The sequence below is a fragment of the Prorops nasuta genome, unplaced genomic scaffold (genome assembly GCF_024137725.1).
Source record: "Prorops nasuta isolate Cenicafe-Biocafe unplaced genomic scaffold, Cenicafe_Pnas_1.2 PNAS00006, whole genome shotgun sequence".
Taxonomy (NCBI): domain Eukaryota; kingdom Metazoa; phylum Arthropoda; class Insecta; order Hymenoptera; family Bethylidae; genus Prorops; species Prorops nasuta.
The window spans coordinates 5,156,083-5,414,322 of record NW_027116803.1 but is presented as its reverse complement, the minus strand read 5'-3'; the positions used below and the strand labels follow the sequence as shown (position 1 = coordinate 5,414,322).

At 43.7% G+C, this 258,240-nt stretch overlaps 4 protein-coding genes across 9 annotated transcripts; 3 read left to right on the top strand and 1 right to left on the bottom strand.

Annotated features, from left to right (window-relative positions):
- The first annotated feature begins 1,805 nt into the window (after positions 1-1,805).
- Positions 1,806-12,782, top strand: LOC136774020 (PR domain zinc finger protein 1-like). Its single transcript, XM_066728050.1, is given in 10 exon segments — positions 1,806-1,837; positions 3,535-3,983; positions 5,145-5,315; positions 5,647-5,766; positions 6,159-6,284; positions 6,366-6,562; positions 6,564-7,436; positions 7,521-8,470; positions 8,559-8,900; positions 9,030-12,782. Coding segments are annotated over 8 exon segments (2,934 nt in total). The 5' UTR covers positions 1,806-1,837; positions 3,535-3,983; positions 5,145-5,150; the 3' UTR covers positions 9,191-12,782.
- A 790-nt stretch (positions 12,783-13,572) lies between these two features.
- LOC136774267 (probable rRNA-processing protein EBP2 homolog) lies at positions 13,573-14,870 on the top strand. 2 transcript variants are annotated; one of them, XM_066728452.1, is made up of 3 exons: positions 13,573-13,712; positions 13,831-13,917; positions 13,987-14,870. In XM_066728452.1, the coding sequence occupies exons 1-3, from the start codon at positions 13,668-13,670 to the stop codon at positions 14,788-14,790; spliced, it is 936 nt and encodes a 311-aa protein (XP_066584549.1). In that variant the 5' UTR covers positions 13,573-13,667; the 3' UTR covers positions 14,791-14,870. The 2 variants fall into 2 exon arrangements, with proteins under 2 accessions (XP_066584549.1, XP_066584550.1); XM_066728453.1 differs by having other exon boundaries at positions 13,671-13,712; positions 13,831-13,921.
- A 14,773-nt stretch (positions 14,871-29,643) lies between these two features.
- On the top strand, positions 29,644-144,400 carry LOC136774056 (uncharacterized). The gene is made up of 12 exons (XM_066728120.1): positions 29,644-29,854; positions 62,949-63,022; positions 88,166-88,245; positions 111,696-111,834; positions 126,152-126,219; positions 126,327-126,590; positions 127,513-127,734; positions 129,418-129,670; positions 137,790-137,935; positions 139,195-139,485; positions 140,730-140,933; positions 141,133-144,400. Exons 3-12 carry the CDS (start codon positions 88,173-88,175, stop codon positions 141,231-141,233), a joined length of 1,761 nt encoding a protein of 586 aa, XP_066584217.1. The 5' UTR covers positions 29,644-29,854; positions 62,949-63,022; positions 88,166-88,172; the 3' UTR covers positions 141,234-144,400.
- A 128-nt stretch (positions 144,401-144,528) lies between these two features.
- On the bottom strand, positions 144,529-212,527 carry dnc (phosphodiesterase dunce). Of its 5 annotated transcripts, none has more exons than XM_066728336.1 (13): positions 211,914-212,527; positions 198,223-199,459; positions 179,677-179,871; positions 177,886-177,918; positions 177,031-177,051; positions 166,528-166,629; positions 166,373-166,437; positions 166,156-166,268; positions 151,424-151,517; positions 150,369-150,598; positions 148,678-148,941; positions 148,475-148,574; positions 144,529-148,369 (listed from the first exon to the last, which is right to left on the bottom strand). In XM_066728336.1, the coding sequence occupies exons 2-13, from the start codon at positions 199,332-199,334 to the stop codon at positions 147,567-147,569; spliced, it is 3,132 nt and encodes a 1,043-aa protein (XP_066584433.1). In that variant the 5' UTR covers positions 199,335-199,459; positions 211,914-212,527; the 3' UTR covers positions 144,529-147,566. The 5 variants fall into 5 exon arrangements, with proteins under 5 accessions (XP_066584433.1, XP_066584436.1, XP_066584434.1 ...); XM_066728339.1 differs by having other exon boundaries at positions 198,262-199,459; XM_066728337.1 differs by lacking the exon at positions 177,031-177,051.
- Between the last annotated feature and the right edge of the window lie 45,713 nt (positions 212,528-258,240).

The following is a 258,240-nucleotide window of genomic DNA, read 5'->3' as shown; positions in this document are numbered from 1 at the left end:
TATAGATATACATAAGCTGTAGGAACTATAATTTCGCATCGCGAAAACTCATATCGTGTATAATAATAACATTGTTGCATTTGTTATTTTATCGCAGTGGGTCCTCACCGTTAGCACGTTAGAATAAGGAAAATTCGTAGAAATGGTATTTTGATTTTTAGTTGTATGCAAGGGGGGAGACTCGTTACTCAGTGCACCGTGCCTATGGCGTGGTCCAAGTCCAAGTCCAAGTCCAAGTCCAAGTATAAACCTCCAAGTGGGACAATGACCGGCAGAGACCTTCTTTCAGATCCGTGGCGAGAGAATGGAAGGTGAACCAGGAGAAAGAAGGACGCGAGGGGCACGGGGCAAGCAGGAGAGGGGCAATCGCGAACTCACTTCGCTAATTCACTTGCTCGTCGCTTTTCCGGTTTACATTTTACTAACCGCCGAGTACGACGGCCTTTAAAGCACCGTTCCTATCGCGAGAATCACTCGACCGAGTAGAAACCAGATTCAGATCGTGCACCCATAGAAAAACCTTCTTATAGGAACGTCCAGCAAAAATTTCCCTCGACTACGACTAAAAAGATTTGGAAAATTTACACTCTGTTTTGGTTCATTCAGCCCGGATGACTCTTCTTCTTCAGCGAGGGGAAGGGTAACGAGAGTTTTGGAAAATACGTTTTGCCAAGTTCTCGAGCGGTGTGACACGCCGGTGTTTAAGAAAGGTCTGCACGTAAGAAGGTCGATGCTTTGCCAACTGTTGGTAGGGGTCGTTGAACCTTTATGCTGCTTTGCTTTGAACCGGGACATATTGCGTTTGAGTTTTTTGTAGAAAGTGCTGTTACCTCTCCGAGCGCCAACAAATGGAAAATCATTTCGTTGACCTTTGAGATTTGTGATAGGCGCACGTATACGTAATTGCTGCAGACGCTCGGCATCTTGCTGGATTATTCGAGATGATGCGCACGCGTGTCCTTGAATTGTTAAACAATTTTCAGTTACTATTTTCTAAGGTAACAGTTATAGTATAGTTACGAGAGCGACACGGGGTAAAGGACCTTACGCCATGAAGTGCTTCGATCCAGATGGCTTCCATGGAAACAGCATTTCCGGTTTACATTTGGTTTTCTATTCGCTCTTACTGTTACGCGTCCGATTAGAAACCTTGCGATTTGCTTTCCAGACTTTTGCCAGGTGGATCCCTTCACTCAACAACGAAGCTCTTTCCCTTTTGCGTCCTTCGCTCCTTCCATTGAACGCAAAATGTATATTTTTTACGTTTTCCAGGTAGGTTATATCATTTAACCTCAAATACTAGTCTAGCGTAAGGTGAGATGAAGTCTATTTTATCATTGGCTGTCCTATCGATTTTTGCACCGAAAAAATGGTCCACCGATCGGGAGAGAGGGAGAGTTTGGCAAGAAGCGTAGATATAGTAGGATTAATATATCTGGTACAGTCGTTCCTTTACGGAAGGTAAAGATCGATGACCCCAGGACGTATCTGGGTTAGTAGTCGTCGCCGATTCACGCGGAAACTTCTTCACTAGGAAGACATGCCATGGAAATCGCCAAGGTTAATCGCACTCGAAAAGTGAAATTCCAGATAAACTCGACTGGCTAAAAATTTCGTCACTATGCCGAAAGTTCGATGAACCCTTGCACGGGTCGATCATCGTTAATCCGAATTTTCCTCGGACAGAAGAGGATAATTCCTCCGAAGAGGGGTTTCCTTTGGTGCGCAACGTACGATATACATATAAAAATACGCGATACACGAGTGTTTGGAAGCTTGCTGGAAAATTGACAGAAATGTAGGATCTGGAATGATTTTGAATGGGCTGGGAAGCTGGGTTGGTCGTTGCTTCTTCGCTTCCAGTAGCATTAAAAGTATCACGCGCCGAGCGAATGACTTGTTTGCGAGCGCGGTGGATTTCGCTCACGTAACCTTGCAAAGATAGGATCAAGACCGGTCTTCGGGATTAGGATCGTGCACGGCGAGGTCGTTGACCCGCTAGGCTAAAGTCGGCTGATGTGCGTACGCAAAAAAACCAGTCATGGATATGACTTTTGGCAAAACGATCGTGACTCAGTCCCTCGTTCCTCTATGTTTTCCCCAAAAGTTCAATGGCCGCCCCGCGATGCTTTTCAACAAATTCCCTTTCGGGGAATTTCATTATCACAGTGGTAGCGGCAGGGTTGAATAAGTTAGCGAAGCTGCTAATAAATCTCTGCGTGCCATCCTCGCAAAGTTGTGCAAAGAATTAAAGTTGGAAACGATCGGCGCATGCATTTTGTTATCGCGCTCGAGGTCGGAGGGAGGGAAAGAGATGGGTGATTCGTGTTGTGGCATGGCCGAAGCACCGAAAGCAACGAGGGAGCAAGGGATGGTTGAAACTAAAAGCGAGGGGAGTTGGTGGAGTGCGCGAGAAAGCAAGAGGAGAAAGTTGGGACGAGGGTGGAACAGTGGGGTTGCGGGTCGAAAAGGGGTAAACGATAGTGAAGGGAGATATGGACGGTGCTGGAGAGTCCACTGCACATTTTGCGATAAAAAGAAAAACTGTACGACAAATTTTCTTTGCCAAAAACTTTCATATATATATACATCTAAGCGTGTATACGAGGAAAGGAAAAAATTCGAGCGATGATCCGAGAGTTTGGGAAAAAGAGTCGGGAGGAAATATTTTCAACGTTTGCTGCTCGAATTGGAAAACGGAGGAGAAAGAACGGAGAGCACGGTGAGAGAGAAAGAGGAAGGGTTGCATGCAGGGGTAAAAAGGAGCGAGCGAGACCGAGAGGGAGTTGCATTGAGCCGAAGGAGAGGGAGGGGGAGAGGCGAGGGTGGAAGGTGGGGGGGGGGGGGGTGTCGAGCGAGCGAGAGAGTGCGTGGCGTGGAGAAACCGAGCGTTGTCGGATAATGACAAAGGGGTAGAGGATAGTAGACTGGCTAGGATAGAGGGAGGGAGGCAGAGAGGACGAAGAGAGAGAAGGGGGGAGAGAGGACGAGTAGGACGGTGGAAGTGGAGGGAGTAGGGAGTAAAAGAGCGAGGAGGAGAGGGAATTTGCGGAGGATGAAAAGAGAGGGTAGACTCTCCGGCAACGGGTCGATTGAAAGCGCAGCGCAGAGAATGCACCACCTCTGCTCTAGTCTGGCAGCTTGCTGGCGCACACAGGGAAAGGCTGGCGTGTGTATGCGCTCGCCTCCACCAATACGAAGCCACGGGGAGGACGAGCCAAGCCGAGTCGCGTTGGGCTAGGTCAGGTCTACCCGAGTTCCCCACACACTACGTAAACGCCATCCGCGGAATTCGCGCGGACCACCCTTCCTGGCGAATCTTCGCGTCGAGAATCTCTTCGAATTGACAAATTCAAATTCGCGCACTGACCCAACAAAAATCTCGTGGACCTGCACAGTTTACGATATTCGCGCGCACGAGAAACGCCCTTGCCGAGACGCGCCCGTCCGTGTGCCGCTGCTGGTAAACATCGCAGCCTGTTTCTTCGCTTCTCTCTCTCTCTCTCTCTATCTATCTATCTCTCGTTGTTCCAGTGCTTCCAGAGAAATCCTTCTCTCTCTCTCTCTCTCTCTCCCCTCTCTGGATTTAGTGCAGTGGGAGTTATAGGAAATAGCGAGTTCTTACGGAGACTGGATAAAAAAGGCCAAAGTTTCCAGGAGGGAATATATTATAAAAGCGAGGGGAGAGTGTCGACCCGAGGCAGGAGGTCGAGAATCGGCCAACGACAGTTCAGCATCCGTATTCTCGCTCGATATGTCCTGATGATCGATAAGTGGCAGTGAATAGTGCGTGGGCGTCCTGCACGAAACTGGCAGCGATCGGTTTTACCGACCTTTGCCGATTCATGTTGAGGGAAACCGGCCCGCGAATCCCGGGGCAAGCCGGGATGCCGGTCTCCCTGAGGAATCACAGGATCACGCTAAGGATCTTCCTCACCTTCTCCTATCGATAATCACGCGGGCTGTAGGCCTACGCCAGTCCTGTACGTAATACAACTGATTTTTCTCTATTTCACCCAGAAACATTCTTACTGCGAAGTAAGAATTTTCTCGCTGATATACAACAAATTATAGTTTTAACTTACGAAAGTCTTTGCCTATGTTGCTATTTTAAAGATGATCAATGTGCAAGTTTTTGCCTCGAATCGTAAGAGTACAGTGTTAAAGTGTATAATCTCTGAAAGATAGAAATCTCTGTTAAAAGTGCACGGGCGGCACCAAAACATTGCAGTGTCCTTTCCGTGGAAATCGATTTTGTCACGACTCCAGTATTGCACGCGTTTCGAGTGTGGTAAAATTCTCTCCTTGCGATGATCGTTCCCGAAGCATTGTTACATTGCACCGTTGCGAGAGTAATAGTGACATAGTAAACGCAAGGAAATAATTGAGCAGCGTTCCGAACGAATTAAAGTTAAAAGCTATTGGTTTGAATGCAAAGTGTCAGAGGAGTGTAAAAATTGCGCAATCGGACTGCTCGATAACAATCGTGTCTATTATTATGAAAGATTTGTAAGAAAGATGTATCGGATGTTCGAGTAGCGACATAGTTTTGCACGGAAATCGAAATTATACGGGAAGCGAAAAGCTTGGCAATGGCGTGGGTGGGCTCCCGAGTTTATACCACCCTCTATTCCCTCCACTCTCCACCCCTTATCCTCCTCCCTCCACCGCACAGTCGATCAATGCGTGGACGGGTTTCACTTTCGCGGTGTTAAAGTGTTGCTCCACCGCAAATTGAAGACTGGGGGTGATTTTACCATTCCATCTTCTCCCACGCTTTTCCAATTTTAGCAACAATCAATGACGACTCCCGTGTCAATCAAACGCAATAAATTTTCTTCGTAGGAGTATGCCAAGCAATATATGCATTTTTATCGATAAAAACCAATGCTTCGTTCTTCGTGTGTGAAAATAAGTTTGCAAGATTCTAGCAGAGTCTCGTCGTATAAAAACTGCTTGATATAGGCGATGAGGAGCTTGTTAGGTGACCTGACTATCGAGGGTATGGCTGGATGAACGCTCATCTGGGATCACTCCGTTCTTAATGAACTATATATATATATATATATATATATACATATAGATTCTTCGTTAATTAGCATAAAAAGAAATTTCATCAATGTTGCAATGATTTTTTGTTACAGCAAAGAATGGAGGCTAGCGAGTGGGATCCCGCGACCTTGAGGGAGGAAGAGTTCGAGCAACATGCCGTGTACTTGGTACCGGACGTGGCAGTGTCACCAGGTGACACCAACCGAGCCGAGGCGTCGCTGCCAAGGAATCTGGTCTTGAAACCCTCGCAGGCCGTCAACGATGTACGTTCTTCCGCGAAAGAATCCTATCTCGAGAACCCCTTGGTGAGCGGGTGTCGCGAGCAGCGCGATGAACTAATCAATTATTCCCGTTTTCACTCACCATCACTCTTTTATTTCTTTGCATCAAACCCCTACGCTCACCTTTCTCTCATCGTTAAAGAAATTCTCATTTTATCAATGAATAAAATAGCACACACAACTCCCTTCATCTCTCGTTCAAAGTTTTCTCTTGTCAAAATCGCTAATCAGCTCATTTCTCAATAATCCCTAAAGACCATTGAATTGACTCGAGTTTTAATTTGATTTTCTTCTGCTTTTCTTTCTTCCAAAGGCATTGAGCGTATGGAGCACCAGCTACATTCCGAAGGGAACTCGTTTTGGGCCTCTAGTGGGCCAGGTCTATACGAAGGATTCGGTCCCAACGGATACGAACCGGGAATATTTTTGGAGGGTGAGTTGAATCTCGTTGTAATGGACAGGCCTTAGTCTCGTAGGGTTCACGCTTATCACGAGCTACGCGTTCGGTGATAAAGAGGGATTGAGGGAACACGAAGGAGAGGAGGAGGGGAGTGAAGCCCGCCAAGACCAGAAACTGGTTTCAGAGCTAGCTTTATGGCTAGCGAAGCCATTGATGCCTCGTAACTCATCAAATCATTACGATGGAATTTCGAATTCGCACTTGTGTATAAAACCCGAGGATATTCCATTAGTAAATTATTGGGTGGAATAATATTTCTCTCCTCTTTCTCTCTGATACGTGTATATAATTATTTGAAGAAGGCAAAAACGCGTCGTGCAACGTATATAGACGCGTAATAATTGTTTGGTGATTGCAATTAACAGGTGTACAAGAACAATGAATTGTTCTATTACATCGTCGGGTATGACGTCCAAAAGTCAAACTGGATGCGCTACGTGAAGCCAGCTTACTCATCCGAATCTCAAAACTTGATAGCGTGTCAGTACAAGGTAAGAAAGCTGCAGTTCCCCTCAGCTTGACCAATTAATTTCAAATGCCCGTTAATTAAATTTTATTTCGTTTGCTCGCAGATGAACATTTATTTTTACACGATCAAGCCGATACTTCCTAATCAAGAGCTTCTCGTGTGGTACTGTAGGGAATTCGCTCAAAGACTAAATTACCCATCGACGGGAGAACTAATGCTTCAGAGAATACGTAAGTTTACCGATATGAATGCTTTCTGTAAAAATACACACAGCCACGAACATGCGAGCTTATCCAATAAAAACATTGGAAAATAAGTGGAAATATTTTCTAGTTTACGAAAGGCGTTCGCAAATGACTCCGACGGACGGTTCGGTAAGGTCGGACGAGGGCTACCATTCGAATTACCATGACGAAATTCTGACGCCGCCCGAAGAAAGTAGCGAGTCCGACTCCGAGAACAACTACGTGCTGGACTTCAGTAAGAACTCAAAATCTACCATTTGCAGCAACGAGGTGTTGATGAAGCAGGACAGTGCAGTGACGAAGAACGAGTACAGAAAGGTGAAGATAAAAATTTCAAAGACTTATGGGAATCTGTTGGCAGCGAAGAGCATAGATGGCCAAGCAAAGGACAAAGAGCCTGAGGCATCGTTGAGCAGAGCGGTGACACCGGAAGAACAAAAATCGGTGTCGCCGATAGTTTTGCAGAAGAACACCGTACTGTCTAGCATGACCGAGGACGAGATTCCAGAGAAGGTTCAAAAACCTTTCTACGAATCCGAAGTGAAAGGTGGTCTTCCAGTCTCGGTGAGGCCGGCCTACCTGCCCAACCCGAGCAGCTCCATTTTGGAGAACATCCTCCTACGTAATAGCACCGATAACAACAATAACAATAACAGCAGCAACCACAATCATCACCACAATGGCACTCAGCATCACTTGCAGCATCACCAGATCCATCTGCAGAACCACGTGGACTCTGTTACACCCCCACCGTCCAGTCCTACGGAACTGGCGTATTCCTACAAAAAGTCAAATCATTACAGCAGCATGCTACCATGCAGCCCCGACTCTAGCTCGAATTTACCGATGCAGACAGATGCCTGTGTCAATTCCACCAGTGGAAATGGTCCCATGCCTCTGCACAGTCCCACCAGCAACTTGCACTCAAGGTTAGATTTCGTTGAATCGAACCATCGTCTCTGTATACAGCTCTTTTTCTTCCTAACCAGCCTATTCATTTATCTTCTTTCTAGTACGGGGAATCTGCACTCGAGTACTTGCAACGGTAACAGCAATTTGGGCCAGAGTCATCCCGGTGGTATTCACTCGTCGAACAACGCGAGCAGTTTGCACTCGAGCACGGGCGTCCTGACGTCCAGTGGAATTCTCACATCGACCAATAACTTGCAGCATTCTGGAGCAACGACGACCAGCGATTGCCACACGGCCAAGAGGAAAAGCAAGAGTCCGTCACCGGTGGCGAACCCCTCGATAGCCACTACGTCGACTTCCACGATACTCTACTCCAGCAACAACGGTTGTCAAATCGAGTCGAGCTCCATTTATCCCGGTCCCGTTGTCGCTGGTGCTCAGAGTGTATCTCCCATTTCACCCATACAATCACCGTCCTCGTATTCGTACGGACTCTACCATCAAGGCTCCACCCTGCACCACAACGTTACGCCTCTGTCGATCAATTGCAGCGCGTACTCACCGACGCCGAGCGGCAACTCCGTCTACGAAAGACAGGACGGTCGAAGGTTAGAGGCTGCTACCAGTAGTCATCAGTTACCGACTTCGTCCACCATGCAAATGGACGACAATCAGGCACTGATCGACGGTACCCACAACCTTCACCTCGGTCATCATCCAGGACTGACCATCCATGCGAATCCACCATCCCTCAATAGATACTCGCCAGCCAGTTCATTGTCCCCGGATGATCATGCCTGTTCCCAAAGTGGTTCCCTCAGTCCCAGCTCCCAGGGATCAAGGGGATACCGATCCCTGCCCTATCCGCTCAAGAAGAAGGACGGTAAGATGCACTACGAGTGCAATGTCTGCCGCAAAACCTTCGGACAGCTCTCGAACCTCAAGGTCCACCTCAGGACGCACTCTGGCGAACGACCGTTCAAGTGCAGGGTTTGCACCAAGAGTTTCACCCAATTAGCTCACCTCCAGAAGCATCATCTTGTACACACAGGTCAGTGTTTCCCTCGAAGCACAAAATCTGTTTTCGATCGACCAACGGATCTCTGTAATCGAGATGTTTTATTAAATTTGTTACGCAGGCGAAAAACCACACCAGTGCGAGATCTGTAAGAAGAGGTTTAGCTCGACGTCGAATCTCAAGACTCACCTGAGACTGCACTCGGGGCAAAAGCCTTACGGTTGCGATCTCTGCCCTGCCAGGTTCACCCAGTTCGTTCATCTGAAGCTGCACAAAAGACTGCACACGAATGAGAGGCCCTATACTTGCCAGGGTTGCGACAAGAAGTACATAAGCGCCAGTGGCCTCAGGACTCACTGGAAGGCGACCAGTTGCAGGCCGAACAACATCGAGGATGAGCTCGCGCTTGCAACTGCGGTTGAATCTCCTACCTATTACGAGTATGGTCCCGATATGAATGTTGGTACGTTCCATGAAGATCAGTTAAAATAGTCAATATGCGGGCACGCATGTGTGTGTGTGTGTGTGTGTGAGGGGGAAAGAAAGAAAAAAAGTAAAATTTTGTTTAACACGTAAATGTGTTTGTTTAAAGGCAACATGCCGAAAGACTGCGAGCTGGAGCATATGGAAAATTACGAGAGACACGGAAATTCTCATGGACCCCATTCCACGTCGCTACACAATCTAGACAATTCCGTGGGCAGACCAAGCGTGATAGAGACGTCACAGCCGCACATAATCGAGTGTACCTAAAGGTAGCAAGGGGTCCCGGAAACTCCTCGCTTCTCAGCGCAAAATCCAACCGTGGAAACTTAAGCGAGTTGCACGCGACGAATCTCCGTTCTTCGTCCCAGAGTGGCAGAAGGATCGACAAATACTCATTACTCGTTATACGCGGCTACTCCGATAGATCATTTTCCATCGCGACGACTAGAATCTACGATAGGCGATAAGATGATACGAGCACAAATCGAGACTACTTCATTCGTTGCAATATATACTTCATTCGCTATATATAGTATAATATACTTTCTTGCGCGTCGAGTCCCCGAGGAAACTATCACTTGTTAGATATTGTTGTTTTGTTGATAAGTCTTGTAAGCAAATGTTTTAAATGCTTGTACATATACATATATATGTATATATAATTGACTCTGTTGACTCGTTAATGGGACTTTGTTTTTTAGAGGTACAACCTTTGCTTAAGGCAATATAAGTAAGCATTGGACGAGGCTCGATCGAGCCCCGTTCTACATAGCTTTTGTCCTATTGTTCTATAATTCTAATCTAAAACCATCGAAGGCATTCCAATGCCCTATTCAAGAACGTGCTAGTAGAAATATACGTACGAGTAAAATAACGAAGTCGTCAAACTGCCACTCTGCAAGAAAAAGCAAATAAAGAAAAAACGAATTTTGAGAAGCACCGAGATCGTTTCGCGCTTCTCGAAGGTCGATTCACGGTCCATCCAAAGAGGTCGACGGGAGAAATGCCGGAAAATTGGAGAAAAAAAAATCCTCCATAAAGAAAATCTCTAGTTTGCTATTAGCGATTTCTTTCATCTTCCTTTATTCTTTCGCTGGTGCTCTCGGAGGATCCGGCGTTTCTTCCTAGACCTTTCTTCGACTATTGTCGATAACGAAATGGCGGATTTTGTCGGCACCCGCCAGCATGTTCAGTAGAACGCGAGCAAATCGAAAAGTTACGCGATGAACAACCAGTGACGACATGACTGCAACTATACGAGACCTGTACCTGTAAATACTAACAATACTATTAATTATTCAATAATTTAAAAGATAACTTAAGAAACTCTAATTTATAAATATCTTTATACATACATATATATATATATATATATATATATGTAACGCAATTGAAGGAAGAGGTAGGCTGCGCTCTGCGATAGTTCGGTGCAAAGCTTCCCAGTTAGATAATTTATTACAAATCTTTACTATTTAACTGTCAGAGCTTTCGAATAAACCTCTAAATTCTTAAGCACCTTCCCCCATTCGCGATTAATTAGAATTTAAATTTAAATTAAAAAGAAGGAAAAAATTATATCGACGTTTCCTTGTTGCCACGACGACTCTCGTAGCAATGACGAAAAAGTCTTTTTATATCCGTTCGTGGAGTGGTGCTGTAAAACCTGCAGATTTTGTTCAATTCAACAATCTCGAAATTATCTTCCAGCAGAGTTTTTCATTTCCACTCCTCGTTCGATCCTTTGCTTTTGCATTCTTTGTGCAATTTGAAGCTCAAATCTCTGTGCTCAAATATATATTCGATCGCCCCCATCCCCTTTCTTTCTTCCTTTTATCTCACAGAAGTAGCTCCCTACTCTCGTGACACATTTGCGAGGATCGTGCACAAATACTCGCTCCTAGAATGATCCTGCAAAGAGAAAATCATCAGCGATTTCAGTATTGGAGAAAAAGCTTTTATCGAAAAATTATTATTATGTCAGCCGAGATTGGGATAATGCGATATCGCAATACAAAAATCACGAATAATGCAATCTGCGTGAGACAAACTTATACACAAATATTATGCTACATGCAGATTTGGTTCACGAATTTCGAGAGTTAAGGTAATCTAGTCAAAGTGTCCAGAGAATGTATCTTAATCTGATCGTACTACATACTTGAATGTGTAAACTTTTATAATACGATTGGCATAAATATTACCTTTCGAAGGGAAAAAGTATTGCAAGTTCCTCACGCAGTTCATTTTGAGTATTTTCGTCCTTTTTTTGCGCAATCCATTTGTTATCCTAATCGACCATTTACTTGCGTATATGTATATTTTATTATATTCTTTCGATAATCATCGACACTCCCTCTCTATACTTCCACTAATTTTTAAGTAATATATAAAATGACTTGATCGATGTCATTCTAAGCGCAGTCTACCACAGAGAATAAGAATTCGATTTAAATCTTTACCGATCGGAGATTTGGGTTTCGAAAAGCGCAGGTGACCAAAATCTTGGCACACCGATCGGTGAAATAATATATATATATATATATATATATATATATATATTTAATAACGTATCGCAGATTGATATGCAATATACATTTTAAATCTCTAATGATTCTTTGACAATTGGAATTGAAATTGCCCGTTACGATACTCGAAGCATCCTCGATTAAAATGTTAGTTCAAGCACAATTTTTTAATTTTATAAATCAACAAACCTGCATCGTTAATCTGTTATCAGACATTTTATATTAATCTGTCGAAACGTTACAGGCAACGTGGATGAATCAGGCATATTATGGGATGCCGATAGGCTAAATAAGAAAAAAATATTAATGTACGCTATAATAGCGATGATTCGTCAATGAGCCAAAGGAACAAAAGTAATTGCAAAGTCTTGAGAATCCAAAAAAACTTAGTATTTAATGAAAGGTATAGGCACAAAATATCAGAGAAAAAAAAGCAAGTTAACACTAGAAAGATTTGTCTTCTTAGGAATCGTTATGTGTATCAATTGATTATTGTTTACTAAGTTTCTTAAAATTTTCGACTATTGCGATTACGATTTTTCTTGTATACGCAAAAATTCTATAGATCACTGGAACGTGTCAGAATTGTGGACCCCCTCGACTGATACATATGCTACATCTTCAATTATGACACTGCAAGAGGTCTAATTCCTGCGTATATAATTTGGATCCCTAAATTGATACTGAAAACAATATATGCTTATCTTACATGCATCACACAATTCTCCTACTGTAGAATATTTTTACTCGTAATAATTATTTTATTGACAGTTGAAGTTTTATTGTTCTATAAAATATATATTCATATATACATATATAAATATACGTACACGCATATATATTTATTTTTCATGAAATCTGCGTTTTCAGTATTGTTTTAGAGTTCAATTTGTCGTTCCGTACATTGCCTCGATACCCTGCATTGCCTGCACTACTATAAATATAAAGAACGCGGAAAAAAGGAAACCTAATGATTAGGTTTAAATTTCAAAGATTAAGGGAAATTGAATGATTATAGCAGTAGGGAGAAAAGTAAAGGAAGAGATTGTGTAAATACAAGTATGGCAAAGTAGAAGCAAAAACTAAGAAAGATAATGTCTAACGCCTCGGCAAACAAAAAAGCAATATTTAGTTCTTACCATTTCTTAATAATTAAATGATAACTTCAACTGTACTGTACACATATGTACACGATCGTACGTATTTAAACGACTATAAATTAAATGTTAATTATCCTTACACTTCGTAAATAGTAAATTGTTACGCATTTATTATCATTACAATTATTGAATAGGTAATGCTCAATTAGCATTTGTTTCTTAAAATAAAGAATAAATATATGGCTGTTGGATATTTATCTGCATATATAATTTCTTCCCTGGAGAAATCATTCTTTCTAAACTTTTTTATCATATATTATCTAACTTATATGTTATTTATTGTCTTATGAGAAAAATATATCAAGTTTCGATAAAAATATGAACTCGAATTTCTATAGAGCCAACAAGGCGTAATTTGTAGCCTATCTACGAGTTCATAAAAAATGCTAGGACCGCAATGATGCTGAGGCTGAATAAACAGAGTATACTCAGCGCCTACAGCATAGCGTATCCGTGTGTGTGATCCATGTGGTATGTACATACATATGTATACCAAATACCAATCCCTTAAATAGTTTCACTTCGAGAGTAATATAAATTATTCAGGTTGATATTACTGGCGCCATCTATGATTGTGCCAAGGTATTGATGGTGAGTACTGAAATGACCGGAATATATGGCATCCCTTGATGCATTTAGGAACCGCATTTATAAAGCCCCACACCATCAGTAACCCAAGACGGAAAAGTGCGTTTCAGCATATATTTTTTATTCAAAAAGACTTTAAATTTTATTATTTAAAGTTTTTCAATCCAAAATATATGTTAACTCGCGCTTTTTCGCTTGAGTTATTGATGATGACTGGTCCTATAATGCGGTTTCTAAATGCATCAAGGGACGCCATAAACATGCCGGTCAGTGTTGCCAGTACTGAAAACCTATATTTTACGTGACATATATTATAGAGTTTTAGTATTTGCAGACCGCAGTTAATAATCGAATGCAACTGTAGAGTATACGTGAGCAGCAATAAATAACTTCCACTCTTTCTTTCAGTCCTGTCTCTAATACAGCACTGTGCGTGCAGTATAATTTAAAATAACAAACTTTGCAACAACAATGGTTGACTCTGACTCAGATGAATACAGCGATTCCGATCAGGAAGTGAGTATATGATTTTTATCCTTTGCAGCAATAAAATAATTTTCCTGAACTTATAATAAAAACTATATACTTCTGGACTTATTCTGCACTTTCTAACCTCAATTATTCATATGTTTAGTTGCAAGTAGCTTTTGAAAAAGGCTTGTTAAAACCAGGATTAAATGCCATTATTGAATCGACCAAAAAAGTACACAAAAATAAAATCGTAAGTAAGTTTCTGATAGAGCAATGTAAATTTTATGTATTTTCACCTAATCGTATACTCTCTTTTTAGTCTGCTATGAATCGAAGATTAACTGAAATAAGACAAAATTTACCTTGGATAGAAAGGCTAGATATTGTAAATCCACCTGCACCTTTGGCACCAGAGTTGGCTATGCAGATACAAGAACAAGAGGTCAGACGTGCTAAGCAGTTGCAGGGTAATAAGAAACTGCCACAATTTGACCCAGCTGAAGATCCGGTATTAAATGAATTTAAGCGAGAAACAATGTTCCATCGTCAAGCACAGGCTGCTGTGTTAGAAGGGGTAGAAAGATTAAAGAACTTAGGTATACCAATTATAAGACCAGAAGATTATTTTGCAGAGATGGCAAAAACAGACAAACACATGCAAAAAGTCAGAGAGAATCTGATGAAAAAGCAGGTTATAGCTCAAAGGTCTGAGAGAGCTCGACAACTGAGAGCTCAACGGAAAGTAGGCAAACAAATGCAAATAGAGGCTACATTGAAGAAACATGCTGAAAAGAGGAAAATGCTGGAAGAAGTTAAGAAATTTAGAAAAGGCAAGAGACAAGATCTCGACTTTTTAGATGATAAAAAATCAAAAGGTAATAATTCTGACAAAAAGAAGATAAATCGAAAAGCTGAAGCTAAAATGAAAGCAAAAAATCAGAAGTTTGGATTTGGGGGTAAGAAGCGTGGCAGTAAAAAGAATACAAGGACCAGTTCGGCGGATATGTCCGAATACAAGCAATCACGTAAGCCTGGAATGTCTAGAAAATCAGGAAATGCAGCAAAAGGCAAGCAGAGATTAGGAAAATCACGCAGGGTGCAAATGAAGGCGAAAAGAAGGTGAAGGAGATAAAAATAAGAAATAATTGTAAAACATGAATGGTTTGACTGGCGATTATTTGAATAAATTGTTTTAATTTTTAAATATAATAGAGTCTTTTTTATTATATCAATCGTTAGAGTAATTTCATTGATGAAGATAAAGGGTAGAGGGGATATTGTCAATATAGGCAGAAGCAAATATAATGGAAGGCTTATACAGGTACATGCATAGGAATACGGTTACAGCGTACATTACAATCGTTCAAGCTTCCTCTTCGGTTCGGTGCTTGTATCCGAGATTCCTGTGTGGCCAGTGCGCATAATACATATGCATCGGATAGCCGAAAACGTGCCTTGGCAAGCGAAGATTGAAAATTTGTTCGCGAGCAGTAATTTAGCGCGTGCACACAGATCGCTAGAGAGATGTACCGTGCATGCACGCATACGTTATCAGGTGGAACGAAACAGGCCAGAGGATCTGGGGTAACAATGACAATGGTGGTGAAGTGTATATGTGTATTTGTTATTGACGGACAATAATACAGCTCTCGCGGATGGAGTTGCATCCATAGGGGTAGTTCCACCCTCTCTTTCTCCCTCCCCTCCTTTCTCCCTACCAGTGTATGTTTTTGCAATAGCCCCGGGATATTGTATTTAAATCCCACGGTACTCTCTCATTGTTCTTCGTTTTCGTTGATATGGACACATGGATGTTATGGGAATCTGCAACCCGGTAACAGCTGTTTCCAAAGACTCGTTCGATTTTCACCTTTTTCTGGTGATTCCATCAATTACTCATGTGTTTTAAGGATGAAAACTCACGATACTCCTCTTGGCCATCTATCGTGTAAAATGAATCCGAAAATATTTGTTTCAATCTGATGTAAAAATAGTCACTGAAAATAATGACGAAAGATGCCCAGCTAACTCGTGCCAAACCGATAATTTGAAGAATAAGATTACTGTACACCAATTATTTTCCTATCTTTATCCAAAACGCTATTATATACAGATAAAAAAATTGCTTATTTTAAAGTTTTCTATTGGCAAACAAATATCTTTAACGGCGTCTGACCAATATAAAGTTTCGAGTCGAAGAATTTTTAATTCTTAATAGCTTTTTAATTATGAACTAGATATACCAATAAAAAAATAACAACAGTTTTATCTTTAAAATCGCGTGCAAGCTCTCTTTCTCTTTCTCCCTATATATATATATATATATATATATATATATAAATATATTGTATGAAATTTTGAGGTTGGCATAAGTTAACCGTACACCTCGTATAGCAGAATCAAGTGTAAATCCCAATGATGGAAGCGGGTAAACAGTGTAGTAAAAGTCTTACTCAGGATGCTGCTTATCGGATAATTATTATTTTAGTCAAATTAATCCGAGTCTCTGGGCGCCGTAAGCGCGCTAAGTAGCTTTAGCGTGAACAATAATAAGGACCGAACCGAATTACCTTGGGCAAATAATTGTTTTATAATAAAGTTGTCTCAGTTCGGTCATTGGTTTTTTCCGTTTTCACGAGGGTGAACAAATCAATATTCGACTGCAGAACAGGCTTTTACATATTGACGAGAACCGACCGGCAACAACGCGACAGCCATCCTCCGTCGCCAGCTAATGGCCGAAATTTGTATCGCTATCTACTGCAGGCGATTTCACCAATACCAATTCGCCGATGGTCTCTCTCTCTCTCTTTCGCAGTGCCCTTTCGACCAACAACGAATATCCACGCGTTGCACCCGAAGTGAAACGCGTCGTTGATCGAGTATCAATCTCAATTACGCATTACTATCGACGTAGCTCCAATAACACGATACATCATATTCCTGCTCTGTACCATGCTACTAAGTCGTCGATTACTTGATTTTCCCTGACATTTTGCAAGCATCCTCTCTCGTCGTAACATATAATATTTAGCCGTCAGACGTACCGCATTCCTCTCCATCGTCCAATATAGGGATGAGAAAAAAGGCCCGGATGATCCTGAAGGAAGGCTGCATATTTTCCAATCGATGCATCGGCAGCACAGCGGGCGTATATTTGGACGTTCGGGGATTATTTCCCGTAGTTTCTCGTTGGTGGGATTTTTTCGGTGGGGGAAAAGGTATAGAAGCGGCACAGGTGTATCGTAGTATATGTATCTATACTGTACATAATGGCTTGTCGAAGAAGCGTGTACGTGAGCTTCGGTAAGGTTACAGGAAATAATACAGTCGGTGTAGAAGGCATGGCATACTTTAGCCGTCGGGTAGGTACTCGTGCGAGCTTGCAGGCGTTCCATAAAGCTCGCAGTAAATCGACTGTGAGCTGCTCCGCTGCTCGGGCTCTCGTGTTGCACGTACGAGGAAGGGGAAACTATTATTGAAATGCAGTAAATGGCCGTGAGTTTCAATTGCCCGCGGCTGCTTCTACCCCGCCGCCAGAAAGAGGGAGCTCTACCCCCCCCCCCCCTCCGTTCCTACCCCTCCTCTCACTTTACCGTCGACCCATCGCCTCCCCCTCCCTCTCCTACTCTACGCTCCTTCGCCAACCTTTATACACTGTACCCAGAGAATTACGAGAATTCGCAATGATTTGCTCTCTCTCCTAGATTCAAGATTGGTCTTGCACGTACAATCTGGGGCCCCTCTGTGCTTTCGCGTTCAATTTTATTCCCTTCCTTCTTTTTATCCCTGCTTTCTTCCCGTAAGCAACGCGGCTATCGGATCACGAAACATGTAAAACATTGGCAAGATTACGGTGGTACGGTGTATGTGTGGAGGGTAGTATTAATATATGAGCCATGAGGGGCCGACGCGCGTTAGGGGATGATGATGGTAGCGGTTGCCTCGGCTGTTTATTTGGCAGTCGCTCAGTCACGTCCTGGACAGGAGAACAAGAGCCACCGAAACGCGATCGTTTAAAGTTTAGGCAGAGCCAGAGGGGGAGAGACAAATGTGATATCGCGCGTCTCGGATCCACATCCACGACTGAATTTCAATGGAACGAATGATATTCAGCGATTGCCGGATCTCGCTAACGGAATTGGACTCGTGCGCGCGTCACTGCTATACCGATGGCTATGATACTGTGCAGTAGTCTCATCGCCAAACCCCTGCCATCAGTTTCTTCTTTTACTCTTCGACAATCCCCTCCCCCCTCCCCCTCCCCCTTCCCCTACCCACTCCTCATCCCTACTGATTAAAAGTACACTCGGCTCGGCTATTTTACTTCTCGCAATTATGAAAAATGAGTACCTCGACTGGAATTGGATTAATTAGTCGGATTAGCGTGCCGCGTCAGACTGTAGGGAGACTTCGATTGAAATCTGAGAGAGAGAAAGAGAGAGAGAGAGAGAGAGAGAGAGAGAGAGAGAGAGAGAGAGAGAGAGATCTCGAGTGTGCGATTAATGCTTACTGCACGTGCGTCAGTATCTACTGTGAAATCCGAGAAAATTTTCCTTGTTCGAGTGTACGTGTTTATTATAACGAATTGTTAATGCATTTTGTTTCGTCGTACACGGTATATATATGTATAGAAGCGTATATTACGAATATCAGAATGAGTTGTTGAGAGCTGTGGAATTATATATCGAGAGCCGGAGTTTTGTCCTGGCACGACGCATACGTCGTATTAATTTACTTGGAGAGTCTTCTCGAGTTTAGGCTTTTTTTAGAAATACATAAAACATATTATCATGCTAAACAGGTAATACGGATTCGCTTATCCAATCTCGAGCGTCCAGACGAATCTCATTAAGATTCGTTTCATCCCGTTCCCCTCGCTCCACTGTGCATCGAATTAACGGACGTAATATCGGTCCGCGTGACTCCTGCCAAGTAATCAAGCGGCAAAGCAGCTACTGCATCAAAGAATGCGCAATAAAAGAAAGGCAAATATCAATAGGGAATTTTCCGAAGAAGCAGCAGCAGCTACAGATGAAGCGGTAAGAGGCCCTCGGTTATTAGACCTTCTCAAATTAATAAACCCGATATTAATCGTTCTTACGTGTATTCTTTTTCTTTTCTTTCATCTTTTACTCTTTATTGCTGTAATGCTTTTAAACTCACACAACACAGGATAAACTGTTCCTTCTCGAGGAATGTTCATCAACCGCTCGTCGACGCCTGACAGATTTCAAATGGCTACGTAAAACATGTTTCCAATCCCTGATGAAATCAACGAATACTAACAAAATTGTATTAAACGAGAATATATTTTCCCTCTAATTAAATTAGACAAATCCATTTGTCGAATTTTTGGAGTATACTATACTTTAACGTTAAATTGATTATGTGTTATTTAAAAACGAGTGAAAAATGTATATATTTGGTAAAAGATTAATAAAGTTTGAAATATAAAATATAGGAAATAATATATTACATTCACGATACGAAAAAACATTGATGGAATATTTCTTTTACTGAATTTTGTATATATTTTTGAATATTTCGTCGTAACTGTGGAATTATTGACAATGTCCTTAAGACCATTCGTAGAAGCTTTGGAAAATTCGTTCAAGCTTATTAATTAACGCCAAATAATTAGCTCGTTCTGCCTTCCTGAAATATGCGAGTGATGCACTTGATTGGAAATTGCACAAACAGTACATGAATTCGGTGCTATGAATTTATAGTGATGTAATCATAATGAAACATTTCTAGTTATCGCGCAAGGTGAGAGAATGGCCAAAATAAACAGAATGAAATAATGTAAATCTTGGGATTCGCGAAAGACTTCTTCATTGTTAATAATTTGCCTTTCGATGCATTCAGAAAAAAGGGTCTTTACAAAGAGCGATCGGTCGTTTGAAATTTGGTATCGCAATTTGATTAGCGGACGGTTGCACGTATGATGATGATATCCTGGAACCATTAGCAGGAGAATGATCGTAACTCAAGTACCATGTAACGCAATCGCGGTAGCATCTCTTGCATAGCGATATCATTTTCTAGACTGACAGTTGTACTAATCAGCAATTTAATTTAATTCCAACGATCCGCAGCAGCAGGAACCTCGTGGCCATTGCAGGTAAAAGCTACCAGCACATAGAAATGTAGTAGGAATATGGAATTTGCCAGAACCTATTGCTTGAAAACGCGTCATGTTTTATGTTTATCGCGATAGAGCACGGCACATTTCACGGTGTTCCAATAGCTCGATAAATTTCGATTTGCGAGGAGAGATGGCGCATTACGATATCCATCCTATTGCTTAGCGCAATCGGGAATCAAGTCCGGGCCTAGGTAAATTTTCCGACATATATATATATATAGCTACAACCAGTCATTCTCCTTTATGTATATATATATATATATATATATATATATATGGGAAGAAAGTAGCAAAGGTATCCCTTCTGCGCAAGCTGGATATATCATGTAAAAAAATGAGCCGTAGCTTTAATTTAACTTGGCACGAATAGCGACGAGGGTTTAACGTTACGCAGCAAAAACGGTTTGCGTTCATTACATATGAATCTGATACGCAAAATCGTTTCTCGCGTTAAAAACGATCTGTAATATTCAGCGCGCGAGCCTCGAGCCCTTTAGGGCAGCAATTTCGTGTATGTACGCGCGTTTCAAATTCATGCATGAATAATAAATCTGTGTACACCCACCGGCAGTAATATGTGCATGCGGGTAACTCGACGGACGAACAGACGGACGAACGTTTATTTATGCTTTTTTTTAGTTGCACTGCTCTCTCCAACGATACGAATCTCTCGAAATTTCAAATCAAATGGTTCGCTCGATTTTCAAGATGACGGCGCAAAGTTTTCAGCGCGCGCGAGAGCTATAGCCAAAGCTTCATGCAGAAACGATAGAACGAAACATCAGCGGAGGATTAACGCGTTGAATAATTGAAGCGCTAATCGTTACAGATTATGGTCCGGGGCATTAGAGGATTACGCTTTGAGTCGGCGCTGTAACTATTTATTTCAATGATGTTAATAAAAGAAGGAGCGACGAGGAAGGATGGGATGGAGGCAGAAAGGAATAAGGGATTGAGCCTCGGTGTAATTATGATAAGGGAGGCTGGAATATTGTATGATATCGATCAGGCATCCGGCAGGAAATCCTCTTACTGCAGCTCACGCGAGTCTTGCTGCTGGGCCTGCACTAGTGGCAAGTTTCTAATTTTGAGCTTTCTCGTCGGCGAGCAACTAACTTTCGTCCTTAAAGCGCACGAGTGTGTACATTAAGGTCTTTGTTGGTAAACCCCACCTACTATAGTTGCCTCGTGCATCTTGCATCGCATCGAGCCCGCCACGGCTGATACCGGGGACTTCCTAATTAACTCTCTGGATTTCCTTGCACGCTCGCGTTGCAGTGTCATTATCCTTGCGTGCGTTAACGGGAGGCTCATCCATCCCCACCAATCGATACTCTATATGTATCTCTATATATGTATATATACCTTTGCTTCCGTGTCACATAGACATTTTTTTCTCTCTCTCTCTCTCTTCCCTTTTCTACCGGAATATCTCGCTAAATTGCCAGCTGATTTTTATAAAGATTTTTTGTCCTCTGTTAAATTCCTGCAAGCCTTTGTGCCATTCTTAGTTATGGGATGAGTACGAGTACCACGGTCCCCGGAGCATTCCACCTATCGAGACAGTTTCATATCAGGCAACTTTAAAGCCGCCGTCAGATGTAAACTTTATGCTCATCTTCCCCCAACTATTCTCTCTCTCTCTCTCTCCTCGCGTCTCGCCCTCTCTCGCACCCGCTGTCTCTTCCATCATTCTCGATTCTTCCGCCTCGAAATATAACGCACCTGGGGTACCTTTCGTTTCATTCGATAAGGGCATTAAAAACAATTTAACTTTACGAGAAACGATCGCCATTCGTTATACGGCTCTCATTCTTGGATCTCAATAGAAATTATTTACTGGCGGCCTCGGGAAAATATACCTCTACTTATAAACAATGAAGGACACGGAGGCACAAAAAATTTACGGACCTATTAGACCTATTGTGCAAAACAACATTAACCTCGATGCATCAATTGTCATTATACATTGCAAAATAGTATATATATATTTGTACATACTACTTCTCTCACTCTATCATTGTATAAATTTTGATTTATGTCCATTAATAGAAATAGACTACCTTGTAATTGCCATGCAATTTAAAACTTAAAAATTCGATAGCGATTTTCATGTTGTTTTTCCTCTCGTTTGGAGTAATATTTTTGTGCTTCTGCCAAAATTATGGATATACGTAAATCGCGGATTGACGTACGTATGAAGTATCGTATTTACGTGTATTTGTACGAACGTGAGAGATTTGATTACATGAAAACTCGAATTTCAGTTCAAGTCGAGCGTTATAATTAAAAAAAAAAATCAATGGCCTGATTTAGCTTAAAACGAGGGTTATTATACGAATGAAACTATAATGAATTTCGAACGCGATCGGCTATTTACTCCCTTTTTTTTATCCATAAACTGCTGTCGATTTTGATAATTATTGAAGTCTGTCGAATGTTTTTTCATTATTAAGAAAAAGTTGAAAATAAGAAATTGTTACATACCTATTTATTATTAATTCAGTTAATGCCTAAAATAATAAATATAGAGTAATACAGAGAATATGGCTGCTAGTTCGTTTGGAATCGTTTCATCGAAGGTTTCTTGGGGTTTTCGGGAAGTCTGGGCAGTTTCTGGCTGGTTACGTATCCCTTGCATCGTTTATGACGGGTTTCTGATTCGGAGATGAGTGTACGTGAAGCGCATAAGATATAGGGTCTCACCTCGGCAAATCTGCACGTGACCCTAATACGCGTTACCGCGCGCTCGGATTCACGCGTTTCCATGCACATCCTAAAATCTAAACACCCGCCTTAAACCTGGCCCACTGTTACGGGTCTGTACACCCTCGAAAATTCTAGCGAGCATTTTCACCGAATAATCGCATTCGCAAATATTACTGCAATCCAAGTGTAATTTGAGGGTATAGGAAAAAATTGTCTTCGCGAGAAATTACTTTGGATAATTTGCGGTTCGGTGAAAAATGTCAGGATGTAGTAGTTCCGGAGACAATAGGGGGGTAGTTGGAAATATACGCGGATGGGGTAGAAGGCGGTGGGTAGGGAGTGTGGGTGTGGGGGTTAATGGCAGACGTCAGACTGTATTAAAACGAAGACAATAAGAAGCTACGGCGACTGACAGCGGCATTAAGGACTCGCTGACGCGCTTGGTACTTGAGCGTCGCGGAATTAGAGTGGCTGTGTGGAATTTAACGAAGCGTCGCGGCGGGCTCAGAAATTTTCACGTGGTGGCGTTGCGAAAGTGGCGCTTCCGCTGCGCGGACGCTTTAAATCGTCCGGACGTTTTTGACGCTTTGTCAACGCAATTTCTGCCGAAACCGCCCTTATCACATTCTTCCCTCGGCATCCAATAGCAAACCCCCTCTATTTACGCTATACGTATAATCCAATAAGCATCAAACAAAGATGACAAATTTATGCAATGAACGTACCATTCATTTTAACCAACTCTCTGCCTAACGGCAATTCAATCATTTTTCGCGGACTGCAAAAACCCATGTGCTTCGTACATATATACAATTTAATCCTCCGGAGTGGCGGTATAGTGCTGATAAACTAATATGGTCTCAGGAGATTGTGGGATTAACTGGATATCCAATAGGTTTTCGATCGGTGGAGATTAAAAACGTATTCGTTATTAATTCGTCGTTTTATTTCTTCACGCTGCTGTGTTACTCGAGGAGGCGATTGTTAAAAAGAATTTTCAATGTTTGCCTCGACGCATACGCATCGAGGACACTGCGGGTTAATCGGATGTAACGATGGCAGGCGTAATTCGCTGGCTGGGAAAACGTAATAATTGCAGTTTGCCGAGCTTACGAAGCAGTATTGTTTATGGAACACCGTTAAGAGCCTCTTTCAACGGAACATTCTTGCCTTCTTAATATCTATTTAATATTTCTCTTGATTACTGTACTACCGTGTGAATAAGAATTGAAATCGTATCCGCAATGTTTTACATGTTTAGTTATTTGCACTTGCATCCATGTACATCTTTACTGTACATATTCGTGAAATTCCATGCATTGATCCATCAGGATTTTTGCAATAATTTATATCGCTTTAAAAAATGTTTTCATTTATTCATGGACATGTGTTTTAATATGTAAACGTTCAATTATTTCGTCATTTCATAAATGTCATCTGTACAACTTTTATTAGTTTTATTCTTACACGTCAATATATTGAAGTCTTGGCAAATATCACATCTGTGTATACATATAGTGGAGCTAGGCAAAAGTTTGCTGTATTTGACGATAATCAGCTTGCTTTGAGAAGTACGTTACGTTGGAGTGGCCTTATCGGTTTCACTGAATGGTCGGTCGAATTGGAAAGAAGCATAGAGGAGCGTGAGCAGCGACGCGACGTCCCAAACGAAGCGTGGAACTTGCCGAAGTGCCCATCCGGTCGGCAAGACTGTTGTATCCAGTGTCGAAGGCTGACCGGACTCTATTTCACTCTATACGAATGAAGGGCCTTACTCTCCTCCTTTTCTAGGCTCCTCTCCTTCCATTATGTTTCTCTTCCTATATTTCCTTTCTCTCACCCCCTCCCCCCCCCCCTCTCCCTCTCACTTTTCCCCTCGACGACCACAGATAAAGCTCCAAGGATCGATCCAAAAGCTCCCCTCCACCGACAAACCACCACCACCACCCCCAATACACGCAAGCGCACCTACTCGACCGTGTGTTTATTGTACTTCCCCTCTCTGTGTATTTAACCAATAAGCTTTATCACAGGGGAACTTTGTTTCCATTTTTTTTCCACTTGCTATATTACTCCAGCAGACTTATTTACTCATTAATGGGCGATCCCATTTTTCAGATTAATATTCAACGTACAGTTTATACTGTTTATCCGTATCGCTCATCTCCATCATACATAAACAATTTTCCCTGGACAAAGTAATATTGCATATGTGCATACATATAATTAGGTGAAATATCCGTTCGAGTTACGAATCGTATTGAGATAGCGGCATTACGGAGCGAATGCTGCGGAAAAGAGCAGTGAATTTTCGAAATGTCCGAGAGTTTTGTACGATCTCCTCGCGAATTTCCCTATTTCACGCCCGATTTCCTCGAACCGTGACGTTGCCTTGTAAGGTCAGCAGCGATAGCAGTGGCAACCGAGACTTTCGAATCGAGCGCGAAGACACGCCGATTTTCTATTTGCGAAACGATCCCAGCCTGAACGGTAAATCACCAGCCGCTGGCCCGCTCACTCGTGAAAATATCCCTGCACGTGAATCAAGAGACACGGTGGTGTTTCGACGGCAAGTATATATATATATATATGTATAGTCGAGCGCTATACCGTGTAACTTATACAGCAAGTTTAGTCATCCCTATTTTTAAATCCACATATCTCTGTGAATAAAGCACTGTCATGATTTAACCATAGCTTATTTTAAGAAGGTTTGCAAAGAGCTTTCGAATGAGACCTCAACAGTTCAGTTTTCGGATTTGAGCGAGCAGGTTCTACCCTCTCCCCGCCACCGCCTTCCCGCTTTCCGCCATGTTTATTTTGATTTGCCGAATCGGCCGCCGCGACCGGCCTTTCGAATTTTTCCAACGGCGACCGGGGCCGCGACCGGGCCCTTTTCACTTTTTCACACTTTTTGCGCACCCCGGTGCACTTTCCACGCTTCTCATTGATTATTTCGCCGAAATTCCTACTTCTCTCCATTCGGAATCCAAATTTATCCCAATATACAGTGAAATACAACAAATAATCGTGAAAAACCTCAGTGCCTGGTGAGCGTGCTGTGCTTGTGCTGGGAATCCGTGCTTCTCTCAATTCTTGACTAAATAATTTATAAAATATACTTTAACAAATTGAAAGTCGTGAATATTGGCAGTGTGTAGTGCGTGTGCTGTGTTTCTATTGTGTAAGGTTCATATAATGGCTATTTGATATGATTTCATAAAACGGGCCCCCGGCAAGTAACATGTTGTTTTACTATTTTCTTTTTTCGAAATGTTACCTTCTGCCAAGGTAAAAATATATACTTGTCTAACATTATAGGATTTCGCAATTTTTTTTATCGAAATATTTTATTTTACTATATTAATTATGCTATATGATTTATGTACTTGCTGCCTTTTTCTTACAAGCCGAGCTTGTTTTTTTATGGGATTTCAAATTATATTCTATCCGAGGAACACACTTTTTCCATCGGCCGTAAACCTCTTTAACCTTGGGCAAAATAATATAATTCTTAATCGATGAATTTTTCGTGCTATAATCGCGAACACCGGAGGAAAATTGGTAAAATTATTGATAATGCCTGGAGGCGAGGTTCTGGCTAATTATTTCACAGCGGTGGCGGTTTGTAAGAAGCTTGTTATTGACGATAATGGATAATGCCACGCGAGAATCTTGCGCAGTTGCTCTTAAATATATATATAGTACTTCTTAGCCTGAATCTAATTACCGAAGCGTCAGTTTCACGAAAATGCCGACTTTCGATGATCGCGCATTGTCCGGAACAGAGACTCGCTTTGTGCTGAAAATAACGGAAGCTCGCGCGCTTGAAAAAAGAAAAGCAACGAAAACATGTGATACGCGTAGCAGCCACACAGACCCTAGCCAGACCAAAATCTCTCCTGTATATACCTTGGTTATAGCATCGCACTTTTATCGGGTATTCGCAATTTTTTTCTTTTCAATAAAATTTTTCCTGTTGACGCATATATCGCTACATATATATTAATAATGATTGGTAATAAGCGTCGTTTCAAGTGCGCTGTAAATGATTGTATAAATATCAAAAGGCAAAGTTTTTTCATCTCTCGATAAATTTTACACATATCATATGTTTGCAAATTACTCGAGTGATAGAGTTGTATTTGGAAATGGTAAGAGATATAACCGTAACGTATTACCGCGAGAGAGCAATTGATTTATCCGTTTGTTTTTTCATGCTCGTTTTCTGGTAAAACTCGGGGGCCGGCGAGAAGTTGGGCGAGAAAACCTTAAGTATCCCCTGGCCGTTCTGTCGCTGTTGGAAAAACTATCGTCGAAGAAGTTTTAAAGCTGACCGAAAGTACGACGGGGGAATGACTGGAGTCGCGACTTTTTTCCGCAACAAAGCTCATCTATTCCATGGTTCTGTGACTCCAGTGTTGAGGCCAGGTCAATAATTCATTAAATCGCCGAAGAAAACGTCGGTTACTTTGAAGGAAGAGTCTTCGGTCGGTGGCGCGTTGCGACGCGATCGATGCGATTCGAGGAATCTCCTTTTCATCCCGCTGGATTCGTCCGGGAAGCCGCGAGTAAAATCCTCGGATATCGAGTCTCGCGTCGTGGATCGTTTGATCCCGATCTGCAGCAGCAGCAGCAGGGTGGCATGACGACGGTGCAACGGAGGACGTACTATACGCGATGGAAAATGAAGGAAGCACCTTTGACATTAATATTTTCCAAGCTTCGCTGTAAACCATAAAGCATTAAAAGCAATACATAATTATTCACGGTTCATTTCGCTTTCCCATTTCCTACCTACGACCTCGACGTCGTCGTTGCAGTCTTTCAGAATATTTCTCCGCTCTCGCTTCCATCTACGCTCTCTCGTCCAGTAAAGAGAGAGAGAGAGAGAGAGAGAGAGAGAGAGATGCGGAGAAACGACCGCCTGTGCTTGTCTGCAAGCTTGTTTCTCTGCTTTGAGTTAGCATCCCCGTTCAGCTGGCGCGCCGCTGCCCAGTTAACCAGCTCGTCAGTCTCAGGAGTAGTGTATAACTCTTCTTGGAAAATCTGCTCGGCTGGAAAAGCCTGAAAAGCAAACTGTCGCTCTATCGATATGCTGTGTATAATAATGGCTCTTCTCCGATAATTTCAAAATTCTCATACTTTGCTCTAATTTCGTTGATCTTTCATCCTACGGACGAATATTAACGTGGTTTTATGTCCCAACGCGGTGTACTACGTTTCGCTATCTTCGTCATACCTCTCTCGCCGTATACACACACGCACATGTGCGCTGGCAAGTTGGACTTTGCAGTGTACGCGTACTTGTATCTGTGCATAGCTATATGGTATACGTATAGGGGAGTATATTTAAGACAGGGTGCACGAGACGTTGGTATCTTATGCAAGCACACACCCGTCAGGCCTCCTATCTCAAATCGCTACTTATGGCTAGACACGATCTTGTCTCTGTCTCTCTCTCTCTCTCTCTCCCTCTCTCCCTCTCTAGCGTTTTCTCCATTTTTCCCTCCGACGACCCTCGCACGCTCCAACCCCACCGTTTAATAGTTCTAGAATCAGGTCAACTGTACCACTATCAATTATTTGCCATCGTAGCTCGAATTCATCAGGGAAATCATTTAATTACCAATAGACTATATACTTCGACCAACGTCGTCGATGCCCAAATAATTCTGATGGTCGTTCAATTGTTCAATTCCTTGTTTCGTCCCCAATCCGAGACTCTAAATACACACGTATATATACGTCGTGTGTGTAAAAAGTTTGTTGAAACTCGAATCGAAGAAGCTTATTTGCACGGAATACGAATCTAATTACAATTAGATGTAGCGTATTATCGAGTGGTTTCGCGCAGTGCAGCTACAACTAGTGTAGATTTATCGAATAGCGCGCGGTGTATTTGTTGAGTTGTCGGTTACGTAGGTCGACAGGCAATTATGCGAGCCAATGAACCGAACGCATTTTGAAACATGCGCGATCATTATCCGTGAAATTTATAAAATTCTATGCAAACAATCGAGCTCTTCGTTAATCGGGGGATTAATGTAATAGTTTGATTAGTCGATTTGTTTTGACAGCGAAAATGATAAGTATATGTATATATATAGGGTTATAGAGGGCCGAAAGATCGAAGTTCACAGAGCCCAAACGACAAGGACGACGACGCGTATGAATTTATAAAAGCAGAAAGTTCCCGTTGAGACATTTATTCCGAGAGGATCGCTGTCATCCTGTGGTCTGGACCGCGGCTAGCTTCATACGTGTACGCTATATCCCGTATGGTCCTTCTCTCTCCCCAAGCGCAGTTATCCTGCCGGAGTTTTGCCTTCCTAAAAGTTTCGGCAAAATTTTGTTTTAAAATTTAGAAACTCTTCGGCGACAAAGTGGAGTGCAGCGGACGTTTAAACATTTTACCGGCTGACTCGGATGGGGGTAGTAGAAACCGTTTAAGAGTGGCCGTGCACCCAAGTGACACGTGCCAATGACATATGCCATTGCTCCGACGACACGTACTGTACGTGAGAGCGCGCACTTATCGGAAAAGTATTTTGTTTCCTGTAAAAATATCCTGGTCGACCCCAGGAAAATAGCGGCGCTTCGCGTTTTGGCTATAAGCCACCTGCACTGGTACACCCACACACGTATATATATACAACTCCTCCTTAATTTTACTCATGCACCGATAAAGGTAAACGATTCGCCCCCCTACCCCTACCTTCTCGAATATATCGTATAAAAAATATGTTGTACGATATTCGTATATGCTATACACACACATATGTATATATATTTAGTTACAGAGTTTTATCATTTTTGTTGATTTAGAAAGAAGCTATAGGAGCTGCAGAAGAGTAGAAAAATTGCGTTCTCTTTGTCGAGGATACTAGCCTTATGAAGCGTTATAAAGGCAGGCAGCAAGGAAGCAGGCAGGCAGACAGTCGGAGAACTAGTATGGCGGGGGTAGTTTTGAAGCGCTTGCGCAACTCGAGGGGTGGTTTGCTGGCCGCGGAGCGTCATCGGCAGTCATCAGCCAGCCGCGATACTCGCAAGGTCTTCGCTCGTTCAACGAAGACTCGCCGGGTTCACGTTCACAGTTCCTCCCCTCCCACCCCCTCCCTCCTCCGTCATCCCTTTGATTTTTCACGCTTCTCGCAGCTTCGGTAATGCTGCCAAGGTGCAATCTCCTCGGAAAGCCCTGCGCGAAGGTGTGGTGAGTGAAAAGGGATTTTCGCGGGCAACGCACTTGCCACCCTGCACCGACGAGTCCTCATTGATTTATGATCGGCTAACGAGGACTTTGCGTTCGTCCAGAGATAACCATGGGGTATGTAAATCAGACACTTCCCCTTCTCATCCTATAGCTCTCCTCCACTCCTATACCAATTCACAACTATATCCATCTTCGTGTGTCCTGATGTGTCAGTATAAATTCTCTTCTTCTTCTTCTTATTCCTTCTTCTTGTTTTTTGCTCCCTTCTCTTCGTATATATATACCCACGAAGCGCTGCATCGGGAAGGATAAGCTATCGTGTTCCATAATTTAACATTGGGTATTCCGTGGTAGTTTGGGGCTCTCGCACGAGGGGCTAAATCGACTGGCGAGTAAGTAACAGTCTGAAGGTAGCCACACTGCGGCTACTGGCCTATGTAGCTGTTATGGTAGTTCGAGTTATACCTGCAGAACAATATGGTGTTGCTCGAAACTTTATCCGTGTTTCCAGAGTTGCTACGTTTCATTAAATCTTGCCAACGCGGTACGATAGTGCTTTAATGTTAAACTCGAACGACGAATATTCTATTCGTAGAAACACAATTTTCATAAATTCATGCCAAGCTGCGAATAAATTATGCGTAATAAAGTTCATGAATGAATTTGTTGTTTCGGTTAAAATTTGACCTGTAAGAAGCAAATCTCCTTACGCGAAATAAATGCCAGCTTTTTTCAAACCAGTCGAGCTGCAGTAGATGTTTCAGTGATATTTGCCGCGAGGCAGAGTGCGCTTTTCGAGGCTTCTCTTTTCCATCATGCAATTTTTATAAAAGCCTTTAGAAAAGATCACTTTGAGCATTGAGGGCATTATGAACGCGTAACGTGGTACGTCTATACGAGAGGCAAAGGCTTCAACGAAAAATCGCCCACTGATTTCTCTCTCTCTCTCTCTCTCTCCCTCTCTCGACAAATGAGCGCTTAACAATTATCATTTTATTCCTCTCCATCTGGAAATTAAAGTGAGATTGGTAAAATCTTGTTTGCCGAGCCCTCGTCTTCTTCTTCATAGTGGCCAGCAATCTGGTGTGTTTACAAATTCGTGGAAGGTGGTCGTAAGCGTCGCGGAAAATTATTACGGCCGGGAGGCACGTGATCTCGTCCTATCTGAGCGCGACAAATCTACGCAATTTTATTATAGAGAAGGTGCTTGAAACTTTTGAATTATTGCTCCGGTACACAGAAACCACACCGCCGCCACCGCAGCTCGCGCCCTCCTCTCCTGCATTATACTTTACCATAAAAAATATCGTGGAAAGTATGGCGGAAGAAAAAAAAATTGCCTCCGAGACGTTAAATCACTCGAAATACAGAGTGACGCAATTTCCTCGCTCTTCCACATTTAACGCACGAACTTAATTGTCCATCTGGTTGATCAGGAGTCGCTGGGTCACCGGTTTTTATGGCAGGTATCGTGCAAGGGACGTGAGTTTCGCGAGTGGAACCAGCTGTCCTAGCCTCATCCGCCGAAGATCCCTTTCGGTGCTTTATCGTGACTTTAACGACGGATCTTAAAACCGTGTGGTCACGTTCAGAAACTAGAGCCGGGGTCCCGAGCAGTCCAGAAATTAAACACGTTTCATTGTTACCCGTTCCTTTTATTCCACTCTCGTGCAACATTTTTTCCTGCTCATTGAAAAGCAACCCAAATCATCTCCACTCCGCGCGTCTGCTTCATCCGAAAATCCTTAAACGCGATCCTCCAGCGGAAATTGTGTTACGACCGTCGTCGTACGACGGACATTTGTCTCTCTGGAGGATCCGAGAGATATGTATGCACGAGTAAATTAATAAGGTATTTTTGTCCGGTGAATAAGGAGTTTTGAATAAAGTGTGGGAAAGTACGAGGGAGGATAAGAGTCGTTGGTCGTCGCGGAAGGATGCCGGTAACCGTCATTAAGGTCCTTAATGAAAGAGAGTGAATCGCTAAATACGCATACGTTGAGAGGTAGGAAGTTGAGCGGACGTGCTGCAGGAAGAAGTAGAGGGGGGAGGGGGTGGGTGGCGCGGAGAAGGGAGAGGAGAGGTTGAAGGATGAATAGGGGGAGTAGTTGTGGGTGGGGGTGGGGGGAGAGCGTAGAAGCGGAGGTGAGAAGGAGGATGGAATGGAGGACTGGCGAAAGAAAGGAGTAGGAAAGGATGGGAGGGGGGGGGCGGGAAAAGGTTCATAGGCGACGCTGTGCTTCTCGGACTCTCCCTCCAGGAATACAACTACTGTCGGCTTCTTCCTCCTCCTCCCCCCCCCCTCCTGCCCTCTCCACACCCCACCTCTCCCCGTAGCTCTCCTTACCATCCTCTCCTCGAGCCTGCAACTCCTCCAAAACACCCACCCCGTTCGAGGGTCAATGTCTGCTAGTGCGCCAACCTTGCATCAGCATCCTTCTTGTTTTGCTGCCGGGACGCTTTCAACTCTTGCAAGCTCTGTTTACTCCGGTTCACCGTCAACGCGTCGAAACGTATCCTTGAAGAGATGCGGGGTCGATTGTAATTTTGTCATTTATCTAATCGGGTTTGTTTAATATACACACTCGTACGCTCTCGAAAAATGCTAAATTCGCTCTCGTCCGCTAGAGCGAAGATTCTAATACTCTCGTTGGAAAATCGATACTTTTGTCGAGAGACTTTGTTGGCTGGAGGTCGAAAAGTCGTCGAGTTCGCAGCGGCTTAATTCTATCTTATCATTAAAACTCGCTGCTGTTAACAAGCGTTGCTGTAGTGTGTCTTGAAAAGGAAATGGAAGATTTTGCAAAGCACCTTGCAGAGTGTTGCTGCGTCGAACACTACTGGCGTTACGTAGCTTGCTACGTGAGGGAGGAACTCACATTTCTAGAGAAACACGTTCCACCGGAGGCTGTCCGGGGCTGCAAGCGCGCCACGTTCTAAAAACATTACCGTTAACCTAACGTTGATTCCATAGATAGAATCTTAGCCCAGCTGCGTAACGCCAGCATTTTTGTTCCTCGGCATCGATTCGCCAAAACGTATCCTTCCCGTTCTGTCTGTTATACGCTTCTACAAAAATATCATTGGAATACTTTTATAGCTGCAGGAATTTAAATGTTTAGTCGCGGTGCCTCTGTAACAATTCAGATTGGGGGGGGGGGGGGGGAAGTATACCTAAAAGTACATTCGTAAAATTCAATTTCGCAGCTGGTATGCATTAGACGTTGTGCACGGAGGGCTGAAATCGAGGCTGCTGCTGGAAGCGAATGTTTATAGCCAGTATATCGGAATCGACTCAATGATGTAACGCAAGACTCCGCGCGAAGTCTTATATCGTAGCGTTAGCTACACTTGCTTCTCTCCTTGCTTTGTTGTTTGTGTATATATGTATACCGGCCATTCAATTTGCCACTCGCAAAATCCCTTTGCGAAACGCGTGTAGCACATTTCAAATGCTTCACTCGATTTTTCGAAAATCTCTCGAGTACTTAACGGAACCTAGAATAAAACAAAACTGTTATTGCTAGAGAGACCCGTAGAGGGAGAATGAGCGAGAGAGAGAGAGAGAGATGCTCATTGAAAAATCGCTTACATTCTGTTTAATTAACTCGACTGTACCGTTCAATCATTATACTTCTCTCTCCCTCTCTCTCTCTCTCTCTCATTTTGCACCCCTGTAACTATCGCGTTTCCCAGCGTTAATCAGAAAACTTTACTCTTACAACTTTGCAGATATATTTTCGTCGCTGAAATTTTATCTAATTTGAAGGAGACAGGACGAGGTAGTGTAATTCGAATGTTTCAATGGAATGTGGTGGTCGTGCAATATCTATTATGTATGTATGCATGTGTACATGCGTGTGCGAGCGTGTGTATTCATGCACGTTACGTATGTATAGAGCGGCAGGCCCGGCAGTAGTTTTAACTCGTCTTCTTGTCTGACCAAACGTGAAATACTACTACTGGCTGATCGTAAACGTGTCACGACTACACGCTGAAACTCCATCGGCAACCACTAGGTACGATAAATTATTTTAAGTGCTTCTAAGTGTAAAGTGCTCTCAATGGTCTCGTACAGTAAAATTTCACATCTTACGATCTTGCCGACTGTTATCTTAATTTTAACCGCGAGGAATCGAGAATTTCTGGTTGCTATAAAGCACGCGGTCGAGATTCGAATATTTCGGTTTGTCGAAGCGAGAATCGGACGATGCATAACTTGGCAACTAATGCGAGCAATAAGGTTGGTTTAAACGTAATCTAATGACTGTAACTATGGGAAGGATTAGCCGTTAACTTGGCCGTAAACGTTTCCTTCGGGAGCAGCCGCTACGAAATGGGGCGGAGAGTGTTTCAGTAGTATAGAGAGAGGGAGAGAGGGAGAGAGAGAGCGAGAGAAAGTAGATATAGAGCTGCGCGTTGAGAACGGACCAAGGACGGAATATCGCTAACCGAAAACGTCGCCGCGCTCTTGCCTAAAGTGTGAAATACGAGCGGCGCGAAATACCTAACGGGACGCCGGGAATTCAACTCTTCCTGTTGCCGCCGCCGCTGCTCTAGGAAAATCCACGCCCGCCAAGCCGCCTACCTCCACCGTTCCTCCTCTGCACGGAGAAATGGGATTTACCTCAGCGCGAATCCGCCTCGTAATTTACCATAAATAAATTCTGTCCTCGCATGGAAATTTACTAGCTGCGCCAACGGAATTCGTCGCCAGCTTTCAATATGCCGATTGTTTTGTTCTCTGGCCAAACGAGCACTGGGAATTAATCGCTGTAGACCGTGGTGGTGCGCGAAGAAGCGAGTAGCTGTTGAAAAATACAAAAAAATATATATGTACAGGGAACTATGATATTCATAAAGATGAGAGAAGATTGCGCAGAGGGCTTTTCGCGTGCAAAGGAGAAATAGAAAAGTATGTGTATTAAACCCTCAATCGACGTCGTGGCTACGTTGCGATTTACATGAGAAGGTTGTCTCACTTGCAGGCCACCCCCTATCTAATGGTCCAACCCCCGTAGCTCGTACACACACACATATATATACACAAACAAACACAGGCAGGGTAGTGCGAACCCGCCGGAAGGAAAAGCTGGCTCAGCGTGGCTTTCCGCGCAGTATTTTGCATTTTACAATGGCAAAGATATTATGTAAAGCTTTCTCGACACCCACATACACACACACACACACGTGTACGATATAAATTGTCTATGGTGTATACGCGTTCGACTGTGTTTAGTATTTCCCGGATTCACTACGTATATAGCCTGGCGCGTTCGTATTTATCGCCGGGATACGTGGTGGAAGCGAAGATAATCCTTGCCTATTACTCCTTACACGTATACTAGTATATCTATTTGACATATATGTATAGCATGTACTGTATACTATATGGTACGAGCTACAGTTAAATGGAGTTTAGTTCCTCTTAGATTCTATGTCTACACACGCGCGTTACACGTGTTCCGTCTAAGTTGATTAAACGTCGATGTTGGAAAAACAAATGTTGCACCCTGTTAATTAGATGCAAGTTTTTCGCGAGTGTATTTATGGGGAACTATATACATATATATGATTTGTAGTTCAGTGGGGTATATATACACAGGTATATTGAGAAATAGATAAAATATATCGAGGAGCGCCAGCCGGCTTAGAGGATGTAGAGGGAGGGGGTGGTGAAGCTGGTGCAATATTGCCAGAGAGAATGTTCGGGACGACTTGGAACATGTTTTCTGTTTTAATCGGGCTAAGCGGGTTCTGCCCAGATGGGTCAGCAGATTAAGGCATTAAATCTCAGACTGCTGGATAGGTAACCTGGGCCAGCGTTGCTCTCCTCGCATTTGCCAAAGTGTGTCCCCGCCGCTTCTTTTTCTCACGCTCACATTTCACAATTAACCCACATTACGTCGCCCCTGGCTATGGGGATTACCGGCCAAGACGCAATTGCACGTGCCTAAACTCACCCCCCTTTCCCCTCCCTACCTCTTCAACTTCTCTCCCCCCTCATCCTATACACCCTATACCCTTACCAGCCCATTTTCCACAGACTTAAAGCGAATGTTATTTATGGGTCGATCTGTAATTAACTTTGCTGAAAATCGGTACGTAATCCACTTAGCCAGCGGAGACACCGCGGGGGGGGGGGGGGGGGGTTTGACCCAGAAGCATCGGTTGGTTTCCTGCTAAGGATGAAAATTTCATTATCGGCTCCTTTCAGTCTAAAAAATATATATTGCTCGGGACGACGAGCGAAAATTCGACTTTACCAATTCGTCAGACTATTAGAGATTAATGAAGCCGTGCCTTTTCGAATTAAGCTGATTTTAATCGCCACGGACGAAACACTAATGATTTTTTAAATTGTTTGAATTACGAGTGCTGTTTTAGTAATATCCGCCGCAGCGTGCTAATGCTTTTTTAATACCTGCCCGCAGCGATTAATCAGGGTTAAACATGGCTTTTTAATGTTCGCCGCAAATTGTGGCTTTCGCGTTACTTCGAAAAACCGCAAATTCAACTCGCTCGTCCCCTTACAAAAAGCCTGCGAGCGAAACGAATTAAAAAGGACAAAATAAAAGAGACGCGCGGCGGGGGAGGGGGAGGAAGAGGAGGAGGAGGGAAAAATTGTCGGAAGCTTCAGGATTTCCATTGGAATATCGATGGGAGCAGTCCCGATTCCTCAACGCGATCGCGTTGAAAAAATTACAAGCTCGGCTAATACCTGATACCCGTAGCCACCATGCAGGTAGAGGAGTTTCGGCGAGGAGGCGCGACTGCAGCGGCTGGGAATAATCTGCGCTGACGGGGTGCGGCTCATTAGACGCGATTAGTCTGCTAGACACTCTCCTTTATGTAGAGACATTTCCACGTATGTATGTGCACACGGATGAGCGCACACTGATCGAGTAACACCCCAGGCGCAAGCTTCGCCCATCAGAATTCAAGTCCCGTGCCGTATATATATATATATATATATATATATATATATACGTTGAAGAGGAAAGGGGCGGAAGGGCCGGGGCTGCGAGATGCGTGGGCGCCGCCGCCACTTGGCGGAGTCAGCGACTTCGCGACAATGAGAATGCACTTTTAATAAATCGCCCCTTTCACGGACGATTTCCATCGCGATGCTAACGCCGTGTTTGGCGTTTTTTAACGGCATCGTTAGGTCACGCCTTCCATTCCTACCCCCTCACCCCTCCCCCCCCCCCCTCCACCCACCCCACTCCCACCTCCTCATCACCCTCTCACTAACATCGAATTACCAACAACGCGATTCATCCTAGCTCGCCGACTTAAGCCGCTCGTTATTGCATAATGCCATGGAGAAGCTCTCCAACGCGCGACAAAACAATTTTTGTTTCATGTACAAAAGAGACGAGTGAACGCGGATATTGTATAACCCCATTTTACCTCTATACCGCTCCTTCATGATTATATTTAGTTGCAACGTTGATATTTTATGAGCCCTACTCTCTTCTCCATCGATTTATGATAATGTTATAGGTTTTTACATGAGATCGAAGTTTTATGAATGTGGCGTGGAGTAATAAATGTATGCTCGCATTATATTTCAATACATATTTTATCTCTTTACCGAATGCTTTGTAGGTAGCAGGCCTGGTATTCCCTATTTAATTACAGCTGCTGCCACTCTCGTCGGCTTAAAATCGTTAATTTATATCGCGAACAGCCGAAATGTAAATACGAAGCGTAAGAAGGGATTTATTAATAGGGGATTGCGCAAAAAAGGGATTTATTGTGCGGGATAAAGGCAGATATGCAGCTGTATTAAAGTTCCTGTAGCAATTAAATTATTATTCGTAATGTGGAGGAAGCATTTTGCTCGTACGTGTTAGGCGTCGCGTCAGTTTTCCGAATATACACAAAACACGGTTGAAAACTTTGCGAAATTGTGAAATGTATATAGCCATGTTACTAAAGAGTGTTATTCACGCGGTGACGTCTCGTTAAAACGTTATACGTGCCAAGGATCGCGTGACGCACGAGCCGGCCAAAGAAGTCTTTGCTGCTTCAAGTTCTAATGTCATTGGTCCGAGGAAATAGTAGTTTAATCAGTTTGCGCCGCGTACGACGTCTACGGCTTGGCACGATTCCCTCCAAGTTTTCGCCTGGTCTCTACTTATACATGTGTGTGTATGTGTGCACGCGCACGCCTCTCCTCTTGCCTACAGGGAATCTTGAAAAACTCCACGTATTTATCATTGAGAATTTTTGTCGCTCCACTCCCGACAATAACGACACCGAAGCGATTTGTATCCGATAAAGATGGATTTGTCAATGTGAAAACAAGACGAGATTTTAGGGCGAGGAACCATGGGAAGGGTCACCTTTCAACGATCATTAATCTTCGAGGATTCTTGACGTGTCCACGAGTGGGTATATACGGTACAAGCGAGCACAAGGGTACCTTAGGATCTTGGCTAACATGGCTCTTGGATGGATGGAAAAAAGGCACAGGAGAGACTTTTGCCAAGGCTGCCTGGGAACATTAGCTTAAGCACACACGGGAGTGGATGTTTCAAATGCGGTGTAAACGCCACCACGTGTATATATATATATATATATATATATACGTATGCTATAACGTAGAACCAAGTCGCGCCCGAATGGTACACACACGACCGCGTGCTTTTAAAGGGAACAGCGTTTTTTCCCATTTTTCCCCCTTTCACCCTTTTTTTTCATCCGCGTTGACGCCTTCCTGACTGCCGCGCGACACTCGTGACGAGATGCCTTCGGTAGCGCGAAAATCCTAACCTACCGGAACACTCGTGCTAATTCCTTGGAAAGATTGAAAAAATGCGGAGAATAATCTTTATACTCGCCGAAGCCGAAGATTCATACAGGAATGTTTCACGAGTTGGTATTTATCGGAGAGTCGTTCGATAAATTTCATGGTGCACGTGTCCTCCTGTAAGACCATTCATCTCCCGTGTGATATATATTTTTTTCTCTCGCTTTTTCTTTCTCCAGCGACGCGTACGTCAGTCGAGAAACGCGGAACGATAAAACGCTTTTTGGCTCGAGTGTTAATGGGGGTAGAGTTTTTTTTTGTGCGCGCATTGAACTAATTAAAGCGACGAGATTTATTTCGATGGACATTGGGGAACGAATGGGACGTACGATCGGAGAGATTTTTGCGATAGGGTAAATTTCACACCTGGTAGCCATGGGGAAGTAGTATCAAAGCTCAAATGGTTTCGGGGTGTTCGTCACTTTAATTGAAGCAACAGAGCTATTGGTTATCAGACATGCACTTAACCAGTAGGTACCCAGTGACGTCTCTCCGGTGCAGCGTGGCGTGGAGTGGGGCGACTCTAACAACAATCGGAATCTCACGCTTTGGAGGGCTTTGAGGGGTTAGGTTACCTCGACCCCCCTTCCTCGTTGTCCTCTCTCTCTCTCTCTCTCTCTCTCTCTCTCTCTGTCGCTCTCTCGCTCACCGAAGCTACCACCCACCCGTACGCCTTCCACTCGATGACGGTACTCGACGTCGTCCTCGGTTTACTCGGCATCGAAGGCACGTCGTTCCATCTCGATGTTACCGCCTGGTAGTCCCGTTTACGTCGCCCGAGAGTTTGACTGCCTGACGTGCTATCGATTTACCAAGTATCGCTGCTCGTTAATAGGAAATAATTAGCCCCTTGAGCACCCTTGATGCTGAATACTGATACGAGCCGGTCATTAGCAGTAAGCAATAACGCTTTGCAACCGCAAGCGTTTAATTAATCGTGCATGATTATTTCTAATCGCCCGCTTCAATCCTCCACGAAATTTTAAAGCCACGCGTCCTAGCTCACCAGGAGAAATAAGATTAACCTCGCGCGCGTACGTTATCTCCTCCGTTATTCCTCCCTGTAATTCACGAAGGAACCGGGTCTCGATGAAAAGAGAGTAGTACGTACCCTACTAGGCTCATAATTCTGCGAAATAGCTGGAATTAGAGCGGGAATGGACGAAACGCACGGAAATCAAGCAGACGTTTGTCATTAGCGAGGCGGAAACCTGGTCTAAAGTAGTCGGAACTCGGTCTGATGGAGTAAATGGAGAAACGAGTCTGCTGAGACTAGAGAGACGAGATTTGGCTTCGGGGAAAGGGATAGCGGCCTGAGAACACGAGTATAGAACGAGATGGCAAGGCTAAGATTTAATAAAAGATTGCCCTATGACCCCAACTCGCATTCCTTCCTCATCCACTTGCTCGCGTTCAACCCTCCAATCGTCCTATCTATTAATTATATAAGCGGTATATTTCCACCGTAAGATAAAATTCCCAAGAACTTATAATACTTCTATACTCCCGATTATACATTTCCCCTCGACTCTTATATAAATGACAAAAACTGCGCTCATCGTGATTATCACGTTTCTCGCTGAATGAGTCTCTTCTGGCGAATCAGAAATGCTCGTTCGAGCGCTGAACGCTTCGGCAATGTTAATAGTTACTTTAGAAACTAATTAAATTTTCTGGTACACTCGATCGCAGCTTGTTGATATAACAGGAATAAGCATAATCCTTCGTGCTTTGATGTAGGGCTTAAAAGCAACCGGGCGATACATATCCGGAAAATCCGCGTGCGGTCGTATATCGGACGGTTTATTAGAGAGGGCCAGAGAAAAGTAATTCGAAGACTATTACACGTAAAATTTCTCGGCTACCTGCTATTATACCGCAGCCTCGTGTGGCACGATCTCGCGAAACTTTCGCGCCACGCGATTGATTCGACGAGTATAATCACTCAATTAATATATACATATATATATATATATATATAAGTGAACCGCAAAAAATGCAAATTTGCTCATTTTTTTTTTGCATTGGAGAATATTTTTACACTCTCCTCCCCGATGATTCCTGCTGCTTCCATTTATGTGGCTATAAGTAATTTGATGCTTGAATAAGATTTATTTGCGCAATTTTGTCTAGGAAGCTCGCTAATTAAGCAGATTTACAGACTACGTAGCCGGAGGGTTTCTCGTACTTGTAGGTAAGAAACATTAAGTGAACTTGGTGGCGCTTCATTTTGAACAGCGTGTCGCGGACTGTATAGAGGCGGACCGCAGTTTTCAAAATTGCACTGCTAGAGTGTGCAGTATTAACGCGCCACTCGGCTGCTGACGTATTTCCGCTTAATTTCCAAGCACTCTCGGCATCTCCGCTCGTCTCCTTCTGGAATCTCGAAAAGCCACGGCCACACGAGAGTCGCTTATACATGGATGAAGGGCGCGCCGGGAATGGTAAAGGGGGAGGGCAGTGGGACTAGCTAGACTCTCCTTTATCCGCCCACCCTTCCACGTCTTATTCCACCTCACGAAACTTCCCTCGTAAAATCACCACGAAGATTTCATTACGCAAACGTTTACTCGTCATCTGTTCCGAGATAATGGACTTTCCACTGTGCTGGTGCACAGAGAGAGGGAGAGAGAGAGAGAGAGAGAGAGAGACAAAAATATCTCGAGAAGCAAGTAATGCCGTCCCGATTCAGGACCAAATGAATCGTGTTTAAGAGATTATCCATCGAATTTCGGTAGGAGAGCCGAACAAGGTGTAATCCTTATTCGAGATTTCGTACCTTGAAAAATGTCTTTTTATATATATATATTATATTACAATCAATTTTTGTCGCTGGATAAATCGAGTTTGATCGAATATGGTTGAAACGCTCGATCGAATCACAGCAAAGTTGATAGATAAAGCTTCTCGAGGTGTGGTACGTCTCATCGGTATATATGGTTTTGATCGACACAAAACTCGCCGTCTCATTGAGTTATTATATATACATATATATGTATATGTATATCACGTAGGTTGTTGATTCTCGATATAGCCGTTTCGCTATTAAATAGCAACGCATTGAGAGCGCGCGCAGGGTGGTCAGCATGACTGAGAGGAACGCGTATACGTGCACAGGGACGTGGTATTTGCAGATATGTCGAAATGTGTAAATGCTCGTATAGCAGCACGAATGCCGTGCGCAGTGCGAACGCCGTTCGTCAAAGTGGCTTCCGGAATTCGCTTCCGCTCTCAAGCACGCAATTGCTTGTCGCGCAGAGACCTTCAATTTCCTTTCCTCCCATTTGCCTAATTGACTTGAGAAAAGTTTCCACTCTCTTCCTTTACTTTTGGCATTCTCGCTCCCTTTTTCAATATCAATTAAAATTAAACATGCAAGTTTACGGCTGGATAATGGCACAGCTGTATAGCTTCGGTCCAAGATGACTGTAAATAAATGTTGTAGGAACCTCGAGAACCGTTTTCCTGGCCGAGTTGTTCGTGAGAGGATAGCCAGTCGCAGTGTACAGTGCTGTGTGTTGTGTGTGTGCGTGTGTGTGTGTGTGTGGAGAATTTAAGGAATTGTCGAGGTACAGGTGTACGCGGCAATAATCCTGACGTGCGGAGTACAGGGAAAGAACGTCTCCTGTAGGAGATTTTGGGTGCGAGCTGCAGCGAAATAGTTTAGCTTCTCCAGACGATCCTGGCACGCGAGACGAAGTGGATAATTTTCTTGCACGTTGCATCGGCCCGTTGGATCTCCTCCTTAATCTGTATCCGCCCCAATAAACTTACTGCCACGTCCGACAGATCTCTCGGGCTACTTTTCCACGACGTAGAAAATCCCTTTTATCTCCTGCACAAACGCAGGGTATCCTTTGCCGCAGAGCGAGAGCCACTTCCGCCTGCCCATCCAACTGGTAATAGCTTTCTCTCGAAATATCATACGAAGCAATGCAATTTCTTATCTCTCTCTCTCTCTCTCTTGCCTTCTCTTGTCGTGACAATTAATCTCTCCCTGGTCGATCATTCGGTCTCCTATACAGGAAAACGACGCGTTTAACAGTAACGCTTGGCAAGATGTCACGCAAAACTATATATATATATATAGAGAGAGAGAGAGAGAGTATTGGGGAAGAAGAAATGCCAGAGTACGTACGTAGGGGGATGGATCGGTGATAATCGTTTTTAGGCAGGGACATCGGTGGCATATTGATGTAAGAGAGCGAGGGTATATATATGAGAGGGGCGATCGAGAGATAAAATTCGTAGAGGAACTTTCATCCCTTGTTGGAGTCTCCTGTCCTGACTCTGCTGGCGCGCTTTAGAAGCGAAGGAGCGAGGCTCCCTGGAGAATGCGTGTAAAGTGTGTACGGAAGGACGAAAGAGGAATGGGAGGGGGGGAGGGGGATGCGGCAGCCGTCTGGAGGAAGACGAGGGAGGGGAGGGGTTGGTGGCAGACAGGTCGGAGAAGCTGCTCCTGGAGCTTGTGGGTTGGGGTAGGTATATTAGATAAGTTCTGCCGCGTGAAGTAGTGCGGTGGAAACTGCCTGCTCTTCTTAGAAGAGGAAAGGGGCTGTTGAGGAAGATGAGGAAGGTTAGGGGTGGTTTGCAGTTGGTGTGGGACGAAAGGGCTTGATTTCGGCTGGTTCGGCCTGGAAGAAGGTGGTGACTCGTGGCACTGCTTACCCCCGTTTCGTCGCCAGGGGTTTTCTTCTTCGTGTCAGAACTCACCCCCCCCCCCCCCATCAATGACAGCGGGGATGGGACGAGAGCGAGGGTGCTTCGTGGTCCTTCATTAGGCTCTAAATGGAGAAAATTGAAAGTGCCATATCGGTGCCTTACCTCTCCCGCCGTTCTGCTCTCGTCTCGGTTTAGAGGGCGACGTGCCGCTGCGGGCTACGTGCTTTCTCCCCTCATCCCACCCTTCTTCTCCTCTCTTCTTCCTCCTCTTCTGTCTCTATACCTCTGCCTCTGCCTCTTCTTCCTCGCCACAAAATTTCCACGGCAAACTTCTCGCCGCGAACACTCCGACAAAGTCCCAGCCAAGTTTCAGCGTCCGAGTGAAATTCGTAAAAACGAAGATACGTGTATCGCTTGCGGAGCACTATTTTCTGCCGATAAACATTTCGTGATTCCTTTGGTTACTATTGCAGATTTTTCGTTGCACATACCTTCTGTCCGACCGGCTCTCCAGCTCGATCTCCTGGAACTTTGTTTATTAGTCTATAGATTTTATGCATGGCTCGAAACGACCGAAGCATCGACTGGCCATACCGCGCGCTCCGCAGTACCAGCGCGCCGTGAGCCGGGTCGAGATTTTTTGCGCTTGTAAACTTACAAATGCTCGCATTCAATCTTCCACCGGCTTTGGGTTACACTAGCCTTTTTTTTAGTTTCGGCGCGCGGTGCCGATAGCCAAAGCGGAATGGAAAAGCGAACGGCGGTAATGGGTCGTAAAGTGGGCGGCGATTATCGAGATTTATACGAGCCTTGCATTTCAGAGTCACGTACCTCGCTCCTATATAAACTATACCTATATATAGTATATGCACAGGAGGACGATTCGAAGCATTCAAACTTATTTGGTAACGATGGTGAATAATCAGAGCATGGGAGACGAGACAATTTTCTGCGGATGAAAAAAATGGTAGTGTTGGAAGAAGCGGAATATCCTCTGGGCGATTTGTTTCAGTTTTGAAAAGTTCCATGAGAGGGAGCGGCGTTTGGACTTGAGAGTGTGAGAGAGAGAGAGAGAGGAGGTTTTTAAGTGCAGCTGGCAGAGTATACGGCGCACGTAACGCGATGCACCGCGGAAAAGGAATATCCTCCCTTGATAGATAAAGCCATCTAGCGTGGCGCGCATATCAAAGTAGCCTATTAGAAGCTACTGCGTGAAGGATGCGCCATTCCGCACAGCATTTTTGACGAGGCGCAATAAAAATTTCACCGAAACGCCCTGCTGCTGTCACAAAGAAGTTATGCGTCTCGTCATTTTCTCAGCCTCCAAAGGCGACGATCGCTATTCTCATAGGAAATTGCCTCTTTCGCCAGGTTATCAAGAGCTTTCGATGGGTGCATATATACACTGCAGGTTTTTGGTTCATTCGCTGCAGAGGCCTCTGGATATATATGTATATAGCTCGAAAGGGGTTAAATTGGTGTTACGATCATCGACGATTAGGACGCGTGGAGGAAGAATGAGGTAGGAAAGCGAGCAACACTTTGGGCAATTTTGTTGATACTTGACTGGCAAGGGAGGAGGCCACTTAATTAACGAAACTGCCAGGTTGTACAGCAGTATTTTTCTTAATACCCAGTGGCACCGTTATACTCTCCTATCTTTTCCCGGCTGACGTATTTCCTCTTTCGAAGGAAAAGCGTCGGTACGAAAATGCAGTTATTCCTGGACCGTAACGAGTTTGTGCAGTTAAACTCGTCGCTGCTGGAACGATCGCAACGGGGACCAACTGTAATTTTAACGATGCGAAGCGATTTGCTGTTTGCAGAGTGAACGCCGCAGTCTGTGGCCGGCATTCTTCTCGAGAAATGGAATAAAACTCAATGATGACCTGTCAAAAAAGTTCCAACAGCATGGCAGGGCGCAGTAAAATCGTCGCTTCTTTTTTAGCTTTCCTCGCGTATCTCGTCTAGTTCGACGAGGTAAAACGAGTTTTTTGGCGAAAGTTTATAAGCCGTTATTCGGGGTATACCGAGAGAGAACGGCCGGAGTATAAAGGTTATCCTCGAGTTCGCTGTTAATAAGAGCCTGCGAAAGAAAGGGGTTCGAGCTGTCAAGAAGGATGATCCAATTACGACGAATCAATTAGAGTGGTTGACAGGAGGATTATGCACTAGCCAGAGGTGTCGATAGTGAGCTGATACAGTCGTTATATCAGCTATAACCAGACGGAAGTGATAATCCGTCGGGTGGCGATAATCAACGGCAGTCGGAAACTTCCAAACGATTTCGTCGGTCGTTCGTTACGGCCGAGGACTTGAGGCGGAGAGGAGCGAGTGGGGGGAGAGAGAGAGAGAGAGTGGGGAGTAACGATATCCAATAGCAGAGATGTGACTATAACTAGCAAGCCACTAACCCCTGTTCTAATTAAGCTCAGGCTAACCTGCGAGTTAGGATTATTGCGCCGAGTATACCAGAATTCTCTCTATATCTCTATCCTTCCTGCTCGAACTTCTCCACCTATGCCTGTGTGGAGGAAGCCTATAGTGATAGTGGTCTAGCAGCAAGAGGATGGATAAGGGCAAGCGGAAAGAACGTGCGGTACCGTCTGGCATCCTGCCAAACACTCGCTTCCGTTCTCGCTCTCCTAGAAAACTCTCCTGGAGACTTGGATACGCGTTTACTCTGAAAAAACGTCAGAAAGCGCTAATCCTCGCCACGAAGAATTCCTTGCAATTTCCAGAGAGAGAGAGAGAGAGAGGGGGGGGGGGGGAGAAAATAAAAATAAAACCTTTTTATGATAAGCGATGTAAGCTCCAATCGAAGATTTTTTCTTCGAGTTTTCGCAGAGTTGTGTCGTAATCGCGAGAAATACAGTAGCGATTCCGAGGAAAGGATGAAGTCGAGGGTGGCTTAATTCGCCGGAGTTTTAAAACCGAGATGCGATAAGGTAGCTAGCTATGCTATATATATATATATATATAAAGAGAAAAAGAGAGACAGAGGAAGAGAAAGAGATGGTGAAAGTGGAGCGGAGCGATAATACATCTTTCCTGTCACGTAGCACGCGATAGCATTATGATAATGCCGCGGATAAGGAGGATTCGGGGAGGAAATGTGAACGATGAGTGAAGTGCTGCAGCGAGATGTAGCCATCTAGCGGTGCCTGGCGACGGATGATTTAATCGAGTTCGATTTTCATCGCTTCCCACTCCGCTCCGCTTTAACTTCCGTTTGGATTTCACTCGTCAGCAAAAAGTCAAAAATTCGATATCTTTCACGGAATAAGTCAGATATACTCGAGAATTAGAAATTTTCTTCTTTTGCTCCATGTATATACCTATGTATATACGCTTGGAATGGATAATCGGATGTTGACAGACGCCGAGGGAGGAGAGACCGGGTAGAGGGAGTTGGAGGAGGGTGGGGGGGGGGGGGGGGTGAGATTTATAGTGGATGAAGAGACAGAGAAGAGAGGAGAGAAGCAAATCTCGACAACGAAGAGCCAAAAAGATGTATTGCGGTGGAGGTGTATATATATATATATATATAGAGCAGAGCCGCCGTCCTGCAGTGTCTCATACAGGGACGTTCCATCCGGACAATGGGACACCCGTTACTTTCCATCGAGATCACTACACCGACTCGGAATAGATGGATACTGCTAGAAAATATTGTCAAGGTGCTTCCTATCCAACGCATTCCCATGCTCTCTCGCTCCTCGTAGATTTTTCTCCACTAGCGAGCACACGCGGACACACCGCCAAAACGAAGAAAAATCTTGAAGCTGTCGTTTGCAACGTTTTGTCGCGCGACGCAATAAATTTCTTCCATCACGAATTTCATCGAGACGGTCAATTCTCGAGCATTTTGTTGGGGAGCGAGCGCGAACGGACGGACGGACGACGGGGCTGCATGGCTGCATGGCTGACGTCGTCGAGAGACGAGTAAAACTTGGCTTTGAAGAGGGGAACTTGCGAGCAAAGTCCCGGGGAAATTTCGTACGCTTCCGTGAACTCTGGTAAACACTAAGATGCCGCGATTCGTGGCCATATATATATACGCGGCTAATATAGTAGTAGCGGTAGTGGATTTACGCGAAGGTGGAAGGCACACACGATTTCACCAGTGGAGATGCGGAGATTGAGAAGAAGCTAGGCTATTTTCATCGGGCATTGCGGCTTATGCAGCCGAGTTTGCCATCCTGCGGGGTTATTCGCGCAGATGGAGAAGTCAAGTTATCGCAACGGGCTTGAAAAGGGAAATCGATATCGCGAATGCGAGTCGCTCGCTCGCTCACTCGTTCCTTCGTTCGCTCGACGGACGGGACGACGATGATTTGGATTACCCGAGCGTGTTCTACGAGTGGTTTCATCTTGAACTTCGTTTCTCCGCGAAAAGTTCCGGGCGTTGGTAGTCCGGGACCCCCACGGTCCATACTATCAAAGGAGAAAGTTGCTCTATACTTACGGAATATCGCTTTTAACGTCGGGAGTCCGTAACTGTCGGGGCGGAGTTGCCAACTTGCGCGACGGAATCCAGTTTATACCGCTAAATTATTCTACCTTGCTGCACTGCACTACCTTCCATTCCTTTTTCATCGGCCTCCAGTTCTTACCACGCTTTCCACCTATACTTTTTCAACACACACATCGATGCTTTTCACTTAATTAACCGCTTCCTCTCTTCTGCATTTGCCGAGAACGGGAATCCGCTTTTATGTTCCACACTGACGATTCATCGAGAAATTTCATTCTGCAAATTATCCCGTGTGTTTTGCATCGGACTAGTGTTTCTCGTGTGTGTGTGTGTGTTTGTGTAAAGAGAAGGAGGAGGAGAGGAGGGAAGGGGTGAAAAGTGGGTAAACCAATCAGGAAGCAAGTGGAAGCACGTATATTTGTATATATATATATATTGTGTGTGTGTGTGTCTGGTGATTCTCGATTCCCAATTCCCTTTCGCTATCCCCTTTTCCGGATTCTCTTGTCTCATCGCTTAGCCGTGTCTTCCTTCTGGCTTTCGGTCAGCGTCAGATCCCTCGGGAAAACTCCCTGCTGGACCAGAGAGGACGAGCTTTCCCTGCTTTTCGTTTCTTCTCTCCAGACCACACTCTCCCCCTCCCCTCTTCAGCATCTCCGCACACTCTCGACCAACCCTTGACGGAATAATGGCAGCGATGGCATTCCCAGTTTCGAAACCTTTCCTTCGACTCCCAGAAATCCTTAAGGACGTCGTTGACCTACTCTTCTCCTTGCCGGACTGCACTTTCCAGAATGCACCTTCGTTTCCCCTAACCCACGTTTCATGGTCTTGGCCCTTAAGCGACTCGACCCCGACTCGCCACTCAGCCCAAAACTCCTGCAAATCATGTTTTTACCCGATATATAAAATCTTCGATTCCTCCACATTGAACCATTGGATTTATTTGCAGGAGACGCGCGAGAGCTTGCAAATAAAAGGCAATGGCACTTGTAATACGCCAGCTGGCATAATTGGGATTAGTCTAATCTTCGAGAAAAGCTTATTTCTCTACAGTGTAGCGCTATATGTACATTTGTGTGTGTATGTAGAGCATTGCTAATTTGCTCGCAAGTCGGGAGGGGAAATATGCTATGATAGTTGACTCGGTACGTGCTAAGTGGCGGTGTTTACTCGGAGGTACTGTATATAGTGCGGCTGGAAATTGCTCTCCTCCGAAGAGTCGTTTCATCCATCGATCGGGGGATCTCCGGCAATTGGCGAGGGCAATTGAAAGCAAAGTCCGGGGCCTGGCAGTGAGTATTATCGGTGAACGGTAAACAAAAAGAGCGACGAGTCGGAAAGGAAATGGATGACAAAGGGGAGCTATTGCCAAGCAAAACAAAAAGTCTCTGCGTATGAGAGTAAAAATATAGTACGTGTGTATAGAGGAAACCTCGGGAGGGAGAAGAGAGAAAACTCGTAGGAGATCTAATTTCTGCTGCACTCCAGCATTGAGGTCGGTGCCGTTGCGATTACTGAATAGCAACAAGAAAGCTCTCTCCTTGCTCCACGCAGCACAGTCATCCTCTCTCTCTCTCTCTCTCTCTCTCTCTCCTTCTTTTTTCTTTATTTTATTCTTCGAAACTGCACGAGGCTGTGTTTGTAACTCTCCTCGGCCCCTGAATATTCTCTATTACCTTCCCACTAGCTTGCTTCGTTCCATCCGCGCCACTTTCTTCTTTCCCGCTCGCGCGCTTTGACTTTACAGTCAACAGTTTGCCGCGGTAACAGCGAATTACCAAGCTTGACACGGAAATTATTTCACTCGTTTAATTTCGCCTCGTCGTCGTTTTCACTCGAAAAGATCCACTTCGACACTCACTCGGAGGACTCGATTGGAACGCAATTAGGTCGAGAATCACGATTGCATTTTGTCGAGATTAAAATTGGTCCGTAAAAGAGAGAATTTCTCATAAACGATTGGCCCGCGCGCTTAGAGAATCTAATTGAGTCAATTAAATGCATTTGCTTAAGCTGATTTCATCCCTCATTGTAGCACCAGTCTTAAACAAAGTCCCTACTGAGAAACCTCACGCATACGCCTGCAGACGCCAGTTCTCTCTCTCTCTCTCTCTCTCCGATTCTCATCCACCCTCGGTTCGCTCGCCTCTCTTATTGCACCATCAATGCTTTGCACTGGCAGACGCCCATTATTAACGCTTCATTCTTCTACACTCCAGTTTCTCCAACTTTTCAGCAAGAAAATTATTCGCGGCCATAAAAATAATTGCCATCGGCGAGAGCGGCGAAAAAAAGAGCTATAAAGAAGAAAAATCGAGTAAACCGTTATTAGTCCCATGAAGCATTAAGGGAAACAAAGAGGACGATAAACAAAAATTAAAACACGATTCTTCTTCCTAAATCCAGACTGTCTTCTTTAAGGAAGTCATAAGAATTCATTTGTGTCGGTCATTAATCTTATCCCTGGAATTAGGGGAGTGATTTTTTTGCTAATCACTTTGAGACTGCTATAAATAGCGAATAACCGAAGCAAGGAGATTTATCATAAAGGCTGATCGAGACGAATTAATAAATTAAAAAGATATGGTGCATCGAGCATCATCTCTGCATTAAAACGCACCGCAGATATGTCGATTTACCTTATTAAAAATGAATTTTCTTCTATATAGTTTGCGGATATTTGATCGCGATAGTGGAATTCTTCATTATCCTCCACAGTGTAATATGCATATTATCTATACACCGGAGAGAGACGAGGAAAGAGGGAATATAGGTATAGTCCAGAGGGTTGCAATAAGAACAGTGGTAGCGAAGAGGAGAACAACCATTATGGCACTCTCTGCTCCAGTGCTGATAATAATGCACTCTGCTGTCGGCAATACCACCATGCACCACCTTGCACCACGCCTGCTAGTGCTTGCTTCAGCCCATTCTCGCCAACTGATTCGCGGGACACTATTACCCGCACCCACCCACGCGTACACACACCCACACACACATACGCGCGCACACACTGACGCTATCCAGGCGTACTTCTCCTCTTATCAATAACTACCTACCCCGCTTAATTCCCCCTCCTAATCATTCTCCGATATTTCTCATCCACTTTCCACTTTCTCCTTCGCGCTAATTAATTAACCGACCCTCCATTTAATATCGTCAATTATCTTATTACAATCTCTCACTTTGACGCTGCCTTCAAAGTTTTCGAGTCTACTGGCAAATCCTCGCGCCTTCGTCCCTGCCGGGATAGATACCGCCGTGTACAGGCCTGGGGAAAAAATTACCTTCCATAATCAACGTTTTGTTCAGTTTCCTCTTTCGAGAAATTTCATTCCAGACATTGTTTTGTTTCCTTTGGCTGCTGCTGCTGCTGCTACTGGCTCTTGCAGAGCAAAATTCCGCAGTCCTCGATGCCTCGCTTCCCTCGAGGATTCCTGCCTAGTGTAGGGAAGCTAGCGCACGTATCGTGCATAAAACTCAAGAGTGCTGGAAGGACAGGCGGCGGAAAGAGTCGGAGTCGGAGTATAGGAGTCGGGTTTGGGGATATAGGTGCCGTGTAGTACCTCGACTCCCCGCTTCCCTCATTTTCCTCGAAATAAGCGTATTGCTTTTGGCTTCCTCGGAAAAATATGCTACTGCATTCGTTACGACTCTACATCCAACGCTGTACCAACAACTTTTCAGTAGTCCATAAAACTGAAACTCTGATTCCTTCAAAGATTTTCGGAGATGTTGCAAAAATGGGTAATAACGAGGGTGATTTGTTGTTTTCCTTTGTATATGTGTGTGTCTGTGTTTTTTTTTTGCTCAAATGCAAGCATAAATAGGATTGCGTGCTCCGGATAAATAAATAAAGGTGCGTGCACACCGGTTGGGAGAAAGTCACGCACTCGCGTTTTCCTTTAAAAGTAGAGCGGCTTTTTAAAGGGGGTGGCAGGGAAAGAGGAGGGGTTGGAAAAGAGCGGAAGAGGCCATTTAAGGCAAAACATGGGTGGTGGTAGTTGGCGATGTCGACGGAGCAGAGGCAAACACAAAGACCTCTAGTTTTGTCCTCGTAGCAGTAGTAGCCTCGGGTACAGTCTCGGACGTACAAGCTTAATGGTCTAAGTAGCCACTCTCAGCGCAGCATCCTCCTTTTCCTTCGGAATCAGATTCCGTCCTTCCCTCAAATTCGATTGGCTCGGATTTCTGCCTCTTGCGCCATTGTCCAGCAGCGCACATGCATATAACACCTCTTTTCCACACTACTAATCGATTCTCTTATATACTTCTATACACAATCCCCGTGAAATGCAAAAATTCCACAATTTCACCATATCCCATCTTCCAATGCTTGTTCTATAATCTTGCAAACTGACAAACTTTTATCGATTCTTAAAAATGGAGGAGTTTAGCATTGTGTCATTATCGTAAATCAAATTCGTGATTTTCATGATAGTATATTTCCTCGTTTGGTAAAAAGAAGAAAGGGTTGGCAGATGTATCTTTGCCGGCCAGCTTTTTCATTCCAGCGTATAACCCATCGGTTCAATTTTCCTGGCAAATCGCTCTTGCAACGAACCAGCTCCTCCTTCGGGCCTCTCCATCAAATCTACTCGTGCTCTTTTTCTGCCAAATTCCTCTTCCCCTTTAGCAACAGCAGCAGCAGCAGCAGTCTCCCTTCTCTTTCACTTCGACTTTACTTTCTCTAATTCGTTTTCCTTTTTTTCCCCTCCCGCTCCCCTCTCACTCCCCACCAGTCTCTCTCTCTCTCTCTCTCTCTGTCTCCGTTTGGAAAATCTCTAGCCTCTCCAATCGGCCAGGCTTTTTTTTCTCTCCCTTCTCATTCATTCGTGGCGCGTAGCCGACAGGAACAGAAATGAAATTGTTTGCAAACTAATCTGTCCTCGTGCCAGCTGAGAGCTACGTATGTGGGAGCGGTGCGTGTATTAGTATTCAATATAGGGCCAGAAGGGAATGCCATGGGCATAATCGGAATAGCGTGGGTATCATGGCCAGTCTCGCTATTAAAATTTACCGTCCCATAACCACGCGTGTTGCTCCGCTTTCTCCACAAAACCACCATCACGAGACTCTTTATAATATATACACGCGTGCGCACGATAAACACGGGATGTGATCAAGCCGACTCATTTAACGCGAGTAATTCTAAACAGCCTGCGTACCATTGAGACGAATCTAATTCCTCGTACCATATACACACATACATGGATTCTGTTGAAAAAGCTGCTCTCAATTTTCCATGGATCCGCTCTAGTGAAATTCATGAATGATTTTTCGTAAAGCTATCCTTTTGACGAGAGAATGGCAGAGGTGGTAAATAAAGGGAAAATTCGAGAGAACGAGTGACAGGACAGGACAGGACAGCGTGTATACAATATTAGTGTGTATATACATATATATATATATATAGCAACCAAATGGTCCCTCGTTCTCGAATTTCACTGCGTGTACCGCCCGGGGATAATGAAGGTGATCAATACTCCTATCTGTTGTCTTCCATCCCACTATCAGCTTTTCTCTCCTCGTGGCCCGCCATCCCTCCATATTCTCTTTCCACCAACCAATCTGTCTACCTCCTCATCTCTCCATTGCAGTCCTGCAATATACCCATCGTAGAATTGACGTTTTTCCCATATTAATTGGTCGCGCGCCTCTCCACGAGAAAATCATTATTCGTCAATTATCGGATAAAACAACGATATTATACATATGTACATAAATATATATGTATACAGTGTCGAACCGCGCAAAAGTCTGAATCGGTCGGAATGTATCGCGAGTCCACTCGGCTGTTTACGACTGATATTTTTTCCTGTTTTACGACAACGTAGCTGGCTGGATAGCCGTTGCGGTTATCTTATCGAGAGCCGCGATCGCGTTGTACATTTATCTTGTCGCAGTACTCACTCACTCATCAGCGACGTTATCGGCAGCAGGTAATTCAACTAAAACGAGTCGATCCTCCTATCCACGTCGTAAACGCACCTACATTTCCTTTCCCATCAATTGTCGTCGTCAACAACTGTCATTATTGCAACTGTAAAAACCAAAAAAAGGGGGAAAAAACAATAGAAAATCTATAAGCAATCTGTAGCATATAGGTTTGAAATATTAAATAATGCTTCGCATCGTTAAAGCATGATTCGATCGACGCTGAACGAGTGTGTAGTAGAGAAATGCAAAAGATTGCGAGTGTTTCTTGGGTTATTTCAATTGTGCGTTATGGGGTGGAAATGGTAAGGTGGAGGGGCTGAACAATCGCGTGTCGCGAACATTCGCATTCTTCTTGGGTACAGCGAGAGAGTTGGCAAGGAGCAACATGCCGGCATCGTTTCCTGGCCATTCGTCTGCCGGCCGAATTTCTTCAGCGACGATTAAACGAATTACCCTGGAAGCTCGCCACGAGCTGACGTCAACAAATACGGACTGGGGAACTCGCGCGCACGGAAACCACGGAGGTTGACAAACTTCTGGCCATTTCTTGGGCCTTCTGTCCTCGGTTTTCACCAAACGTGCACTGTGCATGTATACACACACACACATATAGTTATATACAACATCAGAAGCAGAAGGATTTTCGCCACACGTGAATGGCCAGCAGCAGCAGCGGTAGTAGCAGCAGCACAGCACGGTTCATTACGTCTCGAGGGAGGCGGCAAGAAAGATACAACGCTCCTGGTTTTGAAGGAACGGAAAGGGCGGAGTTGCTAGGATCGTTTCTTGGGCGCTGACAAATTGGAGTGACATTGTTGACGAGCCAGCTGAAACAGAACGAGTTTCACCCTCCCCCTCCCCCCTCTCTTCTACTTCGCTCCACAACCCTCCGCTTGCGCGCACAGGCAAACCAAGCGTAATCCTACAAAACTCTGCTTCTTCCTTCCCGTTTCTCAAATATATTTCGCGCGAATCCTACCCACTTTCGCCACCCAACTGTTACACGCGAGACTGAACAATTAAGCCATTTTTTCCTTTTTCCTTCTCTTTCCTTGAAAGCGCGCGCGCGCGCGCTCGAGCATTCTCGCTTTTCGGGTGCACGTGGGGAAAATGGGAAGCACCCTGCGTGCACTGGCGGAACTATAGGAATCTTTCGCAGAAAACTAGTCATTGGTGGTGGTACAGTACACCGAGGAATTCGCTGGGTGAATAGCTTTAGTTTAGAGTAGAATTGCGGGATTTAGTGTTCACGGGTTGTTGAGAGCTCCCACCGCATTTTACTGGGAAAAGCTGGCTACAGTAGCATTCCCAAGCCTTCTGTGCTGCGCGAAAACAAAGCTACCAATCATTCCTAACAGCTTTCACTGCTAAAAATACATTCTAAGAATTTTTCAGGATCTCCTGTGTTCTTTGCACGCGAGCGTTTGTGCTTCTGTTTTTTCAATTATTCTATTCTCTCCAATGACAATGCAGCAAGACATTTTGAGAATCGATGTTTGTGGGGGAGTGTGTGTGCGTGTGTGTTTGTATATGTATGTTTTTGGCCTTCTAATAGTAATCCGATGGCAAATGGAGGTATTTGCCAGGCTGGAGCGATTAAACTGCAATTGAAATCAGCTCTCTCGTGCGATGGAATTGCAGTAGGAAACCGGAGTGGGAGAGGGGGAGGGGGGGGGGGAAGGGAAGGGGGTAGATATAGGGGTCAGCTTTCGTTGTTCATAGTTGCAGGCGGGTCGACACACGCGTCAATGGGACCGGTTGGATTTAGAGTAAATAGCGAAGACGAAGGGAAGAGGTACGCGCGTTCGGGTTCGCGTAAACGTGCACTTACACTTGAACGTACACAGGTATTTACCTATATATATATATATATATATATATACAGAGAGCAGGAGAGGAAATAACGTTGCTCGCTGAACGCGAGACAAATGGCAAATCGATGCTTTGCCGCGAACACCATTACAGGACTTATGCGAAGCTCTCCCAGACAACTCGAGTTTCTTCTCTGTAGTCGTAGCTGTCGCTACCTTCACCGCTTTTGGTGACGCTCATTGTTAGGGAAAACCCACCGAAAGCCCCGAGCACTCTCCATGCACGGTTTCCTCGCCATCCCCGCACACACCTGACACGTTACTCAAAAGCCCCGTTCACCCTTAATTGCTACAGGCCAATTTTTTCTTCGTTAAATTCGCATTGTTAAGAGTTTTTTTTTAATATTGATTATATTACATAAATTAATAATAATTATAATGATGTATCGTTGTAGAGTGCAATTGTACATGCAACAAACGTTGTCTTCCAGTACCAATTCTAATCATTCGTACGTATAATAAAAAGGGGGGGGGGGTAGGGTAGAGAGAGAGAGAGAGAGAGAGAGAACAATATTAAAGCACTGCTTGGAGAAGTCGACCACCAGACCGGATTCTGCAATCGGAGGAAAATTCCGACTGGAAATCAGAGCTTCGGTTCGAAGTTCATTGTAGCCGGTTGATTGGTTTGCGGCACGGTACCGTAGCTACCATACGGTCCAGTACGTCGTAATGCAACTCAACCACGGAAAGTAGCGTACGGATATACTTGGTCCCCAGAGATCTCGCGAATTCGATCCATAAATAAATGGATTGGCCATCTCCCCGGCATCATCTGGCCTGGAACCTGCTGGAACTTGCCGCGGATGGAAAATACTAGGGAAATAGCTGTTCGTCACGAAGTTTCTGCCACCAACCGGCCAACTCGTGGTTTCCGCCCAACTACGCGTTTCCCATGTGGTTTTGTACACGGAAAACGATTGGTCCTTCTCCAAATTCCAGCGGAATTAACTGTTAAACGTTCTCCACTCTATATATACTTGCCTGACTCGTCCACTTATCCTCCTTCTTCTTTCACTGATTTTTTCCTGGGTCAATTAGTTATTGAAATCTCTTCTTTTGTAAATCTTCGGCGATTGATGCAGGGCTGTTCGTCGTCGAGTTTGGCACAAAAGACACGCGAGCCAGGGAAAGAATGGCTCCTGCACAAGGACCGGTGTGAAAACTTAAAGTCGCGCACCGTACAATGGCTTTTTGTAAGTCAAACCGGGCAAAGTGATGCTGTATGGGAGACTAGTGGGTGCACCTATAACAGAGGGTGAGAAGAATCGTTATATCGATGTACGCGACATCCCCCTATACGTGTGACTTGTTCTATCTATTCTGCATTTGGGTCAGCTCTTCCGACCCAAGTGACTATTATTCTTCTCTCCGCGCTCTATTGGAATATGTATAGGATACATATACATTTATCCCCCTGTGTCATCCCTTCTATCCCCCACCCCCCCCCCTCCCCTCCCTTCCACCCCCGATACAACCAAACCCAAGCGCAGCACCATCCAAGATATAGCGATTCTCCGCTGTTACTCCAACGAAAATGTTCGGAATTAAAGCGCAAGGTATTAATAAAAAGCATGCGGGTAAAGGTGCCCCTGGCGAACAAAAAAAGGGGAAAAAATAGAAAAATTGGAAAAACAAGGAAAAGGGAATGAGAGAAATCCACGGAATAGGTCGGCCGCGTGTAAATGTTTTCGAGGTGTTTTAGCATTTTACGAGATACTCGTCATTTCAAGCATGGAAGCACGCACTGCGGGAATACAGGTCGTTACTTATCGCTTTTTCCGTTGACGCTATTTCGACGTGAAGCAGCGTGAACTTCTACCGTTGTTAGAGTTATACGGTTGAAAAAAAAAAAAAAATGCTGCGCAGCGACGAGTAATTACGATAGTACCCATCCTCGCTCTTTCACTATTTCTCCCCCTCCCTCACCCGTAGTCGGTCTCTCCGCGCAGCACGCCCCGTCAACATTTTCGTCCCGAACATACCATCCATCTATATATTATTCCTTTGCACGTGTATGTATGTATAGAGTATATCTACGGTTTTAAAAGCAAACCGTCCATGGAAAAAACAGAATAAAACCAAAGCTTTCTATTGTATCTATATATATATGTATATATATAGGTAAAATTATATTTGACGAAACGAGAGCGAGAAAGCATTATATCGTCGAAGAACGAGACTCCTGTGTACAGCAATGGAATTGATTTAATTCGGAGCAGGATAATCTGGAAGAGTCGTACTGATATGGGTGAAATTCAAGAGTAATGGAGGATGTGAGCGAATCGGAAAAACTTCGATCGTGTCACCTGGCTGAATTTACTTGGCTCCTGTTGATTGCGAATGCTGGCCAGACCAGCTTTCCATTATCCAGGAATATAGCTGGCTGTCTGCGTGGATACTGCAAGCCCAACGTTATACTCGCTCCTTCCCTCTCATTCTGATAACTGACAGCTATTTCATTCGATGCTTATATTCAGCCATTTTCTTCCGAGCGCATCTATTTCTGCAGGAGAACCAATCGCGAGACTCATTTGTTTACACGACCAGCGGCATTCTATTTATCCCTAATTTCGCAATACTCTCCAAATCAATCATCCTCTTTTCCACGAAATTCCAGGAGATTTTTTCTCTCCCCGAGCACGAATAGGAGAAAAAGAGAGAACACACGAGGAATACCAATACCCCTAACGTTACCTTTCCTACGGATTTTTATTCCGCTCAGGTTTCCAACAATTAATTACGGGAATTAAATGAAATTTCCAACTGACTCTGGTAAAACGCACAGCAGAGAGAATCAGCTCGTCAGAGCTAAGCCCTGGCCAATCCGGATAAATGTAAATAAAATTATGCGATTAATTAGCCAAATGAAAGGACTGCTCGGATCATTTTTGCGAATCTGCCTGGTCACCGGAAGAAAACAACTGGAGGATCTTTTGACACTGTTGAAGACGATGGACGTATATACATAGATATAATAAATATAATACTGGTTGAAATATATATCGGACGATATAAACTCTTTTGGCGCTTTGGTCTGGTGTTTTCTATGTATAGTAATATAATAAATTGTTATACACGAAGAAAGCAACACACGCGAGAATCCGAGCATATAGGATCGTGCAGGAACGTGGCGAACATTTCCGGGATTTAGAATTTATTCCGTGCTGAACAATTAGCGAGATATTTATGTGGCTTGCGAGGCACGCCAAGTTAAGGGTTTTGTAGGAGGCCGATATTGTGTCACGTAGGAGCTCTAGGCCCGTGGTGGTCGTATACATTGAAAAACTTGAGCTCGTATAGCGTGACAAGCGGCGCGGGCGGCGAACAGCCGTTCGGTCGGTCCGTTGCCGAGTTTAGCTATACCCGAGGCTTGCTCAAATAATCCGATCGCCTCATCTTGTAAAGCCAATAATTTCAGCGATATTACATTCTTCCCCGCCTCGCTGCCTGGCTCTCCGGGGCAAATTTAATTAGAGCCCTGTAATAAAAAACCATAACAAATATGAAACGATCAATTTGCGCGTTACAGAAAATTACACGATGGAAAATATATATAGAGGAGCTGGGGAATCGATTTATTTTAAGCGAGAGAATCGGTTTTTCCATGTCAGAGATTTCTCGCAGAATAACTATACGGTATATATATATATATATATACTCTATATAGATTTATATAGATTTTCGGAAAACCACTGGTGAATTTGAATTTATGGTCGATGAAAGGAGCCGGGAGCTGTTTTGGTATAGTTGTGCCGGGATCGTGGTTCAGCATGAAACATTATTATGACTCGCGCGTAGTAAAGGGTATCGTGCAGAAGCATTCCGAGTAATTTTGTTGAAACGAAATACGGGATGGCTAAATCTGAAAGAGGATTTTGCCAGAACTTTGGAAAAATTTCTAAAGTAAAGGAACTAATGAAGCCTCCGTCCGTGTGGCTTGCACGGGCTAAGGTAAATTTTCTTTATCCCGGACGATTTAATTAAACTGGGCGTTAATTCAATGGACGTGTCCTGAGCATCTAGTGAATTACATCCGCATCTGTGTAGTACGAGATTAGTAAGCACGGCGTATGTAACTCTCGCGCAACTAAGGAGCGTGCTTCGTGTATACAAATACGCCGGCAATTAACCACGATTGTACCAACAATGCTAGAAATAATCCGTGAATGAAGCTGCGCCATTAGGAAGTATATACGCCGAAGCATCTGGCGCTGGCTCGCGCGCTACCAAGAAAAATTTCCTTCCTTCCTTCTCTTCCTGCGGGAAAAAACGATGGTTATATATACGTGTACAATATAGATTGGTGGATCTTTCGAGGAGAATAGATATATATATATATATATATAACGTACAACGATTGCCTTGGCAAATTTAAGGGAAGCTTTCGTTAATGTATTCATTAAGTTAGATTTTAATCTGCTTCCGAACAATGATGAGCCAGGCTCGCACAACAGATGCGCCAACTAGATTTAATAACAGTTACCCCTCGTTATTCCTCACTTACACGCTGTACGAGTACACGGGCAAAGTAAACTATTACCAGGTGTCGAGGTAGGTCCTCGTTAGTGGGTTTACAGCTAGGTCACCTTTGTGTAACCACGAAAACCAGTTTGCCCTATAGTATAGCTTTTCTCGCAAATATCGAGTACACAATGTGTAATGGAAGCATTGACTGATAACTAACTAGAGATATTTCTCCCCTCTACCACCAATTACTCGCTCGGCAAACCTAGCTTCCTCCTTAATTCCCATTTTCTAAAATATACAATTTGCTGAACATTACGACGGCTCGAGGATTAATTTTATTAAGAAATTCAGTCCACGGATAAATCCTCTCTCGTGATTTTAGTAAATTAATTCTCCTGGATTCCTTGTGATCGCGTTGCATGCGGCTCGTTGAACGTGCGATAGGGATCTAAGCCGAAGGAAACGAGGCGATGAAAAAAGCTGGGTGGGAGTACACGAGGAGAGGCCGGCTGCAGGACGCGGGGGTGACAGAGAAACGCATTTATAGCGCGCTTGTGGATAAATGCAGGCTAGCGTTACAACGCGAAGCTGACACCGGTGTTTTAGTCACGAGGCATGCATGACATACCAGTACTCGGTATCAAATCGCTGACAACAGTTGTTTTTCTCCTGACAGGCTTCACCGAAAACGTCGATCGTTTTTGCAAAGTTCATTGGGTACCCGATGCCAATCGAAATTCGTGGCAGCTCTGTCGAAATGCTCTTCGTGCTTTTTCTTGTAACGAACAAAAACAAACAAAACAAAAATACACTCCACGGTGTATAACGCACAACAGTCGCGTACAATTGAAAAATAATCCTCCATTACAAAAGGCTTTCCTTCCAATTTTTATTAAAGTTCATCAACGTTTTTCTCGAATTCCTTTAATGAAAATTACCTTGGGATTTATCGCATGACCGTTCGACGAGAGAAGTGGGATAAAATGAATTGTCTGGAGTGTAGGGAGAGAGAAGAGAGTTCGAAGGTGGTTTTATGGTCGCAAGGGGTGGAAATTAAATTATCCGCAACCGCGGAACGAGGGCAAATTTTCTTCTCGCGATATCGTCGGCGTCGTTTAGCTCGTTGGTGGCTTAACGACTTATGCGACTGATTCGGCTCACTCCGTATAGACGAGGGTGCTCGTATACGAAATCGTAAAACCGGTGATATCAAGGATCGTAAAGCTGCGAGAAGCCCGATGCTGACCCTTGGAAGAGGCCAATTACAGTTGCCACCACTCGTGCCTTATTATTCCCGTATCGAGGCGCACAAGCTTGAGGAATCTATGAACACATAGGAAGCACTACGTAAATTTCTAACGCGCGAGATGATTTAAGACTCATCTTTCGATGGGTCGGAGGTGCGGAACCAACGTATATATAATAGATATATATGACCTCTCTCTCTCTCTCTCTCTCTCTCTCTCGTGGCCGCTCGTTATGTAAAGTAAATGGAGGGGCTGGACGAGACGAGTGAAAGAATTAAGATCGAATGGCTTAAAATGGAGAATTCGATAGGTGCAGCAGATGAGGAAAGAATCAGAGGAGAGGCCTGGGGGGAGGATGCAAATAACACTGACTGAGGACAAGGACGCGAAGGAGAGCGAGAAGAGAGAATCAGCGAGCAAGGCTACATCGTCGTTGCGCGTTCCATCGTTGCCCTAGGGGGTGAAAGGCCGATTGGCTGATCCCCAACCCCCGACGCTCTGTATTGAATAAACCAGGCTCTCGACCGACTCGAGCGCGGGTTTTTATTATCCGCTATGTTACCCCCTCCTCCTCCTCCTCCTCCTCCTCTTTTCTACCACTCACCCCTACCATCCGCCTCTCTTTCTCCACCCCCACCCCTCTCCGCAATACCTCGCTGCTCTTCATGAGCGACTCTATGGACTTTTCAGCATTCTGCTCGGAAAATAATATTGTGGCAAACGCATTACCTTTGCATGCGTGTAAAATGCGACCGTATTTAAATCATGGATTCATGGCCCGATTCTCTCTCACTCTCCCGCACCAATCTCGCTCAAACTTTTCCCATCCACTCTTCGTACCCGCGGCGTCTCCGTGATTGCTCCCTATTCTTCCACCGGTTCCTACACTTCTCTCCCATCAGATTTCGCACTTTGGATTATGATAATTTCCCACCGTCCATTGTTTCGTCCGCTCTTCCTAATTCACTTGGCAATTTTTTCGGCTCTCCTCTCGCGGTGGCGCATCAGGATCATTTTACCTCCGACGAGAAGCCCAGAGTCGTGTTTTACCGTTCGTTCTCGGGGTAAAGATGATGCACTTTGAATGTTGGTTCACGGCGCCTTAATGAAAATTTGATTGCACCATCCCTGCAGGCGGTGGGAATTAAATTGCGGTAACGAAACGTCGCGCTTCTCGCGAATACAAATTCGCAGTACAAATCCATCGGGATCGCTAGAATTTCTCAGAAAAATTCCCCTTTTCCTAGCAAAAGTTTGAGGCTAGTAAATTTTCGTTAAATGTCTCATATATACGAGGACGAGGTAAATTTTAACCGAAATCGTTCTTTATGCTGTTACTCAACATTTTTAAAAATCAGATATTCCTCTCCTACGCTCTATACATAAAAAATACCACGACTGCAGTGATCAATCCCATTCAAACGCAACAAGAAAAATATATACAAGAGAATACCTTGTGTGTGCTTTTCTTTCTCGTTCCTTTTATCATATTAATAATAGAAATAGCTATAACAGTTACAATTAATATACCTGTTACGCAGTCACTCCAATTTCATAAGCTTTCTTATTATCATTATACTGTAATTATTTATAATTATATTCTGAAAAAAAGAGTATGAAATAACGATAGGTATAGCCAATAGATAAGCTGAGAATAAAATAAGTGTCTAGAGTATTACAGGTGACAGATTAATAATGGTATAAATTGTTTGAATTTTTTCAGGAGAAATCGGTGAGGAGCGCAAGGACACCGGTGGATAAATATGTTCTTCTGGATGACTGAATAAGTGGATAAAGGTAGGCCTATTTGGATAGCGGAGGATCTAATAGATCTGTATTAGACGTGCTCCAAGATGATATCGTTTCTTATTCTAGTTGGAAACACACCTCTGCGACATGCATAAAACAAGCGAGCTTAAAGTCGCGTAGTAGATATAGTATATATATATATATATGTATATACGGACAACGAGTCGTGGGAAACCTCGGCAGACGCTACCAAACGTGATATCCGAGGTCACTCACGAATTCATAGGATCTCTCTGTTCTTACTCCCTCCCCCCTCCACCCCTTCCCGCACTCCTCGACCGCCTTTCCCAACTCCCACGCTACGAACGCTCTCGTCCAGCTTCGGAGATTCTTCGTTTTGCCAAGATCCTCCCTTTGTAACTCGGTCGCGCAACGTTTTAGAAATGCTCGTGTGGATTTTCCAGCACGCCTCGCCATAAATTCACCAGCAATGAGCTGTAAACTCTTTTGGCCCGCTGCTGTTGAGATTTGAACGCGTTTATCTCGAAATCCTCAGCCAGTAAATCGTGCGTCCCCCATCCAACTAACTCTGCCCCCCGTCCCCGCCCCCGCATCAACCCACTCCACCCACGAAGGCGCATGTATTCTTCCTGAATAGCGGAAAGCAGTCTTGAGTGGATTTGCCACAAATTACATTTAACCTTGAGCATTGGCAGCGCTTGGGAAGAAAAGCGCGCGGTATTCAAAACGATGGGGCAGGTCGAGGATGAGAGTTGGAAACAGATGTGGTTTTACCTTTTTTATTTTTGTCGATTTAATTCCACTAGCAGAGTTGAAATGTTTTCGCGTCGAATGGACGCAGAGTTGCATGGTCTTCGCGCTGGCAGATTTTAAGCGATTCTATTCACGGTAGGTGGTGACCCATTTGGGAAGGAAGAGGCGTGTACGTGTGTACTTGGCGTGTGTCTGAGCAACGAGGGGTACTCCCTCCTTTTCATAGCCTCGGCCAGCTCCTCGGTCCCGCTACCGGCCACTTTCGTGCAGTCTCTTCAAGTCCCAGCGGCCCCAGAAGTAGTTAGTTATGTCGCGCGGTTTGCATTTTAAAGAAGCAATGAGAGAACCAGCGACTAACGACGCGTACATCCTCAAATAGAAGCAACGAAGTAGTCCGGGATTCCCCGCCAGCAAAACCAAGTAGAAAAGTCCCTGATAGATAGACAGCCCTGCCAACCTTCCCTCACCCCTGCTCCGCACTTAACGCTTGCTGATGAACAAATTCGCTGAATTTTTTATAAATAATTCAGACGGGAAATTTTCACGCTTCGTGAACTCACAATGCAATCGAGTCATGCCGGGGCGTAGGTACTCTCGGAGAAAAATAATCTTACGGTAGGAGTAGGTAAGAAAAGGGGAGATTAAAACTGATTATGGCAAAAGGGATTTTCAGAACAGTGGCAGCATTTCTTGCGTGTATATGTATAAAGAGTGTAGCTGGTATTGTTATACTTATGACGTACTATATATAGTCGAGAGCGATGTGGAAAAACGCGAGGTGTGATTCATCCCGCATAACCCTGTGTAAACGTGTATATATATAAATATAGCAATTGTCAAAGATGCAGCTTTAGAAAAGTGCATGCTCGGGGGTGTATATAGTAATAATAAGTGTGTATAAGAAGAATTACGCAGAGGCATCTGTCGGTAATCCTGTTGGAATTACGTGCTTCTCACCATTATGAGGGGCATTAATGCTGTCTGTAGCTCGCCAGGGGTAAAAACAATGGCTATTCCCAGGACACTTGTCTGCCGGCGCTATACTTGCTCATTGTTTCTTCACTTGGAATTTCCGCCCCCTCCGGAGGCCGATGAGGGATGGCCAGGCGCAAAGCTGAAGGATAAACCATCCCCTACGAGGAACGAACAGACGGAAAAAGTACATTAATAAAGTTAATGAACGGAATCTAGCCAGTTCTTATCAGCTGATAATTTTGATTGGTTTCCCAAAGCTAAAAAAGAAAGCGGATACCGGTGGAATGGGGTGGGAAGGCACAGGACAGTTTGGGGACAAAAGAGGGTGCAATAGTGCTCGGCTCTGAAACTCACCGCTTCTTTTTATTAGTCCGAACAATTACTGTAAAGTGGTTGATTCGATAAAACTCTTCGTGTTTCCGGCGTTCTCCAGTCTGCCTTTAAAGAAGAGGGGCGAAGTATATGTTCGAGAATGAGTGAGTGAGAGAGAGAGAGAGAGAGAGAGAGAGAGAGAGAGAGAGAGAGAGAGAGAGAGAGAGACTTCCTTCCTCTCGCTCAGAGTAAATAAAGGAACCCGATGAAATCGAATCTTCACACGCTTCTCCACCGCGTCGCCTTTATCAGTCCCATTACGCTCGGTTTGCCGCTATCCAACTTTTCAACCGGCGACGCGACGGCGGCATCGCGATGCGTCCTATAAGAAACCCCGTGAAACTTGAATTTCCCGAGGCAATGCAGCCTCGATCATGCCTGGAAGTGATAAAATGACGACGGCAGCCGGGGCGATGTAGGATGCGTTTTCTCATGCACGCTGCAGCAGGTAAATCTCGCCTAAAATAGGAGCGGCATGATTCGCCGCCTTCTTGGAAAATTGCACACGATAAACCAACATCTTGGATTTTATTAAACGCCCGTATAAATTATTTCCATTTCTTGCCTTGATCAGCCAAGTGGAATAGCGTCTGCTGTAATAACAGTCAATTACGAAAACTTGGATATTGCAGGGGATAGTATGACGGGACACTATGGGAGTGCCTGCTAATTATAGCTTTGGAATTCTCAAAGTTTGAAAGCGTCGGGGTTTGAAGGGTTTCCATAAAGATAGTAGCAAGATATTAGCAAGGCTTTTCCAAAAGTATATGAATGGAAGTGGCGTGTCAGTGGCAATTCAGTCGGTTCGACAATGAGCCAGTTAGAATTGCGGTACGATGCGCCGCTATTTTGGCTAGGACGCTGCAAAGGCAGCTATTCATCAGAATCAGAATTGAAATCGGTTGACAGGTTACGGTTGCTAAGTCGGACTGTATAATTAGCGCAAATTTGCCAAGAGTGGCGTGCGTGCATGGTCCAGCGTGCCAATATAAACGGACAGTAATGGCATTAATTTTACGCACCGAACTCTCACAGGCCACCGCGGACGATAATTGGTGTTACGCGAGAATTATGATCGTTTGACAATAAACACACACCCATCCCCACCACTCTGGCCCCACAAACGCACACCTTCGCAAGGCCATTCGCGCGTCACCCCGATATATCAGCTTCGCTACTTACCAGTAGTTATAGTCAATAATATCTACGAGGATTATTAAATACCAACAATCGCGTGTTTCGATTCTGATGACTCCAATCAAACCCCGCTCCTACGTCCTAAAAGCGCGCGTCAACGAGGAGTGCTACAAATAATTCCCAAACTCTCTCTCTCTCTCTCTTTATAGTGATTTCGGCACAGAAGGTGTACCTGATTTTTTCTGTCATTTAATCTTTATCGCCGACATCCATGATGAATCGATTTGTTGCAATTTGGACGAGGCCCCGCGCGCGTCGCAAGAAAGATGGCCGGCGTAAAGTGGAAAATGCCTCGAAGCAGTGCACACGGTGGATGGATAGCAGGACGGTGCAATACCGATTGGTACAGCCGGTTATTCGTGAATTTATTGCCGTTAAGAACGGCCGATTCAATTACAGAGACGCCTGGAATCCTTCGTCGCGACGACCCATCGAACCCAGCAGCGGTGGCTGGTCGAAAACAAAGATTTAAGCCAGTAATGTGCTGGATTCCAGCCGGATGCTATAATGGTATTACGAGGGAATTACAAGATAAACAGAGATTATCTCTTTCACTGACGGCTTCGTTCTTCTCCGTTCTCCCCCCCCCCCCCTTCATCCGATCATCCATTCTACCAAACTAGTCACTATCCCCCACCCATTCCTCATCCCCCACCCCGATATCCCGAACCCCTTTAACCCACTTGCAAATCTCACTGCCGCGCATCCACACCCTTTTCTCATTTTTAAACTGCTTTTATGAGAGGGTATAATTTTATAGTCCCGACTCCTGACTCCGCTGAGCTGTCTCTATACATATTTATTTATGTTAATACCTCTGTACGCCGCTTCATTTCCTTCTCTTATCCCGACGCGTGGCCCGAAATGACATCTTCCACCAAGTCGTAAAATACAATAACAGCTAGCTCTTTTATCGCTGAAAACTCTATTGATATTAAATTTCCTTCCATTCTGGGTTAAGCATTTAATAAGATTTTCTTCTAATTTTTCTTCCTTCCTCTCTCTCTCGAATTTTGGCTGACTGTTTGCAGCATGCCGAGGAATCTTCTGCTCGTTGGAACCGATGTAAATGAGCCTTCATATTCGTTAGGATCAAATTGTCTTTACGATAATCTACTGGCTAAAGTGCAGCTCCGGTTTCTCGAGCTTCCGCTACGAGCTCCAACCGGAAACGTAATTTTAGACTGGAGCAGCTCGCGCGGATTTTTTTCAATCTTCTCGCTTGCACACATCGCGCTCGTTAAAGGCGACGGTACCGTCCGACTTCCGGCAAAAAGAATACGGACGCGGTGCAGCGACGCCACGGCCACGAGTCCACTCTGCCAATTGAAAATGCGATGATGAAAGTGTTTAACGAGTGGACGACAATTCTCTCATCTCCCAGAAACGCGATCAAATGTCTCATTTTAATTCTTCGCACTTACTCTCTCACTATTTCATCCGCATGCATATATGGATATAGGTACGTGTGTGTATGTATGTATATCCATCTCTATTTCCCCGGAGATCAATGCTTCATCCGAAAATAATTTTATTCCTGGAGAGCGATAGAAGAATTATTCCACTAGAATTTTCCTCTATATACTATAATATAAATGTTTCGACTGTGCTATACCGTGAACCGCTCTGCATTCACCTCTAGAGATTACGTGGTTTGCGGTAAAATCCAATAATAACGGAACGACGATACACTTTTTATAGATAACTAAATCTATCGCGGGAATCCAGCTAAGAGGTAAATTTGACCCGCGATAAAATCATAACTTTTCAATTCGCTTAATAGCACTCCCAGACCATTATAATACGTATAATACACCCACTAATTTATCGTCTCGTTTTCTCTCGTAAGAGCTACAAGAGAGTTGGACGATTTTTAACTTTAAATAGAGCTATAATAGTTATTAGGAGCTTGACTAATGATCGGAGCTGCTGTAACTATATATATATATATATATATATATAGAGGGGAAAGGTCGGAAATTTGGAATGCTTTTCGCACGGGATCGAATAGTGAAGCAGATTGAATAAGAGGAAATCAGGCTTAGCCGTGTGGACGACGTGCGTACGTAACCGCGCTCCGGGATAATTATTTGTGGCACGGTTGCCAATTAAACATTGTTACGTACCGCACCCCTTTCCTCCGAGTACGAAGCTGGAATGGCCGCGACAGCCGACAGCCGCAATGTACGTCGTCGCGCGCGAACAAACTCACCTCCTCCCCTTCCTCCTCATGCAATTCCGTTACCTCCCGCTTTATCTCTACGCCAATTCCTCCTCCCTTATCCTCCCGACCCTTCTCCAACTTACTCTTTCCACCAGAACTTCCGGTCCAAGTGCGATCGCCACCCGACACGACAAACACGACATAAAACACTATCATAACACAAATATAAATATAGATTGACCACTGTGGATCTACGGTTCTCCATTCTCTCTAACCCCGTTCGATCGTAAACACTAAATTATTGCAACGGCGCATACGGCTGTAATGAAAGCACACGAGAAGTAGGTATATGCGATACGGTTACTTACGTATGCTGTGAGTTGATTTAAGGTATTCGATCAGAGTTGAATATAAATGGTAGGAATGTTTGCACTTTATTAAAATCAGCAGAGAGTGTCCAGTTGGTGATGAAAAATAAGGTGGGAATAATAAAGGTAGCGATGCTGCAGATTAAAGAATTCGAAGGTATAACCAATCGTCCCGTAGTCTTCACTAATACTGGATCATTCAACTGATCGTCTGAAAAGTATATTTTGATAGCCGAGCACAAGTTTTGGTAAACGATTATTTTCTTATTCATGATCGATACAAGATGTTGAAACAATTTGTCAGGAAGAAATAATGTACGCAATTTAGTCGATCCTTCGTCTCTATTTCCACTTTTAATTCAGACGACAAAGTTTTAATATTTCTGAAGCGAAAGGAGAAAATCTCTGACAATAATTTGCTGCGACTTTTCATTAACCGATTGGTCGCTGGGATAGAAATTGGAGTGGAGATATAATTTTGCTAGTGCGATGTAAGAATAGATTTGTTGGTGATAACGAATGAATGCTAATTTTTCGTCGTATCTGAAGGAGTTGGTAATTTGTTAGGGAGCCGGTCGGTTGAACGGCGCGACGGGAAGGCGCCTGCGACGCCGTGCGTCGCGACGGGACACGCAGTGATTACCAGAATGCGTCCGCGCGAGTATAATTTTGTCCGCGTTTCACCGGCCACTCGGAAAAGGGTGTGTTGGAACGCATTAATACACGCAACACTCTCATGGAATTACGGATCCCTTCCCCTTACCGAGCTTTTATCCGTACAATCCTCGAATACCTGACAGGTCTGATCAATTTTTCGCCTCTTCCCCTGATCTATTAATTATATCTTCGCCAATTATCCGTCCGTCCGTCCATCCATCCATCCATCCATTCCCCACGGTACATTTTTCCTCTTTGATATCTCGCTGCACCGGTAAACAAATTAATCAATTAACACTACAGGAATTAATTAAATTATTCATACATCTTGATTAATTGTTCGAAATTATAACAATTTCGAATAATCGATATACTCTAGCAGGTGGAGAACAAATATAAGACTATAGACGACCACTTAGTTAATTCTTGCGATTGGCCAAGCGACGGAGCAGACAAGTTGAAAGTTTTAATTCATAGACGCACCAGTAACGTCGACGAGTCGAAGCGTTGTCGGTGCATCAATTAAATTATCGCTCTATTCGAGGTGGTAAGTAATATTGGCGTGACCCCAAACCCAACTAAAGACTTCTACTCTCTCCGCTTCTCTGTGTACTTCCGGCATACTCGCTATTAAGACGTGCGTACCCAGCCCAACGACCCTCGACCACCCACAATTCGCTCCTAACCTCCCTCAATTTCTACCCTTTACAGCTCCTAGCCACCCCTTTTCCCTTCTTCTCTTTCTTTTTTTTTTGCTTTTCCCTATTCCCTTTCCCTGCCAAGCATTCTTGCTGACACCGTCTTGCTCCTTCGCCGCCTTCTCCTACCAACAGCATCGTCCCCTTTCTTGAGGAAAGGGTGACGGCCGGAGGTAGCTACTCCCCCCCCCCCCCCCCCACCCCCGACTCTCACTTGCTCTCGACGCTCTCTCAATCGATCTTCACCCTCCGGGCCTCTACAAGTCGACACGTCAGAGGTACCAACCACCCCGAAACCTCCTACTCCTCCAGTTCCATCACCACCATCGTACTATAGCTTCTCCTCATCCCATTGGCTCTTCGAGAACTCATCGATGTGCAGTGATGGGACTTAGTGACTTACCGATATCATCATCATCGGTATAGGCTATATCGTGCGACGACTATTCACCACTATGCCACTTGAAATATTTTCCTCTTTTATCAAATTGCTTTCATTATTATTGATAAAAAATATTTTCTCTATACCGCGTTTCAAGAGAGCCTCGTGAAGTGTTCCATTGGTCCGAAAGATACGTTCAAACCAATAATGAGAGTTGTCAGCGCTACGCACACACACACACACACACGTGTAATTTGGTGCATGATAAAGCTTAATGCTTCTCGCGACCAAGAAGAGGAACTGCGACGATGGAGCTTTCGCCATTAGCCTCTTTGAAGCAAATGAATATGCCCTCCGAGTATGACTCTCAATTATTCTCATAATTATCACAAACGAGCAATTACCGTGATTTCGGAAGATGCCCGGCGGCCCGCCGCGCCGTAACCTCAAACTAAATTTAGCTTACTCTTCTACGCTGGAAAGCTTACGTTGAATAATTTCCGCGATGCATTTGTTAAATTTGCCAGATCTGCATATACGAAACATTCTCTTTGACAAATTAATGCGCCATATTGGGTCAGCTATAAATGGAAGCTTTTCGGTTTGGATAGCGAAGGTTGCAGGCGTACCGAAACTATATACTTACTACCGGAAGATGCTGGAGGAGCTCTAGCTAGCGCGTACATCAGCATCATCTTGCATTTGCCGAAATTTGCAATCGAGTCATAGCAGTCGCGATAAACAACGCTCGCTCCTCGCGAGAGTTTAATGGTATTTATAAATTTTTCTCGAGCTGTTGGTGCGAGTCATGATTTATGAGAGGAGAGTTGATTTATGTTTGAAAGTGATTTACGGGCTTTTCTTTGGCGAAACACATGCCGCGATGAAAAGTGAAGTCATAAAAAGTTACAAACATTAGCGATAAACTTCAATTAAGAAAGTCTGGAGTGTGACTGCGGTACTGCCGCGAAAAGATCGTAAAAAGACACGTGAACAAGTTCCATTATTCGTGCTAATGAAAGACGTAAACGTTGACGTAAGGTATTTCCTGGAAAATACCTACTTAGCCGTACTTCATCCCGCCCTGAAGATAGGTGATAATTTTTAAAATCAATTAACCGCGCAGAGCAGAGTGCAATAATGATAATTAAATATTACGCTAGCGTTAATTAATCTCTCAATTCTCGGACCAGTTTCGATTGCGTCGATTCTCAATGGAACGCGATTGATTAGAATTGACGTGTAACAGTTGTTCGTGTAACGAAGGTCGTTGATGATGGATGCTAAATTAATCAAGATGCGTTTATCGACTAATTATTTGAGCGATGAAAAATTAGCGAGTAACGCGTATATATATGCGCAGGACGATTTATTAGATCGATCGTTGAAACGGTATATACGGTTTGACGTATTTCGAGTTCTTCCGGCTGGACACTGTGCAGCCTTTCCTCCACTTTCCCTCGCGCGTTTACTAAAGTTACAAGACCTCAAAACCTTTTCGTGTCCTCCAGCAGACGCTGGTCCGCTGTTCCGTGATATATAGGCGGCCACTAAACTTCTGTGCTTCCCATCAATTTCGCCGCAGCTAAGAATCGCGCAACCACCGTGCGATTCCTGGCCTCGTTTGCCAAGCCCCGTAGGTCTGACCTTTTTGTCCTAACAATTCTGCCACATTTTTATGCTTTTTTAAAGCTTACCGCTTACCCTCATCCTTCCCTTCGGTTATTAATGCCCGCTGCAACCGATCCCGACTCCCTTATTTCTCCTTCTGGTGATATCCCCCCAACGCACACACACACACACACACACACATACATACGCGCACGCACGCAAACTGAACGTTTCATCGAAATATCAACGTTTACGCGGAAACCTCGTGAAATTTTCGTTTACGTCACCCAAGACTGGGAATAGCGAGGTTCGTAAAATCCCTCTGCCCGAATACACCACTTGACGTTTCAAACATGCCAACTTGTTTTACAGTAATTTCCCTCTGTATTTTAACGCGCTGGAAATCAGATGAGTGCGTCTTATGCAGTGTCTAAAAGGAATTTCACGTGTCGCTATATAGGAATTTTATATCTTCGCGTCGCCATTCCGCGAAAAGATTCTTACCTTGCGAACTTTAATTTATATCGCGTGGCAGCGTACCACGATAATTCAACATAATTGGTCGTAAAAGCGAGAGGGAAAACATCGCTATATAAAAATGCAAAAATGAGACAAAAAAAAGCATAGGATTGGAGGTGACAAGGTAGAAATGCAAAAAATGCTGGGAGAAAATAATAAAAGTCTTTTTTCGGTTGGATATAAAAATAGAAATAAAAATTATTCGTAAACCGAATCGCTTTTTATTCTATGCTATATACAATACGCATAGGAGCGTGAGACTTTGACGGGGTATTTCGCAGTGTCTGTCAATTGGTAGGCTTTCATAGGCTGGTATAGGAAATGTTAAACGGCGTGGGGTAAAACGCTCGTGCATTCTGGCTTTCCACGCGGTACAAAGGATTACCAGTGTTCGAGTCGCGGATTAACAACAATCCGACAGGGCCGACAAGTATGGATACGCCGACGCACACACTGCTTCAGCTTACGCACTCGCGCCGTTTCTGCTATATACATATATAGTTGCTTGGCGCGGGCTCACGTACAGAATATATATATATATATATATATATATATATAGGGGCAGAGAGCGCGGCAAAAGCTCTTACAACAGAGGTAATGTAATGATATCCCAACTAATTAAAGGAAAATATTAATTTGCTTGTTTAGCGAGCTCAGACGTGATCTCAGGGCGCAGTCGCAAAAGATTTCTTGATTGAATTACGCGAGGTAGCTGTGGAGCTTTATCGCGATGGAGAGCATTGTCTTTAAGCGAAGGAGGCTAATTCGAGACTAGTTCCAGCACTTCCGGGGACCTATAGACCAGCTTAGACAAGTTTCTCATTGCCTGATAGTGCACGTGTACTACATAGCAGTTATCCTCTTCTCTCGCTACATCCGGCGCTTCGCAAATTTACGGGCTGAAAGCTCGTCCGTTCGCTAAGTTGGATACTTCAGCTAAGTCAGAGACTATACGGACTACAATCCCAGATTGATTAAAATATTTGCCAGTTCGCGACTTACCTCCAGGAATCTTCCTGCTGCAGACAGTTTAGCCAAGAAATTGGTTGGTTTTTATTTTTTTCTTTCGTTCTTTCTTCCTTCCTTCCTTTAGAGATAGAGGCACACGGCCGTCGGATAATTACGTGACATTTCCGGAAGGAAATGCTGCTGCATTAGAGAGCGGAGAGCAATAACTTGATTCCCCCAAGAGCAAAGCTTGGCCGCGGTGGCCGCATCGTCGTTGATGTGACGAATAGTGGGCCAAGGTAGCAAGCCCACGGCCGTGGAAAACTTTTAATTGATGCGCGGCCGCCAGAGCGAAAGAGAGCCGTGTTGCGTGTATTTAAAACAATCTTAAAGCTCTGCCGTCCTCTTCGCGTCGTCGTGCTGCCAGCCAGTAGGAAATTTTCCCCCAGCAAAGTAAACATCTTACAATGTGCTGAAAACTCTACGGAACTCGAGGTCTCTGACAGGAATAACGCTCGGTGCATTTTCGGTATAATTAATTATAATCGCGAGGACCGGAAGTGTATCTCGCTACTTCGCCACGATTGTTTTCAGTTCGTTGAAAAGTTGAAGAGAAGTATTTTGCAGGAGTTTCGTCGTGCAGCCTCTCGCTACCAATCGAGGCGGCATTCCTGCAAAGAGTACCTACCATCGAGGGGAGGAGTTGGGGGGTGGGGGGTGGACGCGACGCTGCGTAGTTGGAAAGAAACTTGGGAACCGTGATGAGGCGTTTTGTAAAATCGCAAAGCCCGCCTATATATAGTGGAGGAGTAGACGCTTTGGTAACTAGACGCTTCAATTCGTGTAACGTGGAAAACGCTTAAGAAAAAGCCAAGTACGGGATAGAAGAGAGCCGGTGTATGCTCTATACCATGCACCTATATATATATATATATATATATAGAAGGACTGCACAAGCATCATGGGAGAGTTATGGCATTCTCCGCTCGTTTCGCAACCCCTTTCAATCCCCTAACGATCTGTCGGATGCTTGGTCACGTTTCAGTATCACTTGTGTATCCCGTGGCCCCTTTCACCCATTTTCCACGATCCCTTGGGCCTTTTCCTCCACTTCTCGCGACACCTTTCCCCCTCCCCCTTCCCTTCCTCACCGATTGAGATGCAATTTTCCTGGTATCACGCATCACCGCCGTCGCCCTCCAATTAACACACTTGACGCTGCTCTACTGCCAAGTGGATTGTATATATACGCGATCAAGACGCATCTGCTGAAAAAAGACTTAATCTTTGTTTCACCTTATTATTATTATATTTTTCTTTTCTCTGCGAAGAATCGGCTTTTTAATTTTCATCCCTCACCACCGACACGCCTCTATAGCAGCCGACGGATAAAATATTAAAAAGCCCTAATCTCTCTCGTGAAAACTGTAATCAGACAAATGGATTTCATCCGATTGACGTTGAGTGGAAATTTTCCTTGCTCCCTCGTAACTCCCATTTTATTTCAGTCGGGAGAAAGACGTATGAATTTGTTCTAGGATTAATGCTCGGGCAAGGGGAAAAAGTGTGTTTGTGGGACGGTAAAGGAGAGACGGTTAATTGGCCTAAGGCAATTCGTAGGAATAGCAAGGTAGCTCGTTTGTCGCCATGCGAGGACAAAGAGTGGAGAAAATTCGCTTGCGGCGACGTGGATCGTTGAAGTATTGTCAGCTGGCGGGTATCATGGGGGCCTATCGAACCTCCGTTTCTTCATACCAGCTAACTTCGGATTAGCCAGCCAGGATACGAATAGCTGACTGGGCTATCGACTCACTGGTATTAAAGATGGCGACGTCCCTTCCTTCGATATTACTTTTTTCCATTTGCAACCCGACCATCTCGCACTATCCGTCCGCATATACCCGTAATCCAGCTTATTAATTGAATTTACCTAACCGACCAAGAATTATCCATAGCTATAGATCCTACCGAGCTAATAATTCAACCTTCCATTTTTAGTTTTCCCACCATGATCAATCTTTTTTCTACGACTATGAATAATCTCCGGTGCTCAACTTTTATTTATTTAATGGGACAGAATTAATGAGAGCTAAATATATAAAGCATTGTGCAGTTATACCACTCGTTCTTCGATATTTTCCTCCCTTCGAATATACAAAATTCTTAATCAAATCATACATCTACTTCCATCATTAACGGGTATGTATATATATAAGAATAACGTATACGTATAGCAATTATACAAACAGAGTTGTTTGAAATAAAGAGAGCTGTAGGCAATCACATATAATATCGCATGTTCTGCGCTCTGCTCAAGAAGATGGAATGAGCTGGCTTTAACGCGATACTCCCGGTGTGTCTAACGATCTCTTATGGGTAGCGTTAACGACGCGTGGTTATATATCCAACAAACAAACAGAAAAATGCGAAAGAACTTCTTCTTACCTTATATATTCTACTAGCTTGAATTTGCCCTCCGTTTTCAGTAGAAATAATAAAGCTTTTTTAGCCTCTTATATACATGGAAGAGTTTTTCGTGGCGGCGCGGGCTAAAGTGGAGTGGTAAGTTAGCGCACCGAGGGAGAAAGAAAGCAGACAGAGTTTCTGGGGGAGAGAGGGGAAAAACGTGGAAAGTTGGTTGAATCATCTAGCGCCTGTGCGCGCGCGGTCACAGTTTCGCAACAACTCTCATTTCGACTGGAAGGTGGTAGTATGGAGCTGGAACGCGGCTGCTGCTGGAAACGGGCAAGAGTCTAAGCTCGCACGGTTGTTATTGGCCGGGAGTAAAAATAATGCCGTTTGTCTGTATATATACGTACACCCGGAAGAAGACACGTGTTTGGCTCCTTACTCTCGTTCCCTCTCAAGGTTTCGAGATCCGCTTGGATATTTCAGTGGAAGAATGGACGAGCAGGACCCAGTGCGAGGCGAAATATAATTGGCTCGCGTACGAGGAAATATGATCCGGTCTCTGTTTCTGACGCTAAATAGGTCGGAAGTTGTGCGAGCAAAGACGACAGCAACAGCACACAGGAACAAGATTTGCTTTCGGTTCCGACAAGGAGTTCGGGTCGTATTAGATGTTGGACCGTCGTGCAAACTTGTTTGTTCTGCACTGACGACAACGGCGTCGACGATATCTCCTTGCACTTCACCATAAGGTACAATGCTAGCTGGGATTAGATTTCGGTGCCATGCTGCAGCTCTTTGCTACCATACACGCCCAGTCTGGCTGCTGGCCGGCTGCGAACCCTTCTCTAAACGGACATTGCTACTCCATGGAAGCAGCAGCCACCACCTCACGATTGAACATGCATCCACCACCCACCCGCCGGCATAACGCGCGCGTTTTCAACGATAAATTGCCATATGACACCGAACAGGACACCAAGCAAATATACGCCGGACGAAAAATTGGAATACGACGCTAAACAATAAATTCCTACAGCGAACATCCATCCGCCGCAAGCAAATTTACGGCATTCGATGATAAGCTGCCGCGACAAAAAAGCAAAGCCAACAAAAGTCCTAGCGTTAATTGATTAATTGCTCCAGATTATCGTCTTTGTATCGTATGTGCCATACGAGCTTTCTCACGATACATTTTGTTACGTGGAATGCACGATGTATATATGGTCTAATTTATTCGAACAGAACTCACGCCCATCCCCCATCATCACGACGATGATTTGGTTTAAGATTTTTGCATTCATCGAGATATTTCAGGCATTTTTCTCCTTTCGTAAATTACATGGCAAACTGAGATCCCGCGCGCGGAGTACTGTTCCACACAGCGTCCGTGCCTCAGTCATTTTCGAATTTCACGAGACACTGCTGCATTATTCATAACGATATTTCCGGACCTTAACGCACGGACGAGCGGCTTACAAAGGAAAGCCGTTTGGCCTGAGAGAAAAGGCGAAGGGCTCGAATCAGAATACTCGCACTACTTGGCTAAACAATATAGCATCTTTTATTCGCACCCCCAAAAGTCTCCTGTATATAGCTCGCTTGTAGGGCGAATCTTTAATGCGGCCATTTATCCCATTCCATCTGTGTATATATAGGTATATATATTTTAACTCAATGCACGCGAGATAACTCCTTCGAATCCCTTTCAGCAATTTCTAAGCGAAATCAGTACGCTCGGCAACTATTCTCCCTTTATCGAATTCGTTTGGGCCATTCGAGGGATCGATGCGCGCGATAAATATGCCGCTCGTTCTCCGCCAGCGAGCTAGCGCAGAGTTTTAAAGTTAAGTAAAGTAGAACGAGTCGTTGGCCTCGTGGCGACTGCAGTAGAAACACAGCGGCCGTAGAGCCTCCGATGCCGAAGGACTCCGGGCTCGATTACTCCTAGCTGGAAATTCGATGTCGACGGTGTTTGTGCGGTGATTTTGCGCCTTTAATATCCAGTTTAAATATTCATGAGATGGGTTACGGGAGAATCGGGCTAGGGTCTGTTGCGACGCGTACAGAGACTCGGCGACGTTCTTGGATGCTGCAAGCGTCGACCTGTTCCACTCCGTTAAAGTACAATGGGCGTATATAGTATATCGGAGAATGTTGCTGACGCGCATTCCTGTTTCAAAGCCGCGTAGTCAAAGGAGCTTCCACCACGACCGACCTGCCTGCCATTAAAACCACCCAGCAGCAAAATTAAATCAAATCTCTTTCGGCAGACAATTTTTCCTCTCAATTGCTCCAATAAACCTGCACGAGCTTTCTTCGCCATCGACCAATAACAGTTTAATCCGACAATATACACGTTCTCTCGATATTTTCCAATCAGTATATATATATATATATATATATATATATATATATATATATGTACAACTTCAACTTTCCAGACACCAAAATCTGGCATGATTAATTATTGATAGATACGTGGGCAAAGACCCTGAGCATCGTGTCTAGTAATCCATCAGACCCATTCTACTTAATATAACGCTCGAGTAATTGTGGCCAGTATAGCATAGGCGAGTAGCTCTATCGATCCATATTCGTTGTGTGCTTAATAACCATACAAACTGTTCTCGACGTAATTTCGGCTTTATTAAGCTACACGAATTAATCATTGACCCGCGGTACAAAATTTGCCATTCGTTTCTCAGCCTTTTTCTCCGGGCCTGTTTGATAAGACAAAATGAAACTATAAATTCTACTCGTAAATGCCGTGGCTAAGCCACGATAACCGTGTTATAACACCTCTATGGAATTCTCATTCCATTTCTCTTTTTCTATATATATATATATATATATATATACGCATACCGGTGTGACTTTTATATAGTTTAGTATGTGCAGTGCCTGTATACTGTTTTTGCCTCTTTCTTTAATTGTGACCTCCGCTTCGTTACAGATGGTCAGTCTGGCGAGAAAGAACGAGCGCAAAAATAACCTTAGATATTACGTCATGTAATCAGTTAGTGAAAGCAATTCTGCTAAAAGCTTGCTAGCTCCCAAGCTAGACTTTTGCATAACCGTCACACGCCTCGCATCTCCCCCACCCTCTCTCTCTCTCTCTCTCTCTCTCTCTCTCTCTTGTTCTCCCTCTCACTCGGTTTGGAAGCAATTACTGCTGCTTTTTTCAACCAGTCGAAATACCGAGGACGCCAGGATCGATGAAGTCGACGTCGAATTTGGCACGCACGGTCGATCTTAAATCTCAATTAGCCGAGTGTAAAACGACGTTGGGAGAATTAGGAGAATTAGCATAAAAGGTACACACACAAAAAATGGAAAAGCGTGTAAAATGGACGTGCAAGAGTAATTTGGTAAATCATAGAGGGTCGTTTCTGGACAGAATAAAGTCAAGAGAGATCGAACGTTCAAGGATCTCGGCTAATCCTGCGGAGGAAGATCGACGCGAAGGATTTGAAAGAAAAATGAGGATTATCTTGGTGGTCAGGATCGAAATATCCTTTACGGGGGGTGCAGGTTTGAGGCTAAATAGCAAGCAGATGAAAGGATGGGGAGGCTGGAGGGGGGGGGGGGGGGGGCTCGTTGGTAGGTGGCATAGTGGAATAGTAGGGTGGGAAAGTAAGTGTTGTCTGCTCGATCGCGATCACTTCCGTCCCGTTTCGTTGGTTCCTTGCGAAACGCTGAACGGTCGCCTGGCAACCGAAGCCCCAAAACATTATGTCTGACGAGGGGAAGTAGTGGCTTAATGGATACATATTGATACCATTTGTACACCCGCAATCCCCTGGTGTAACTCCAATACACCGTCGAGATACGTTCTTGACGCCTATGCGTAACGCGACTTGCCTCTATACCGGTTTGACTCAAACTCCCCTGCACATCCCTTTGGAACTTTTACCCTCTTAATCTTTTCTCGAGATCATCCCTAATTTTCCTAAATTTTTTCTCCCTTCCCATAATCTCAAAATTTTCTCAACTTTCTTTTATCCTTCCATTCTGTTCCCCACACGTCGATCCTTATCTTAAAGCTCTTTTCCAAGACTCTCGGTCCCCCTCCCTCTCGCGTTCACCCTTTTCCTACGTCTTACTCCCCCCCCCCCCCACCCTGTCAAGCCTTTATCTTTAATCCTTTCTCTATTCGAGCAAATGAAATTTTTTCGCTTTCCGAGCGTCCTTAAATCGCTAGATGTTTTTTGGCCGGAATAACGAGTTAGATTTGAATTCGTGCAAATTTCCGAATCTGTTCGGAATACTGAGGGGTGGTCGTGGGGGTGGAAGGAGAGGAGGGGGCGGGGGGGGGGGGGCGTACGAAGAGAGTCGGCTTTAATTCGAGTCACGCAATCGGGCGCGCGTCGCAATTCCGCCTGAGAATCCAAGGGCTTTGGAGCGGGTCGCTGGTGGTCGATCGACGGGACCCTGTAACGTGCGGGGTACACAGTGAAAAGGGAGAGCGGAAGGTGGGATTCAAGTAGATTGGAATCGTGAAATTAGAATCTCCTCGGCGGTGAAACGAGCGTAGACTCAAGCGAAGGACAAAGCCCGGTCCTCTCGATACAATAGAGGACTTTGAGAATTCTTAATATCGGACTATTTGAAAAATACCTCCTTCCTTATTCCATCATACTTCAAACGTAAACTTTGTCGCTGAATCTATCTCATTTAATTTATTTAATCCACCGATAATCCTCATTGAGTTCCTTTCCTCTTGTGCAGAGGAAGATAAAGGAATACTTTATACGCGGAGCCAATAACGTGTATAATTCAATATCGCAAGAAACCTTTTACCTCTCCTGCCTCTCAATTTTTATTTATCTTTATTTTTCAAGAATTTGTATGATTCATTGAACATACTCTGTCGGGCAATTCCCTTTGGCAAATATAGCGCTTGGTAAAATAAATTTTCAAACTTGTAACCTCATTTTAGGAAAAAGGAATGTCGACTTCGTGGAGGTGGGGAGAGATCCGAAATAAAAATTGGCAGGGTCGGTTGATCGCTGCACACGTATACCTATCATGCAGCGAGTAGAAGTAATAATTACATCGGTTCAGTTGAACGAGCAAAGATAATGAAGGGTGGAAGGAAAGTACTAATTGAAATTCTGCATGGAGCGATTTTTCGACGAATGGTTGAATCGTTGGATGCACAGTTAGGGTTAGACTTGGGTGTTATATATAGGTGTATTATCGCAACCACGTAACGGAAAGGTGAAGAAGGGATGGGGAGAGGGGGGGGGGGGGTAGGAGAGGAGAAACAGAGGGAGAGCTGTATCGGGATGAGACAAATTGGATCAACCGATACCGGGTCGCGTTATGAACACAAGCGCTCCCCTTCCTCTTGTGCGTGGCGCAATGTAGCTCACTCTCTCGCTTTCTCCATTCTCTCGTAGCTTTCACGCGCCCACTCCGTTCTCTGTCACTTTCACGCTCACGCACACACGCACTCGACACTCCTCTCCCGTCAGCCACTCCACTTTCACTCCCCTCCCCTCGCTGCAGCATCCACTCAAAGTATGCCCGTGTATACCTGAACAGGATCCTCTTGTCATACGAATTATCCCGTGTCACTATCCCTTCACCGATAGAGATAAATACCAGCCTTGATAAATTATTCTCGCACCCACTCGCGCATCCCTCCACCGCCTCCCACGCCCGCGCGCTTCTGCTCGGATTACCTCTGTTCTATTGCGGCTAACTGTGTAATTGTGTTGCAATCCTACATGACGGATTAGCGATACCTACATATATCATACGAAAATGCTTAATTCACGATCGCGCGTTAATGCCTCGTAGGAAAACTCTCCACACCTCCACCCCCCTACCGCTATACATCTCGTAATTTATATTGTGTATAGCATCGTCCCTGTTATTGCTGGATCGTTATCAGGATTTTAGCCAATGTTTGACCTTTCCGATAAAAACCTACCACCATCTATCCAAGTATTATTCTAGACAATTACCTAATTCAGTAGTATATATACATCATGTAATATATAATCAAATGATTATACACGACGAGCAAGCCTCATTAACGCACTGGGTCGAGTTGATTTTCTCCAGCCGAATGTTACGGCATGGCTGGAGCTGTGTCGAGAGAACGCTAGCCCTAGACTATGGTGCATCCTGGCAAACGTTTCCTGTTGTTTAGCATCAGCACGCGCGCCATTTTACTTGGCTCTGTGGAATAGCAGGGCCGTGTATGGACAAATAATAGTACCCTAGCCATAGCCGCGTGCCCAGGCCACTACATTGATGCACAGCTAAGAGGCTCGACGTGTAATTTATCATGGCTGGTGCCACTATAATAAACTGAAGCTGCCTCTGCTATGTGCTACCGCTGCCTTACTACTGCGTGCGTGTTATGGTTACGACCATTCCGGCTGAAGCGACGATGATATTCCACCAACCAGGATTTACCTGCATCCATCGTGTGATCCCTGAATTATTTCGTGGAACCTCTGTGAACCGACTGCTCTATATAGTACATAATACGTAAATACTGCAGTTATATTCTCCTTTGCTTTCCTTTCTCATTTTTATCATTCAATTTAGAGGCGTTCGATGGCTCGATCTCCAATTGACTTTCGAACCCTGTTTTTAAATAGGAAATTAATTTTTCAGTCATGCAGAGCCACGACACGCTTTAACGAACGATATACTCTACCTATCGAGACACTTTGCATATTTCACAAAATATTTGCCACAGTATGGTGTGTGATCGGTGTATCTAGAATGCTCCAAAAAGTATATATATATAGTTTGATGCTATATACGGCTGGGCTCTTCATCCTCGTCCTACCCTTAACGACACGAGAATGGGAAGATTTTTCATTGCTCTTCTGATCGTTCCTGATGCACGTACAATCCAAACTGGCTCGTCGATATGAATCTGGAAAAATCTAGCCAACTATTCTGGTCATTTTATTACCGTGCTCTAAAACAAGTAGTAAAGGTTTACACAAGTCGGACATGGTTTAATTTCCAGAATCCTCCTATACTTACGAATTTATTTCATAAATTGTGCAGCATTTTCGCAAGAGCTCGATCATTGCGGCGAATGGCGCTGTTAAATCTGTTGTTTCTGGCGAGAGGACTTTGAATAGCTTAACGAGAAGGTATATATAGTAGCTGTAGAGGGGGGAGGGTGGATTTGTGGAGGATGTATCGCGTATAATATAATGCTATATATCTATAGGTAGCATTGAATTAGCTCAGAGTGTCGTTTGCCGGGATTAGGACATATACGCTATATCTACTGGGAAGGTTCTGTGGTGTGGAACAGGTGAAGCATCAATCGCGAGGTTTCCGGCCGCAGGAAGGAAGTTCCGTCGCGCTATGGTCGAAGTTGCTCAGCCTTAATCCTAACATTACTTGAAGATAGAGCTAGCCCGGTCTGTCACGTCGGGACACGGCAAATTAGTTCGCATCGATCAGACGGTCCGACTGCTTCCTACAGCCAACATGAATTATCCAGACATGCCAGATCGAATCACGATCGATTCACTTCCCTCATTAATCCATCTCTGATTAATTACTCATCCCTACTCGATCCCCTGTTTTCCCTTCATCCAAAATCTACCTAACGTTTCAAAATCTCCAACCAAATATATATGCAGTATATATATATATATATATATATGTTCATTCTCCTGCAAGATTGATAAATAATTTCCTCTTCGCTGTTAAATATTTCACCGACCTTTTTCAGCCGCCAAGGAATTGCTTCAGGCAGTTTTTGCCCTGGAGACACATTACAAGTCAATGACACATTACACGCGACGATACAAGGGAAAATTCGTGGTGCAATTTCGCCAGAGTAGAAGTTTGCATTGCAGCTTGGTATACGTTACAGACTGGCTGCACGAAACCGTGCTTCCCCGAGCCGTTTCACTCGTATTCCAGCTATCGATCGAAGATTTCAATCCGCGTACGGTACGTTTACAGAATACGATACGACACGAGTACTCTCTGGGAGAGTCTCATTGTATTCCTACGATAGGTGCAGTCAGCCGCAAGCAGCCATTACTACGAATATATCGAGACCCTGTCTGCCTATCATCGAACTTCATTCACTCCATCCCCTCGATCCACCTACCCCTCTTATAATATATATAGGAATATATATGTATATACTATAGATACCCAAAGATTGACCAACCATCGACATGCGTCTATTTCTGCACGGTGCATGTCACCTGCTTTTCACGCAAATCATTTTTACATCTCTCCATAATATCACGTTGGATAATCAAGCGAAATTTGATTCATGCTGTATAAACTGAGACACGTAAATATGCTGTAACTCAAAGTTTCTAATTATTGACTTTCACCACTTGGTGGACGTGGCATATTCGTAATTATTAAGCGGCGAGTAGCTGTTGCGAAATTGTCAAAGCTTCCGCCGATGATCGCCGAGATTTTAGTAAACGGTGAAACGATGCTGTGTAGTAGCTGGGAAATGACGTTAATTAACTTGCAAAAGTATTGCAAAGTTTTACCGGATATAATTAAAACAACCTTGTCTTCTTGGGTTTCTCCAACAAAAATAGTAGATTTCCGATCGGTCGTTTATTGCATGGTACTTTTTATTGCTTTATATTTTGTCGTACATATACGTGTCTACAGACATAAACAATCTTCGGTCGTATTTGATTCTCGATTTTATCTTCGGCTATAAAAAATAGCCCGTCTCTCCTCTATCGGTTATGTTTTAGTAGTTACTTATAACTCGTCGAACAGAGGACTTATGCTACCAATATGCGATAATAGTCTACGTACATGTGTATCTATCTCTGCTGCTTTGAAAAACGAATAGCGAGAATATTGCTTAAAATTGGAGATTAAACGATCCGCAAGAATTAACTGTAAACATCGCACTTTATTTCATTACGGAGTTGGATGGGCTAGTTTAGCGCAGTGGGATATGCGGGTGGAGATATACAAATCCCGTCGGCCGAATCGAGTTATTCGGGCTGGAAATTGCGCGCAAGCGCTAATTGTAACGCTGTAATCGAACATTTAATATCTGCTGCTTTGGCCTCGATTGCGTACTCTTGCAAAATGAAACGGGCGTAACGAAACTTTGAACCGGATGGTTTCTCGTTGGAGGAGAGTTGCCGGTAAAAGCGGCTGATTTTTCGTACAGATAACTACTGGTATCGAAATGCGCCCGCTTCCCACTGGCGAGCCACGATATGCTTTATTGCCTGACGCTTGCTCAGCGGAATTTTCTCCGAAATCATCGTACGCTGTTTCGCAAATTATCATTTTATTCCCATCGGAAAAGCGATTCTGGCTGGTTCGTAAAATCTGGCAGTACTCAAGGGCCATCTTATCAATGGTGTTTCGCACCGAGGGTCAAGTTTCAATGGACTTTGGCGTAATTAAGGGAGTTTTTTTAACGGCGTGCGGCTAAAAGGACCAAGTAAAAATAGTCGATGCGAAAAATCGTAGGTGCATGGTCGGTCCGCGAGTGGAAGCACAGGTACGAAGATAATCGCGATGAGAGAGGGAGAAGGAGAGGGAGAGGGAGAGGGAGAGTGAGAGAGAGAGAGAGAGAGAGAGAGAGGAGCTACAGGGAAGGACTGTCTGTTAGGTCCTTTGCGCGTAATTTACTCGTCGCTCGTATTCTCGCATGATCCTTGTGCGCCAGGACCGTATTAACGGGCACATATCCCTCCGCTATTGTTACGAGGATCGTTTCTGCCTCTCGCTTGGCATTAACTGCCAAGCTCTTCCCTTGGCTATGCTCGTGTTCTCCTCGTCTCGTATGTTCTTCTCCCAGCGAATGTGCGCCATGAACCGTGTCGAATAACGACGCTGCGAATTCGCTGGACAACCGGACCCATCATGATCGACGGCTCTGATGGACTGGATATAAAAACTTTATGATTCATACCAGTCATTCTCGAAAATTTCACTGAATTTTACCTCCTGATAATCTGCTGTGATTTACGCCGAGCTGAGCTCTTTTTTCGTCCTTTTTACTTCTTTTTATCACTGAACGCATATATAGCTCTTCAAAGGACATCTCCTTTTTATTTCGCTAATTCAACAGGGAGAACGATCCGTTTTCATCAGACGGTGTTACTTGGACGTCGAATGTTTCGAGAGGAGAGAGAGAGAGAGAGAGAAGCTGACAGAAGTAAAAGAGGTATGGAAGAAGCGAGGCGAAGAAGAAACGCGGCCATTTCCGTATCAGGAGCTCAGGTATTGGCTGCACTTACGTGTCGGTGAGTTGGAGTGTTGCAGTGTGTATGGAAGGTAATACGGTGGCTGGTACTAGCGTCACATGGCTATTTAGAGAAGGACGAGAGGAAAAGGTCCTAGCAGCCCGGGGACATCCTGCAGAGTTGCCTGCAAGAGGTAAAGGAGCTGCCTAGAGAATATATAGTATATACTGCAGGAAGACACACCGTCTCATCTCTCTCTCTCTCTCTCTCTCTCTCTCTCCCTCCTGCACTTTTACCGTCTCCTATTTCCTACCTTCTGCTTCAGAGCCATCTCCGCCTTACATCCCCCTACGTCCTTTGTTCGCGAAACGTTGCGGGAATCCGCAGATGCCGACGACTCGCTTGTCTGAACACGAACACACCTTGCTCTACTTTCTAATAATTTTGTTTTCCTATTGATTACGCTCGCCTGCTGCAAGCAAGCCAACCAAAGCTTTTTTCACATTTTTCCTCACCATCGTGCATATATATATATGTATATACGAGTTTGTGTGCGCTAGATTCACGTTAAAAACGTCTCCGACATAAAAGGACAGCTAAATGACGAGAGACACGCGGTGGGATAAAAGGAGTCGGAAGGACTGCTGGTGGCTCTCAACATTGTGTTTACACTACATTGTTTCTCAGTTTGGGATTAATTTTCATAATTTTTTACATGGCCGGAGGAGAAAATGGCAGTGCGGTACGTATTGTTCGGCTCCTCTTCCCATTGCTTTGTACCGAGCTGTGCTTTTCTTCGTCTTCTTTGTTAGCGTTGGAGGAATAGGACGGCACGGCGTCGGCGGCGGCGTCGGCGGCGTTCCGGGAATTCACAGATGCCGTCTGGTTGTAGGTTCGCGGCCGGCATCTCTCGCCTTTTCGCGCGCACTTGCGAAAAGCCAGTCCATTGACACGAGCCATTGTTGTCCGGTCCAGGCTAATAAAGAAAAATAAAGTTCCAACGGTGGATATTAGCTCTGTGGGCGAAAAGAGCTACTGAACTGCCAGCTGAAAGAGCAAAGAGTAAAACCTGCGGAATAAGTAAGAAAGGTATAAAATGGAGCTCGCACCCTGCTACATAATGTGTGTCGAGGGTGTCGAGGTTCGTTCCCCCAAAAAGAATCCTGCGCGAAAAGTACCGAACGATTTATTTCATATCCCAATGCGAAAGCTAACTAGCCGTTCCTAACCGAGCTGCAGCTTTTTATCCCCCCCCCCTCTTCCTCCCCCCTCTCCCTATTTTATTCCAACTCTTCGTGCTTTCTTTTTCACGAGTTTTTCGAATACTTCCGCGGAATCAATTATGCAGAGTATGAAGGCGTGCGAAAGGATGACTTAATTCCGTTAAAAGGCCGTCGGCAAGAACGTAGTTCCTGACTCATGTCTGCCACGGAACAGGTACACATATATCGATCCGAGTGAATTCTATAGGAGGCAGAGGCTATCCATCTCGGGATTGACGCGACCACATCCATCAGTATCGTGTTATAGTATAGTCGAGGAAAGAAGGCTCGACGGAACGCTTTTCCGAACATATTAGCTCGAGTCCTCGCACCACCAAACGACCATAATAATTGCAGCGTTGCTTGTTTGTGAAAGGAGCTCGGTATAATAGCTCCGAACGGTCTCTCTATTATTTCCCGGAGACGGTCGAGGGTCCAAGATAAACTCGGCTACGCGCTAAATAAGTATCGGAGGGTCCGAGAGATCGCTTTATTACACCAATATTTATTTAGGAGTGCCATTCTCTCGCGCTTGCCCATCGCCTTAACGGATTCTCCACTTTCGTGACCGTCCTATCAATGACATAATCGACCCACGAAAGCCAATATCACAAATCAATTATTCTCCGACCCGAACCTTTAATCTCTTCAATCTTGTTCTTTTGCAGATTGAAGATGAAGTGGCCAATCATCTTGACCTGCTTTCTGATGCTGCGCTCTTCCTGCATCTTTGGCGCCTCCTTTCAAGGTGAGTCACAATGTTCATAGCAACAAAAATGGAACGTTTCTCCGCGAAACGTTTATCGTCTCGATCGAGGAATCTCGCCAACTCCGGAGAAGCCCGATTGGCTCTCTCGCGGTCTTTTCCATCGCGTCATTCATGCGAACGTCTAAAAAATGGGAGGGCGAGAGGTCTTGCAGGGACTCTTTAATCCGGGGCACGGTCTCTCGGAATCCGGCGCGAATCCGTGTGAAAACAACGTCGAGGGGGTAGATTATGATGATCGTGGGAATAACGTCGGAGAATTCGAGGGGTTGCTCTCTCGCGCGGTGTTAATCCAACCAAGTCAATCTTTGGAATTCCACACGGTACGCGAGAGCCTTCAAGAACCATCTCGGTGGAATAATTAGCCATCTCCATTAATCCAATCAACGATTCCACTGACACGGTAAATTTTCTTTGCGCCATTAAAATAAAAGGCGAGCAAACAGAGCCATTATTCGCCAGGCTTGAGAAGCGGCCCGGCCCACGGGTTAATCAAATTGATTGTCTTGCGGTTGTTATTATATCGGTAGAACACACGCGTCGCACAATGGGAATTTTTCCGGTGGGTCCCCCTTTGCGTATATATTCCCGAGGCGTTCTCGCTACCAACAGAATGGAAGAGTCGACGGACAAGTATCGGCGTGCCATGGCGTTTAACTTGTTTGACGCTGCTGTTAAGATATTTATCTTCCTAACCTCTTCGCATATTCGTTTGCGTTCTTCCCTCGTCTTCTTTCCTCGGTCGAACTACTTTACTTCTATTATTTTACCTCCTTCCTAATTGGATTTTCTACATTCCGTTTCAAGCGGGCCGTGGAGGAAAGGTCTGAAAGGAAAATCACTTCTTCCTCCGTTATCAAAGCTACCGCTTGATTACCGCACACATTGAATTCAGCCAAGCCAGTAGGCACCGCTAACTAAAAAGTGTGTTCCAGCCATTGAAGAAGGATATTACTGCTACTCCAATTTTTCCCGCTACAGAAACGAAGAATCGCGTGTACGTCAGGGAGATGCTTACATCTTGCTTTTATTCGTTTATTTATTTCATAAGTACCATGCTTTTTCTCCCCATTACCGTATTCTTAGACGCGATTATTCTGTCAGAAGAAACGAATCAGCGTTTCCTGCTTTCCACGAGTTTTTCCGTTTTCCACTCTAATTGCGCGCTTTAATAGCATTTCCAGCTCTTGCTCTTTCTCTCCCCCTCTTTTTACTCGGATTTTCGGTACATTGAAAATTTGCCAAAATCGACGAGGAACGAGAGAGGAGGAAAAGGAAGAAACGGTGGAAGAAAGAAGCGCGCGGAGGCAAACAATGGGTAAACTTTGTCGAGCCGGGACGTATACCGTCGACGTCGTCGCTAAGGATGTTCCTGTATATCTCTAACGTTACAATTAACGAGTTAGCAGTTTCTTAGGATTAGTTTCCAAGCTCGGTTGGTAAAGTGGCGTAGCGATCGTCAAAGGGGCCGAGCGAGCAACTATAGCGAGAGTCTCGCAGCCGCCAATTAAATTAAAAGGGAAAGTCCCGTGATCTTCGACTGGCTGCGGTTCCTTTGCTACTATACGTCTCTTCGTGCAGCGAGAAAGACCACTTTGCTCGATCTCGCAGTGTCCTGCAGTGCTTGCCTCGAACGTGCGGAGCTTCCGCACTCGACCGATCGATTATTCTCCTTGCACAAGAGCATATCTCCGCGCATTGCACTTTCTCGCCAATAAAACGATCGAGCATTCATCGACGTGCCACGTCGGAATTATTCGTCATTCCTCGGGCGTCTTCCGCAAGGCCATATTCTCCGATCACCTTGTAACGCAATTTGTTTGATTTTCGCAGTCATCGGTAATGACAAACGTGACGCGAGTACGATACCGTGCGCGCCGCGTCCCGCGACCCCCGCGGCCTGAAACTATATCCTTTGGCCGGATTTCTAGAAATCTCGTAATGTTCCCGGGGACCAAAGGGAGCTTGACGCGAAGGCAGACCGGGAGAGATGAAACTGCAGACGTAACAAATAAGTTCTTTTTATGGGCATGGAACTCATTTTCTCATGAGAAAAGTGCACGGTTATAAGTTAAAACGTAAGTGGGTTCGGGCAAATGTTCGAGGGGGGGGGGGGTGGCGAAGGAGGGGGAAGGGGTTGGATGGAGAAAGAACCGGGAGGCAACTGCAAAACGTTGAGCCACTCGCTCTCTCCCTGGCGAGTGGTTTTCTAACTTTGTAATAAAATGTATTTCCATTTCCACATCCAGCTAGCTTGGATTTTATGTCCCGAGATATCTCATAGTATTGCACGTCGGTTTTTTGCCTAATGGACAGTAACGTTACCTAAAACCCGCCTTAGCTATCTCCCAAGCGTTTAATGATTAATCGTCGGCTTATCCAGTACTCAAGTCCATTCTCCGGCACACTCACGCAGTTTCCCTCTTTTGAAATTACACCAGTCCGACGCCTGCACCTTCATTCATTATCGTATCATTGTCTCCTTTTTTGCCTGCGCGACTGACATGCTTTATCCCCCGCCGCTATATTTGTTCAATATTGATAACTCGCTCGTATACCACGTCAATGACCGTACTCATCCATCGGATTGCAGGACATTAATGCAAAATTTACACCGACTGATATTTTCAGGCAGTTTATCGTTGGGGAAACACGTCCGGTAATACAGCGGTTTTTACTACTGAACGTTTTATTATCCTTTTCAGAGAGGCGTTATTCGTAGTCGGTTTGCGTGATTTTTTTTCGTCAAAGAATGCGAGAGTAGGGAAGATTCGCCGGGAGGGATGGTGGGAAGGGGGAGGGGGGAGGGAGTAGTTCGGAGAGCCTAAATGTGAAAGGAGGCTTGGCCTCTGGAGGTGGCAGGACGTCGTTGCCGGCAGAGACCGCTGCGCTGGATGCTGAAACGAGCGGCCATAAAGCGGAGGACGAAACGCGAAGCTCGGCGAGTGACCCCATAAAAGAAACTTCCATTTCCATGAACATTTATCCGGATTCTCATCGGTCGACTCGACGGTGTGTTATTCCGGGGAACGCGTTGATCAACTTCGCACGCAACTCATTCCAACGCTGCAACGTGCGCTGGGGGCATTCGCTCCGCCGAGTGTAAAATCGAGAATCCTCTCGGCAACGACCTTCCGCACCGATCTCTAACCTCGTGCGGGACACTCGCATATAATTTTCACCTCGGCCTTTCCCATCTCGCCAATGTATAACGATAAGCGCATGTGCGCTTCGCAATTGCGGCGCTGGCCCTTGGAATATATATTTCTCCCGAATATATACATCCTTTGTACCGCAGGCCTCGGAGGATTCTCCCCTCGGAGAATCTAGAGGGCGACCCACGTCACCGGAGCTAGAATAAGAGATTGAAAAGAACTTCTCCCGACTTGATTCGATTTAATTGCTTCTATTTATCTTGCCTGTCCAAGCATGGCAGCGTGGTAAAATATTGAAGGACTAAATTCTGATTGTTTGACGGGTAAATTCCATTTCCTTGGCTGGCCTCGCTGTTGATGGGTGCAAATATCTCATCTCGCAGTCGGGAGAGGATCGTTTAAAGGCGCGTATCACTAATTTCAGCAAATGTCCTCCCTCGGTGGCGTCCCCCAGCCCCCCGTGTACATTTGCACGCCGCCGCAGTGCAAAGCCAAGCAGGGCAAGCACGCTGGATAAATTAGCCGACGTTCGACGAAAGCGCCATTAAATTTTCACGGGACGTAGCGAAATTTCTGGGCGGCACGTAGAGCAGGACGATTATTCCAATGCACTACGATTCTCGGCTTGCAGCGACAAACACGGAAAGGGGGTTAATCAGAGTGGAGGCAAACAAGCGGGGACTCTCTCTCTCTCTCTCTCTTTCCCCGGGTAATTAGTAAGGTCCGTTAAAGTGAATTTCGACAGAGAGTAGTCGCAAAAAGGCCCGCACCTGACAACGATTAAAAGCCGTCGTGCGAGTGCTATACGTTTTTCCATCCAACTCTCCAGTACCAGCGGCAACAGTCCACCAGCACCATCACCACTTATCCAGCCATCCCCTCTAACGAACCTAAAATCCACTATGGAAAAAGAGGTGCAAAAAGTTACTCTCTTCCCACTCTGATCAATAATTTATACCCATTGGCTACTGCATTTTACCATTTTCATCGGACGATTAATATAATTTCAATAACGAAATGAGTTCGTGTAGCTAGAGCGCTCGCTCTCCGTTACAGTGAATAGGTATACGCGCGGCGGAATATTCGGAACGTATTAATATCGAGCGTGCTGCACATTTGCTGCTTTTACAGGTGTGTTTTTGGGGGAAGGCCAACTTTGGTAGCGCGTGCGCGAGCACGAGCACGAAACAGAGATGGTGCTGCTAAGTGAGGAAGGGGTTGAAAAGGGAAGCATGCGATATCGCGATGGGTAAGAAGGGGGGGGGGGAGAGGGGGGATGTGCTTGGAACGGGTGGGTCTCTGGAGTAGCAGGTACCTACAGGCTCTATAGAGGGAGCAGGCGCCCCAGATAGTCGACGCTTTGTATTTGCCCATTAATAGTGAACTACCATCCTAGCTGGTTGTCTAGTCGGCGCTGAGAAATTAGTGGAGGCGCTAATTGTGTTACGTAACCTAGTTAGCGATGTGTGCACTTGGAAATTCGAAGCGAAGATCCTTCCTCTCTTCTCTCCCCTCCCATGCTATCCCTTTGCACCCCCCCCCCCCCTCCGCCCCTGTAACACTCGTAAGCTCTCATTCTCGTACAAATATTCACTCGCTCCTGCCACCCGCACCACACGTTTCTTCACAGCCTTTCATCGCTCGCTGATCTATCCACTTCCACACTTTTAACCTTTAACCACCCTTCGCCAGCTTCCATGTTGACCGTTCACAGCCAGCCCTCCCTCCCTCACTGCACTTTTTCTATTTTTTCTTCCTCTTTTTTTTACATATTACCAATACGACTAGAACCGGATAAAACTGTTTTCACGATTTTGTTGACTCACCTCGCACAGTCTTTTATGAACTCTTTTCAATTCAAGGATTTGCTCGGTAGGGTCGGATCCAAAACTGTCGCTCTCGTTTTTGATTGGAATATAAAATTAGTCGGGGCTTTGTTTTCTCAGATTTATCGAGTGATCCTCGATGATCAGAGCGGAAAGTCACGCCAGTGGCTACACGTCAGACGGATACCGGCTGGTGGCGTTAACATTGGATTTTCCGTTAAGCCGCGTAATAGGGGAAAAGTATTACAGCTTGGTTTGCGGGTAAGCCAGGGGTAGTTGCTGAAATATATATACTTGACCATATCCGGGAATTAAAGTTAATGAACTGCGAATATAATAACCACTGTATGAACCTAGCGTATCGGCCGCACGTTCTATCTGTTTTATCTGCTTTATCGGTACTTTAATCGAAAATTACGAGCGCGTAGAATTTTTAGCGTTTAACGCTACGTATAAGAGCATTCGAATGAAATCACTTTGTGGATAGCTTAATTTTGCTAATGGATTACGCTTTTATTTGCAATTCACGATGTTTTCATTGAATGCGGTATCGTTCGGCTCCTTCGAAATTGTTTAAAGGATCTCGACCGGAAGAGCCGACTCTTTACGGGATCCGGCGGTTTGCACGCAAATTGGATGTTATCTCGCGGCAGCTGGGAGCAAGACACTCGCACACGGAAGCGGCGCCCACCGAATGTGAGCTCATGCACACGATCGCTCATAAGTGTGCGGCGATGAGAAGTTTAGCGAGGCTGGCCCGAGGTTTAAGCTCTTGCTGGCGCCATCATCCTCGCCCGGCCACCTTCCGGCAACCCGCGGCCACCACCACCCCCCCCCCCCCTCCCCCCGGTCTGGCCAACAACCGAACGGATCCCGAGGAACCTCGATTCGCTGCAGCTGTTTCGACGGATCGTTAAAATCGACCGTAACCCCAAATTCGCCATCATGAAACGCGAATTTAAACCAAGAAAACCAACCTTCTTTCGTAATTTTTCAGCTGATTCGCCGCAGCTGCCACAAAAATTTCATGGCTTTTGTCTCCTATCTCTCTCTCTCTTTTCTATATATATATATATATATATACTACTCATCCGCTTTATTAAAAGCTTAATAAGCGACTACATTTTGCTGGCATATGCATTAGACATTTTTCTAGCTCGCCAATCTACCCCAACGCATTTAATCTTCGAAAAGATTCAAAAATTCTTTTCATATTTTACTTTGTTCCATTTTAAACGAGGTCTTCTTTTTTTATATCTCCATCAATTCGAGAAATGTTTTGACTGCAAAATGTTAGAGAAGTTTATTACTCAACGCGATCTTATCAATGCTTGACCATTATTCAAAGGATATAGGTACGCGTATCCTGGAGGTAGATGGCCGAGGGCGAGATCAAAAAACGAATCGGATTAATGCGCGATGCGACGAGAGCAAGGATTTAGGAGAGCGTATAGATATAGTCTAAAGGACCTCGTGATACGCAAAGGGCCTTCCGTGTATATCCCTCGCGTAGCTGCAGTATTGAGATGCAGTGTCCCGTGCTACTTAGATCGTGTATACTATAAATCGAAAGTTATCGAGATGTTTATCCGCCTATAAGAGCGTCAGCCATTGGAATATTTATTTTCTCGCGAAAGGGAGACTTTGTCGATCAACGTATTTTTACGCCCCTACTGGGAACCATGTTTTTTCATTCTTAGCGTTTCTCGTAAACTATAGACTCGCTCCTCTCTTCCTCATTCAGCAAAGCTGGAGCAAAGAGAAAGAGCTAGGAATCAGACAGCGCGGGATCTACTATATAGTATATAGAGAGAAAAAGAGAGGGTATTGCTCTAACTATAGGAAAGGAGCTTTCAATTTTTTCAATAAGCGCTTACAAAACTTCGTAATTCCCTTTGCTTCAAAGGAGTCTACTACCGCTTGTTTTGGGTAATTGGCGGGGAAGAGAGAAACTGCTCTATTCTCGAGAATCGAATCTAGAGATGAAATTGTTTTAAAGGCGATGTAGCCGAGGATCCTCTTATAAACATTCAGAAGTCACTCGTGGAGCTTTCGATACCGAGGAAGAGCGAGCTAGACGTTTCTGGACCATTTGAGGGAAGAAAAAATGGCAGAGAAATGGTAAGACTAGCTGGAATTTCATTTGCAAGAGGGTTGTGAAAGTTTATGCGACCTCGTTGACGTAAACGTATAGATATTGTTGCGAGAAAATCGTCCGTAGTTTGTGCCATTGATGCAAACGAGTTCGTGGAAAAGCTCACTGGGACGTTTGTCTCGAACGCTTCGGGATATCGACTTATCGATATCCAAAGCAAACAGAAGTACAAGAAAAAAGGTTTCGCTCAATTACATTTGTCCTCCCGTTCCCTCTGCATCGCCACGAGCGAATTCTATCATCCGGGCCATCAGTCACTTCCATGATTAGGCTTGACAGTCTTTCTTCGATATTAATTCCGCGATTCACTCACAAGATTGAGTCCCCATTGACAGATTTAATTCGCAAATCGACTTTCGCAGTTATATAGACAAGATCCAAGAATATTCCATAAAAGAATACACGATCTCTCTCCCTCTCTCTCTCTCTCTCTCTAGGTATGCGTCCACTGGGAAGAACGAATCTAAAAATGTAGGTTAATCTGTAGGTCAAAACATATTTTGAAGAAGAAGAAGTTGATTTCATCAGCGAGCAGCGTTCCGTTATGGTCCATGCACCCTATTCCTCGTTGTTCATTCCAAAGCCAGAGAATATATATAGTGGCTGGCCATAAAACAATAATGAGCAATCACAATAATGGGTGAGGCGCGCAGGGTCTTCTTAGCCAGCGGCTCTATTCATCCTTTGGTCTCTCTTGACTTTCAGCCATTCAGCCTTCTCTGATCCAGACCGCCCCTCTACTTGAAACAGCGATTTTGGCTCCAGTATATAGTTCCCGTATTATTCACCTCTCTCCTATAAACTTGCATGTCTCCTTTAATTCCATTAGCCCTTTGCAGTCCAATCGTCACTCGTGTATATCGATCAATCTCGAGTCGAATGGTACGCAAAGAGCGTTATAATCGGAGAAGGTTCGTATTAATGGGAGCTTTCCGAAAGACCAAGCTCTCCATCGGAAGTACATGGTGTCGGAGAGCAAAAATTTAAAAAATAATGAAATCAAGCGTGAGAAAAATCGTTTTCGTTTTATCCGCGGACGTCGAAGAATCGGGTTGCTCGTGCTGAACTACGACGAATACAACGACTACGGCGACGATGGCGACGACGCGATGGAGAAAAGTGAGCCTGAAATTAATGCTCCTCCATTATTGGTCGACGTATCCGGTTCCGCTGGGCCGATATAGGGGACGGCCAGTCGTCCGATATATGTATATACTCGCCTATTGACAGTTTTCTCCGGTAATTTCCAGCTTGACACAATTTTTGTCAACTTCACGCTGGTATTGGATTCTGCATTTGTAAAGGGAGCGATTTTCTTTGTCAAATTATACAACGGATAGTGACTGATTGGCTCAATAACACTCCTGACACCCATTAATCGATCGGACGTGTCGGCGGAAGTTTTGATCAACGTCGATACGAGCTCGATACAGTTGTGTTGGTTTCTGTTTTTCAATGACAAGTAGAGAGAGAGAGAGAGAGGGAGCATTTTCAGTACAGAGAGAAATGCTTTAATTGGCTAGGTCACCGAGCAAATTTCGTATCTTGCTTCTATTGTCCGCAAAGCCATTGTATTTGCGCACCAATGGCTGGGCCGCAGCTATGCCAATGGCAGACACAATGCATATTTATATATTTACGTCAAGTGCGCAAGTTCAAGCAAGCCTGACCCAGACTCCATTGCGAATGCACGCTTACACGCGTGTACACTGAAATTAAGTCACAATGCGTTCACTATGCAAATGCGCCCCGTCAGTCTCTGGAAATTCTGTGCAGCGGAAGAAAAAAAAAAGAAAAAGAAGACAAACACAGCATGGGTATATAAAGAAAAGGAGGAAAGACGAAGAAAAGAGAGAGAGAGAGAGAGAGCATAAATATTTTGCAACGCCTTGGCGATTCATCGTACGCACGATACACGCCAACCTGTTTTTTCCCCCAGAATTGCAGGATCTTTAGCCTTCCGGTCACACGTATGTACGCGAGACTGCGGAGAATGAATAATTAAGCGGCTGGAATTCCTTTTCAGTCAGTCTCGCTCTCACTCGTAAATCTCCCGGAAGGACGGTACGGTGCAAGATCGATTTTTCTAATCATCTCCGAGTGTCCCTCGCATTTCGTAGATTTAATCGCGCATAGCTCCTTGGTTGAACCCTGTTTTGGCGCCAAGTGGATTGCGATTAATTTTGACTTTTAGCGCTCGTGCGAGTTTCACTCTAATTCGAAGATGCGCTCGAGCGAAGACAAGTTCGTTAAGTGGGTTTTATCGAATTACGGGACACGCGAAAACTACTTAATAGACAGTGAACGATCTCCTCTCCATCGGGAAGAATGGCTTCGCGCTGCTTCTAGTGCTTCCTGCCTTTAATTAGCGTCCGTCGATGTCTCTGAATAACTCCCCCCCCCCTCCACACTTTGTCTCTCGCTCGCTCTCTCCATACCCACCTTCAGCAAAAAGACTGCGATTTCAATCATTTAACTTCGCATTTATTTACTCACCCTGGCCCTTTTACAGTCTATTGTCGAGCGCGAGAAAATATACCGAATCTCCCAGCCCTTATCGCGCCAAGGGCCATTAAACCTTGCGAGAGAAACTGTTAACCATTTAATGACAGCCGTCTTGCTAGAGCCCGATAGAAACTTTACGAGCCTATTTGACAAAAAAGAATTGTTTTTCGAATAGTTCGCTGATGCGGCGAGTGGTAGTGTATATAGAGAAGTAGTAGAGGAAGGGGCAAGGGAGGACCTGTGCGATAGGTGGAAGGGAGGGAGGGATGCTTTCGTGGTAGTAAAGCTCGTCGCTTGTTCCTCCGAGCTGCAATGCGCGAAGAGACAATCGCATTCAGAGTCAGTAACGTCACTTTTATATTTACAGCGTTAGATAAAAAGCTCTAAGAGCACGATCCAAGCAGCGAAGCAAAAGATTGCTGACTTATCCGTTTTCGTGCGGATATAACTGCGTTTTCTGCCCGATAAAAGTCCTGCAAAGGACTTTTCCTCCAACATTTTCTAATGCAAATCTCACGTTTGTTACTCCCACGATTCCACCGCGCGCTCTCGCATGTGCCACGCAGCGTTAAAACGCGCGCTATACGTACGTTTCTTCAGCAAAATGCTGAACAACTCCGCGCAGGAATCTATTTAAATAGTGGCGTTGCTGAAACAAACAATTCCTACCTATACCAACCGAGACGCATTAATCAACAACTTGATTCTTATTCCGCACACTGCGAGTGAAATACGAGACGAAAGGTGAGTTTCAAAGTTTTATAATATATATATATATATATATATATAACGCGGGAAACATTTTCCAAACGAGACGTGGATAGCATTTAATGAAAATTTTCGCATTTATATACCGCTGTTCTAACAAATTCATGGGCATAATTAAAATCTGCAGGGCAATGTTTAAATGGTTTTACAAGCTTGCTCCGCTGAAAATGCCTGTACTCGTACGAGCGAAATGTACAATTTTGTAAAGTACAACATATACATATATATAGACGCATATAAACGTGCGTTATACACACATGCCTCGGACCAAGGCTTCTTGAGTTATGAACGGAATCGGAACTCTCCAAGTTTTGCCGTGCTTTTTCTGTTTTTCAAATTGGTCCACCGACTGATAAATAGCTCGCTCGACTTTTCTTGCCGGCTATCCGCGCGATTTGCCACCTCCGGCTTTATATTCCCCAGGCTGTTTTTCTCTCCTCATCGCGGCGTTTCCCGCCCACTGACTTGTCGCGGAGCTTTCACCCAGAAATTGATTTATCGCGAATCGAAGGAAATGGAAGCTGTCGCCGTTCCGCAAATGCAGCCGACGGATCACGCGACTGTCACTCCCGAGTTCGCGTGTGTCAAAGTTATCTTCTCGTTAGCTCGATCATAGGGAGAGAGAGAGAGAGAGAGAGTATCGATGAAAGTATTTTCCCCATTTAATAGACATATATAATATGAAAAGAGAGAAAGAGAGAGAGAGAAAGAGACAAGAGTCTAGCTCTCATTATTCAAGAAACTTTAGACAAGCATGTCCAAAGAATGCTGCTGTACAGCGAGATAGATGTACACAAACACACATCTGTGAAAGCTTCCCGTATGTCGGATAGTTGAGAATAGCAGCTACTTCAAAGATGTGTTATTTTCTCGACGAAGAGATATTGGCTGAAACCGGATAGATGGAGGATAAAAGGGGAAAAAGCTGAGCAAAGAAAGGTCCACACGTGCCTTGAGCCATCCACATCTGGATAAACTCGGTGCACACCGCCGCAGCTACCTTTTTCCTCTTACATTCGAGCTATATCTCCAGCTCGGCCACTCTTAATGAAGCCCCTGTGTCTCAAGCGTATGGTTTTAACCCTGGTTATTAATCCATCCTCTAATGGCAACGTAGAAACAAGAAACGTTTCGTTCCTTCTAACGCGTCGTACCGAAAGCAATATACTGTGTATATATACGCGTATAGCAAGAAAGTAAAATAACGAGAGTCTCTTTTAACTCAATACTATATTATATGTATATATATATATATTACAGAAAAGGAAATAAAAAGCCTTTTCACTCCATATACAGCACGCAGTACAAATAATCCAATCTTTCCATTTCTATAGGACACGTCCTCGATCCCTTCAGCCGTGTTACCTCGGAAAGAATTAAAATCCAATTTTTCACCCTCCAATTATATTTAAAATTTTCCGCCTCTCTATCTTTACGATTAGAAATACGTTAAACTGGAACACGGACTCGATGTGTGGATTCGTAATGCCGCAGCAAGCGCCATAAAGAATATAAGATGGATGATGCGAAGTCGGGCGCGCAGCTATGTATAATCCGACGTCGTGAATTTTGGATGGGAACAGCAAGGGCACGTAAATAGAATGCGATATTTTGTGCAATGAAATAATAACGAGGCCCCGTGCTCTATATATATAGTACACGTGTGTTCGTTCTTTGTTTCGACGCGTATACGTACGTACATACCACGGCTGCAGTCCTGCTTGTTCCGAGCGTATGCCAGAGAGAGAGAGAGAGAGAGAGAGAGCATTGCCAGCTACCGGCTGATATGTTTCGCTCCCCCGCAACCACGCCATACCTATACCACACGCATCACACACTCCCACCCCTTGATTATTAATTTTTCCACGGACTGTAAAACTGGAAAAACGCTCGACTTTTTCATCCCCTTAAATCAATCACAAAAGGCGTGCGAGCGTTCGCTTTGAAAAAGTAGGAAAAATCCGGAAGAGATAGAGGCTGAAAATTATCTCGCTTAATTTTAATGGCACTCTTGCAGCCGATCCTTGGATAACGACGATGGAACGATTTTATTAATTGGAAATGATAAATGTAACGCGAGAGGGAATTAATGTTTCGTCAAATAAATTCCGGAAGTGAAGATATACGGACGACAGATTCGAATCACGACGATTTTTAATCGCACCCGCTGGAACACGTAATATTTCACTAGAGAAAATCCCATGCTTCGCTCAACGTTCCGCGATATTTATCGTTCTATCGAAGTACTCGCCGGACGTTTATTCTCCGGCGCTATCAATTAATTTCAATTATTATACATAAATGTAATAAATAATAAATTTCTTCGTCCAACACGCCTCTCTCTCTCTCTCTCTCTCTCTCTCCCTCGTTCCGAGATTCTCGTTAACCGAGAATTGCGGAATTTCGCGAGATTCGTCGAACGAGCCGACGAACGGACGCACGGACGGATGAGCAGCATAATAAATTATTCCGATTTAATTAATGGATTTCGTTGGAATACAGTGTATATAAGTTCCGAGTTCCCTATTAATTGAAACTATACAGAGAACCATTCTCTCTCTCTCGCTCTCTACGATTGTAACACACTGTCAAGAAGTTGAGACGAGGACAAACCGGATATGCCTAGGGACGAGTCACGAAGCCCCGAGTTCCAGCTCTCCTAAATTATTTTCCCCAACGAAAATTATTCATAGTCCGCCCGGAGACGAGCAGAAATCTTGCTTCCATCGTGATTTTCTTCGCTTTTGCCTCAATTCGAACGTCACTCGCACCGTGCCTTCCTTTCCTCCCTTTGCTCGATGTTTTCACTGAGAGAGAAAAAAGAACTTCTCCCATTCCAACCCTCCCCTCCCCCACCCTCCCCTACTCCTCCCTTCGTACCCATTCAAAGGCACTAAAATCCAGATATTTAGTGGTAGCTTACGGTGCAGCTCTGTGTCTTGGTGAACTGGGCCGAGGAACAGTGTATTAATAGATTAATGGCGCATTAGATCCATCCTAATCTTGGAGATATGGAAGACGAACCTATCAAGAAACTGCAACGGTATAATTGGTGAGCTCGCTCACAGACCTTTACGATCCCATAAAGCTCGCTAAGCGTGAATTAAAATTAAATCCAGTGAGATAGCTATTACAAACCTTATCCGTCCATAAAGCAGCGCTCTGCATAAATACGGATCGAAGTTTTTCATGGCCCCGGGCGAGTCGGAGTGCTTTTCTTAAGAAATTCTCACAAGATAAATGTTGGCTCTTGCTGCTACCCCCTCTGCGTACCATCGGAGCCAGATACATAATTACCGACGTATAATTTCAGTCATTTCTATATAAGAATCTGTGGAGAAGCTGTGCCTCTCGTTCGAGTAATCCATGCTGGGTCGATGAGGGAGAACAGGCACAGCAACGGAAAAAAAAAGAAATGCAAAAATTGACGAAAGCGTCCCCCCATCACCCCAAAACTAACCGTGCGTTTAACCTTTATTAGTAAACTCGATTAAGGCGATTGCGAGCCAGTTCGTTACGGGATCGAACGATTTGCGTGACTCTTCCATTGGAATTTCTGCGATTCGTCTGGCGCTCGCGTGGAACTGTTATTGCAGGATCGATGGGGCCAATTCAACCGATGCCTTGGTCACGCCACGAAAAACTGCTCGTAATTCATCCCGCGAGCCCTTCGTGAGTGGGTCGATTACGAAAATACACTCTCGTTACTCCCGAAGAAAAATTCCAACGATTAGACCTCGCTAAGTATCCAGCTGCTCGACTAATGCCTACTCCATGGATAATTGAATGCATTAGACCCAAGAAATTCATGTACTTACACCCACTGATATTGGCCAGCCATGAACCCTCTCATCCGCTGAGACTGATGATTAAATCATCATTGAGCAAATTATACTGTTCATCATGCTCGTGGAACCAATCAAAATGAAATTATTATTTTACAACTTTCATCCATAATATCTGATGCGTTAACGGATTTCATGTTTATACTTGGAAATTTATATAATCTTCTCAGACAGTTATAAAAGCTCGATCGCTTTTAAAGTAAAGTTTATGCATTTGCTGTTTCCCTTTTCTATTTTTCTATGGTATTTTTTATTCTATAATTTTCTTTACTTAATAATTATAGAAAATCTTAAACGCGCGGCGATAAAGCGAATCGGATACGTATAACGCCCGTTAAATATTTGTTCCGGTTTAAGACAATAATATATAGACATACACAGTGGGTGTGATAATAACAACGATTCTGTCCACAAAAGAAATGACGGAAAATTAAATCCTTGGTATATGGTAAGAGGAAAAATTGAAGCTTCCAAACATTTGTGTCGTTACGTCAAAAACCTTCAAACATCCGCAAAGCGAATCTCTGGATAAAGGTTCCAGAAACAGATTTTCCACAACGCAACGCGCAAATAGTGAAAATGACTGGTTGTGCGGGGATAAGCGTGAAAATTGCGTTCTTCAAATCGGCTATACAATGCGACGAAACGCAATTTGGTCGTAGTAGCGAAGATCGAAATTTCTACGGCGCATCTAAAAGTCCCGCGGGGGTTTTTCTCGGAAAAAAGTGCATCGGTTAAATTGCATTTAAGCGATGAGATGAAGCATCAGGGGCTTGAGGGAACGTGGAGCGAGGAAGGGAACACGTAAGGTTGGATGAAAAGGACCATTGTGAATTACTGCGTCTTTCAAAAGAAACGTTATAACGCATGGAAAACTGAAAGCTTGTCGCTTATATTTGTTATCGCGGTAGAAAACGATCGTCAACTGCGGAGTCTCGTTGAGTATTTTCGAATTTCCAGAAGCTCCGCGGTTAACGATGGCTGTGGTATTTATCTATACCTACATGGCACGGTGATAAAGCGTAAAAATTAATATTTCAGGAAAACTCAAAGTAATAATTGGACCAAAGAGAACGAGGTAAGAGAATTTGTCGAACACGTGTGACGGTAGCAAGTTGATCAAAGATTTTAGTTGATGATATTGTTAGTGGTTGGTCGTAAACAACGTTGCTGTGTGTCTCTAAGCTTTTGTAGCTTAGCCATTGTACGCGGTAAGCACGATGTAGAAATACACGCGTAAGCTCGGTATACATTAAATTATGAAAGTGGCCGATAATCTTTATGGAGCTGGAGCTATGGTCCATTCTCCTCTCCGTTCTTCCTTGATCCACCGAAATATTCAAGCATTATCTCAGCATTTCGAACGCTTCAGCGCGGAAGCAGTGATTAAGTTGGACAAATTATGCAGTTCTGATTTATAAATTGACATCAGCACGAGTCTCCAATAAAATATGAAAAGCACAAGTTGTTGGAAAGTTCATCCAGGCTGTACCTTGAAAAGTCTTGTATGATGGAAGTGGTGAAATAGGAGGACTACGACGACGTTTCTTCAGCTTCTATTTGGCCCGATAACTTGGCGAGTTTTCATTGCCGGCTCGCGAGAATGAATAAATAGAATGAATTTAATTTCGCTGTTAAAGCGCGCATTCAGAGACGAAGATATATACTGCTCTTTCCAGCTTTATATCTATATATATCTGTCTCTCTTGGGCCCCTCTAGCCGCGGGGCACGGCAGAGTGTGTGTGTGTGTATACTGTAGAAAACTATAGGCAAATTGTAAAAAAGAGAAACAGATTGTGATAAAAAAAAGAGAGAGAGAGAGGGAGTAATAAAGAATATAAGGTATGCACGAAAAAGTAAGGCAAAAAGAGACGAAAAAATGGGAAAGAAAATGAAAGCTTCCGAGGTTCTGGTGAAACACGACAACACCATTACCGCGTATAATGAATTTATCGCTGATAACTTAAGAACATCTAATGCTGAACTTTTGATGTATTGTCTCCCGTCGTCGCTGCGGGCTGCTTTCAAGAATGCTCCTTTTCACAAGGTGAATACTCATCCATTATGCGCCCTTCGCTTTCACCTTAGTCGTATGTTACTCAACACCAATTAGCCCACTTAATTCTCACTACATCCACCATTTTTCATCCGTCGTAGAGAACAATCTTCTGAAGAATTCATTACCATTAATAGCCAACTTCTTTTTCCATTCGCCCCTTTGCTTTTTTTCCACTCTTTCTCCGTAGTAGATTATTTTTACAGTATTTCTCAATTTTCTCTTGTTTCCCACCGTCTCGTCGCTTGCTCTTCCAGTTAAAGAAGCTTCCTTGTATTCTTAAAGTAGATCCAACGAATGGCCGAGAAACAATTTCCGGGCCCGGCCAGAGCCAGTGTTGACAAGTTGGCTTGTCCGACCACTTTCGACCTCGTACCACTTGATTCCATTTCACGCCCAGCAGCCGCTTTGCTCCTCCGCGCGTCCGCGCCATATGCATCGATCGGACCCCGAACCTCTGATCCGTGATGCGTGTGCACTTCCTCGTTAAGTATCGCGTGTCGTGTGTCGCGCTCCGAGCCACCGTGCTAAAAGAAACTTTACCTGCTGGAAACAAAAAAAAGAAAGAAGAAAAAACAAATGAGCATCGGTACTCTCGTCGCGTTCTCTTTCCATTTATTATTGCTGCGTAGAATTTCTGGGTTAATAATCGTCGTGGATGCGCAAAGGCGTCGAAAAGGTGCGGGAGAATAGAAGCGAATGGAGAGGAGCTAGTCGGAGACGCTGACAAATTTCTTGGCAGATGCATTACTGCATGAAACCGCAATTCCGAGTACGCGTCGTTATGCAGGGGTCTCAGGTATGCGTGGCGCGATACAGCCGAAACAACTTTCCGGATGTGCATGGTTGCACCAGACACAAAGTGAATATTATAAATGTCACTCGCGTACTGCAACCCTCTTCCCCTTGAACTTGGATTAACCAAATTAACGATGCAGACGGATAAAGCCGTAGCGCGAGACTGTCGACAGACGCTCCGTTAATTTGTCAAGAAAAAACAGTGTCACTCGTACGAGTTATAACCCCTGCGTGTGTATGTTGAATTAATTTTCAGGAGGAATAAACCAATAAAGAGGAAACAAGGTAAATTTTGTAATCCGGTATGGATGACGTCGGGGCGAAAGAATTGATTTTTGGAGCGAGGAAACTTTGAGAGGGTATAGAATGTGAGATTTCAGCGGTGGGTGTTTGCGATGTAGGGAGTCATCGGGAACGATAAGCCGAGTACGCGTCGATCGTGCCTTCATATCGGGCCACGAAGGAAGGAAATTCTCCGATCTCTAAACCGGAATATCCCAGGAGACCTTGTCTGGGCACGCTCGCCATCCTTGCGAGAGTTTTTAGCCATTCCACTACTGTATTCCTCGCAAGAAACGACCAAGAACTATTCTCTTACCTGCCAGTCATTCTTCTCTATCCACCACCACCACTCTCCCCCCTCTCCTGCCTCTCTCTCTCTCTCCCTCTCTACCTCGCGCAAACCAAGCTTTACCCACTCTTGCTTACTTCTCGCTAAACTTCACTCAGCTCCATTCACCCCTTTTGTTTCGTACACTCATAATCCTCCAACCCTCCATATTTATGCATACCTACGTATTCATCCATCTCCGTATTTCGCATCTTGCCAGCATTTACATACTTACCGCTTCACTACCTTATACTCTCTCGCCTCACCTCTCAGCTGCAACTTGGTCCCTGCGATATCATTTGGTCCAATTAGCCGTACCCTGTTTTTAACGCCAATGAGAGAATTATTTACCGACGAGGATTCAACCTTTTCTTTGCGAATTAATTGTGAGAGCCAATATAACGTCTGATACAACTGCAGCCTCGTTATCTCGATTAATATTTCTCCTGCGAGGCAGCCGTGCAATTTGTGTACAGTGTAAGTTCCGGCCAAATAATTAGTCGGGCGTGCGGCAATTAGCAATCTGTGCTCCGATATCGTGCGAGCGAATTGCGATCGTCCGGTATTAAATGAAAAATCTAGCGTATATAGGAGGATATTGGGGGAGCAGTGCAATCGAATATAGTTTATTAAAAACAGAAGAAATCTCCACTCCCGTATACCCTTCTTAATTCAAGCAATCCAAGATTTGCTTATGAAAGATTGAGAATGTTTGCGAGGCCTTCGTGAAGTCTGAACACATCTGGTCGATGAAGAGGGTGGGGGAAGGAGAGAGGGAGAGGGAGGAAAGAGTAAGAGAGAGAGAGAGAGAGAGATAGCAGACAGTATCATTGAATACTGAAATATTAAAATGTAGTGATGGGATGCGTACAGTGTTACCTGGGGTGGATACCCAGAGGGATGGAAACGGCGGTGGCGGAAATATAGGAGATATTGAAAGTGCCCTTCCCACCTTCTTTACAATTCCCGTATCTTCCTGGAGAAAGCATATTGGCGACTTTGGTGAAATTTTCCTTCGGCGAAAGTAGGCAGATAGCGGCTTTATCAACGCGAAAATCTGCCAATCTTATTAGACTGCGCGTGGTCGATATAGCGAAACAGAGATACACCCTTCCTATATGTTATATATATATATATACCGATACCTATATGCTTGTAGCAGCGTGCACACACATACGCACACAAATGGTACCCCACGCTGATATTGCATAAAACGATACAGCTGCGTCTGATCTCAAACGGTTTCATTCGGGAGAATAATTAGCCCTTTTGGTTTTTCAACGCTCGACAAGCCATAAAGCGATTAATACTCGATTGCGGAGCTCACGAGTAATGCGATCACGAGCAGAGCTATCAAAAGCCACTACTGCTCGTTGGCTTACAAATACTCCTGTTTGCTTCTTGATGTTACTGTCTGATATTATAATCGTGTGCGATCTCTCCCTCTCTCTCCTACACACACACACACATACCGATTCTCTTCAACTCTGTATTATGGAAAATCCATTACCGCCAGACAGATCTTGTTAGCAAAATGTGAATTTGATATAAACGAAATAAAACAATATCGAGGGATATATACTCTGTACGTGAGTGATGAAAATTTGTTAACCATATTCGTCATCGATTATTAGGATTGATGGAAATTAACGAGCTCTGCTATTAATTGAATACCATTGATATAGAATTTGGACGGGAAAGAAATTCGAGTGGATGTAGGTAAGATGAAAAGGATAGTATTGGATCAATATCGAATATCCCATCTGTACCGGAACAATTGGTAGTAACGCTTTACGATTGATCAGCTACGCCGTTCAGCGGAGCGTACATATTGCTCGTGCTAAATTCCCCCGGCAAGTGGCTCCGCGATCGCATTTAAGTATCGGAAAACACAAAGTTGCAGACGGAAGTGTTCCCTCCTTAACTTTTCCTCAACAAGTAGGTGGGTGTGGTTTCTCACGAGTTTTTTCTATCACTCCTCTACCCCCCCTCCTCCCGCTCTACCCAGCACAGTACTAGCACCCTTTTCCAACTTTCCCTCCCAAGCTGCTCGTGTATTTAATTTCCAACGAAACGAATGGAATCCCGTTGCGGGCATCGCAGAGCAACCAGTCTGCGTGGCGAGGAGGGAGGGGGGAGGGGGGGGGCGAGAAACGTACGGTAAAAAAGCTTCGTGCCTCGTACCAATCGTTTTTGGAAAGATTCGGCGAGCAACGGTGTATATAGTACACGTAACATCGGTTCGGTCTGGTTATTTCTACGTTTCCCTCTATCTCAATTTGTAATAGCGGAAATACTGATGCTCATCGGATCCCGAAGAATCTTCGGTAAATCGATCGAAGCCCCGCTCTCGTCAGTATTATTTCTCCCCTGGTTATTTTAATCCTCGAAAGGCTAATCTTTATATATCGCTGGAATTAATTTATATTTTCCGCCGGGCGGGGCGTGCTCCTGCTCACTTATATCCTGCTTATTAAAATAATTGAATAATTTGCTTCATTCACCGGGTAAGCTGAGGGAAGACGTCTTGGAAGACCATGGCCGTGCCAGGTTGCACAGACCGGAGAATATAACCATTCCGAGTTAGCTCGGCTGTTGGGAAAAGCCAATGGAGATAGAGAGGGAAAGAGTGGGTTAAAGAGAGCGAGAGATAGATATTAAACACTTCCATAGCCGTTAAGCTTTGTATCCGAGCTGCAAAGTGCCATAAGCGCTCATGCGCACGCTCGGATGCGTTATTTCTTGTATTTAATTAAATATCTACTTTGTAGAGCGCGGATTTTAGACCGGGGTTGAAATGTTTTTCTCCCTTTTATACTTGGCCTCGCTGTGAAAAAGGATATTGCGTTGATACGTACAAACGGTGGCTCTTTTGACCGGTCTTCGCCAAAGGAGCAGGAAGAGCGGGGGACGGAATGGGGTATAAAAAACCATATACATGACCCTTTGGATTTTATGAAAAAAGTCATAAGTGCTTTCCGGCGTCGGCGAGATTATTAAAAACTTATTATTATTTATTTTGCGAGTCCTTGGAGGAAAATTTTTAAGTACGCGGGGCTATAACGGGCACCACCGACGATTTTCTTGTATATTTTCACGCACACTTGTATCTTGCTTCTTCCTTTTCTTCCTCCCCCTCCTCGTCCCCTCCTCCTCCTCTCGCCGTCAGGAAGGATTATTTGATTTTAATGGCAAAAACAGCAGACTACCGTAACCGTAGCCTGAACAAAGCCGCGAATACTCCCACGAACCTCGTCTCTCTCGTCCCAATTAATCAAACACCCTCGGCAATCGATTAGGGAAACTTTGCTTTTCATAACTGCATAGGCGCCAGCGTAAATTCGTGTGAGTGCTCGCTGTGTGTGTGTGTGTGTGTGTGCAAGACCCTTCATATGTACGTGGACCGATAAGTATCAATTGGGAATACGCAAACTATACGGAGTTGCAACCGAATACTGCTTCCATGCAAATCATTTATTTTCAAGCACCGCGTGTCGAGAATTATGCTTGGTTCGAAATAAAAGAACGACACCGATCTTTCAGAATTATTCGATAAAGGAGAGAGCGCCTCGCGTTTTGAAATGCCCGATAGCGCAGCTTGATCTATTCGATATAATCTCTCTTTGAAATACATCGGTTTAACAATGGCAACATGTCGCATATCGAGGGGATTGGCAATACTGTCTAGGATCGATGGGGCTACAGTTTACCAGATGTCAACAGATGCAGCGTTATATTTATTTTCCTGGGAGACATTACTGGCGCAGAAATTTGAATCAGTCATGGCAAAAAATAAAACGAAAAAAAGACGGTAAACTTTGACTATTTGACTTGATTACAACACGCGTAAAAAAAAAAATATTTCCCCGATGGAATGCGAAAGGTGCAATGTCAACTTTTTTTTCAAATCACATAGTGTATTTCCACGTGACAAACCGCAGCTTCTATAGATGTACACGGGGGTTAATTTAATTTCCAGCAGCCATGTACTCACGATACTCTTGACCGAGCGTATATTTCACGGAAAATGATCGGGTTTCAGGAATAGCTTGATTAAAATAATCTATCAAAAGTAGTGACAGGGGTGATTGGCTATCTGAGCTAAATATGATGGAGCGCCGGATCCAACTGCAGGTCTCCCCCTGCCACGTACCTGCCTTCGCTCAACTTTTTCTCCAGCTACCTTAGGTACGTCCCGGCTGGGAAATAAGATAAATAACTCATTACGACACTTTTGTTCCGCTGGCGAAATTCATGCCAGCAGCCAGGCTCGTCATCCTTCGGAAATTCTTGGAAATTCTCTACTGGAAATCGTTGGATTCGCGAAGCAGCTCGAGCGGTACTCGCGGCGAATAATAATGGAAAGTTGATCCCGTTGACCCGTAGTTGAGCTTATTGGGAGCTCCGATCCTGGCGGAAGATGCAAATAATTTAATCCGGCCTGGAGGCTTGAGAGCTGCAGCGTTTTCAGGGAGTTATCTGTCGGGGATTCCGAGAGAAACGATTCGGCACGCGCGCGCCCCCGAGTGTGTGTGCATGCGTGTATGTGTGCGTGTGTGTGTGTGTGTGGTAGGAAATACGAGACTCTTTACCCTTAGCGCCCGAAGCCGTCGGACCTGCCGGGTCACTTAATCCGCTTTATTTTTCTCAACCGTTCCCCTGCTGATCTTTACGACACGGCCCCATATGTATATAAGAACATTAGTTCACTGCACGCTTTTCAGCTCCAGCAACACGAGAACACGCTCGTGCAAACCGCCACACGCGCAATCTGTCTGCTCCCCCGAGCCTCGTAAACTTTCAAAAGCGGCCGTAGTCTTCCTGCAGGCTCCCACCAAAAATGGAGCTGGATGCAGAGAGAGAGAGAGAGAGAGAGAGAGAGTCCGTGGAAAAATATGACAATATGGAGTTTTGAATCGGAAAATTGAAGCAACGGATAAGGATTTTAATAGACGAGTAACGGGCCGAAAGATCTTCACCACGCAAAAACAGGGAGGATGATTATCTGTCTCTTGGCCCGCTCGTCTAAATGGCAAGGGGAGCGCTAATTAATTAGTAATTATACCAACGGCGAAAAGGCCGAGTCTTCTTGCAAAGGAGACTGATTCGCTCTTCGATAACTTTGCTTTTTGACCTAGCTCTAATTTCAACTAATTGTAGTTTGCCTACAATCTCTATAAGTCTCCTTACGTATATATATATATATAGCACTCTTTCGGAGGGAGGGATGAGCTCCCGTGGAAAGCTGTAATAGCTATAGTAGGCGTCTTCTAATCTTCGCTAGCGAGTCGCACCCAATTACCCGAATACAAGGACGTTAGGGAGAGACACGCGTATTCGAGTCTCACTGAGAATCCCTCACGGTCCAATTGACATTGCAATACGGTCTTGAACGACGCGCGGAACGATCAGAAAGAGAGATCAGAACACTGGCATTGGAAGATGATGATATCTCCCGAGGATGATCACACAGGACGTTATCGTCCCACTGCAACGCTCCATTCCTCGACCACGCCCATTTCCAGTTTTCTGCCCAGTCGTTCGAATAAAAACCCTGCACATCACTTATATATAAATAATATATATATAAAATGTTTAATTTCCCTGCGTCAAGGTCGAGGAAAATATCCCACTTTCTGCCTCAACGAAATATATACTTGCATGTATATAATAAACAAATGTATAATTTGTGGAATTTTCTCGTTTGTTCCAGGCTGCTATTTTCCGGAGCGATGGAACGGTCGATGGTTTCAATCAGGGGTACCGGAGCCTGTGACGGTGAACGGTTCGATCATCACCAGCAAGGGCCACTGCATAGAAGCCAAAGGCGACAAGTTCCTCGTTCGAGATCCGTGAGTACCGTTTGAATTGCAAGTAGTTCGATACAGTAGCGATGCTAAAACGGCTAGCGTTTTTCTAGCTTAACTCCCTTTTCGGCCCGGTTGCATATATATAGGTGAGATTGGTTGTAGGGATGAGGAATATGCTGGCAGAGGGTTGGAGGAGGCTGCTAGGTAGGTAGGTTGTGGCAGGGAGCGAGATAGCGAGCTCTGCAGGCCGGCCACCCCGCGGGCCTTTCCACTACCCCTGCCCCCCTCCCCCTCCCCCTGCAGCCAGCTTTTATTAATTAACTGCCCTCCGACAAAGCGCTCGGGGCGACGTGCCAACGAAAGCTCGGCGCATAAAACGTTTCTCGTGAAATTCCATTCGCCAACGGTAACGGGCGGTGGACGGGGTGGAGACTGGGGGAGGGGGGGGGGTGGGCTTTGAGATCCTGCTACGAGACCGATCCCCGTGCCTCCAGGCATATATATGTGTATGCATACCTGCGCTCATTCTCCCTCAAACCACTTTGCCCGGCAGCAGCGATTTTACGCCCCGGAATAATATGCTCCGATCCATTTTCGCTGTCTCCCCGTATACGTCGAGCACCGATCTGATCAACCCCAAATATAATACGACTTATTCCTTTAAGAAACACCGCTCGATCATCAGGTAAGCCGAGCTCCGCGCATAGCAATTATTTCGATCGAGCTGCGAATTAGGCAAACTCGAATCTCGAGGCCAGATGGATGGAGAATTTTTTCCACACGCTACAGATACTACAGCGTGTAGTTGAAATTTTCCACCCTCCACCGAATATTTCCGGCGAATAACGCGTATCGATCCGCAGCCACGGCAGATAAATGTAGCGTACGTCACGACTCTTCTTTTTTCACAGCAAACACAATATCTACGCCGCTTTTTCTCCTCTTTTTCAAGTAAAAATACCATCGGATAATACCTACGTGCCTGGACGGGGAAGGATGGAGCCCCGAAGTCCGGCCGGAATTATATCCGGGACGAGGAAGAATTTCGAAGCGCAGCTAGCACACGGCTGCTACTGCTAGTCTGCTGCTACCGCCGCCTCCGCCGCCTCCGCCGCCTCCGCCGCCGCCGCCGCCGCCGCTCGCTGCTCGTTGCTGCTTTGTTGCGGCTCTATGTTTGAAACCCAATTAATTCTGTTTGAACGGTGCTTTTTCCAATTTTGCCTCGCGGACCGCCATATCCCTGCCAGGCCTGCCCGATCAAGTAAAGTTAAATCGCTATACCTACTTCATTCGATCTATCCGAATGCATCGACCTACCCTCCTGATTAATGCGCCGCGCTAATCGTAATTAAACCACCGCGACCTGCTCCATTAGAGCCAAAATGAATAGCCAGAGATCTTGCTATTTTCCAACTTCTTCAATAATTTCTCTCTCCTTTTCTCTCTTTACGCCTCGAATTATAGAGTCTTCCTAGCACGTGCCACTTTTCCAGATTCCATAAAAGAGACTCGCTTTGACTTTTATCCTGGACGAGATCAAAGAACTCTTTGCTAAATTGTCAGCTCGACTTACCGGGCTCTTATTTTACTTTATCAAATTCTAGTCTCCTCAACCGTGATTCTACTCGGCCGTTGCTAATCGTTATCCGTCTATCGCAGTAGCAATTAGAAAAATAATCCCTGCTTCATCGAGTCGTTCTCGACGAGCACATTTTTTATATCAGACTCCATCTTCTCGGCTGTTTATCGTTCCTCTAACGTTACCCTTGCGATGACTTACGTGTATATATAGGTATACATAGAGCGAGAGAGGAATTCAATTTTGGGACGCCAGTGTTTTTGTCTCGACTGTTATCGCAGGAGCTCAAGAAACCCACGCGGTACACCGACTAACACGTTTTGTACGTGACGAGACGTTACCGCGACGTAGACCCAGCATCTTCCGCACGCAATCACTTCGCTAAGCCCCCAGACTCACTTTCCAGATGAGGACAAGATTCTTTCCTCTCTTGCCAAAATTACACAATCACACGCACACCGTGTACGTCCCGGAAGAAAAAAATCTTACGAGTGAACGTACGAAACCTATAACCATTACAAGTTTTTCATTAATTTTCAAATTGAATTTCTCTATTACTCGGCTAAGACCTTGACAATAGCAGAGTGTGGGAATGGTTTAGGGGGCACACGATGGAACTCGATTGGTATTTATTTACAGAGCCACTGGGGATTAAGGGTTTTTTTTTCTGTGTATAGTCGAGAAGAGATTTCGTCGAGGAGAGATTTCCCCATCGAGCAGTATACGCCGGTGGCTGTTGTGTCGGCGGATTGCCGTTTCTCTGATCTGTCTGGGGCAGGATCTTGCCTGTGGGCTTCGTGGGAGTCTTGGCCCGCGGAATAATATTTAGGCGGGCAGTCGAGGAGTTGTAGATCGGGAAATCGGACGAAGGGTTGAAGGGGAGGACAGGGGAACCGAGTAGAGAGAGGCAAGTTTTAATTAATGTAATGGAGAGTGGCGCGTGATTAGCCTCCCAATCAGCGCGTTCCTCCTTTCAGTGCGACTATATAGGCGAGTAACCAAGCGTGGACCTGCAGGAGTTTCTAGTCGATGCTCCTCTGCAAAGCTACTAACGGGACAACCTGCGGATGAAATCCGCTAAATAGTGCAATCTAATGCGGGAAGCACCATTATTCGCATACTTGGATTCTTCGTAAAATGACATCTGGCTGATATGGAATTTCATAAAGGATCGCCTCGAGGAGAATGAGAAAAAATTCGCTCGATCAATTTCCTAGAGCGTGGCGGACGTTCGCCGGAGAATAGTGAGGTTGCGCGAGACGCTATAAATTTGAATTGGTTTATAGGTGGCTTGGTGCGAATGTGTATATACTGCTGCACGTTGATGCGTATAAACGGAAGAAAGAGAATGGATGTGAGACATAAGGACGACGCGTCAAGTGTGTGGAATTGCCATATATGAGTATCGATTATCTCGCGGAGTAATTAACTATATATACGCGCGCGCTCTGTAACGGGAAGGCACTGGAATAATGTTACACTTAAGCGTAGCGTCAAAGTCGTGGGGGAAAGACGTCTAATGGGTTGTGGATAAAATCGATCAACGAGTAATCCGGATTACCCCGTTCGTTTGAACCAAGCCAAGGGAGTACAAGGAAAAGGGAATTGAGATTAGACGTGGGCGGAACTCCTATTGGAGACCGTCTAATTCGCTGCACTAATCACTCGCTCCTAATAAGACGGAAAAATGAATCATTAGTCCTGTCTCTCATTATAATCACTGGGATTTCAATCTTCCATCTCACTCGCTCTCTCTCTGTTTCCCTTAGACACGTACCCTATATATAGTATATGTACTCTCGAAGTTGAATAGAAATCTTTAAAAGTTACAGTTCATTTATGCTCGACCTCGGTATTTCATAGGTAGCTAAAATGTTCTTTGTGTGCACGAGGATTACATGAAGAGGGAGAGAGAGAGAGAGAGAGCAGCGCAGTGGTAGCTAGGTTTACGTACACGCTGTCACGTAACACAGAGGAACTCACCGATTCTCTTGGCAGAGTATCCGCTGATTGGATTTGAATTGGAAGGAGAAGTTTATTCCTCCGTCGGTATGCATAACTTGCGGGAATTATTTCGCTTCGAATACGAGACTACCAAGGGAAGAGGGATGGAGAGATGGAGTACTCCCCCTCCCTCCTCACCCTCTCATTCTCTCTCTCTCCTTCACTTTAGCTCTGTTTTCATCCAAGTAATACGTGTCTTGCCATTTCTCTCTCCAGAATTCCGTTCCACCTTCCATTCTAGCAACGTCTTTTCCACCCTTTTTACCCCCCAACCCCTTTCCTGGGATTCTCTATCCGAAGTTGTACCCTCGACTTCCGTGTTGTATCCTCGATTGTCCATAATTCCAGAGTTTCTTCCGGCGAAAGGACCAGGCGATAAATAACTCCATTTCTCTCGTGCTTTTTATCCGGTTGCATCTCGAACGCGTATAATTCCTCGGGCGGATCCGCGGATAGCTGCTTTCGGAGCCGAGTGGTAAATTGCATTTAGACACGCGTTCGCAACTTTTGCACAGGCTGCGGAAGTCGTGGCAATGCGATATCGTCCGCACCTCTCGACTCTCGCCAAGTGTCAATTAAAATGGCCACGAATAATATATATATATATATGTGTGTGTGTGTGTGTGTGTGTATAGAAAACAAAGGTGATTATAGATATATATAGTAGAGAGTGAATGGACAATTTTTTGACGGTCTATTTGAGCAGTTTAGGGATGAAATCTCGAGACATTTTTCGAAAAGCATCGAACCGCGCGTAATAAGCGATGTGCTTCGTCCCGAATCCGAAGTTACTTTAAAATCGATGCCAGCCGAGCGTCGGGGCCAATTTCAGTGAACTTCCTGAATTTAGTTATCGTCAGATGACTGGAAGAAATCACGGCTGCAGTGAAAAGTTTTGACCCTCGGTCACGACCTCCATTTCTGTTTCCTCTCCCTCACATATTACCTGAAAATTGCTTTGACGCTAAGATTCTTTAAGCAAGTAGACACTGTTTTATTCAATACTTGACACTTGGCAAGTTCCAACTCCACTTTCACGTACAACCAGCGTTAGAATTTCAAGATAAATAGCGAACAATTGGAAGATGTTGGCTATTAGCGATAGGTGAATGCAGAAATTTTAGGTGAGCTTTCATAATGCGATGCACAGGATCAAAAGCTTCCGATAAAGTTTGGGAAGAGCTTCCTGACAGGTGACACGGGTAAATCACGGACGAAGCAGGAAACTTTAGACAGGGTCGCGACCTTAATTCCTGCTCTTGGAACTGTCAGTTCTTCCTGACCTCGCTTCAACGTACGGAGTGGCATGAATAAATAAGAAGTCAGGAAGGAAGCAAAGAAGGATGACGTTGAAGTAAGAGAGAGAGAGAGAGAGAAAATTAATTTGAACGAAAAATAAGAAGAATGGCAAACGCCGTGGGCTGCACAGGCTATAAACTTATCTAATCAATCAGTCGACTGATCAAGCTTTCATTGATCGATCTAATCCATCAAGAAATAACACAAATACACACGTACACCAACGATTTTTCCGTCCGATACAGAGCTGGTGGGTCCACTTAGAAAACTTATTCTAGACGTCTTTCAACTATAACGTTAATTATTTTTCACCTTGTAGAAAACTTGGCTCCTGCACTGGATATACTTGAAACTTCCCCGGAAAATCGCACTTGCTTCGTTTCCTCGCTAAGCTCAATACGGAGCGGTTAAATAGCGTATTTGGCAAGTTAGCGATGCTCGTTTCGGACTTCTCGCGATAAGCTTGCCAGCTATAATCAGTTAGCCAGGTATCAGCCATCTGACCAAATTGATTTCCACGCCAAAATTGCCTGCTCCTATATAACATTTTATCATATTTTTTTATTTTATCTACGCTTATGGTCATATCGCGGCGACTGTGGTTCATCCCCTTTTACAAAAAAATGTAAACCCCTATTCTTCCTGCCTACGGGGTCAGACAAATAGCTGCCTGCGAGTTTACCAAAAGAGATGGCTGCGATAAAGGCCAGCAGTGACTAATTTCAAATTCCTTACGATTCATGGGCGAACCGATTTGTTTCGCTTAGCGTTTCACCTTTATTCCTTAAATAAAGTCGTATTTGCGATTTTTAATTTATGAAAAATATCAGCGAATGTATAATATCTTAAATAATTAAATATAATAACATTCAAAATCAATAAATTCTTTTGTTTCCAAATATTTTGTTGATTTTAGATATCGATTTATTAAAAGAGAATTTGATTTGTTTATATTGTTACACTGTAGGAGCCCCTTATTTTATAAGAATTTATGTCGAAAGTATATATATAGTCTATGGTAAAGTGAAACGTAAATGACACGCTTTGTCCTACTCGATTTTTTTTACTTTAACGATCAGATGACTCATCGGTATCCTTAGAACTATTATAAAACAATTCAGAGATTTTTCTAACTATAGAGCCAATTATATTGCCTTAGTTACAATTAACTCGAAAAGCCAACAAATTCAAGTAAAATGAGTTACGATTCAATTTAGCAGATCAAAACTATATCTCGTATTATACAGGCAGCAGTAAGATAATCCATTAAAAGTGAGAGAAACACATATGTAAATTAATTTATTACGTAATTTACACTATTGGTATTGGATTTCTATATCCAGATCAATAATTTCATTTAATATGCAACAAACCAGATGCTAAAACGGAATCTTGGAAAATTAGAAGCATCCTGTCACCGTGAGAATATCTTTCCAATCTAGCACAGATAGCGTCAGAAACGTTCCTGAAATGTTCCAACATTTCATATCGATTCCAAAAACGCTTTAGGAATGTTTTTAATACTATATATGTGTACAGAGCCTGTTGCTACTCTTTACACGTTACTCAAAGTTCTTTAAAACACTGAGAATCACAAAAACGTCACTATTCGTTAAAATCCCCAACATTGACGAGGCACACGAATAAATATTAATTAGTAAAGACGAGCCATGAGTTTAAATTGAAGAAAAATACACTGGGAGGCCAGGTGAACAGCCTGGGAATTTCCACTTACGTTCGTCCTTCCGATTTAACGGGATTAGTCGCTAAATAGATTTATGGGTATGGCGAGTGACATTTGACACGTGACTATATTGACTAGTGTGACAGGTGTGATTGTGCCTCGGATCTTGCCGCCCAAGGCGCGATATTGAACGATCTTCATCCATTCTTCGATAGATCGTATATGCGTCATTTAAAATTAACCATTCAAGACTCTGGATATTTTTGCAGCGTCTTCTTTTAGAAATATCGTAGATGAAACATCCTTTCTAGATCTTACTGTATAGAGTTAGGAATAATAGTCAACATTCTTAGGAAACAGAAGAACCATGGTCTTCGCGTTACATGATTTACTTGCAACAAGATAGGCAAAGAGTTAATTCCTTAATCAGAAAAGATAGCAAGGCAAAAGCTGGCCGTCAAGCTGCTTCGTAACAGCCTCTCAAGGAGATCATCAACACAAAGTGAGAGTCCTTATTCAATTTTCCACCTAAGCGTGGTTTCCAAGCAATATACATCCAAAACACCTCTGAGGAAAGCTCGCCTTGTAAAGAAGTGCCCCCATCAGGACCTATTGAGCTATACTATATCAATTATTCATTTTCCCTTTGACTTTGAAACTGAAGATGGTGATTAAAGCTTGCTTGCAAGCATGCCTTTGAGCTGCTCGAAGAGGAAGGCCTAGGCCACTTTCTAAACGAATTAATTCCACGGTTTGAATATTTATTTTCAATCGGGCGAACGAATTTGGCCGAATGCACCAATCGAGTCAATTAAATGGATAGACCATAATTAATTACAACACGTGAAGCACACAATATATACTCCAGCTAACCCGGATCTCCCGGTGTATCAACACTCTCACTCGCCACTCGCATTCAATTAATAGTGTAAGTTTGTTTAATGATCGCTTTATTGGCTCGATATCAATAAAGTACGTTCATATAAATGGATTATCGATAATTAGACGCTAAGTTGACCAATACTTGCTAGCAAAAAATAGTATATTAAAATACTAAAGTGTGAAAAAGCAAAAATGAAGAAATCAAACGACTATATATTCTTCGCGGTGGTAGTGGAATGGTTCGAGTAGAAATGGACAGTTGGCGTATGACCATCTGATCATCTTAGAGAATCGAGATGTCCTTGACGATGGCGACAGTAGCACTGGCGGAGGTTTGCCCTCAATAGCAAATCGAGGGTCGAGGCCCTCGACAAATAGAGACAATTAAGCGGCTAATTTGAAATGCTGTGGTGGTCAGCGTGGCCGATTCCCAGGAGGGATCCACGCAACAATGCTATGACACTGCAAACACCAACAGGGAAAACCAACAATGCACGTGGGCGACGCAACTTGGCAAGGGTTGCTAGGCTTATTCAACATCTCCTTCTCGCTCCATCCTCCACTGTAAACCCTCACCTACAGCCCTTATATATATATATATATATATACCATTATTCCTTATCAATCAAACTAACGTCGAGCTTTTATAGATATTACGCGTTTTATAATTCAACTTATGATCTATTTCTTGGCAACAATGGAGCAGCGTGCCGGGAACGTTTAGCATTGAAAGTACTTTCACCTTTTTCTCGATATCCCAGCGACTCCCGTTGCTGTCTGAGCAAAGCGATCAGCAAAACGAGGCAAAAAGAGAGAAAAAAGCAGTGCCGTGTGCCGGTGCGGCGGCGTTTCAATGCAAAAGCATCTTGCCGCAAAGATCCACTGTGCGTTCGAACAGTCTCCATTAGTCTAGAACGTTTCTTCTTTCGCTGACTCACTTCCGCGTCGTTGAAAATAATCAACGAGTGTTCCCAAGAAACGGAGAAACTTCTCTACTAAGCGTTCTCGGCTAAAACATTTTCCCAATTTCACTTTGAGCTTCTTCTGGGGAGGGAACAAAAGTCCAGGAATAATGTCATAGATGGAAAATCATAATTTCATTAGGCAAAGGCAATATTGCTGATGGCACGATTACCACTGGCTTTTTATTTCCAATTTTTCTCGGAGCAAGGAAATTTTATGATTAATTGCAGGATTGCAGCAAGATTTTTCGACGATTACTCCGCTAAAAAACAGCCTAAACGCCGGGATTCAAATTCCCTTTCAGTCTCTTTCATCTTTCCTTCATGTTTTTATATCCGCGAGAATTCAAGACTGCTCGAGGTTATACTATAGCATGCACTGGTAAAACTCCTCGAGGATTGACGGAGACGAAGCTACTTTACTCGCATTCTATCTAAACGCCTCGTGACTTCTTCAATAATTCATCAATCTCGAATGCTTACAATTTTGCTTTACAGTTTACCGTAAGAACTATTTTTCAAGAGAAGATTAATATCATTGACTACGTTATGACAAATGTAGCAAACAACTTCATATTGCATTATTGCAACTTCACGTAGAACATTTTTGAAAGTTGTAAGTAATGTATAATAATTAGATTATTGAACAAGTTTTCATGGTCCCCGTTTGACTAATATAAATAATCTTTAGTTTTTCATTAACATTAAATATTTATAAAAATTGATTCTATATATGCTTGTACGCCAATGTATAATTCTTAAAAACTTTGACGTAATGCGAAACGCGATTTTACGTGTGACGACGTAAAATTCGAAGCGAACTAAACGAGCATTGATTCCAACGTGGCATATTTGTGTGCAGGATTCACTCAGCTCTGTGGATTATTTCGATTGCCCGAACATACGGTACGCCTTTGTAATACAATAGGTTTTGCCAGAGCCATGTCGTTTGCAGCTAAAATATCGCGTTTCAAAATCCACCCTGTCCTCTTTCAAGACATTTTTCCATTTCAGTTGTTCATCGTGATTATAATTACGAAATAGTATTGTTGCTTATTTTAAGAAGATTTCTAACAACAGAATGCGACTCGAAAAATGCATAAAAACGATTATTCCATACCCAAACCTGTATGTATAGACTCGTATAATTCGACTTTTATAAATCAGGTGCAGCCACGTGTAATTTCAGCCAGCATTAAATTCATTTAATCACATGTGTTCATTTACGAAAAGAGATTTAATATCAAATAAATTTATTTATTCGTGCCAAAGAATTCTTTTCTTTGTGCGAAAATACGATACGCTTTGTCGTTGTTCAGGATAAATCATTATTCAAAAGCAAAATTATAAATTCTCTAGTGCATGCCTACTTTTGCAGGATTTCACAATGAGCGATTATATTTTCACTTTCGCGAAATGCACCAGAGTTCCAAAAGTTATGTGTTCCACATTATACCTTTCACTTCGATCGACTGTCGAGCTTTTCATCCTTTGCCCAGAAAATATCGCAAATTATCGACGATTCTGGTGAAATCCTAGTTATCATAGAGCAGCCAATAATAATAATTCTTTGTTCGAATGCACTAAACCGTTAAGGGTAGTTTAGTGCATGCAGAGAAAAGAATATATACGATAGAATCAATTAGACGAGATCAATATTTAGTCGCTTGGTCCAATATCGCTGTATATTGTTTGGCGCGATATTAATTCGCAGAAGTGTAGACTGGATAAATAATTAGCGGCTCCGGTACATGATCGTTTGGTAAATTATTCAAACTGATGCTGGCTATATTGTGAAAATAATGATGGAGCCCTTTGGAGCAATTTGTCAATGAAATTGCTCACTCCCCGTCATTTCATGATTATTTCAATTTTAATAATACCCATCTAACACTACTGTTTGTTTTATTCGATAAATGAAGATTATAAAATTTATGGATTTTATCAAATAACCTACAACAACACTGCAGAGTAATGGAGTTATATTTGTCGAACGTGCACGAATCAAGAAGACAATTTCTTTAGAGTTGTTGAGACCACGAGTGAATGCTAGTACACGTATCTACTATTTCTTCGCTATATTTGAACATTGCTCCCTTTCAACAAAAACGATACGTTTCTTATAACATATTTGCACTGGGTTTCAGCGACCTTTGGTATAACGAAGCGTTGATTTGAATTTGTAAATAAAAAGAAGAGAAGAGACGCGATTAGAGAGAGTGTAGCATGCGTCAGGTGTATTTTCCAAAAGACACGGTAAGCTTTCGCAGAAACTTTGCTCGCGCACAGAAGTGCGAACTCGCTTAAGTCGCGATTACGTCCGACAAGTTTTCGGCTTGATAACTCTTTTGGCGCAACTCGTCTAAGAGCGAATTGTCCCCAGCTCGATTCTGGTCCAGAACTCAGTCCGGACTTGAAAAGATTCGGAGACTCGCATATCGGGCTTATTGCCTGCAGAAGCGCGGGGTACACGCGTTTATTCCGACGAGGAGTAGGCAGATTCTCGCTAAGATTCTCGACGTTTGCCAATGGTGGGCGTCGGATTAGGAAGACTCCCGCTAATCCCTCGATATACCGTATGATCGTGCCACGCATATCCCTCCCTGGGCTTACCACTTGCCGCGCCAACCAATCAGCCGTGTCGAGCTGACACAAAGCCAAGGCTTTGCGCTGCGAATTAAATTTCAAGCAGATGCGTAATCTCTAGACTTCGCCACAAAGGAACATCTCGAATCTAAACCAGTCTCGATCGATCTTTGCCTTGCTGCGCTTATCGATGTATAGTTACTTTACCCGATATAGAATAATTATTATCATAAGAAAAATGTCCAATTAACTCTAATGTCATCGTTCGGTAGCAGCATTTCAAAATAAAACTGAGCTAAAATTTCTAGAAATACGTAACTTTCGACGAAGGCAATAGTTCGATGGGAAAACTTGGCCATTTGCAAGAACTACTATTCCCATGGCGTACAATATTCATGGCAAAGCTCGAAGGTAAAAGCAGTCGGATTAAAAGTCCGCCGTAAGACGCCTTAATAATATTGTGCATTATGCATAGGAACATCGCTATTTTGCTGGTTGTCCGGATAAACGTCGTTAGAACGAACGTATCAAGGGAGGGAGAGAGAGAGAGAGAGAGAGAAGGGACGAGGGGAGAGAATGTTTACGCAATGGAGAAATCAATAAATCATGCGTCCGGGAACGGTTTAGGGAAGCGACGGGTTCGCAGACGCCATTCGAGTGGGCGGTAAACCTGAAGGGAGTCCATGGGCTGGTGTGCAAGGTATTCCACCCTTACACGCGATACCCCCATTAGGCAACGCAAACAAAATTATTGTCACCGATCGCTCGGATCGTTCGGTCGAATTTGAAAATTCCTATCCGATGCGCGATTCTTATCCGTCGTAATAATATTTCAGGGTGTAACCACGGGGTGACTTTACGAGAGTTTCGCACGAGATACGCGATATATCGAGGGTCAGGGAAAATGAGACTAGTCAAATGAAACTTCGGGCCTGATCCAGCGGGATTAAATTTTCAATCTCCGACTGGATTGTCTTCGATCGTTTCCTCTGAAAATTCCACCGTCCCCCGCCGCGCTTTTCTCGATAAATTCATGCCCTGTAATTGATCGTTTCCATAAGAGTACTATATATGTAGGATGGGATATATAGAAAAGGAGGGCATTATATTCGATAAGTTAGCGGTGCTTTTTTTGCTGCTCTGTGCGCTAGGCGCATATTATTTATTCGGTGCAAAATCGAGCGAGATGGAATTACCGAAGCAGATCGAGCTATTAAAAGGTGGGGGGTATTCGAACGAGCCGGAGAAATGAAGGAAGAACAAGTGAAATGGCTGGGCCCGTGTCGTTATTAATCGCGTTCACGAGCACGACAGGGTAGACCGTGGTGCGCGCGATAAAGCATTAGAGATTATCGAGAGGCTGTCGCTGCTGCGAGAAGAGTCTTTAAGCGAGACTCTCGTTAAAACGTGAATACCTGACTTAACGTAAACGACTCGACTTTACGCTTAAAAACTCACCCCGTCCAGATTACTCCCTTAATGGCCACGGATTGCTTCTTGGCTTGTACTGTTTCGACAAATTCAATGACAAACTCTGATATATAATTCACGGACACTCTTTTCATAATCATAGATATTTTAGATTAATTACATCTAATATTTATATGTATAGCTTTCACAATAATAAGCAAATCACGATAATACATTAATAAGACTTTACTCGATACATATATATATACTTCGTTAATTATAAAGTTTCCGTTTTCATATCGAATAATAATTTTCCTATCAATTGGAGTAAGCGCGTTGGTAAAGTTTGCGAATAGTTTATCCAAAGCGGGCATCAATTTGAGAAAGCTCTGCGTGGTGTTAATATACTATCGGAATTACCGTAGTGCTTTTTCCTGACCCAATTCGATCTCAAACAAACATGCAGCAACAAAGTTGTGCTGCTCAAGTAAATCAGGGGAAAAATAAATCGTTCTATAAAAATAGTTTGCTCGGGTAGTTGTTTTTCAAGCTTTTACCTTTGCGTCAGAATAGGAGAAACGCTTAAAGCGTATATCTGTGAAATCTTGAAGGACGCGGCATAAAGCTCTACGACTACTGATGGGCTTTCGCAAGAAGGACTGTGTGCAGCTTGGAGGATCGATGTTGCAGGACATAGCGGGGTTTACGGGATCATTGGAAAACGATAGAGAACGTTCCCAACGACACTCGAGGGCCATTCTGTTAATAATACGAAATTCGTCTTTCCCGTCCAAACCAATCCTGGTCCAAAAGCTCTGGATCATTTGTAAACTATTTACAAAATAAAACAAATATCGCGCGCCCGAAGAAAGCATTTCTTCCCCCCCCCCCCTCTCTCTCTCTCTCCGCAATGTTTATATTACCCATAGCTTTACATATTAGCTAATATAGCGTAAAGGATAAAAAGGATTCTACAGGAAAAAACGAGTGTAATATTTCCTGTGTGGAAACATCGATAAGCCGTTCGGATTTCTAAAATGTAGCTGAAAGGTTAAAAGTAAGTCATATGGAGTTGGACCAAAACGTTTTTGGCTACGGAATATCAGACTTGTTCAAGTTTCACACCAATCGAAAAGTTTTCTGCTGCGAGTATGTTGCCGTTTCCGGATTGTTTACGTATCGGTCGTCCATGCAATCGAGGGTGTCGTTTGTTTTAAACTACTCTCGATATATATATATATATATATGTAGCAAATGTTTGCCCGGACGTCCTACTGCTGACTTTCGCTAATAGCTTCAAAAATAATCTCCCCGTCCTTCACTCTGTTTTCGCTCTAAAGATTTCTCGCCTTGAACTTTCCCCTCCTCGCGCTCCCAGTGTGAAGGATTATCCCTACGAGCGAAGATAATATTATCAAATTATTTCAAGCAGAGATATCGATTGAAAATATTATTGGGCACACACCTCCGTGCAAGATTTGGGGGAATTTTGTTAGTTTCGAGCGCGCGCGCGCGCGAGTGAAGAGAAATTTGAAGAGTGGAAAATTTACGCACACTCGCGCACGTATACAGAGTATGTACATGCGTTTGCTTGCATTTGTCCGGACTGAGAAGACAAACTGCGATGTAGAATTGAGAGGGGCAAGAAGAAGGAGGGAGGAGGGGGGGGGGGGGGGGGGGGGGAGATGGGAGGGTATCGCGTAGCTACTTAAAACTTTTGGAACTTGTCTTGTCCTACTAGTTGGCACCTTGCTTACTTAGCTACGGTCTGCAACTTCTTCCTCCTCCCCAGCATCCTATACCGTGCCTACTATTTCTATTTTAACCCCTCTCCTATTTCTTCTCTTATCCTTCGCCATGCTTCTCAAGCTCGCCCAAGTTTGCCATAGCAACCAATAAGCATGTACTTTTCATCACTTATTCAAATCTCAATCCATGATTCTCTTTTTTCAGACACGACAACTGCTACCGTTGCCTGGTTATTTACGAGAAGCACCCGAATGTACTGCAGTACAAGGAATGTAAGTATATATGAAGCTAATAAAAGAGAGAGAGAGAGAGTAGATTAATTTCTCGAGAGGAAATATTGATTGTATAGAAAGAATAATTCGCTATATAAATTTTCTAGCGGAGTGCACGGCTTATCCTTCAAAGCCGAATCTCTCGAACGTGTTGACACAGATACGCGGAGACGCGCAGCTGAATTCGTTATTCCGTTCGGGAGCGGCTCCATCGGCTTGTCCTATCAAGGGACCTCTGGAATTCACGTACAGCCAGAGCCAGGAAGGGGAGTGCAGCTCTCCGCCATCCCAGGCGGAAGCCTGCACCCAAGAATCTCGATTGTTCCTGCGTTACCAGGCTTGTGCCAATGTTCGCTCGTCTCAAAGCATAGGTAAGCCAATTGCTATTTCTTCGCCCCCCCCCCCCCCCCCCCCCCACCTTCCCGCTTCTCCAATTTTATCCCTTATGACTAAATTAGCCCTCCTCGTAGAGCCGAAAGATTCTGCCGAGAGAGTTTGAGATTGTGCAAAAGTTGCAATGGCAACATTATGCATTCGACACTAATTAAGGGGAAAGTTTCTGCCTCTAGTAGCATAACGGTCAATAAAGCAACGAATGTTAAAGGGTGAGTGGGTGGTGCATCATTCAATGAATGATTAATGGCCTTCTCAATTACCATTTGTTGCTGGGCTTGTCCAAACGATTTTGTGCAATTATCGCGAAACTATACGAGACTGGTTAGTTTCCCATTTTGTATGGCTAAACGAATGAGCACTATTTACTCTCCTCTCTCTCTCTCCCGTTGCCAGTGTATTGCCCCCATGTAACAATGTTTTCATTCAATAAGAATGTGTAATTAGCTGGTCGATAATTAACGGAGAATTAAGTAGCCTTTGGTAAATAAAACAGCAGGCCTTGCTGGAAATGGCAGATTTAGCGTATATCATCAGCAGGAACAAAAGAGTACGTCATTAACACAAAGAGATAGGACAGTAATTAGTCACAATATAATTTTATAATGAAAATGATAATGCTCGCTGAATTATCCGCAGAGTTTCACTTGCGAGAATCTGTTTATTTCGAACGTATGCACAGTACACAATTAAATACTGTTGCATATAATTGTTTTGATCATTGTGCGCGTGGTGAAACGTGCTCGAAATCATTAATGCAATAGTCGCCATGCACGCGACATCATTTATGAGCAAGTATATATATATATGTATGTGTGTGTGTGCATGTGTACATACGAGCACAGGGAGAGTTTTTCCTTCGACTCTCATCAAGACTATGAAAATTTTCATTGGACACAGACGTGGAGCTGGAGTGCCTGGCCACTTGGAAGGATGGGAGCACACCGTACATGTTGGGGAGGCTCTATGGGAATTGGAAGACGAGCGACGAGAACAGCTACAGATGCTTCGTTTACTCGAAAACTTCAAACAACTCGTGGTATTTGGCTCAAAGCGCGGATGCTGCCTGCAACGGATTGAATAGCATCACCGACGGAGAAAAAACCCTGAAGCTTAAACAAAGTGAGTACCCAATCACCCTTTCCCCCGTTACATCCGGCTATCCCCCAATCTATATATATATATATATATATATATACGTCATTCATCTCCTCTGTTCCATCCTTTTTTATCCACGAAACGAGATAGAATTACTAATAGACTGCAAACCTTCCACGTATGGGCCAAAATTGCAACAGTTTTCCATACCCTAATCGCATTTAAACCGTAGCGTATTTTACTAAGCTCCACTGCAAACTGGTAATCCAATATCAACCGGCTAATCATTAGCATAAAGTGATTAGAGCATAAATCCGGGCCTGGGAAACATCTCCTAAAATTAATCGCGGATAGAGAAGACCGCGAAAATGTTACGAGACCGGTCTAGTCGTGCAATTACGTTTGAAGCTGCGCCGCCGCCGCCAACGCTACCGCCGCCGTCGACGCCGCATCCAGGGACACGTTTAGTCTCCAGTTAGAAACTTGCTAAACTAATGCCACGCAGACGTCGCGCTACCAAATCCGGGTTAAAGTCTCGAGAGCTTTATGCCTCGGGTATTCTGATTGCAAGATTGATGCAACTTTCGCAGAGTTTAATTCGCGTCGAGAAAAATAGTAGTGCATGGTTGCATGGAGTATGGGAATAGATGACGTCATAAGAGGCAAGGCTAGATTTAGATTGTGCACGAACCTGTCGTGCTGAACCAAGTTGCCAATGTGTGTCCAAAGTGTTGGTAGAAACCGTTCAGTGCCGAGGCAAGCAGCGCCGCTATTATAGGGAGGGGGGGGGGGGGGGTTAGAACGTAAACTATGAGGGTTCCTGCGGACACCAGCCATCGAATTCTTGTCCAACATACTATCGAGTCGGTTCGCGGTTTGCATCGGTTACCTTGGCTATTCCTTGTATCGCATAGCAGCTTGCAAATTGGGACGATCCTGTCACCGAACCATTTACCCCCTGCAGATGAACAACTTTCGCCTACTCCAAGATCTATATACATCAATCTCCTCGAAATACGAATTTATCTATAGCCCGCTCAGCTGCGAATTGTACAGCTCCGACCGTTCCTCCAATAATTTATAGGATTTATCAATATTATAATAATACGATTCATCTTCCACGAGGCAATTCGCATTGTTCGCTATATATTCTAGTTATTAATCTTGCACGACTGGTACGAGTTTATAGGAATCGATTTTACAGACTTTTAATAGACTCCATCGATTCTTAATCGGTAAATCTGATCCTGCGGGCAGCTCGAATATTTCGGGATCTGGAGCTGCGATAAATTCGGCTCTAGCCGTAAGCAGCTTAAAAATTTTCAACAGGCGCACCTAGCCAAGTCAAACCAAGCCACGCCACGCTATGCCGTTCGTGTGTTTCGTTAGTCTCCAAGCCCCCCCCCTCCCTCCATTCTGCAGTCCTGCGTTTCGCGTTTCCATTTAAACTTTCCAGGAGGCAGATTAGCCCCGGGATCCCGAGCGACTCGAGCTTCTGCAGCGAGCTACCAGCCGGGACGAAGAGCATGTTACTTCCACTAATATCTCACCGTGGTAATGCTGTACAGTAACTGGCATAAATACGCCCTCTATATACTTACCTACGTGAATCAGAACGCGTTGATTTCTCCACAGAATTTCTTATTCTCTTGCTGCACATATATGTATATATCTTTATCAATCTAACATCATTTTCCCTTTTTACAGAAAATTTACCAGAGTATTGCGCCTATCCCTCGTGGCTGGTCTCGGCCAAATCTTGGGTTGCTCTGGATCGAATGGCACCGAGACTACTGGCCTCCGCGTACAACCTGACGATCCTCGATCGGAACGAGACTAGGCTGGTTTGCCACAGTTACATGCCGCTCGACGACCGGAGTCATCATCATCACTCAACGTCGTCGACGAGTCACAGGGAAAATTCCACGGTGAAACTCATAGCCAAGGCCACGAGGGGCTGGTGAGTCTGTCTCTTCTCTCGTGGATCCTCGCCGTTTCGTAATTGTTGCTGTGCAGATTGTATAACAATGTACTCGATCCGGAATAGAAAAAAGCGTGCGAATTGAGCTCCGAAAGATACAAGTTAATTATAACTGTTTCTCGAGTCAGCTTGGGTGTATGAAATTTTAGTTGACGACGCGTGAACCATCTTGTCGTTGATTACATCCGGAGAAGGTCTACTCGAATGCGCTGCGCCCTTTGTACGTCCTCGAATGTCAGCGTGGATGTACGAAGTATTCTCATTAAAGCACTCGTGTGTGCGTCTACGTGCCTTGCAACGTATCGCTTTTAATCCCCCATACGTACAGTTGCGGGCATAAATTGTGTTTGAACCCTTCCCCCCTGCCCATCCCCCCTCCTCATACCTCTCTTTCCATCTCTGTCCCTCGCTCTCCCCCGAAAAGCCGAAACAGCTTATTAGCTACGAAATTACTTTAGCTAATTTGCCAAGAAGCTACCTGTAACCCAATTAAGATTAGTTTTATTAGCAATATTTTATCTCGGAAGGATTCCCTTGCTGAGCTTTCGCGAATTTTGAAACGGTGTTTTTAGCGGCTCGTAAGGGATTAAGATCCATCAAGAACGGCTCGTTAAAGAAACTATGACACGTAAATTCACTTGTTTTGCGTAACGGTACGCTAGCGCTACTGTAATTTTTTGTTGCTATTATAAAGATACATTATACCAGGAGAGTGGTACACGTTGGGAAAACGCGCAATTTCTGTAGTAGGTGGAAAAACGGGGGTTTTGAGGGGAGGAAAAAATGGTGGTGAAACATAAGAGTAATCGGGTTGGACAAAAGCGGCAGTGGTTAGTCTGAAAATGTGACGTTCAGGCTGGGGGTAGTGGAAAAGTTCCGTATATAGTCGGACAAACTAACTTTCTCGACTGTCTCGCTTTCTGAAATATCTTGTGTCACGCAAAAATTATTCCGCTCGTCTTCCCTACCCATTTTAAAAATATCACTTTCTGAAAGCCAGAATTATGAAAGTATCTTTTCACTTCTAATCGCCGAGCGTATATGTTATAAATTTGAATATATGACCTATGAAGGAGTCTTGCTGGTTAAGTCCGACCATTTATTACACCAGCCTCCCTTATATATATATATATATATATATATATATATACTACTTCAAACGCATGTTGTTTCCTCTTTCTCTCATCTCTCATTTTTTTCATTTACCCTGCTCTTTCCCCGTGATTTTCTCTTCTCCGGCAAAGAATAAGCGAAATATGATTAATTTCGTGAAAAAGTTCGAGCATCTTGGTCAAGGAGATTGAAATATTGATTTCTCGCGAAGACTAGTCGTATCCGACTTTTTCTTATATTTCGCGGGAGTTTCCGGCTTGATCTTCATCTCGCGTTTTAATATAGTTGCGATTACGCGCCAGCTCGCGACTTTATGAGAATATCGTCAGCTATCCAGGCAGTCAGCTCTCGCATTTGCCTGTGCACGGACGACGGACGAATCGTATTAAGCGAGAAAGGGAGGATCACATGCAAGAAAAAGGACGGCGCAAAATTCCTTTATATCCTACAAGAGACGAGCAGGTTTTGCGAATTCATACTTTGCGACGGCTGCGAGAGAAAATGAGGGAGCGTCTCATGGGTCGAAGAAAATTACCACGACGAGAAGAAGGCATCGACTGGGAAACAAGAAAGATATTGCAAAGTCAACCGAGCAAACTTGCGCATTAGTATTGTTTTCCAATAAATTCTCGCGACTATAGATATGGGGAAGCCTACCCCCCCCCCCCCCTCCAGCCTCTTGGCTCATCATTAAGTAAACCAGCATATATAATATATATATATAAAGATTTTCGGGTAAATCGGGATCATGGAGTCGGTAATACGATTTCCATTAAAATCACTGGAGAGCTATAGAGTAGCAAACCTTGAGAAATTAACGTTCTAATTTTATACATTTGAATAATAATTGAAGCTTGCGTGAACCACCGTGATGTTGTTATGACGTCACTCTATTATACCGTAGCGCGATATCTCGAGGAGTTGGAAGCATCTGCCTCGAATCGACGCGGTCATTTTGTTACACCCTGTACACGTATACCGAGGGAGCTATTCGGAGTATCGTAGTATAATAGGCAGCACCGTGTCAAAGTGGGAAATTCCGAGTTCGCGTAACTACGTGAAAACATTTGGTAAGTTTATAGCCGGTGCAGTTGGACTTAGGCGAACGAGGCACTGTTACGGAGGAGCTGGTATTTCAATTAAGGTCTCGGCCTCGAATAGGAGTAATTAGAGGGGTAGCAGGATGGAGGGGTATTATTGGTCGCAAGGATCAGGACGATCGTGCATTAAACCGTAAATCTGGGACTTGGGAGAGTTCCTCCTGTAAATTTCCTATATCTCTATCATTGCATGGACGAGGTGTACGAAAAAGCTGATGATTTTTTTCTGGCTGCCCGAAAACGTTTCGGTTTTTCCAGAACTGTATTTACAGATCGATTAAAATGTCGGCCGAACATAAGTATTCCTCGCAGGCATTGTGAAAAATGGTTTCCCATCACGGAAGCGCCGTGTATAGCATATAATAACTACTAGGGACGATATACAGTGTTGCTCGATAAATCATTGGAAATTCATTTTTTTTTTCACTGAGCGCAAAGGCCTCCCTCGTTTTAGTTGTCTAAACGAGGTTCGCTAAATTTATCGGCAGATCAGGAAGGATGTAATTCATGCAGAAAGCAAAGCACACTGATATGATTTATTCATTTCGGAATGTTTCATCAATTATTTCGTGCATTCTTACCAGGCAATTTTATATGGGAATACCGTTTTGATCGTATCGGGTCAATTATTTTTTTCAATATCCATGATTACATACATTTTCCCTCCATTGAAAAACCCTCGACAGCTCGTTATTCGAGGAAAGCATATTTCGTTCGTCTCCCCGATACACGTTATAAGATATACTTGTAGAAAATTAATATGCAGATATAGTGCTCCAGTGAGTATAATTATATTTTAGAAAAATCTGTTGTGTGTAGTGGAGCTGCTTATCATTCGTGTGGAGCGCCGCTGTCATTTTATAGGACTGATGAAGCTTTCATAAACGCACACAGGCGTAGGCTTAGAGCGTTGTCACTATTAGCGGAAGGGTCGTAGATGAATTGAAGGACAAAGGGGCTTTCCGATCCTCCGGTGCGCGGATCGTGTACCGCATTGTGCGTTCCGAACGTACGTTGATAAATATTCCGACCAGTCCATTGTACTCGTCACGCTGATTATCAAGCATACCCCCACGAGGTTTATGGGACTTGTTATTCATTCATCTCTCGGACGGAGCTCTTTAAAAATGATTTTACCTATTGGCTAAAATTATAAAAAGCAATTCATCTTCTTTGCCTCTTTTCATATTGCACATTATATATGTATATGTATATCATACAGCTTCTTTAAATCGTAATTATAAAACAGCAAAGGTATCTGTACTAATATCTTCTGGTCGATGATCAAAGTCCATTTTTTACATTGGAAAAAGGAGGACAGCGATAGTAACAAATTATCCGTGTAGGCGGTATCTCGTGGAATCATCTTTTTTTTGTATACCGTCTCGATTCTCACACTAGCTTCGTCTTTGCCGATCATACGTGCATAAAACTCGATGAATGTTCGTCCATTCAGCCGGCTAATTTTCATCCGATATCCCTTTCGTCTCTTCCCCTATTTATATATATTATCATTCATTGCGGTCCTCCCTTTCTGCTCTAATTTTCGCGTGTATCGAAAAAAACTCGTGCAAATACTAAAAATAAATGCAGAACTACCTCCACACCACCATATCTTTCGATTGGGGTTACATTGGCTTGCATGTAAACACTCGCTATTATTCTTAACGAGCTGCCCGATTCCAGCCTTTATCAGCCTTTAATTCGTTTAGAGGAATATTAGCCGCACAATTTCCTCATCCAGCGTACGGATTATGCTTGGATTACGATCTTACCGATTTCAACAATTTTCCCTATATTATTCTAGACCCGATAATGGTGAGCCGCTCCTCGAATAGTTTGGTTAACCGATGAAAATTATTCGAATTGTTCGTAGAGGTAAAAGCTAGAGGTGGAACGGAGCTTTCTCGATTATTAGAATAACTGGAGTAATATCGTTTGAGATTCTCGTCGGATCAATGGCGACAAAATTCTGCCAGAGCGAAAAAGCGCGTATATATATGGTGTTGGTGAAAAATCAAGTAAAGGGAACACAATATATATATAGCTACCACCGTTTGAAAGAAAAGGACACGCGCAAGTTTGAAAAGTACGTAGGGGAACTGTCGAGGGTTAAGGGGCGTGTGCTGAAGGGGTAGCGGAACCGGAAACAGGAAGCGGCCTGAGTTTATCCGCCACGAGGTAAACAAGCGTGTCCCCTGCTGTGGACGAAGATCGACTTGAACCAAAGTTGGACGTTCGCCGGTCAATCGGCCGGAAAATTGGCCGGAGCCTGGAGATCCACCGGTCGTGTATGCACCACTCGTGTGTTCAGTCAGGCTCAACTACCCTTTGGAAAATTGTCATCTATGCATTATACCGAATCCACACCAATACTTTCCCAAGACTGGAAAAAATTTCGATTCTCTTGCAAAGAGGAGAAAGAGAGAGACATTAGTCCCATGTGTGTGTGTGGGTGGGTGAGCTTCGTTAGTCCGGATATAACGAGAAAAGGAGAATCGATGAGGGTCGCAGGGTAATCTTGTACCTACCGAAAAAAGATTAATCGGACGAACGGTATGATTTTGGTTGGCTGTATAATTTTCGAATAGGTCGACGTATAGGGGTGCATGTGGATGTACTGGGCAAAAATGGAAAATCAGGTCAGATCAGGTGAAATTGTAAGGTTTTCTATATAGGGCAGAGGGCACGTCAATTTTAATCCGCCTGTCGTTTACAGTCTATACGAGAGATGATAGATTCATTCATCCGCGAACCTCTCTCAAACGTCCACATGGCCACGTGTATTTATCCATACACAACACCATATATAATGCTTCGTAAAATATTGTCCATATATGTGAGGGTATAGAAGCTTTTAATCTGGCCTCGACGCTACGAAACTTTTTTTGCATATACCGTCGAAGCAGAGTCTAAAAGAGTAAAGGTAAAAAGGTAACTTGTAAATATTTCACCGACGAATATAATATTGAAAACCGTGTTGAAAATTCTTGACCGTGCAACGAAATTTTTTTTGATCCAAAGTTAATCGGTAGACGCTAGGAATTATACAGTGGAACACGTCTACCGAATATATGATATAATAATTTCATAAGGAAAACTCGTGGTTAATTTTGGGAGTATAATTGATGATTGAAAGTCGGACCGCTGGAAACGCTTTGGCCAGATTTGCGGTGGCGATTTTACTCTGGCAGCTGGCAGGAGCAATAAGGGGGGAGGGGGTGTGGTGGGAGTGTGTCGATTCCTTAAGGTAAATGCACAATCGATTTAATCAATGTCGTCGAAGGCAGCAAGTTAGTTGTGAGAACGGGGCGGTGCGGGCTGCTATTGCATCGAGTGAAATTACTGAGATGGAAGGACGACTGTGAGGGGGGAAGCACTGGAAGCAGCAGGATATCGCACCCGGTGGAACGCTCGAGGGAGTTACAGGAACGGTGTGTTCCCGTGTCAGGGAAATGGTGGACAGGATATTCTGGCAGTTGGGGAAGGTTTCTGACTGTGTTGAACCTGGTGAAGGGGGTGACGAGCAGGGAAATGCTACGAGCCGATATCTCGCTCTGCCTGGTCCCCACGGTAACCTTACAAATACACAAACATACATACTATATAAACACTCGTTCGCTCACACGCGCAACCATCCAACACAAGCAGAAATCTTACATCCACTCCACTCCCATTTTCTTATATATTTTTCAGCACTATTGGCAGAGCAAAAAAACCATACGTCCCCTTGGACTTTCGAACGGTCTATTTCTGAAATTGGCCGGAATAGAAATTGTCATGGTCCGTTAAGTCTGCTTAATGAGGTCAATCTTGATTAGTGACAAGTGCACGAAACGGGGATAACGCGTCATGTTTTCCAGGACGATCAAACGCAGAGCGTCCCTCGCCCACCCCCGCTCAATCTGCAGGATAAGAGGGAGCGGCACGAGACGACGGTTCAGCCGTAACAATAAGTGGCTGTATAAGGGGCACAAATGCCGTCTCTCCCATTGGAGCACGACGGGAAGAACCGTCAAATTGACCGGATCAGCTAGATTCGATTGGACGAAGAGCGAAATCGCGAAATCGCGAAATCCTCGGAACGTCGGGGAACGGAAGAAGAATTTCGTGCACACGAAACACACGGTGCATGCACCTTTCGGTGCGGGTCGTTGAGCCGAGGCTGCGAACGCAGGACGACTCGTCGTCGCGACCACCTGCGCACCGATATCGACTAATCTCCAGCGAGTACGTAAACGCGAATCGATTGGCCGAGCGCATTGGCGCGATTAAATCCTGGAAAATCGAGAGAGTCACGTGGTTCGCAGTGTTGGCACTTTGCGGATATTCGGTAAGAAACCGTCGGCACTCTCTCGGGACAGATCTCGCTGGATTTGCTCGGAAAGCCAAATGGAAATGGTCTTGGCGCAACTTAATTAATTAAAGCGCTTCGCGTCATCAACCTCGCGGGCCAATCGGATTTGCGCAATCGTCATTTGCAGGTTAACTTTGATGGGGTGAAACTCGGTGGAAAAAGTGGCCCTCCTCGCAAGCTTGTGAAATGCGCGATTAGGGGGTGGTTCTTGCTCGTTAAATTCTGTTTATCGAAGGTGCCTCGGCGCGACGGGGCGGAATGTTTATTATTGTTATCTAGCCGATAATCTCCGGGAAATGTTTCTGTAAGATTTTTCCAAAGTCATTTAAGGACAGGCTTAGTATCGCTGGGAATAAAGTGCTCTTAGGGGCACGGCGAATAATCGGTCTTGTAAGCCGTTAGGGGGTGAATCGAAAAAGAGGAAAAGACCGAAGTTGGAGAGAGTCGAGAGTAAGAGAGACCAGCCCGGAAGAACCTTAAATCTCCGGTTGCCTCCAGCACCGGGAGGGGATTAAGATTTTATTTTATCAGTACGTTTCCTAACGGCTACGCCTTAACTTTAATACAATTCTTTTACGACGAGGCTTTACGACTTTCAAGCATCGCTCTACACACACGTAAATGAACTGTATAATGCTGTTTTTCATCAAGAATCGGGAAAGCAAGAAGGAGACGAGCTGAATCTTATCGTACTCCATTATCAGAATTATCATACACTCTGTGTCCTAACCTTATTCTTATTATGTTAATTCTCCTTATTTCGACTGTGTGTGTATATCTATTTATATATAGGATATATAATTGGAAATTGCAGCGAGGGGAAAAAGGGTGGAAATATACCAACACTTGGAGACAGCGGATAGCACGATAGGAAAAGAGAGACTGCTCGAAATTGGAAAAACACGCTATTCGGAACGAGTATCGACAGTTTTAATCGATCCTCCGTTACGTTGCGCTTAAACGAGTAGAAACGTTTTTCACAAGCTCCCTTGTTACATTCAACTTGCTCCGACCTACTTATGAAATTTTCAACCATCAGGCAACACCCATTTGATCCTAATTACGAAGAAACGCCTTTTGTAAATCTATGTATCGGAGCAACAATGACCACGAGAATTTCCTTTCGCTCGATTTTAGTTTATTTTTATGGCCTCGCGGCTGGCGTCGAGCCAGCTTATTCGTCGGCGCGGGGAAGCGAGAGGGCGCGCGTGGTCGGCGGATGGGGGGTGAGGAGGAGCAAGAGCGAAAGTTAAAAATTATCATCCAGGTGATAACGTTGCCCGCGCCAATGCATACAGGAGTGCTTTATGCAATATGCAAATGGTCGCAAAGAATTCCACCATTACGAAAGAAAATAAGTGAATTATTTATGAAATCTCGGTAATAGATTCGGCAAACTTTTCCCACTCGTTCGGGACATTTCGTTGATTATTAACTCCGCTTTAAAAATGCTTCGGAATTGATATTGGACTTTTGCGAACGAGTGAAAAATTGGGTTAATTAATGAGGGAGGATTATCTGCTTGCAGCAAGAACGGATACGTGTGCATGATGTTCCACAGGAGGGACGAGCACGTGATCGAAATGCAGCAGTCGCAGTGGAGCCAAGAACCAGAGAATGTTTGCAACTCGAGTACCTTCAACGCGCACAGCCCGCCATACACCACGTTCATCAGTAAGTAGATCCCTATCATTCCCTCTCGGCTAAATTATGCTCGATTGCGCAACTTTCTTCGAGCATCCTTCGCGTCTGCCTTACGTAACTCTAATGCCTCCTTAAAACTCAACGTTTTCATTGCACCGATCAGTAATATTATAATTTATGTAAATAAGTGTACATTATACAAAATTGTAAGCGAGGGAGCTTTTTGCACTTGCTTCATCGTTCCTCTTGAAATAATGGCGTGCCGAAAACTGAAAATTTCCAGTTTACCACAGGCAGCTGACTGAAACCGGAAGCTGAATTGAACGACGAGGAGTATACTCTATATATATATATACTACACCTGCCGAATTCCCACTTCCGACTGCATCTGAACATCCGCCGGAGAACTCGATTGATCCTCCTCGAAATAAATTTTCTCTCTTCCATATACGCGCGATTATACCAATGAATATTCCATAAAACATTCATTTTCTTATCAATTTTCCAAAATAATCACTATTATCCGACTTTGCGGATAGAAATAGGAACGGCTTTAATTGTATGCTAAGAATGGAAATGGCGGGAGAAGAAACAAAGCCTGATTCTAGCTGTTTATGCCAATATGCAATTTCCGCTTGAATATATAAGAAGCTGTGTAAAAATTGCGGTAATCTTTAGGCATTGAAAGTAGATTTACGTTGAATGGCTTATAGCATTATACACATATATGTATATATATCGCTGCTCGGGAATTGATTGTTACGCTTGACTGTTTGCAGCTTCTTGCTAGGATCAGCCATATATATATATATATATATATATGTATATAGAGTGTGGGCATTGATGCGTTCGCTGGCGGGCGCATACTGCGACAGATCGTTGCGTATAGGTGCGAATGGCTGATCCTAGCAAGAAGCTGCAAACAGTGAAGCGTAACAATCAATTCCCGAGGAGCGAAGCGTCTTTACGATCGCATAAAGGATCATACATAGGATACGCCGTAAAGTCAATCTTCCCTCCCTCTCTCGCATCGACGTAACGCGATTCCGTAACATTCTCGCTGACAAAGAACCTGCGGCAGTCGTTTCTCCTAGATAAATTTATCGCTTCCCCATTCGCATCCTGTACGTACGAAACTTTCTTAAATCATTGGCAAGAGCATTCAGAGTTCTCTGGCAATTAAACGTTTCACCCCGTTATGCTATAACTATGTAGTACTATACATAGATGTATCGATCGAGCACTCCGCTGATGGTGGTATCGCTTATAAAACGGTGACATTATTTCAGCAACGGACTATATGACCAGACAGTGTCCTTACCTGGGTCGTTACGAGATAAGGAGGTCCTCGACGGATTTCCCGGCGTCTGGTAACAGCGACTACAGCGATGATATTCTCAACTTCGAGGAGCAAGGGGGTGGAAACGTCGCCGAGGTCCAGGATGCCAGAGCGACCACCTCCCCCTTCTTCCTGCCATCCAGGTGTAACCACGAAAGCGTTCGCCGACTCGATATCGGCTGCCGGTCTCCCGATCGCATGGAGTACGCCTCTTCTTGCGCCGAGGAGACTTTATCCGTAGGTACGAAAGTTTCCAATTCTTTCTAGTAAGTATATATATGGTTATACAGGCGGAAGCCCTATATACATAATTTTGCATAAGTGAAAATCCTTAATCTCCCCCCCCCCCCCCTCCGTCTTTATTAATAATTAGGAGAGGATTCCGGTATAAGCGCGGCTTCGTGAAACAGCGTAGGGTATTATCGCGTAAGACAAACCACGAGGAATGCGTAGACGCATAGTTGGCAGACATTTAGTCGCGAGAACGTATTGTGTCGGATTAGTGTTGACGCGTCACCATCCACCGGCGCGTGATGGCGTCTCGAGAAATTAACTGGAGCGTTGACACGGCATAAAATTCCCTCCCGTCGAGTTCGCGTTAAAACGACGCCTCGCGTCATAAGCGCTTAGCCGTTAATTGTCCGCGATGGGAAAATGCGGCGACAATGCCTCGCTGGAAAAAGCCCGGGTAATCCGTGGCCATCGGAAAATTCCAGTGTCAGATATAAAGGCTGGGAAAAAGCAAACCTATGCGACCCTCTGACGAAATTTCAGCAAAATTCGATAAGATCCGTATATAATACATATACGTGTGTATGGGTGTACAGCATGAATTTCTTATGGTTTCCAGCTAAATCATTCGAAGGACGATATTTTAATAGACGCGTTATATCGATCTGGAACGAGGTCAACGATTCGCTTTTGGCTTGGAACAATGGGATTTTAGTCAGTTGGCGTTTATGGTTATCGCCCGCTGCGTAATAAACTATCCAGTTTTCGCTTGACGAGTTGTTATTGTATACCGTGGAAATATCGAGGGGTGACAAGGGTTTGTTGGCTGCTGGCATTTCCGAATTATGCATTCTGCTGTATGGACGAAACTGGGTCGATAACGGGGTGCACGTCAGCCAAAGCACGGAAAGTTCCCGGCTGAATTTTCCAGACGATAACGATAACGAACACGAAGCGACGCCGGAATAGTTGAGAGAGGCCCGGAGGAATCTTGAGGTTTGATGCATGACACGGGTCTTTTTTGATGGACGTCGACTTGGACCGTCTATATATACACACTTACACATACGTATTCCGGAGTCGCGTCAGCTTATCGCTTTGCGAGCTCTATTATCGATGACGCTAGCTAGAGTCATCCTTGCCAAACTACTCTTCTGCTATAATTTATTCGTCCTCGTCCAACTGTGCAAATATATCTCTAATATATCGCAAACCTCCAGAATCGATGAGGATATAACGGTCTTTTGCTTTCAGAGTACCTGTGCCATGGAACTTGGGTGGAGAACGACACAGGATACTTGGTAGTGACGACGGATGCAGGACGCTATTGTTTGGTGTACAGTGCATCCGCGGCGACAACCGGGAGCCGAGAGCTCTTCGTGAGGGCGCATCTCGCCTCGTGTCCAAGAGCCTCCCATCGTCATGAGCCCGCCTGGCGGGTCAACTTGACATCGTACGGTGAGAACGCCACTCTATATATTCTCATCGACTTCCGTTCAATACTCCCACCACCCCTTCACACATCTCTCTCTCTTTCTCTATACTCCTAGTATGGTGAGGGAAACGGACAAAAAAAACTCGAGAAATTCAGGAGTTTTCGGTATAAAGCACTATACGGGATATCACTGATTATAATAAGTATTTTTCTTATCTACAGCTCACTGCGACGACACTTCTGGTGCCATCTCGTGGACCTCCAGTAAACTTCAGCTTCTCGTCATATTCTCTGTTCTCTTCAGCAGATACGTCGTGAGGTGATGCCACTAGACTACCGGAAACCCTGCATGTTAGTCATTGTACAGTCTGCGAGAGGAAGAAAGAAAGAGAAAGAAGCTTTTCTTCGTACATAAGGTGTATTATATGGATACGATCGATTGTTGGGATGATGTAGACGATGGTATCGAATTCCATAGAACCTAAGCCGTTCCGTAGCTGCACTTGCGGAAATACTGACTGCGGGCAAACGGGTAATCATAAATGAATTATTATAAGAGAAATAGCTGCGAATGTGGCAGATCTCAAGATGCCGCCAGACTCTAAATAAATGTAAGCGTGTTTTTCACTTTGTTCTCCAAAATCACTTTATCCAACAATGAGAAATTAACCGAGCTGTATTAACGATATATATGATAATGCCTAATACAAATGAAAGAATTGCGGTCTATAAATGAATTTTAACACAGACAAATATTTATCACTCATTCATTTTTAGGTGCATAGACAATTTTTGTTCTCGATTCCCGATTGTTATCGTGTTTTATCCGTTATCGTATTAGCGATTAGAAAATAGGGCCGTTGTATCGTATATCGGACAGAGACGATGTATAATAAAAGATTTTAAGGGTGCTGGGGCCAATATTGTATGAATTGTGCGTTGGTACGTAGATGAGCGTGAGAGCGAAAGAGTGAGAGATTAACTTAAGGAAGACGAAAGTGGTGGAGTGAAAGCGCGAGAGGAGTGCATGCGCGTGAAAGACGTAAAAATTAAAATATCTCTAATATCTATATTCTGCCACATTCGCATATGATCTTGAAAAGGTTTGAGTTGAAAAAGAAGAAGGAGAGGAAGAAACGATAATCAGGTTTTCCGTTGTTATTCCTAGATTAAATGATTATTTTTAATAAAATAAGTCGTGCGATTGATTTTGGAAAAAGTTCCACATGTATGTATACATATATATATATATATATATATAGAAGTAACGGTGAGAGAGATGCGATATTAAATTTAGTTCAGTCCCCAAGTACGTCCTAAGGAGGGAGGTCATAATAAACTACATATCGGATAAGGGGGAGGAGATAGTAAAAAGTTATTGCGTATAAGTAAGATAAGGATGTATCTGTAAAACCGGTACGGGATAAAGTCAACTTTACTATTCTAAGTATATAAAAGAGATTCCACTCGTGGAATATGCTTGTTTTAGCGAATTTAAGATTTCGACATAGCAGACATATTTTTGACTGGAACTATTTTACTTAAGCGACGTGGCTTCGAAAGTTTCGAGGAGGACGAGCTCGATTGCGTAACGCGTCACTAGACACTATACGTACTTCCTTAGTCGAGTATATGTATATGACGAACATTTAAATGTTGGCTATAAATTGTAAACTATTAACTTTAACGAAGAAAGAAATCTTAGTCACGAAGGTGTGGACACGAGGCGATAAATCGCGATTCGGAGAGGAGCGATCAAGTGCTCGAATCGTCGCCACTTTTGTGACTGCGGTGTCACACACGTGCGTGTAAATAGTAGGTTAAAACAATTGATCGAAAGGGAGTATAATTTAATAGCGCGAAAAAGGGCGTTGACTCATCCTCGTCAGATCGCTAATCTTGCCTGTAAAGACTCCATTTTATATAGTAGAAGGTGAGAGTGTAGATTCAGGGTATGTATCTATATACGAAGGAGGGTTGCACAGTTATACAGATAATTAAAGAATATTAAGTCCTAAAGGATATAAATATATATATAAATATACATGCATTATACCACGTTTCTATTGTTGTCAGCTCGCAGCTAGTCGAGATTTGCATTAAGATAAACTTTCGTCGTTAACGTCAGCGCTGTAAAAATGTAAAGAACGACTGGGATTCATTAATGTGTCGCTTTCTTCTCATCATATTGAATCATTTCCTGAATTTAAGACGATAGATCTATACGCAGTATATTGTATATTAAACATTTGTAAAGGAAACCTTCCATAGGTGTGATTTGTCCCACCGTTGCGAATCGATGAAAAGAAGCAAGAACTTTATTGTTATTATTTGTAATTGTTTGTAGCGATCGTAGAGAAATCATTCGATACAGGGAATAGTTCCAGTTTGGAGTTATAGAATGTCGCTCGAGAGGAAAAAACTCTAATCGCGCGGTGAGCGTCGAGGCTCGTACAGTCTACGACAGAAATCGAACGATCTCCGGCTGTATGTAAAGGAAATATATAAGATCAGACTCGTTTTTTCTGTCGTACTCTTGCATATTTTGTAAGATAGTGTGTATATCGCGAAATGGATGAAGCAGCAAGTGCTTTATTATATGCGAGTTGCGTTTAATTGGGGAAAATGTGAATGCACGATTATCGAATTGTTTTAGTAAATCGGATCGCCCGATAAATTTTCCATGTTCGCTCAACGCAGTGATACGCCGCGAACCCATTCGAAACGGCTGATCGACGATGAACGGTGTGATCTACGTTTCTTCAGTATAGTAACTCCATGGATCGGGCACCGAAGAGAACCAACAAAGATTCCTACTCCAATCGCAGGTCGTGGAAACCATAAAGTATCTGGAATACTCTTGGCAGGTGAAATTTCGTGCCCGTTTAATCGTAAAATTATTTAGGCAGGACGTACCATCGGTAGAACAGACAACGACTAATTACCGTCTATAACATTATTAACGAGATACTCGGTATTTTCATCGATTTTGTAAATTACTAAAAGGAAAAGGAAAACGAGAAAAAAACTACTTACGGTATAACCGCAATAACGACGATAGGAATAAGCATATTCGGGCGTGATTCGCACGTCGGGATACATTTTTTATTGAGAACTATTAACTTTACCCACTGCTGATAAGAAAGAGAGAGAGAGAGAGAGAGAGAGAGTGTGTGTGTATATGAGGGATAAGAAAGAGCGCGCGAAGAAAGAGCCGCCTCGGAATCATTATCGTACGTAGCACCGAGTACCCACCGCTAACTTACACTACAGAGACGATATAAATCAATGACGTGAACCAAGCATTTTCGCACAGTAAGAGGGTACTTATTACTCCAAATGAAATTCCACGCTTCGAACCTACGAAAATCTATACCTACTGAATGTTTTACTATTGAATTCAAAATATTACGATACTAATTAATGTAAATGATTTTTCATTATTATTATATTATAGATGTTACTCAATAATATATTTACAAATAATTAAGTGGAAGCTGCAGTTTCATTCCTCTCTCTTTGCCCATGGGGTTCCTGCGTTCCTTGGTCAACTGGAAAAGGATGTAGATGGGGGAGTTGTCGTTTATTGCTGGATAAATGGGAAGAGACAAGGCAAACTCCGACAATAAATATGTTTTTATTACACATATATCTCGTACGATAGTTACACGATATTAATACATGTTCATTTAACTGTCCAGCAATCAAACACGTTGTATTTTTTACTTTTACTCTTATTATTGTTATCAGTAATATAAGTATTATTATTATTACACGTCGCATTAAATCATCGCAATTGTCATACTTGTAAAACATTGTCAGTAGTGCAGTCCCGAAGCACTCGAGTATGTCGAAAACTAACGTCCGGAATCAGTGCCATTTTAGCGAAACAATTGACAGAATGTGAGTTTCATGGGTTCGGGAAATTCGGGGTTAAGTTTTAAGGGTACTTCTGATTACGTTTTTCTGTTTCTTGGTTTGTTTATTGGTACCTGCGCACGCGCGAGATCCTTCGAAACGAACATTGGATTATAGTTAGTTCGCGCTTATTTCTTTTCTTTCTTTTTTATCGAGTAACACAGATCGAACGACCGACGCCCGCGTTATCGCCGATTTTGAACACTTGACGAATCATTTTGCAGAGAAAATCGCCAGCTGCCCGCTTTCCCCAGGGCCCAGGCATTTTTACAGTTCGCCGGGAATCCGTGCCCCGCCTCGTCGTACCCGCAACGCCGTCTTGGATCCCAAACTCGCAGTGTTCATCCTCCTTTCGCAAACTATATTAAACCATATTCTCTTCTTTCCCCCCTCCGTTTTACTCACTATCGTTAATAGCTTATATAATAACCTCGTTTTGACTTACTCCCTAAGAAGTTCGTTAAATTAATGGTTTCACCTTAATTCTAGATTCGTGTGTATGTGTATATGTGCCTGTATGTCCGTAGGTGTGTGTACTTGTATTGGCTCGCGCGTGTTTCTTTAATGGTATAATCTTAGCTTTTTGTTAGTACAATCTAAGCTTGGTGTCCAGCACCAAAACACTCACTAGATCAATGCCTACAACACAGATACAGATTTTGGTTCTCGGTACGCAGCGATTCATCATTCTTGTTGTACAATTTACCGAACCGAGAGAGAGAGAGAGAGAGACGCCGAGACACAGGTCCCCCATTCCTTCGTTCATCGCTTCCGTTTTGCATTCACTCTCCGTTTCCCTTATCTTTCTTCTCCACCTGTTGGTTTCTTCTTCGTCAATACACGTTTAATTGTTCTTTCTACGCGGTCTTCCTTGCAGGTACTGACGCGAAGATGTACGCTGCAGGCTGATTACCAGCGTACGTCCGGCGCGATTCTCACTATAATAGAACATTCGCTGGTTCCGTGTGTGCCAAGGGGGATGAGATATGACAGTCTGGGCATGTTTTCCACTCGGAAGTGACGTACGAAAGTTGTCGAGGAAGGAAAAGAATATGCTGAGGGAGCGAAAAATTGGCGCAACGACTCCAGATCGTGATATAGCTCGTCGTATTTTGTTGGTTTTCTTTTTTCCATCATTTATTCGTTTGTTTTTCTTTTTTGTAATTTTTTTGTTGTCTGTCGTTCGTTCGGTTTTCTGGATTTCGTGGAGAAAAATTTGAGCGACGTACAAGCGTGTATTTTCTCAGTTGGTACACCGATCCGCTACAACGCTCTAATTATAATATCATTCGCTATCACTAAGAAGAAATACGAAAGAAACGTCTTGGGGAAACAATACATCTCGGCATAGATTACTCATATTAATATTACTCTTTGGTTAAAAACAATAGTTAGGGGATTATAAGCTGCGCGTATGCTACGTGCAAGAAGAAAATATCTGGTGAAGCTGAATTTTCTATATCCTCCCTCGCTTGACTCCTTTTAATATATGTCTGTAATTACAGGTACTTGCATGCCTAAGCTTTGGTTTCCTCTTTCTCTTCCTATTTGACACAATGTTTTGGCCCTTAGACTTATAATCATCCGTACTATGAATTAGTTAAGGAGAAGAAAACTGAAAACCTTTGATATAGTATATAAGAGCAACAAAGCGTAACAATATAAACTTTCAGAGCTTTTCTTTGGAGTTCCTTCCAAGCTACTGTGCGTTTGGAAAAGCTTCGGACACTGATGGCTGACGTGTGTACGTGTATATACGTGTGTACGCGCGTGTGTGTGTTTTTCTTCTCTCTTCTTTTCAATTCTTTTATCTGTTTACATAGATTCATTATTCAATGGCCACGATGTAACGGTAAAAGAAATATAGCAAAAATGTAAGCTCGTTTCGATCCCCATTCGAAGGTCCATTTTTGTTTAAGTCCGTTCTATAACTCATGGCAGATCCATCTTTAGTCATTGATGATACTTTTCTATAGAGTATCGCTTAATAATTGATATGTCGTTGAGGGTCCTGTTCATTCGAGAGAACTCCTGAGCCACGAGAGAAGGATCTCCCCCTTCCTTTGTTGGCCTTGAGAGATGAGACAGAAGAAGAAGTAGAAGAAATAAAACACAATGACAGCGTTCTCCTAATCGCGGTCGATGACAGCTTCTTCGCAACTTGCGCAGGTACTCATAGGAAAGAGAGAGATAGTAAGAGTGAGAGATTGAGAGATAGAGATAGAGATAGAGATAGAGAGAGAGAGAGAGAGAGAGAGAGAGAGAGAGGGTGAAAGAGATTCGCCTCCTACACGTTTGGTAAACAAACAGGGACGTCGTTGCCATTTTGATCGGCCCATGACAAGAACGCTTCAGGCATTGTGACAGCGGGGCCAAAAAAGGGGACTGACCGCCCCTAGAAATAATGTTCAGTCGTGGATCATCCTGGCGCAGTTTCGGACCAGCCGATTCCAACACCCAAATACATTGATGGTTCCCACTCTCCGTTGGATCACAGCCCTTGGATCAGGGTCATCCAGATCTCAAGTTGCCTCCAAGGTCACCGTGCCAGCAGATGCCAATAGAGGACTACTGAGCGGTCCACGAGACGATGGCTGTCAAGCCACCAGGTACCAAAGCACCGATCACGGCCAAAAGAGGCAGCACTGCTGCTGGGCCTTTGCGCGTCACTGACGCACGCGCCACCAAGTATTCTGTACCTTTTCATGGAGCTTCCTACAAATTCCAGCTAGCCTCCGTCACATTCCAGCCTCGGCAGCGCTTTCCTCTGTCTCATCGCCCCCACCGTCCTCGCTGGATAACCTCTGCTTCGCTCCATCACCCTCTCCTACCGCTTCCGCGGTCTCGTCACCCTCCTCCAAGGTCACTTGAAAGTGTATCCTGTCCGATTGCTGCTGCTGTTGCTGTTGCTGTTCGTTACCCTGCTGCTGCTGATCGTCCGCCGGTGGGGAAGGCGGTATCATCGACTGGTACCAGTCGCGGTTCTCCTCCAACGTATCCAGGATCTCCTGGGCGTCGGGGTGAACGAGATCCGCCCACGTCTCCCACAGAGGATGCACGATGTAATCTATGAAACCCACCTGGGTCTTCTCGATAGTCGCGCTATGCCTGTCGCACATAGGACTGATGTCCATCTTTTGCTCGCGTTCCCTATCACCCTGCAGGAAGAACTCTTCCATGAGTAGACCGACCCATCTTCTGTACAGTGGCAATGGTTTCGTCGGGTTCGACAAATCGGCGCAGTGCACCAGGTTCTCCAATACTTGAATTCTGTCGGTGTAGTTGTCCAACAGCAGAACACCAGAACCTGCTACTTTCTTCGTTTCCACCATTGTCTTCAGATCTGCCAACAGAGACATGTGCTTCGACATGTCGGTCGATAATACCATGTCTATCACCATCTTCCTCAGAGTCTGACGCTGCTTTTTGTTCATGTTCACGAAAATGTCGCAGCCCTCGTTCTGTAGCAGTTTGAAGGCCACTGCCAGGTGATGGTTCTCCAACACTGACTCGTCGTTGTACATCAATGCCAGCTCGGAGCCTTGAGGGAGAAAATCGTCGAGTTAGCTTCCGAACCTTACGATCAATGGCAAGTATCTACATCTCGCGGAGCAATTGTTATTGCGCATAGGTATAATATACTCACTCGAGTTGATGAGGAACTGATTGGTGAGCCCAGGATGATCCACGTCGTGAATGGTGGCTGCGAAAAGGGCGGCGGTGATTTCCAGTGGTGTGAACACAGACTGGAAATAAACACGAGCAGCCCGGTAAGCACATAGTTATTTATTTAATAAGTATATATAGGATTGATCGTTACGATTCGCGTATGGGAAGGGTAGAGCATACCTCGAGCGCAGGAGTGTTTAGTAGGGTGTGGGTGGACTGGGTGACGTCAGCGGCGTGAAGGCTATTGTGGAAGGGATTATCCTTTACGTAATGATCCTCCAGCGTCATCATGAAGGTAACAAAAGTCTTAGGCGGTATGGCCAGTGATTTGAGCAGGTCTCGGCTTTGGAACGCCGTGTACGCCACGCAGGTGAGGGGTCGGTTGTTGCTCAGCTCGCCTATCCTGAAGATATCGATGCCCCACTTGTCGATATCCGACAGCAGCTGCAATTACATCGTAAATCAAGCTTACTATACTCGAGTAGTATGCCATGAATCATGCAACAAGCGAGTAAATATTTGCGGCGCCAAATAATTTCCCTCGGCACTCGTGAATCGCTCTCCCGCCGCTCTCGACCAACCCATTGACGTAAGAACAACAATACGACGCTCTTTCGTCGGAGGTAAATCGAATGTAATGCGATAAGGTATAAGGGATAACCTTTTATCGCGAGTGACCAAGTGCAGACGATTGGGAGGGGAAGACATTGATAGCTCGGGGTCAAGACTAACCCTGATAATTCTCCATCCTACGAGCTACGCGCGATCTTCGACAAAACCTTAATAGTATCCGGTTATTGATTTGTTTCTCTCGAGAGTCATCGTTATCTATCGTGTACCAACAAACTCGAAGAGAAATCGTCTTGAAACGAAAACATTTCTGATTCACCTGTTATGTCGGCCGTATCCTTTTAGCGCGTTTGGACAAACAAATGCGTTCACGCGCCTCCCCCGCCCCGGTCGACTCTACCGAATTTGGAGAACGAGTGTCCATTCGGTGCGTAGGCGAGAGTTCCGTAAAACTCGACAACACGTCGACAAAAACAAAGCGTATTCGCGAGATCCTTTGTTTGGCTAAATATAGATAGATCTCTATACGAAATTCCCTGTATGCGTGCAGCGACGAGGTGGTAAATTAATGAATTCATTAAAATTTGCAAAAAGATCATCAGGCTCCTTGATTTTCAGGTTTGTCTCCGAATCAACGCCTTGACCCAAATGGATCTCATCTACGTTTATGCTTTTCGAATTTTTACGATCCGAGGTGTAATTTGTCACTGCAGCATCCTTTCGAAAAAATCGGTTCGACCATGCCGGATATACGCGTCTATTAGCGATGTCGATGCTGAATTTTCGTAATACCTCGTGAATCACTCGAAGCATCTCTCCAGTCTTGCTTTTATCCTTACACTCTTACTCGCGTCACTCGCAGAAAATCTCGAAGCGAATGATAAATAATTCCAAGTGTCTCTCTTTCGCAAGATTCTCCTATCGTACAGGGAAAAATGCATTAAACATCCGGTCAAAATCAACATACGGGTAGAGAACGGGGCTCATTAAGATACGGAATATCTCGTTAGCACAGAAAAAAACTTGTGCAACGTTGAAATAGCTGCGGGCTCTATATTTCGCGAAAAAATCAACAGTGTTTGGGTAAGACTACAGCGTCGTTTGAAAGAAGATAACGATAAAGACGCTTCTCGTTCAAAGAATAAAATGAAAACGATAAGGCAGAGATTAGAGGGGCTATAAATATCGTCTCTGTAACATTTTATTCGCTTTTTGATCTGATAGGTTCGCGAAGGAATTAAAAGCAGCCACGCGTACATTGATCGAGAAATTTTTAATAGGGGAGGGGGGGGGGGGCTTACCTTTCCAAGTTCCTCTTCGTGAGGTGTCTCCACTCCGTGTTGAGGCACACGCTCACCGGTGAAGCTGTTCGTGTGTGTGAGGGGCCGCTTCACGCCACTGATGTGAGACATGGCAGCTGGTCCCCTCTGGACCCTGTCCTTTTTCTTCGCTGCACGTACATCAACGCTACCAGCCGCAGCGACGGCATCCTCGATTCGCAACGATGGTAGATCCAGCTCCTGTTGCTTGTCTACAAAATAAATGACCGATCAGTCTAGTTTATCGCGGTACCAATCTTTTAATGCACCAATTTAAGCAACTTAGCTGTAATACTACCTCGCTACCACAAATCTAATCATTATTTTCACCAATTTCTTTATAGATTATACATAATTTTATTGAAAACAAATATTTTCGCGAGATTCGAGTAAATACTGACGTAATTCAGTATGATTTTTAACAGTATTGTAAATAAAAGTAACAGTGCAGTGGTCAAAGCAAAATTATTTTTTGATATTCCTGAGAAAATGTTAATCTCAAGGTAAAGAATTTTTGACGATTCCTTTGAAAATGGAACGCACTGTAAGTTCAACCATGGGGATAAATGAATTTCTGTGGTACACCATTTTGGTTTATGTTTATTAATAAAAAAAAAATTTTAAAAATGATTTCCACTGCTCCAATATTTACGTAATCATAGATAAATATTTTTGTTGGATAAATTGGTTCTCTTTTTCTTTGTAGATCGGAGAGAACGACCTTAATAGTTTTGTGGTGGACACAAGGCAGCATTGCCCCTTAAAACTGGTCGAAAGCTAATGGACTATTATAGGCGTTTCAAGGGCTCTTAATGCGTAAGAAAGATACTCGTTTCATTGTCCCTGGATGCAGGCTGCTCGGCCTCGCCTTTCTTTCTTTCTTATCCCTTTCTTTCTCGCTGTCTACCGCCGGTGCGTCAAGAGCAATTTTGCCTGCAGCAGCGATTATACGCGGAGCTACAGAATTTTAACGTCTAGATTCCTGATTTGCATGAGAGATGCAAAAAAAGATGAAGGAATGAAAGAAAGAAACTTACCTAAGAAGGTACTGCAGATGTACTCGGAGATTTGATTGCCGGACTTGGAGGACTCGGAAAAGTGGGAGAGCTCCTTGTTCAGCATTCTCTTGAACTGCAAGCATAAAAAAGGCATTAAGCATCTGGAATAAAAGTTTTACAGGTTGATTCTTCTAGATCGAGAGAAAGAGAGAGAGAGAGAGAGAGAGAGCTGGCGCGTGTAAGCTCGTTCAAATTTCGAACAAAGTCCGAGGGAATCATCGAAAAGCGGATAACAGGAAAATCGTCGTATCGGGATATGCTTTGCTATATAGCGTAGATCGTTTTGCTCTCGATTCACCAGGCGAGTTGGCTTTATCTCCTTATATTTACGATGTTTGCTCGTCTCTCACGGGAATGTATAACGCGTGTTCTCTCTGGTAAAATAGCAAACTGTTTGCTGCTCCATCGACGATTGTCTGTCTACTACTTGGTGATCCTTATCAGCATATTGCTCGCATCGCTAATTTCAATACGATTGAAAGCGCGAATGAAAGCGCCAAACTCCAGTCATCCATACATCGGGAACGAGAGATCCGATATCTTTCTGCTATAAATAGTATATATATATATATATATATATATATATATTATACTGTGTATAAGAGAAAAAGGAGCTTTGAAAAGATCGTCCCTGACCGGAGAAAGCTTCCTCAGAGCGGAAAAACTCGAGGATTTACGCGTTGAGAATATTGAACGGGCTTGAAACTTGGACGAGACAGCGTGGTTTGGATTTCGATGAGAGAGTGGGCACACACGATGTATGTGCGAGGAGAGGAAGAAGGTCGAGCCATCGGCTCGTCGCCTTTTGGCTTGACACAGATATATGGGAATAGGAAGAAGAGAAATATGAACGAAGAGTACAGTAGAATTATGTCGTGGCATTCGTCATCGAACACTCTCCTATTCGAATTTGCGTGAAAACTCGAGATTACGACGAAAACATTAAGTCATCGAGTGGCACTCGATTTTCTAGATCAAACTACCACGATAGCGCGATAATCGTGTAGTATAGTGGCAACGATTTCCAATTAATAATAATTGTATAATTCCCGCGATTGGCATCTGGAGCACGGTCTGCCGGTCGAAGCCCACTTGTGAGGAGCTCAGAGTGCAGATGCAATAGCCGATAATCGTGGACAAATACTCCAAGTGTCCCTACGATACCGATATTTACGAAGACACCAGGCGCCGGAGAGCCTTCTGATTGACAGTTAATGAAAAAATATCCGGCAAAATGACCAGTCGAGCTTTTCTTTGCCCGTTGCTTGGCAAAACATCGCGATAATTTCTGTACGGATTTGCAGGAGCTCTCGAGTAAAGTATATCGATGATAGTGAGAAGTGTTCGAGGAACTGATAGGGCGGCCCCTGCTTGTCCATATACTCATCGGTATACTTGTACGTATGTATATATAGGCGCACTTTGCGGTATCGATAGGCGATTTTCATAGTGATTGGAGCAATAGCGGGGAAACGGAGCGATGCTATCGCGCTATTTGGAATACGCGAAAATAAAAGCTGATCATCCGGCCTGCGCGCAGAATTTTCGTCGCGATAATCTTCGTAATCGCCATCAGCCAGCTGGGCCCAAAGTCGACGATCGACGCAAACAGAAAATTACTGGCTCGAACGCTCGTGTTGTACGACAGACGGAGAAGATTAGGGAGAGTGCGAATAGTAAAATTTTCCATTCCTTTCCATCGACTTCACAATTACAAGGAAATTAACGATGCATCACGTCCAACTGGCTTAGATTTTTAATGGATTCTTTTGTCAGGTTTTAATCAATCTTTTATCGGGAGGGGGGGGGGGGGAGGAGGAAAGATAACGAATTAGCATAGCAAAGTGGAAACGACGAAAAAGACAGGCTGTCTGGTTTTCTCGCTAGTAAACAGACAGCTATATTACCACCCAACTAATATCGTTTTATCGCAATTTAAACCTTCCGTAAAATTATGCCGGCTTTTATCGCTATCGTTGCTTAATTTCCTCTCTCGCTTCGAATATTCTTCGAGGCTCAGTGTCTCTGGCGAATTCTCAGTCATTTCGACGACGAATAAAGAGGCGAATGCTGTTTTTTTACCTGGACCGCCATAATGCTGGCCATTGCCGTGAGATCGGCAAGAGTCCTGAGGTAATTGAAGTTTCTCGCGGACTCCTGCACGTTGCCGGTGTCGATCTCGTTGCTGGTCTGCGGCACCATCGTTCCACTAATGTTTGACTCGATTATGGATACTCCGAGCGAAATTCAACGAGGGTCGACGACCCCGATCGACCACACCTGGCCGCGAAAATCCCGATAACTTTCACTTTGACTTTCAAACGTCCCTCCTCTCTATATTCCTCCTTCCTTTCAGCAGAACAGTTTCAATGCGTAGGATATTTTCTCTCCTGATCCACCCGACTCATCACCAACCATGTTATACTCGTAATCCAAGATTTCTGTTCTACGGATACACACGCACATGCGTATATGCATATATCGGTGTGTATTCGTCGATGCGTCTAATCCTTCGAGTTTACACAAATTTCACTACAACAGCCTGTGCGACTGAATTATTGTTTGTATTTGGACGCACGAGTTTATTTGTTCGTCGAGTAACGTAAGTTTGAGGATTCGGAGCACTCGTGATGCGGGGACCGGACGCTTTCGATTTTGTACCGAACCGTTCGGCCGCTAAGTGTGTACTACGTGCTCCAATGGGCGGTAGCAGCTTTTTATCTTGTCAGCCGGTCTATCCCTTCTCCCCCCACTTATCTCAAGCTATTCCTCCATCTCCGTTCGCACGCAACAAACCTCACGTACTACCGGCGTTCGTAGTATTATATATAGCTCCAACACTCATACAAACGCGTACGATCTATCCTATCCTTCCTAGGCTGCTCTTCTTCTTCTTCTTCTTCTTCAGTTCCCTCTCGATATCTTTTCGTCACACACACACACACACACACACATAGAGAAACCCTACACTTTCGAGATTTCAACTCTGCTTACATAAATTTTCATTATGAACCATTCTTCGACGCATTCTTATATAATCCAATCAATCAGAAATTTCCGTTACGACCTTTCTCGCAGAATTTTTTATCAATCTATTTACGGTTAGAAATATCCTCCGCTCCCATTCGTTCGTTCGTTTTTTACCTCTACATACGCTTGACGAAGCTACGCAATAATAACTCATCGAGAAAAGTCGATTAAATCGAATTATTCGACAGAATCTTGAAATCACATTATCGGAGAACGGTGTACCTATACGTGTGTATGCATAGGAACTATATACATGTATAAAGGATTTTATTCTCAGCCGATAAAGTTTCGCTTAATTACGGCGTTTACCATAGGATGTAATCTCGGGGGGATCGAGGCAAAGTTCCAGCAGGAGAGTCCCGCTCCGCCGCGATTGGTTGTTCAAGTTTGCTTATAATGTATGTATACAGCGAGTTATATAGGATCCTCTTCCGGTATGCTAATCCGTGGAGGAGAAAAAATGTACGCGAATGCCGCAGGAGAATATCACTGATGGGACCGTTTCTCAATAAGCGCAGCACATCGCGCAGGTACGGGTGCTCGCTCGCATATATCGATGAATAAAAAAGCATACGAATGATATAATAGCTAATGCTTTGCCTCTGGATGTCGTCAAACCTGTTCGACTATAGTATATTTTTAACTCTGCCGACCGATGCGCACTTTACGATGCACTCGAATCTGCCGTGGCATTACGAGGACTTTTCGGCTATTTCCATGCACCACTCCCTTACTACATAAATCGGAAAAATTATTATTATGTTCTTTACCAGCGTTTATTGATCCTAGCGTCTTGCGTCGAGAATAGCCCGGCCGGCCTCTCGAAGAAAGGTCACTGAGATATTTGTAACAATCGATTCCTACGCTCTCCAACTTTAATAAGACCCTCGTGAAATTATTTCGATCTTGGCTTAGGTTAGGCCGTAGCACCGCAGCGCTATTTCCTCAACATCGCCGCACGGCGCGGCCTCTCTTCCCTCCTATTATAGTTCCACAACAAAAATACTCCTCGCGAGATTGCCTCAAAAGTACGGAAAAAACTCGTCGACGTAATTTAATTTAGCTTTAACGTAATAACGATTAGAGGCATCTAATTAATAATCAATCACTACTCTCAACAGTCTCTCCGTGCAAATTGACACGAACGTCATTCTCGAAACAATTGACAACCGTTTGATCAATTAATGGAAAATTCAAGAGTCTCATATGTTTGCTCAAATAATATAATTTTCATTATCTGGCTGGGGGCCTGTGCATATATAACCTGTTACATACACACGCCATATGTGAAACTATAGAAAAACATATATCGAGATGTAATGGAGCGAGAAAAAATATGCGCCTCGCATCACAAAGGCGATTAGATAAACGATCGTTAAATATTCATGAGTGGCGTTAATCGCTGAAAAAACAACGATGAAAAAATGTTAACCCCAATTCACCCGCGGAGAGGAGAGATATAGTCATCGCGCGCGCGCGGTGCTGCACGTTTTGGAACAGTCGCGAAAATTCGCCAATTCGTGAAAATGCATCGTCGAGAATTTCGTGAATTTCGCGATTAAACGCGAATATGCAAATCGAGCCAGGTTTTTAGCCAAAGCTCATCAAGGAATTTTTCACGTTAAACAATGCTAGGTTTTTTCTTCTTTTTCTACACATTCCCCGATGACAGCTTCTTATCCCGGATTCCATCGTTTTTGTCCGCGATGAAAGGAGAGAATCTGTGCTTTTTTCCCTTTATATTCAAAACACAAGGCGAAACGTCTTTGAAGAGCGAGCTTATAGATGGAAAATACAACAAACTGGTGCATTCGATGCTCATTGTTAACCATATATACGACCGATGCGTTCACGTTTCCAGCGCATGAGAGAAAATCGGCGTTATTTAGCGTTTATTACCAGCCCCATCATTGAAACAATAAATCTCTTCTCCTTCCAGTGCCAATAATACGAGACTCTCTTCGTTCTCGATACTCGCAACCCGCTCTCAACTCTGCTTTTCTCCCCGCAACTATATATAAGTATATTTATAACAAAACGTAGTCATCGGGAGAAAGCAAAAATCGTCTACGGCGAGGGACGGAATCGCAGGAGATTTTTCAGCAAATTCGAAAACCGCAATAGAGCGGAATGGTCGTACGGTTGGTGTCGGCTAAAAAAAAATCGGGGCAGAGCTTCTTACGCAGGCAGGTGCGCCATAAATTATTCGGGCTGACAGGACGATTACGAGAAAGCAGGGGAGGTCGAAATGCAGTCTCGTCTTGAGCGATAAGAATTATTATCGCGTGCTACCATAATCAGGAATTATGACATGTAAACAATGCACCGTGACGCGAGACCCGCTTTATCTGTTTCTTCTTTCACGAGAACGTGAATAAACGATGAGGAGTGACGGAGACTTGTTGCCGAAGCTCGTAACTCGTCGTTCGTGGGTGTCGGAGAAATTTTGTCGGGAAATCTGCGAAAAGCGGGTCTCGCGAGGGGGGATATTTTCCAGGTTGCGACTGGATCCGTCATGATCGAAGGTGAATATCGTAGCGAGCGTCGGGACTCGATGCACCGTCGATCAACTCGCTCGACGATTTTCGTCGCTGACGACACTCGGAATTCAATTATTCAGCCATAAGAAATATCGCGACAAATATTTACATTCACCTATACACATACATATATACCTGGTGGGATAAATAAACTTGCGTACAAAGTGGCCACGCGTTCCATTTAATCGACTTTCGGCATTTCAATTGGGTTAAGGATTTCAGCGTTAGCGACGTTATGTGGTGTGGTTTATGTGGTTTATGCGCTCGCGTACTACATTGAGAACGAAGAGGCGCAAATAGAAACCACGGCTAACACAGCGATAATGGTAACGAGAAACTGACGCTATCCACATATACGCGAGAGGCGCCAGCGGTAGGTGGTAATTCGGAATGTCAAACAATCGCTCGTAGCGCGCGACCTTCCTTCTTCGAGGTTGTCGTTTCTCAAAACAAACTGCATTTAACATTCGATAATTTCGTCAAGGAGCTTCTAATTTTCACATTGTTCCACCGAGCGGCAATAAAACTTGTGCACACGATATCACAGCTGCATGTATATAGCCCCGTTGCATTGGCGTTCATTGAAATTTTCCGCGCTTCCGGTGTTGCATATGCACACGCGAGTCAAAAGTTTCTGAAGGAAGCTGAGAGCGGGATTGAAATAATCGCCTGCGTTCCGCTTCAACCTCCAGAATTCCTCGGGAATGTTCAACGATGAGGAATCGTGCACATGTGGCAGAGCAATATTTCATCGGACCATCCTTATATTATGCTAATGAGATTAATAGTCGAGGAGAAACCAGTTTGGTAGAAATGGACAAAACATTACGAGGAACCAGCTGACGAAGGTCAGCGAAATTCACGAGGAAGAGAGGATGAGAGACACGTCGAGGTACGATTTAACACATACACCGCTATATGTTCTACGGACCGGGGACCCAAATAGAAGCTGACCGTCCAATTTGGCGAAGCTCCGAATTCCCGGTGGAGCGGTGGCGCTCGTCTTCTCCTAGAAAAAGCTCGATGGTGCGAGCGAAAACAAAAGATTTCCGGCAGAAAAATGTCTTTGAAGCAGAGCAAATATTTTTCCTCGGAAGAGCGTGTTTTCCTTAGCGAGCTCCTTGATTCGGTCGTTGAAAAATAATCGCTTCGAGGAAGTTTGTTCGCGTGCGTGGTTTTCCATGAATCTTTGTTTATGCATTCCTTATCAAAGCTCCCAGCAGTTTCCGGTGCATCGAGAATCACGGCCCTTTGTCAAGGCGGATTCCCCCCCCCCTCTCTCTCTCTCGTACCCGTCGATAATAAGGCTGATTAAGGGCGATCTTTTTTACGCTCGGCGCAAACTCGTCCTTCTGTAATTCTTGAATACGCTTGGTAATGAAGCTAATGAGCGAACAAACAGACAAAACCCGTTGGAGAGCGTCGACGATCTCGATTCGCATCACCATCGTGCCGAGATTTGACTTTAATTGCGCACCGCGATAACTGCTGACCTATTTCTCGCTATTTTCCCCCAACAATTCTTCTCGCGATTCTGACGATTCTTTCTCACTGATTTAGAAACTGCGTGCTGCTGCTGTGCAGCTTATCGGAACAAAGAGTGTTCGCTGCTTTTTCGAAAATACGCTGCAGTCCAAGTTAATGAATAATGTCAACAAGATGAAATTTAGAAAACAATTCCTAGTATACATATACTATATTTATTAATTCCGCCTCGATTAAGCAGCGTTTTCCGCGAACCACTTATATTTTCCCAGAACACGAGTTTTTCGTACAGTCGACAAAATTCCCAACAAGTTACTCGTTAATGGTACCTTGAAATACGTTCGCTTCTCGCGCTACAAACTTTTGTTAGATTTTGTTTTCCCGAAATCCGCATGGATAGTCTCGCGCGTCGAAAAATGAAAATAGCGAGAGTGTCTATAATTTTTTCCCCTCTGCCTTCGGACGGATCGCGAAACGAGTCGAAGCGAAAAATATGACGCTGTGCATCAATCGCGACGAGAAAATTATCGGCAACTTTTTACACTGCGATGGTTTGTTTAATTTGGTAATGCAAGTAACAAGTGCGGATACGCCAAGTGATCGATAATCATGAAATCGACGCTGGTTAATTTGTGTACCAAATTTTATCACGAGTCTCTTACGATAGTCGATTAATTATCTCGTTTATTACGCAGAGTTGGTCAATACGAATTTATATATATATATATATATTTTCACGTTGCTAATTGGAATAAATGTTAGCACGAGCGTGGGTGTGTTTGTTGTTTTGAGGAAACCGAAAACGCTTGGGATGCCAGTGATTTGGTGAATTTTCACAGATGGCTGGGATTCGAAAATGTTTAATTCAAAGTCATGCGTGGCACTCATATTTATTGGCGACGCCCAGCAGAGAGCAGGGACGATCGGAGACGCGCACAAGATATATTAAATTCATTGCTAAACTGCCCTCGTGACGATATTCCCTAATTGCGTTTGGCCTGGGCTGGCCTACTTGCCAGCGAGTCTTGCTATTTTCAAGACGATACGCGCCGCCACGTTCCTCCGATTAATAATCGCTAAATAATCGAGAGACGGTCCGCAATCATCTTCGATTCACACGATCGTTGCTAATTCCCCTGGACAATGGACGTCGTCGATGCTGACTCCGCGAAGAAGAAGGAGTCAACAATAAAGGTCTTCGTCACTGTTTCGCGCAATCCGCCGTCCTTATCGAATAAAGAAACAAACTGTCGGATATGATTCGCGGCGATTGATCGTTCGACGAAATATAAAAGGTCGGATATATACCAGCTGCAGTAAAGCACGTGCCGCAGATTCGCGTTGGATTATTTTTAACCGGAAACGTGACTCTTCGGGCCAATATTTTTTGTTGACATCTGTGCCTTCATTTTTTGATTTCAGGAAAATCAGCAAAAGAGAGAGAGAGAGAGAGAGAGAGTGAGAGAGGCAGAAGCGCGGTGGAGGAAAGGCGAGAGCAAGGGCGAGCAGAAAGAAATGTATTCGCGAAGCAATAAAACTGGCTTGTAGCCAGAATATACGACGACGACTGGCGCCGAGACGCTCCCGCTAATGGCTATGCTCGGAAGCTTCAGCGAAATCGATCGAAAATCCACGCTGACCTCGTATTTTTATTAAAACATTCTTTCCCCGATGCTTCTTCCACAGAGTATCGTGTGCTCCCAATGATTTTCCCTTGCTTTTACGAGTTTCCCAAGGATTGATTTTCATCTTTCGCAGGGAAATTTTCGATGAGATTTGCCACAAAGGATCAAGGCAAACCACGCGGTGTCCTTTGAAACTGGACTACACGATCTAATTAAATTGACTCGTCTAAATTGTGCAATCACCATGCAGGCAGGACTCACCCGTTGCTGTTTCATATATATATATATATATATATATATATACGTATATCCGGCTTTGCCACGGAAAACCATAAATACCTTGCTCGATTTAGCGTTATGCTCTGCACCTACATCGATTACGTAATTACATTGCACTTTTATTTCCTTCCCAAAGTAGCTTCGTTCAATTCTCAGCCAGTTGTACTTGAACTTCCGCTATATATACGAATGTCAAGCGGCTTTCCTTGGAAGTTATTTTGGCAAACTAAGTCTCTACATAATTGCAACACGGAAATTATCTATAGCTATATGCACATGTATATATATATAGATACATCGTATTGCCGAAGTCGCTAAATTACCAGAATAGGACCGAAGAAAATGAGGCAAAGTCTTTGATGGGACTTGGCCAAGCGGGACACTCGAAAGCTCCAAACTATAAGGGCTCTTGAATTTATTCGCAACGAACATTAACTAAATGAAGTATAATTCAGAGTTGCTTCACGGCTAGAAGCTTATTTGTCTAAGTTCAAATTGGATAAAATTAAATCTTTTTCGTTGTTTACGAAGCTCTTTTATAGGAATGATTAAAGGCGAGCTTACGGAGCGATTAATCGAGCCTGTCGCACTCTCGATCTCTGCGTACTCCATATACACTTGCACACTTATGTAAACAATCGCGCGCACACACTCACTTTATTATTATACACCTCGCAAATGTCCGCTTTAGATCCATTAAGCTCTCACGTGCATCGCCACGTTACGCGACAATATTGGTCAGTATGCAGCGGTTTAAATTTGCAGGCATCCGCGACCCATTCTTCTATATTCTAAAATAAGCACATTTCACCATTGCACTGTGAAATCCTGCAACGACTCTCGCTCAACGACTATAAACAAAGGACGCGTAATGTGCTCCGATTGAATTTTAATGGTTTTTTGGGGAAATTTCTGCGAGTTCCGGTCGAGTGGGAAAATTTTGCATCTCCTCCCTTCCTTTCCATATATAGTTATATCTCATCGGAGAAAAGGTCGAGACGCGATTGGGTCGCCGATCACGTGGAGCCTCTGAAAATCTCGTCTCATAATTCGTGCTTATCGTCGATCTAGTAGCTAGCCGGATGATTCTAATGAACGGTACACTAACACACGGGAGAAGCGTCATCATTCTCGGCAAAACTGCTAGCTGGAACGTGCCAGTAACGAATCAGAAGCATTCTAGGACACGTCTGACCTATATACCGTAGGTATACATGTATACCAAATGTTGTAATCGTGTTTTTAAGTCGTGCACACTCGTTTACCATCATACATATATATGTATATATATAAAGGTGTACATCTACATATATTATTAAACAGCTTGGGAGCGCACGTGTCGTGTAATTAAGCGAACGAGTCGGTACAAAGTGTCCGCGTGAGTACGTATTTCAAGTGTTTATTAATGTTTATAGTAGTGAGCGTGCGAGGAGACTGAGAAGGTGGTAGAGTAGAGCTGGCTCTTCGTTCGCTTTTATCACTGCGAATATATAGCATACATACACGTATATACACTGTATACGTGTATGACTGTACGTATGTGCCCGATCTCGTATCCGTGTGCAAGTTTAACACGTGCGCACCGCAACGATGAGAGCTACGTGCTATCCGGCATGAACTTCCCCCCTTCTGCTCTCTATAGATAGGCTAGAATCCCGAATAACGAGCAATTATACTCAGAATCAATATGCGCCAAATCACTGGAGAGACGCACTCCAACGGGGAGTAACAGGTAATATCAGCGTCATTCCGCACTCTGACAAACTGCCCTATATCGCCTCTCAATCCACCAAATTACTCCAATCCGCCCGTGAAATTAATATAATTGAACTCGTTAACATTTCTCACGTACGCGCAAGAATTATTATTGCCGAGAAGAATCTCGATTTATTCAATTTTATTTACGACTATTGTTGCTAGATGAATTTTCCGGAAAATAGAATATTATATTATACATACACAGCTGCTGCTATATACTGCTTAGTTGGGAAATGCAATGCGCGCCATGAGATTGCAGGCATTCGTGATAAAATCCTTCGCGAAGCTTCTGACGCAAGGACAAAATCATTGAAGATGCAGACGACGAAAACGAAGACGACGAGTATCTAGCTCGTTTTAGGAAAATGCTACGGTAATGAACCGTGTGTGATATGGCATATATATATATATACAGTTTCTCTATACAAATATAGATATAAGTCGCTGATAATCTTTGCTGCTCGTACTTTCGGGAAATCTATAGGATTCTTTGAAAAAACTATCGGGGAAAAGAGGAAGCAATAAACTACGGACAAATATTTATACGAGAAACTGTCGCTTCCCGGTACACCAGTTGGCTTTTATTTTTTCAGAGAGGCGAGAGAAGCGAACGGTGCAAAGTACGCGATACTGCGGTTACAGTGGTTAATCGCACGGGGTCAACTGGACCAAATTGAGACGGTGTTGAGGCAAGAACTATCATCGATATTTGCGATTGCAGCGAACAATAATATACGTATACCGAAGCGTCGATTGATTCACGCGAGTCACGCGTGGCCCTTTTTCATTCTCGTGCGAACGCTCATCCGCAATCCGATCCGAGCAAAAAGGGGTCAAACGATTCGGTCCTCTCTCCACTCGAGAGACGCATGAATCTATAACTGGCCATTATTATTATTTACGCAGAATCAATTCGCTGAATTTTTTCAAATGGAAACGAGCACAATTGGACACTGAGAGAGCCAGGTCGTAAATATACATACTGTATATATATATATACATATATATATATAGATATACAGCACGCAACCTCCCCGTCACAATAGCAAGAATATTTAGCAGCTTCGAACAATACTGAAATTTGGATTTTATAAGGGAACAACTATTTATTCGTATCCCAAACAGTCCACGACAAACAGTAGAGAAGCAGCGAGTTTCTAATTTCACGAATCCACACACAGATAGAACTGATGTGTTGGCTTGGCCGTGCTGACACAACAAACTGTAATGGATAGACGCGATATTTGTTCAGTCCAGTTTTTATAAGAGTCACTGCATGAATAGGCAATCGTTTCGCTGCTTCCTGTATTCTCTCCTTATCGAAACGATGCAACTTGACGCCACTCTGACGAATTTTTCGTTTGCCAATTTATATATATATATATATATATATATATATATATCTATAGGGAGGACGATTTGGCACGCACCGGGAGGTACCGCGCGTGTGTGTGTGTATCTCTATACCTTATATCGTGCATGGAGGTAGCAGACTCCTTTTGCTCGTCTGATGTAGGTCAATTAAAGCAAACTCGATTGATTGGCCAAGAGCGGCTACCTGGCAGTAATAAGACACACGTCAAAGTTGGTAAGTAATAAGGGACATGGGTCTACCACGATATCGAATCGAGAGGCCGAAAATTCAAAGTTATCCTCCACGACGAAGAACACTGGCTATTTTCATAGATCGTGTAAATAGTTGTCCAGTGGGGCACTACGATGCGCAGCAATCAAAACAAGCTATAAACATCATCCCTGGCAAATAAACAAACCCATCCATAGAGCTAAGTGCTGCTACCTCTAATCATGCACGTAGCTGGATATTGCACCAAGCGTTCCTTGCATAAATCCATCGTTCTTACGACTATTTGCTTTGGAAACGTCAGACATATGTCACTTGGCTAGAATCCAGGCCGTTGCTTCGTTCGGGCCTCGCGAAAAAATCTATACCCGAGGAGAGAGATAGTCGTGGGTTTATCAACCCAATAAATTGAGGAGCACACGTTTGAGTCGATCGAGTCAGTCGAGAAAGAGAAAAAACAACGACGCTCGACCGACGATGAAGCTCGTCTCTGTATTTTTGTTTGTTATATCGATGCTGTAAAAGGAAGGCCAGTATCGACTCTCGGGGACGTGCTTTATCGAGAGGACAGGGGAGGTGGCTAGGCGGCACGTGCACTTGATGCAATAAAGCGTGCTAGATGGTCGCCCTTACTGTCATGCCTACGTCAATCCGGAACCGATAAAGTGTGTCTGCAGCTTGATTACGTTCGATTATAATTGCTTTAAGAAAATTACCCTGTAACAGCGTTATTAATGTTACAAGAGACTCTGCGTTGACCATGACGAGCTATTATACGAGGAGCATAGCTACGAAAACAGACGAAAACAACGAAAAATCCACCCAGCCTTCTCCTCTAATTGGCATGATATTGCTCGGTGAATTTAAAGAATTATTTTTATCGTGTGTGTATATACGTGTGTGTGTATATATAGTATGTACACATAAAGGACCGAGCCAATCTAAATAGCATTCGCGTGTCGAGCAGAGTTCCGAAAAAATCCTCTGTTGACGCCCTTGCCAATTAGTATGACTAAGCCAGACGAGACCAAGTTGCCATATTGTTTTGGCAAAAACTCGACCTCCGCTCCGGTTCTGGGAACCATTTCTAATCGGGGTCAATGGTATTGATAATGGCGAATTCGTGGGATAGTAAAAATTCGCAAAGTTTCTTGGAACGTGGCTATAGGAGAAGCCTCGATCGCTACGTGAGCTACCAGGATGGGGGATTGAAAATACAGGTAGGTACTAAGGCCCATCTGCCAGCGAGAGGCTCGAGCATAGACGGGTCAAGGTCTTTTAGACCATAAAACGCGCGTAACCTTAAGGTTACGAGAACCGAATCGTTTGACGAGCTTCGCGATCGTCCCATTGTCATTGTTTCCACAATAAAAAGGAAAAAAAACACAAGGGAGGAGAAACGGATGAAAAGTCTTTTCTTTCATACACATACATCTATATATATATATATATATATTGTGTAGGAGGGTTCCGCGTAAACGAAAGATCCTTCAAAATGATTTTACGAGTAGAAGCTCTGACAAGGCCGCAGCTTCTGCTTAATGGGAGGGGGAGAGTTAAATCCCCATTGCTCTCCACGGATAAATGCAATTTCCCGTAAAGTTGACCTTTTAATTAAAACAGAGGCTCTTGGTCGATCTATAAAGAAGATTCTCCGCTAGACCATTCTTCCCCCTTTATTATTATCCAATCGGAAAGATTACAAGACCGCCATAAATGTAAAATTAACTGCTGTTTCGTTTCAGGTTGAGAGCAGAGCCCATTGAGGAAACGCGGTGGATAAAATTTACAAAGAGAGATAAAAAAAAAGTATATTGATTAAAAGGGTATATTCAATGCTTTTATTTACGGACTAGCGTATTCGACGGGATAAATAAAACGTGAAAAAGCGTCGATACACTTTGCAGATTAAATTATACAGGTATCGGGAGAAAGCGCCTGCGCGGGTTCCACTTGTTTTTTCAGCTTCTACACTCGAAAGACTCGGGCCACTTTGCACAAGCATAATTGTTGGTCAACACCGAATATATATATACTATGTATATAATCTTAGGTCTTATCTGTACCGCGATAAGCCGCGCCCCTCTCCTTTCTTATTAAAAATTATTAAAAGAAACCTTCGGAAGCTACTACGAGCTATATCAACTCGTTGTAAAAACGACTCTCCAGCAAAGCGTCTTTTATTCTCCGGCTAAAGAGCTTTGGCGCAAACGTTTCATGGCTTGCAAAGCATCGTCGCAGAGAATTAAATGCTGTTATTGCCTGCAACCGGGTACTCGACAATAAACCGGAAATTAACTGAACTTCAAACGCGCTGCTGCTACAACACTGCTATTCCACCGACAATTTCAAAAAATTTCTCTTTCGTGCAATTTTCTTTCTCTTTCTTCCTAATGGAACGAATTAACTCACCTTCAAGGATGCCATGTCGGACACGGATCGATGCGTTTGTATCGTTTCCAGCTGGTCCAAACACCAGTCGAGTTCCTCCATCGTCTCCACCGCCAGTTTCATGTAAGGTTCTTCTGTAAGACGACAAACAAATTTTATTTTCTCACTCTTCTCAATTTTATCGTCTCCATCCCCTTCCCCCTCCACAGCTCCTCTCTCTCACTCTCCCTCTTCTCACCTCCAGGGGCCAAAATCCTCGGTTGCGGCGTGCTACTTCCCTGGGCACCGCTACTTCTTCGGGATCTGTGAAGGACAGCAGAAGAAAACATATTAAAAAGAAAAAGAAAAGAAACAAGAGTTTCAAAGAGGGAGAAGAATGAGAAAAGAACTTACTTGTTGGTTGGGACATTGGTGAGGGATTGGAAGTTGTTCCTAACCGAGCGCAAGGAAGCAAGGATCTGTGCGAAGGGTGTAACGATGAGATCCTCGCCATGGCTGTAAGAGAAAATTATGCAAATCAATGAAAACTCCCATGGATCCAGTTAACGCAAGGGGAGGGTACTGGATTAATTCGTATATTCGCAAACACACACTCACACTCTCACATTTCAGTCTTGCACTATACAAGCTGCTCTTGGAACGCATGCAGGCAAAATTGAACGTGCAATCGTTACAAATAGTCTAGGATAATTTCTCGTTAGCATTTTATTGGTTCTTTTCTCTTTTATCCAAACTGTTTTTATTTTATTTTTTTCTTGAAAGAAGTAGGCTTTGTTAAGAGCTTAAAGATAGCAGTGAGAAGAAAGAGAAGGTAACCGAAGTGATCGAAGATGGTTGCCTGATATAGCAGTACTATAAATAGTAAGGCTAGATCAAGTAGAACCGATAGAGCTTAAGTTCTTCGGGAGGAACTTTGCATGAAATTGACTCTGTAGCGCTGGTAGTTCTTCCCTCAATGTGGGAGTAAAGGGAGAAAGAGGATTTCTATTGCTTTGCGTTAGAACTCCTCTCTCTCTCTCTCTCTCGTACATAATCTTAAAATATAAAAACTTGACAAGAAAATCAGATTCTTTGAAATGAAACGACTACGTTTTAATACCTCAAAATACTCGTTCATTCTCCCTCACATTGTGCAAAAGGTCAAAAAAGCAAGACGATTTTTCTCGATTATACGTGCACACACGTTTATATATATATATATATATATATATATAACGTATGTAGGTAAAAAAAGTTAATTAAACCCAAGCCGAGTCCTTTGTCGATCGGAAAAGATTTTCCACGTACTCCGCTGTGAAAGAGGATCAACGCCTATTTTTCATTTTATCGCGCGAGGCAGGAATTAAACTCTGACATTCGAGAAAATATTGTATGAAAAGCGGTGGACAACTCGCGCGTTGCGATAAATTTATCATCCATTAAAGGTCAATTTTGTTCAGGACTTGGCAACAAGTGCCAGGACTAATCAAGCGTCGAGTCTATTATGCGCGTCTATCTTAGCTAAAAAAGAAGTAGGGGGAAGAGAAAAAAAGAGGAATGAAAGGGATGAAAGAAGAGCTGGAAATAAGGTTCTCCCCGACAACCGTTGCTAATGAATAATGAGAAGCAATGGAGTGAGGCCGGAGTGAAAGTTGAATTTGTCCACATTGCTATACGATAATGCTGTACGCGTTTATTATATTGGATATTTCATAATAAATGTCAGAGTTTCATCTTTAGCATTTGACGAGAAATCATTCCTCGAGTCGCTAGTTAAATCGGAATTAGAGGTTTTCCCCAAGGCAGAACGTAATTAATTGGAGCACATCGAAAAACAGTCATTAGCTCCATCCGCTTTTATTGGAAGCTTAATTCTGCCGTAAGAGGCGACTGAGTTGTTGAAAATAAAGCTGTTATTGGCCGATTGATCGAACTCCGAATGAGCTCTGTCATTAATTTCACGGGATCCCTCTTGTATTCTTCATATCCGTATATATATATATATATATATATATATATATAGTATAAGAAACTTTGGTCTCCGATTGATCGGTCTCCTTTGAGGCTGACCTAGTAACAAGTGGTTAGCGCGATAGTCGCCTTCCTGGATCGATATGGGCTAGCCCCTCGAATCCAGCATAAAGGAGTAGAAAGAGAAAGGCGTTCGCGTACGTCACTGCAGATTTTTGCATCTAAAGTGGTGGTAGAATAGAGAATAGCAGTAGAGGAATGTCAAAAGGGGAATTGGAGAGATAGCAAATTGGAGGAAGCAAAGGGGTAAGAAAAGAAGTGACCCTTCGTAAGAATCTCAAAGTAGGTCAGCAACCCTCTACAAAGTTATATCCGAACACGAGCTTCTTTCACGAGCATTGCGCACACCTCTCTTATATGCATGTATTACACTATATATATAAACTCTGTGCCAACTATCGTAACAGCCACGTGGATTGATCTATTTTCATACATACCCCACGACCTATTCCCTATAAAAGCATTATAGGGAATAAATTACAAGCTTCGTTGTTGCATCGTAATTAAAGCAATTTGTTAGTGATAGCTTCCGTGTGTGCGATGTCGCAGCGTACGCCCTATTAATAAATTTCTTTAACGTTCCAAAGTGCAACTGCCGTTCGATGTATCGAGAGAATGAGAGACTCGATGTGGTAGGGCGTTTCGTTGAGAGTTTGCCAGGCCGCAGGAGCATCCTCGAGATTTACCAAAATTTCCAATTGGCACTGGCCACGCTTATAATATAATATGACATATATATATATATATATATAGTACATACGTACGGCGCATCGCAATGTAGCCAAGTTGCGAATAATTGGCTCGTTGACTTACAAGTCTCTTTTGGGCGGAGATTCGAAGCATTGATCCCAGAAGAGGGTCCTTTTGGGCTGTCGAACCTTGAGAGCGGAAGCCGAAAGCGTGCGGGGAAGACTGGTACCGGGAACGGGAACATCCGGTCCGGCTCCGGAAGTTCCAGCACCGAGGGAGGGCGAGCTCATTCCACCCCCGCAGCGTTTCAAGCCTCCCGTCACACTGGCGAACTCCAGCAGACCACCGCTGGAGCTTGACATCGTTGTTAAGTTGCCCTCGAAGCCCCAGCGCACTTCGTAGGTCGCCCCATTATCACGAGAATCCGTGCTCCCAGCTTCACTAATATCACCACAACTCACGACTCTTATTTTCGTTCTTATACCTATCACGAATCTCTTCCCTCCCGCTTTCTTTAAATATATGACCACCTATGACATTCGCCGGGATGCACTAGGACCTCCGCTTTGTATACGTCGATCCCTTTCACTCTTTATATTATATCGTTCGTATAGTTTCTGGCACCGGTATATATATATATATATATATATATATATATACAGAACAACAGGCCGGACCGATTGATCACACTCGATTCCGATTCCAATGGTTAAAATTCGACCAAACGAATCACACGCGTCTCTGGAAAATTCAGCAGTGTATGTATGTATGTGTGTGTACTATATGAAAAATCAATGAATCACGGGACGGAAGGAGGTGGTGGTGTATACGGGGGTGTAACACTATTGTAGTCCGTATCTCGCGAGACAGATTTAATTAGGAGAAACGAAGCTGTTATTTGCAGCAAGTATTTTACGGACTGGAAGGAAAAGTGCGGTGCAAATGGTTGAATCGAATTGCAGAGAAAAGTTGTTTGAATGGTTGAGAAAAACGAGGCTCCCATAGCTGCGACGAGTAGACGAGAGGGAAACAAGAGATGGATTTATGCGATGAGCGAAGCGTGAGGAAAATTGTTGAATCGGTTTGCAGGAAATTTTGTGCAGTCGTCACTGGTGAGCTGCGATGACGCAAGCTGCGGCGCGCTCTGACGATTCTCGCGGAGGTGAAACGGTATCCAATAACTAAGCGACCTTGCGAATAAGCTGCGTGAAATGGGTAGTATCCGTGTCGACTAGGGGGTGGCAGCTGACATTTAGCATAGTCAAATCCAACTGCGGACTACGCGAAAAGATTTGTTTCATCGGTCAAAAAGCACCCACGCAAGCCAACTAATTATCGATAATGATTTCCCGTGCAACGGCCGCCTTCCTCCGCTAATTCGCCATAAAATCTCCTCGCTTATTAATAAGTTTTGCCTTAAACGATGAAAGGTTACGCCTTTGGGAAGCATCGCATCGCACGCGTATATTTTCGATAGCGTTGCGCAAAGCGTTCGTGTAATGGGAAATTTCAGGAAAATCGAATAAAAAATTGGCAAACTTTCTAATTAAAATTCGCTCCGCTTGGAAGATCGATGTGGGAGGTTGGAAAATTTCGGATGGTCGTGCGCGCAAAGTTGGCCGAGGTTTCGACAAGGGTGACAGGGATTGACTGGAACAAAAGACCAAGTTCAAAGTAGCCCTGACCTTTTCGCCGTGTTGTACCTACGATCGATTTGACGAACAAGGTGGAAAACCGCACACGTGCACCTCCACGCGGTCTCATTATTAAATTATCAGCTGCAACTTTTTCCAAATGACATTTTTCCAAAGCGGATATTTATGTATCGCTAATACGCGTATATTTATATATATATATATATATATACGACATGGCAGGGGGTCCAGCGAATCTCTCGCAATCCAATAGTTAGATAAGAGGCGCGCGAGAACAGCTGATTTAAATTGGTCGCTGCTGCGTCACGGACTGCGTTCGAGATAATATCTGCTGGGTCTGAAATAGCTCGAGAGTTAAAACTGCAGTGATTCGTCGGTTTTACGCTCAAGCCGAATCTATCAGGCGCAGCTCCCTACTTGCTATCCTATTAATGGTTAAACTCCCGCGGGGATAAGTATCATACGGGTCAATTACTTCTGCTATTTAATTTCATCAACTTTCTACGATAGTAATACGTATCCTCGCTCTCAGCTCTTGCGAGAATCCTCTCTTACAGTTTCTCCATCGTGAAATCCGACAAAGCTCAGCGGAGATTCTGGTAAACAGAAAAGCTGCGAAACTGGAATTTTTACGAGAAATAAATTGAAGCGTGGAATTCCAGGCGAATCCAGCGAGCTATAACGGAACATCAATCGATCTATTGAAACGTGAGAGGTGAAGAGCGTAGAATGAAAAAGTTTTAGCGCGCTCTTTTTGATTTACTTGACTCACCTATATGGCACAGCCGTTGAATTTCTTTACGTAAAGAATTTCACTCTGGCTAAATTTAGATGGGGCTGATAAGACTCGGAGGGTAAATTCGTTACGAGCGTACTCCCTCAGGCATCCAGTATGATCAGATACTGCTCACTGTGCCTCGCGCTTGAAATATTAAATTCCAATGGATGCTGATGGATCAGCCAGAGAAGGACGTTGAAAATTGTTACAAATATTCTATATACCTTATTCTGCACGCGTATATATATATATATATATATATATATATATGTAACTGTAATAATCTAGAATTTGCCACACTGCTATAGCAGCAGCGGCCATTGAGGTTAATCCCTGGCGCGTTAATTCAGTAATACTCGCTAATGAGGAAAATTTCAGCTCCGGAAGAATAGGGCTGAAAGAGGAGAAAGGATGGAGGGTTTTCAGTCTATCAACAAACGAGATTGTTACGTAGCTCTACAGATAGAAATCCACTTATGTTATACACCTCCTTGGTGTTCCAAAAGACCTATAGCTATAGCTAGCCAGTCGGATTATGAACTTTGATTGTGATGAAGTTGCGCAACAAAGATCCGATCTACGCTACTCCTTCTGTGATGTACACTCGCAATGTCACCATTAGTCGAGTTTACGTGCTTCTGAAACTGGAAAAACTCGATGGTGAAAATCCCACCGCAGCTTTTAATTATACCGCGAACCAACACAGACTGCCCTTGGGTAATTTTATAATCTCTCCTATATACTACGTGTGCATGTACAAAACGATTCAATATTTTACCTCCTACCTTTTCCTAACCGAATGAATTTTTGCGAAAACTTCATTATTGCGCAGACCAGACTGCCAGACGGAACGTAAGTTTTCACGAAGAGCAATAAAATCAGAACAATATAATTATGGCTGGAGTATGCTGGTATCTTGTTGAGTGACATCGTTAAAATTCAGTGGGAGTTCCGAGTGCATCGAGTTACGTGACAACTAAATGGAGGTGGATGAGAGAAAAATTCGAATGAGTAGGACATACAAAGTTTTCACGTAGTGTATAGTGTATGCTACTGCACTGCACGGAGGAAGAGAGAGAGAGAGAGAGAGAGAGAGAGAGAGAGAGAGAAGATACCGCTCGCGGTATAGCTGAATATGAGATGGAAATGCAGCAATTAATGACACGCGCGATGATAATTGTCGCAGGATGAATGGATCGATAAATGGAAGGCTCTCCAAGGAAAACAGGCTTAAGAATAGTCCAAGAACACTCTTGAAGCATGAAATCGGCGGCCACACATCAATACCCACTGCATCCAGCTCTTCAATTCGACCCAAATTTACCTCTCGATTATCCCGAGAAGATATTACTGCACAAATTATAATCCCTGAATCGATCCACGTCTCTCTTCACTCCTTTTACGAGCCATCGCGACACTATTTTCCAAGAGTCGTGAAGAAATTGCGACGTGAAATTACATTCCGATGCTTCCTGTTTTCTCTGTTTAACGATTCCTCCGCACCTCCCGAGAATTCTTTCTCACGATTTGCGTAGTTCTTTTCATAAACGAGTATCGAGCCATTTAATGTAAACACGACTGCTATCGTTAATGAAAACGGATCCACGGTGGTTTTCGCTGGGAAACTCGACGAAAAACCTGGAGCGTGATGAGCCGATGTTTCGCGTGACGCGGATAGAGGAAAACTAACTGCACACACACCCACTCACACACACCTGACCTTTGCAGCTTCAAGATGAGAGACATGACGCAACTTCCTAAGTATTTCTTTCGAGCAGCATTTTTTCGCCGGTTCTCCGGCCTTAGCTTAACTGTATCAAAGAGCAGGAAAAAAAGAAACGAGCAACGGCCCAGTGTGTTTCTTGTCATCGCGGGGCTCCAAGCCAACCGAACGATTACAACTCGAAAACCGCAGTTTATTCAAAAGGGAATAATAACGTAATTGGAACGTCGTCGAACGCTTCGTCACTCGCCGCTGATTTCGATGGTCGTTGATCGGTTTTATTAGCGATTATCGATCGAATCACGCCTCGATAAATCGCGATAACCTCACGAAAACTTCACCTTGCGCAATGGATTTCCAATCGATCCTATACTTATATATATGTGTGTGTGTGTGTATACAATGAATCTTGGTCAATCCTTATCTCTTTCTCCGCGTGTACCGTGGGTTCGCCGAACCCGTAACAACTCTGCACAGGCATTTCCACATATATACCAGTGACACGTATCACTGCTTGCTAAATCCATTACGACGATTGGGACTCTGATCGTCGAGCCAAGTATGAGTATCTACCACGACGATTGACCGATTGTGGATAATATCTGCCGAATCAATTGGGTGAAATCGCTTCTTCTTGCTACGGTGCAATAAGTCGGTGGCGATTGGAGTCGTTGAACCACAACGATAATTAAACAATGAGCTAATCAACGAATCGGATGAATAAGTTGAAGCAGTTTGAGAGAACGAAAGTAATTGGTGGAAAATTTAAAAACTCCAATTGGAATTTATAGGGTTTAAAGGGGTTTTCATTACGCGACTTTGGATTGATCGTTAGATTCAACAATGTCCCGGACATCACAATGAACGCAGCAGTAATGAGAATCACCAGATTCCTTTGACTCGTCCAGGATCAAACAAATCTTTGGTCAAAGAGCTGGTCATCGATAGAATTGTCCAGAGGGATAGACGACGTTCGACGAGGGAGAAATTAGTGCATCCCCCAATCACATTCACTTTTCGATTGGGAGCTTGTAACTGCAATGGTTATATCAATATCGCTGTGAATGCAGCAGCAATGAAAGCAGGCCAGCCACGAGTATTCCTGGATTTAAGTAGTCTGTATATGCCATATGTATATGTATATATGTAACACCGTATCACCATAGTCACGTGCATCGTGCTACGATATAATCAATCGGATTTATCCGAATGAATGCCAGCCTGATGGCAGACGCGTGCTTCGAAAAACACGAAAATGACGAACTTTTGCTCATCGCCAAACCGAAGGAGGAAACAGGAAACGGATAAGAGAATCTGCCATACGATTCCCCTGTTGACGGACACCAACGGTTGCATTTAATTTTAGAATAGATAATACCGGAGAGATATGGAGTTTTATAGGACATTGAGAGAAAAAACGTGACCAGGGATAATCTCGGAGTGTTCCAATAATAGAGTGGAATAAAAATGTCTACTATTATATCATTATAGGAATGTTGGAGTCGAACGGGAGTAAAAATGGTTGGATGCGAGCGTTTGGAGTCACTATCACTGTGGGGCTAAAATGGAGCGTGCCAGAAGGGGGTGAAATCGAGCGAACGTACGCGTTGAGAGTTGTGAAAAGAATTGTGAGGACAGCGTTGTCATACACTCGTGTTTACCGCGGTGTCGAACTGGCCGGGGTGGTCTGGCTTCACCGAGATTTCTCGCGGGGTCGAGATCGGTGGGGGTTGAGAGGAAGGAAGCACGATTTGCGCGGGAAGCCTGCGCAGACCTCTCTCTCTCTCTCTCTCTCTCTCTTACTCCCTCCTCCCCTCTTGATTGCTCCCTCGCGCTTTGCCATCCGGTCTGACGTTCGTTTCTCCGTCGCACAGCCGCGCTCTTCCCCCTCCAAAGCAGCCAACCTGCCTGCCAGCCAGCCAGCCAGCCAGCCACCACCGGCACCACCACCATCACCACCCCGCACCGTCTTCCTCGCTCTTGCTCCTGCTCTAGCTCGGTCACTCTTACACGCACCAACCATCTCCCTGCCCCGGGAAACTACAAGGAACACGCAGCGAATTTGTTTAGTTTACTCCGGCGAATTGATAATACCTGGCCGCTCAATGAATATGCACCAGAGCTCGATACCACTCTGTATATATATATATATATATATATATATATATATATGTATGTACCGCCTGCCGGCCTGGCCCGAAGCAGCAGATACTATATACTTCCAATTTATTCGATTCGTAAACCTAGATTGACCTATATGTAAATTGGTCCAATCTCTATTTTATAATCAACCGCGTCAAAATAAATGCAATTCAGTTTAGCTTCGAATTAATCCATCCTGACGCATCCATTCAGTCCATTCGCATTGCTTTAAATAACTTCAATGAACAGTGACTTGTATGGACAGCCAAGTCCGACGTATATAAATAAGTCGTTGGACCGAAACTTTGTTTGAAATCGTAATCTCATTAGGTGATTACAAGTCTGATGCTAATTGCCCGACTGCCTCAAGTCGGGATTAATCGAATTCATTTTCCAGCGCACATACACTTTTCCCCCAGTTAAATTTATAATCACAAGATTGTAAGTTATTAAATTTTACTGCGCATCGTTTCTGATTATATCTATATTTAGTTCATCCTACGCGCTATTAGTGCAAGTAGCTAATAATGTTGACAAAGTAAGAGCGTCCAATCATCTAGCGAGCCTTTTGATGTCATCCGTTGATGATCATCCTTGTAGGGAAAATGTTTTCGCGGAAAAATTTGAAAAAATTTAATTTGCCCGATATCGGACGTACGGCAAAGTTTAAGTGACGAAGCTGAGAGTTGTGCGGAGCGGTTTATCTTTTTTATCTGTCATTACCTATATTAGAAGGGCTTGATGGACTCGAAGGGCAACTTCCGGCGGTTGTCAAAGTTGCCAGGAGCAGTCGGTGACGGTGAGGGGGGGTGTCTAATACTCGGCATCCGCTCACTTTATCGATAGTGCACATTTCCATTCTGGTAAAGGGCTCAACTATCGACAAATTTCCAACAACCGTATAACTATCGTCTCAAACTCTCTCGTACGTCAAACGCGCGCGAATCATCTATGAAGATATATTATTATTATTAAACCATTTTTGGAAATTCAATGACAAAAACGTGACCCGATCGAACCGCGTCCGATTATTTCAAGCGGTGTGGTCGTTTATCTAGAAAAAATCTGTCAGTTATCAGCGATACTACGCGCTGACCGTGGTACACGAAGATCACCGGGTGTAATTGTTATCGAATCAGCTCGTTAAAAAGAAAAAAAGAGGGTGAGACTTTTTAACGAACGATTTTGGTAAGCGCGGGCATAATTACGCGTGGCTTCGAGGAATTATAGAAATACGCGCGTGTCGGAGAGAATGACAAGGCGTATCGGTAAACAAAAGTGACAGGGGGAAGAAGAACGACGTGACGTATAGGCGTTCTGCGGGAAACGAGATAGCCTCAGAGTGACAGATGGAGGCACTCGTCTCACAAACTCGCTTTGTTTGCTCTACTTTAGATAAAGAGCTTTGTACAATTGTATATACCGCCGTGAAAAATAAAGACGAAGAGTAGATGTAAACAAACGAAATGAATTATAAGTATTACAAATGCTGAGCGGCTCTAGGAAAAATTCTTCTCCACCCGTTTCGCAGAGTACAGAAAATCATCCAACTGGCAACTCGTGCCATTCTTAAAACGCAAGGTTATAAAAAAAAAAGAGTGTAACGAGAGTATTATCCTGCGAATAATATTGAAAGGGGATTTTTTGTTGTTGATACGATTATCAAGCTATATAATTCAATACTGCACAACTCCAATATTCATTTGCATTTATAAAGCAATCGCTTTTATCTCATGCACGTTATAAGCAAACAATTTCATACACAGGATTTTGCATAAAAAAATGTGGATCAAATGCGCTTTAATTATCTCTGGATATCTCCAACTATTTGTGACGATATAGCACGACAACCAAAATAATTTTTCTTTTTTCTTCTTTTTGTTAGTTTTTAGACTTACCTGTACTGATCGGTAAAGATCCTGAAAATAAGAATGCGTCTTTATTTGACAACGTTCCACTATTACAGCATGCTATCGCTGATTTACAGGATGCGATCTGATAAAAATGATCAAGCCAGAAAACCTTAACCATGGATACGTGCAGAGTTAAAAACACGAACCTATGCCATTTATTAGCTCGCAGGCATAGGCGTACCCGTGCCTTCTCGTTCGATCATTTTTATTCGATGACACCCTGTATAATCAGAAATATATGTAGAATAAAATAATTGCACTAAATTTTATTATCATTTTTTTCTTGACTAGACTAATAATTAAGCTCTAAACCGGAATTCTAGCGTTTTTCTCGGATAATAGTATTATTATTATGCATCGAGTATATTTTTCGTGTACAATGTATAATAGTAGCGTGGTGGGTTAATAAAGCCACGTGCTTAACTCCACTCGAGCATAGCCACTGACGGCCAGTGTCAAAGTGCAAGAAAATTCGAATTGAGCAAAAGTCACTTTTTTTATTTCGCTACCAAGTCTCTCCCTCGTATTTGTAGAGTGAAAAGAGAGGATAGAATTCGTTATGCAATATTTATCTCGTGTTATTGAATCGAATGATGTAGCATAGACAAACGTATACTACACAAGACAGATCTTTGGTAGGAGAAACGTGGCTTGGAAAAAAAAATCATCATGCTAAACGTTAGCTACGTGTGTATTCACAATACGAGAATCTCGAGAGTTCTTGTTAATAGGCATTCAAGTCACTGCTAGAGAGACGTGGTGGGGGGTGTTAATCGGGTTGTGAGTGTATTCTATATGTGAGAACATTAGAAAAAGTAAATAATAGGATCGAGTACATACGCTCGCTCGACAGGAAGCTCTGTCTCTTTGAACCTGCAACCGAAGGATCACATACATGATAATATCACACCCCGCACCGATTGTCGAAAAGATTTTACAACGATTCACCAAAACGAATGAAATATCCATAAAGCCTTGGGACAAGGTCTAATGGATAATAGTCTTAAAAAAAAAAAAAAAAAAAAAAAAAAAAAAACACTTTCCTCCCCTGACTTCGTTATGGCAAATCGTAGGAACATTTATCGTGTAAAGTCTACTATACAGATCGTAAGCACCATCGCCACCATAAAAAAACTACGATACCTGAAAGGTACAGAGAGAGAAAGAAAAGTCAGGTTTGCTTTTGTACAGCTGGTCGGGGAAATAAATAGGATTTGTAGCCTCTGTGAAGCTAGCATAACACACAGTAGAATTTCCTTAATGAATTAGAGTTTCCGTAGCAAATAAAATTTCACAAAAAAGTCTATTTTTATTTTTTATTATCACTCTCTGGATACAGACACGTGGAAGATGCTAGATTTTTAAAGATAAAAACGGGCTTCATGGGATGCACTTTTTCTGATCCAAGGACAACAGAAATATTACTAAAAATGGTGAAGAGAGCTGTACAACTATTCGAGATGCTATGGGAACTCTAGTTTGTTGGGAAAATTCCAAGCTGGTCAGATTCCCGTTTCACAAAGGCGAATGATAATTGGTAAATAGATACATGCAATTTAGGCAAGAGAGTGCTGGATTCAAATTGATAAGGAAGACTTTTTGCGCGCGCTATTTTCTCCATCAATCCCTACATTGCCAGCCGCGCGCGCTGAATCTACAATATCGGCTCAAAATAATATCTTTCTAGTAGCAATTTCCAACTTTATCAGCTGCCGATAAAACCGAGGACTGTTTTACCAATGGAAAGTCTTTCTTATCAACGCAGCGCTCGAATATGCTGCTGTACCGGTGAGTTTTGCGTAAAAAAATCTCACGACTGCAGGAACTAATAAAACGTGCCGAAGAAAGGTTGCTGGCGCAGTCAGAGTAAGAAACGATAAAAATTTTGCCAAAGAGAAAAGTATAGAAAATAAAGAAAAAAATACAAAGATATCTACTGTAACAAATTTCTTTCACTCAAACGGTGGATTCTTTCGAGGTTTTGAGAAGTTGCGTGGAGGGTGATGGGAAGTTTCCACTGAGGGAGGGACTAGAAACGCGAGATTACTTCCGCATTGTCGAAAGCTCGGTTAGGGTGAAAATTCAGATTGCGTCAGTCGACTGGTTGTCTGTCACGTATTGCAGATCGACTCACGTGTACAGTCTGCACTCTCCGAGAGTCGCTGTTGCGTTGTAGCTTCTAACTTGTATCGCAAACATAGAAGATTATTAGTGCAGCCACGCTCGACTGGCGATACTCGCCTTCCGCCAATTTGCCCTCAACTTTCAACCGGTAAATATCGCTGGAGGACAGAACCCGTGCATATATAAACACTGTCTCTCTATAGCCGGAAAGCGTCGCGGGGAGATCCAAACTTACCTAAGAGAATTACGCACGGTTAATTGAGATAAACTAGGATAGTTTCGTCCCATGTTCCCGTTAGTCTATTTTAGAGCGAAACAAGGAAATATTGGTGTATGGAAAGAATTAAGCGACAAATCTTTCTCTCGATATCTCGGTCGTTTTTCAATGGACTTCTCGATACGTTACATGGTATATATAGCAAATGTATAGAAATTTTCAAAAGTAATACTCCGAGGAGTTTAAGAACCATAATTTTAGCACCATTTCACTGTGCATCAGAAACTCACCTCTCGCTGGCGATGGAGCTGTTTCGAGACATTGATTTCGGCGACATCTCAAAGTCGCTGTCACTCCTATAGAGGAAGCTCTCCCTTCTTTGCGGCAGCGTTTGGAGGACCAAGCCTGCACTCGGTGAGGCTCCTCCGCCGCCGCCGCCACCGCCACTGCCGTCCAGCGTCGAGGCGCCATTCTCCACATCGAAACTATCAAATAAGAAAAAAACACACACGTTGTTAGCTCTACCGTTAAAAATCAATCAATAAACTCATGCATCATTAAATTCTCGCCTTCCACCGACAATTTATTATCTCGCAGGGAGGACAATTTTTCTCCTCTTACATATATATATATATATATATATATATATATCGTAGTACAGTATACAGAGCCACAGCGAAATCAGAACTCAATATCCTACTAGAGGTACGGCGCGAGGAAAAGTTTCATATTTCAGTGATTTATTATATATATATAACGTTTCGCGTTTCACTTATCCCCCTGCCTCGTCTTCTTTCATAAATACGTCTAATTATATACGCTCGCGTAAGACTTTGGAGCACGAGATACTCGTGGAAAATTGCAGAGATTATGCGCTACTTGAGCAAAATCTTCCTTTCCCATGTAATAACAGTGACGATGACGATGATGATGATGATGATGATAATGGTGTTCCGATGGAATCGGCTTTTTTTTCTATCCAGGAGACTTTCGAATGGCGAAAGCGTCATTATTTCAAACACCATGAGTACTAAACTGCGTGCATAATAGAGATACGGCAGACTTTGCAATATTGGCGAACAGTGTCTCTGTTAACTCGATTAAAGTGCAAATAAAATTTTGACCATACGGTAAACTGTTGGCTAATGGCAATGGCTGAACGAGTTTCTTCCTATTCGCGATGGTCATCGTTACACGTTATTACGTAAGCTACGATTAATCCTCTAGCCTTGCCATTCAGCACTTAATAGTTTGACGTTGACAACAAACGTGGACTCGGCACGCAAGCAATTACTACTCGCGCTACGAGAACGAATTTCTTAGAGTAAATATCCAAGCTTTTTACCTGCTCGCCAATAATCAAATCACCTTAGCCTTAGAAGAAAGAACTTTTAAGGGGCAAATTACGTTTGTAACACGTTCGTGCAACGTTCCTATATAGATCGCGGTATATGTACCTTTGGCTTTTCTACCGATGAACGAGTGATTGATGTATTCCAGATATATCCCCCTGCCTTATCCCTTATCGCAATGTTTCCGTCGGGAACAGGATTATACCTGCGCGCGTTTTGGCTCGTTTATTTCTGGATTTCGAAAGCCCAGCTTACTGTTTACTAGCGCGCCCATTGTCCTATAATATATAACGATATACACACTGCGGGATCAAGCAGGTCGCTGCTTTAATGAACGTTGTATACATTACTAATGGTGGAGGCTCCACCATTAAACTAGACTGCTATTCGATTGTTGGCGGAACGGGCATGCTTAATCAAGTATGCCCCCCCCCTCTCCATTTATTATCATAATTATCTAATTAATGCTCAATAAGCCGCAACGGTTAATCGGGTAAAAACGAAAATTACTCGTCGAAAGTTAAAGCTTTACATCTCTCGTCTCTTTTTTGCGGGGATTACAGTTGTACTATGCCAATAAAACCATAAAGGTAATTTTTCGCGTTAAGGCTGTGCACGGATTATGGATGAATGGTCCGATAATTATCGGAATACCACCCATTTCCATTGCTGTAGTCATTTAGAATGGACAGATTGATACGGTATCGATTGGAAACCTCCCAGTGGCATAATCAACAAGGGAATGTCTTGATGAAAACGCCAGTTCCACTGTCTTACCGCACACTTCCTCTCTATATACACTCTTCTCTCTCTCTCTCTCTCTCTCTCTCCCTTTCTGCTCCCTCCGATATTCAAGTCAGAATTTATCAGACATCTCTCGAGTATTTTTAGCTACGTAATAATCTCCCAATGGGGCAATTAGAGAGAGAGAGAGAGAGAGAGAGAGTGAGCTGGATAGCTCTTGCAAGAGGTCGACTTATCGTTGTTGTTGTTGTTATTATTATCATTATTAGTATATTTTAGGAAGCAAAAACCGAGAATTTTTCAGGAGCAAAGCACGCGGAGAACCTTTCTCTTATATCCTGCAGGATCTCATTATAATTAATCGGAAGACAGACGTCAAGTTTCGGATTTTCAGAGTGATTGATAACTTACGGCATGGTAACATAGAAGAGTTTGGAGTGAGGTCTAACGCGTGACAGGGTTGAAACGCATCCACTGTGCCTCCTAAGCGACGTGAGGGGCAAAACCACCCTCATCGTGCCGGAGTCCCGACGAGCCAGCCTGGACGAGGCCTCCGGAGGAATCAAAACGGAATAATCGTCCATCCTTCTGACTTTTCTCTCTCTCTCTCTATTTTTCGTACGTTCGTGTTTGTCCTATATACCAGCGAAAATACACGCGCCTTATATTGTACTATACGAATTTGATCCTTCGCACAAAATCCTCTCTCGACGAGTGTAATCAACAGGCTTGTCGAACCCCGGCCGATTCTTTTCACAATTTTTCTTCGTCGAGACAAATCCGGTCATTAGCCAAATCTGATAATCGAATTTCACGCACTGACCGATGCGATTCTCGAGGTCATTGAGATTCAATTACGCACACCAATGAAATACACGCTGAATATTAATTATTCCGCACCACCACAGGCACTTAATTTCCCCTCGCTATATCTATAGCCTTCTCCTCTTTTATCGAGTTTATAGCAATTTCAAAAAACTCATCCCTTTCTTCCTTCCTTCTTCCCGTCCATCAATATTTGAGCCGGATAATAGGCGCATTATGCACCAAACTTTTCGATCGCACGTCAAACTGCGCGATAGCGCTTTCAGTTCTGGGAAGAAAGTGCTGGAGGCATTCGTCGTCGAAAGTCAAACTTGCGAGAGGAATTTCTAGCCTAGGGACTGCGAAGAGTTTCAGAATCATTATTTATAGGCCTACTTCAAAAGAATTCTTATACAGACCACGATCTTTCTTCTTTTCACGTATCGCACGTCCATGGTGCTCCCGCACGGGTCTTCGAACTTTCGGTAATTTTAACTCCTGCCAAACATCGGCCCAAACAATCTTTTCATCGTCGAACAATTAACTGGATCTTCCTGGAAGGTACAGGAATAAATAGGGAATTTCGAAGTGAACGAAAATAAAAGATGGTCCCGACTCTCTTTGTTTAACCTTTCTGTATCCATTTAACCTTTCGCTCGCTCTCCTTTCAAACTTTTCGTATGTATACGCGACTGCACGCGTGTCGACTAAGAAAACACGCAAAGGTAAAATTTCATCTGTCAGTGCAGCTGTCTCGATCGTATTTCCGCTGGAAATTGGAATTGAAGACTGGCAAGAAAAACAGGAAACTTTCGGAAAAATCTTGTGGAATATGCTGTATAGCGATGAGGAAATGGTGTTACACGAGTAAGATGAGAGGAACTTGCCACTTATGGGGAACGCTACACTCGAGAAACAGGAAGCCGAAACTTTGAGAAAAAATGCTCGTTCAATTTCCATCGACCGCGTCAACTTTCGACTATCGAAGATTGAATATCGTTCGATCGGATCACAGAAATTGCTCGCAAAAGTGACATTGCCAAAACCAAATGATCTCTTTAACGCCACGAGTAAACCGACGAGTTATCCCACGATTAAAGCCTCGATAATTATTATTATATTCCGTCAGCATTGATAAACTCGGTAATTTCCCGAATTCGAGTAAAAAAAAAAAAAACTTTGACGCGTCAATCTTTCGCAGAGTTTTTAGCGTATTCAAGGAATTCCTATGCAAAAGATTGAAGAGAAAAAAAAACATTCCCCTTTACACAGCACGAGACGAATGAAGCGTCCGTTTAGCGAGGACGGGCTTGGCGATATATAGCATCGGTGGAATTAGAAGAAAACAACAAGTAAAAGTGAAAGGGAAGAAAAATAAGACAAGGAGAACATAGGGAGCTTAAAAGGGCAGAAATGCGATTCGAGATGCGTTACCGCGGTTCTTCCAATTTCCCGTATCAGGAGTAAATATTGACCAGCCGAAAAAATTGATCGGCAAGCATCCGGCGGAAAAATATTTTTGTCAATTTTGCCTCGATTGTTGGCTCCCCTCAAATTTTCCCTCATATTTTTCAGTTTCATCCCCGCGTCATCCTCGTGATTTGGCCTTCGTGCGAATTACCCGCGCGTTCCTCTATAGAATCGGCTCCCTCGGAATTAATTCGGAGCTAGTTGCGTTTTAACCTCGCGATGGATCGATCGATTTCAGGGTTTGCCTCTGCTCGCGTCTCGTGCACGAGGACCACCGACGTGTACCGTCCTCTTATGATAATAATAACTGTTATTAGAGGAATATTCCCGTATATGAATGTACATGTATATATAAACGCAAGGCGAGTTATTCATCGCGCGCTGAGAGATCCTCGTCAGCCGCCTGCCGGCTTCCAACTGTCCGCCGCCCGTCACTTCGGAACTCGGAGTCGGGACTCCCAGCCCTGCCGCTTGCTTGCTTGCTTGTGCGTTACCGCACAGCGCCGCGGAAATTGCGGAAGCAAAGCGGAACTGATAAAGCCACAGGTTCGATTTTCACCAAACTCCGATGAATTCTTCCCCAAGACGCGTGTGGTTATACGTTATATCCTCTCCTCGTGTTCCCCCCTCTCCTTCCCCCCAAAGCCAACCAAACGAACAATAACTAATCGCACACCCACGTTCCCTGAAATTTCACAAAACCCAACGACGCGAGCACGAGGAGAACCTTTCCTGTCGATATTTATCAATTTCTTTGCCCATTTATCAATCCATCGAAGATTGCGATGCGAAATTAGCTATAATGAGAGATTGGACAATGTTGGAAGCGCTTCTCGATTTATTATCGATATATACAATAGATTGGAAATAATTGCAAGAGATAAATAAGATATTTGTGATCCGGCGAGAGATTGGTGGAAGCGATCGGGCGGCAGGTGGTGCTTTTTCTTGGAAAATCCTTGCTCGCTGTTCGTCAACGTGTTCCGATTGTCGCGATAACGATAGGTTTACGGTACTTTTAATAGAACATTCTCTCTTTCACTGCATCTCGTATTACGCGATAAAGGAATATTGTGCGTTTATTACGTAGCGTTTGTATGTAGCTAGTTCGATCCTCGTCAGTCGCGTGCCGGCTGGATACTGGCTGGTGCCTAGCAGACATCGCTCGTTTATACGTAACCCTATAGCTTCGGCTAATGGAACACACCTATATATAGCGTAGCTATAGAGTGCCGGTCCAATGCAAAATAAGAGAAAGAGAGAGGTGTAAAAGATATATCCCGTAAAAACATTTATCGAAGAAAAGTTTGCGCGGGGGAGGGTTGGATGAGAAAAGATCGTAAGCACGGAGGAAAAGGACGAATCTATTTTTAACACGCCACTGAAAATGGAATAAAATTTGTTTGGAGAATTATATACGTGCGGAGGGGGAAAAGTCATTAGTCGCTGTAATTGACACGGTTTCACGAGAAAAGTTTGATTACGGACAGAGTGATCGATGGAACTTTTCCCTTTCAATTTCACTCTTCAATCTCACACACACACACACACACACACAGTGTGGAGTTATAATATTCTTATATTTACTTATCTCTGCTTGCAATCGGAGTATTTACACAAGTCAGTCGGCACTCGTGTGCTGTTAGAAATATCGTTTTCAATAATTCGATGATAACGGGAGGAGTAAACGTCGTCCATTGAGTCACGAAGTACAAGGTTGCCGGATCTATACTATTTACTATATAATAGGTACATACACACGTATATATATATATAGAGAGAGAGAGAGAGAGAGAGATACCCGAAGGCTTTAATCACTCTCGGCGCGACTGGAAGACGAAGGAGCGATTTTTCTTGACTCGTCCGCGTCGAAATTTGATTTTCTCCATGGCGTAATACGCGATGAAAAGCAAAACAAAAAAGATGAGAGGAGAAGTTTCTTTTTATGGGTTTCTCTTCGTTGGCCTTTCAAGGAGAATATTGGCAGTATTTTATTGGAGGGATATAAAAAGCTATCGCGAGCTGAACGGGTCCAATAGCGCGATGATTTCCATTTTATTGGCTTAAATGGGAAGATCGACTTGATTGGTAGGGCGGGGGAGGGTTCGGGGGGAAGCTCGCTAAGAAAATTGTCACACTCCGCCGGCCGCCTAATTGCACGTCACGCAAGAAGACTTATCTGTTACGGGATACACACAATGGATTATACAACTTTGTATGCCGGACCGAGGCGGTGGCGGCACCGACGGCGACGGCCACGGCGACGGCGACGGCGACGCGGATGCCGTATTTGCAGTACAGGAATCGAGAAAACATTGGATTTCTCTCCCACAAACAGACTCGCTGTGTAGATACAGCTTGGCCAGAGCCAACCTCGAGATTGATGATTCGCAAACTGTGATTTCCCAGTCGGGAAGAGAGACCATCACCGTTATTTAGAGGATTCACCGTACGCGACCGGATGATTGAAAAAGGCTATACATCTAATATTCCTCTTGATCGTATCGATGCGAATAATTATTACGGATAATTGAACGGATCATTGAGTCGAATCGGTATATATAATAGCTCTGGCGATAAATTATTACCCATTGCCCCGCAATCTCGCTCCTCCCGTCATTATTATTATTATCGCGTAATTCGCTCTCTCCTTACCGATTTCCAAAGCTTCTCTATAACAAAAGAGTAAAATGGGCTATCGATCGCGAACAAGTTGGCGTGCCATACGGTTGTTAAGGGTGTTTATCACCTATGTACCCTTCAGGGTCGCCAGATTTGTGTCAAGAACTTCTCGCGATCGTACGCATACGATAGATTTGTATGGAAAGTCAATTTTAACTCGTGCACGCCCTCGTTACGCAACGCTAATTTACAGGATCACACGCCCAGCTAGGCTACATCTGATTGAAACCAGAAAAAACGAGCTAGATAACGAATCCCGGTACACGTCTCAGGATTTAATCGAGCAGAGTTTGCGAGTTCCTGCTGAAGCTTTATTGCGCTAAATCGCCTCGAAACAAGGATTAATATTATTATATAAGAGCCGTGTATATAATAGCGCGTGTTTTTCCGTCGTGTGACGTGTGCCGGGCCGTGTCAAATTTATTGGATCAACACAATCCTGCCTGAGATCTCCTAGCGTAAACGGACGGATTAAAATTCTATAAATATTTTGGTTAGCGCTACTCATGCCTCAACACGTCGTGGAGTATGATATAAATAGTGCAGGTCTGTGCTTCGCGCGAGCAAACCTATTGTTGTGTTCTACGCACGTATTATATACGTTTCGAATATCGATCCTTCGCCAACTTTTCTCTACGTGGAATTACCACGAGTTTGTGTGTATATATATATATATATATAGTGCTGCTGATTCTTCAACTCACCTCCGGTTTCGTTCGACGAAGTATCGTCGAGAAGGTCGTCGCAGACGGGTACGTCGACGTTCCGGCAAAATCGAGCTTTCCTTGGAATCGCGCCGGGTGTCCAGGGGACGATCCCTCGACTTTGGCAGGGACCTTCCCGGCTCTATCCCGACGCTCTCCCAGGGGCTCAACACTCTCCAGATCAAATACGACAGGGCGATCATTGTCAATTGCCGAATTTCCCCACGCCGATTCGGCGTCACCAACGTTCCTCGCGCTCCCCACAATTTGCATTTGTTTCCCTTTTGAGTTTACACGAAACTCGTCGACACCCATCAATTTATTGTCAATGCTACTTCCCTCTTCCTCGCTTCGCCACTAACATTTTCCTCGCACGCTAGCGTCGGAGGAACATTATTTTCTGCCCTCGCTCGGAAAGTTCAACTGGCGCGAGGCGCGTGAATTATTTAGAATGATGTAGACGCTTCCGCGCCCTTTTTCCTTTTTTTTTTTTTTTTTTTTTTAAGATGCTACACAGAAGCACGTAAAAGCCACTAACTCTAGGATTTCTCTCGGGGGTTCTCTGGTCTTTTCAGGAGGAAAAGGAAAACTTGGAGGATAAAGCTATATCGTACGATATCCCGACCCAATAAGGCTCATCGGGAGAGATTAGATTTTGAAAAATCATCGATTGGTCCACGAGTGCGTCCCTCGAGGATTTCGCTTCGCGATGGAGACGAGTTTATCGAGTGGGTGAGGGGGTATTATAAATCGTCACAGGAGGTGTCTCGCGGCGTTATGTCGCATTGTCCGAGCGCGAAGCAACTTCTAATCCGAGCGCGATGCGCGTCGGCGGTGGCTTCAATATCGTCCAAGAACAATATTTATTGTTCGCCAGTCAATACGTAGTGGAGCATGCACGACGGAAGCTTTCTGGGACGCGGTGGATTTCATGGACGCGTAAGCGCCACCGGCGATTAAACTTGTTTTTACTTTGAAACGCTATTGTGAATAGCTGGCCACGAGCTATAGCGTGTACGGCGTGTGTTTGCAAAGCTATGCTTTCTTTGATCGAGGGGACATAAGAATCCTCAGCTTTCCATCCCCACCGGATGAATCATTGTCCGTCCGGGGAAAGTTGGACAGTCGAAGGCCTCGACTCGGCTTTGGCGCCATCTGTCACCTTGACGTACCTCCCAGCTTATTAAAGCTTGCGAGCTCGTTCAAAGAAGCGACGTACATATATACACGTGTGTTTATACCGTATAGGCCGAGGTTCAGCTTTTCTCGTCCGTTCCCATGAAGACGATGCGGACTCGATACACCGTTCGCTATAGAGTCCCATCGTCCTCGCGCAAACCGATCTCGAAAGAGACTATGTATATTTGCCTCGCCAACTAATAATGCTAATTCGACGATTAACAAGTTTCAGCGATGACGCTGTAAACTATCGTTCAAATCCCCACGGCAATCAAAGCATTGAATTTGATGCTGCAGGATTGCATAATGTCTCGGAATTCACAATTCACTATCGGGAATAACAGAGAGCTCCCTTTGTGAATTCATCGTTCTGGAAAAATAAGCGCGCCTTAGTCGTGTCGAATAATCTCGTTGGAGCGGACTTTTGTTTTTAAACATTGAATTCGTTAATAAAGGACGTTATTTCAGCATTGGGAGCGGTGTTTTATTGGAACATCCGGTTGCTCGGAGAATTTTATCGGAGCTGCGACTTTGCCGCAGGAGCTATCGAGTTTGTAAAAATTTCACGAGCCCTAATGGAATTGGTCCGAATCCCTTGGTCGTGGTACGTAGTGTATATACAGCCGTGTGTCTCTACTTAAGTTTGGCGTAGGAAGTGGGGGAGGACATCGATTGGAAAAACATTGTCAGGGTCGAGCGGGAATTCTCACGTGGTTCTTATCCGACGTTTTAGCGAAATCTCCGAGACGAGGCAGGCGCGTGGCGAGCCGCGTATAGCGTGGCGTAACTACGATCTTCCGCCGATACACGTGAGTCGCGGTGAATTAACGCTTATCGCTTAATTATCGAGCACGAACGGACGCGCCTCGATAACGCGAGGAGATTCCTTATCGCGACGCGCCGTGAGAGCGGCAGGAAATCTGCGCAGATCGCGCTTATCTAATCCTCCGATCGAGAGTCCATTGAAACGATAGGTTCGATGAAAAGACCATTGTGGAGGAGAAAAGCGTTGGAGGGAAAAATTGGAATCTGGGCCCGGATCGTACGTGTATATGTCGCGGTCGCGAGGGAATCTCGTCGGTCAGCGTCGCGCTCCGCGAATGACGCTGCCCTTTAAGCGCGTCGCTGCTTGCCTCGTGATACGATAGACCGTCAGCGCGGCACAATCCCGCCCCTTGGTATTCCACGGAATGCTCCGCTCGGCATTCGCGTGCCTGGCAGCGATCGATACTCCTGAAAAAGCGCTTGGAACGTGGTACCCGCACGACCGAGGCAGCCAAGCAACTGCGAACGTTGTGCGTTCGTCGCGTATAGCGATGGGAGACGCGTCCGAGAAGACCGTGGACGATCCGGATCAGTGGAAAATGCTGCTGCGGGCTACGACACGTTTCCCAAACACGCAGTTTAGATACTTTTCACACTGTCTGCACCGACAGCGATCGCCCGATTCCCACCTTCCATTGCTGATAAGGTCACGCGTAGATGTGTACACGCAATCACACACACACACACACACACATCGCACTCTAGGGGCAGCGTCGCAGATGTTGCTGACCGATAGGAGTTTGGAAGCTTTCGAGGCAGATGGCAGTAACGGTGAGAAAATCTTGGCAAAGGCGGCAAAACCGTTTCGGTGGCGTTCGCCCACGTGAATCGAGTCGGACTAACGTGCATTTGCGTGCTCCAGTCACGCGAGCTACAACGCGCACGCTCCCTTCTCCCCCCAAGCCATCGCTCGCCTATCTACACACGATGGAAGCGCGCCGAGCCCAGACTAGTTGCGCCGCCAACGCTCACCCCGTGATCCCCAGCTGACTCTCTGCTCCCCCCCCCCCCTCCTTGCCAGCTTTTGCTTCAACAAGTCGCACTTGCGGACTCGCCAAGACGGATATACTCGCACACTTTTCCCCATTCTTCTTATATACAAGAGAGAGAGAGAGAGAGAGAGAAACAGGAAAATTATGCAAACTATACTATACTTGTATATATATATATATATATATATATACTTACTTCGTGGAAGGAATCTCCAAGGAATTCGAAAAAATCTGACATTGCTCCGGTAGCTCATTAATTTCAACAAAATTTAATTATAGCCAAACAGCTAAGATACCGGCTCGAGTTACCCTTCTCAATTTTCTAATTGGCAATTTTCTATCGGACTTTCGAATACTTTTCCATTTCCTTTTTAATTAGTTCCCGTCTTTATATCGCTCGATTGATTGTTGCTCGGTCCTTTCGATTTTAACGATGATTCCAACGGATATCTCTTGCTTCTCTCGGATACCTGGAATCAGATCCGATAACGAGCGCCGAGCAAACGTTCCTACGGTGCTTTTATTGAGTCTCGCGAGGGTTGAGAGTAGTCTAGTGAAGTGTAAAAAGAGAATAATTGCGTGCCCTAGCGTTCTTATAAGGTTCTCGCCGGGCACTTTGAACACTGACGCAAGTCGGGAACGCGCGAGGAGGAAAGGCAAACAAATTATCCCGTGAAATGAAAATTACTGGAAGACAAGGGGTGAGCCAAAAATAACTTGGAGCACTGAACTCGAAAGTCGCTTCGACTCTTAAATTTTACCTTCCCCTCTACCATCGCCATATCCAATCGTCACACTCCATCTCTGTCAACTTACCTGAAACAGAAAAATAAGAGAATTTCTTTCAAACGTCGAGCTCGTAACGCGTCGTACAAAAAGAGGAGAAGGAGATGTAGATGGGGGGAAGGGGGAGTATTTATATTTATAACGCATTGGTATTCCTGATTTTCGATTTAAGCCGGAATGAACTTTAACTCTGGCGCTGGAATAGCGAGAGATAAAAAGATTGGATACGCCGTGGGGGAGAAGCACATTGATGGATAAAAAGCAGCGGCTGTAAATAATCGAGGCTTAAAAGAATCTCGTATACTATAAATAATATTTTAGCCAGCGGCGCAAATTTATTCCTTTCGTATATATATATATATATATTTGTTAATGCTCCGGTGTGCACCAACGTAAGAAATGCTGGTTATCGTGGATATCGGAAATTGGAATACCAATGCTTTTCCCGCATCTTCGCGCATAAAGAGAAAAACAAGCGCTGTACGTATGCATCTGATTCTGAAAAGCGAGGCTGTTTTCTAAAGAAAAACGTACGTGATCTACAAACCGTTAAAGAAAAGTCATGCTAATTACGCGGTATCGATTGATTAGCCATGAATCTCCGTTATTTGTTCGGTCTATAAATACGCTCCTTCCTCGGACTAAACATCGCGCATCGCAGAATACGAGAGACAGTTAATAAATCTATTTATGCCGAACCACACATAATGTCTGTATCCACTGCAGAGTTGCACGCGCGCGTAGCTCCTTATCGAGTGCTGACCTCTGCCAGCTCGTACAAGGAAACTCATCGACGTTTCCACTCGACTGATAAATATAAAATGTCTCGATGGTAAAACAGAAAAAGAAACTCTAGTACCGACACGTATACACGCACGCGAGAGAACCATTCGCGTCCGTCAAATCAATTCTCGCTCGTTATACGTAGCGCGATTGAAGTGTACAAGCGCGTTTCGATCATGTCCAATCATCGTCTGACAGTTTTCACGTATGAAACGTGAATATCTCTCGGCACCTAATCGAGAGATGCGATAGCACTGTATACGCGTACAAGAATAATTTCACTGGTATTTTCATCAAGCTGAATACGCGTATCATGGTACATATATATATATATATATATATATATATACTATACATACGTACTGCATAATCGAGCGATAAATAATATATGAATATATATTCACAGAAAAGTGCTATTAGTGGTAGGTGCAATTGTTACATATTGTGCTATAATGCGTGTCCTATTTCCAGCATAGGAGAGCGCTAAGAAAGTAAATCTTTGCTGAAGTAGCAGTTGGACGAAGGTAACACGGCACCTGGTCACGCGCATTTGAGGGCATCAATGACGTCAAAGCTTGGGGGCGGAGGTTACTAGTTACGTCACTGGCCCAGGCAGCCTCCAAGCTACGACATCGATCAGCTTGAACCGCAAGGGGTAAAGGAGGGAGGAGGGGGGGGGGGGTGGATACTAGAGAAGAATATCATTAGCAGTAGCTGCTGTTCGTCTGATCTTTAATTTCGTTTTCCACTGACCCCGATTCATCGACCCGCGTGATCAGCTCGTTCCAACGGAATTTAAATAAACGGCACACGCGCTACGTCATTCTGGTCGTATTACGCGTATCACGCGAAGGGCAGTGTAAATTCCAGTGTTTACACGTACGGAAGTTAGCAAATTGACTTTCTCTCCCAACGGCGAGCATACTGGCACGAGGCTATTTGAGTAGAGAATGTCTGAAAGCACATTTGAAAGCCCGGTATTATAGGCAGCTCATCGTGCCAATTGTACCATAAACATGCACGTGACTGATGCGGAAGCATCAGTGATAAAATCTCAAAACAGATCCATCAATGAGAGAGAGAGAGAGAGAGTAGACAGATGGAAAGCGTGCGAATGTCAGGCAAAAGTAGAAAAGGTCTGTCATAGTCGGACTCTCCGTTTGGAAGGATAACAAGCTTTTACCTGGAATGGCCGTAAAGTTTTCCTGAAAATTTTTCTGGCAAGGCGACAGTCATGCAACGCCATGCCTGATCAGGATCGTTCCTCGCGCATAATACAGTACAGATGTATATATATATATATATATATATATATATACACAGGAAAAAATGAAATACCCTGAGCTTTTGCAAATGTCACCGAGGAAAAAAAAACCTCGGAACTTTACAGAGTTCTTCCGTCCGACTTGAAGAGGAAGAAAAAATGTATGAACAATCGCCGGAGAGTTTGCGTATATATATACTTTATTCCTATACATTACAGAAATATACACGCGGAAAGTCCTGGATCGAAGCAAAAGGTAAATGCATTTTACGGCCGAGAGGCTCTGAAAACGCCTGCAGGATTTTTTGCTTCGATAAATCTAGCGTTTAATCCCAGACAGCACCCCGTAGCCTTGCGGTTTTATAACCCAATTATTTTCACACGTGAAAGCTAATGCGAGCTCGAGCTTCCTTGTTCCACGTTACCGCGGAGAATATAAATTGCATGACCGGGATCTCTTTCGTTCGTGCATTTTATCTAGGGGTCTCTTACTTCCCTTCGAGGTCTCGCGCAAGGTTAAACGTTCCGGGAGAAAAAAGAAAAACAAAATATACACGACTTGGCCTGGAAACGAGAGCCGCGCGCGCCGAGTAATTTTGTTTTCCCCTTCGAGTTACATTCGATCGGGGAAATAGATTGCTTTTCTTAAAATCTATGGAGCTGATATTTTATGGAGAGAGGGTAAGTTTTGTTCGGTGCTTCAACTAACCTGCTCGAGGGATGAACGCGTGGCCCGCAAGGACAACATCCACCACCCGAGTGCTTACGTCTACGCGCGCACCAATCCTGTCCCATTTCGCCTTCATACGTATAAGCTGTCTCGTTCACCTTTCACTCCCCCTCCTCCTCCTTCTCCACGTCCTCTTATCCTGCTCGATCCTCGCAAAATGATTAATTTGGTCGTCGATTAAGCGAAATTAAAGCGTATAAAGCTCTTCCCTGCCGTGTCTTATTATTTCGTCCTCTCTCTCTCTCTCTCTCTCTCTCTCCCTTGGTTCTTTGGTCTATTTACTTTGGACCAGTTTGGTTTAGTACCGTTAATTCGATGCCTTTGTTCCTACTTAAAATATATCGTGTACAGCCCTTTGACAGAGAGAATTTCCAGTGGCTGTTGTATTATTCACGGTGCTCGCTCCGCGTTAATTAATGCCACGATGCGTGATAACGCTTGTGACGATTTTCTCGCGCGTCCTTGCTGATAACAAAGGACTCCGACAAACTGCACACTCTTCGAGTGTATAAACAAGCGTGATTTGTTCAACGGTATTCCAAGTATTCACGACGAATTAACCGATCGGTATAGCTTGAAAAACCATCGAGCTCTGCTTTATCCGCTCGAATCGTTGCACGATTCGCGGCAAAGATTTGCATTTGGTACGATAGCTTTCGTTGGACCATTGAAGTATACTCCTTCCATCGGTACAAATTTCTTAAAACTATGTTGCAATGTTTCCTCTTTATACTTGAAGCAAAGCCACGTGTGCTCCAGGTGAAGCTGGATCATTAGCATCTTTCGCAGGATATCGGATGCTGCTATAATTAGCTACTTAGCATAATCCGACATTAACATATAGTGTATATACTGCGTGTATATAGAGTATATATATAAGTATGTACAACGGAGGTTAAAATGTTTAAGAAGCACGTTTCTTTGTAGCATCACGATGTTTTCCAGAGCATTTGCATAAGCTAAGATATTTTACTCTACGTGAAAAACATTTTTCATTGGTCGACGAGTCACAAAGGTGCTTTTTAAAGCTCCGTATTCCTAATCCTGCTGCTGGACGAACTTCGAGAAAACTTCAGTCATAGGAATTTCAACACAATGACCACGTGTCCCATTTCTTCGCTAGCAACAGTAACACGTGTTGTAGTACACAGGGGATGAAAGTACAAAAAACCGGAGTGATCCAGGCGCGTTCGGAAGGAAGAGAGGGAGCTTTTGCACGAGAGCGCGTGCGTCTGTGTGATATAGACGTGTGTGTGTGTGTGTGTGTGTGTGTGTGTTTTTGGAGAAGGATATGGAGGACACGCACCTCGCGACGTACTAAAAAACACTATTCGACGATGGTCTAGAGCGCACAAAAATAGTCTGGCAGTTTCGAAGAGAGGCGAGTGCGAAGCTCGACGAATCCATTATGACGTCAGGAGGTTAAACGTCGCTCTATTATCTATCACAAAGAGTCAGAGTTTCCTTCGGAACACGATGCAGCTGAGAGCACTGTGGGGAGAACATGGCTCGCGGAGTCCATCATCGTAACTGGAGGGCGTCGTATGGTGGCAGCATGGCAGAGGTTAGACGCGTCCCGTGCACGCGACTCATCCTTTACGAGGGATAGACGCAGTTGTCTGCAGGAGGTTAGACTGGAGGATGAATTGGAGGATGACGCTGGTGGTGCTGTCAGTGCGGCTGGGGATCGAGTGAGACGAGAGGGAGGTGGGGGAGGAGGGGGGGGGAGATGAGAGAGCACGGTACGCCGGAGGAGAGAGACGGAGGGAGAGAGAGGGACTGTGTGGAATAGGACACGTGAGACAATGAAAGAGAAGCTGAAAGAGCGAGTAGGAAGAGAGGGAGAGAGAGAGAGAGGAGCGCAGCGCGCACATCGGCTCTCGTGCTCGGATCTATCGACGCAAGCGCCTCCTCCGTCGACTCTCCTGCCAAAAACGATGACGCGCCTGCACTGGAGTAGGAAACAACCGGCCGGGTTAGGTTGGCTCTATCCGGCTTCGTGTATATATACTGCCTACTACACTACTGGACGACGAACCATGACCTCTGTAAAATCTATTTACGCACTTGCCGCTCTATAGTCCATGCTTTTTCTACCTCCGTACATATATATATATACGACGCACGTAACCCAATTCCACTTTTCTTCCTTTGACGAGGAGACAAATGTCACTCGATGATTTTAGGCCAAGAACGATCTTCGACTCGCACCGCGTGCTCTCCTTTTATACTTTACCCAATCGCGAACTCTCTCTCCCCCTCTCTCTCTCTCACACCCTTCAAAACAAACTGTGCTCATTGTTCGAGTTACGATAATAACGTCTGCTGCCATTGTAGCTCTAACCGAAACGCACGCAACTCCATACGCGTGTATTCTCGATAGAACGATAACGGCGAATCATTCGTATGGAAAGGCAGATATAAGTCGAAGGTTAAAAATATCTTTTTGCTAATGGAGTAATTTATTTGTAGGGAAAGAATACTCGACGACAGGAGCTAAATCGCTAATTCAGCAGACCGAGGGTCGATCGATTTTGAGAAACGTTCAAGAGTCATCTACGCGACCCTCGAATTCATCTTCGTTTCATTTCCATCGGGATTTGGGTCACGATTGTTTTTATTTTATATATGCAGCCAACGTAGACTAATTTTACTCGAATCCTCCACCAGCAAGATTATTGTCATTTGGCATAATTGTTGGGGTAGTACGTACTGGCAAATAAAACCCTGCTCATATTTGCTATCATAATATTTGCGCGAGCTGCATGTTGCAATGCCGTAATCTTTTCCCTCGTTGTAGCTGTTGCGGCATGCATCTACTTCCATCACTTGATTTATCGTCCTACGTTTTGCTCGAGCAAAAATAACCTACTCGTTAAAATACACTTGATAAAATATCGATGAATTAATAACGCTTAACAAATATCCGTATCAGTCTCAACATCAATATTATATATGTACATATATATATATATATATTGTTTTCTTATTTTTAAATAAGTATTCATGTATACGGTGAGGCGGTATCGATCAATGCTACCGACGTACGTACACGGTGCTGCCGCGAAATTTTCAGGAATTTGCACCAAGTCTGCTCGACTTATTTTACGTCGATAAAGCAGACTTTTGCCGAGTTATATATTATCAACGGCGAATAGTCAAGCTTTCCCAGCGGTATCAGGGAGCTTACCATTTCAACATGGACTTAACTCTGTTTGGTAAGCAAAATTCTATAATGCCATAGTTTCTCTCGCTTACCTCGTGTGTAAACGCAGTTGCGCAAATATTGGAAAATTTTTATTTCAGGAAGCTAGAAGACCGGAAAATTTACGTAAATAAGCCGTTAACCAATCTGCGGGAAATCGTTTTAATTATGTCCATAACATATGACGGGAAATTGATCGAGCGCTTCTGACTGCGTCAACGCCTATCTTTTGAATCGAGAGTCGAGGGAAAAAACATTTTCGCGCGAGACAAAAGGGTCAGGACCGATGAGATTCATTAATTTTCCGTATATCAATGGAAGGTTGACTCGTGATTGAAATCGTTGGAGTTTCTGTGTGAAAAGCGAATGTTTCCTTTAGGCAGTCACCTTGCGGCATCCAATTACGAATTTTCCTCTCCGAGCTTATAAATGCAGTGATAACACTCGAGTTTACCTGCAGCTTGCACTTTATAATCGATACTAGTCCAGATAACGTTGCGCAAACGAGTAAATTATTCCACACCTTTACTACTTCAGTCTTTACACTGACTTTCAAAAGTTGTTTCCAGTACCATTGCTGCACGCCATAGACAACAGGCAAACAAAAACGGAATATCGAATAATCAAGATTCTCTAGTTCCCCTTTCAATAAGAGTTTCTCCGAGACTAATTAAAGTAAATTACAATAAAAGAACCGTGCAACTTTTCTACTTGAGAAACAGGTGCACCATTTGTTTTTGCACATTTTTACGCAAAACTTTAAATTTCTTGTTTAATTACACGGCATTGATCGCGTCTGCTGCTAAATATAGCACGGATAATATTTGTAAACTAGTCGAGGCTTGACCCGCATATAGATCAGGAAGCAAGTCGGCAATTTTGCTAAATCACTTTCAGTTATTCAAAACCAGCGCGAAGAATATAGATCAGGCCAATTTTCCTCAGCTTCTTCCAACAAGACCAAACAAGATTTACAAGAAACTTAAGCCAAGCCCTTCTTTCCTTACACAGACCATAGGAACTTTAATATTTTTTACCGAGAGGAAAGAAATAGGCATTAAAAGTTGTGGCAGAAAGTACTGAAAGTTTTGCATTGTTGTTTTTTTAAGAAAAGTTTAAAGCGAAACGAGTTTTTCTACCGAGGCTCCGAATAGTTGAGAGGCCTACGTACGCCTCCTACCGTCTGCACGTTTATCAGAGTTGTATGGCTTCCTGGCTAGTGCCCAGCGGAGGGCACACAAAGCGCGTGGTTAATGATGATTCCAAGATTGGAGCGAGGAACGATCTGGACGATCATACACAGTATAGCTACTCACTCTAAAAAGACCTCGGATTCGCTTCTGGGCAACACCAACCTCGGCAAGACGAGAGCCTTCTTGCGCCTGGTCTTGAGCGTTTGGACGGCGAACTGGAATTCGGACGCCTGGACGGGCGAGTGGGGGCTGAGAATGGTAATTCTGCGATCGCTGCCGCCTGGACTGGTCAAAGAGAAGACATTGGTAGGCGGAGGAAGGCTCAGATGCTGAGGAATCTTCCGCTCGAATCCCGTATTGGCGAACAAACCACGCCTAACCTCCGCGTTCAACGTATCCTCTCGATGCAACAGATTCTCGCTACTCCTCGACTCCATTTGTTGAGTCACGATCTTCCTAACGTCTTTGCTGGACGACGTGAGGAAGCTCCTGTAGTGACCTCTGGACGAGGTCACGTGCGTATCCGAAGAAGTCGACAAGGACAGAGACTCCAGAGACTTGGAGTCTTCGCTGTAACGATCGTCCGCGCTCAGGAAATTCCTCGACGAACGCAAGCTCTCCATCGATCTTGCCGACATGTGGCCGGAAACCGTGATACCGGAAGTGGACAATAAATGCATCTTCGGGGGCTGCTGGTCCCTGCTGGGTCGTCGACCTTTGTGATCGGGCTCGTATTCCTCCTGACTGGAGCTCGACTGTGGACTCTTTCCGGACACAAAGATCCCTACCCTGTTCCTCGAGAACCTCGAAGAGCTGCTCTTCCTAAGGTCCTCCTCGTTCAAGCGTATTTTCGTTCTGCAGGAAGTGGACGTTACGGTGGTTTCCGTTAAACGATGAGTCGTTCTGCCCTTGATCTGATTCTCCTCCTCGAAGGAGTCGCTGCTCTGCGTCTGGATACGATCGCCTTTCTCGTCGGTGACGATCGGCTCCGGGCAACCCTCGCTCTCCGCGTCGGCCTCCTCGTCGTCCTTCGGAAGGTTATCAACCTCGTTCTCCGACGTGCACTCCATCGTGTCAGAGTCCTCCGCGGAGTCCTGCGGGCGCAGCACCAACTGTGCAGCCTTGCCAGCCACGATCTTCGCCTTGGCCACCTTCGTTCTCCTCGACCTCTTCTTCACCAGTTTACCGATCAAGGTCACTGGGTCTCGCGTGTCCTCCGTATCGTCCTCGTCCATCTCGACGTCCTCACGAGAGCTCGACGCACGATCGGTAGCTCGACAAGCTCATTTCATGGACCCTTCCTCGTCTTATCCTCTCCGCCATTCAGCATCTTGCTCCCCATTGGAGCCAAGAGCTGAAACTTAAGCGTTATCTTCCGATATTACCGGGGCTTAGAGCTAATAATCCCTCGATCCCCGTGGAGTCACCAGCGTCATCTTTATCGCGCGTAAAAACTAAACTTTAATTCAACTTGGCGTATCAATTTTTATCACCGCAACGCCTGCACACACGGATGGATTCTCGATACTCTCTGCGAGATTCAACAGAACCAAAACGGATCGGATAATCGACAGAATGTTCAGGATCAAGCTTTATCGGAGAAAATTCGGGCTGAAATGTAGTCGCTTCCGCGTGTGCCCGACACGTTTTCAGGTGGTATCATCTCTTGCGAAACACTTATCTGCACTTTGCCCATCCATCAACCACTTCTGCCCTCTCGAGCGCAGAGATCGTCATGGGAAAACACAGATATTCTCTCTCCTTTCCTCCTTCACCCCGCCACCCTTACTCTCTCTCTCTCTCTCTCTCTCTCTCTAGTATAATGACAAACGCGTAATCCCCGATACGATGTCCGAGCAACGCTCTCGCTAAACTCTTGGCCAGTATTGACGTGGCCGGTTTGGCTCCGTCACCTTTTTCTCCTCTCTCGATCACTCGGGTGGGGTATAAATGCGAAATATTCCTGGGAGGATTAAGATTCTTCCGTGGAACATAAACGACTAGATCTCAGTCACGTATAGTTTATAGCCTCTACGATGAGAATGCTTAATGTCAAGAAAGAAATTTCCGTCTTCTCGTTCTCTCGAGTTACTTAGGAACGATGCATCATAATTAACCCGGTTTCCATCAGAGCCCGCCAAGTATGTCGAATTGGAGAATAAACCGATGGATATATTCGCATACACAGCACTATATATATAATCTACGGATAGTACGATGTTCCTTGGAATGAAAATCGTGCAATCTTTCGCTTTTAATCGAGATGACTCGTCGTATCTCGAGTAAAATCGTTCCATCACAAAGGTATACGTTTTACTATGTACAAATAAAAAAAATGGAATATCGAACAATTTTCGTTGAGAGAATGAACAGTCGATACCATATATATATATATATATATATATATATATATATATATTGATCTCCCAAATCTGTTTCTGTTTGATGAGATTGCGTGCGAATGCCTTTCGATGATTGAATTCATCGACGTTTGCTAGCGTCTAATGTAAACACCATATCCATCTAGTGTCCATGATGGCCTATCCAAAGCATCTCACGATCTGATTACGGTCCTCCCTGTAATTGCAGTAATTGTAACGCGACGCTCTCAGTATGCGCTCTATGATTCGACCGAATTGAAATCCCATTCGGTATTTGCATAACAACAAATAACGATCATAGCTCTTATATGATCCGGAGGGTCTCCGAGTTCGTGCTCTGAAACACTCAGTTACGATCCTCTGGACAATTCGAGTATCAAGAAGAGATAATTACTATAGAGAGAGAGAGAGAGAGAGAGCGAGAAGCAGAGAGCGAGCTAAGCATTGGAATACTGATAAATCTATTATTCTTTTGATTATGATCACAGGCTATTTTAATAGAACTGACAACGATTTCAAGTTGGGTCGCTGGCATTGAGGATGAAGGGAAATGAAGATAAATGATCGCGATCGATATTTCCTGGCACGGGTCTACTTTAAATTATCCAGCTTTTACCGGTTAAGGCCAAACGTCGCTGTCTCTGCGCTGCCCTCAAATTGCAAAATACCGTCACAAACAGATCTGCATATTTATGAGCCCAGGAACGAAATTGCTCGGCTGCCTAATCAATTCCAGTGATATGCCGTTCTTCGTGAGTCAATGCGAAAAAAAATAACCGCCAACTGTGCCTACCAGTGCTTTTTTTGTCTCTGCGACCGATCGCGAAACGTCTCGGACTTTGGTAACAATTACGACAATGAAAATAAATGTTTTATGCAACGTCCCTGCATTTCCATAATTCGTGCAATCACCTTCTACGCGAGCCTTATGTTCTCCGCTTTTTTCCTCCCATCTAAAAAGCCAGTGATTTTTTTCTTTCGCCGAGCGATCTTGTCGGAATCTCGCTAGCGACGTGAAAAGGTCAGCATGTTTCAAATGGAATTGGATGAAAAAGCAATTGAACTACAAACGAAATGAGGGAGGGCCAATTCCATGACACGTGACGCATTTCACCTGACGTTTCGTCGTTAATTAAATGTCTGTTGGCCAGCACTATTACAGGTAATGTCCTTAGAGTATCGATTATTGGAACTGGAGTAAAATTAAACAGTTAGCCACTTGCTACTACGTTAAAGAATCTGACTTGCTTCGATGAAGTTCGAAATGTGCGAATGAACATAGCTTCGATAGGACTTACTGCAATCTTTTTTCAATTAAACGTGCATGCTGGATGAGAGAGAAAGCGTATTAAATGAAATTGAATTTTTTAAGACGATATCTCTCGGGCTTTGTTACGCTGGAACAAGATGATATCGAAGCTTGGCGCACCAACGGAATTGTTGATGAATAGGTACACACACACACACACATATATATATATTTTTCTGGCGGCGAGTTTAGTCAACTGGAATGGACGATGAAAAAATTGGCAAAGAGCAGGGAAAATAAGGAAAAGGCGACAACGAGGAAGCTGGACCGAATTTCTAAGCGCGTCAGTCAGTTTCAAGTTAGGCATCATGATTGGCTGCGTCGGAAGAATAAGAAAGTAGAAAGGGAAGCAGGGTGAAAACCCCCGAGACTCGTCTACCCTCGAATCTACCTAAAATCCATATCCCTCGAGGAATTCTCTACTTTGGAAACGAAGCACAAGGGGAAAAGATCTCTCAAGATTCACCTCCGGCAAGTTTTATCCGTCTTACGGGAATCAGCTTTGCGTCTCTGCAATTTTAACCTGTTACTCCGCTAGTAAGTAAAGCATATCAATAATAACTCGATATGAAATTTCTCAATACTTTCCCTTTCCCAACTAGGTACGTATACTGCATGGAAACTCAAGAGTCCATCAGTTATCAGTATATTGCTACTCCACTCGCGTAAATTCGCTTTTTAATGAATATTTTAATCGAGCTTATATACCGACGCAAACAAGCAATCTACTTATTACTCTCGCGTTAAATGATTTTCACAATGAGTAAGAAGATGGGAAAATATTGACAATTAAAATTCTGATTGATATCAATAGCGTACTGCACGAACGTAACGAGCTGTTTGCCTACTGTCACTGGCTTCTCAACCAATATCGATGTTCGTTACTTTACGTAATGGCGTTCTCGCATAATTTGCAACCTGCGAGATATTTCAGAGCGAGGGTACTTTTGAGGCCGGCAAAGTAAACGCATCAGTTGCAAACATTATAAACGGTTTGGCAAATAGAGGGAAAATCGGTTGGAGATTGAGGATTTTTAAGGAAGAGCGAGGAGAGTAGGTTGACGGCGAGAGGTGAGAGTTGGGGTAGAGTTTGATGAATTACTTTAAATCAATTATTGATGAGGGAGAGAGAGAGAGAGAGAGAGATGCAAGGAGAAGAAGCAGAGATAGCGGTAGGAAAGCTTATACAAACGCAAAAGGGACGATATTGTTCGTGCTGGCAAGAGTCCAACACAGGGAGGGAAATGTAACCGAATGAATCGTCCCCATTGCGACTGAGGGATGATTCCTCTTTTCGAGGCTACGATTTGAATTTCATGCCGAGAAGGTCGCGCACCGGAAACTTTGAGAGACTGCCACACTGCTATTTACCACTTCCACAAAAGGTCAGATCTGCTATAATGACGATAATCGACTCGCCAAGGCAACACAGCTGTTGTTTTTCCTGCGAATAATTAATCTCCACTCGTCAATTAACCATACGATCCGCTAAACGTGAGCAAAATTTAATAAAGAAAACTTCAATACTCTTTTTGCATCTTCCTGAATTAATTCTTAGCTAGACTTTTTTCTTCCTTCCTTCTATGAATGAGAAAAATTAATATTTTTTAAAGTTTCTCGGATTACTCATTCTTTCTCTCTCACACTGCTATTTATATGTATATGAGAGAACAGTATAATGAAACTTTTCTTTGACATGCATGTATCTATTTTAGTTTGTACTACGAAGTTCGTAGCTTTGGTATAGGTACCTGCATGAAAAAAATTATAAATCTGTAATACACCGTACATGTATTCTTCTATCTTATTATGAGGGAAAGGATATTTTTTAAGGTCGTACACACACACACGCCCATACTGATAATAATAAGAAATGACGATTATTTTTGGAAATATGTCATAGCCTGGCTATACACCTAGACGATCTCGAGATAATAAGGCAGCGAATGGGAAAACGAAAAGGTTCATATTTTTGAAAAAGTACCACGTAGTATCGTTAAACCTGCTATGTTCCATATAAGAGCTTTCGCAGGTCCAGCACGCAGGAGGGAACTGTCCATTCGCTTTAACTGGCTTTCCACCTCGCAATTGTGCTGGAAAATTTATAATGCTCGCGAGACGCATAGCATTTTCTTCGTTGAAAAGATAATGAACAACTATATAATTCTGTGCAAATAAAAATATAAGTTCCCTCTTGTTAACCTGCTGATTCAGTGAAACGAGAGGCTGCATGTGGAAAATGTAAAATCGAAGGGGAAATCGTGCTGTAATCGGGCAACTCCGCTGATAAATGAATGTCAAATGGCTTGAACTGGGAAATCGAGACGGGACATCGGATGAATGTTGGCTGGTAACGACGAGCAAGTGTGCCACATTTGTAGGATCAATATTTTAAGCTCACACGTTTTTTTCCCTCCAACGCCTACAGTCCCAACTACCAACTGAATTGCAACGCAAATCGTACAAGTCAATATTGCACTTTAATTGAAATATCCCATTGTTTTTACCAAAGCAAAAAATTCCGGTGTACGTTTCACCACGAGTTTAAAGTTTAAAAATAAATTTTAACAATTATTAGCCTCGTATAACGCAGTCGGGTAGATTTTAGAATAATGTAGTTACTTCTCTATATGTTCGCGTTTCATCGAGATACTCTATACTAGATGAATTTTTAATGACTTTTGGAGAGAGCCTAATATGTATTATATTTATGAGATAGGCGACGAAACAATGCGCGAGTATCGAAGCGGAAAGGCTGTGGAGGATTACTCAACGAACCGAATAAAGCCGAATGATCGTTAGGATGAAAATAGCTGGCTCGAATTTATCGCACGACTGGCACGACGTGTCTAGTCGACTCGCGAGCACTTTTGCACTTCTCGTCCAACAAATGGCCGCTGTATACACCGGTGTCAAGCCCGAGACAGTCCTCGTTCCTCTCCGAGATGTCCCAAGAAAATTCTCGTCAAAATCCCACCCACACGCCTGTCAAGCCATCGTCGACTGAAACAACAGATAGAATTTCCTGTGTATATGCGACGCGAGCCTCTCAAATTACCTAAAAACTTTCAGCCTCAACGCGGATATTGATGAACTTTTAGATTAATAAACGCACGCCAAATTCTGATCGGTCCTAGTGCGCGGCTAATAATAATAAGATGATGCAAAGTGCTATATGGAAGAAAGTGGTTTTGCAAATTGGCACTCCATGATGGATTACTCGCTTTCTCCCGTAAAATCCGATGCCTCGTGTGTGCCGTTTAAGCGCTTCCTGCCGGTAAATGCGATGCGTGCAACGACTGGTAATTTTCGAGGATTTGCATTTAGCCAATTGCTTCGAGCGTGCTGCTGCTTCGTCCATGCCACATCCCAGCCATATTCGCGCGCGCGTTGCCTTCCTGCATTAAATTCTGCCAAAATAGGGCTACTTGCTCCCTGCTATATATATATATATATATATATATAAATATATATATCGCTATTAGAAAAAAATCCCATAGAGCGGGGTTGGGGATAAAGCTGCTGGCTCTCCGGAACGATAAAAATATATACAGAAAGCAAGGAACGGTATAAGCATACGAAATGCTCAATATTTTCCAAGCCTCACTTATTATTACTGTGTTTGAATAACGAAGCATGATGAAAATATCGGTTTTTCGACGAGGAGCGCGAGTGGCGAGATTACGTTCAATAAACTCGGGTTAATGAAGTTACCATCGATCTAAATTTGGTCGGTGGGCTCTTTGGAAATTACGAAGACTCCTCAGTCGTTTACCTGAATGGCTCTCGCATAATCATCATGCTGGTACGCGCTCGTAAAAGTTTTGTCGAATTTCGAAGCCTCTGATAAATCCGTCGCGAGTATAGAATATTTTTTCTTACTCTTCTTTTCTTGTTGATTTCCCGGCGCTACGACTTCTTACTGCCGTCTGCTTTAAAGATTATATTACCGAGGCAACAATAAAGCGGCGGAACCACGACAGACGAAAAATGGAGAAAAATTTTCAGCGAGGGTAAATTTTAGGGATTGTTGCGGGAGTTTGAAGCTGGTAGTGACGTCAGGCGTAGACGAGAGGCCGTTTGTTCGGGAAATTGCCTCGTCAACGATTTGATTCGTATGCGCACACGCAGGCAGCCGCATTACGCGGTGCATTTGACAGCGGCGCCCCTAGGCAGCCTCCCCGGCTCCAGAGAAATACTCGATAATATCTTATACACGGGTATACCTGAAGAGAGTGCCAAATAATGGCCGAACAAAGAAATTTCCACTTGCGCGTGAAAATCGATAAGAGTCGATATATTAATAATAAAGGGTTTGATCGAATATCGTGAGAATCGTGCCTTGGTCAGTCCGGATGAAATTAAATTTATATAAGCTTATGGGGAGAAACTCGAGGAGCAAACTCGAGAAAATAATAGAGAAAGAGAGAGAATCGCGTCTCTCTGGGGATCCCTCGGTATGGCCTGAAAGGGTAATCGCAAGATTATATTTATAGAAAAGTCTTTTGCTACGTGTCGTCGTCGTTGAGCGAAACTTCAAGGTCCTTCAGTCGTTTCCGTCTGAATCAGCCATTAATTCCGGCAATAATTTTCTTGCGACATGTAATTTTCCCGGCACGAAAGGTTTCCTTTCTATACGTGCGCCTCCTGCTGCACAACTTTACTTTAAAAAGAAATCCTTTTGGAAGTCTATATCGATCGACTCGAAACATTTGCCACGATTATCACGTATCACCGCCTCGTTGTATCTTTCTCCGGCAACGTTTTATTACATTTCATATATTTTCGTAATATAATACATATTTATAATACAGTCCGTAGAGAACTTGCACTGGTTGTTTAACAAACACTTCCAGCAGCCCAGCTCCATTTTCGAACACGCATATATACCTCGCTATTATATGCATACATATATATATATTACACAGGGCTCCCCATATAAAATTTTATTTTCATTAAATTTTAGTCTGTGCGCGGAACATTGTGAAATTCGCGTTGCGATCTTCGCTAATTACGCTACTTCTCATCGCTAATAATACCCCCGTAACTCTCGGGGGAAATGTCACGTTGAATAATAATTTCTCAGTGACGAAAATAGGCGCTAACTATCTTTTCGTCGTTATTTTTCCACACCACATCGAGTGAGAGAGAGAGAGAGAGAGACACACCGTTTTTATTCTACCGCTCACGATGCTATAAGAAGCGAAACTAGTTCGCCATGACACAAACTCGACATACTTTTTTCCACCTGTTTTTTATCACGGTTAGGGAAAAGCTGCGAATCCTACGCACGAATGTTATAACGCGAGTAATTCAACGAGGCTTACCGCTCGAGAGCTATGATAGCGAGATTACAGGACAGAGTCAGCGTTAAATAATGATCAAACAATAGTTGGGCTTTAAACGATAATCCCCCGGAGAGAGTGGAATCCGGGGAATTAACGAAGAACGTCATAAATCGTGACCAAAAAAAGCATTATTATATTACGAACGAGGATTAATTGGATGGTTAAAAGCGTGGAATAATAAAGGAATTAATTGTTGGGTGATTAGCAGTGGGGCGTGACGTCAGGGACGAGGAGAGAGCTCCTAATTAAAAATTGCAAAAGGGAAACTGTTTAAACGCTTTGCAGAAATTTCAAAGTGTGTATATGCTTAAAGAGCTTTAAGTAAGCTCGTAGTGGTGCAAGCACCGTCGTCAGTCGTCAAGTTTTGTTCCAGTTCGTCGTTCGCTAACCATCGCTAACGAGGGGAAGCGCCCCGTGTCGCATCCTCGCTCACTCACTTTCAGCAAACTTTGGTTTAACAAACATTAACCATCCACCTAACGTTGGATCGTAATTTAAAGCTGCACTTTTCTTCTCCCCGATGGTATATACACAATCACGGATGTTGTTGCAAATTCTTTGCAATCTTTCGCCAAAGAGATATATATCATATATAATATGAGAATATTTTAGAGGCCGAGCTTTTTCGAACAATACGTATCCCAGTAGGTAAAAGCTTCGGGACGTGGTAATAAAACGTTCCTGAAGGATCCTCGATTGTTGGCAAAGTGTCCTTCAGGCTTCTACGGACGGATCTTATTTATCGACTCGAGAGCGAAGAAACTGTACAGCCGAGGGAGAGAGAGAGATGAATCACGACGACGGTGTATCAGTGGAGCACGCGTTTGCTAAAATTCATTTTCAGAAGTGAGCTTTGCCTGAGGAATGAGTAACGTTCGAATAACGGGATTGAGATGGAGAGGTGTCAAAAGTTTTATTGCTATTTTCATGCGGAATATACGAGTCTCGTCAATATCAGTATATATACAGCGTATACATAGAGAAATTCTCGTGGGACTCTGCAGGATTCGCACCGTTGCGAGCGATAGGCCTCCTCGTCGTCAACCTCTGATATTGCATCGTTTATTTTACTGTGTGATAATCCATCCCTCCCCACTTCCCCACTGGAGCTCGTCGATAATAAATGTTGTTGGGTAAAGAAAATCTCGGAAATATTCGGAAAAATCCGACGGGGAAGGTCGATCGTACCTCCTTGGGCGATTTTCTGAAATGATTCGTAATTAGAAATTCGTAGCTCGTTAACACGGTGTTAAATATAGACGATTGTACACTCGTTCGGGCATAGAAACGTAGAAATTTTCGATGGATCTCTATAATGTCTATATATATATAGGTGCTGCCCGAGTTAATTAGGATGCTTGATAAATGAATAAGAGGGAGCTGGAAAAGCCCGTGTTAACGTCCCGATATTTCTTGATGTAGGACAAGCGTTAGCATAGCTAGCATCCTCGAGTTGGATGAATGGAGAATTAATTACTCACAAAGGTAGATTCGTTCGTGCATAACCGACTGCATAGTGTAATCAGCGAAATAACAAAGGTGGGATAAGCCAGTCTGTATAACATATGCTATGAAATTCCTGCCATGAACTCTGTACACAGAATAATAAAGAGTAAATAATGTGAAAAATCAAATTGTCACGATTCGTCGAAACTCTCGTTAATTTCAATAACGCATTAATTGATTTATTTAGGTTATTTTCGAGAATTATCTCGTCGAGATAATAATTACGAAGTCGAGGAATGCGTTTGGGAAACTGAGCAGCTGTGCCAGAAGAAAGGTGAGTTTAATTTTCTTACTTAAAACATGGCTGCAAGTTTTTAGCTCGTTACAGCTTAATCTATTTACTTCTGGCATACCGTGTACCACACTGAAACTAGCAGCCTCGGATGAGGAATTTTTGTATTTTTTATATTTTATTTCCGCTGCGAAAATAAATACTTTCCCGGTCGAAAGAGCCTTCATCGATCAGCGTTTAAATAAAACAACATCGTGGTGAAAAATAGAAAAATATTGGCGGTGTGTTTTCTTTTCGCTTAGTTTTTTCGATACTCGATTATAATATTATATATATATATATATGTACCGCAGGCTACGTGTACATTATCGGCAACGACATTGTGTTGCGTTATATTGTTTAATAAACGTCGAGATATTGACAATTTTCCCGATGAATACATCGATTTAATTGCAAATTAATGAAACGACAAAGTGGCTGAGGGGGAGGGGAAAGGGAAGGGGCAATCACTCGCGGAAGATTGAAATTATAGCGAGACCGCAAGTGGAAAATGACAGGCTTCTTGGCCGGACTTATCCATTGGTTGCCAATACTAAACTGCGACGTGTGTGACATCGGGATTAATCAGGGTCGTCTTACGTGACGAATTACAAATGGCTACCAGAGTACCTTCGATCGCAAACGGAAACCATTAACGAAGCAATTTCCGAAATACTCCTCCGAGCTGCAACGTCACGCTCGCGGCGCGCCGCAAACAGCCGAGCGTGCCAATGATCGCCCGTTTATCTACTATTTTCCGCTGCCCCCTCCTCTAACTTTTGTCTACGACATAAATAAACTCTCAAGCCTCTCAAGAAGCTCCACGGGAATTCCGCTAAAAAAATATCGTCGAAAATTCCAATAAACGCGAACACGCGTGGCTGATAACGCTTTTGTCCAAGGCAGTAAAAAACAAACGCGCAAGTCGAACGGAAAGCGGAGAGATTTAATAAAATGACGAAACATTTTCACAATGGCGTCGAGTGACAAACGAGATGAGTTTATAAGGCAGTGGAACTTTAAGTTAAAACTGTGCAGATCAATAAAGGTTATTAACTTTCTACGATCGCGCGAGCCTCTGGATCGCCCTTAAAAGTTGCTGAACTTTGACCGTTATTGGAATTCCTTTTGGAGAAGCTTATATGCAGCTGACGCGGGTCTCTCGAGAGGCTAGCGTGCGCCAAGTACGTAAACGTTGTCTTAGAATTTTCACACTTGTCGATTCTGGCCGAAATTTATCGGACCTTTCAGCCTTGTTGTTTTTTCAACTGTTCCTGCGCGAGAACGCAGCTGTCGCCATTCTAAACACGATCATCCACAGTTTTAGCAGCTGTGTCATTTATAGCCATAATGTACCTACGTGGCATTCCCACGTATGTACACACCATCATCAAGGATGATCGGCACTCATTGTCGATAATAAAACTGAATTATGCCCTATCTCCTATACCGAGTGGCCCATCGATAACGCGCTCGTATATACTGTTTCTTCCCTCCCCACCTTTTTTTTATCGCTATCAATTTTTCATTTCTTAACTGTTTTAGCACGCATCTCCGAGGAACGAGACGAAGCCGTCCCCTGCACCGTTTATTTCTCCAAAGAAGACGTTTTTGCTTTTTTCTCCTTTTTGTCATCCTTTGCTAAACTGAAGAAGCCATTTAACTAATTGGATAAAATTTAGTTTCGTTTCGTACTGCAGCTTCTTAAATATAACTGAAACGTTTTAGATATTGGATGCTAGGAATTCTCCTTCTTCTTTCCTCGCTTTTTCTCTTTTTTTAGGCCATGCTAAAAATAAAGGGAACTAGTAAAGTCGTTCGAATCACTCGAGAGACTCTTTGAAGATGCTGTTGATTCTCGAAGGGAAAATACACTGGATGGACGAATCTCACTGATTAGTGGAACAATGCTTTTCACGCTGAGTGCTTGCCGGATATTTCGAGGATTCCCAGAAGCTTTGGGAGTCGGCTATAAATATGGGACGAAGTTTGGTCAAATGGGCTATACCAACGTTTTTCGCTTTTTCATTTATACTCTGGAGCAAAACATCTTCGTTAATTCGACGAATTTTGGAATGAAAGGGGGGGGGGAGTAACACTTTGAGGAAAGTGCCACTCTATTATTTGTACAGTTGGCATGCATTCCTTCGCGTCTTGTAAAATAAGATGTCAGCTCCCTCGCTGAAAACTATAACCGAGAGCTCTCGTTCCTGCTCGTTTACCCATGGCTGCTTCGCATTATCATACTTTGCCTCGCCTGCCAACGGCAAGGCAAGTGGGGTAGAAAAAAAAATGTGCAAAATATATCGACAAATTTCATCCTTACAGACGCACCGATGGTGCGACTGGAATATTTTGACGCGCGCATCCGATAAAATCTCCTTTCCCCAATGCCAGTGGTCACTCTCTGAACATTCTGCTGATAATCGACTATTCTTTTCTACCACCTATCGCCACTCGATCTTGATTAACATTGACAAGATAAGATTTCGCTTCTCGGAATCCGTCTTACTCGAAAGTTTTCTCATTTTACGTCGGGTGACTCCACGCTGTCTTAAAGGAATTTATTACAAGAGTGAGACGGAGCTTAGTTAGGAATTAAAAGAATTCTTTTCGATTTGATAAAGAACTTGGAGCGTCTTATTATAAGGCGAATATTATTTGTTTGAAATTTCCACATTTCCAGCGGAGTCTAGCATTTGAGAATTTGCCCGATAACTCACGCAAAGAACTTTGATTAATCCAAAGCTACGCAAACAACGAGGATTTGTGAGAACACTCGCTTTAATCCAGCAATAAAATTAGATTTACTCGTTCGAGCAATTAGATGCGTTTTTTATCGATAAAGAAGCCGTAAAAGAGCACCCTTGGTCCCGATAAAATTCAACAAGGGGCTACGTACTCTAATTTTTTCGAAATACTGAATTTTTATATAGATCGCACGAGCTCCGCCACACATATGTATGTATAGGAATCGTTAAAAATGTATGTATATATACCTTCGAGAAGTTTTACTCCTTCGTCAAGATGAGTGTCCTCCCCGTTCACCTGCCAGCTTCGCGCGAGGACATTAAAGATAAAGAAGAGAAAAAACACTTTTCCTACACAAGAACTTTTCCGACAAGACACACACTCGTAAATTTTTATTCACACCTCTCAAAAAGATCTCACTGTTTTGCAGCACAAAGTTCCAGCTTTGTAACGGGCCATAAAATTTCTAACATTTGATAGATACTATAAAGGGAAACTTTTAGTCGAGTCTCGAAAAATTGTGAGAATTTTTATTCCGCGCAAACTCTTGACACAATTTCGAAGGTAAACCTGAGTCGGGCTCTAAAAGTAAAACGAGTTTCGAAACATTGAAGATTCGCGGTACGTCCTCGCTCGCTGGAGTATATATTCGACTTAAAAGAGACTGCGAGGGAGTGAGAGGAGAGAAGCAGGTTTGAGTGTAAGTTTGGAACGGATGTAAGAAGAGATGCGTGGAATTTGGAGTTAAATCGGACGATCTTAGGGGTCGTAGGGGGTTGGCACGAAAGGGACGGGGTAAAATGTTGGAAATACGCGAGCGAGCACTCACGTAGAGGTCCGCGCGAGGTCGCGCGTGCTGTTGGACTGAACTGAACTAAACTCAACTCAACTGACTAGCTGCGCTGCGACAGGCTGGTCTCCTGCGAACCCCGAGTCCCGACCGACACGTCGTGCCGTACCGTGCTCTCACCCAACCCCCCTCCCCCCTCCCCCTTCGCTCGCCTACCGAGCTTCACCCCCTCACTCCCCCCTGATGCCTACCCTTTCTCGTGTCCCTCAGGCCTACCTGCTCCCGTACGACGTACGTACAGCCAGCCCTGCCTCCAATTCTTACTAGTTTATCCCAAAAGACCGATACGATTAATACCACTATCTCTCTCTCTCTCTCTCTCTCTCTCTCTATATATATATATATATATATATATACCCCCGTATCTATCCTAACGTTTTTTACTTCCAATCTCTCCCATGTTATTCCCCGCTCATTTCTTCCCTCTTGTTTCATTCAGCTTGGCTTATTTGCTCCATTTAATACACGTTCGGTTATGACAAGTTAATTTCTCTATACGTATTGATACAGTAGCCTGATAATCGTAAAATGGTAGAAAATGAGTTTCTCTTTCTTAACGATGTACAATCGGTGGTGCAATGCTGAAATCACAAGGATTCCAGCTTCCAGCGACGCGTGTTTCACCCCGAGAACGACCCTTTATATTCTCTCTTTCTCTTTCTTCCTCTGGACCCTCGCTCTTCGCTCTCCCCATGCCGAATCTTGTTTTCCAACGTCTTTACGAATTTATATTCAACACTCCGAATCTCTCCCTAAATGTAAACTGTACCGGTAACGTGACCATCCTCGCATGAGAATTGGAATAAATTTGTTAACTCTCCCGTGTTGCATCGTGACAAGGACGCGATTCGCTTGTTTCTAAGACTGTCACAGGCCTGCGCTTACACCGTATTCAAATGTATCTCGATATAATAAATAAATAAAGATTGAATTGAGAGACATTCGAGTAAATCTTTACAGACATATATCAGTGTCTGTGGCAATAGAACGTCTCGTAATAGCGCATTGTTACCTAGCGTGCACCAGTGGCTTACAAATATTACGAAATCGGACAATCGATATACCTCGTGCAATAAAAGCAAGTAATTTGCTGCTGCGTGCCAAATGTCTAAGGATAGCGACTCTTAAAATGGTCAATAAAAAAAGGAATTTGCTCTGTTTAACCATTTTACTATATACGTTTATCTCACTTTAAGATTAACATCGCAGCCAGGTAATAGGTGTGTATAGAATCTAAACTTCCTCGCGAAGACAGTTTTTATACGTCGAGCAATATCTTACCTCGCTTCGAGCGGTCTCACCTTTTTATCTGCCAAAATGTTTCTCGACCTAATCTTCTTTATAATGTATCAGCGGTACGCACATTATTTGGTAGAATCATCATATTGTTCGTATACAACTAATCATTTACTCTTATATCTTATTATTTAGGTGACAGATATTTTACAAAGGAAATTCAAAAGCTTTTCCCTCGACACGAATACTTTTAGTTGCTTTGTACACAGGTTGAGATACGTCGTTCCCATTATAAATCGTGTAATTATAATACAACGTGGTTTTTCGAAAATTTTATTCATTTACCAGAATATACACTTTGTAGTTTGTTATAATAACAATTTTAGAGAGAAATACCTGTTGGAATTACGCGATTTATATGGAAAACAGAACGTTTACAAATGTGTATACATATGGTGTAACTATACAAGTTTACGTACTTATATTTGTGTTAAAATAAAACGTTTGGAATTGAAGCGTAAATTTTTCCTATATGAATTCTTGTATCTGAATATACAAATATATGTTTCGGAAACGATTGAGAGATTCCATTGGGGGAAATTCCTTTGCTTCGTTTGAAGCAATTAATTGAAAAAAAAAGGAAAAAAACTCGTTGCGTTTCACGCGTCTGCCAAAACGTGCTATTAAAATAGCGAGTCCAGAGTTGGGTGCAACAAGCATCCCGTAATTAATTGCGAGTCAACTGGCGCGTCGATAGCGCCACGGTAATTAAATATCGTCAGAGGCGCAACATTGAATTACGAAAATGCCGGGACGCGAATGGTCTCGGATATAAGCCTCGGTTCCTATTCGGCAAATACAGCTACTGAAACTAATCCGATTAGACGAAAATAATTAAAATCTAAACAACGACAAAGCCAAATCGACAAATCTCGGAATACTTTCGAGAAGCTTCGAGTATAACGCGCATTAAAATTAAGAGAGCTAATTGCTGGAATTAATGAGAGCTTAAAAAACGATTTGGAGCTTCCAATTAATGCTCGTCCCCTATATATATATATATATATATATATATGCATGCATCTGCTCCAATTTCTTGCCCGGTAAATTCAGCGAAGAGTTTGATAATTAGAATTTCCGAGCGAGTTGTTCCAGAGAAAAAAATCGATTGGTCGATTTTTTTCACCGCAAGCTTCGCCGGTCTTCTGCTTTTTGTCTCTCCGATGCTGCACTCCCACTGATCAGTTTGTATATATACACGTGAATTTATTCGCGACCGCGGCGCGCGGTTAGTTTTTCAAAGCACTCCGCAAACATGACTGATCCGGCTTTCATTCAGCCCGACAAAGGATCCATGAAGCTTAACCTCGGGACACCGATACGTCGATATATCTGGTGTATAAAGAAAGGGGGAAAAAAGGGGGAAAGACTGCGTGGTGTGCAGCAGGGAGTAAAGGAGCGAATGTGTGCCTGCGACCCACCAGCTGTGCGCGCGTTATACTTCTCAACTTTATCTCCAATTCCTTCCGAAATTCAGGCGAACCAATTACACCTTCTCTTTCTATTAAATTGGCGAGAGAGCGAGAGAAATAGCTCGTTTCCTACCGGAGCACATCTAGCTTAGTGCATGTAGCACACAGTATGATTTTATGCTCGCGACTGATCAAATGCCTTTCTCAAATTAAGGCAGAGTACTTTGAGGTAGACTGGCTGATTTCGTCAAAGAGCGAAGGTCAAAGGTCGAAGATAATACGGAAGCTCTTGAGAACGGACAGCTAAAATTCGAGATGTTATTCGTGGCAGCAACGAAAAACAGGTTGGAAACTCTGGAGAACTCTCGCCGAATTTCTGTTATATCAAGTGAAACTCCGTTAAATAAACAGGAGCTGTATAATAGTGGGAGTAGTGGTATTGGTGTAGCATAGTAGTTGCAGCAGCAACAATAGCAACAGACCTGCCAAAGGAACAACTATATACATATAATTGCGAGTAGAATGCCCCCGGACTGAAATTGACCATTCGATCGACAAACTGTCCGCCAGTACCCAGCATTATTATTATTAAAGCAAAAGCTCGACTAGAATATCATATTTCAAACGCATCCGATAAAATAAACATAAAGATAATATCGAGTATGTAAAACGCTATTTGTGATCAGTATACGATTTGCTTGACATAATTCACAGCGGTCGAATTGGTCGGTGGTTTCGTGTAAAAACTGTCGGAACTGTCGCAAGAGCGATATCGCAACCACTGTACAATTTATACAGGGGAAACCAATGATTTTTAGCTATCCAGGGAATAATTATGGATTAACGATCAATGTATAAATGTCATTAATCGAGTATTATTATAGTAGAACTGGCTTTATTAATTATTGCACCATTAGTTTGATCTAGCTACGACTAATTATTGCTAAAATGAGAGATACTATTATATATATATATGCATGCATGTATATATTTCGGTATCATTGCACGGACCAACTGGTAACAAGCTTAGCCGTACGTGTGTATATTGTCGAAACATTAAGGCACTTTCGTTCGTGCATATATACTCAAGCTAATTAAATAATTTGTATAAACAGTGCTAATTAAACTGTTGCCCCCTGGTGACTTTGACAAAAATTTCCTCTATTCGTCGAAATTTTAGAATAAATTAACCGATAGCAGTCGGTTAAATTAAGCAAGAGTATTGTATTTACACGAAATGGCTATATAGTCGATTCATCGATCGGAGGGGGGAAGAAAATAAATGATCGGTGGGGCTGATTGGCGCGTGGAAGATTCTCGGCGTCCGTGCGCGAGTACGGGAACCGATCCACACCGCAGCCGAATTCGACGCAAGGTGCAATTAGCGCGTAAAATCGTGATAAGATAATCACGTGGGTAAATTGGATAGGCCAAGGTCGAACGGGCGCATGGAAATCGGGCCGATCGAGCCGTTTCACGGTTAATCTTCTCGTTGATAGCAGATTAGCGTGGAACCTGGGCCAATCTCGGGGAATAAAAGCTCCGAAAGCACCTCGGTGCCTGGCGTGGATGCTCGCCAGCTTTTCGGACTTTGCCAAACGTTTCATCCACATGCGAAAATTTTACGATCCTCCAATCTTTCGTAGTATCACAGAGTTGAGTAATTTTTCCTCCTCTCGCGGAATCACCTGCTCCACTCTCTGCTATAAATAAACCTTCGGGCCTCGTTTTTCAATGCCCGGGACGGACAAACGAACGAAAGCAGTGACCTCAGCCACGCCGTTTCTTTGGAAGATCGACACTCCGCGTGAAACGCACAGCCTAGTCCACCTCGTTTATCATTATTCGTCAAATAGCGTTAACTTTATCATTCGAATAAATCATCCGCAAACATCTTTATCACGCGTCGTAATAGCGCGCGCATTTACTTTTTAACGCTATAAATACCGCTATTATGGATTATTTTTCAAAAAGAGGGGATTCGCCTTTTTAACTCTCCCTCTCTCTCTCTCTCTCTCTCTCTCTCGGAGCAACGAATTTATAGCTTTCCGACAAGGATCGTTGCACATTTGGTACGCGGCTGCTTAAGCATGGGATCTCTCGCTCCTATTTAGTCTTATCTGCACCGCTGCAGACTCGACGATTAATTTCAAGCCAGACGCCTCCCATTGTAACGGAGACAAATAAATTCAACCTTCCTCTCAAGAAAATGCCAAGCAGCCCGTCTTAATCTTCCCAAAAATTCGCATCCCTTTAATTACGCTAAGAGCAGGATTTTTGCACTTTTTAACCCTCGACTATGGTACTACATTCGAGTCACGATTTTCCAACACATGGGTTAACCTAACCCTGCGGTATTTTCAATCTCCTGATGCAGTGCATTCATTTTCGAGTCTTTTTTTGTCCTAATTTTTACTCCAGGTGATGAGTAAAAGGAAGGGATGGATGAAACTTCTCCAATTATATTCAGGTATATGCCCAAGGTATTTTCCAGAGAATTAAACAAACAAAATTCAAAACTTTTGAATTTTATATATAAGCTGGATTACTCTATTTAAATGTTGTAGCTTACGGCTAATGTAAACGCAACAGATTGATCTTTCTTGCTCGTTAAAATTATTCATATTCCCTCGAATCGTGTGTATACGGTTTATATACTAGTACACAGTATTATGTATATATATATATATATATATTTTATAAGCCTGGGAATATTCGCAAGGGTAACAGCGAAATAGTATGGCAAGTATGAAACCTTAAAAGTTTGCATAGTGTAGGTGTACACGCGATGGGTGTACGTATAGGTGACTGGCTCTGCATCCACCTTAAGAGTGGCCTTTGACTACACAGTCAAAGTGGAAGCCTCTCGTTTGCAAAAGGCACTGGGCCGTTCAAAGTGAAACCTCAAAGACGCGTCTTCGTGGAATCCACTTCAAATTTGATCGGCCCGTGTGCTTTACATCGCGAAAGCTCAGCATTCATTGTTTAGCCTGTGTACCGTAAAACGGAACAGATTTGTATTGATATTGACTGTAGCTTCGTTTTATCACAAGTTCCCCTATTTTGTGTGTAGATTATATTAAGCCTGGTAAACGCGCGACTGCGCTCGCTCGATTCACGGAAAGTTTGCCGCGCGACTCGTGAGATGGAGACACTTTGAAACAGTTTAATACGATCTGTTTTACCGACTGGTTTCAACCTTTTTTTTTTTATTTCATACTCACCGAACTTCATGACCAACGACAACCGTCCAACCCCTCCGCCGTCTCCTATCCTTCCTCCTCATCATCTCCGCCACGCTCAATCTCTCCATTTTCGCAAAATGCCCAGCAACTCGAGTCGACGACGCGCACAAAAACTTGACAACTTACAAAAAAGTAGCATCGAACAATTCGCAAACTCTCTTATCGGGCGCTTTACCAATCGCGTCTATTCGCGTTACAAAGTTAAGCCATTTTTTCAAAAGTGTCACTAAAAGCTTCATCAGTCCCGAAAACAGTGACACGAAAGCGCATTTGCCACTCGCTGCTTTACCGATCGAAATATCGCGCATTATGCAATCACGGTGACGAGATTGTTAAGAGCGAGAAGTAATTAATGGCAGCAAATCAGTAGCAGAAATTTTCATCGTGCTCCTCCCATCCTCGCGAGGCTTTCTTCCCGCGTGAATCTGTTTTACCGACGCGACGTCTTCCCCCAATTAACACTTTTTAACGCGGTACACGCGTATTTTTATCCCCCTAGGGCGCCAGTTATTCCCGACAGGTACCGATTATCACTGAAGGAAGGACCGATCGTCACACGGTGCGACTCGAGCCTCGTGAAACGACTAGAAAAGATAAGCATCTGAGCATCGCGACGGCCGCCACGGGACTAACTGTCGTATTGTATTTATAGAGCGACTTGGATTATTTCGAACGCCGCCGCTTTTCTCACGCATTCGTCGCTTATCCTCCCGCGAGCACCCACTCGAGATTCGCGATTTTTTCTCTCTCTCTCTCTCTCTCTCTCTCTCTCTCGCTGTCCTCGCGAATAAAAAGGAAAAGAAAATAGCCGAAAGCACATAGCGCGCCACTTTCGGCACGATCCGGTATCGCGCGCGCTCGCCTCGTGACTCGAGTGGAAAAGGACGTCTGACCATATAACGCCGAATTCTCCAAAGAGCCGGAAATCCGAAGCAGCTCCGCGATATTCCAATAAAATTCAAATCAAACATTTTTCTCGTCGCGTTCTCGCGAATAAAAAGTATTGGTCTGATTTATCGGCATTTGAAAATTGACAAGAGAGAATTTGCGAGAAACCGCATTGTAAAAAGGATTTTGCGTACGTGCATATGGAATTGGCAGTGGGAATTTTGAATTTTCGACGGAGAAGATTTTCTCTCGCGTATTCCTCGCCTTGATACGTCGGCCAATGCGAGATATTGTTATTCTCGAAGACGCCAGAGTCGTAAATCTTACCCCCCGCGTTACTTTTCACCTTTTCACACTCTCGCGCCAAAGCAAGCGGCATTTCCCGTGGATACGACTCGCGCGTGTGTGTGCCGTTTATCATTGGGCTTCGTCTCTGTGCAGCCGTGTAAATACCTACGCGGCTCGTGGCCACTCTCGATTCATCCTGCTGCAAGAAACGAAATAAAACATCGGCAGAGTCTACTTGTATTTTTGCCGGATTTCTATGACGATCCGTGGTTTGCTATAGAGCCAGGTAAAATCTCATGCGATCTTTCAAAAGTCCAAAAGTCTAAAATTGACGACGGAAACCCCTGTCGAGTAACATTTCCTTTGGCAAAGGCACAAGAGATACCGTACATTCCGACAAACTGAATGAGAATATGTGACACGTGGCACGTTTTCAGAATCTCGGCGATGTGTGTGTGTGTGTGTACACACTATATATAAAATAACTTTAAATATAGAGTTCGTAATAAGTGCGATAAAAATACGGAATATCGCGTTGAATTCAGAAATTCGTTTCGCACGAAGAATATTTTCGCAGCGATGCCTAAAGAGAGGATTATTTTTATTAGCATCCAATTATAATTTTCAAATTTTAGGACGGTCGTGTTCAAGACCGTGGCCAAGTTTGATGGTGAATCACCGTTTCCACTTAATCATAGAGTTTTGCGGAGAGCTGGCAGCTGAGTGTATTATATACGAGAGATATGAATCATGGGTGAAAAGTGGAGCAGCTTGAAAAATAAAAATGATTTTTTCAGGCTAAATCGAGGAAACGCGTGTATATGTATATATGTATATAGAGGGTCTCTCGCGAATATAGCTTCGCTCGTGTTGCTCCAAGGGTTCGGTTAACTCGAGAATTTTTCGATGCTCGTTCAAGTGTCGCGTCTACCCAGCTGGCAGTAATTGCGTTACGTTACATCTACGTTAAAAGCGGAAATTGAATTAGGAACGTTGTCGAACTTTGACTCAACTCCTGTGTGCCGGTTAATTATTACGGTATTATTGGAATTTTAATGGGGTATATGCGAGACCTTATATGAAATTATAGATTTTTCCATCTCATGCGCAAGGTAAATGTTATTAATGTCAACGGGGGTGGGTGCACGATAAACGAGCCTGGTCTCGAGAGTAGCGGAATCCAATTTCAAAGATAGTTTCAGCGAGCTAATGAAAAGAAGACCTCGGTCAATAATGTTTAAAATTAAATAAACACGGCTCGTAAACAAGCGCCTCTTGGGAAATACAAGCTCTTAAAGACTTTAAAGCTACGAGGTAAATAAATCATCTTGAACGAGCCTCGAATTCTATAAACTTGTTGGCATAACGAGACAGCGGGTGAAACACTGGCAGGAGAGGGGGTAGAAGAAAGCTGCGAAAATTATTTGAACTGTGCGCTCGATGAGCGTAAAGCGTTGGATTAGAGTGGAAGAAAATAAACCGACGAAAGACGAACGTCATAAACATAATGTGGATCAACAAATATAGTAAGTGAGCGGGAGCTTGCGTGGGTGGGTGTCATAGGAGGGGGGATAGATTCGTGTCGTTGGTGGGGTTGTGCAAATTATCGAGCGTCGGTAAGACTGAATTCGTGAGTGATGGAGGGGGGGGGAGGTAGTGGCTCCATCTAGTAGGTTCGGCTGTTATTCTCGTCCGACGCGTCACGGGGCTTACCTACTAGCACCTCGAAAGAAGGAAGCTTCGAGGAGGGGGGTGTATACGGAGAAAGAGAGCGACAGAGATGGAGACGACTGCGAGAAAGACTGCTCGATCGGTAAAGAAGCTGACGTCTTTCAAGGGTCCAATAAAAAATGAAAAATTTCTTTTTCTCCGTGAGAAAAGGATCCAATCATTTTCCATCCGAAGAAAGGAAACCCATCGCGCGAATTCTTTTGTGGCGAACCTCCCCTTGTCCGAGCGTTAGCCATCATCCTCTCGATTAATCATGGCCATCGTGGCTATCGCTGAAGACGGAGAAAAGGGAGTAGAAAAAAGTTTTCAGCTAGTGTGCTGTGTGCAGGGCCATCATAGAGAGCTTCGGCGAATGGAATCGATCGCGGGAACTCCTTGGAGCCTGGCCCATCCTCCTGCTGCTCCCATACACCTATATACGGCTCGTAGTACCACCAAGGACTATACACCGAGGAATATGAAGGACAATCTCGCGAAGGATATCTAATCCGTCGTGAATCGCACGACCCGATGAACTTTGATTGCGAGAGTAATGAAACAAGTTAGAGCCAATACACTGATTAAATTAATTGCCGCAGGACTCTTACAGAGCTATTTCCGTCCCTGCAGCATATAACTCCGGTTTTCTTATCATCCGCACAGTACCGCGTTATCCGGCAAAGTTATGGCAGCCACGACCGCTGTATCCTTTTATCATGAAAATCCGACGCTTTTCTAACGAGTTAAGAAAATTAGCATAGCCCAAGCACGGAGTTTCCTTGAAAGATGCACCGAGTGTTTTCGTCCAGCTACAAGGAAAGCCACTTCGTTCCGTGTCCATTATGCAAATTTCAGTCTTCTCGTCTATATAAGCCTGGGGCGAGTGGATCAATCGAACGATTATTGAAATTTCGCATGTTCCAAGGGGTGAATAGGAGCAGACTAGCGGGGGGGGGGGGGGTTGACGCGGATGGGTCGGAAGAACGTAATTCAGCAAAATTGTCTTGTCGCGTTATTCGCTGATGTATGCTCGGATCGTTAAGCCGCTATGAACACGAGTTTCGCTTACGGTGACTCTCTCACGGGCGCCTTTTATTTAACTAACGGAGAAAAGTTGCCTGACTGGCGCGCAACGGCCGGCGTGAGTAAAACAAACGACGATTCAGTGGAGAAAGAAGGTTTGCAAACGTCCCATTTGCTAGATTCGCGGAGTCCAATCAGAGAGAGGTCCGGAAGCCTCTGCCAATTCTTGTTGCCTCTCTTCTTTAATGGTCTCGTGCCACTCGAGAAACACGTAGTATCAGCGACAGGGAATCGCACTGACAACCATGCTTGGATGCTCGGTTTATATTGGCCCAACTATTTCTGTCAAGCTTCTTCTCTTCTCACCAATCCTCTCTCTCTCTCTCTCTCTCTCTCTCTCTCTCTCTCTAACTCTGTCTCTTTCTCCTGCCAGTCTTTCCTTCTGCGCAATTGCAATTCTGTCGAATCGGAAAAGGAACGCGATGAAATAACGATCTCGCGCGAGAAAAGTCGAAGAATGCAAAAAGTTTAGGTATGTCGATTCTTATAGATAAAGAATTAAACTGGAGAAGAGAGAGGTGGTTATCGAGAGTTCTGGTGGTTATTAAACCTTAAATAATCCGAGACGATTTCTCAACGAATCCCTCGATGTTCTTTTTTTATTTGCAAGGGGGTCGTATTAGCTCGTGCTCGTTTGGCCGAATAGAATTGTGGGATGTCAAGGCCACGCTATTCAATGACGATCAATCGTCTCGTTTGGAAAAGTCTCGTGGAGGAGATTCTTCGGCGATTCTCCGGTCCACTCCGGGCGATCGTAAATTAATCCTGATTTCCTGTTTTTTCGATAACTATATAAAGTACGACTCTCGGGACTTTGGGGGAGGTAGGGGGTGGGGAGTAATCGATTAATATCCGGCCTATATTTCCAACGACCCATTTGAGCTGGAGGGTGCTCAAACGGCGCAAATCGTAAAATCGAATCTCCAAACCAAACACGTCGACTCTGACTTACAGCAGGGATCTCGGGAGATGAGATGCTTCGGAATTATTCATGCTGCTAGCGATAAGAAGTCGGAAGATATGGCAAACTTGTCGCTGTTGAAACTACCAAAACTTAACGGCTCTCTCGTTAAAGTCGATTAGATCCTTATAATTCATTCGAATTTTGCAAATGACTCGAGTATATTTACTGAACAAATTCCCTACTTTGGGGTAGGTTTACGATATACGTGTATATACGTATACGAGTGTGTGCGGGGGTGATAAAAACGAGAATACAAATGACCAAGATTTATCAGAAGGATGTTGTTGGAAGTTTCAAGTGGTTGAAAGAAAAACTGTATGCGTCAGAAAGAAAAGTAAAGAAAACGTCGAGTATCTGTAAGTTGCAGGTTGCCCTTCAAGGAGATGGATACAGGGAACGCGGGAGGTGGGGAGCCGAGGTTTAAAGTTTTTCTCGGAGGGGCTTAGAGAGCAGGCACGAAAGGAAGCGTTTGGTCTCGTTTTGGGGCCGGTCGATAGGACCGTGGCCATGGCCGCAACATCGAAACATATCCTTGATACAACTGTTATACTTTATAATACACCTAATAATTGAACCATTTTAAGACGATCCCCTCTTTCTTCTGAAAAAGATAAAGAAGCTGGCCGACGATATATCTTTAGAAAAAATTTAGGCTATCGACGATTCCCGCTATAATAAAGTTAAGGTTTACGGGCCTTCTCCATGATGGGAAATTCAGTAGTTAAAGGTGAGAATTCGATTTTGTCAATGACCCACGACGGATCTATGGATTAGCAGTTTACGCAGGCATGGATCTTATCGGTTAAGAATAACGAGATGAATATATCACTCCCCTGTGCATTATTTATACGGGATTGGGGCAACCGTAAAGATTTGGTCCATGAGATAAAATTATTCCCTTCTACGAAATTATTGAAACGTTCACGTGTGTACTATACATATATATATACACACACACAGACATATATATATATATATATATGTTACTACGAACTAATTCCATTAGTCACCGTAGTAGTCGAGAGTTTATAATAAAAGAGAAGAGAGCTGGCTTTTAATCAAGCCACGCTTTAATGAATTAACGCCTCGGCCCGGGGAATCCTTTCCTCGCGCTGCTGTTACTAATTGTTGGTGCATGCGTTCGGCTAGCTTTAATCAGCTGTCAGCTCTCGTTTTAAGTTCGCTTTAATTTCAGGGCCGAGATTGGTGGCGGATAAAACGAAGCGATTAATTCGGCAGCGTGGCTTCTGGATTTTTGCGATACACACGTACGACGCGAACGAAGAAGGCGGAGGACGACTATCGTGTGCCAACCAAATTAATTTCAACCCTCTCGCGCCTCGAGCCAAGATTATTATTAAATCCTGAAACATTATACGGTGCGTATTACGTTTTTGGAAGCATTCGTCCAACTTTAAAGACACCAATTAGTCATTTTTAAGGACAAGCTATTTCCGCCTTCTCGCAACGCTAACTTCCGCAACGTACGTTATTTTATGAGAATAACAGCCATTAATATATATATATATATATATATATATGTAATATACCATATACTTTTCCACAAATTCCATCGCTGCTAAAATTATCGTCATCTTTTATCGAAGAAAACTTCAAAGTTCTTTGCCACTCGGCCTTCGTAAATAAATAAGACGCGCGCAGACTTACAGAGAATTTCGGTTGCAACGCGAAGCCTTACCCTTTCCGATCTTCCCCCGTATGCCAGAGCTCCTCACCCCGAGCGATATTTGCACCAAGCTCACTGGTTCGCCTCGTTGTGTGCGCTTGGATTAATCTTAAAACGTGATATCGCGTGCCACGAGTACATTTGGCGAATGCGCGAAAGCTCGGCCAGCCTTTATACCTGAAATTCTTCCTTCGTTTTTCCATTGTACAGTCAGCTGTAAACCTTACCCTGACCTCGGAAATGTACGCGTGATCTGACAACACACCTCGGATTATCTTAATGGAATTCGTTAAAAGCTGATTTCTTCCTTGGAATAAAAAGAGGGTTATTATAATTTAAGAGCTCGAGAAGAATTGCGAGCTGGAGGTCAAAGGCGAAAATAGCGATCGAAAGTTGGGACTTTGATTGGTGGAGTTTCAGTCCGGGGATAGGGCAGGATTTATCGATCAATATTTTCATTGGACAGTGAAATGCGGCAATTGGATTTGTTCCCTTGGAAAGTAGCGCCAGCAGGAGCAAGGAAATTTGGTAACAAATGGCAATTTCTTCCGGTCGCGTACTCGATTAGTCCGTATATACGGACAACGGAGAGTAATTTAATTCCGCAAACATTACTCGGGCCTTTCAAGGGAGAACAGTATGGCTTTTCCCTTTCCTCTTATTGCTTTCTTTCCCGTACAGTATCTATGTATATATACGTACGGTATATGTACTAGCAAGAATTTCTACCCGAGGGACAAGTTCCTCATGAAAGCCAACGGTATAATTAAATTTTCGTGAGAACTCTTCGGTTTCAGCTCTCCCAAATCCCCTTTCCGAGCCCGAGCCACTACGACGGTCAGCGCACGTTATTTCCTATCGCGCAAACCCTCTGCAGAAAAACCTCGATAAGGAATTCCTAATGAACAATTTGTACCAACTTTTCGCTGTATTATCAAAGTGCCCTGAGCGTCTCCGAGGCGAACTTCCCTTTATTCGCTGGCCCCATCGACCAGACCTCCACACCCCACCCCCCCCTCTCCTCGCCATATCTCTCTTTGTCCGTAAACTTCTCGTCATTATTACAATAATTAAATTGAAAATACGAAGCAACCTTAAACCCAGCGCGACTCGCCGAAATTATACCCGCCTAGGTTAAACGCTCCACCACAAAATTCCATTCCCGAAATAAATTCGAGGGTAGAGAGAGAGTAAAAACTAATGCGAACGGTGTAAGATAAGTTACTGGTGTAAATATCTATTGAATCGAATCGAAAAGAGACGATTAAAGATTTTTGGCTGAAAAAAGAGTGGTTATCATTTAAGGTATATAGTGGGATCTCTCTATACGAATCGTATAGATTTTATGATTGTTATGACGCATCCATGGATTATTGTTATTAATGTTAACAGGAGGACCAAGTGCAAGTGACGAGAGAGAGAGAGAGAGATGGAAAATTAAAAAATTCCATTTTTCAAAGCGGAGCATCAAGGCGATTTATCGCAGAGCGGTCATTAGTTCTGGTTGATCGCGACAAAAGTCTGACATATGACATTCATCTAAAGTGCGATTTACGCGATGTTATTAGTATAACAGCGTGACGTAGTTTGACCAGTTATGCGCACCAGATGCCATCTTAATAGAAAACGCGCAAATCGCATAGATGCATAAGCAAATTTTTCGTCGCCCCGCGCATCTCCACCGCAGCTTCATTATCCCGAGGTATACTGAATAACAATGAAGCATTGACTCCAATAAAAACAACATGGACAGAATTTTTGCTAACTATTATTGTTCATGTAAATTCAGTTGCATTCGTGTACGTGGTATGCGAGCTCTACAGGGTGTCCCGAAAGTATGCCCAATTTCCTTGATCGATACGCGCCATTTTCAAATTTTATTACGTCATTCCAGAGGTCCAAACTTTCTAACGATGACGTATTTTCTTCAAACTTTAAAATTACCTGCTACATTTCGTGACTCGCGTTATTGTACTTTGAACCAGAGAATAATATACCTACTAAAAGTTCCTCTTGTCATTTTTCGTTTTATTAAAATATGTTACCGTAAAAACTTGTAATTTGACTCGAGGAAAGAGCGTCTTTTGTGCGAGAAACGCTGTAATAAAACGATTGACGAGCAAAGCCAGCTACGCGAATTATTGTATTCTTGATAAAGATGCTAGTTAAGATTATTCACGAGGAATCATCCGCGTTGATGGAACGGCGCGTGACATGCACGTGCTCGCTTTGCAAGCCGTTTTCGCGTAGGACTATATGGCTTAATCGGGACCAGACGGCCAGTCTCGGCGTATAATTAAAATTGCATTAATCTTAAAACATATAACGCGTTGCGCGTTATATGTATCTGCCCAACGTTGGATCGTATTAATGAATTAAATTCATCGAGAGGAGAGACGAGGTTCGGTCCCTCTCATTGATCTTACAAGGTAAGGGGAGCGAGAGCGTTATATTTGATAAAGCGTCCCTTTATCAGGGGCACCGTGCTTTAAGAGCTCATTATCGCCGGTTATCCCAATCTCCCGGAGAGCGTTAAATTAGCAAAAAATGACAAAATATACGTTGTGAACCTAGCGAATATGATCCTGCGAAGAAGATTCGTTGTGAGATTATACGGTGGAAGGTCTTATAGAGCTTTATTGTACTTTGTATAATATACCTTGTCAAATATTGAGCGATATCGATGGGAATAAATCTAGCGAAACGTTCGTGAGACCCGGAGATTATTCTTAGATACATAGATATATATATATATATATATATATATATATATATATGTATATATATCGTGTATCTAAAAGCGAGTTTGGTTAATAGATCGGTAAAGGCGTCCAAGATTCGCGAAATTAAATTCGATCAACACGTAAAGAGTTGGAAAAGAGAGTTGGTGCTCCAAATAGAGTCCCGAGGGATTAAGTTCGTGAATCAAAAACTGCGGCGCTTCCTTGGAAATTACAGTACTTATCGGGACAGCGAGAAGAAAAAGAGCGAGGACGCGGGAGAGAAAAAGTTTAGATAACTTTGGTCCGTCTGACTTTTCGTTTATTTCCGAGCGACGAGTTATCTTGGCCGTGCGATTCAACTTCTGAACGTTTTGTGTATAAATGTTGCGTAAATGTCAATTACGATTGATGAAAATTTCCGGCCTTTCATCCTATATTTGCTCGCTGATCAGTTGTCAAAGTGGAATTAAGCCACTAATGACGTTTAAAGCATATTCCTGGTGAAAGATCAGTTGGGAAATTCGCTTCAAAGTGTGTCCATTGAATTTAGGCAACGATGCAATTTTAATTGAACAAAGTACGCGTGAAATTGAGGAATAAATACTGTGACACGTGGCACGGGAATAGGTTTTTCGCAGTGCGCGCTGCCTCGTATAAAATCGAGATTTGGCAGAAGAGAGGAATAGAGAGGAAGTGAGAGCTTTTCCAGTATTTTTCTCAGATTTTACGACAAAAGCGGCGGGGTGCTGGTCGCGGAAAAAGCTCCGTGAAAAAGGAACGAGAGATAGTTGGAGGCTGCGGAGATACGCTATTGGAGGACTTTGGAGAGTCGAGTATTTTGCCAGAGAAATAGGATGGATGTTCCTGAGGGAAAGGACGAGGCTATAGGGAAAATAGGCAAATCGTTGCTAAAAGAGAGGGAGAAAAAGGGTGTAAGGGTACGGATCGCAAATTGCCCGAAGACTGGAGAGGTGGTGCAATGGATGGAATGCGGGAAGGGCGAGCTCTGAGAGGGAGCGAGGAAAGTGCGGGAGGGGGTGCAGGCAAGAGACAGAGAGTCCCGTGGGATCGATACGAAGCATTGCCCGGTACTGCACGGGACTCCACGTTCGCCCAATAGGCGACAGCCTGCAGCAATGTTGACCACGGAATCCGCAAAATCCTACCTCGACCTTCTACCTGAACCCTATATAGCAATATATATCTCATATACCTGGGGATATCCGTTCTCCATTAGGATCACAACTTCCAAAACGATCCACCATTTAAATAAGGTTACCACCTCGGATTGTCATTGGATACCCTGAAATCATCGCTTCCGCACTCTTCGCCTTATGCGAATACCTTATTGACTCGATAAACATACATTACCCTCCCCCCTCCCCCTTGGATCAAACAGAAACCAGATTTGTCTCTTGAAAATATTTTTCAGGGGAAATCTCTCCGAAAAGCTTGCACGTACTTTTGAGAGCTGGAGTTTCAGCATAATGCAGAATAAGCGAATATATATATATATATATATATTATACAGACGCAAAGGATAATCGAAATAGTAATAGCGGAACGGCAGAGAGATGCAGCTTTGACGCTTGAGGAGAGAACTCGGACAGAGGCGGCCATGCGACCGTCAACAAGCTCGCAACGCTGTACGGGAGTATAAGCTCGGGTTACATGCTTCTCTCATTGTGTATAGGTGCATTTCGTGTATATTACATATATGTGTATATAGAACAGTTGCTCTAATAGTAGCCTCGTAACTTGCCCAATTACCAGTGACAAACTAAATTCCTCGAATGCTTCATTTCGCACGTGCTATATTCATGCATATACCGCACCTATACACACATATATATAGACACACATGAAACATTTCATTACGAAGATATCCAAGAGCAACGAAATATTTCGCAGGACCATCAATGTTAATTTGATACAGGGAAAAAGTCCAAACTGCCCGTAAAACGATCATTCCAAGATAATTCCATCGTTCGTCTTCTCTCCGCAGGGACAACTTATGTAGAAATATTAACGTTGCGCTCGTCACAAACACATACATGTCCGAGCTTACGAGCTTTGGTCGCACTTTGCTCCATTTATCGTTTTCCAGCCACAAACGAGACGTCGCTTAATTACTCATTAGATCATCCGTCCTTAAACGTGTTTAACGATTCCATGCATGTTTAACGACCGTGACGCGTTCTTAGCGTCGTTTAAATGTACCAATTTTACAAAGCATCAGCTATCGATTTATCAAGTTTCGGTTAAAATCCTCTTAGAAGGTGAGAGAGCCTGGGGAATATAAAGTTCACGGACAGCTGGCGAAGGTACGCATCAAAATATCATCAAAAGGTATCAAGATGCCATTAAACGATATGAACTTTACCGTTGATAAATCTCCAGATCCAATTTATTGCTGAAAGTATAAAAGGAGGGAAAAAGGGAAGAAAAGCACGTCGTGGACGGTTGTTGCTGTAATTGGCATATGCAGTGGAAAAAATTTATTGCAAAAAATGTGCTGACCCATACATATATAACTGTATAACTATATATATATATATAAGGTATAGAGGGAGAAGGAGAAGGGAACATGTGTAGAGAGAGGGCTTGCAGGTGTCGCTGGAAAATTCAATTTGGCGGAACTCGGTCTGAGACCTAAGCGGCAAAAACCTGTAATAAGTTTATCGCAAAAAGATCACGTTTTCTGTGGGCACAGCTGGTTTTTGCAGGACCCTCTATATATATATATATATGAACTATCGGAGGTCCTACGTGCTCTCAAAGCTATCTCGAGTCGCAATCGTCGCGCACAAATGCAAAGTTTGATTGATGCGAGCACAGCCGACAGTTTAAGAATTCTATCGAGAGAGATTTATAAAGGCATCTTTGGCTCCTTGGCTCAAAGCCCTTCGCCAGAGAGACGAATCAATTATACCATGATAAATTATGTATTTCCTTGGGTGGAAAAGATAGAGTGGCGAAGAGTGAATATTAGTTTTAAGGCAGAGGTCGACGATGACTCACCTACATATCCAAGAGTGCCTTCTTCTGGGTACGCTGGTGTTCGGGGGAACAAGAAGAAGCGGCGCGGTGGTTCTTGGTCCCCCAGCGTTGTTGGGACTTCCGGTGCTTCCGCCGTCTCCCGCCGGTAGCCTCAGCTCCGGCACTTGAAGCCCGCTGCTCATCCTGCCTTCTTCGGCAACTTCCGCTTTCACCAGGACATTACCTCATCCCCACTCACAAAGACACTCTCGGAGAAACCGCCTCGTTTGACATTTTTCACGTTTCTTTAACGCACCGACTCACGAGCTGTTCACACATGGCACGTCGAGCGATGGCCTCTATTTCGTCGCAATTTCCATCGTCATCCTCCGTCTCAACTTCATCTGGCCAGCCGTCTCGTCATCAGTCATCGGTCAGGAAAAGCTCGACTCTCGTAATTTACGAGCGATCATTGACCCTGTTAACCTCCCCTGCTAACCGCGATTAACGATCGGCGACTCCACCAATTAATCCAGCCGAGGAGCTACGAGGGAGAGAGACGGATGGAGTGAGCTGCAATCGCACACCGGTTCTGCTATACATTTTTTTTTCTTCTTTGATTAATAGCAATGTTTACCGTCGACAAGACGTCAAAGCGAGCCTTGAATGTGTATTATTTACATAACTGAATTTAGCGAGCGCAGTCAATCAGAGAAGTGTGTGAAAAAGGCGCCACGTAGTGATCCTAAATAAATAGATGTATATATATATATATACACGTGTGAGATGGTCTCTAGGCTATTCGGCAGATGTTCCGAGCCAGTTGTGCAAGATCTCGTCGAAATTGAGTAAAACCGGTGGTCGCGGGAAACTCCTTGGGAGATTGGAAGGATCCTGACCGATGAGAAGGAATGAACCGAGCTGAACTGGGTTAAAGTCGACGATTTATCGATCGAGGAGCAAAGCTGTACCCTCCGTACTACCACTACACCAATACTACCACCACTATACAGGCGAGTAGCTAATGAGCGGAGGCTAACGAGGCTGCAGGCGAGTAATGAAGAGAAGTCGAGGTGAAAGAACACAGTGTGCTCTTTTTCTCCGGAATGGCGAAAGCAGCGGGCGGAAAGGACGCGTCTATTATTGATTTCGTCCTATCATTCGCTTCAAGGGCCGCGCAATTGCCTGTTAATAATAAATTAGTCACACTGCGAGTGTGCACTTGCGCGATTAAACGTAGTGACAAGAGAAACCTTATCACCTTCTACAGTGTATAACGTTCATTCGATAATAATTCGATTAGATTCACTGGATCACCGATCGATCGATTAATCCTCGCGAAACAATAATAGCGTCCCGTCGATCCTTCCTACAAAGGAGCTTTTCTTCTTGCCATCTCGTGTCCAGGAAAAAGTCAATACCGGTGGTCATCGATTAGCCTCGCCACCAAACACTATATATATATATCGGGTGGCAGTTTAACCCTGGCCAATCCTATAAATTTTCACAATACGAATAATTATATGTAAGAAAAATGTTCTTCTACCATCCTTAATTCTAGTCGTTTATTAACCAAATTATCAAGGATTAATTAGTTGGTTAATTGAACGTTTCTCATCGCTGTATCAACTCGACGATCTTTTTCCATGGATCAAAATGTTCAACAATGCTTCTCTATGGTATATAATAAATATGAAGACTAGGTTAAAAACGACAGAATAATTTTCCTCTTGCAATTATACTCAAACTATATGTACCCCAATTTATAAGTATGACCAGAATTAACGAAGCACCCGGTATATAGCATTAAAAGTACATGTGTACCATTAGTGGATTTCTTTGGGAAAATTGACGTATAGAGATAAATAAATCGGATTGCTATTACAGCAGCGTGGCTGGCTGTTTGGTTTTTCACGTTTTTTACCGAACGAAGTGCTATAACGATAAGCCACTTGTACCTGTTGCTTTTGCTTCCTGACAGCACTGATAGCGCATCGATCGACGGCGTCCTTTGCCAAATTGAATTGTTAGCCTCGGTATGGAAGAAAAAGGCAAGGCGCAAGAGAGGGCTTGTCTCGCGTGTCCGAATGGGAAAGGCGCGAGCGCTGAGCCACGACGAGGCTCGCCGATATACTGCCAGTATTATGACTAATGCGAAGGCGACCCACGCATCTTGCACTATTAATTTCCATGCCTCGATTTTCCACTTATCGCCTCTTTGTAATTGTCCGAGGGAAACGCGGCATGCAAATGTAAGCGAATAAATTACCGCAACAAAGTCGCTCCAATTGGTCCGTTGCCTCAAGTACACATACACATATATATATATATATACTATATATATATACATACTGTACGGGATAAGTCATTTGCGTATCGTTCCTGACAGTGGTTTTGCAAAACAAAGAGAGTGAGGACACGAGAGGGGAAACAAGAGAGAGAGAGAGATAAAAATGAGTTATTCCCAGTACGACAATTTTCGGTCGGCGTATCACGAGTTGTTCCTACGCGTCAAACAACAATCAAAGCTCGGAGATTCTTCGGGGACGAGTTTTGCGTCGTAAAGACGAAGGTCGGCAACGTTCGCTATCGCTTTGCCTCGGCACAGCAGTCGTTTTCTTTTCTACCTAACGTTTTCGCTTCTCTGCTATAGTAATACGTACCATATATATATATAATGCACTGTACTGTTTGTACGTATACTCATTTCGGTCTATTGTCTCGTCGAGCAGTAGCAAATGTCAGCTCGACGTTTTGCATTTCCCACTCGTCTCTCGACGCGATATAAACTTTTCACTCATCGACAGCTTCGGAAATCCTTGGCGACGTCTCACGCACAATGCGCGTGCAACTGGTTGTCGCGCAGACTTTTAAACTCCCTGGAAAAAGACTCCATCTCCACGTTCCTCCTTTCTCCTCAACAAAATAACGAGAATAATCCAAACTATATATACCGAACGCCAACTATAACTCTCTTATCGTCGCTGTACAAACGATTACGAAGCTTTAAATCCTGTTGCGCGATACACCGAAGGTAGTCGCGCGACAATTTAAGAGCGATCGAACCTCGTCGCTGCAGAAATTCTTGCAAATGTCAATATTCATGGAAGAGTATAAACTCGCGAAAAAAGCGATGAATTAGATATAACACGCGCGTGCAGTGTGTATACTACAATAGGTGAGAGCTGCTTCGTCACGACGACTATTGTATATTTTATGGCGAAAACTGCTAAAATGCAACTCGAGCTCAATTCGCGCACCGAGTCACGCGAATTTATAAGCGATTTTCCAGGGATTCGGGCTGGATGAATGTTGCAAATGTCAGAGAGAGAGAGAGAGAGAGAGAGAGAGAGAGAGGTCGGGGAAGAATAAAAGCGTGAAAAGTGACGAAAGAAATCAGAGACGGACGGCTTGTTGGAACATACACGTGCGTTTGAACGTATATAACATATACGCATAGTCCTGTGAGATGCTCGGAGCACACACGAGGAGCCGAGCTGTCCCGGTGGCCATTATATTTTAATGCCAGGGTTTGCAACTAGCAGCTGTTGCAAAAACTGTTCAAAAGGTTGTTAATCCGTGGCAAGAATGTTTTTAACCGTGTTATATAGGAGAGCATGCTCCACAACGTCTCTCTCTCTCTCTCTCTCTCTCTCTCTCTCTCTCTCTCTCTCTCTCTCTCTCTCTTTCTCTCTCGCGAGTGCTGCAGCATAGTCTTGACGTTGCGCGTGAACTGCAATTATTATTATTATACATTTCATTAGAGCGAAAGGAGAGTATAATAAGGCTGCTCGACTAATGTCGAGTAAAGTCTCTCGCGGTATAAAAAAACTGAGGGATAATCAGGCAGGTAATTAATCTGTTTACGAGAACGGTCAATAAGCGATACGGACGAGGGAGCTATTTTCTCATTTAGCGGAGGATTTACCGAGGCTTAAAATACACCGGAGTAGATCAGTCATGGTAACTATTCGTGACGGGCGCTTTGGCATGTTGTATCCGTAATTTAAGCCGGCGATCGCACCAATCTCGAAGTACTTATATCGGATTGACGGCGAAACGCTATTACGCCATTTATAAACGGGAGAGGGAGTCCCGTTTCGCGCGCGTGGTCCCGTATAAATCGCAGGGAGCACTCGGGGTGATCTCTCTCTCTCTCTCTCTCTCTCTCTCTCTCTCTCTCTCTGGATGGACAGCTGCGAGCGCGGCTGCAACCGTGTCAAAACTGTGATTTGTCGCTGCGAAGACAATAATCCCCTCGTTAGACTCTCCATGCATTAATCTCGCGCGGCGTATTATTGTCGTAGGTAAGGAATTCGAGTCGACCTCGACATTACCACACGGACAACGGACGATAAGGAGCGTAGAACCTGCACCGGCCGCACGTACACTTTATTATTGTTGCTCGTTCGAGAGCCAATATACAGCACACGCATGCACACACGCGCGTTCCGATAGTCGAAACTTTTCGCACGGCGAAAAGCCTCGATCGTCGCCATCGTGCAGCGTGAGGGAGCACCGCGTGGTGCGACGCTAAAAATCCGCCGCTGGCCGTCGAGGAATTCCTTTCGAGTCGTCGAGAGACGCGCCGACTTTCAAAGGTTTCGCAGCTCTCTCGGAGCAGTCCGAGCGGAGCGCGAGATTCGCCGTGACGTAACGTTGCGAAAACAAGCGCGGATTCGCAACTCGCGTCCAACAGCCCATTCCACAGCTTCGCTTTGCACAGTTTCCAGTTTTGCGTTATCCGCGCGCTTGGATCGCGTCCTTCGCTGCGACCTTTCTCAGCGACTTCCGGTGCATCGAGGAAATCGCATCTCAGCCAGACCGAGAACGCGTTGCATTTCCGCTGTAGGAACACTATATTCGTTCGTACGTGCATGTGTGTATATCACTTTCGAATATGAGAAATGAATTTCAATATTGGCAACATCTGCGCGTGTATCGGTCCCCGCCGCCCGCCGCTGGAATGCTTTGCATCCATCTCCAGTCACGGGACACTAATGAGAAAATCTGCTCCATCGATCAAATCCAACGATCGTTGAAATAAATACGTGCAGCGTATGTGTGTACACATGCAAGGTCTCTCCGCATATTGCACTATCGGTTGAAATTTATTCGGGGCCGGATTGGAATTCTTTATCTCCGAGAGCGAGAGCACGAAACGCAATAAGATTTGATATACAGCGGAAAGGGGGGAGCCCCATCAGCTAACCAGCAAATTCGCTTTCTACGCACACTGCAATCGGATCTCTCTATTTTTTTTTCTAGGATTTTGGCCACATTCATCAATATTTCCCGGTTGTCTCTCTCTCTCTCTCTCTCTCTCTCTCTCTCTCTCTCGACAGATGTTCCGTACGCCGGGAAAAAAACTAACGAATTTTTCAAACTTTTCCCGTCAAAAGTTTCATCCGAACGATATACCCCGGCCGCTCGCTTGATCCTCATCGATAAAACGTCAGGATGAATTAATTTCGTGATTCGGGCATTAAAGTGGACAAGGAAATTCGGAAAACAGCATTGATGAATGGGCTTTTACACGCGGATGGAGAAGCAAAAAGGCGCGTGGAAAAATAAAGGCAGTAAAATCCACTTGGCGAGCATTCTTTCTTTTTCCTTCACTTTTTTCTCGCTCCTCCTAATCATTCAATTTTTCTTCCCGCTTGATTAAAACCAGGCGGCACACTCGGTCCCGTTTTATCAAACTCGCGCACATATACATATCCGAAGAGAGAAAAATTACAGAGAAACTTTCGTAGTTTCGTCAAGTCGTCGCAGTTAAGGATTATGCAAAACACTCGTAAAAATAACACATTTTGAATAACGAGAATAGCGTAATAGGGTAGAGATGCAAATCACGTGACTTTGTGCAGAGCGGTTGGATTAATTGAATTTGGTCGGCCACTCGAGGGAATTATTTTTTATCGAATTATATTTTTGATACAAGCGGAGCGAGTAACGAAAGTCGATAGCAGCGTTGTCTGGTTAAAGGGAAAAGGGCGTACGGTGTACGTACAGCGTTCGACACTTCAAGTAGAGACGGACCGTATCCAAAATACCAGTCAGACCGAAGCTGTAACGCGCTTCGGCCGAAATTTATTAAAAATTTCTAAATCAACATAAACTTTACCAATTAACTCACACACAGCTTGCCAAACAAATGTTTAACCAGCTTTTGATTCTTATCTGATTTCCCATTAATATCCGTCAGTACTAATAAATCCCATTTGAAGTGGATAACGCGATAAAACCATATTGGTATAAGTAAATTATTTGTGACACGCGCACTTTTCAGTAGAATATTCTCTGGTCACCGACACCTTCCTCCTTCCTTCTTGAAACGACTACGAACGACCTTTGCCAATCGTATCATAACACGAGCACGTTTAAAAAATTTTAAATCACACTGGCAGAGTATCGCGTCTCTCGCTCGAAGCTTGCCAATTTCGGGCTTTCCCAAAACACGCTTCCACACTTATCGCCTTGGTAGATCGGAGCATGGCGACTGTACATACGGAGGAAAAAGACCCGGCTGCGAATAAAACAAAGAAAAGGGGACAAGGGAAAATTACACGGAGCCGAGGGAAGAGGTGATCACAGGAGAAGATGCAAATTTGGCGAAAATTAGAAGATTCCGCGTGTCTCCAGCGATTTGCCAAAGCCAGGAGCGACGGATTCACTATAATCGCGTAAGAGCGTACGCGACAAGAGGAAGGAAGAAGAGACACTGCCCGTTTGGAGGTTAGGAACGAACTAGCGGAGCCCCGCAGCCGGCAGGCAGCGCAGCAACGCGCGCCCTGTCACGATGAATGAACCCGAGAGTCTCGGGCTCGGGACTCGGGGGGACGGGTCACGGGGTTCTCTCTCTCTCTCTCTCGAACGCTCTCCCTCTCCCTCTCCCTCTCTCTCTCTCTCTAGATTCTCGATTCTCTGGTGCGAGGCGAGAACGGAGAACCGACGCGCTATTTTGCCGAGGCGACGGGGAGGGGGGAGAGCGTTCTCTCCCCTCCCCGCGTTACCTAGCCGAACCTCACCGCGAGACCAGCGTGATTTTCGCAGTCCAGCTATGATAACATTCGCAAACCTAACTGGAAACGCTCGCCAATTGCTTCCATTTATATTTTCACTCCGTGACACTAATAACATCCATAATTCTAAAAACCAACCGCCAAATCCCATCAATAACTCCTTGTCATAGTTTTTCTAGGATTGCCGGGAGCGCGAGAATTGCGCTTAGCCGGCTCCGAGGCTGAATTTATTGCGTTTAGCGCGATTCTCGCGGGCTTTGACAGTGACAAATATTTGTCGGGACTGGGAAAGAATGCGACGCGTTAAGTTATTTGTACCGAAACATCGCTGGCCGATCCGGAAGCTTATTATGTGACTCGGATCGTCCGACGAGTGTATCTATCCCCCCCCCCCCCCCTCCCCATATTTATCTATCTCTATCCACCTCTCCAACATAGGCAAAACCCAACGTAGTCTCTCACGTACGCTTTACACGCTCTCCGCGTTGGTCGCTCTCGACGGCGTATATTTTTACGCTCTCCCAAGTCCCGGCGACAGGCACAAAACGGACACAACCACGAGGCACAATGAGGCATCCGCTGCACGAGCGGGAAACCCGAGGAGGATTCCGTAAAATCGCACAGTTTCCAGAATGCAAATGCGCGCTGCACTATAGCAGCCACGTATATGGAAATCTAAGAGGCTGACGCGCTCTCTAAGGAAGATCGAGTGCGCATTTGCGAATCACTCATTGAACGGGAAATAGCCTTTAAACATTTACAAGCTCCGTTTGCAAATCTTCCTCTGCCCCCTCTCTGATACCGATACGCGCACCTGAGCACACACGACAAAAGCAGAACTATACATTCTGTGTATATATATATATATATATATACGATATACGCAGTGCGTGCACTCTGTACATTTGAAAACAAGCGAGAAACTCGAAGAAATAATTACGGAAAAAGAGAAACTCTTTCGTATTATCGCAAGAGCGAATTCGAAGCATCGAAAGCTTCCGGGATTCGATTAGAGCATAACGGATGTTGTAGGCAAATATTTGTTCGGAGGTCGAGATCTTTTACGCTCGTCTCTTCGACAACGACGAAAGGAACGAATCTCTCGTTTAAATATAATTACATAGAGGTTTAGATCGATTTACCGTTAAACGGCGATTGCTTTGCAAATGGCCGAGAGTATATAAAGACGTCTCTCTAATAGAGCTCGCTCGCTCGCATCAATACGGGAGGTTCATCCAGGGGAGCCGGTGAGATGTCTTGCTGGAGCTCTTTATAAATATGCAGAACATATCGGCGTACGTCTTGATAGAAGAGCGTACGGGCCTGACTTGAATTTCGTAAACCCCCGTAGTAGTACGCTCTTCGTGTACCTTATAAAGGAGCTCTTCTTTCTTCTTCCTCTTTTTCTCCATCTCTCTCTCTCTCTTGCTTTTTCTACTCAGCCAATAATGCCGGTTTTCCGCCACTTGGCACCAAGCCAGTCTTATAATGGCGTAAAGTACAAGGGAGAAAGCATCGCCCAAAATCTCCCTATCAAGTGCACGTTTTATTGGCCAAACTATACGTATGATTTGGCAGGCCCGAGGAATCAGTGAAAAGAGAGTCCAGGAAGAAAAAAGGTTTCAGAATCCCTACCCCCCCCCCCCTCCTCCCCCCTCTCTTCATCGATCCTTGTTAAGGCGTCTTTGGAGACTTAACGAGAGTATCTGGAACGCTATCAAAGCGCGTCATTATACTATCACTTGCAAGGAAACGGAACAAAAGCCGAGAGCAACGCAAAAATGAAGCTTTTCTATTCCTACTTTAAAAATCCGTGCACATTGTGTGGGTTTTATCCATTACAGCTCTCTCTCTCTCTCTCTCTCTCTGTATAACGACCCTTGGTGGACAAATAAAAGGACGAACAACTTCCTGGCTGTAATTAGCGCTATTAATTAAATGTGTCATGTGCAACTTGTAGGACTCGGATTACAAGTGGTGAGACTGCTTTCGATCGACTCGTTTCAACCTCCACAGGATGAAATCTGCAAGAGTCAAGGTTACAGGGGATCCTTGCATGACGTCGAGTAGCGCAACACTGATAAAAGGATAAAAGTCTCGTTGGTTGCATTTATCAGTGTTAAAACATATTTCAGAATTTACAGCAACTGAATCTTAAACGGAGACTATGATCAATCGACTCTTCCGCAATGTTGGTTCTCCAAGAACGAAAATTACAATGGATCCTTATTCGCGAGACGCTGCGCAGAGTAGAAAATCGCTAATAAAAGGAGGAGAATTTTGGCGGTTGTAACAACCTGCGGCAGTATTAAAATAAATGGCCAAAGCGTAGAGGAAGCGAGTTATAAATAGAGACCAACTTCAATTGACTGGTCTCAGCTTCCGTAGCGTCGCATTACCAAGGGCCAAGGTCATTATGGATCCTTGAACGTCGTCGAGTGGCAAATCACTACCGGCGCTTTTTCGACCACTCGAGGCGTCTAATCGCGAAAGAGCAGTGTAACGGACGTCGTGGAGAAAACGTGGAAAGGAAAGCGACACATCGCGACCTAGTTTCGCGCGGGAATCGAACGTTTCGCCTCCCATTCGTTTCTGATCCGACACAATGCTCAAGTGCCTGAGAGTTACTTTATCAACTGGAAAGTGTGTGTTTCCTGAGTTCTCAATGTGCAACACGCCTTTTCGATTATACTTAACTATACTTAGCTGCGTTTTCTTCGAGCATAAAGCCACATGGTTTCGCTCCGTTCCAGCAGCCATTCCAAGCACACCCATCGATCCATCACCATCACAACTATATTGCTCCCAATCGCTCTCGTCCACAGCCATATCGAGGCTACTTACGATGATTTTCCTAAAACTCGATCACTCCCGCTACGCGAGGCTGCACGACTCCAGTCCAACAAAAACTCGTAATCTCCTTCGGAATTTCTCGAGCGGTTATCAGCAACGCTCGTTAACGCCACTCGCTCGGAATCATCCGAGCGGAAGTGCGGACAAAGCAAAATTTTTCCTCGAGTCTCGAATAGCTGATAAACTGGCAAAACTCGCCAGCGAATCGATCTTGGATCTCGTTTGTAATAATGAAGCGAAAAGAGTTAGACTTCCACTTTGACTTTGTAACGCGGTCAATTTCAAAGAGTGTATATATATATATATATATATACGTACACCGTTTGAGACAAGAGAAAGAAAGAGAAGAGGGGAGGGGGTGGGGGCATTACTGAATCGACTAAAAGTTTTCGCATATTTTAATTTATTTGCATATTTGGCGAAGATGGCAAACTCGCTGAAACGGATTATGGAATGTGCGGATTTTTGTATTTCGAACACGTTCGAGGAACAAAAGGTATATATACACATGTATACATTATACTATATTCACAGTGTGTTTTAATTGAGAGCGACGCGAGACGCATCTCCTCCAGCGGAACTTCCTATGCTAGAACGGCAGCTGACAATTAACATTCCGGTACAAATTGGCACGGAGCGATATGCAGGCGTCGACGGATTATTTAAGATCGAGACGCAAAAACAGGTGTGAGAATGATCGGATTGGCTCGCCTCTTTTGTAGCTGAGCCCACGAGTGGTGTTTCTAATCAGCAAAGTAACGACTCGCACGGTGAAACGTGACTACGGATTCAAAGCTATATCGATTGGCGAAGACACTGTGTGTGACGCGTCTCTTGATTCCCGCGACGTTCCTCGTAACGGGCACAAAGAAGGACAAAATGACGAATATATACTGTACTATATGTAGCATGGAGCTCCATACCGGTTAAAAAATTCAACGTATTCGGCGCCGCGCGCGCGCGCGCGCTCTGACGAATGAATCTCAATCCACGAAGCAAAACACTTTGAAGAAAGAAGACAAATCGTAACTGAGAAGGGATCAAAGGATTTCACGAATGGGCAATGAGCCGTGCGTGCTAATATGCACGAAAATACCACGAGGAGCGAAAGAAACCGTAGGAAAACACAAACAGAATTACTAAGAGCGAAAGGGGGAGGGGGGGGGGGGGGGGGGTGGAGAAGTAAATATTGCAGGTCGATATATCTCATAACCAGAAATAACGGTGGAGCGTAAACAAAAGCACACCGCACGGTATATCGAGCCTTGTGTACATCGTTAAAAGTGCGATTATGTGCGTACGATCGTTAAGAAAAAATTTACAAGAGTCGCGTTTTGGCAGAGCGTGACGGTGACGGTGATTGTACGGCCGAGGTGGCTGACGGTGTCTGTGTTTTAATAGCGGGCCGTAACGTAACGCGAATACAAAAATATATCCAGTGAAAATGCGCGTGGAGAGAAAAACGTATCCGATGTAGCATGCGTGGGTGGTGCGCGACGAGAACTCTGCGAAATTTTGCATAATTAACAGTCGTGTTTGTGTAAAGCATCGCGCAGATGCTATTTGTAAATAGACGATACCGTTTATTGCCGTCCCGTGAGAATATTTCTGCAAATCCCGATGCGTCCTCTCCGTTTCTCTTGTACTATAATTTAACTTCACTCGTCATTAACCTCGGGGTAATTTGTAAGCTTGTTTATAAATATAGTATGCACGATGTACAAGAGTGCTATTAATGCTCCTCCGCGCTCTTCGTCTTTTAATATATATCTTACGATCATAACGCAGTATTTATTTAGAAGCAGTCACTGATAGTGCCAAGAAAAGTGAGATGGAAGAATTAATGTCTCCTTAATTCCCATTCGCTCTAAAGTGAGTTGCAGTTCCTATAGAGATCGGTCCAAGGTTTGAAAGCTTTACTGGGCAAGTAGAGCGGAGGGCGAGGAAAAGCGAAAGAAATTGCGAAGCAGAAGCAATCAAGTACTGGGGAATAAAGATCGATTACGTAAACTTGCGGTATGTGTGCGTGTGCTCGCGCGCTCCTTAAACGCGAAGAAGCACGAGATATTCGATAGTGGTTTACTTTGTCGACAAAACTGATTTAAACTATAATATATGCCTTACCGATATTACAGAGGAATAAAGTTATTGAGAAACCGGTGGCTTTATCGATTTTTTAAAGAGTTTCGATAAATTTCAATCTCCTCGGATATCCTATTGTTTACAAATTTCTTTAATTTATTTATCGTGGAGTATAACGAGCCTCGCTACAAATTTATATGTTAATTAAACTGTTTCGATATTTTCGTACTGCAATATCAATGTGGCTGAATTATTAAAAGGGTCGAAGTCGATAATGCCAGCACTTAAATGGTACCCCAAGTTGGTACTTGGCCGATAGGATGGTACGCTTTCGAGAGGCGATTGGCTGACGCTGAAACTCTCCCGTAGGATTCGATTACGTCAGCAAAGCCCCCTCTATAACACGTGTGAAACTAGAGTTCTATACTGAAAGAAGCTGCTCTTTTTTAAGAGCGCACGTTCTTCCGAGAGATATATCCACCGAGCCCCTTGAAAATTTCTTTTTACCATCCATATGCTGATCAGCGTTGTACACTCGTTGAAAGAGGAATATCGCCACGTGTGTACAAAGCAGAAAGCGCTTGAAAAAAATTTGCTCGGTCGATAAGGAAGGAATTGGCAATAAATGATAAAGCGTATCCTCTCTCTCTCTCTCTCTCGGTAATATCGAGTACAACCTTAACTACGATCGGTAACAATAGAAAATCTCTTACCGTGCACAGATACAATCAGACGTGAATCTGGACTTACCTGTAAAGAGAAAAAAACAAACATTATACTCAAACGTTACTTCTGTGCCACACGCTATTTCAAGTATTCCATGCAAAAATAGCGAAAAATACGTGTGGAAATTGAACGCTGCGAAAAAGAGGCCAGATTCGACGGACACGCAGATGTTGAACTAATTGTAAGCGTTAATCCGTGAACGTCAAGCTTTAAGCGGATTGGGACGAAGCGATCGATATTCCGATGTTTGTTAATTGTGCATATAACGAACGATAATCCGAGAATATGAAAGGAGGCGAGAGCTTTGAGAAGGAAGTAAGACGGATCGAAATGCTGAAAATAGCGAGTCTCGCGCAAAGTTTAGCGAACAAAGGTAAGCTGCAGTGGTACGATCGTGTATCGGCGCGTATGGATAGCAGCAGGTGTCTATAGATAGAAGGTGTCCGTAGAGTGAAACGCCATTATGATCGTGTGCGGGTGAAGTGTGCTGGCAGACAGTTCAAACCACGCCAAGCACCAATTTATCCGCATGACGTATTGCACAACACGGCGAGCGTTCGCGCAGCGTACACGCACTAGACCAGACGAGAGTCGAGGGGGATGCACGGTTTACGCAGCGTTTCTCACGCGCCTCTGTATTACCGGTCACGGATAGTACGCGAAAATCGTGACCTCCCCACCAGCTTGTAACGATTTTATCACGACTGACACCCTTTTTGCTCACCGTTTAACCGTAACACCCCCTTCCCTTCCCACACGCAACAGTTTATAAACTTGAACTCGCCGGTCGTCGCTCGCGTGTCTGCAGAACCGGCGCGTCGTTTCACGCGTGTCACTGCTTCTTAATTATTCAAATCACCGAGCCAACGAACTGGCCCCGGCTCCTCGAGCTTGCAACTTGCAACTCCGACAAAAAACCCCTCCGTCACCTATCCAAACTGCAAAGAGACTCTGCTTAATTAAAAGATACATTAGTCAACGCGCAATCCTGAAAGGATACGATATTAATTAAGGAGCTTTAATTTACTCGCCAAAGGAATTCCCTGAAATGAGAAATTGCTTACTTTAACGTTTTACGAAAATCCAGGGATTTCGGTTGATTCGGAGGAGGTATGTACACAGAATGGTCGATTTTTGTATTTTTATTCTTTTATTTATATTCTCAAAATTGATATCGTTGAATTATTTAGAGCTTAGCTTTTTTGTTCTAAACGAGTTTAAAATCTGGTATATCGGGTAAGTATAACACTTGGTATTTCGCTCACGCGTAGGTTAGTTTTTTGTACTTGGCGCTAGACTCCATCGAGTCTCCCGATGTCCGATCCATGTTACATCGAGCCAAGCTCGTTTTGCGTTGTTTGAGCTCGGTCGGGGCTCGCTGACCGAGCCAGCGCGAACAATGGAAAACGAACTCAGCTTGGATCCGGCACGTTGTAGCGTGGATCTGGCTTTTAGCTCTAAGTGAAAGCTTATTGGTAAGTTGATATATACTTAAAAGTGTTCGGTTATCGAAGCGTATATTAAATTTATTGGTTTGAGATAAAGTAAAGCGGCTGTTCCGCTACGTATAATGCTCGGTACGTCGTGCGTAAGAAAGTATCGCTTGACGCAGTTAATATTTATGTAGTGTACTAAAATCCATAATCGTAAAAACGCTTTAGCCAGAGAACACCGCAGGGCTAAAGGGAACAAGAAAATCCCATTAATTTGGGCTGCAAGCAGTTTTGGAAAAGTTTCAGGGGAAAATTCCGTGCAAGCTAGACTCACGATCTCATTTCGAGGATTGGAATGGAAGAATGTCCAGAATGGCTTCGCCGTTGAAGTTATAATGGAATCCTGTAGAGGGTGGGCGCCTTTCGCCAACGTATCATATAATATTCAGAATCCTGCTGCGAGCTCACACGGTTCGATAATACGTCCCGTTTACATCACATTCCACTAACCAAATACACCGGAGCTTTTCACCCTTTTTCTCCATCTCTCTCTCTCTCTCTCTTTCTCTCTTTATTCAATGTATCCTAACTAACAAAGCTAGGACAGAGAATTAAATACTCTAACGCCGTGAGAACAGCTGGAAACCGCAAATTCCACCCTTTTCTCTCGAACCACTCGACAATGGCGATTCTGCCATCCAATTAAACTCATTAAGCAATTAGAAAATGCCCAGGCCAGCTTCGAAGTTGGAAAACTTTCGACGGACATTGCCAAGTTGGATCGATAAGCGATGGAAAGGGCTCGAGTAGCCATGCCTGACCACACATGCCCTTTACTCCTTATATGCTAATCGACGAGTAGAATGGACCTGTACAAGCAGGCCCTTCCTTGACAAGGTTCTTTACGGTGTCGAGAGAAAAAAAACTAGGTGCTTTTGAGATGCGAAAACACAGGACGTCTCACTTCATAACACTGGCGCATAAAAATAAGGATGTAACCAACGGCTGTCTGGCAGCATAAATTGAGGGAATATACTCCTATATTTCTCTCCGATAGTAACACTCGCATTTACATAAGAGCCCAGGTGTGCTTTGTCATGGAATATAATACGATTGCAAAGCCCCTTGTACATTGTTTTTAAAAATTTATAATACCAAACTACGTCCACTCTCCTTTCAACTGTTGAAGCATCGAGCACAAATCTTTGACAAGCGCCTATAATTAGTTAAGGAAATGTTTAAATTTCAAATAAACACAGTTAATTACGGATAATGAGAGCGCAGTGTCGGAAAATGGGAGTTGCTCATGAATAAGTATTTTATATTTACCAATAGAATTGTTTAGAGAGGTCTGTTGGAGGACTTTGGCGAGGCACGGGGAGAGAAGAATCGTTGCTTTAATAATGATGGAGCGATGCTTGAGGGAAAAGGCTTGGGGCAATGTTGAGTATTTTGCTTTAACCAATGGAATTATTTAAAACGATTCGACGGGAGATTCGAGCAATAAACAAGGGGAAAACTAGTTTGTTTAATAATAACAGGGCAACGCCTAAGGGACAGGGATAGATGCGAGGGTAGTGAAAGGGTTGGTGCAGTAACAAAAATACATGTTGTTATTCTTCAACACGTGCTCACGTGCATTCGTCAACACGCCTACTCCCAACTATACCTTTATAAAAATATTTCTATCCCATGTCTTCTGCTTACTCATCATCCAATTTTTTACAACAGAAAGCAAAAATAATAATATTCAAATAACCAATCAAATTTGTTACTCTATTCCTCCCGGAAGTAAACTAACTCCTATAGGGTTGGTTTTCCAGGACACTGTGAAAACAAATATACAGCAGCGGACTTTCTTTAGTATCGATCGATCGCGCGACTGTCGAGGAAGTCTTGATTCCACGAGACATTTGAGTCAGATAGAAGATAGACCAATCATAGATCGAGGCAGTCATTAGCACCGTAGTTTACACTCTGTTGGAGAACGATTGATTTATTTTCCCTGGTCTCCCGCTCCAAGAGCATCGACTGCCCATCATTCGTCCAACCAGAAAACGACTCGACTTTCTTACCCAGCTAGCGTCTCGTATAATAATTCCAATCGAAGAATGAAAGATCTATAGCTGGAAAATAAATTAATCTCGGGGCCGAGGTGGCTGATCGAATAAACCTATTAAATGTAGCGATTGTAGTAAATAGATCGATCTCCATCTCGCTCCCCCCATCCTGCAGGAATAATCGAATAAACTGTGGTGATTAATCGAACTGAATAAGTTGATCGGTTGAGATGAGGGGGGGGGGGAGTCGAACAAAATGCAAAGTAAGCAAACAAAGCGAGTGCTCTCGAGTGAGTTCTTTGTTTTTAGTATCGGGTAATAGAAATTTTCAATTTCCAATCACTTTGCCGGGAGTGTGGAGCGATTGACGCGAGAGTAGTTGACCCGTTTGTATTCTCCGGAGGAATCGCGGCAAATGAGAGATTGGTGGTCGGGATAGGGGAACATCTGTGTCAATCGACGCGATATATATATATATATATATATATATATAGTATTGTATATACATATAGTTTCTTAGGGTAGAGCATTTATGCCGATGCAAGGAAACAGACGGTACACGGTAAAGAAAAGTGAACGATATTACCGCGATCCCCGAGTATCGATCTATCAGCTGGGCTCGGGTGAACGTGATTGGACCGGCTGGAACGGTATAAGCGTCTGACCAATCATCGCGGGTAATCACTATCTCCTATCGAAGGGAGACCGAGTCTGCTAATGCGAATAGGACCAAAATCGACCGGGGCAGGATATTATACGCGAATCACTGCAGCAGTTCCTTGCGCCTCCACCAAAAGTGTACCACCGTCTCGCTCATAAAATCTTTCTCATCTGAAATGGGATCTTTTTGCGATAAAAGGGACTAATAAAGGAGAGAATAAGGAAAAGGAGGAAAAGAAACTGGTAGCAGCTTCAGGCTCAAAGAAATAATATATAGGTCAGTGGGGGATTGTCTCTCGAGATTCTTAGCCGTTTATTTTGCAGGAATAAAGGGGTACCGGAGAGAAGAGAGGGTATATATATATATATATATAGGAGTCGCGCGGATAGAGATTTGTAGCGGACGGTTTGGTTAATTTTGGCTCGTCATGTTTTCCAGCAGTTTTGCTCGACTCTGCTAGTTTGCTGCGCCTTGCTGGTCTGGTCTGGCTTGGCCTAGACTACTTTGGTTGCACGGATGGCGCGATCGTCGGGGGTGTGTAGAAGGAGGCGAAGGAGGTGGAGGTGGCGGTTGAGGCAATGTTGGTAGTCATGGAGACGGAGGGGCCTCGAGGAGGAGTTTTGAAAGATCGATGTCGCAGTGGCGTGGCATCAGGTGGTCGCGCGTTATAGCCGGCCGGCCGGCCGGCATTGGGCGCGTTGCCCTTCGCGTCCAACAAGTGGTGTTAAGGCTACACCTTCCAAGGACTAAAATATCTGCATGCTCTCTCTTCTCTTTCTAAAACTCCCATCCCCTTCCAGCAAACACACGTAAATAACCGAGACCTCCTTACTCGCCGAGCTTACATAACTTCATCCATCATCGATCCTCCTACTCGACACTTCCTCTGCCCCTTTTCTCCCTTATATTCCTCTCCACTCGCTTATGCGAACAATCTTGCCCATTCACCACCTAATTTTTCATTTCAACACACACACACTCGCCCTGTATTCCACCCGCAGCTATAACTGTATCGGTAACGGTGAGCGGAACTTTGGGGTTGGAAAACAAAAAATAGAAAAACGAGAATCCATTAACTGCGGGACGCGAGCAGTTAGCATTCTGACGTATCGGCTTTTCTACATCGGAGTTTATGGCATGCCTGTGAAAAGCGATTACGTTAATTATCGGGCTGAAATCGCTGCTTCTCTCACAAATCGTGCTGCGCGAAGGTGAAGGCCAACGGTGCGGAGAGCTGTTTACAAAGAGGCTCTGTTTCCCCCACCAGGCTATCCCTATATCCCTGTGCACCAAGGTAAGACGACTGGGTATAGGTCAAGGTCCTGACCGATTATCAGATCCTGCCTGAATTCATCGGTCAAGTAGCCTCGACTTATCAATCATGCATCGTCGAACTCTCTTCCACTAAATTTATCCTGATTTAACTCGATCGATAATTCAGCTGAGATTTTTCATAATTAATTCGATGGATGAGCGTGCTCGCAGCTTCGTGTTTCTTGCTAGTTTTTCCTCTATATAGCAGTGAGAAATAAAAGTGGGAGCCATATACTTTCGTGTAAGAGGGTAATAGTGGAAAATTTTCTGCAGAGTAGGGTGTGCGAGCCGTACGCGTGGCTCCATGTTTTTGGGAAAGGCTTTATAGGCGGCACGAGTGCAGGTGAGCCATTAGCAGTGTCCAATTGGAAGCAGGAATTAGAAATCAGGCCGTTCACGAGAATTAATCAAAATTTAGTAGAGACTCGGTACGTCAGGGTCTCCAGGCCGCGAGCGCTTCTGGCGCGTTTATCGATTCGCATCGACTCTCGTGTCGGCCAACACGGCTCAAGGTTCAAGCTTACCGCGGGGTCACGGGCGCGCGCGAGTGAAATTCAATCGGAAAATCGCGGATCCGCCTGCTATTTCCACCTTGCGCTACCGCTATTTCCAAGATGGATGGATAACAGTCCTTTTCTATATATATATATATATATATATATATTTCATCTCTCTCTCTCTCTCGCTCTCGCTCTATCTAAAAATAGTCCAATATGGGTTCCCTCCATTAAAAGCCATCCCCTGTCGAGACTACCCTTTTGGGAAATCTGTTTCCCTTGTTTGCCGGAGACCCCTTGAGTTCCCCCCTCTCCCGGCCTCCCCCTCTTGATTTCTCCATTTTCTCCCTAAAGCCAAGAACCATTCCTAATCGATGTCATCAACCATTGGAAATAAATCGAATCGAAAGCTACATACCTCAAAGTCAACGATAAGGCCAAGCTGTGTTGTATTTACGAAAGGTATAGGATAGAATGGTGCAACCGCAATCAAATGAAAACTTCGCCATTGCACATTCCAGAGAGCACGCTACAACTTACAAAGCTCGGAAAATAAGTTTCTAAAGTGAAACTGAATTCACCCAGTGGTATTCGATGTATTTTTTGATTTGTGACTTAGAGCAGTTGCGTTTTCGAGTGTATTGGATGATGAACCCTTTTGGGACAGTGCATCCTCTAACTAAAGTTTCTCCCTTCGAACTCTCGATATGACTGCATAAGCTGGAGAACTCCCTCGGGTCATCTGTTTTCCGTGCAAAGCTATCATTTTCGTATTACCACTTCCGTCTACGTTTCTAAGAATCAACTCCGCTCCGGTCTTTCATCTTGATAGTTCGGTAAATATCCACTCCTACCCATCTCACTATCTCTCTTGTTTATCCATTCATATTTATTCAACCAACTCCCTTCCGCTCTTATGTTTCCTACCCTTCGCGTACCTATATCATCAACTACATACCCCTTTTTTATTTATCAAGTCTCGCAAAAAATTTTATTCTACCTTCTCGTCACTTATAATCTCTCAAGGTAAATACCACAGAGCTTTTATATCTGACATTGTACATACACATATAAATTCTGAGGTGAAAATAATTGACTGCTCTACAAACACAACAACGATCCGATATTTTTTATTGCTAGAAAAATTTCTTGATTTATCAAATGTATCCAAACCAATCGGAAAAATGATTTTGTCGAACGATTTCACCGACAATTCAGATAAAACTGCAACTACTCGAATTATTTCATTTAACAGGGGCGGAGAGAATTCCGCAGAAAATCCCATTGTTGAAATAATTTCCAGCTATTGAAATTAATTTATTCGAAATCATATTATACGTAATTTGTCCTGTAATGAACTACGCGAAATTCAAATATATGCGTGCGTTGTTGGTCCTATGCCAGAACCATGAATGCGCAGAAATCATCATTTTTTCTCATTTATATTTCACAGCGCCTTTAAACCAGTAGTTTTCGAGAAATTGATGGACGGATTAATTGAATTATTCAAGAATCTTCTATAAATACGAAAAGAATAGAGTTGGTCTGGATAAAATTTAATTTTTCATAGAGTGTTAAATCTTTCAAAATTAAATATATCAAATATTCAGGATATTTCGAGATTTCGAGCTGCAGCGATGATATGAAAATGTAATCAGTGAGAGAGAGAAAGGCGTAGGTAAGTAGTTTTCGTCTAGAATTTCGTGCTTTCATTGAAAAACCTTTGAGATAAAATAATACATGCTTACGGAAAATGCAATGAGAATTGCAGAACTACGATATTTTGAACTGCTCTTATTACCCCAGGCTCCCAATTACTCCATATCCCGCTACCTTGTTATGATGAAACGAAGTAATTAAAATTTAAATTTGATGCAATTTTTATAAGAGCATAAGATATTCTATTTATCATTATAACATCATTTAATAAAAATAATCCGTAGCCAGTTTCACCACTGTTCTAGGAATGAAAAGTCCATCTCCGATTATCACTAGTAATCTTATTAAAGGTCGGGGTCGATGTACCGAAATCATGGAAGTGATTGGGTCTGCGCTTAGTATTACCAACCTCTTCTCCCAGCACTCCAATTTGCAATGTGCATAATAATAGATAATAGCTTAAGCTAAGCAACACTAATTCATGAATCAATCACCATTAAATTTTAGTTCAGGGCCCAGATTTTAATCAGTCGATCAATAATTTCGTCATTAGAGTAATTATTCATCTGATAACCAGTAAGTTTAAGTTCTAAAAGGTTTATACAAAACTTATTTCTTCAGAATGTGTTTTATTTAAATTAAGTCGACCATTTTCAAAACTTGTTGAATCTAGAAACATATTGCTTTAAAATAAAATGCCTAAAATCGATTTTAGTGACTTAAATTGAAATGTAGAAATATGAGGGTGGGAAATAGATATCTAACAATATCTTATATTTTTACACTTAGAAAGGGCTTTAATAATTTTTAATTATAGAATTAAAGTAGATTTTCATGTTGTACGTCGAACGTCTTTTTAAACTTACTAACAAACAGACAGCAAGTGCTGAAATTTTACAGGATGTGTAACTTAAAATATTGACTTTACCACTTGTGGCCACGTATTAATTCATGAATTAAGAAACGCAGCTTTCATTTCAAATAGCGAGAAGTTGTCGCAAAAATTATACGAATGCAATGTTCTTGGACGTTTTATAGCGTGACTTCAAAATTAATATATGTAAAGCTCTTGTTACTTAATGTAAAAAAAATCTGTAAACGCAATTGTCTGAAACCTATAAAAGACATTATTCTATACCAAGTTTTAGGAATAATACTTCTGAAGAAAATACACGACTGTTAGTAAACCCTAAAGACAACGGATCATCTCAATAAAAAAATTTTTTCTTTTTATTTAAATATTTTTTACAGCCAAGCATTATCTTTCGTTTATTGAACTTTTTTCCAACGTAATAATCGATATAAACAATTTGTTTGAGACCACGCGAATAATATCAAGAGCAGACTTTGTAGAATGGTGAAAAAATTCTAGCACTTGGATTTTCGGAAAAAAATTTAGCTTGAAAGAAATAGGATATTCGAGGAAGACCCTCACCCGATTATTCATTCAGATGAATCGCAAGTTTCTCCCGCAGTGCTGTACATTGGTATGACGCAAGCCGCTGGGAGAAAAAGTAGGATAAAGTTTCGCGAGGAAAGTTCTCGCTTTATAGACCGACTGGGTGATTTTCAAAAATCATGCATCGACGATCCAACAAAACCAAGAAAACTTGCTGGTCAAAGAAAATTAATTTACCATAATGATTATTTGAAATTTATACTTTGTGGGAAAGAGGGAAACTTGAGATTTCGTCTAAGATTTCAAGAATATTTGACAGATACGTGTATAAAAGGTGTCCGGTTAACTCATGCCAAGGGTATATAGATTCATAGAGAGCGACTGATTTTGAGAATAAAATTCTTTTATTCTTTTTTAACTAGCTTTTAATTAAAAAGTTATTCGGGATTAAAAATTCCTTACTTCGAAACTTCCTATTAGTCCCTGGATTGCCCACCCAACTCATCAAATTGAGAAGGTCTTTGGATAGATCTATACCTATAGAAAATCTGTACTTGAAGAATTTTTAATTCATAATTATTTTTTATTGAACCACAAAATACCAAAATTAAGTAAGAATATTAGTCTGAAAATTATTCTCGTTATTGGGAATTGACTGGTCTGGCATTAGTTAACTGAACACTCTCTATATATAATGTATGGAAGTATTGGTAAAGAAAAGCGAAAATTGAGGGGAGAAATTTCATTTAACAAATTCTATCAGCAGGAAGTAGTACCTGTCTGGTGTAAATCTTGGATGCAGCCAATTTTATTTGGTAGTTTAACTGATGTTGCTGGAGAATAAATTCGAGGGAGAAACGAAGGTAACGCTTTAAAAGCAAGAGAGTGATAAAGAGAAGATGAGGGGGGGGGGGTGGATAGAGTGAAGTGTGAAGCTCTCTCATTGAACCAAAATTACAGTTGGTGTCTGGCGATGGGAGATATTTTCTAGCTTTAAGCGAGTTCACGATCGGGCGAGTCGAAAGTTTCCTAAAGGGGTTGACTGTGCGAGGAAAACTCTTTGTATACCCTTAGGCTATATAGGTTAACAGTGACGTCATCAACTCCGAGCCTTCTGACGCTAGCTGACCTCCACGCATTCGTGTTCACCAACGAAATAAATTTGCAAAACACGAGACCTTCGTTGCATGCCTTATTACCAGGCAACAGGAAAACGTATCGCCAAAAATGTTCTTTGTTCTTCAGCAAACAAATCGTATGGCTCGCTATATTATAGCGTATACCAGATAACAGTTTTAAATGCTATCCTAATCAGAAATGCAGATTTAAACCGATATTTCATCGATTATTATAGCACCACAAATTCTTAATCGTCTCAAAATTTTATTTTCCTTGAACTCGACTTTCCGTCTTAGCACTCGTAGATGCACGATAAATCCTATAGATATACCTTCTCTAATTCTCCATCTTCATCCAGCTGGCGAATCTACACCCTTACCTTCGCCTAGAAGCAAATATTCAATAAAATATGGAAACTGGCTGGTAAAAGATATAAAGTGATATTTCGAATGGAAATGATCGCATCGAATTGATTTCCTAAATAGCAGAAGATAGTTTAGAGGAGCAAAGTTAAATTTTCCATCATTCCAGGTGAGATTGAAGTTTCAACGATCTTGCAAAGTTTATATTTAAGACGAACGTTCTTTCGAGAAAGCAAGGATGCATTAATATTAATCAGTAGCTTCTCTACCGAGAAGCCATTACACGTGTTGCTGTACATTATTGAGTAAGTGGATAAAGCGTACGAGTAGGATGAGAGAAGCTGACCAGTGATATATCGTTGTTCAGGTGGAGCTGGGTGGAAAAACTCTCATTCATCATGAGGATTATTTATCAGAGAGGCTGAATCTACGCCTGGTAGGATAGAATCGTCAGAATTATCGTTGGTTGTTAGCGCGAATGCCCTTTTAACAGTATTGCGTTAATTACCTTCCGCTTTCTTCCCAGCTAATTATCCAGCTACCCCACGATTTTCCATCCCCTCCTCCACCCTCATTTACCACTTTTCTTCTCGAGCGAGCTTATATGTGGTATACGCGAAAAGTCGATCGTGCACCTTCCAATTATAATAGAAATATCGCGTTCGGTTGGCAAGGTATAAGTTTGAGGCTGCGGACTGTCAATGTCGAAGGAGAATTGGCTCTGCGCTGCGCGTCATTCGACGCTCGGCTATTAATTAAATCCGGTCCGGCCCGAATGTGTCGTCGATAAGACTGTGTAATCTCATTGTAAACGCCACGGTATCCGAACCAACTGACTCCGATGGACGCGAGAGAAGTTTCGCCAGTAATCTAACAAAAACACCAATTGGCAGCCATCAACGTCGAGTAACATCAGCTTCACGGTAGGCCGAGGCCATAAATAAATTTCGAAACTTGCGCTCGCTTCGTTATTGAATATTGTGCGTTAACCCATGGCGAATCTGCGAGCCATCAATCGATATATACAGGGTGCTGCGCAAAAAGACTAACGCCTATTAATTTAAAGCGTGGAAAATTTAAGAGGAAAAATTGTGCCATCCTGACGTGCGTGGGGGGGGTCTTGCAAAAACCCAGTGTGCGGAGAGATCCTGTGTGTGGAAATGGCAATTTTCGTCCCCGTAAATTTATGGAATACGTTAGGCAGCGCTTCGGTCTCTCGCACGTGCACGAGAAACTTTTCAATACCAGTCACCGTGTGAGTCCAAATGCATGTAAGCGTTTATCTGCTCGCGTCAAAGTTGAAACAAGAGTAGATTGCGTCTGTCGCTTCAAGAGAAATATCAATTGCGATTAATTAAACTTGCAGGCTGTATATTTGCCTGGTAGCGGTATAACGTATATGGGCAAACATCGCATATAAATTAATACGAATCGCCGGATGAAGGTGAATTTTCTCGAGGGTCCTCCTGAAGGAAAGATTGCGCAAAATGGGCTAAATAAAGTGGTACCCACTTAGCGTGTTTTTCGCGATGGCAGTAATTTTCCGTTGGCAAATATGCAATAATAAAAATTAGGCTTGACGTGACGAAACGATAAAAACGCGAGGTGCGCGAGGAAAAAGCCAGCGGAAATGCGTTCGAGATGCGAATACCGATTGGTCGTAAGGTATTGGACGATATTCGATTTTCAAGATAAATTCCAGCACGGAATACTTTTGACCTAATTTCATTACGCTAATAATAGATCGTTGGGCAATTTTCTGCCAGAGAAGCGTCGGAGAAGCGGAGATGTTTCAGTCGCTGGCTTGCTTATAGCAAGGGTAATCGAGCTGCGATATCAGAGACTGGATGCTTTGCTTTCGACAATACTCCGCTCGATAATATCCCTTTTGGCGGTTCTTTTAAAATTACGTAAAACACCATTGCGAAACGCAATTTCATTATGCACCGGCACTTAACGTAAAAAGCAACTTGCAAAGCGCTCTGTTATACATATATATATATATATATACTTTTAAATAAATTACAAGTGATTTATGCCAATGCATTTGCGAATCGCGTTACATGCTATCGAGTACCCTAGCTATTCCCTCTCCATAGGCCAGGACCAGATATACACTTACTTACACACACACACACACACACACATATATCATCTATTTAATTAACGCCAATGTCCCGAATCGACTGGTGCACGGAAATTCTCCAAATAGAATCGTTCAATGGCAAACGAAGCTTCGTTAAATCCCCTTTCGCAGAATACCTCGATAGGATGCTGTTAAAGTTTTCCAAGTATTGTCTAACGTAACTCGTGGAAGATTTGCGTCGTTGGGGGGTCTTTTCTCGGGGAGAGAGTTTGTGTGTGCGGAAGAAAAGTGAGTCGCGCAAAATAACCTTAGCTATCCAGGAGAGAAGAAGCTGGGGAAAATCCTAGTTTTTGCCAGGCACGGAAAACCCATCTGAAGAGGGGGTTGACCTCTCCCACCCTTCACTTTCCCTTCCCGTCTACCTACCTACCTACCTACCCATACACCTCTCTCGCTCCGACTAAAATCAATAGCGTCGGTGTACCGAGTTTATCCTGCATTTGACCCTAGCCGATAACCTGCAAAACTGGTTTTCCATACATCGCGTTACCATAGTAGACGTCACCTTTTCCCGCGCCAAACCCTCCGAGTATCTTCTCGAATCCCCCGACGAGCCAGCGTCAAACTCTTTCCTCCGCTCCGATGAGGAAACAAAGTTCATTTTTCAACGATAGCGCCGAACAATCCTGCGAATCTCGTTGCTTCATCCCGAAAGGCCAAGCGACAACGGGACAAACTTAGCCTAGAAACGGATTTATTTGGCGAACCGATCGAACGACTTGCATAGTTTCCCCGGTCGACGAAACTTTTACCGGTACTTCAGTAATGTGCACTAGCAGCCAAACTCTCGTAGTATACCCACGTCGAGATAAACTTTAGCTCGGTTTATACTTTTAGCCTGGCGAACGAACGTTCTACACAGATTTTGCGGTTAAACTTTGACTAATGTGCCGTGGCTTTACAATAAACAGATATAAAATTATCAAACGTCCGTCGCCTCGTTAAAAAATTATTGGAAAATAATGTTCCAATTGACGTAGGTATAATAAAATTCTGTGCAACGCTGTGTTCTCATCGTTTATCGAGAATGATAAAGTCTTTGTGGAAATATAAGTATCAGCGTTCTTGAACGTTGTTAAGTTAGAGTCATTATCGTGGAACGTTAGCTAAATTGCAAGGACGTAAAGCCGCACGTTGCAGCGGCGTTCAAATACCTCTACGGAAGCCAGTGAAGAGCCATAAAAGGAAGAATAAAATTCTCAGAACGTTATCCTCGCGGTCTTCTGCTCTTAATCCAACCTTTTTGCCTTCAGCACGTACAGCTTTTTCTTTTCCTCTCTTCTTGTACCATCCCTCCTTCTCATCTTCTTCTACACCCACCCCGACTTCCCTCTCGCTCCTGTTTCAACAGCAGTACCTTTTATATACACAGTTATCACCCTGTTGAACAAATCGCCAGAGAGTTACACTGATTCTAACAAATGGCCAGGATCTATCGAGGAAAATCTGCTGAATCTACGAAAGGAGAAATATCCACTTTCTAAGCAAATTTCAAAGAGCTTTTTGATAGCCGCTGAAAAAAAAGAGAGGAGAAGCTTTTCCGAAACTAAACACTTGGATGAAAGTTTTTGGAAAAGAAAAATGCACAAACTCGACGCCAGAGAGAGAGAGAGAGAGAGAGAGAGAGAGAGAGTTTACCATCAAGCTTATCCGAGATTTTAGGAGAAAAGCAAGCAACAGTTTTCAGTCTCCGGCCTTATAGCTTATAGCGGGCCAAGAGATATCCCGAGATTAAATATCGTGCTTCTTCCTCGCGGAGAAGATTTTGCCAGAAGAAAAAGTCTCGCTTATTGGAGACTATAAAAAGGTTCGGGTATCAATCGGGGAGGAGACAGGAGTGTGAAGAGGAGGGGAGGGAGATTTTAGCGTGGGCGAAATTAGATTCCCGTAGTATAACGCTGGATATATATAAACATGGGTCCCGAAGTTTGGTTCTTTTGGTTCGCTGTTCGACGCTAAAAATATCGAGATGAATAATTCGAGTTGCGAAACGACTGGCAGCCAGCTTCCGACTTATTATACCGAGCACAATATATACGGCGCTCGGGGTCGGATGATAAAATTCAACGTAGAATCGACGCCTAGCAGGTATGTGGACGCCCCGGGCGCTATCG

What these genes read in the sequence shown, in the direction of transcription:
- LOC136774267 (XM_066728452.1), top strand. Translation starts at nt 13,668, where the DNA reads ATGGTTGACTCTGACTCAGATGAATACAGCGATTCCGATCAGGAA. An exon ending in ACAGCGATTCCGATCAGGAA is followed by an intron (nt 13,713 to 13,830) that starts GTGAGTATATGA and finishes TCATATGTTTAG; the next exon opens with TTGCAAGTAGCTTTTGAAAA. An exon ending in AAGTACACAAAAATAAAATC is followed by an intron (nt 13,918 to 13,986) that starts GTAAGTAAGTTT and finishes CTCTCTTTTTAG; the next exon opens with TCTGCTATGAATCGAAGATT.
- dnc (XM_066728336.1), bottom strand. Translation starts at nt 199,334, where the DNA reads ATGGACGAGGACGATACGGAGGACACGCGAGACCCAGTGACCTTGATC. An exon ending in ATCTTTACCGATCAGTACAG is followed by an intron (nt 166,630 to 177,030) that starts GTAAGTCTAAAA and finishes TTTCTCTTACAG; the next exon opens with CCATGGCGAGGATCTCATCG. An exon ending in ACCAATGTCCCAACCAACAA is followed by an intron (nt 166,438 to 166,527) that starts GTAAGTTCTTTT and finishes TGTCCTTCACAG; the next exon opens with ATCCCGAAGAAGTAGCGGTG.
- LOC136774056 (XM_066728120.1), top strand. Translation starts at nt 88,173, where the DNA reads ATGAAGTGGCCAATCATCTTGACCTGCTTTCTGATGCTGCGCTCTTCC. An exon ending in AAGTTCCTCGTTCGAGATCC is followed by an intron (nt 111,835 to 126,151) that starts GTGAGTACCGTT and finishes CTCTTTTTTCAG; the next exon opens with ACACGACAACTGCTACCGTT. An exon ending in TGTACTGCAGTACAAGGAAT is followed by an intron (nt 126,220 to 126,326) that starts GTAAGTATATAT and finishes TAAATTTTCTAG; the next exon opens with CGGAGTGCACGGCTTATCCT.